The 288358-nt window shown below is 42.8% G+C and overlaps 1 protein-coding gene across 1 annotated transcript; it reads left to right on the forward strand.

Annotated features, from left to right (window-relative positions):
• Positions 1–51742: 51742 nt before the first annotated feature.
• On the forward strand, positions 51743–194924 carry LOC140209285 (leucine-rich repeat and fibronectin type-III domain-containing protein 2). Its single transcript, XM_072277635.1, has 3 exons — positions 51743–51912; positions 172484–173876; positions 193909–194924. The coding sequence occupies exons 2-3, from the start codon at positions 172504–172506 to the stop codon at positions 194819–194821; spliced, it is 2286 nt and encodes a 761-aa protein (XP_072133736.1). The 5' UTR covers positions 51743–51912; positions 172484–172503; the 3' UTR covers positions 194822–194924.
• Positions 194925–288358: the final 93434 nt, after the last annotated feature.

Here is a 288358-nt window from a genome sequence, read left to right on the forward strand (position 1 = left end):
TTTCCTTTGTATCACCTCAATGCACTGTAATAACGAAATCTTCTGTATGGGTGGCATGCAAAACAAAGTTTTTCACTATACCTCAGTATATGAAAGAATATTAAACCAATTTACCAATTTATCAAAATTCCAGGCAATTGGCACCGGAGGCTGGGATCAAACCCTGTTAACTGGAGCTGTGAGACAACAGCTCTGCCAGCAGCATCGTGTGTCACCCTCAGTGGAAAGTGCTAAACAATGTTTGCAGATTACCTCCTTTCCACCACCTGTGTGTACTATATACAGAATGTGTTACCCAAGCACACCCATCATTTGGCCTGGTTCAATTTACAAAATTAAGTTCTGTAAAATTATTTGCTTTGAAGCTGTCTCTTCCTTTGGTAATCAGATTGGCAAATTGCTGATTACAATCTGAAACATTATGTTGCCTATTGAGAGCAAATGCTTTTGTTGTACAAACAGAGCAAGAGCGCACAAAAGGTCAACTTCGTCATACCTCTCATCACTGGCAATGAAATAAAAGATGCTCATTCACAAGGAAATAGTTGACACACCAAATCAGTCAAACCAAAAGGATTGATTTCTTTGGTATAAGTAAAATGGATTTTGTTGATTCTTCTGGTAATGTTTGTAATGAAGGGACTGATTGGCAGAACAGTTTAGATGCTAGCCTTTCTCTGTTGGGACTTACAGTCAAATTGATCTATGAACAATGGATGGGAAAATGTTCTCTGGCTGTCTTTGAGAAACCTATATGAAGCTAATTCTAGTTGTCATGGCAACATGAGAATGTACAGAATTGGAAAAGACTAACTGTAATCCACTTGGCTGGTTCCGAGTTTCAGCCATTTCAAATAGCTCTAAGAAGCATCAGTCTGCAAACAATATTGACCTAAAATTGCACACTTTTTCATTCACTGTTTGGGATCTGCCCATCTTTCACTCAGCCAACATTTACTGTCTATGCTTAATTGCCCTTGAGAAGGTGATGATGAGCTGTCTTCTTGAACTGCTGTACTCCTTCAATGCTGATGGGAAAGAGTTCTAAGACCAAGAATATATTTCTAAGTCAAGAGGGTGTGTAACTTGGAGGGAACCCGCATATGGTAGTGAACCTGTTGCCCTTCAATTTCTTGGCTGGTAGGGATTGAGAAATTAGGAGATGCTATTATAATAATCTGGGCAAGTAATTGCAGTGCATTTTGTAAACAGGATACAAAGCAGCCAGAGAGTGAAAGTGGTAAAGGGAAAGAGTGTCTAGAGCTGCAGATGGATGTAAGTCTGAGGAACCATGTAAATATCTGTACTATATATGGTGATTGGCTAGCCTCCTAAAATAACCTAACTCCTCTTTTTGCTTTCAAAAGGATCAAAAGCTTCACATTTTTGGAGCGAACGTAAGACCATAAGATATAGGAGCAGAATTAGGCCGTTTGGCTCATTGAGTCTCCTCTGCTATTCCATCATGGCTGATTTATTACCTTCATCATGGCTGATTTATTATCCCCCTCAAACCCATTCTCCTGCTTTTTCCTTGTAGCCTTTGACACCCTTAATATCAAGAATTTATCAATGTCCACTTTAAATATACCCAATAACTTGTCATCCGTGGCTATTGGTGACAATGAATTCAACAGATTCACCACCCTCAGCTAATGAAATTCCTCCTGATCTCTATTCTAAAGGGACATCCTCTGTTCTGAGTCTGTGCCCTCTGGTGATAGACTCCCCAACTATAGGAAACATCCTCTCCATGTCCACTCTATCTTGGCCTTTCAATATTTGATAGGCTTCAATGAGATTCCACATCATTCTTCTAAACTCGAACAAGTACAGGCCATTTTACTGTCCGTATGAAGTTGTCATGTTCTCCCTGTGAACACGTTGGTTTTCTCCTTCACCCAAAGATATGCAAATTTTAAATGCTTCTCTTGCAAAAAACTCTTTGTGTGGACAAAGGAATCCATCCTTGTTTAACCATGTAGATGCTTTGCAAGAAAGCCCACCAGTGCCTCTACTTCCTCAAGAGGCTAAAGAAGCTTAGCCTTTGACCCTCGGGTTAACTTTATCAATGCAACATAGGGCACATCCCATTCCACATCTCATGGCTTCTTACGGGAACCGCTCTGCCTTAGACCGCAGGAAACTGCAGAAGGTGTGGACGCAGCTCAGAACATCACAGAAACCAGCCTCCCTCTCATGGACTTTGTCTACACTTCTCATTGCCTTGGTAACACAGCCATCATAATCAAAGTTGCCATCCACCCTGGATATTCTCTTTTTGTCCCATCCTATCAGGCAGAAGATACAGGAGCAGGAAAAATGAACCACCATGTTTAAGGACTGCTTCATTTCCACTGTTAAAAGATTATTGAATGGTTCCCTGGAGTTTTGCATTTAATATTTTGGTAACATTTGGGTAGTTTTGTAAATATATTGTTTGATCAAACATTCTTGTTCATTTCAATAGCTCATTATGGGTTATACGTGTAAATGTGTGAATTGCATACATCATTATGTGCGTGCCTTACTTAAAGTAAAGAATGAAGTTAGATTCACATTGCAGACTCCTGTGTCTTCCTTTGAATACAATTAATGTTTTGATGTGGCGACAAGGTACTTTTAAAACAAACCTGAGATGGCTAGCGACCTGTTGAAGTGCAGTGAGCAACAACAAGTAAACACACAGTGCAATACATGCAGAAACTGTCAAGTTAAAAGAGTGGTACAACACAGAAGAATTTGTGGGTTCATAAACATTGAGAACCAGGTCACAATAATCATTAAGAGAAGCAGAAATGGCTGTCTATATTGGAAAGATCGACACTTTTGATTACACAACAGATAACTGGTTCACGGATAATGAGCTAATTGAACAGACCTTTGAAGCAAATGAAATAGCCAATGAAAAATGAGTACACTTTTGCTAAGTGTGTTGGGTTTAAAGGCATACAGTTTGTTTTAGAGTTTAATTGCTCCAACCAAACCAGATCAAATGAGCTTTGCTCCTATTGTCAAAGTAATGCAGAATCATTTAGAACCAAAAGCATTGTTGATTGCAGAATGCTTTAGGTTTCATAAGTGCAATCAAAAGGAAGGGGAGTCTATTTCAGCATATGTGGCTGAATTGAAGAGATTATCTGAGTATTTTCAGTTCGGTAATGAGCTTAAAGATGCACTGAGTTTGTAGAATCTGACAAGAAAACATTCAAAGGTGGGTTCTACTGAAGCACAACTTACATTTAAAAGAGCAGTTGACACAAAATTGCGAAGTCTAAACAAAACCCAAACAGGCTGAACAAATTGTGTTACCATCGTGGCAGGGGCTCACATACACCACACCAATGCAGGTTTAAAGGCAAAAATTGCAGGAAATGCAACAAAATAGGACATGAACAAAGAGCATATTTGGCAGACCAAAATAAATGGACTGCACAGGGAATAGAAAATTTTAAAAAGTCAGTTTGCCATTTCAAAAAGAGCACTAATCTGCATCTGCATGCAGTTGATGAAAAATCTGATAACGATGAGAGTGATGCAGGACTGGGCACCCTTGAGGTTTACGGTGAGAAAACTAACAATAAACAAGCAATATTGCTTATACCAGAAGTGACTAACAAATTAATTAAAATGAAATTGGACACTAGTTCAGCTGTTCCAGTCATTCCACAAATTGAGTTTGAGCAGCATTATAGAGATACTAAATTGAAGGCTGCAGATATCCAACCAAAAACTTATACTGGAGAAAAAAGATATCAGCTGTGGGAATGACATTTCTAGCAGTGAAATACAGCAATGCACAAGACACATTGATCTTGTATGTGGTAAAAGCAGGAGGACCAGCATTGTGGGGCATGATTGGCTGAGTAAACCACAACTTCATTGGAGACTTGTTCGCCATTTGCATGCCACATCCCCTGCAATAGGGTCAACTGAAAGCAAAATAAGAAAGGCACTGGGTGATGCCATAACTGTTTTCATGGTATATCCTGAACCGTTGGTCAACAGAGGGTAAACGGGTGCTACTGCCAGCCTCTGTGTCTCTGGTTGGAAGCATGAAAGGACAACGCTGCTCAGAGGAATCATGAAAACAGTGACCCAGCTACAACAGTTTTCGTAGGCAATATATCTGAGCAAGCTTCTGATATGTCACCATGGACAGTTACTTGTGAAATGTGGCTTGGTTTTAAACTGGAAGAAAGTTCAAGGAGCTTCAAGAAAGTTGCAAGTAGTCATTCAGCTTTTGTGAGTATATAGAACCGGAATCTACTCTGCATGGATTCAGGTTAGTGCATGGAGTTCAAGAGGGAGACAAACAGCTGCTTGTAAAAGTCGATGCAAAGATTAAAGCCCAGCGGGATGAATGGAAGGCCAGAAAGAAAGGGGTCAATGGAGCTACGAAAACAGAGGATTCATCGGCTGATGCTGTGGATGAGGAAGACAAGTGGAGCAATCAGCTCGTAAAGGGGGCAATAGAAGGATTAATAAGAGAATACTCCAGTGAACTGAATGTACCTTCCCAAGATCAAGATGCACAAACCAGAAGAAGAAAAAGGAAGGAGAAAGAAAAAGGTGTCCAGAGCTGTCAGAACCATTTCCTGCGGTCTCAGAGTCAACTCCTACTGCCAAAGAGGAGGCTCCAGAATATGAGATAGTTTCACAGCCACAAATCTCACTTGCCAAGAAGAGTGATCCCCCTTGTCAAGAAAGACATTATCCCACAAGAGTAAGAAACCCTTCACAGCAATGGGACAATTTAAAATTTACTATGCTGTGGATGTCTATATATAGTAGTTGTACTATACATTATATTGTGTATGTAGCTGAGATGCATTCTCTATTGACTTGGAGTTTATAGCCAAGCAGGGAGGAGTGTTGTGTATTTAATTGTTCAGTAATATTTGAGTAATCTTGTAAATATATTGTTTGATTAAGCTTCCTTGTTTGTTTCAATAATTCACTATGCATCATATGTATACGTCATGACGCTACCACATGATATGTGCACGCCTCAGTTAAAATAAAGAATGAATTTAGACTCACATTTCAGACTCTCATGTCTTCCTTTGAATTATTTTAATGTTTTGGAGTTACAAAAGAAACAACAAAATAAACTCCTGTCCTCACAATCTATCTCATTGTGCATTTTGGCCTTGCACCTTCTTGTCTACCTGCACACTTACTCTGTAACAATAATGCTTTATTTTGTATTCAGTTGCTACTTTTCTGTTGTACTCGTTTTACTGATGCAATGAAATTATCTATGTGGATAGCATGCAAAACAAACCTTTTCACTGTACTGCATTGTATGTGACAGTAATTTACAATAAATAAAATAAATTCGAGAAATTCCTCAGGAAATTATAAACATAGGACATTCAATAAAGGCGAAGATAGCCTTCATTTGAAGCCATCATCAATAGTCAACAAAACTGTGCCAACCAGACAGCATAGATTACAGTAAAAATCAATCTGCTGGAGGAACACAGTGGTAGGGGTAATTGAGAGGGCAAGGCAGGGACTGGCAGGTGATGGGTGAAATCAGGTCTATTATATCGTTACAACACCTACAATCATTTGTTTTTCTGTTTTACAGCTCCACCATGAACTCTTCAAGGTATGCCTGTTTATTCTTCCAGCTTTCAATCAGAATGCTTTAAACCTTCTCATGTTACTCCATCCTCTGTAGTTTCTACAGCTCTTCTACTCTTCACCAATGTGTTCATTTCTGTCCTCACCCGGCTAGACCTATCGCCTATTAGGCGCTGCTTTACAACCACCCCACCCTCACCCCTTTAGAGCAATACAGTCATACTCCTCCCATCCTTCTACCTACCCAAATTTCTCTTAAATGTTGAAATCAACCCCACATCCATCACTTGGACTGGCAGCTTGTTCCACATTCTCACTGCCTGCAGATGAAGATGTTCCCCCTCATATTCCCCTTAAACATTTTGCTTAGCCCATGACCTCTAGATATAGTCTCACCCAACCTCAGTGGAAATAGCCCGCTTGCATTTATTCTATCTATATCACCTATAAATTTGTGTACCTCTATCAAATCTCCTCTCCATCTTTTACATTCCAGGGAATAAAGCTCTAATCTATTCAAATTTTCCCTATAACTCAGATCCTCATGTTCCGGCAAAATCCTTGTAACTTTTCTCTGCACTCTTTCAATCATATTTACATCTTTCCTGTAGGTAGGTGACCAAAACTACACACAATACTCCAACTTAGGTCTCACCTACATCTTATACATTTTTAACATAACATCCCAATACTTTGATCTATAAAGGCCAATGTGCCAAAAGCTTTCTTTAGGAACCTATCTACCTGTGATGCCACTTTCAAGGAACTATTGATCCATATGCCCAGATCCTTCTGTTCTACTGCACTCCTCAGTGCCCTACCGCTCACAGTGTAAGACCTACCCTGGTTGGTCTTCCCAATCTACAAACAGTTGTAGGCATTAAATCCCACCTGCCATTTTTCAGCCCATTTTTCTAACTGGTCCAATCCATCTGCAATTGTTGAAAGCTTTCCTCGCTATCCACTACATCCCCTATCTTGGCGTCATCCACAAATTTGCTGATCCTGTTTACCATATTATCATCCAGATCAATGATACAGATGACAAACAACAATGGACTCAGCATTGATCCCTGCGGCACACCACTAGTCACAGTCTTCCAATCAGAGAAGCAGCCATCTACTACCACTCTCTGGCTTCTCCCACGAAGCCAATGTCTAATGCAATTTACTATCTCATTCTGAATGCCGAGTGACTGAAACTTCTTGACCAACCTCCCATGTGGGGCCTTGTCAAAGGCCTTGCTAAATTCTATGGAGGCAACTTCCTCTGCTTTGCCTTCATCAATTTTTTTTCTGGTAACTTCCTTGAAAAGCTCTATAAGATTGGTTAGACATGACCTACCAAGCACAAAGTCATGCTGACTGTCCCTAATCATTCCCTCACCATCGAAATACTTACATATCCAACTCTAAGAATACCTTCCATTAACTTTCCCACTGTTGATGACAGGCTGACCAGCATATCATTTCTTGACTTATTCTTAGAGCCTTCTTTAAACAACAGAACAGCATTAGCTATCCTCCCATCTTCCAGCAGCTTACCTGTGGCGAAGGATATTTTAAATATCTCTGCTAGGACTCCTGCAATTTCTGCACTAAAATGAGAAAAATCCCATCTGCCATTTTTCTGCACTACTTTCTGCCAATTTCTGCACTAGCCTCCCACAGGTTCTGAGAGAACACCTTGTCGGTCCCTGGGGATCTATCCACCCTAATTTTCCTCAAGACAGCAAACACCTCCTCCTCTGTAATTTGCAAAGGGCCCATGAGCTCACTGCTGCATTGGCTCAAATCTATAAACTCTCTCTATCTCTTGAGTAAATACAGAAGCAAAAAAATCCATTTAAGATCTTCCCCATCTCTTTTGGCTCCATGCATAGATGATCACTCTGATCTTCCAGAGGATCAATTATATCCCTTGCTATCTTTTTGTTCTTTATATATCTGTAGAAGCCCTTAGGATTCTCCCTTACCTTGTCTGCTAGAGCAAACTTATACCTTCTTTTAGCTATCATGATGACCTTCTGAAGTGTCCTCTTGCATTTCTTATACTCCTCAAGTACCATATTTATTCCTACCTGCTATGCACTTCCTTCTTTTTCTGAACTAGTGCCTCAATATCTCTCAAAAACTAAGCCTCCCTGGAACCGGTTATCCTTGCTTTTTATTCTGACAGTAACATGCAAACTTTATCTAGGCTATTTCCCCTTTACACTTTTAGTCCTGATCCAAAGCATCGACTTTCCCTCTGCCTTCACAGATGCTGTCTGACCCACCCAATTTCCTTCAGCTGTTTGCTTTTTGCTCCCAGATCCAGTGTCTGCAGTATATAGTATTGGAATGGATTGCAGTAATGGGTGAAAGATTACTGAGGGCAGCTGGGCAATGCTTTACACCCAAATTAGTAGGGATTTGTAACACACTGCCGAAAAGGGAGTTAGACTCACAGAGTTTACTTACATTTAAAGAGCACTTGAATGAGCACATCTTGTGGGGGTAATTTACAGACTACAGACTGAAGACTGGCAAGTGAAATCACTCTTGAGAGATTCCCGTAGGGTGGGAAGGTCACAATGAATTGTCAATGAAGAAAAATTAGACAGACTAGGCTTGTATCTACTGGATTTCAGAAGACAGAGAGGTGACAACTGAAATATCCAAAGGGAAAATCTAGAACTCAGAATTACTGTTTAAAAAAGGAATCATCCGCTTATGAGAGCTTTTCTTTCTCTAAGGGTTGTGATTCATTGAAACTTTTCCTCAAAGGGTGGTATTATGAGAGCCTTAAGGTTTTTGTGAAGGAAACTTCTGACAGATTTTTAATAAGCATGATGGTAGACAGGAGACGAAGTCGTACACAAGTCAGCGATGATGTTAAAGTATAGTGCAGACTCAAAAGGTTGAACTATTCCTGTTCTTAATCTGCACGTCGGTTTATCTGTATGGGGCCTGCTTTTAGACTTCAAACTTGGAATATAGAATGGGACATTAAGTTGCAGTTGCATAAGCTGTTAGTGAGGCTGCATTTGAGGTAGTGTGTACAGTTTCGGTCACCGTATTATAGGAAAATGTGCTTAAACTGGTAAGAGTGCAGAAAATATTTACTTCGCCAGCTCTAGTGAACCCGAGATATCAGGGGAGGTTGGCACGGCTAGGTCTTTATTCCTTGGAATGTAGGGTGACCTTATAGAAACGTTTACAGTTCTGAGAGGCTCAGATAAGGTGGTTGTTAACAGTCTTTAGGAGTCCAAAACTAGGGGACATAGATTTAGGATGATGAGCATGTGGAATGAGTTGCCAGCGGAAGTGGTTGAGGAAGCTACATTTACAGTAGGAAACACAGGGATAGGTACATGGAGGGTTGGGGCTGATGGACTGAACACAGGAAATCGGGACTAGCTGGGTGACCATCGTGGTTGGCATGACATGGTTGGGATAAAGGGCCTGAATCTGTGCAATGTTGCTTTATGACCCTATGATTCTAATTTTTTCCTTTACAGCTTGGGTTAAGGTGAAGGAGAAAGGCTGACACTCTGGTGGGTATATTGACAGTGAAGTTTGGGGTCCATCCAGCAAAAAGCATCTACTCAAGTCCAGGACTGAGGGGACGTCAGGAACTTTAACGTGCATTGGCTCAGAACAGAAGTGGTGGTCCTGAATCAGAAGATTGTGGGTTTGAACACCACATCAGAGGCTCGAGTAGTGAAACTTCGACTGTTAAAAAGAACTGATGCCACGTACTCGTCTGTCATGTTAAAGCAGAGGGATATGCTTTGCATTGACATTAGTATGCAGAGGGGTATTACTGGGCCAAATAGTTTGCTTCTGTGCTGTATGTCTCTATGACAAAACTAAGTGCTAATTAGTGAGAATTTTTTGATGCAGTCAGATGCTGAATTTAAATTTCATTTTCGTGGAGCCATAGATACAGCCACGGAAACAGGTTCTTCGGCCCACAGTGTGCCTATCATCAATGATCCAGTTACACTAATCCTCCGTTAATCCTGTTTAACTCTTTCCACTTTCCCATCAACTCCCCAGATTCTACCCTTCACCCACACAAGAGGGGCAATTTTCAGTGGCTAATTTACCTATAAATTTGCACATCTTTGGTATGAAGGAGGAAACCCACGTGTTCACAGGGAGGACATACCATCTCCACAGAGACAGCACCTGATCTCTGGCATTATGAGGCAGTGGCTCTATCAGCTGCATGGCTTCACTACCTTCATCACAGGGCTGGCCTTGACGTGCTTCATGGTCATGCTGGGATGCCATGAAAGTATGAAAGGCAAGCGACAGGTGCAAAATCCATTCTTCCGCATCCAAAAGATGAGTGATATGTCAAAGAAGCTTCTTCTTGATGGAACCTTGATTTGTCCTTCAGCCCACAGTGAACTTTAATTCCTCAGTCTTATCATTTCAGAGGATCTGACCTGTGAAGAAGGCACATCAGCACATCTAATTCCTGAGAAGTTTTCAAAGATTCAGCATGTCATCCAAAACTGTGACGGACTTCTGTAGATGACAGTGGATAGTATACTGACTGGTTGCCCCATGGAAACACCTATGCCCTAGAATGGAACAGCCGACAAAAAGTGGTGTATACAACCCAGTTCATCACAGGTCAAACCCTCCCCACCACTAAGCACATCCAAGGAGAACTGTCGTTGCAAAGCAGCATCCATCAGCAAGGACCCTTGCTGCTACCATCAGGATGGAGGTACAGGAGCCTTAGGTGTCAAACCACCAGCTTCAGGAGCAGTTATTACCCCTCATCCATCAGGCTCCTGAAGCAGAAGGGATAACTTCACTCTCCTCAACACGGAACTGATTCCACAAAATATAGGCTCACCTTCAAGGACTCTATAACACATGTTCTCAATATTTATTTATCTATTATTATTTAATACTAATATTAGATTAGATTATGAGGACACACAGTCCTCTTTTATTGTCATTTAGTAATGCATGCATTAAGAAATGATGCAATGATTTTCCAGAATGATATCACAGAAACACATGACAAACCGACTTAGACTAACAAAAACCACATAATTATAACATATAGTTACAACAGTGCAAAGCAATACCATAATTTGATAAGAACAGACCATGGCACAGTAAAAGTCTTAACGTCTCTCGAAAGTCCCATCATCTCACGCAGACGGTGAACCGCCAGCACCGCAAACTTGCCAATGCAACATCCCGGAAGCATCCGACCACAGTCCGACTCCGAGTCCGTCCGAAAACTCTGAGCCTCCGACCAGCTCTCCGATACTGAGCACCGAGCACCATCTCTGCTGAGCGCTTCGACCCTGGCCCCGGCAACAGGCAATAGGCAAAGCCGAGGATTTGGGGCCTTCCCCTCCGGAGATTCTCGATCGCACAGTAGCAGCGGCAGCGAAGCGGGCATTTCTGAAGTTACTCCAGATGTTCCTCCATGCTTCTCACGGCTGTCTCTATCAAGTCCGGATTGTGCACGGCCCCCTAGTTAACACATATGATATTAATTCGGAACGGCCACGCGCGCTGCGTTGCGCTGCCATCTTCTCCTCCCTATTTAGATTTTCTTTTTGTATTTGCACAATATGCCATCTTTTGTACATTGGTTACTTGACCATCCTTGTGTGTAGTATCTCATGATTTTATTGTGTTTCTTTGTACTTACTGTGAATACTTGCAGGAAAGCCAATCTCAGTACGGTATATGGTGACAGATATGTACTTTGATAATAAATTTACTTTGAATTTAGTTTGGACATTGTCCATGCTTTGGTCAGGAACTTCCCTTGCAGCTGCTGGATTTACGGCACACCTTTAGACAAGAAATGGCACTAAATCTCAATAACAAGAGGGACAAGGTTAATTAAATCTGGGAATATCAGTCCTTTACATCCTACAACTAATACAGAGCAAGTCTCTCTGTTTTAGCATGGCAAATAGCAACACAGCATCAGCTTTCATTCTGGAGGACAGCTTTTCTTATTCCAAAAATAGATTTTATTCATGATAAAAAATATATACAAAAGGAAAAAAAGAGAATAAATACCTTTTACATTCTTTGTCATTACATTACATAGTATAAACTTTAAAAAGAGATGGGGAAAAAACACAAACATAGCACCACCACCTTTTAATATGCAGGGGGCTTCCCCTCCTGACTCAGCTCCTCCCTATGTGATAGTGGCAGGGGTCTGTACTGTGGTCCTTCCCTACTAGGGTTGAGCATTGGCCTGTTGCCAATCTTGGCTGCACTGCTCAAGTCTCCGATGCGGTGCTTGAGCACACAATCTTCTGACTCAGAGCCTCCAGTTCTGAGCCAATACACATTCAAGATCATGAAGTCCCCTCAGCCCTGAACTTGAGTTGCTGGATGGATCCACTGTACCAACCAGTGCATCTGCATTTCACTTATATCCTAACCCAAGCCACAGACTACACTCAGGCAAACTATTAGAGACATACATGGCAGGAAACGACCTCACAATCTACCTTATTACGATTTTGCACTTTATTATCTGCCTGCTCTGGCACTTTGTTTGTGGCAATTACACTTTACGCTGCATTGTTACTGTTTTACCTTGTTCCGCCACATGGCGCTGTGTAATGATTTGATCTGTATGAACAGTACATCAGTCAAGCGCTTCACAGTATTTTGGTACATGTGACATTGCTGCTGCCATCAGGAAGTTGGTACAAGAACTTCATAACTCCCACCACCAGGTTCAGGAACAGTTATTACCCCTCAACCAGCAGGGGTACTTCACTCAACTTCACCTGCCCCTGCATAAAAATGATGGACTCACTTTCAAGGACTCTTCATCTCACGTTCATGATATTTATTGCTTATTTATTTCTCATTATTTCTTTGTTTTTGTATTTGCATAGTTTGTTGTCTTTTGCACACTGGTTGAATACTCAACTTAGTGTGGTCTTTCATTGATTCTATTATGGTTATTATTCTGTTATGGATTTATTAAGTATGAATCTCAGGGTTGTAAATGGTGAAATATATGTACTTTGATAATAAATTTACTTTGAACTTTAATAAATCAATACTAATATTAATGCAGATAGCATACAAGCCCTTTCACGCATTTGAACATACAAATTACAAGAAGGCCATTCAGTCCTCAAGCCTGCTTCACCATTTAAAAAAAAAATCATGTCTGATCACATATCTCACCACCATTTCCCAGTCATTTTCCTACATCCCTTTGTGTTTATCCTGTATTGGTGTTCTTAAGATTTGGAAGGTTGTGCGGAGTATGAGGGAATGAGAGCAGCTCTTTCACAGTGGCAGAGCGTATGAAGGGCCTGCTGTGCTGTGTATTTCTTTGATTCCACCAGGAGCTGATATATAACCCATCTGTTGCACCAAGAGTTACACAGAATTATCCTTCATTATGCACGAGATTTAGCCACAACCCCTACTCTTTTGCAGAGCTTGTAACTCTTGCCGCATATTTTTTGATCAAAGCCAATCCATGGGGCCACATTGACCACAGCTGACTCCATGGGCAATTCTTACTAATAGCCTGCACATTGAACACATTTGACCATTAGATGTTACAGATTATGCAAGGTCCCAGCCACTCGTGGACCAATGGAACAGGACAATTACTGTCCATTAAATATTTCACAGAGTACTTTACATGCTCAGCTTATCCCAAAAACAGCTTAAAGCTGAGAGAGCATCTCTAGAGTATAGTCACTCCTATAATGCAGAAACACAGGGTCAGTTGGCATGCAGCAAGCTCCCCCAGATCTGCATTGTAGGCACTATTTATTTATCTGTAGGATTAGAGCTTGTTGTCATGTCCTGCTTTTATCATATCCTTTCTTATTCAAAACTGTCAGAGGAAATCCTGCTGCTGTGAGACTGGAATCATAGACAGCGTACAGACAGTAGGTTTCTTCCCACATGAGACTTTCGAAAACCAGGTAAGTTTTTTGCGATGGTAGATGAAAACCCCCCAAAACATGGCAGATGCTGGAAAACAGTCGATGCTGCTAACACTTAGAAGGGGAGGCAGCATAGTGCAGAGTGAAACGGTTAATACTTCACATCTGAGATTCTGAATGAGAACTGGAAAAGAGAAACAAAGTTACTTTAATTATTATTATCATCATCATTATTTAAGATGGAGACGCATTTGTCACAGCAGCTTCTACAGGCTCAACCAAAGGTGTTATTGTCCTTTTTAACTGTACTTTTATATGCTCACAAGACCCTGCTGGACATTAAGAACTTAAAGTACTGCTGGTCTACCCCATCAGCGAGCTGCTCATTGGCAGGGAAACTGAAGGAGCTGGACTTGGAGGGGATTGTGCGGCTGCCTGCATCAGGGGCATCGGAGAAGTCAGTGCGCGAAGGGGGTGTAACAGTGAGTGATCATCTTAGTTGCTTTTCTTGTGACCACAAGACCCTCTTGAGACATCGTTAATGTGGAATGCTGCAAGTCCAGTTTACTAATTCATTGGGGGATGGCGGGGGATCTGTGTGGCACTGGTCATAGAAAGGACTAAGTCTCAAGACACAGCCTGTTTACAGCCACACAGGAGAGAGGCATCAGAGTTGGTGTGCTCCATTGGAGATGACATGGTGCAGCATCCATGCTGGAATTAATACTGACCCCAGTGTTTGCTCAGCTGAAGTCAAGCCGTATTGTGTTCGACTGCGTACTGCTGCAGCATTCATGGACTCGAGGACTTTGGACTGTATAATTTTTGTGTGACTATCTGTCACTGATGTCATATATGCACTTGCTAACTTACAAGTGCTTTATATGCCTTGTGCTGTATGTAACTGCTGGTGTTGTGTTTTCCACCTTGGCCCTGGAGTAACGCTGTTTCACTTGGCTGTATTGATTGGTACTATGTATGGTTGAATGACAAATAAACTTAAACTTGAGAAGGTGGGAGAATGGGTTTGAGAAAAAAAAATCAGCTATAATTGAATGGTGGAGAAAATTTGATGGGCGGAAAGGCCTAATTCTGTTCCTATATTAGCTCCTAGCCCTAGCAGAGGTATTTAGTGACAGGTGAGGTACTGGGTGTTGGCACGTGGCCAAGTGGTTAAGGCATTCGTCTGGTGATTTGAAGGTCGCTAGCTCAAGCCTTGGCTGAGGCAGCATGTGTGTCCTTGAACAAAGTACTTAACCACACATTGCTCTGCGACGACATCGGTGCCAAGCTGTATGGGTCTTAATGCCCTTCCCTTGGACAACATTGGTGGCATGGAGAGGGGAGACTTGCAGCATGGGCAACTGCTGGTCTTCCATACAACCTTGCCCAGGCCTGCGCCATGGAAACCTTCCAAGGCTCAAATCCATGGTCTCATGAGACTAACGGATGCCTAAAAAGAGGTACTGGAAGATTGTAGGATAACTATTGTTGTTCTGCTGTTTAAGAAAGGCTCTGAGAATAAATCACGAAATTCTAGGCCAGAGAGCCTGATATCAGTAGTGGGAAAGTTATTGGAGGGTATTCTAAGGAACCAGATATATGAATATTTTGATAGACAGGGACTGATTAAGAATAGTCTGCATAGCTTTGTGCATGGTAGGTTATATCTAAACAATTTTACAGAGTTTTTTGAGAAAGTTACCAGAAAACGTGATGATGAAGGTAAGCTAGTGGATATTGTCTATATGGACTACAGCAAGGCATTTGACAAGGTCCCACACGGGAGCCTGGACGAGGAGGATCAATCACTAGGCATGCAAGATGAGGTAGTAAATTAGATTAAACACTAGCTCTGTTGGGGAAACCAGGCAGGGGTGGTAGAAGGTTGCCTCTCTGACCGGAGGCCTGTGACTAGTGGAGTGCTACAGGGATTGGTGCTGGGCCTATTGTTGTTTGTCCTCTATGTCAACGATTTGGATGATAATATTGTTTACTGCATCAGCAAATTTGCCGATGATACATGATTACGGGTATAGTGGACAGCAAGTAAGACTATCAATGTTTTCAGTGGGATCTGAAACAGCTAGAAAAATGGCCTGAAAAAGGCAGGTGGAATTTAATGAAGACAAATGTAAAGTGTTGCACTTTGGGCAGACCAACCAGGATAGGTCTTAAACAGTGTGCGGTCAGGCACTGAGGAGTGCAGCAGAACGAAGGGGTCTGAGAATACAGATCCATAATTCATTGAGAGTGGCTTCACAGGTAGATAGCATCATTAGCCTTTATTTCCTGTGGAGCATCAAGAAAGCTCACCTCTGTCCCAGGATACTGACGGACTTTTACCGCTGTATCGTTGAGAGCATACTCACCAACTGCATCTCAGTGTGACATGGCAATTGTCCCGTATCAGACCACAAAGCTCTCCAGCGTGTGGTGAAAACTGCCCAGCAGATTATCAGCACCCAATTGCCCACCATTGAAAACATCTACCATAAATGCTACCTGGGCAGGGCGAAAAGCATTATCAAGGATGCATCTCACCCTAACCATGGTCTTTTTACTCTCCTCCCATCCAATAGGCACTACAGGAGCCTCCACTCCCACACCAGCAGGCACAGGAAGAACTTCTTCCCTGAGGCTGTGACCCTGCTGAACCTCACATCACAGCGCTAAGCAGTATTGCGCCCATATTGTTCTGCCTCAGTACTTTTATATTTGCGTGCTGTAGTACTTACTTGTTGTTCACAGTTATTTTGTAAATAACACTATTCTTTGCATTTCTGGTTAGATGTTAACTGCATTTCATTGGCTTTGTATCTGTACTCGGCACAATGACAATAAAGTTGAATCTAATCTAATTAAGAAAGTTTCTGGCACATTGGTCTTCATAGATCAAAGTATTGATTACAGGAGTTGGGATGTTATGCTGAAGTTGTATGAGACATTGGTGAGGCCTAATTTGTAGTATTGTGTGCTGTTTTGGTCACCTATCTACAGGAAAGATATAATAAAAATTGAAAAAGTGCAGCAGAAATTTACAAGGATGTGCTGAGACTGGAGGACCTGACTTACAAAGTTCAAATTTCAAAGTTCAAAGTACATTGATTATCAAAGTATGTATACATTATGCAACCTTAAGATTCATCTCCTTACAGGCAGCCACAAAGCAAAGAAACCCAAAAGGACCCATTAAAAAATATATCGTTAAACACTCAATGTGCAGAGAGAGAAAACAAAGCATGCAAACAATAAATGTGTTCTGAACTGAAGAGAGTCACAAAGAGAGTCCTTCCACAGACCCTTAGTTCAGTGCAGAGTGAAGCAGTGAGCTGAACCAGCCCATCCCTTGCTTCAGGCCCTGACACCCGGAACTTTACAATCTTTCTTTTTCAATCTTTTTATTAGTTTCATAAAAATAAACATAACATGGTAATGGTACGAAGTTATTGGGAATACATTGTTATAATTAACATAAGTGATTATAAAGCCAGTTAACACTTAAATGATAAAACTCCCAATCATATAGGATACAAATGAATAATATAAAACAAAGAAAAATATCTAAAAAAATCGTGAAAAAGGAAACCCCCCCCCAAAAAAAAACTAATCTAAACAGAATTAATCAACGAAACTAAAAAAAGACCTGGGCTGTTTTGTAACATCGTAAAAAAAAAGAGAAAGAAAAAACCTTAGTGTCAACGACTCCGTTCCTCTCAACCAACATTACAAAGAAGTAAAATATGAAAATATATATGAAAATGTTGAATAAATGGCCTCCAAGTCTTTTCAAATTTAATAGAGGGATCATAAACAACACTTCTAACTTTTTCCAAATTTAAACACAGCATAGTTTGAGAAAACCAATGAAATGTGGTAGGAGGATTGATCTCTTTCCAATTCAGCAAAATGGATCTTCTAGCCATTAAAGTAAGAAATGCAATCATCCGACGAGCTGAAGAGGTTAAATGATTTGATTCTATCACTGGTAACCGAAAAATAGCAGATTTAAATCTTTTTCAGAAAGGTGTTGTAGCAATTATTTATAATATAATTATGAATTTATGTCCTGATGTATCTAATAAAACTAAAACTGATTGGGAAAGAGAACTTAAGATCACCGTACCGATTGAAAAATGGGAAAAAATTCTTCAATTAGGTAACTCATCCTCTATATGTGCTAAACATGCATTGATACAGTTTAAAGTAGTGTGCAGGGCTCATATATCCAAAGATAAATTATCTCATTATTACTCTTATATAAATCCTATATGTGATAGATGTCATTCTGAGATAGCTTCTTTAACTCACATGTTTTGGTCATGTCCTTTGTTGAAAAAATATTGGAAAGATATTTTTGGAACTTTACAATCTGATCTAGCACCTATATCCTCGTCCAAACACTGGGTTCAATTGCTTTGATACTCTCTGGGGCTCGGCACTCGCCGCCTCAATTTGGCTCGCACCTGACCTTTCCAATTTGTCCGGGTGCTTAAATTGTCATCCAAACATCAGGTTTAGTCACTTCAGTACATTCTGTGGCCTAGGCCCCACCACCTCAATTAGACCTGAACCCGATCTTTGCAATTTGGCCCGGCACTTAATTTGATTGAACTTCAGCGATGGGCCTGCTGCCACACTTTGCCTCAGTTCTGCAGCACTGTATTACCTCCAAGTCCAAAAGTAAGTTATAGGCTATTGTTAGAGATGATTGTTTACCAGCAAAAGAGTTATTAACAAAGCATTTAGCTGTTTTCTTTGTTTCATTGACCACCAGTCAGAAGTCGCTGCGAGATTGAATAGTTTAGGAATTTATTCCCTAGAATGTAGAAGATTTGATGGAGGTATACAAAATTGAGCAGTATGGATAGAGTAAACACAAGCAGGCTTTTTCAGTTGAGGTTGGGAGAGACTACAGCTAGAGGTCATGGATTAAGGATGAGAGGTGGAATGTTTAAGGAGAACATGAGGGGAAATCTCTTCACTCAGAGGGTGATGAGAGTGTGGCGTGAACTGCCAGCGCTTTCGATTTCAACACTTAAGAGAAGTTTAGATAGTTACATGGATGGGAGAGGTGCAGAGGGCTGTGAGACTATGCAGTTTAAATCATTCAGCATGGACCAAATTGGCCAAAGGGCCTGTTTCTGTGCTGTAGTTTTCTATGACTCTATGACTCTGTATCTTACTTCTTATGGTCTTATTATCTTTGAATTACCTTTTTTATTTTTTTTTGTAATTTATTTTTTATTGAATTTCATCATCAAACAAACATTTAATTACTTGAACTTGAATGCTCAGTAGTCATGTTCCATCAGGAAAACCAGCCTCCTCTTCATTGACTCTGCCTATGCATCTCACTGCCTCCAGAAAGCAACCAATATAATCAAGGATCTTTTCCTTCCCAGTTATTCTCCCTTCTCTCTCTGTCCTTTGGACAAGAGACACAAAATCTTGATAGGATGCACAACCAGGCTCAAGGACAGCTTCTAACCCACTTTCAAAAGATTCTTGAGAAGATCTCTGGTCCAAAAAAGAACCTCTGATATCTCCGTCCACACGTCATGACCCCTGCACTTCATTTAACCACCTGCACTGTACCTTCCCTGCAATTGTAACATTATACTTTACATTCTGTTATCGTTTTTCTTTTCCCTTTGTTCTACCTCAATGTACTTCTATATGGAACAATCTGTATAGGTGACATACAAAACAAAGCTTTTCACTGTAACGTGGTACATGTGACAATAATAAGCCAATTAACAATTGACCTTTGAACTAACTGTTTGAAATTGATATTATAGCCTTCTATGTATCGGTCTAATAATGGAAGTAAAGTACGTTTTTTCACTTTGACATGGGTCTGGACACAAGGGATGATGTCCTTGAAGCACCATTTGATGATTTTAGGTTCAGACAAAACCTTCTACCTGAAACAAGCAGACCTTCTATAACCTCTCTACAGGGTGTGTGTATTTCCAACTGATATTTTGCTGGCATTGTTGTAGGATGTAGTCAGTTCCCGCTGGCTGCAGAGTGAAGTGGCAGCCAAGTTTGTCAAATCTAATTTAGAAACAGCATCCTTCAGTGTTTTGGAACCATTGCAAAATGGAAGGAGGCTATTTGTAGAACAATCCATACTATTTCCAACTTATTTCACCACAGAGGAGGCCATTTAACCCATTGTGGGTATGCTAGCTCTTAGCAAACAATTTCCATCATCCAATTGTTCCCCTGTGACAGGGCTATCAGTCTTCCATTGGCTTCAATTTAGTTATGGGGTACATAAGGGTAACTTACAGTAGGCAGTTAACCTGAAGTGTGCCAGTGCTAATGGCTTCCAGTGTGTAGATAAACAGCAGACTCTGGGGAGAGTTGATAGAAATGTCAGGTGTCTGAGTCCATCTCCCAGAGTGGAACTGTCAGAGCATAGCTTTAAGGTGAGAAGGGAAAAGATATAGGAGATTTATTGGACAAGTTTTCGTAGAGAGAGAGAGAGCGAGAGAGAGAGAGAGAGAGTGCCTGGAACATGTTACCTGAGGTGGTAGTGCCAGCAATATTTAGGAGACAATTAGATAAGCACATGAATAGACAGGGAATGGAGGGGTGGTGCAGGCAAATGGATTGCATCAGGGTCAGCATAGACACTGTGGGCCAAAGGGCCTGTTTCTGGGCTTATTTGTTCTATGTTCTATATTGTCCAATAAAATAGAATTCCTGTAAGATTAGTGGAAATGAATGCTTGATGGTCAGCCCAGATTTAGTGAGTAAAGTGTTTGCTACTATGCTATATCTTCTTGTGACTCTATTAACTCAACAACACATTTTTATTTTGGGAGAGTGCAACATGTAAATTAACAACATAAGCACAAGCAATTCTGCAGATACTGGAAGTGCAGAGTAACACATGCAAAATGCTGGAGGAACTCAGCAGGTCAGGTAGCATCCAAGAGGTCTCAGCATGAAATGCGGAATCTTTATTCCTTTCCTTAGATGCTGCTTGGCCTGCTGAGTTCCTCCAGCATTTTGTGTGCAAACTAGCCGCTCTGTTTGAATTATTCTAGCATGGAAACAGGCCCTTCAGCCCATCGAGACCACACTAGGGGATTGTTAGAGTTATTAAATATGTTCAAAAGTGTTTCAAGTTCTTTTAAAATGGTTTGTAGCACTTTTATTTGTTTAAGTGAATTTTTTTGAAATACTTACTTGTTAATGTTTTGCAACTTTCAAAGACATTCAGTAGGTTTTAATGTTTTGACAGAGCAGATGCATTGGCAAGTAGCTGACTGGCTGTGAAAGTTGGTTTCACCATCTGATGGTTGGACATCTTTTACCCATGTCCTCGCAGTGCCCATAATACAACATGAATCCTCTGTCAATACAGAGGGTCTGATCTCCCAACATTTTTCACAACACTTTTGGCCAGAGATGCATAAGATGTCTGTGCTTACATCACAAATCTGTTTATACTACTCCTACACCAATCACATTCTACTCTCCTTACATTCCCATCAAATCATGGAGTCAGAGTGCCATAGAGTCCCTTTTGCTCAACAGGTCCGTGAGGACCAAAATTCCTCTCTAAACCTGCCCCACTTGCCCACATTTGGCCCATATTCCTCAAAACCTTTCCCCTGATTTTGGCACTGGTTTATTTTGGTCACAGGTACCAAGACTCAGTGAAAAGCTTGCATACTGTTCATACAGAAGAAATCATTGTGCAGTGAATTGTAGTAGAATAAAATAAAGCAATAACAAAAATTCAAGTTTAATTGTCATTCAGCCATTTGCTGGTAGTTGTCCATCGTGTCCAACGATGAGATTTTTTAACGTGGAAAAGCCATTGCACTGGAGCAGTCCCATCCTTTTGCTCGCAAAAATCCAGGTCCAGTGTTACGAAAAAGCATCACAAACTGGGATCATGCTTGGTTGCAGTGGACGATCGTGACGTACTCTATACCTTGTCATGCTCTTCGGTCTCCACGGAGCGTTGCAGTACCTCCTGCTTAGCCATTGGATCTCACTGTAGATCTGATCCACCCCGCCCGTTGGCGCTGACTTCAGACGTCAGGGCAGGCAAGTTCCTATCTCACCAGGGTATGAGGCCCCTCGCTACCCTAACCTGGTTTAGCTCGCCTGTCGAAACAGTGTACCAGGATGTGGCCGCTGTCGCATACAAATGGCCACTTGGGGCCACAGGTGAGAACTGTGTGTCCGGTGGGGACCAAAAATGAGTGAGCTGTCCCAGACTGGACATGACAAGCCTCTTCACCAGAGGCTTTACCTCTTCCTGGCCAACCCTTAGACTGAATACCCACGAATACAGTCATATAAAACGGTGTTACTCCAGGACCAAGATGCAAACCACAGTACCAACAGTCATACACAGCAGAAGGCACATACTGTATAGAACATATAAGATAGTAAGCAGATATAAGATATCAGTAAAACATACTTACGCAGAAAATATATAATCCAAGACCCTGAATCCATGGATGTTGCACATTGCCAAGCGAACACTGGGGGGCAGCACTGACTCCAGCTTAAATGCTGTGCCACATGGTCCCCAGCAGACCAGTGGAGTGCAGTGACTCCAATGCTACTTCCATGGGTGGCTATAAACAGGTAACAATGTGGCTTGAGGCCTAGCCTCACTGCAATGCAGAATGAAGTGTAAAAGCTACTGAAAAAAAAATGAATGCAGGTAAAAGAAAAAGTAAGAGATCATAACTAGTTAGGTTGTGAGGCCAAGAGTCCATTTTAACGTACAAGCGGTCTGTTCAAGAGTCTGACAACAACGGGCTAGAAGCTGAGCCAGGTACATTAGTAACATTTAAATATACCTCTTAAGTGTTGCTAATGTACCTCCCTCAACCACTTCCTCTGGTAGTTCACTCCATATACTGACCATCCTCTGGATGAAATAAGTTGCCCCTCAGGTTCTTATTAAATGTCTCCCCTTTCTCTTTAAACGTATGCCCTCTAGTTCTTGATCCTCAACCCTGGAACCTTTCAGATTTTACCATTCACCACTGCTCCAGCTGCAATTTTCTTCGAGGTGACTTTGCAAATCCTATCCACCTACAACGCAGAAGTAGAGAATGTGATGGTATGCTCTCCAAGTGCGTGCAGCCCCAGGGTGCTCAACACCATCCAAATAAAACAACGCATTTGACTGGAGTGCACTCCATCCACCACTCTAAGCCTTTGTTCTCTCCACTTCTTTAAGCACAGTGGTCTTGATCTACAAAGTACTTTGCACAGCCACGCCCTGGTTAGTCCGAAAACATCTCTCAACCCCACAACCACTACCATCAAGGGAAGGGCAGCAAAGAAATGAAAACAACATCACCAGCAGTCTCCTTCCAAGTCACGTGCTATCCCGACTTGGAATTATTTCACCATTCTTTTATCTTCTAAATTTGGAAGATCTCTCCCTGACAGCACTAAAAGCCATTCAAGAAGGAAGCTCATAACTCCCTTCACATTTGAGGAATCAGCATTAAATGTCAGCCTTGCTAGAATTGTGTGCATTCACTATGCTGACTGGCACTGTGATAGTTTCCTGATAACTGGTGCTGTGACAGTTTCCTACTGACTGGCCAGTGATTCAGAGAGCCTTGACTTTCCCTGGTTGGACACACACATAAAGGGAGTTCTAGAGTGATGCAACATGGAAACAGGCACTTAGGCTGACTTCATCTATTCAGACCAGGGTGCCCATATAAGCAAGTCTCATGTGCCTGTATTTGCCCCATATCCCCTTAAACCATCCTTGGCCATGTACCTGTCCAAATGTCTTTTAAATGTATATTGTACCTTCTTCAGCTACTTTCTCTAGTACCTCGTTCCGTATAAATATCTGTATGAAGATGCCCTTCGAGTCCCTTTTAAATCTTTCCCCTCTCACCTTTGAACTATGCCCTCTAGCTCTCGATACCTTTTCTCTGGGAGAAAGGCTATGAGACCATCCTATCTATTCCTGTCGTAATTGCATCCAACTCTACAAGATCATGTCTCAGTCTCCTACATTGCAAGGAATAAGTCCTTGCCTGCCAAACCACTCGTCTGATCCTCAGTAAGTATTGTGAAAGAGCAGATTATTACTTAAATGGTAAACATTTGCAGCATGCTGCTGTGCAGAAGGAGTTGGGAGTGCCTGCGCGTGAATCGCAAAAAGTTGGTTTGGAGGTGCAGCAGGCGATCAAGAAGCCAAATGGAATGTTGCCTGCATTGCTAGAGGGATTGAATTTAAGAGCAGGGAGGTCATGCTGCAACTATACAGGGTACTGGTGAGGCCTCACCTGGAGTACTGTGTGCAGTTCTGGTCTCCACACTTGAGGAAGGATATACTGGCTTTGGAGGCAGTGCAGGTTGATTTCAGAGATGACGGGGTTAGACTATGAGGAGAGATTGAGTCGCCTGGAACTGTATTTGCTGGAATTCAGGAGAATGAGAGGAGATCTTATAGAAACATATAAAATTATGAAAGGGATAGATAAGATAGAGGCAGGAAATTGAGACTAGAACTAGAGGACACAGCCTCAAGTTTCAGGGGAGTAGGCTTAGGATGGAGATGAGAGGGAACTGCTTTTCCCAGAGAATGGTGAATCTGGAATTCTCTTCCCAATGAAGCAGTGGAGGCTACCTCAGTAAATATATTTAAGACCAGGTTGGATAGATTTTTGCATAGTAGGTGTATTAAGAGTTATGGGGAAAAGGCAGGTAGGTGCAGATAAGTCCGTGGCCAGACCAGCCATGATCTTATTGATGGCCTACTCCTGCTACAACAGCCTACTCCTGCTACAATTTTTATGTTATGTTCTTAAGTCTCAAGTTCCACTGGTGATATAACACCCTCGCCGATGGCCCCACTCTGATACTCTAAGCTCAGTCATCCTTTAATCTGTGAACTCACCAAATCCTAACCTGATCTGAGTCACCCACAGCCACCAAATGTGCAGAAAACTAATCCACCTCCTGAAATAACCCAGGTTCTGACCTCAACCTATGAAGCTTGAAAGCAATGATTTTATTTGTGTGGGGCTGAGAAATGGAACAATGTAATGAGCTGGTTTCAAGAGTCACACACCTACAGGTGTTGCGTATGGAAGTTGTTACACAGGAGATGTTTATTCCAGTTGTTTGGATGGATGCTAAAGATGGAACTACTTTTTGAATTCTGGTGAATTTTTGTGCTTCAGTCAGTACCACTGAAATGGAAATAGATTTTCTCTTTATTTATCCTATTTTTGCGTGTGGTAGCTTGCTGAATAACAATTGATTATCCAGTTTCTATAACTAATAATTGCTAAAAATCTGAAGACTTCCATTGGCTGCAAAGTACCTTGGAACACTGTGAATGTTGCTAATTAAATACTCTGATCAATATGTTTGATGATCTCCTCAAAAAATTCAATCAAATTAGTTGATGGGATCTCCTATTAGCAAAAACATGCTGACTATTCCTGAACAATTACTGCCTCTCCAGGTTTAGATTAATCCTGTCCCTTGGAATATTTTCTAATTATTTCCCTACGACTGGCATTTGATTCATAATCTCCCCATAGAGGTGGAAGCAGAATCTGTCAGGTCCTTTCACAGGGAATTAAAGAAACGATTGAGAGGGAACAACTCACAGTGCCATAGAGAAATCGTTGAAGAATGGGCTCAATGGAGAGAGTTTACTAGGAATCAGCATAAACTCAACAGGCTGAATATCCTCCTGCAGTGCGATAACAAATCAATGATCCTGTGTCATCTGCCTGAAACACTAATTCCTTTCTCTCTCCTCCACATGTACTGTCTGAGTCACTGAGTGCTTCTAATATATTTTATTTATACAGTCTATGATTACAATCATGTAATGATAGTGGTATAATCATTACCCCAAGATCATTGTGTTTTGCTAATATCTACTTGGGTTTAAGTAGGTCGGAGCACACAATTATGTGAAGTGCTCAGACTGATTTGAACCAACATTGAGTCAGTCTGTTTTAAATCGAATGTTGTGTGAAGCATGGAGACTCTAGTCACTTTGTTTTCAATATGCTGTGCCGAGAGGGTGCTGTAAGCTCTCTGGAGAGAGTTACAATAAATTATGTGGTGCCTTCAGCATGATCATACCAGGTAAAAGAAGATCTAGAGATATGTTCACTCTGTGGCCACTTTATTAGATACCTCCTGTACCTAATAAAGTGGCCACTGAGTGTATGTTCATAGTTTCTGCAATTGTAGCCCGTCCACTTTATATTTTAACATCTTGTCCATTCAGAGGTGCCCTTCTGTATCTCTAATTCAATGTGGGATGCTTACTAATTTATTTACAAACTTACTAATTACCTTCTCATCTAACTAAGCACCTACAATCAGTGGCCACTATATTAAGTACCTCCTGTACCTCATAAAGTTGCCTCTGAGTGTATGTTTATGATCTTCTTCTGCTGTAGCCTGTTTACTTTAAGGTTTAATGTTTTGTGCATTCAGGAATGTTCTTCTGCACACCACTGTCATAACGTGTGGTTACTTAAGTTACTTTCACCTTCCTGTCATCTTGAACCAGTCTGGACATTTTCCTCTGATCTCTCTCACTAACAAGGCATTTTTGCCCACAGAACTCCCACTCAGTGAATATTTTTTTTTGTTTCTAGCACCATTCTCTGCAAACTCTAGAGACTGTTGTGCATGAAAATCACAGGATATCAGCAGTTGCTGAGATACTCAAAGCACCCTGTCTGGCATCAACAATCATTGGTCAAAGTCACTTAGATCACAGTTCTTGCCGCTTCTGATGTTTGCTCTGAACAATAACTAAACCTTTTAACCATGACTGCCTGTTTTTAATGCAGTGATTTGCTGCCACATGATTGGCTGATCAGATATTTGCATTAACAGGCAGGTGTACAGGTGTACCTGAAAGCATGGCCATTGAGTGTATGCTTATCTGGGTTCATGGGGAGGATTACTAGGGTAGCGGCCGGGATTATAAAGTGCAGGGAGATTCGAGAGGAAAGCGAGAGTCCTTGGATCTGTTCCTCTGTATGTGCAGTTTCTGGGAGGTGATCTGTGCCTCATTTCAAGTAACTTAGTTCGATGTTCCAGGATTCTACCATGACCGGGAGGGATTACAGGGAGAAAGGTGGGATTACTAGTCATGGAATATGTCACAGCAGTGCTTAGACAGGACAGATATGAGGGCTCGTTACTGAGGCTATATGTTGGAACTGAGGAATAAGAAAGGGACGACCACATTAATGGGATTGTATTATAGTCCACCCAACAGTATGTGGGATTTAGAGGCACAAATTTGTAGAGAGATCACAGACCGTTGCAAGAAGCATAAAGCTGTGATAGTAGGTTATTTTAACTTTCCACGTATTGACTGAGGCTCCTATACTGTAAAAAGGCTCAATGGGATATAGTTTTCCAAATGTGTTCAGGAAAGTTTCCTTAAACAATATATAGAGATCCCAACTGGAGAGAGTATGATACTCGATCAGCGTTGTGCCCAGGATCCGCTGATCACTGAACACCAGACCTCGAACTGGACTCACCGATGATGAGATCCCAAACACTAGGCTTTGATATTGAGTCTGGCAGACTCATGAATCATGGTGTCATCTGACCTCGTTCCTCTTGCTTGCATGGAACTCCAACTCCAGAACCCACCAACGGTGGGGGCGGGCACCAGCACTTTTCCCGGACTTTGGGAATGAAGAACTAGAGGACATAGAGTTAGGGTTATAGGGGAGGGATTTAACGTGAAAGTGTCAGCAGACCTATTGGCCCAGAGGGTGCTCCTTGCATGGCATGAGCAGTTAGAGGAAGTGGTTGAGGCAGGTACATCAACAACATTTAAAACAGATTTGGACAGAAGCATGGATAGAAATAGTTTAGAGGATTACGGATCAAAATGAGATAGTAGAACTAGCTTATTTGGGAAACTTGGACCAGCTACACCCAAGAGTCTCTTTCTGAACTGTATGGCACCATGATTTTAGAGGTTTAAGTTGTTCAGCTCTCTCCTTAGCATCACTATGAGAGCACCATCACTAGAAAATGCACATCCCAGTGTTCAATAAATAATGACACATTGTTGCTTACTTGTTGGGGCTAAAGACCCACCGACTGACTCCATAAAATTTTCCCACTGACCATCCAGCAGGCCTGTGAGAACCTTGATCTGTCTCAGCTGAACACACACACAAATGTGCCAAGCTCCACTGGAGAAAAAAAACACCCTAACTGGTGACCTCATACCTTCGGATGAATTATCCTTTAATCTGTGAACTCACCAAGCCCCAACCTGACCTAAGTCACCCACAGTCACCAACTGTACAGGAAGCTAATCTACATTGTGAAATAAGCCAGGTCCTGATGTAACTCAAGAAAGCCTCAAAGAAATTATTTTGTTTGTGTTTTTGGCTCAGAATTCCATCTGCCCATCAACCCACATCCAGTTGTGCTTAATAGGCATCCGTTAGTCTCATGAGACCATGGATTTGCGCCTTGGAAGGTTTCCAGGGCACAGGCCTGTGCAAGGTTGTATGGAAGACCAGCAGCTGCCCATGCTGCAAGTCTCCCCTCTCCACGCCACCGATGTTGTCCAAGGGAAGGGCATTAGAACTCATACAGCTTGGCACCAGTGTTGTCGCAGAGCAGTGTGTGGTTAAGTGTCTTGCTCAAGGACACACACGCTGCCTCAGCCAAGGCTTGAACTAATGACCTTCAAATCACTAGACGAACGCCTTATCCACTTGGCCACGTGCCAACACCTTATAACCTTCCTTACTTATTGAAATCTATCAGCCTTGTGTGTCTCTTCTTATCACCTTCTGGCCTTTTGTTTCTAACTTTATCATCACCTCTCCTCACCTGAATCCATCTGCTCATCACTCCCCCAAAGCTTGTTCAACCTTTTACTCTACAAGTCTCTATATACACTCCACCGCATATTTCTATACAGCCCTTATACAAAATTACAGTACAAAACATTGACCATCCCCCTGTCTCTACAGATGTTGCCTAACTTGCTGAGTTCCTCCAACAGTTTGTTTTGTGCTTATAAAAATAGTAGGTTTTGCTCCAACAAGACAGGATACTTAGTGGACTACACCTGGAGTACTGCATATGGTTTTGGTCCCCTGATTTAAGAAAGGTTGTACTCACATTGGAGAGAGTGATGAGAAAGTAGCCCAGGTGGTCTGGGTCCATTATCTTTGAACTTAAAAGAAAGAGTGTTAATATTACTACAAATTTCAGCTTTTAAGAGGGTTGACAAGGGAGTTGATGACTTAATATTTCCCCTTTTGGTGAATGCAGTACCATGGAGGCATTATTTATGGATAAAGGGACAACCTTTTAAGACTGAAATTGTTTCTCTCATAGATTGCCCCAGACAGCTGTTGAGGTCAGATCATTAAATATAGGCAACACACATCAAAGTTGCTGGTGAACGCAGCAGACCAGGCAGCATCTCTAGGAAGAGGTACAGATCAACGTTTCAGGCTGAGACCCTTCGTCAGGACTCCTGACAAAGGGTCTTGGCCTGAAACGTCGACTGTACCTCTTCCTAGAGATGCTGCCTGGCCTGCTGTGTTCACCAGCAACTTTGATGTGTGTTGCTTGAATTTCCAGCATCTGCAGAATTCCTGTTGTTTGTGTCATTAAATATAGCCAAGGATGAGGAAGGTGTGTGGTGTATGGAGGAGTCAAGGGTTAAGGGAGCAGACAGGAATGAAGAGCAGGCTTCAGCAGCTTCATAAGACTATACGATATAGGAACAGAATGAGGTTATTTGGCCCATCAAGTCTGCTCGGCCATTTCATCATGGCAGATCCAATTTTCCTCTCAGCACCGATCTCCTGCCTTCTCCCGGTATTCCTTCATGCCCTGATCAATCAAGAATCTGTCAACTTCTGCCTTAAAAGTTCTGCTGGAGTGATGAAATGCTGAATGGTAAAAAAGTAAAGATAGTGTACAGTTAGACTGCCAGGAAGGGCAGGCAGGTGATGGGACATAGTTGCAGCCAACAGGGTGAGTATCAGTGCATTAGGGGTGCAAAATCAAAAAGGTTAGCAAATACAATACTCAAGGTGTTGTATCTCAATGCACGGAGTATAAGGAATAAGGTGGATGATCTTACTGCGTTATTACAGATTGCCAGGTATGATGTTGTAGCCATCACTGAATCGTGGCTGAAGGATGGTTGTAGTTGGGAGCTGTATGTCCAAGGTTACACATTGTATTGAAGCGGTCGGAATATTGGCAGAGAGGTTGGCGTGGCTTTACTGGTAAAGAATGGCATCAAATCAATAGAAAGATGTGACATAGGATTGGAAGATGTTGAATCCCTATGCGTTGAGTTAAGAAACCGCAAGGGTAAAAAGACATTGATGGCAGATATATACAGGCTTCCAAACAGTGGCTGGGAGGTGAACCACAGATTACAACAGGAAATAGAAAAGGCGAGTCAAAAGGGCAATCGTATGACAGTCATGGGAGATTTTAATATGCAGATCGATTGGGAAAGTCAGGTTGGTAATGGATCTCAAGAGAGTGAGTTTGTTGAATGCCTAAGAGAGGGCTTTTTAGAGCAGTTTGTCTTTGAGCCTACTAGGGAATCAGCTAGACTGGATTGGGTGTTATGTAATGAACAGGAGGCAATTAGGGAGCTTAAGGTAAAAGAACCCTCAGGAACCAGTGATCACAATATGATTGAGCTCAACTTGAAATTTGATAGGGAGAAAGTAAAGTCTGATGCAGCAGTATTTCAGTGGAGTAAGGGAAATTACAGTGGTATGAGAGAAGAGTTGGCTGAAGTAAGTTGGAAGGAGCTGCTGGCAGGAATGCCAGCAGAGCAGCAATGGTGTGTGTTTCTGGGAAAAATGAGGAAGTAGCAGGCCATGTGTATTCCAAAAATGCAGAAATACTCGAATGGCAAAATAGTACAACCGCGGCTGACAAGGGAAGTCAAAGCTAATGTAAAAACAAAAGAGAGGGCATATAACAAAGTAAAAATTAGTGGGAAGATAGATGATTGGGAAGTTTTTAAAAACCTACAGAGAGCAACTAAAAGAATCATTAGAAGGGAAAAGATGAAATACAAAAGCAAGCTAGCAAATAATATCAAAGTGGATAGTAAAAGCTTTCTCAAGTATGTTTTAGATGTTGAAATAGATAGCTTTATTGCCAAGGTTGCAGATGATACGAAGATTAGTGGAGGGGCAGGTAGTGTTGAAGAAACAGGTAGGATGCAGAAGGACAGATTAGGAGAATGGAAAGAAAGTGGCAAATGAAATACAGTATAATGTTGGAAAATGCATGGTCATGCACTTTGCTAGTAGAAACAAATGTGCAGACTATTTTCTAAACAGGGAGAAAATCCAAAAATCTGAGATGCAAAGGGACTTGGGAGTCCTTGTGCCGAATACCCTGAAGGTTAACTTGCAGGTTGAGTCAGTGGTGAGGAAGGCAAATGTAATGTTAACATTCATTTCAAGAGGTCTAGAATACAAGAGCAGGGATGTGATGCTGAGGTTTTATAAGGCACAGGACAGACGTCACCTTGAGTATTGTGTACAGTTTTAGGCTCCTCATCTTAGAAGAGATGTGCTGGCATAGGAGAGAGTCCGAGGAGGCTCACAAGGATGATTCCAAGAATGAAGAGGTTATCAGACAAGGGATGTTTGATGGCTCCGGGTCTGTACTCGCTGGAATTTAGAAGGATGAGGAGGGATCTTTTGACATCTTTCGAATGTAGACAGTCCTAGACAGAGTAGACTTTCCCATGGTGGGAGAGTCTTGGACAAGAGGGCACAGCCTCAGGATAGAGGGGCATCAATTCAAAACAGGGATGCAGAGAAATTTCTTTTGCCAGAGGGTAGTGAATTGGTGGAATTTGTTGCCTCGTGCAGCTGTGGAGGCCAGGTCATTGGGTATATTTAAGACAGAGATTGACAGGTTCTCAATTGGACATGGCATCAAAGATTGCCGGGAGAAGGCCAGGAAATGGGGTTGAGAAGGAGAAAAAAGAAGGAGCAGCCAAGACTGAATGATGGAGCAGACTCGATAGGCCAAATGGTCTAATTCTGCTCCCATATCTTATTGTCTTATGGTCTTAGTTACATAAAGACTTGGTTTCCACAGCTGCCTGTGGCAAAGAATTCCACAGATCCACCACTCTCCAGCTAAAGAAATTCCTAATCACTATTCTAAATGGACACCCCTTGATTTTGAGGCTGTCTCCTCTGGTCATAGACCCTCCCAACATAGGAAACATCCTCTCCACATCCACTCTATCAAGGCCTTTCACCATTCGATAGGTTTCAATGAGGCCAACCCTTCATTCTTCATGGATGATACATTCTTGTTTCTTATGATGAGTTTACAACTATATTGTATTATGACTTTAATGGTTCTGAAACAACCTTGGATTGAGAGACATGGAGCATCTGATATAAATGCAACTCCTTCCTGCATTCATACCATGGTAGACTTTTCCTTGAAGACACGGAAATGTTGAGAGTGCATTTCATGCTGCCAGTAATGAACATGACAGCTTTGATCTCAAACATTCTGCAACTGGAAGCTGGGGCTGGTAAGATTCCCACATGCCTTCATGTTACAGCCGTCTAAAACTTTAGTTAGGGCCACACTTGCTGTATGGTATGCAATTCTGGTTGCCCCATTACAGAAAGGATGTGGAGGCTTTATAAATGGAGGTGTCCAAAACTGTACACGGTACTTCAGGCATGATTTTACCAATGTAATGTATTGTGTGAGTATTCGTAGCGTCAGAGTGCGTATGATGTCAGGACGTAGAGAGGTAAAAATGGAAGTCTGGTGAATAAATGTGGTTGTTCAATCTACAGCAGTGTCCGAGTCACATCAATATTACATGGTGTCAGAAGAAATCACGAAGAAAAAAAAAGGAAGAGAAGACACGTAAAAGATGTCACAGTTACAGCCGCCGTCAAGTTGAAGCCTACAAGGTCATCTTGCTGCGAGCTGGAAAATATGGATCCAGAAGTTTGAGCTGCTTTGCACCGCTAGCAGCCTAGCTGAAAAGACGGAGAAAGTGCAATGTGCTACGTTTCTGCATGTGGCGGGGGAAGAGGCAATAAAGGTTGCAGCACGTTTGTCTTCCAAGATGATGAGCAAGATAAAACTGAAGTGTTGAAGAAAAAGTTTCAAGATTATTGCGAACCGAGAAAAAACCTACCATTCATCCGACATATGTATTTCACGAGGGCTCAAGGACCGATAGAGACCATAGATGCCTATGTAACAGTTTGAAGAACAAGGCAAAAGACTGTGAGTTCGGACAACTGCATGACTCTTTAATACGTGACAGGATTTTATGCGGCATACGAGATGATCAAGTGAGAGGCAGGCTATTGAGAGAGGTGGATCTTACATTAGAAAAGGCAATTGATGTTTGCTATGCCAGCGAGATCACATCAAGTCAGGTTAAAGTGCTCAATGAAGAGACTGAAGTGCACAAAATAAAAACTGTGAAAACTGACAAGAGTAGGACAAAACCAGCTCCAGAGGATGATCAAAAGGAAGTTAACTGCAGCAGACGTGGTTATAAACGTGGATACAGAAAATATCCAGCCTTTGGTCAGACATGCAAGTTATGCCAGCAAAGAAATCACTTTGCAAAGATGTGCAAATGGAAGGAGCACGCAAGGAAAATGCATGCTGTGGAACAGAATGAGGGCAACAGTGACATGTTCATTGGCACAGTTGAAGTGGAACAGGAGGTACGCATCAAGAATATTGACAATGCAGGGATGGAGGATGAAGATAATTGGACTCAAGATCTGATAATAAAGAGGAGGAATGTTACATTTAAGCTTGACACTGGGGCAAAGTGCAATGTAATGTCAGCAGAAACATTCAAGTCACTGGACATCAGAGGAAGACTGAGAAAATCTACCTGCAAGCTTGCTGCATATTTTGGCCACAAGATGGCGCCATTGGGCAAAAAAAAGCACTCACCTGTGTGTACAAAGGACAAAAACACAAGATGGAGTTTGAAATAGTACAGCAACATGTTCCAGCAATACTGGCAAAGCAACATGCACAAAGCTAGGCCTGGTGAAGCGAATCTATGGTGTTGAAAAAGAAAATGACATTTTCAAAGACGTTGATGACTTGTTTTCTGGATTAGGATGTTTACCAGGGAAACACCATATCCAGATTGATCCAACTATTGCACCAGGCATGCATGCCCCGAGAAAGACTCCAGTAACTCTCAGGGATCAAGTAGTGGAGGAGCTACACAGAATGGAACAGATGGGAGTCATAACAAGACAAATAGAACTGACCGACTGAGTGAATAGTATGGTGACAGTGGTCACAGGAAAAAGACAAGGATTTGCATGGATCCACAAGATCTCAAACAAACCATCAAAGGAGAGCACTATCCATTGCTCACGGTTGAAGAGGTTGTCTCCTGCATGCCTAATGCGAAATACTTTTCAGTATTAGACGCAAATCGAGGTTTCTGGCAAATCAAGCTGGATGAGGAAAGTTCCAAATTATGCACTTCCAACATGCCCATAGGGAGATATCATTTCCTGTATCTACCCTTTGGGATTTCTTCTGCATCAGAGGTATTCCAGAGATCCGTGGCACAAATGATTGAAGGCCTGGACGGGGTGGTCAACATCAGTGATGATTTGCTGATATGGGGTGACACAATTGAGGAACATGATCAGAGACTGAGGAAGCTCCTGGAGAGAGCACATGACTACAATCTAAAACTGAACAAAAGTAAATGTAAGATCAGAACTATAGAAATCAAATACATAGGTCATGTACTCAGAGTTGATGGGCTAAAACCAGATGATGAAAAGGTCAGAGCTGTGGTACAGCTACCACCACCCGAAGACAAGCAAGAACTATTGAGGTTCATGGGCATGATACAGTATCTTGTCAAGTTCATTCCCAACTTATCAGAGGTCAGCGCTCCACTCCGAAAGCTACTAGAGAGCAATACTGAATGACATTCGGAAGACAGACAAAAGAAAAGTTTTGACACATTGAAGCAGTTGGTTACTAATGCACCAGCACTCAAGTTCTATGATGTCAATAAACTGGTGACAATGTCTGTGGGTGACAATGTCTGTGGATGCCAGTTCGGAGGGAACAGGGGCTGTTATACTGCAGGATGGGAGGCCTGTGGCGTATGGATCACGAGCACTTACGGACTGTCAATGCCGATATGCTCAAATCGAGAAGGAATTACTCGCCATAGTTTATGGGTGTGAGAAGTTCCACCAATATGTATATGGCAAAGAAATCCAGGTTGAGAGTGATCACAAACCACTTGAGAGCATCTTCGAAAAGCCACTCCACCAAGCTCCTATGAGGCTGCAAAGGATGCTTCTCAGGCTACAGAGGTACACTCTCACAGTCACCTACAAGCCAGGAAAAGAACTGTACATCGCTGATGCTTTGAGCCATGCTTACCTCAAAGAGCAAAAGGAAGAGATGCTAGGAAGAGAGCTGGAGGTCAACTGGGTTACGCCTCAGCTACCCATTTCTGAGGAGAAGTTGAACATGTTCAGGAAAGTGACTGCAGGTGATCCTGAAATGCAAATGCTAAGAGACATTACAATGAATGGATGGCCAACAGAAAGAAAAGATGTTCCAAAGGAAATGCAGAAATACTGGACATTTAAAGAGGAAATCAGCTATGCATCAGAACTAATATTTAAAACGGCAAAACTCATCATACCAAACCAAATGAGACAGGAAATGCTTAACAGAATTCATGAGTCACACCTGGGGATAGTGAAATGTAAAGAAAGAGCAAGGGACATTCTCTATTAGCTGGGCATGCCAACTCAGATAGAGGACATTGTGTCTCAGTGTGCTGTCTGTAATGAAAACAAAAACAGCAATCCAAGAGAGCCTCTGCTTCCCCACCCACTACCAGGCAGATCATGGGAGAAGATTGGCACAGATTCCTTTCACTACAATGGTGCAGAATATCTGCTTTGTGTGGACTACTATTCAAAATATCCAGAGATCACCAAGTTAAGTGACACATCCAGTCGAGGTGTCATTACCGCAATGAAGTCGACATTCACAAGACATGGTATTCCAGATATTGCCGTTAGTGACAATGGTCCACAATATGCCAGTGGTGAGTTCAGAGGGTTCTCAGAAAGCAGGGAATTTCAACATGTTACTTCCAGTCCAGGGCACGCTCAGTCTAATGGACAATCAGAAAGAACTGTACAAACTGTCAAGAACATGCTCAAGAAGGCACATAGCAGCAACGGTGACCCTTACATTGCTCTGCTTGAATACCGCAACACACTGATTGAGAGTGTGGGGTTTTCTCCCGCAGGGCTGTTGATGGGACATCGTCTGAAGTCCAAACTGCCAACATCCACAACTCTACTGACTCCTGAAGGTAATGCTCAAGTACATGACAAGCAAAAGTACAAGCAAATAAAGCAAAAGAGCTATTATAACAGACATACTAGACAGTTGTCAGATCTGTATACAGGTGAAAATGTCAGAATACAGAGAGGAGACACTTGGCAACCAGCTGTGGTTGTGAACAGACATCAGCAACCAAGATCCTTCATAGTTCGCACGCCGGATGGAAGAGTCTGCAGGAGGAACAGGAAGCATCTGCTGAAGACAGGCGGGAGGGAGTTTCCACGTACAGATGCACTGGTCATTTCCACATATACAGACATGGAAACAAATGACACCAAGAGTGATGCAGACCGCGAAGACACAGAGGTGACTCGAGACACTGACACGGATGAAGGACAAGCACAGTCACAGTTGTATCACACATGGTCTGGGAGACAAGTCAAACTTCCAGCTAGATACAGAGACTAGACATACAGTTTGAGGCAAAGTCACACATGTCATAAGTTCCAAGGTGTGAAATAAAAGGTTTATTAGTCTATGTTAATAAAAGAAAATGCACTGCTGTTAGTATTGTAAGATACAACGCAGAATACAGTACAAGAAGTTTGATTTTTTTTTAGTTTATGTCATGGTTGTTGCACTGTAAGAAGGGCACACCTAGAGGCATTGTTTTGGTAATTCACAGTCTTGTAAAAATCAATCTTGAGAAGGGGATTTAATGTATTGTGTGAGTGTTCGTAGCGTCAGAGTGCGTATGACGTCAGGACGTAGAGAGGTAAAAATGGAAGTCTGTTGAATAAACGTGGCTGTTCAATCTACAGCGGTGTCCGAGTCACATCAATATTACAACCAATGCCTTATATAAAGGCAACATAATATCCCAATTCTCAGATTGCCCTGACTGGTGAGGGGCATCACTTATCAAAGCTGCTGTGTGAGCGCAGCAGACAACCTGAAATGGGACATAACATTCCATACCACAGGTGCTAGGAGCCAAGGTCCCCGCAGAAGATGGAGCCAGAGAACACATTGGGACAATCAGCACAGCCAATGGGCAGCCACCTTGTGAGTTCAAGGCAATTATCGACCTGCCTCAATATATCCTGCAACATATTTGAAGTCACAAGTATTAGTATATTATTTGCCTCATTTCTATTCAGTTTTCTACAAAGCTACTATTTAATATCCTTATTTAAAATTCAGAGAATTATGACTCGTGATACTGTGCTTTGGTGCTTGAAACAATTTTTCAACTTTATTAGTTCCAGAGTCTCAGTAATGTCTGGTCCAAACAAAATCTCATTGATTTTAAAATCTTTCTTATTTTAAAATTCAACTTTAATTATTAAAATAATTCAAGTTAACCTCCCACCAACTCTGTGCTCATGACAGCATGACCACAAGAAAACAATCTTTAAGGGTAGAAGGCCTGCTGAGGTCCTCCAGCATTTTGTGTGTGTTGGTCAAGAGTTTCTAATTCAGCTATCAGAAAGTCTATTGACCCAAAGTCTGGGTCTAACTGTTATGCAGAGTGTACAGGTGGTTTCTAGGAAGTTGACTAAGTTCAGACAGATCACCAGCTGTAGGCCACCAGATGTGGGCTGGAGCTTAACCAGTGTCAATCTTTTCCCCACAGATTAGTATCTTTCAAGCTGCAGTTCCAGACAGCAGGAAGGTGTGTATATTCATCCTGGCTACTGATCAAATACTTTTCCATTACTGATCAGATATAGTTCACGGGTTATGCTGGGACCTCTCTGGGTATAACACGTGATTGGAGCTTGAAGTTCAGAATTGGAGAATTCCCTCTAACCATCGCATATGGAGCTGGTCCACATAAATTTCCTATAGCAGTGGCAAACCATGTCTCAGGACCTTCCCAGTCATCCCAAATCCTGACTCAAGGAAATTTCCAATAACAGTATTAACTTCATTATCCGGACATTCCATAATTGTCTGACTCCCTGACAGATGGAAATTCCCATTATCAGGGTTATACTCCAACCATTCCACATTCCTTCCTTGACATATGGAAATTCCCATTCACAGCATCAGCACCTTGGCTCCAATCAGTGAACCAGTCTCGGATGATTATTAAAGATGAGGAACAAACTTTGCATGTGTTACTGGGTCAGTAAAGGTTGCAGCAGTGAATATCTGTAGACAGGCTTAACTAATCACAAGAAATGTCGGAGCTGGAGAAAGGTGTCAAGTTTCATAATAGCTGTTTCTTTTCCAGGAAGTTTACCCTGCTGCTAAAAAGGCAGCAACCACATGGAAAGAAAGCGAATTGGCCACTAAGTCATTTTGTTTACTAAGTTTCACTGTTGTACTTAAGGGTCAGGCGCAGAGTTTTAATGAAGTTACTCATATGGGTATCTAAATATTTGGATTTCCATTATCTGCATCTTTGTTTTTGATTTCTACTTGATTCCCATTTGAATATGCTGCACTCCTCTGCTCTTTCTATCAGAGAAGGGATTATTCTCTTTTGAGCCAGCTTATTAATTTGCCTTTGAAGATATGTTCATGGGAATTCCCTGCCTTTATGTTTCTTATGCAATCCCTTCAGAAGCACATTTATAGTGATGGTGCAGCCCTTAAACAATCAATCTAATGATCTGCAGGCCTGGGACCATTGTCAGAGATATACATCAAGTCCCAATGTGATACCTTTGGAATATAAATTCAGCTTCTGTTCTGGAGTTTAAAAACACATATTCATTAATACGATGAATAATAGATACAGCGGTGCAACAAGCCGTTTGATTTGCCAGACTTCAAGCACTGATTTTTGGATCCCTGCAAAAATCCATCCACCAAAGTCTAACAAAGGAAGCCAGCTATACTTACCCAGGCTGGCATGTATGTGACTCCAAACCCAACAATTATATTGAATGGCCCAGAAGACCACTTGGTGTCCAAATGCAATTGGGAATGAATAATAATTGCTGGCTTTACCAGTGATGCACAGATCCCTAAAAATAAATATATATTTTTTTAAAAAGTAGGGACAGAGATCGATAGTGGATCAGAGAGAAATTGGAGCAACACACACAAAATGCTGGAGGAACTCATCAGGCCAGGCAGCATCTATGGAAAAGAAATCAGTCAACATTTTGGCCTGAAATGTCGACTGTTCTCTTTTCCATAGATGTTGCCCGGCCTGCTGAGTTCCTCCATTATCTTGCGTGTGTTGCTCCGATTTCCAGCATCTGCAGATTTTCTCTTGTTTGGGAGAGAAATTGGAGTCATCTTCCACCTAGAGAAGGACAGGATGCTAGAATCAGATTTACTATCACTGCTTTATGTGATGTAGACTTTGTTGTTTTGTGGTAGCAGTACAGTGCAAAGAGCATGGTCTGGGTAGTGAGGATCTTTGATGATGGATGCTGCCTTTCTACGACAAGGTTTCACGTAGATGTGCTCAATGTTTGTGAGGGTTTTACCCACGATGTACTGGGCCAGATCCATTACCTTTTGTAGTATTTTCCACTCAAAGGTGTTGGTGTACCTATAACAGGCCGTAATGCAGCCAGTCGGCACACTTTCCACCACACAGCTACCGAAGTTTGCCAAGGTTTTTGATGACATGCCGCACCTCCACAGACTCATGAGGAAGTAGAAATGCCGTCATGCTTTCTTCGCAATTATACTTATAAGATGGGTCTAAGACAGGTCCTCTGAGATAGTGACACCCAAGAATTTAAAGTTACTGACCATCTCCATCTCTGATCCTCTGATGATTACTGGCTCATAGACCTCTGGGTTTCCCTATCCCGAAGTCTACAATTAGTTCCTTGGTCTGATTGACATTGAGTGAGAGGTTGCGGTTACTACACCACTCAGCCAAGTGTTCAATATCCTGCCTGTATGCTGATTCATCACCCCCTTTGATACAGCCCATTACTGCGGTGTCATCAGCAAACTTGCATATAGTGTTGGAGTTGTACTTACTGTGACGACAAACCAAGTTATCAGAAGATTGATGCTAATGAGAAAGAGATAAGGGAGACAATGGAGGAATGTTCAAAATGTTAATGAGAGAGAAGAGAGAGATAACGGAAAAGAAACACAGTTCAGAATATTGACAGACCAGTTGCTGTGAACCTGAACTGTTTGAAGTTTGATGGACAGGCGATACCCCAGCAGGGGGATAAAAAAGAACAGGTTCGCTAAGGCACGACACACACCACTAGATCACAAGATAACGAGACCCTGGACGAGCAGTGTGCCCCCACAAGTTGGTGGGAGTTTGGAGGTCCGGTTCGAGGGAACCGACCATAGACTGACAGGGTGAAAAGGTACGATCGGTGGGAACCTGGTGTGTGTGTCCGCCCTTGCCTGGGTGTCGGGTTCACCGCGGAAGAACGGTCGTATCCAGAATGGAGGGGTCACAGTCGGTGACCACAGCAGGATAGAAGACATAAAAGGGTCTGCCTGAAAGCCAACTGCAAAGAACATCAAAGATCTGCTGGAATCAAAATTTGCATTCTCTCTCTCTCTCTCTCTCTCTCTCTCTCTCTCTCTTTCTCCAATGGCACAACAGCGATTACTGCGAATTGTACTAAGCTGAACTGAACTCTGTGTCACTTAAGACTGATCATTTTACCCCTAGATTGCGATAGAGCTTGATTGATTCCTATTACCCTAGTCCATTTCTGCTGGTTTGGCAACCCAGTTACGGGGTACGTAACATTACCAACACAGTCATAGGTGTTATTTGAGTAGAGCGGGGAGCTAAGTGCACATCACTGTACTGATGGAGGTTGTGGAGGAGATGTTTTTGCCAGTCTGAACTGACTGAAGTCTATAAGTGCGGAAATCCAGGATCCAATTTCACAAGGAGGTATTGAGGCCCAGTTTGGAGTTTACTAATTAGTTTTGAGGGGATGATGGTGTTAAATACTGAGCTGTAATCGATAAAGAGCATTCTGATGTATGCATATTTGCAGTTCAGATATTCAGCGTTGTATGAAGAGCTGAGATAGTATCTGCTGTAGACCTGTTGCTTCAGTAGGCAAATTGGCATGGATCCAAGTTGCATTCAGACAGGAGATGATCTACTTCAACATCAGCCTCTGAAAACACTTCATCACTGTGGGTGATTGTCATTTAGATAGATTACCACACTTTTTTGGGCACTGGTATGATTGAAGCAGATGGATACCACACACTGTCGGAGCGAGAGGTTGAAGATATCCGTAAACACACCAGCCAGTTGTTCAGCACAGGTCTTCAGTACTCAGCCAGATACTCTGTCCAGACTGGTTGCTTTCCTTGGATTCACTCTCTTGAGGGCAGCCCACATGTCATCTTCAGATACTGAGGCCAAAGAATCATCAGGAGACCTGAGGGTGCATGATGGTTCCTCCCTGTTCAGATGGTCGAAGCGAGTATAGAAGGCATTGAGCTCATCTGGAAGCAAACTCTACTATCCCCTATGTCACAAGATTCAACTTTGTAAGAGGTTATGGCATTCAAACCCTGCCACAGCTGTTGAGCTTCCCTCATTGACTCCAGTCCAGTCTGGAATCTCCACTTACTTTGGATTTGAACCTTTGTCACCCTTACTAATCAAGGAACTATTAACCTCTGTTTTAAATATGCCCAATGACTTGGCCTCCTCAGCCATCTCTGTCAATGAATTCGACAGATTCACCATCTTCTGGCTAAGGAAATTTCTCCTCATCTCTGTCCTAAATGCATGTCCTTCCAGACTGAGCTGGTGCCCTCTGGTCCTAGACTCCCCCACTATATGGAACATCCTCTCTACGTCCACTCTACCTTGGCCTTTCAATATTCAATAGGTTTCACTGAGATCCCCCCCACGTTCTTCTAAACTCCAGAGTGTACAGACACAGAGCTACCAAACACTCTCATACATTAATCCCTTCATTCGAGGAACGATTCTTGTGAATCTCCTCTGGACCCTCTCCAATGCCTGCATATCTTTTTATTAGATAAGGGATCAATGCCTTCTAAGGGCTCAGTATTATATCTTTTATATTCTAGTTCTCTTAAAAATGTATGCAAGCATTGCATTAAACTTCCTTACTACCAGAATTGATGGATTTATGGCCAAGTTGGCAGATGATACAAAGTAGAGGGACAAGTAGTGTTGAGGAAGCAGGGTGTCTGTAGAAGGAATCCCAGACAGATTGGAGAATGGGCAAAAAGTGACATATAGAATATAGTGTTAAGAAGTGTATACTCATGTACTTAGTAGAAGGAATAAAGGTGTAGACTATTTTCTGAATGGTGAGAAAATCAGAAAATCAGAGGTGCAAAGGGACTTTGAAGTCCTTGTGCTGGTTTCCCTAAGTGTTAACTTACACATTGGGTTGCTGCTGAGGTAGGTAAATGGATTGTTAACATCCATTTCCAGTGACTGGAATATAAAAGCATAGATGTATTGCTGAGGCTTCAGAAGGCATTGGTCAGGCCAAACAGAGTATTATGAGCGGTTTTGGGCAACAAGCCTGAAAAAGGATGTGTTGGCTCTGTAGAGGGCCCATAGGATGTTTATGAGAATGATACTGGAATGAAAGGGTTACTGTATTAGAAGGATTTGATGGCCTTAGGCCTGTAGGCACGGGAGTTTAGAAGAGTGAGGGGAGATCTCTGTGAAGCTTATCAAATATTGAAAAGCTCAGAGAGAGTGGACATGAAGAGGAAGTTTTCAATAGTTTGAGAGTCTAGGCACGCACTCAGGATAAAATTCCCTTTAGAACAGGAATGAGGAGGAATTCCATTAGCCAGAGCGTGGAGAATCTGTGGAATTTATTGCCACCGATAGTTGTGGAGGCCAAGTCATTGGGTGTATTTGAAACAGCGGTTGATAGGTTCTTGATTAGAGTAGGTGTCAAAGGTTATGGGGAGAAGGCAGGAAAATGGAGTTGAGAGGGAAAATAATCCACCATGATCAAATGGTGAAGCACACTCGATGGGCAGAAGGGTCTAATTCTGCTTCTATATCTTATAGTCTTATTCATCTCATCGCACTTTCTTGCAACAACTCCATTCCTTTGATTCCTTTGGAATCGGTTAGAGTTTTGGGTACTCTCACAAAAATGAATGTGACTGGAATCTAAAACCTTGTAGGTGAAACATTCAAATAGTTCACTGTGCTCACTGTAAAGAAATTTTCTTTCATGTTTACCCTGAATCTCGGACTTTTTTTGAAAGTGACTGACACGCAGCTATTGGCTCCACTGCCACATCGTCCCTGAAATCTGATGTGATCAAGTTTTGTGTCATGTGCAAACTTTGAAAGTTTTTTGAAAAGTAAACATTCAGAAAATTGTATACAAGAAATATAAGGTGATGTAAGTCTTTCTTTATCTTTGTAGTATTGTCTAGTTCAATGGTACCAGTATTTACACTTCTGATATAACATTCTGATAAAGATGTGCTGGCATTGGAGAGCGTTCAGAAGAGGTTCACAAGGATGATTCCAGGAATGAAAGGGTTATCATACAAGGAACATTTGACGGCTCTGGGTCTGTACTCACTGGAATTTGGAAGGATGAGGGGGGAATCTCATTGAAACCTTTCAAATTTTGAAAGGCCTGGACAGAGCAGATGTGGAAAAGATGTGGAGGAGTCAAGGACAAGAGTGCACAGCCTCAGGATAGAGGGGCATCAACTTCAAACAGAGATGCAGAGAAATTTTGTTAGCCAGAGGGTGATGAATTTGTGGAATTTGTTACCATAGGCAGCTGCGGAGGCCAGGTCACTGGGTGTATTTAAGGCAAAGCTTGATAGGTTCTTGATTGGACGTGGCATCAAAGCTTATGGAGAGAAGGCTGAGGAGCGGGGTTGAAAAGGATCAGCCACAATTGAATGACAGACCAGACTTAATGGGGCGAATGGCCTAAATGTGCTCCTATGTCTTATAGTCTTATGGTCTTAGGCCATTTGGAATGGAGATACAAACAATAGGAAATCTGAAGATGCTGGAAATCCAAGCAATAAACACAAAATGCTGGAGAAACTCAGCAGTCCAGGTAACATCTATGAAAAAGAATACAGCTGATGTTTCGGGTCTTGGCCGGAAATGTCGACTATACTCTTTTCTATAGTTGCTGCTTGGCCTGCTGAGTTCCTCCAGCATTTTGTGTGTGTTGGAATGGAGATAGTCCACTCTAAGCCCTACAATCAGCTCAGATTGTTGTAGTTTGAGAGTTGGAATCTATATTTGAGGATGCAGATTACACAAGGTGAGGACAGGGACCCATTCCCAAAAGGACAAAACATAGAACATTGGTCTTTACAGTGCAGGAACAGGCTCTTTGGCCCAAAATGCATGATGCCAAATTAAACTAAACCTAAACTCTGCCTGCAAATGATCCCCTAAATCCCTGCATGTTCAAGTGACTGTCTAAATGGTCTTTCAATGCCACTGTCATATCTGCTTCCCCTGGCAGCGTGTTCCAGGAACTCAACACATCATGCCTAAGAAAGTAATTCTCCTTTAATCTTTATCCCTCTCTGTTAAAGTTATGCCCTCAAGCACTTGACCTTCCTTCCCTGGTAAAAGTACCCTATCTGTGGTTCTCGTTATTTCATGGAGTCCTATCAGGTTTCCCCTCAGCTGCTGATGCTCCAGAGAAAACAATCCAAGTTTTTTCAATTTCTTCTTATAGTTAATACTCGCTAATCCATTGAGCATTCTTTTGCACCCTCTCAAAAACCTTCACGCATTTCCTGTGACAGGGTGACCGGATTGCACACAATACTCCAAATGGAGCCTAAACGAAGTCTTGTACATCTGCAATATGAATTCCTAACTCTTATACTTTATGCTCCTAGCGATGAAGGCAAGCATGACTAACACCTGTTTTATCACCATGCTTACTTCTGTGCCACATTTAGAGTGTTGTTTTAGACTTGGCCCTAAGATGCTTCCTTACCTCAATGAGGCCTTCAGGTCCTGGTACTTTCCCCTTACCTTTGACCTCAAAAAGTTTCAACACCTCGTATTTAGCCAAATTAAACTCCACCTGCCATTTCTCCATCCATAACAGCAACTTTTCTTCTGTATGTCCTGCTGTAAGCTTCGGCAACCTTCTTCAAAATCCACAACTCCTGCAATCATTTGATGTCTTCAAACTTCTTCCTGTACAAGGGCAATCAATGTGGCAATTTAATATAGCAAACATGGAATAAGTGCAACCAATAAGTATTCCCCTTTCTCCTGTTTCTGATTCATGTAAATGTGCCTATGTGTCATTGGCAACACCCACAAGAAGTTTGTTGTGATAAAGCAGTGTGCACATTCTTGTTTCCTGCCATTCCCAGGGAACAGGTGGTCACCATGGGAACACAGGGCCTCGAATAATTGAACCAGATGATGGAGAAGTGGCGAAAAATTAATTCAAGAAGATGTCTCAACAAAATATATTATTAACCTGAGAGATTAGCACACAAGGAGTCTGAAATACTGTAAATACAATTAGACAAAGAAATCCTGTATGTCATTTTTTCTTTTATGTACTTCAAATATACTATTTGACTTGTAGAGAGATCCTTGGCAATATCTGATATATTTACAACAACAACAATCTGTATTTATGTGGCACCTTTAATAGAATAATGTGTACTGAAGTACTGTACTTCAGAAGAGCATTATAAATAAAGGATTTAATGCAGAGGACATGGAAAGAAAAAAAATTAGAGCTGATCTTAGTCAAAGATCAGGTGTTATGATTCAACTTAAGGAATGAGAGGGAGTGATAGGGAGGTAGAGAGACTTCGGAAAGGAGATCCAAGATTTAAGATTGTTTGTTGTCATTCTTCAGTACTTGAGTGTAAAGGACAATGAAATGATTGTTACTCTGGATCTAATGCAGCACGAAAAAACACTATAAAAAAGCACAATAAATTTAAATGTAAAAGCAATCCTATAAAGCACAATGTACAAATAACTGTTAATATACATAGTCCGATTACATATAAATAAAGTGAAACTAGGTGATGCGTATGTAGCGGTGGTGGAAGATGGTGAGGTGGAATAATGTGCGGAGGTGTTGGTCAGCCTGATGGCTTGGGGGAGGTAACTGTTTTTGAGCCTAGTAGTCCTGACATGGATGCTGTGCAGCCTCTTCTCTAATAGGAGTGGGACAAATAGTCGATAAGCAGGATGGGTGTGTCTAGAGCTTAAGACGGTAACAGCTGAAGATACTACCACCACTAGAGGAGCCGCTAAGGTCATTGATGGTTAGAAGGACATTAGGAATGAGAGCAGGAATCAAGCACATAGTTCTGTTTTGTCAGTCACCAGGGTCATGGCCGATCTAATGATTGGCTTCAGCTTCACTTCTCTGCCTGTTATCTAATAACTGTTGACCTTACAGTAGTCCAGAACTTAATGTACCTCAACACTGAGTATATTTAATGATACATTCTCCATACCCTTGACCATTGAGAATTTTAGATTTTTAATCCTCTGAGAGAACAATTTTCTCCTTATCCCCACCCTAAGTGGATGACCCCCCACACACATCTATTCTGAAACTAGCCTCCCTGGCTCCAGATCCATCCACCTGTAACATCCTCTCAGCAGCCATCTTTCCAAATCTCTTGGAATCTTGTATACTTGAATAAAGTCACTGCTCATTCGAACTCCAACCAGCACATACTGGAACCATGTAATTGTTCCGATAAGACAACTTCTTTACCTGATGGATCACCCTCGCTGACCCTGAAGTGCCTTTGGTGCAAGTTTATGCATCCCAGTGTAACGAAAGGAGTTGGAGGAGCAAGTGGCAAGGGAAGAGAAGGCAGAAGTAAAAAGAGAATCAGCATTAGAGTGCCAGCCAAGAATAATAGTTTGTCCTTCTTATTTGGGCAAGTTGGCAGTGACAAGCATAACGAGATCCAAATTGATTGAGCAAGCACAATAGGAAGTCAAAGATGCAAATTAGATTCAATGTGATGAATCTGCAGGGCACAATAAGCATCTTATGGCATTATCAAACACAGCATGACACTCAGTTCAGATTTAACAACTCCCCCATCTGTAACCAGCCCCCAAATTTGGCCAGTTAGCTGTGGAAACAGAAGAGAAAATAATGAGCTGAATACAAAGAAGACCATGCAGCCCATTGAGAATATACTGACAATCAATGTGAAAATGGTCAAACTGTAAGCCTGCACTTGTGCATTCTTTGATACCTTTGGCCAACAGAAAACAGCCTTATCATTTTATGTATGCATTTTTTATTAATGAAGCTAAAATACAATCAATTTGAATGATGCATGGTGATTTGAATGAATGAAAGGTACTTCTCAACAGTGAATGAGGCAACAATTTCCCTGTGCCGTATTTGAGACAAAAAAAGGAGAAATGGGATTATATAATCTTTTTATTTAATTTGTGAGACTTGGATGTTTCTGGCATGGCCAGCATTTATTGCCCATCCCTAATTGCACCTGAAAAGATGGTGGTGAGTTGTCTCCATGAACTGCTTCAGTCCTTCTGCTGAAGGTGCTTCAATAGTGCTATTGGGGAGGGATTTTCAAGATTAAGACCCAGTGGTGATAAGGGAATGATGATGCATCAGTTAGATGGAGGCCCAAATGGGAACACAAAGGCATCTTTCAACGTGCCTGATGCCCTCATCCTTCCATGATAGATGTTCTGGTTTGGCTGTGGGAGGAGTCTTGGTGAGTTGCTCCAAAGCGCTTTCTAGTTGCTTATTGCAAAGCGACAAGTAACTAAGCAAGGAAAAGACTCTTACAGGTCTTCCCCATTTTATTAATGGCTGAGATACATAGGCCATGTTTGACAGGTAGGTGGGATGAACCTGCCACCTGCTGGAGAGCAGCCAACACCTTCTGTTGGCTGGGAACCTGGACTGCAGCTATACTTTCCACTTGCAAACTCTTCAGCTACAAGAACGGAACCCTGACATAACCTGGGGAGAACTTGCATTAATACCACAATGAACAGTGAGCATCAGCAAAACAAATATGCTCCAGTTTAGATTAAGGATTTCTTCTATAGACCCAGGGAATATTAGCGCAGGCTGAACCTTATTCACATTTCTGTTTCTTTAATGCCTGCCTTCCCTTTCCAAATTGTGGAAGCATTCTTAATTTGCGAACAAGGATAATGGTTCACAACTTATATTATGGGTCATTTTTCCAGTGCTGTAGAAGGTCCTCATTGTTGGAATTCTCTTTTTTCCCTGGACACAGAACATACAACACTGCGACATTGGAAATGGCACTTCATCCCATAGTGTCTCTGGTGATCATAATGTCATTTCCAACTATTTCCATCTACCTTTCTAGAGTCTGTATCCCTTTATCTCATATGAGTACCACTTAAACCTAAAATACTTCTTAACTAAGACCATAAGACATGGGAGCAGAATTAGGCCATTTGGCCCATCGAGTGTGCTCCACCATTCAATCATGGCTGGAACTTTTTTCCTCTCCTCAAACCCATTCCCCAGCCTTCTCCCCATAACCTTTGATGCCATGTCCAATCAAGAACCCTATCAATTTCTGCTTTAAATACACCCAGCGACCTGGCCTCCACAGTTACCTATGGCAAAAAATTCCAGAAATTCACCATCCTCTATTATATCTGCTTCCACCACACTCCCTGACAATGTGTCCAGCTGCAGACCACTCTGTGTAAAAATCTTGCCTTTCAACTTATGGTCTCTAGTATTTGACATTTAAACCCTGGGGTAAAGATTCTGGCTGCCTATCCTGTCTATGCCGCTGATAACATTATAACCTGCTATCAGCCTCTGATACTCTGTAGAAAACAATTCAATATCGCCCACCTTCTCCTTATCGCCAATGCCCTTTAACCCAGGCAATACCCTGATGATCTTCTTAGGCACCCTCTCTGAAATCTACACATCCTTCCTGTAATGTGCTGGCCAGAACTGCAGACTATAATCCAAATATGGTCTAACCAAAGTTTTATACAGTTGCAGCATGACTTCCAGACTTTTAGACTCAACACCCCAAATGATGAAGGCAAGTGTGCCATGTGCTTTCTTTACCACCCCATCTACTTGTATTGGATAATCTGCATAACCCACAGCTGAGATTCATCTCCTCTACACAGCATGTAAATGACTTAGATCAAGTCTTCTGTGGAGAAGCTAGTGGAGGCACTGACTTACAAGTCAAGCCACACCTGTGTGATCCTGATCAATGCTCAGGATTTTCTCCCTGTGGTTAGGTGCGTTGTCTCTGTGTGGTCTGGTGTGGGGTTCAGTGCTGGGACCACAGCTGTTTACAATATATATTAATGATTTAGATGAGGGAATTAAAAGTAACATTAGCAAATTTGCCGATGACACAAAGCTGGGTGGCAGTGTGAAATGTGAAGAGGATGTTATGAGAATACAGGGTGACCTGGATAGGCTGGGTGAGTGGGCAGATGCGTGGCAGATGCAGTTTAATGTCGATAAATGTGAGGTTACCCACTTTGGTGGTAAGAACAGGAAGGCAGATTATTATCTAAATGGAGTCAAGTTAGGAAAAGGGGAAGTACAATGAGATCTAGGTGTTCTTGTACATCAGTCACTGAAAGCAAGCATGCAAGTACAGCAGGCAGTGAAGAAACCTAATGGCATGCTGGCCTTCATAACAAGGGGAATTGAGTATAAGAGCAAAGAGGTCCTTCTGCAGCTGTACAGGGCCCTGGTGAGACCACACCTGGAGTACTGTGTGCAGTTTTGGTCTCCAAATTTGAGGAAGGACATTCTTGCTATTGAGGGAGTGCAGCGTAGGTTCACAAGGTTAATTCCCGGAATGGCGAGACTGTCATATGTCGAAAGATTGGAGCGACTGGGCTTGTATACTCTGGAGTTTAGAAGGCTGAGAGGGGATCTTATTGAAACATATAAGAGACGCAGGAAGCATGTTCCTGCTGATGGGTGAGTCCAGAACCAGAGGCCACAGTTTAAGTATAAGGGGTAGGCCATTTAGAACAGAGTTGAGGAAAAACTTTTTCACCCGGAGAGTGGTGGATATATGGAATGCTCTGTCCCAGAAGGCTGTGGAGGCTAAGTCTCTGGATGCTTTCAAGAAAGGGATGGATAGAGCTCTTAAAGATAGTGGAATCAAAGGTTATGGGGATAAGGCAGGAACTGAATACAGATTGTGGATGATCAGCCATGATCACAGTGAATGGTGGTGCTGGCTCGAAGGGCCGAATGGCCTACTCCTGCACCTATTGTCTATTGTCTATTGTGTGGGTTAATAGATTGACTGGGCCACTTAAAATTATCTTTAATGCTTGTGATGTGAGTTGAGGACAATGGTGGAGAAGACAAATTGAGAATGTATTTCCGATTAATGTAAGTGAATGTCCAGGGTATGATGGGCCGAACGGTCTGCTTCATGCTATATATCTCGATGACTCTTGCCCAGCATCACGTTTAAGGGTAAATACAAATACATTGCAAATACTAGTAATCTAAAATAAATGCAGAAAATGCTGAAAACACTCATCTGGTCGGGCAGCGTCGTTGGAGGAAGAAACAATTAACGTTTCAGGGTTTAGTTGCTTTCCCTTTTTTCCCCTCTTCTACACGAGTCGGTGTAGGAACCGACCTTCGATAGCTTCAGCTTAGCCCGGCTTAGAAAGCTACTGACTCGTTGCATAAAGACACACAAATCCTCTTAAGGAAGGAGACTCCGACTGCTTTCAATGTCGGCACTCACAGCCCCTCAAAGGAAGACCCCCTTCTGCTTGCGTAGGGCCTCTCCGGGGGAGCCAGAGTGGTAGGAAAGGGTTGGGCGCCGAAAGCCCCTGGGTGGGGAGCTAAGTTAATTCCGCCACCCACAGCCAAGGCGATGAGGCGGTTTTAGGACCGCATTGTGTCTTCACCCCTCTTCTCTTGGTGTGTGTGTGTGTGTGTGTGTGTGTGTGTGTGTGTGTGGTGTGTGTGTGTGTGTGTGTGTGTGTGTTTAAGAGAGAGGCAGGCAGAAAGGGATGTGCGGATGCTTCTTGGTTTCTTTCTCTGCGCTCCGCTCTGGAAAGCGAGGGAGAGTGCGTCGTTCTTCCTCTGGAACTGTGCCTCCGAGGGAAGAGTGAGGAAAGAGTGGGGGAGGGGAGTAAGGGAAATTGAGAGGGCGAGAGGGGAGTGAGCGAGAGGGAGTGGGTGTGAGGAGGGATAAAGGGGTGAAAGAGGACCAGAGGGGTAAGGGCTTGGAAAGGGGAAGGAGGGAGGGGGTTAGTGCGGAGGGAGTGGGGGCTGAGAGAGAGTGTGAGGAGAGAGAAAGGGAGGAATGGGAGATAAGTGGTGAACGAGTCTGTGTGTGTGTGTGAGAGAGAGAGAGAGAGAGAAAGCGTGAAAGAGAGGAAGTGAAACGGCGAGAAAGAAGGGAAAGGAGTTCGAAAGAGGAAAATAGGAGAGCGAAAAGAGGAAGAAAGTAAGAGAAGGGCGGGAGTCCGTGAGGCCAGCGAGTGGGTCAGCTTCTTTCTTCGTACGCTGTTTTTCTAGGAGCGAGATCGAGGGAAAGCGAAGGAGAGCGTGTCTCATAGCCTCTCCTCCGTGCACTGCTCAGGAGTCAGGACTTGAGGAGGAAGGTGTGTGTGTATCACGCTGGTTGCTTATTTTGTCAGTATGGAGAAGTGGATTCTTCAGAACCTTTCAGGTGCAGGCTTGAGTTACTCAAGACCTTTTTGATACACACGAGCACACAGACACACAGACAGACAGACACACACACACACACACACACACACACACACACACACACACACACGCTAACGAGTCAGAGTGTGGGGGGAGAAGGAAGACGGTCACAAGCAAACTACAAGAGGATATAAATGGAATCTCTGTGGTGAGGACGAGCAAGAGGAGACCGTGTAAGCGACAGCGTTGACTTCGCCGCACGGGAAGGATGAACGGCTCGGGCTTGCGGACTGCGCCTCCGTTGGACTACACGTGATGGGCAGTTTGAACACCAACTTGCACCCTGCCTTCGTATCCAGCTGCCAACTAAGGCTGCAGGTTCCCGTTTAAAGGTAAGGACTTCGTCTTCCTCGGCGGTGTACTGGCGATTTTAATCCCGGGTGCTGAAGGGTTCCGAAACTCAGACCGCCCCTAACCCCTGCAGTCTGGCACAAGGGCGGCAGCAGTGTCACCGAGAGGTGGGATGGGCAGGGCGCAAGGTATTTCAATGTGTGGAAGCGTGTTAACTGTGAGAGGCGAGTGGCTCAGTTATCAGCGGCATTACCTTCTTCCTACAAGAAACGTGAATGTGGCCCGTATACCAATTCAAGGGCTTCTGGTTGGCGCTTTGAAGTTTACATCAACCCTTCCATTCAACACTTTTAGGATTTGTAGCTGCGCCGGATGTTTTCTGTTTCCCTCGCACGCAAGGCTTCAGGACTTTTTCTCAGAAAAAGAATCCTAAACAACAGCTTGGGGATGATCTTAACTTAGAAGCACAATCGGATCAAATTAACTGCTCCGAGAGTGTCGGCGTGCGTGTGGTGATTGCCATGTGTATAACGCCTCTCACCTGTGAGGACACTATGCAGTAGTCACAGAGCAGATCTCGATCACTCCGACCAGCTGCTCTGTACCGTGTTTATGGTTGACACCAGTCTCCACCTACCTGCCTCCGTTTCACCCTATCACCACGTTCTTTTCCTTTTCCCTCTCTTTAGAGACACTCGTTCTTTAACTGCGCTTATGCCATTGCTACAACTGCTTGTACGCCCCTACTCATGTGAAGGACGCCCTGAAACTAATCCCCCCCTCCCCCACACTACCACCCTTCTCTTTACTGGAGTTTCAATATTCTTGGCCCGGGGTCTTGCTCTACCCACAAGGACCCACACTGTAGAAAGGAGGCGATTGCACTAGACAGCTTGAAGAGGAGGTTCGACAGGATGTTGCCAGGGACGGAGTGTTTGATTTATGAGGATAAATGGACAGGCTGTAGTTGCCATGGAGGGAGGAGGCTGAGGGGCGTCTGTTCCCCGCAGTTGTGAGGGGAACAGATAGGTTAAATATTTGGAAGTTTGTCTATAGAATGGTGGACCGAAGCAAGCCACGCCCACAAACTGCTGGAAGAAGTCAGCAAGTCAGGCAGCACTTATGGGGGAGAACAGTCGACGCATAGGGCCGAGACCCTTCATCAGCACTGGGAAGGAAGTTCAGTGGCCCGATCAGGTGGGGGAGTGGGAAGAGTACAAGTTGGCAGGTGATAGATGACAGCAGATGAGGGGAAAGCTGGGTGGATGGGGGAGGGGTGGAAAGAAGTAAGAAGCTGGGGAGTGGGGTGATAGATAGAAGAGGTAAGGGGTTGAAAAGGAGTCGAACATAAGAAGGCAGTGGATCGTGGATTGAAGGGTAGGAGGAGGGAAACCAGAGGGAGATGAAGGGCAGTTGAGCAGAAGAGACAGGGTGAGAGGGGAACCAGAATAGGGAACGAAATAAATAAAAGGGGAGGGGAGAGTAATTGCCGGAATTAAGATAAATCGATGTGCGTGCCAAGTTGGAGGCTACCCAGACGGAACACGAGGTGTTGCTCTTCCACTCTGAGTTGGTGGCCATGGACAGGAATGGGAAGCTGAATTGAAATGGATAACCACCTGGAAATCCCGCCTTGTTTTGCCTGCGTGTGACCCTTATCCCTCCAACGATTTCCTATTCATTAACCCGCCCAATTTTGAAGTGTTGTTATTGCATCGGCCATTGCCACTTCCCCAGGTCGTTCGTTCCATAAAACCACCACCCTCTGTGTAAAGAACTTAACACTCGGGTCCCATTTATTTTTATCTCCTCTCACCTAAAACTTATACCGTTTAGTGACTGTTTCCCTTTTCTCGGGGAAAAATAAGACTGTGTGTATTCACACTATCTATGTACCCTTCAAGATTTTATACAACTTTATGACATCATGCATGATTATAAGATATCTAACACTACCGCTTTTGGAGTAAGGCGTGAGAGGTTTAGATGGAATATGGAGGATTTTTATTTCACCCAGAGGGTGATTGTAATCTGGACCAGGACTATCATAACAGTTGAGGCATACTTAGGCAGGCAGTTAAGGCTCTGGGTCAAGTGTCAGAAATGGGATTAGTACAAAGGTCGGCATAGCGATGATAGGCTGAAGGGCCTGTTTCTGGGCGGTATGCTTCTCTAAGACTCTATAAGCACGCTATCAAACGTCTGACTAACATCAGTTTGCTCGGTTGGCAGTGTGAGCTGTCTAGCCCTGGGTGGGAATCTCCCTCTTCTGTCACCAGTCTCGACAAACCCATTATTCTTCGCTCTTGCAACAACAACAAAAAAGATTTAGGAGGATGGAATTATAATCGGCTCAGGCCCAGGAGAGGCCAATAACAGGAACTTCTCCCGGTAAAGCTAAACGCTCTTGTTTCCCCACCTACTGTTAACTCTTCAGGTGCTTGCTCCGAGGCAACCCGAGCTCTCGTCTCTATAGCCAGAGCAAGCAGGAAGGAGAGGTGAGGGTAAAGTCTCGGAGTGGCCTTCGAAAGAAAAATATAGACCTAGTCTCCCATCAAAACCATTTTTGATCCTTCGGTCCTTTCTGACTAGGCTAGTCCTTCAAGGGAGATCTGTGCTGTATTTTTGTCAGTTGAAGTTCATAGATTTCAGCTCTGCCCAAACCTGCCTGCTGTTTTATGCGCTGAGTGCGGATGGAAATCTGCTTTACAAATTACGAGGAAAAGTTGACTGCTGTACACCGGAAGACAAATTTCTACTCAGAGTTGCTCAAATTAAACGGAGCACAAATCAATCGGAGACCGGAGCATCCGGAGGTAACATGCAGACTCGGACAGGGCCCGAGATCAGGATTAAACCTGGGACTCTGAAGAGGTGAGGAAGCAACTCTGCTACCTGGAGTATACTGTGGGAGCCCGAGTTCTGGTGCTGCCTATGTGGAGTTCGCACGGTCTCTCATCGGGGTTGTCTTGATGCTCTGGTTTCTGGCGCGGGTTGGTACTTTAATCGACCACTCTAATGTGTAGAAAAAAACTGAAAAGAGAATAGATTACAAGGACAGAATTATGTGTCTGTGGAGGGGGAGGGGGTGAACCGGCATTGTCTGGATGGGCCGAATGATCTGTGTCGTATGGAAATGTGGATTTAAGTAGCTTTATAAATTACTTAAAAATTATGGTTCGGAACACCCGATCAAGTGGGTATTAATTCCAGAGAGGATCCCAGAAGCACAAAACAGCCAACGGAAGTTGTAACCCCAGATCTTCCTGAGAGCCAGCATGTGGGAATGACATCCAGGTCCACCCTCATCGGATGGGGCATCGTTGCCGGGAATTATCATCGGTTCACTCGCGATAAGGAAATGAATCCAGCCCAGTTATCCACTGTAGAGATGCAAGCTGAAGAAACGAAGTGGCTTTGCAGTATTAGGACGGCGTGCTGCAAGACAGCAAAGCGATTTCCAAAACAGAAAGGTCCTCCCAGCGGCTGCGTTTGGTCGATTAGGTATCAGGGTTGTCAAAGGCGAATTGAGCATTGAACCGTTCGAACGCAGGAACAGGCCCTTCAACTCAACGTGCTTCAGTGAACTACTCTGCCCAATGAAACTAATTCCTTCTACCCCCAACCCCACCCTCCGTCATTCCCTGTATATTCATGTACTTGTCTAAAAGCATCTTAAGCCCACTGTGGTATCCTTTTCCACCTCTCCCCCATTCCAGGAACTCGCTATACTATGTAAAACACCTCCCACTATTATTTGACTCTTCCCCCCCCCCCCCCCGGAGTGACCATTTGAGCGGGTGCGTGTAGAGAGGGCGAAATATCTGACCAGATGGCTCTACTGGCTGTCGGCTAGAATCGATGGGGCGAACGGCTTCCTTCCGTGCACTATCCATTCTGGCCCCTCTCCTAACATTGCTGCCCCGCACTCTTCCGTCCCTTCAAATCCACTTATTGATTGTGCTTCCCATCAAACTCCCGGGTAGAAACCCGGGAGATCGCTAATACTAGGATACAGAGCAAAACACAACCTGCATGAGGAATTCGGCGGGTCGAGCAGCATCTGTGGGTCGGGAAGATTTGTCGACAAGTTTGGATGAGGACTGATGCAGACAAGGAAACTGCAAAAAAAAACACCCACTCGCTGCATTTAAAACATAACCCTCCTCTTCTCTCCCGTGTGCCAGAATCAGGTTTGATATCACTGGCATATGTCGTGAAGTTTGTTGTTTTGCAACCGCAGTATAGCAATACATATTAATAAAAACTATAAATTACAATAAGTACAGTTAAAAAATAAATTAAATGAGTAGTGTACGAAGAAAGGAAGAATGCAGGTGGTGTGTTCGTGGGTACATTGTCCATTCAGAAATGTGATGACGTAAGGGATGAAGTTGTCCCTGAGACATTGGATGTTTGGCTTCAGGCTCCTTGATAGTGGCATGTCCTGGATGACTGGGGTCCTCAGTGATGGATGCTGCTTTTCTGAGGCATCGCCTTTGTAGGTGTCCTCGATGCTGGGGAGGCTAGCACCTATGATAGAGCTGGACGTGTTTACAACTTTCTGCTGTTTTCTCCGATCCGTGCAGTGGACCCTCCATACCAGACGGTGATGGAATCAGTTAGAATACTCTCCACTGTATGTCTGTAGAAATTTGTGAGTGTCTTTGGTGACATACCAATTCTCCTCAAACTGCTAATGAAATATAACCACTGTCGTGCCTTCTTTGTAATTGCATCAGTATGTTGGGCCCAGAACAGATCCTCAGAGATGTTGACACCCAGGAACTTTTCAAATGCTCAGCGACGGCAGAGCACGGATAAAACTCCAGTCACTTCCCTCTTGCAATTGGAAGCAGTTTTAACTTACTCTAAGGAAACTGCCAGTTTCTAATACTAACATCCGTGCTGCAGCCGCATCCCGACGTTTCAATACTCCTACTTAACGCGTATTGGTCGCGGTATGTAATGTTGTCACGGCATAGCCGGAGTGAGGGGGAAGGGGGGAGGTACTCCGCAGTCTGCCTGCCTTCCAAGGTATACACTCCACTTCCTCCACCCTCAGCTCTAGCTACACCCGCTACCCCTCCCGTTAGTCAGCCACACGGGAAGATTTCGTCTGGCGCTTGTGTTGGTTCAGGGGGCCGGGGAACCGAGGGACTCAGGCGTACCCCCACTGATCCCTGCAAAAATCCTTGTTGGGTCAGACTTCACCATCAGTGACCAGTGATCACTAGCCTGCCCCAATGTCTTCCTTACACTGGGAACTAGAGCTGAACGGGCTAAATGTTTCCATCTGGTCTACATTGATGTTCCTGATTTGGTCTCGGATTAGCACAGCATACGGCTACAGGAGAGGGAATAATCATGTTCAGAAAGGGAGGGGTATTAGGGTTTACCTGGGTGGGAAATTTGAGGAGATCCTGAACTGCCCGATAATTGAAAGCTAGATGGCAGTATGGATTGTAAGGAGGAATTGGAGCGTTTTCAAAGTTCAAAGTAATGTAAATCTATTATTAAAGTACATATATGTCACCATATACAACTCTGAGATCCATTTTCTTGCGGACATAATAAATCCAGTAACTATGACAGAATCAATAAAAGACCTTCCAGTGTGCAAAGGACAACAACTGTGCAAATACAAAATGAAATTAAAAATAATAAATAATTAATAAATAAATAAGCAATAAATATTGAGAACATGAGATGAAGAGTCCTTGAAAGTGAGTCCATAGATTATGGGAACAGTTCAGTGATGGGGCAAGTGAAGTTATCCTCTCTGGTTCAAGAGCTGAGGGGTAATAACTGTTCCCGAATCTGGCGGTGTGAGTCCTGAGGCTCCTGTACCTTCTTCCTGATGGCAGTAGCGAGAACAGAGTATGATCTGGATGGCAGAGAAATGGACAGGTAAAGCGAATGGGCACGGGCTGCTAGGTGGACTATAATGTCGAGGAATCTGAGATCATACTCTTTGACAAAAAATAAGAAAGGTGGTGTATTTTTAATGGCAGAAGACTGAATATGTCAGAAGACATGGGTTTCGATACTGCGATAACTGTGCTAACATGCAAGGTCTGACGAGCAATTAGGAAGACGAACAGTTTCATTACTGCAGAGGAGACCACACCAAGAACACCGGATGCTGTAAATAACGCAGGGGATATGAACGTAAAAGACTGCCACATGTGGAAATTTGGTTTAGGGCTTTATAGTGGAGGGAATGGGGTGTGGGGGTTTGGAGATAGGTGTAGGGACAGGTGTTACACGTCTTGTGGTTACAGGGCGAACTAGAGAGGGTGGGGAAGGATAGACGGGCTCCGGAGTCACACATAGGGAGTGATCACGGTTCAAAACGGAAAGGGGAGGGGGAGGGATGGTTGTCTATTTATACAGAACCCGGAAATAGATCTGGTTGCCCTGCCTAAGGAAGGGCATCATTGTGACAGGAGGAGTTCACAGGTCTATCAGATCTATTTATGGGATGGCGATTAAGGCAAGGCTTGGCAGATTACAACTGTACTCTTTGTTTGGCGATTGAGTCATATAGAATCGGCAGATGCGTCGAATATTTTTCCCTAGTCGGATTATTTGGAATCACGAAATGCGAAGATGTCCATTCATTCTGAGGTGAGGAGAAATTCCTTCATCCAGTGGTAGTGAAACTTTGGAATTCTTTACCAAGACGGCTGTGGAGGCTCGATGTATTTAAGCCAGTCATGACTGAATGTTTAAGTATTAAAGCCAATCGGCAAATTGAGGGTTAGTACAAGAGAGCGACGCTGACGTGAAATCTCTGAGAGTGATGGATAAGGTACCAAAGACTGAAGAACCTATACCTGCTTCCCTTTCTTAATATTCTTTCATGTCGCATTCTTACCTGGTAGTTCCGGACACAAGGACACAAACACACAAAAAAACCCCACTGTGCACCGAGGAAATGCTGGTGCCAAGATTGACTCCGCAAACCTAGTCCCCGAGTACCCACTCCGAGGATTGGAGAATTATGTCTGATATTTAACTTTTAATGGAGGCTTTCTTGGCGCCCGGGTCAACAATAACCTGCGTTCAAAGGCCTATAATTGGCCGTTGGATACTGGCAGTCGATATTATTCCAAAAGTATTTGACTGACTGTGAGGCACTTCAGCATAATCTGGGCTGGGAAAGGCGGATTGTAAAATACGGGTTTTTCTTTTGGCCAGACTTCCTGTCCGTTCTGTGGCAGAAAATTAAACCGTGATCTCTTCAGTTTATGATCATTAAATGCTTTTATTCAGTGAATAGAGAAATAGAGATTAGACATCGCCCTGAACCTTGCTATTTATTAAACGGAGAGGAAATTCAAAACTCAGAGACGCAAAGGGACTTGGGAGTCCTCGTGCAAGATTCCCTAAAGGTGAACATGTAGGTTCAGTTGGTGATAATGAAGGCAAGTGCAATGTTCGCATTCATCTCGAGAGGACTAGAATATAAAAACTAGGATGTAATGCTGTGGCTTCATAAAGCATTGGTCAGACCGCACTTGAAGCATTCTGTGCAGTTTAGATAAGGATCTAAAAAGGGGGTGACGGGGTGAAGATACATTCCTATCAAAGGGGGTGTAAGGCGCTCCTTCCCTCCGCTAGCCTATAGTCACCCTTGGGCAAGGTTAGTAGCTGCTTAGACCTCCCGCCCCCACCCGTAAAGCCATGGGAAGTCACGTGAAGCCATGGGAGCAGGTAGTGGATGGTCGCATGTATAGCTGGTGCATTTCAGAAGTCCTGGTTATGTACCACTGACGCCAGGCAGACAATCTCTGAAGAGTATTAGCAATGGCTGGTGTAACCTGTCTTGTAAAGCAATGTAAACCCAGGAGAAAGCAATGTCGAACCACTTCTGTAAAAATATTTGCCAAGAACAATGATGGCCAGGGAAAGTCCATGACAGTTTACGTCATACGACTCGCCACATAACGAACGAACGATCTAAGAAAGGATTTGATGGCGTTGGAGATGGGCTAGAGGAGGTTCACGAGAATGATCCTGGAAGTGAACGGGTTTATTTATGAGGAGCGTTTAATTGTTCTGGGCCTGAATTCACCGGAGTTCAGAAGAATGAGGGGGGAAACCTATCGAACATTGAACGACCTAGTTAGAGTGGATGTGGATGTGGAGAGGATGTTCCCTATAGTGGCTGAGTCTGAGACCAGAGGGAACAACCTCACAACAGAAAGTCCTCCCTTTAGAACAGACATGAGGAGACACTTCTTTAGCCAGAGGGTGGTGAATCTGCGGAATTCAATGCCACTGATGGCGTTGAGGCATATTGGGTATACTTAAAGTGGAGGTTGATAGGTTCTTCGTTAGTAAGGGCGTCAAAGGTTACGGGGAGAAGGCAGGAGAACGGGATTGAGAGGGATAAAAAAAAACCATGATGGAATGGCGGAGTAGATTCGATAGGCCGAATGGCATGCTTCTGCTAGTATGGATTACGTTTTAATCCTTGTCCCAGTTTTTATTAGAATATTTAGGTGTGGAATAACTGGACACTATTCTTCATACCGGGAGATCCGGGATATCGTATTCCACCAGGATTAGATATCAAGTAAAAATATCCAAATTAATCTTGAGATCCACAGTCAAATACAACAAAAAATTGAAATACTGTACTCCAGGTCAGGCGAGGTCTGTGGAGAGATCGCCAATATTTGGTATCGAACGCCCTTCTCGTTCCACACATGCCGTCTGACCTTTTGAGTGTGAATTTCCAGCATTTTCTGTTTTTATTTCAGGTTTCCACCACCTGCACGTTTGCTTCAATTTATTCCTGACAGATTTTGTGTTGACTGAGCCTTGCGAGGCGAGACAGTGGTTGGAGTTAAGGTGCAATCACGTGGTCTAATTGATAGCCCCCGCCTCGGCGGGCTAAATATCCTCCTCGTAAAGAGCTGCCTGCAATAAGCACACTAGCCTTATCTTGTTTTTCTCAACCTTACTTCCCCCACCCCTTCTATTTTGAGAATACTCAACAGGTTTTCATTCGGGAGTAGACGGGACACTTATTATACTTAACTGAATTTGTTTATTACTACATTCCCGGTAGGATTAATTTTCTACACTTAAGTATTCATAAAGCATGCCTTTAGGAATTTTGATAGAGTACGCGAGGAAGAAATACTGTCAAACAGTATAGGATTCGCATCACAGGCATTTATATAAACGTATTGGATTTCATGGGGCGAGGGATCTCGGCAAAGATCCCACACATAGCTTCAGGGAAAATAAAAATCAAAAACAAAACAGTTTAGTTTCCAACATTATTCTTTTAACGACGATATTGCACCTGTTTTCCTATTTCTTCTAGTTTCAGCTCTCTAATTCCCTCTCTCTCTCTCTCTCTCTCTCTCTCTCTCATTCTCTCATTTGCAAGGGTTTTGACCCGATACATTTTGGGGGTCCAGTTTGATGGGAAATATTAAGGCTTGGGCTACTTTAACATCCATCTTTCTATTCTAGGCTTTAGCTATCCTCCACTGTCCTGTAGGCTGCCAGGATCTGTCCGGCTAGGGGCCGCTGGAGAACTTTGCGTTTGCATGAGAGATTATCATGGGAAATATTTGGAGTTAACAATCTTTCAGACTTTCAACCCATTTTTTTTTTCTGACGACGCCAGCGACCTAAAGCTTCTTTGGAGTTGCCTGGTTTACAGGGCTTAACGTGCACAGGGTGAGGAAGAGAGATCTGTAAGGGCAGCGAATGTGGGTATCTGCAGTATCCAGGACACAGAGCCGGCCTCGGACAGGGGCCGAGCATGCTGCACAGCGATAAACGGGGCACAACGTCTGCGGCCGTTACCTTGTCCGAGGAAATTGGTACCGGGTCCGTTCTGCGCGGGGATCTGAGCCGACCAGTCGGGGCAATAGAGTACAGAGAACTATTCACCCATCACCGGCTCTCCCCACGGCTCTGCGTTACAATCCCTCCCCTCTCATCAGCTCTTATCCACATAACTTCCCAGCCCAGCTACTGGTGCGGACAGCCCAGCGCATCTGTAGATGTGAACTTCCCACTATTCAGGGCATTTACAAAGACAAGTGTGTAAAAAGGGCCCTAAGGATCATTGGGGACCCGAGTCACCCCAACCACAAACTGTTCCAGCTGCTACCATCCGGGAAACGAACGGTACCGCAGCATAAAAGCCAGGACCAACAGCCTCCGGGACAGCTTCTTCCACCAGGCCATCAGACTACTTCATTCATGCTAACGCAACTGTATTTCTATGTTATATTGACTATCCCATTGTAATAAAGTTAATTCAATTCAATTCCCCCAGCCTCACGTCCCTCACCAGCTCCTCATCACCTTTCCTCCCCAGATCCCTCTCCCCATCCTCTCCCTTCCCCATCACCTCACTCCTCCCCATCTCTCTTTCCTCGTCATTCCCCCTCCCCATCTCCTCTCCTAATCACTCCCCCTTCTCATCCCATCCTCCCCTTATTAAACCCTCCCCAACAGTCTCTTCCCATCACCCAGTCTTTCACTTTCCTTCTCATCATCAATACCACACCCCTCCCCTATGCTTCAATCTACAAATGACAACCCCACTCCCCAAAACTTCCCTGACTGCAAGAGCACCACCTCATAACACTTCCCCCAATTCGTAATCATCCCCCTTTCCCCGTGCCATCCATTCCCCTTCCCCCAGCACTTCCTCTTTCACTTACCTCTCTTCATCTTTCCTTCCTCATCCTCCTTTCCCAATCTCCTTACCTGTCAATCCCACTTCATAAACTCTCTCGTCCCAAGCAGACCCCCTCACTCATCCACATCAGCTCCCTCTCCTGTTCCCTCAGCTTACCTCTCATCCCCATTCCACATGCTTTAAAAGGGTGACAATCGTACCAGTTCCCGAGAACAGCAGGGTAAGTTGCTTGATAATTATCACCCTGGGGCACTCACATCTACTGTGATGAAGTGCTTTGAGAGGTTGGCTAGAATCAACTCCTGCCTAAGCAAGGACCTGGACCAGCTGCAAGTTGCTTATAGTCACAATAGGTCTACTGCAGATCCAATCTCACTGGCTTTCCATCCGGCCTTGGATTACCTGGATAATAGTAGTTACTTGCATCAGGCTGCAGATTATTGACCACAGCTCAGCATTCAATGCAATCATGCCCTCAGTTCTAACCAGCAAGCTCCAAAACATGGGCCTCTGTACCTCTCTCTGCAACTGGATCTTTGACATCCTCATCAGGAGACCACAGTCACTGTGGAATGGAAATAACATCTCCTCCTACACCTCAAGAATGCGTGCTTAGCCCACTGCTCTACTCTTTTTACACCCATGACTGTGTGGCTCAGCACAGCTCAAAAGCCAACTATAAATTTGCCAATGACACAACTATTGTTGGCAGAATTTCAGATGGTAAAGGGAAAACATACAGGAGAGAGATAGATCAGTTGATTGAGTGGTGTCACAACAACAACCTTGCACTCAACATCAGTAAGATCAAGGAATTGATTGTGGTCTTCAGGAAGGAGAAGTCAAGGGAACACACACTAGTTGTCATTGAGGGATCACCAGTGGAAAGGGTGAGCAGTTTCAAGTTCCTGGATATCACCATCTCTGAGGATCTAACCTGGGCCCAACATATTGATGCAATGACAAAGAAGGCATGACAGTGGCTATATTTCATTAGAAACTTGAGGAGAATAGGTGTGTCACCAAGCACACTCACAAATTTCTACAGATGTACCATGAAGAGCATTCTAACTGGTTGACTTACTGTTGGTATGGAGAGGCCACTGCACAGGATCAGAACAAGCAGCAGAAAGTTGTAAACTCTGCCGGCTCTAACATGGGCACTAGCCTTCCCAGCATCAAGGACACCTTCAAAAGGTGATGCCTCATAAAGGCAGCATACATCATTAAGGACCCCCATGCTACCATCAAAGAGGAAGTACAGGCTCTGAAGACACACACTCAATGTTTCAGGAACAGCTGCTTCTCCTCTGCCATCAGATTTCTGAATGGACAATGATCCCATGAATACTTCCTCAGTACTTTTCCCTCTCTTTTTGCAGTACTTATTTTTTTACATAGTTACTGTAATTTATTGTTTTTATTACTATGTATTGCAATATACTGCTGCCACAAAACAACAAATTTCATGGCATTCGGTATGCCGGTGATATTAATCCTGTTTCTAGTTCTGACATTCTATCCCTCATCATCACCTCCTACCATATTAGCAACCTAGTCCCCCACACCTCCTGCTCTGTCCCACTCCTTCCCTTCCATCATATCTCCTCTCCTGTTTCATAAACTTTTTTCTTTTCACTCTGCATTGCTGGGATTATAGGTCAATCTTTATTTTAAACTTCCTGTATCAGTAGATGATATAGTCTGTTCCTAGGTTTAAAATATGCCTTCAGTCCCCGTCAAGAAACCCAGAACTAATGGCAACCGTTTGAGAAAGAAAAACCCGAAACTTGAACTTATAAAGCACTCTAGGACATTCTCATAACATATCTCATGCTGATTCCTCTTCTATCTCTTTATGACAAGCTCTCAATAATGGGAAAAGAATCTAATCTTCTGAATGGCAGAGACCATGCTTGGAGAATAACCCTCTTCAGTAAACAGTGATGTGTGTCTGAAAGAACCTGCAAGTAAAGAAATATTTCAATGACAGTTCTACATGTCTTCATCAGATCTGCACCATCCCCTTTAACCATGGTGCCTTCCGGGATGAGTGCCTAATATTTTTTGAACGCTGATCATAAGTAATTTATAAACTTGAACAAAGCCATTCTGTCCATTGAGTGAATCAACAAAAAAGTGACCCAACTTTTTTTTTCCTTTTTTTGAGTTCAATTTTGGTCACCCTGCTAGAGGAATAATGCCATTAAGATGAAAAGAGAGAGTGAAGGAAATTTACAAGGACGTTAGTAGGACTCAAGGATTGACTTATGGAGAGAGGCTGAGCAGGTTGGGACTTTGTTCACTGGAGCATAAGAAAATGAGGGGACGACCTTATAAAAATGTGTAAATTTATGAGGGGGAGAGGGAGGATGAATACACATAGTCTCTTTCCCAGGAGCAACAGCAATCTGTTGGAAGAGCAGCAAGTTAATCAACATCTGCAGGAGCAAAGGAATTACCAATGTCTTGGGTCAAAACCCAAGAACTAGAGGACATAGGTTATATGTGAGAGGGGAGAGATTCAATAGTAACTTATGGGCGGCCTTTTGAGGCAGGTACATTCACAACACTTAAAGAATACTTGGCCAGGTGCACAGAGAGGAAAGATGTAGAGGGATACGGACCAAACACAAGCAAATGGGACTAACTTAGGTGGGAATCTTGGTCACCAGTTGGGCTGAATGGCCTGTTTCTGTGCTGTATGAACCTACGATTAGGACTGCAACACTGCACACCACAGCAGTACTAATCCAAGCGCTGATTAAATGTTGAGAGGGCTTCTGCCTCCACCATCCTTACAGGCACTGAGCTACTGACTTTTACCACTCTCTGAGTGAATACCTTTGTCCTTACCTCCTTTTTTTTCTGTTTTGTTTGTTTTTAACTCCATGTCTCCTAGTTTATGATCCCCCTGCTAAGGAGGATGGTCCTTAGAATTTAGTCTGTCCAAGCCCCTCATAACTTTAAATGCCCAACCTTCTCTGCTCAACAGAAAATAACTCACATCAATCCAATACTTCCTTGGAGCTAAAATATCTACATCCTAGAAACTTCATTGTAAATCTCTGCAGCACAGTAGTAATTTTCCTATAAAGTGGTGACCAACATGGTACATAGTTCTCAAGATTTGGCCTAACCAACATGGGAAAATGAGAGCTTCTCCACTGCGGTAGATAAAAGAGGAAACTGTCTTGTGTAAATGGTGACAGACTGGGTGATGTTAATGACCAATGAAACCTGAGTGCCATTGTACACAAGTCACTGTAAGCTGACTTGCATGTGCAGTAGGCAATTAGAAGGCAAACAATATGTTAGTCTTACTGCACAAGAATTTGAGAACAAATGTAAAGATGTCTTATTATAATTATAGCGTGGCTTGGTGAGATCAGACATGGAGTATTATGCACAGTTTTGGTCTTCTTCTCCAGAGAAAGGTGTGCCTTTATTTTCATTTTATTTTGTAGGTACAGTGTGGAATAGGCCCTTCTGCCCCTTCCAGCCGTGCCACCCAGCAACCCCCGGCAACCCTAAATTTAACCCTTACCTAATCACAGGACAATTTACAATGCCCATTTAACCTTCTAACTGGTGCTTCTTTGGACTGTGGGAGGAAACTGGAGCACCCGGAGTAAACCTATGCATCTCACAGGGAGAACATACAAACTCGTTACAGAAGGCACCAGAATTGAACTCCAGACTCTGACACCCCAGGCTGTAACAGTGTTGCGCTCTAAGGGAGGAGTGGCTCCAGTGACCATAACCTTTGTGTGGAGTTTGCACGCTCTCCCTGTGCTCTTGTGGGTTTTTTTTCTCCAGGTGCTTTGTTTTCCCACGCGGCAGAGATTTGCAGATTGGTCTGTTAGTTGACCACTGTAGGTTGCCCCCCCAGCCCCCCTCCCCCACTCCCCGCCATCCCATGTGCAGATGAGTGGTAGAAAATGAGGGAGGGGAATCGACGAGAAATGTTGTCACTCAGAAGCTGGTGAACTTCTGGGATTTTCTGCCCCAGTGAAGGCCCAATCCATTCAAAGCAGAGATTAATTGTTTTTTGTGGATATTTCAGGAACTGAGGGATATGGGGAATACTGTGGAAAAATGGTGTTGATATGGATGATAGACTACGATCATAGAAACATAGAAACATAGAAACCTACAGTACGTTACAGGCCCTTCATCCCACAATGTTGTGCTGACCATGTAACCTACTCTAAAAACCACATAGCCCTCTACTTTTCTAAGCTCTATGTACCTATCTAAGAGTTTCTTAAAGGACTCTATTGTATCCACCTCTACCACCTTTGCTGACAGTGCATTACACACACCCACCACTCTCTGTATGAATAGCTGTGTGATAGCGTAACTCTCTTGACAAATAGCTGAGCAGAATCAAAGGCTAAATGGATTACTCCTGCTTTAACACTGCGCTTGGATTTACATTCTATGCCTCAACTAATAACTATATTTTCTAACTGCTCTGCTACTTTTGAGGATTGACGTAAAGTGTACTTCATGGTATATGGTCTTGAACACTTCTCAATATCGTGCCAATTGATGACCATTCCTTTGCCTTGTTACTCCTCACACTTATCCAGATTAAATTCAATTTGTTTTTTTCTCTCTCTGCCCAGTTGACAAGAACACCTAAATCTTCCTGCATTTCAAACTTTCACCTTCCACTCTCTGCACAACTACCTGGTTCTTTCATTATCTGCAAAGTTCTCTTTTGTGTTTAAGTCCAAATCAATAAGAAGTACCACACAAAACAAGGGACTGAGTGTTGAGTTTTGAGGAACCTCTATGGTAACAGCCTTCCAGTCACAAAAATACTTGTCAAACAACTCCTGTTGTTTCCTGACACTAAGCTAAACCTGGATCACTTTTGTCCCACTTCCTGTGCTTTTTTTTTTAATCAAGCTGTCATGTTGTATTCGTGGCAGACCCTTTTAAGTTTATGCTCCTCAGAAATGTATGATTGTGTTCTTAACTATCTTATATACAGTGCTGTGCCTATCCTTGCTACCCAATACCTTTATTAGTGTTTGTTAAGTTCACTGTTCAATGAGGCAAACAAATGGGATAAAGTTTACCGAAATATCCTTTATTGATTGTTAGCATCACCCAACTACACATAATGGCTGACTCATTAATTCATCAGCAGTGATGCCGCACAATACATATTGATCACAAATGCATGTCCACATGTGCTGCATTGCACTGCAGGGGATGCAATCCCTGTCCTTTCCCCTCTTCCCTTCTCATCACCTAGTCATCACCCAAGCAGTCCTTCCAGGAGAAGCAGGAATCTAGTGCACTGTATACAGTGTTCACGAAGTTTCTCCTCTACAATGGAGAAGGCGAATGCAGATTAGCAGTCACCCTGATCTTCCAGTTGCCTACCATTTTAATTCATCACCAAGCCCCACACTGACCTCTTTGTGGCTGCCTGCATTATTACAAAAAGGCCTATTTCAAATATGCTGAACAGAATTTCATCTTTTGTCTGGGCTAGTTTCAGCTTTCTGGACTCAATATCAATGCCTCCAACTTACACATTTCTTCAGGCTACATCAGGACTGAGCAGTTCTGCCTGTCATCATACTGGAGTAGTTATTTTTATTCTGTTAGTATAGTCAGCCTCACCATTTAGACAATAGAACAGCAAAGTGTAGAAACAGGCCCTTCAGCCCACAAAGTCTGTGCTGACCATGGTGAAAATTTACAAGTCATTATGCAGATAAAGAAGCTAATTAACCCATTTGGTCTCACCCTATCAGAGATATTCTCTGTGTTTCGCTCATCCTTTCTCCACCTCCTCTCTGACTGAAAAATACTTTATATAGAATATAGAACATAGTACACAGAAAATCAAATGTGGAACAGCACAAGCACAGGCCCTTTGGCCCATGATATAGTGCAAACTAATTAAATTAGCATTTAAAAAAACTATTATAGTAGTCCTTTTACCTCTTTTCCCGGTTCTAAGAAAACTGTTAACTGTTCCTCCCTACACAGATGCTGCCTGACCTGCTGAGTATTTTCTGGTTGCTCTTTTCAGATGTCCAGTGTGCATTGAAAACAAAATCATTTGCTGTGCTGTTTCCCCTTTGAGAAAAAAGTAACAAACCCATAACAATAGTTGCCTTTAAATAATTGTTTAATTAGTTACCTGTATAAAATTTATAATTATATAAATAATTATTTGTAGACATATTTGTACATAATGAATGACTATAAAAGTAATTATACATAAATGCATATAATTATTTAAATGATCATCAAATGAAATATAAACAAGCCTTAACAATTCCACAAACAAGATGGTTAAAGAATTGTTTTATCATACATAATAATGAATACAACATTTCATAAAACTGTCTCAACACAAAAACAACTCTGACCAACAGCTCATTAACTATGACTAAAAACATTAAAATTCTGTTAAACTAGCATCTTTCTCCCTCTCCCTCTCTCTCCATTTCTCTCTCTTTCCCCCTTCTCCTACTTTCTCCTCTCACTCTCCTTTACCTCACATCTCTCTCTCTATCTCTCTTTCTATCTTTATTTCTCTTTTCCAGCATTCATCTTTCCCTCTCTCCCCTTCTCTCTCTCCATCTCCCTCTTTCTCCACACTCCCTCTCTCTTCTCTCATGGTCCTTTAATCCTCCACCCCCATTCTGTCTGTCTCCTCTCTCTTTCTATCTGCTCCCCATGGTCACTGAACATCTTTGTTTCTCCCTTAATCCTTTTGAGGAATCCACACCTCTGACCTTGACCCTCTGAAATCTGCCTCTGAGCCATCATATTTCCCCGGTGCCTACTTAGCATCTGCACTGAGTAAACATTAGCACATCTAAGTCAGAAGTATCATTGTGCAAGGTATCATTTAAATCATCTCCAGGAGCAATGGAATTCCCACTCATAGCGTCCAATTTAATCTGAGCCGAGTTCCGGTCAAAGGTTTCATGAACACTTTCATCTCTTGCTCACACTTAGCATCTCTCTTATTATCACCCTGTAGTAAGGTCCCAAACTTGTACCGGCTTGCATAAAATAGGATCAGTGTAGGATCAGTGTTAGTAAGTGCTTGTTAGTCAGTATGGAATGGCCCATTTCCATGCTGTGGGGCTCTATGACTTCTAAAAATAGGCTAATGAAGAAAAACATTATGGAATTTTCTGTTAGTGTTTGCTTGCCATGACTGATTATTTCAAGTACTGATGAGATGCATGACATGAAAATAAAGAGGTTGGTTGGTAAGGGGTAAATGGGATTAATGTCCTGATATTGTCATTCTGGCTGCCAGTGGGCTGGAGGTGGATTAACCTGCACTCGACCTCCAGTAGAGTGAATGGTAGAGCATGCAGGTTAATCATCAGTTTCTGAAGCTGCTGGAGTATCAGGCACAGTAATTTCCTGTAATGAGTTCCTCCAGCTCATAGTTTTAAAACAGATCGGAACAGCGTTGACAAAATTGGCTGAATGGGAAACAATTGACTTTTCACCATGTGTGTAAGGGAAGTCGGCATTTTGTAGGCAATGTTTGTCAATGTCTCAGTGTTGTAATTGAAACTTTGAAGCAGGCCGACCACAGAGCAGCCTGTCTTGCCTTTATCCCGGCAACAGCCAGCAGTCATGGTCCACAAGGAGAGGATCCCTATGTGATTTACATGAAATTAACAGTTCAGCAGAAGAGGACTCACTACACTCATCTCAATATAATATTTTGATGGTGCTTTTAAAATAATAAGTCATTGGAAGAAGATTTGAAGCAGGACCATTCGCGTCGTGGAGTTATACCACATGTAAACAGGCCCTTCCAAATCAATATTCCCATCTAAGCTAGTCCTATTAGCCTGTGTTCGGACCATATCCTTCTAAACCAGGGATTCCCAACCTGTTTTATGCCATGGACCTATACTATTAAGCAAGGGATCTATGAACCCCAGGTTAGGAACCCCTGCTCTAAACCCTTTCTATCATTTTATCTGTTCAAGTGCCTCTTAAACGTTATTAATGTACTAGTCTCAAACACTCTCTGTCAGCTCATTCACACACTTACCACTCTCTGGCTGTTAAACTCGCCCCTCAATTTCCTATTAAACCTCTCCTGTCTCACCTTAAACCCTATGCCCTCTAGTACTTGATTCCCCAACACTAGGAGAAAGACTGTATCTGTGTACTGTATCACTCTATCTATGCCCCTCATGACTTTTGCATCTCTATAAAATCACTTCTCATTCTTCTACGTTCTAAGGGATAAGGTCCTAACCTGCTTAATCGGTCTCTATAACTCAGTTTCCTCACTCCTGGCAACACCTTCGTAAATCTTTTCTGTATCCTTTCCAGCTCAGTGGTATCTTTCCTAAAGCAGGGTGACTCAAGCTAATACAATATCCCAAGTGTGGCCTCACCAATGCCTTATACAAATTATGTAATGTGATGTCGTCATAGCTAAGTCCAGGCCATTAAAACATTAGACAAATAACATATTTTATTTATTCTCCATGGGCTGCTGATGCCACTGGCAATAGCACCAGTTTTATCACTCTCTAAAAGCCCTTTACCTGAAGGGCAGTGAAAAGGCACATTGGTGAGTCTGGAGTTTTAGTCCAAAAGAAGATGATGATAGCAATTCAGGCAGTTTCTGTCAAGAAAGAAACAGGATTAATGTTCTTTGTCAATAGCCGTTGACATGGAAAATTCATCTCATTTCTCTCTTAACACAGGCTGCCTCCACATATGCTGAGTATTTCCAACATCCTCTGTTTTTATTCACATTTGCTGCATCTGCAGTATTTTACTTCTGCATTAAAAGCTTGGTCAAGGGCCATCTGAAGATAAGCATCAAATCTGCTTCCACTATTCATACAGTCCAGTGTGTTCCACGTCACAATAGGTGGTCTCTGATGTACACATGAAGAAGACTGCCAAAAACAAAAAGGGTTTAGGAAATGTCTTAAAGTGGTGTAATGTGGTTTTAGAATGGAATTCCAGCACTTAGAGTCTTGGCAGATAAAGGTGTGGCAACTCCACTGCCCAAGGCCATATAAGAAACTTCAGAGATGTGAATGCTGCCAAGTCCATCGTATAAACCAGAGGCTCCAACCTTTGTTATGCCAATGAGCCCTACCATTAATGAGAGGTCTATGGGCCCCAGGCTGGGAACCTCTGATGTAAACCAACCTCTACTCTATTGACTCTGCCAGCACTTTCCCTTGCCTCAGGAAAGCAGTCGACGTAAATAAGGACTACCCCCGTCCTGAGTCAATAGTAAACCAATACCAATATCAATACCAATACCAATGCCATAGCCACTTATGATGGAGAGATTTCCTTCCATCCAGGGTGAGGGTAGTTCTTGATCACATTTAACTGTCATTGAGAAGGGAATGTTCTTAAAATACTACCAACTTTGCAATTAAGTTCCTCCTACAGTGCTGTTCTGAATCCAGTACCCTAGTCATAAGACATAGAAGGGTATAGTAACTGAAACAGGCCATTCAGCCCACAATGTCGAGCCAATCCATTTAAGCTTATTTCCCCCTGACAGCACAAGGTCCATATCCTTCCATTTTCTGCATGTCCATGTTCCTATCTAAGAGCCTCTCAGATTCCGCTAGTGCACGTGCCTTCAGTAATACCACAGGCAGCGCATTCCAGAGGTCAATGCTGGCTGGCGTTTACTAGTTGCATTCTGATTTTGGTAGGTTATACCAGCTATTTCACAAAGACAATCGCAGATTTAAGGCACTAGAGGAGAAGTGGGACCCTGAAAGAAAAATCAGAGGAGTAACGTCGTGCGGATGTGGTGGGAGAATCAGCGAAGCCCTGCATCAGGAGGAGCCTAGTGTTGGACCGTGATCAAGAAACCACTGACAGGGTAGATTCTCACCTTCAGGTTGGAATCCTGGATCCTTAGAGACAAGGGATTGGCTAATGCATTCTTATAGAATCAGGGCCCTTCTACCTCTCACCTACGCACTTGGGGTAACTTAGCTAACTGGCCTACAAACCCTCGTGACTTTGAGATGTAGGGGGTGGGGGGGAACAGGATCACCTGTAGCAAACTTACATGATCAGAGAGAGAACTTGCAAACTCCACACCTGAGGTCAGGACTGAACCCCAGTCTCTGCCGGCTGTGCCACTGTCACCCTGTGCCTCCGCACCTCTCAGGATGCAGGAGTTATTTATTGACCCTTCTTGGTGGTAATACAATGGACATTGCCACTGGGACAATACCTTTAATCCCTCCACAGATGCTGTGCAGAAACTTCTCGCGAAGCAACTGCCAGAGTCTTGTAGACACAACCAATGCTACTCCTACTTGTGTGAGACGGCTGCAGAAAATTGGCTGTTGCATTTTTCAACATAACAATAATCATTACATTTAAAGCAATTCATTGTGAATTGAAGCACCTCTGAGAGATATTGTAAGACACTGGGTAAATACAGTAGACCACTATCTTCCAGTAGCTAAAAGACATTAATCAAATTCACTTTACTTCAGGCAAATGCTTTGCATGGATTTTATTTGTTATCTGGAGCTGAATATAAGATGAGTTAAAGTAATTGCTTATTAACTATCAAAAACGTTCTCCATTGACTGCTACAGGCTCTGGGATGTATCGGCGCCATACAAATAAGTCTTTCTTCTTTTCTTTGCTTCTTTCCTTGCTGGCTGTTATTTATTTCACAACAGCTGTAAGATACCTAGGTCTCGCTCATAAAATACTCTGACTGCAGGTGAAGTCTGCCAAGCTGCTGACACTGATAGGCCACAGGGGGTGGCTCGAGGGATTGCAAATTTGCCAATGTTTGACGCAAGGACTCCATTTTGCAAGGTTATATAATTTTGGAAGAGTTCACTAGAGCTTCCAGCAGGTATCAAAAAGCAGCTTTCATCTCTGTTTGCCCCCTCTCTTTCCAGCTAATAAAGGCAGGCACATTGACTTTAGACAACAGACTCATAACTCCCTGAAGAGCTGCATGTGAATAATTCAGCTGTTTAATAGCTCAAGCCAGATCTAGTTTATTGACAGACAAATCCCTCCATGGCTGGCACTATCATCAACAAAGTAAACACAATACCTGGAAGGTTTCACAGTGTAGCAGTTGTATGTTACTATATTACCTGTAGAGTCATAAAGTAATATAGCAAGGAAGCAAGCACTTCAGTCCAACTCGTCCATGCTAACCAAGGTGCCCATCTAAGCTAGACCTATTTGCTAGCCCGTGGCCAAAACCTTTCCTATCAATGTATTTATCCAAACATATTTTAAATGTTCTTATTGTATCTACCTCAACTACCTTCTCTGGTATTTCATTCCTTTAATGCAGTTCCACCTCAGTGAAACCCATAAGGCCACTTTAAAGTATTCTTCTCAACTTAAATTTATGCTCGTGAGATTTTAGTTACCTCTCCCCAGGAATGACGGGATGCATTGACTCTATTTATACCTGTTCATGATCTTACACACCTGTATAAGGTCATCTCTCAGCCTCCTACACTCCAAGGAATAAACTCCCAGCCTGGTCAAACTCTCCCTAAAACTCAGGCCCTCAAGTCCAGGCAACAATCTTGTAAATCCTTCTAGCTTTATGACGGCCTTTCTATAACTGGGTGACCAAAACTCTACACAACACTCTAGGTGTGGTCTCACTGAAATTCTTTAGACTTTTATTTATTTATTCAGTGTTTATTGCCCAGTCCTAATTGCCTTAAGAAGGTGATGCTAAATTATCTTCTTGAATCACTACAGTGATTCTGGTGAAAATTCTCCCTTGAATTTTTTGGGGAGGTGACTTATGGATTTAGACTGCAATTATGGCATTTCAAGAAACATAGTTACAAGCTGAACAGGAGATTATTCAAAATTGAGGTGCATTGGAACATCTTGCAGAGGGTACTAAATCTCTGGAATTTTCTACACCATTGTGTTGTGGAAACTGGATCACTGGGGTTATTTAAAGAGGAGGTAAATGCATTTTTTGAGATTGCAGAATTGAGGACAATTGGTACAGATCTGCTTTGATCATATTGAATATTAGGGAGATTCTGAGGGGCCAAGAGGCTTGAACTTCCTGGATGGCTCTTTAGATTCAACTACATCTTTGGGCCTGGAGTCACCTATTGACCCCTATTATACAGTAGCTGCACAAGGCATTGGTGTGGCTGCATTTAGAATATTGTATCCTGATTAGAGATGTTTAGAGGGATATGGGCCAAACACAGGCAAATGGAAGTAGCTTAAATGGGAATCTTGCCCAGCAAGGACCAGTTGGGCTGAAAGGCCTGTTTTCACACTGGTTAACTTTATGACTCTGTGACTTTATGACTATCTTGAGTGTAATCTTCAAGGAAGATTGAGCAAGGAAGAGCTGCATTGCTCTTGAATTGAGAATAAGGAGCAACTTGATTGAAGTATTAAACATACTGAGTGGAACTGATGAGATAAATGGGGAGGAGCCATTCCTGCTGGTTGAAGTATGAGGTTCAGTGAAAGTAAGAAAAATTTCAACATACAGCAATTATAGGAGATCAGGAGCATGCTGACAAATAATGTAACTCAGTTGTTACTTTGGAACCTGAAATAAGATTCCTGTTAACTAAAGAAGTGAAAAAAATACTGGGGAAAAAGAAGCTGGGAAAGTGGAATTACAACACAGATTACCACCTGAACAGTGGAATGGGTCTAAGGAGCTAACTACGTGTCTCAGCTTCTTCTTTCTGATCTTCCAACGCTTTGAGAAGTGTCTGTAGCAAAGTATGAAATACAAAACACTGCTCCCATGTCAATCCCTTCTGAAAAGGCTTTGTGTGTTGATTCTATATGAGGACTCTTGCTCCATACAGTGAATCCAAGACAGTGGCCATCTTGACGGTAGTTTGGAGACACAAGAGACTGCAGATGCTGGAACCTGGAGCCACATACATACAGGTGGAGGAACTCAGTAGATCAGGCAGCATTTCTGGGAGAAATGGACCGCTGATGATGAGTGAAATGTCTCAACCCAAAACACCGACTGTCCATCTCCTTCTAAGGAGGATGCCTGGCCTGCTGAGTGTTTTGTATGTGGCAATAGCAGTTTGGTTTGCTGTGATTTCTTGAGCCCCTCAGTGCTCAGAGGGTAGGGGACCTTTTTATTTTAAATCCTGGGAAATTCAATCCCATCCTGTTCAATTTCACCTTGATGTTTAACCTGTTTCTATGCAAATTTCACTGACCAGGTGCTGATAAGTTTTGGGAACAGCACAGAGTAGGCACATTGCAATGACAAGGCACCCGGTAAGACCACATCTGGAATAGAGTAGAATTCTCTGCTATAACCAGTCATTAAATACATTCAGAAAAGAGGTAGATATATTTCTTATGCCAAAGAGTTCAAGACATATGGGAAACAGACAGAAAGAAGATAATCAGCCACAATTATAACGGTGGTCCGGGCATGAAGTGGCTAATCCCATTCCTATTTTCTATCTTTCACTGAACCTCTATATTAATAGTATTTATCAATGTTCATATGTGATAAATTATGACAGGGATGTTCTCTTGAAATAAAGGACTGGATTACTGCTGTCCACCCTGACCTACATTCTCGACTGATGATGCACTGTCAGAACTGTGCTTATGGCCTTTTGTTGTACTAAGTGACTTCAGAGGGAATGACAAGTTAGCTGCTTGTTCTGGACTCCCATAAGAAGGGGAAACAAGGAAAAGGTTGAACAACTTGCTTCCTGGGAGGACAGTACTGAATGAGTTGAACTCTTATGGCAATCTGACTGCCTTAGTGGCCCTTACTTCAATGTCAAAAGAGAAAATAGTTTTCAACAATCTAGGACCAGTGTGGATTTAGAATAATCTCATATAATATAAAATACAATGTGGACATTTGGCTCATCAAGTCAATGCCAGCTCACTGAGTAATCCCATTCCTCCACTAATTTTTTTTTCCCTGGAACAACTCTCCTCTCATTCTGATTGACTCCACCCTATAGTTTAACATTTATCTGCAGCGGAGCAATTCACATTAGACAATTAACAGTCAAAAGCACATCTTCTGGATTTTGGAGGAGACCAAAGTACCTGGAACAAACCCATATGGCCACAAGACGACCTTGCAAACCCCACACAGAGTCACCTAAGGTCGGGATTGAACCCATTGTGCCAAAGCTGCGAGGCAGCCCACACCAGCCTGAACATTATGCCATTCAAAGGAGAAGTTATGATCTAGAAAGGGTTGTGTGAGGAGGTGGTGAGCAGATTTTCCTGTAAATACAGGCAAGTTTGTGGAATTAATTAGATATATCCCTCAAGGAGTCAATACAGATATATTAGACTGAGTGGTCACTTCATAAGCTGTAGAGTCATAGACATAAAGTCATAGTGGGATACAGAATGGCTGACTGAATAAATTGACAAATTGGCTGTATGGTTTATTATTGCTATGTATAGTGAGGTACAGTAAAAATACTTGTTCTACATGCAATCTATACACACCATTTAATCACTTCAGAAGTTGAGGTAGATCAAGAAAATGCAGAATATAACATTACAGTTACATAGATAGTGCAGTACAGGCAGACAATTAGGTGAAAAAACATAAAAAGGTAGATTGTGAGGTCAAGAGTCCATTCTTATACTAGGTGAGCAATCAGTAGCAAGATAAGAAGATGTCCTTGAGCATGGTGGTATGTTCTTTCAGGCTTTTGTATTTTCTACACAATTAAAATGTCTAAGGTGGGTGGTATCTTTGATATGTCTGCTTTACCTAGGCAATGAGACCTCTAGAAGAGGGAATGGTTTCCATGATGCACAACTCTCCAGTGCCTTGTTGACTCAGGCAGAGCAGTTTCCATACCAAGCCGTGATGCATCTGGATAGGAAGTTTACTGTGGTGCACCAATAAAAGTGATGCTGGCGGGTGGCGTAGTGGCATCCGCACCGGACCTCAAGGCGAGTGGTCCCAGGTTCAAATCTGGCTGGCGCCTTGCATGCTTTCTATTCGTTTTGGGTTGAGAGTCGAGTTAGCAATTCGACCTCATAAAAAGCAGATAAATGCTAAAGAAACTGCATGGTTGCTGGCTGATGTGTAACAAGGCAGAGAGAGGAACTCAAACGATGAAGCTTGGTGAAGGTTAAATGGGGCATGTCAAATTCCTTTAACACACAAATATAAAACATCCATCGTTACACTATCCCTTTCCTAACCAATTTTACTTTATTCTCTGGACAAACTTATTACTACTGGATAGTTAAACTATTACTACAGTTGGTGCACTGCCATTATATCTCACGCCCTCCAGTCCTCCTACAATAACTTCTATTAATCAAGAGTACAGAGCCAACTCCAACAAGCTTCATTGAGGTATTTGTCCAGGAATTTTGACAGCAAGTCATATGAGAAGGTATTGGTGTAAGAATTCTGTAAGGAACAATTTGAAGGAGGAGAGAAAGTCGGAGAGACAGAGAGATTCAAGGAGAGATTCCACAGGTTGGGAGCATGTTCAAAGTTCAAAGTAAATTCATTATTAAAATATATATATGTCATCGTATACAATGCAGAGATTCATTTTCTTGTGGGCATACTCAAAAAATCCAATATTCATATTAGAATCGATGAAAGACCACACCAATAAACTGTAAATACAAAAAGAAAGATAAAAAAATAAATAATTATAATGATAACAATAAATAAATAAATAAGCAATAAATATCACAAACTTGTGAAGAAGAGACCTTGAAAGTGAGTTCATAGATTGTGAACAACGCACACAAAATACTGGAGGAAGTCAACAGGCCAGGCAGCATCTATGGAAAAAAGTATAGTCCGTGTTTTGGGCCAAAGCCCTTTGGAATGACTTGACAGATTGTGGGAACGGTTATCCCCTCCGGTTCAAGGGCCTGATGGTTGAGAGTTAATAGCTGTTCCTAAACATGGTGGCGTGGATTCTGAGGATCCTGTACCTTCTTCCTGATGACAGCAGCGAGAAGAGAGCAAGAGCTGGATGGTAGGGTCCCTGATCTCAGTCATTAGGTATGGGTTTTACTCATACTCCTCAAATGCCCTTGGACAATAACGGTAGTAAGGAGTCAACCACAATGGACAATCTGGACTTACATATACTTCAGACCCGAAGGATATGGTGAACCAGATGAATCTTTTCTAACAATCTTTAATGATTGTCTTTATCGAGGCTACGAGGGTGGGATTTTAACCTTGGTTTCTAGATGAGTCATTCAAAGTTTAGTAGCATAGCCAATGTTATAAACAGTATCGATAACTCTGTACCTGCTGCTGAACAGGAGTGCAGTGGGACAGTCCAGATGTCTGGTGATTATGGAGATAAGTTGGGATAAATTCAGACAACATTATGGAGATAGAAATGATGACCTTGATGTCATCTATATGTGGCCTACATCCTGTTTTGAGGATGACTTAAGATTTGAGCATTTTCGGGCACAGATTTTTCCAGAGGCTACAAAGCTGAATCTTGGTATTTCAGTACTCTTGTCGCCATAAAAGATATTGTGGGAGATTGCCCTATTCATTGTACTGGGAGAGCACAGAAACAGGCACTTTGTCCTACCGTATCCATGAAGAACTTTTTGCCCATCTACACTGATTTCATTTGCTGCTGTTAGAACCGTATCCTCCCATGCTTTCTCTGTTGTTGTAAATGTGTCTTAAATGCAATTATTTTATCCGGCTCAATCACCTCACATTCCAGATATCAACCACTCTCCGCACAAAAATTTTCATTAAATGTCCCTCAAAATCCTTCATCTCAGTCTCAATCTATTTCCCTTGCCTTTGACACCCTTACTAAGATGGAGTTTGATCCTATAGCATCAGTGCACATCCTTCATTCACGCAGCCCTCCAGCTGTACTGTTTCCAAATAACAGCAGGGGGTTGGTAAAAACACCCACTGAAGTTCAGGTCGCACGTCTGAATAAGATGTCAGTTTGAGAATGAGACTAAAGTGATGACTGGAAACACCAAAAGCCCTAAGACAATGTCAGATGTATTGACAGTCAACAAAAACTGCAGATGTCAGAAATGTGAAATAAAACAGGAAATGCTTGAAACACTCAGAAGGCCACAGAGCAACCGTGGAATGAAAGAAGGTCTTCAGCTGAAATGTTAATTCTGTTTCTCCCTCCATAGATGCTGCCTGATCTGCTGAGTGTTTCCAGCATTTCTTGATTTATTTCAGATTCTTTTCTGACCATAGTGCAGGCTAACCATTTTACTCTGCTCGTATAGCTTCAGTCACACCATCTTCCCTTTGCTGATTTGAATTGTGGACTTCAGGAGTCTCCACAATGTGTGTCAATGGTGGGCTCCCTGCATCTGTTTCCCATTGGATCAAAGTTACAATATTTGAGAGGCATTTAGACAAACACTCAAGTAGGCAAGGCACAGCAGATATGGTCCTAATGTAGGCCAATCAGAATAATGTAGATTGGTCAAAGGGATAGTCTGGGCATGATGGGCCCAAGGGCCCATTTCTGTGCTGTGTGGCTCTGTGACTTCAATGACTATAGTTGTAAATGGTAAAAGTCTGGAAATACAAGAGACAGTAGGTGCTGAAGTCTGGAGGAAAAACTAAACTGCTAGATGAATTATAGTATATGTATATGGAATAGATTAAAAATTGTGCAAAAACAGAAACAATATATATTAAAAAAAGTGAGATAGCGTTCATGGGTTCAATGTCCATTTAGGGAGCAAATGGCAAAGTGGAAGAAGCTGTTCCTGAATCACTGAGTGTGTGCCTTCAGGCTTCTGTACCTCCTACCTGCTGGTAAAAGTGAGAAAAGGGCATGGTCTGGGTGCTGGGGTAATCCTTAATAATGGGCGCTGCCTTTCTGAGACACTGCTCTTTGAAGATGTCCTGGATACTTTGTAGGCTCGTACCCAAGGTGGAGCTGACTAAATTTACAAACCTGTGCAGCTTCTATCAGTTCTGTGCAATAGACCCCCCCCCACACACACACACTAGACAGTGATGCAACCTGTCAAAATGCTCCCGAAGGTACATCTATAGAAGTTTTTGAGTGTTTTTGTTGATATACCAAATCCCTTCAAACTCCTAATGAAGTATAGCTGCTGTCTTGCCTTCTTTATAGCTGCATCGATACGTTGGGACCAGGTTATCTGATATCTTGAGACCCAAGAACTTGAAACTGCTCACTCTCTCCACTTCTGATCCTTCTATGAGGATTGGTATGTGTTCTTTCGTCTTAGCCTTCCTGAAGTCCACATTCAGCTCCTTTGTCTTACTGACATTGAGTGCCAGGTTTTTGCTGAGACACCACTCCACTCATTGGTATATCTCGCTCCTGTATGTTCTCTCAATTCCATCTGAGATTCTACCAACAACAGTTGTATCATCAGCAAATTAATAGATGGTATTTGAGCTATGCCTAGCCACAGTCATTGGTATAGAGAGAGTACAGCAGTGGGCAAAGCACACACTCCTGAGGTGCACCAGTGTTGATCGTCATCGAGGAGAAGAATTGATCACCAGTTCACTCAGATTGTGGTCTTTTGGTTTGGAAGTCGAGGATCCAATTACAGAGAGAGGTACAAAGGTCCAGGTTCTATAAGTTATCTATCAGGATTGTCAGGAATGATGATGTTAAATGCTGAGCTATAGTCAATGAACAAGAAGCTTCTTCAGTCCTGATCCATGGTGGGCAGTTTACTGGCTTTTAAACTCTGTGAGTTGTTTGAAGGTATAGCAATCATATGAGGGTTGTTAAGAGTCATAGTGTTAATGAAAGGATCATTAGTCTTATCTTTGCATGAATGAAGGCGTGAACTGTTGTGGAGATGCTGAGGTAAAGATGTTTGGACTTAATTGTAAGTATCTTATAGGTGGTTACATGTCATGTGATTGTTATACCTTTAAACAACTCACAGAGTTTATAAACCAGAAAACTAACCACCATGGATTAGAATTGAAGCAACCCCCCAGATGAGTGGCAAAATGTCTTCTAGACAGCACAGCAAGTCCAGTTGCCTTGATATACTACTGCTTGATATACAATGACCTGGATGACTGAGAACCTTCATAGACTTATAAGGAGACACTGGGCAGGCTGAGTATTCTCAGCAGAACATAGGGGGCTGGGGATTGACCTTAGAGAAGTTTATAAAATATTGTAGATAAGACAGATAGTCAGAATCCTTTTTCCATGGCACAGACTTAATGTAAGAGGGGCGAAATGTATAAGGGTTCTGAGGGGCAAGTTTTTCCACACAGAGGGTGTTGGGTATATGTAATAACCTACCAGAGGAAGTGGTAGAGGCAGAATAGTTAACATACTTAAAAATAACTTGGATGGGTATCTGAACAGCAAAAATGTAGAGAGATTCAAGTTTAATGTGAGAGAGCAAATAAGATTATTTTTCATAGGAATCATGATAGGCATGGATGAGATGGGCTGTAATGGACCGTTTCTGAGCTGTATGTTTACAGTATATGGTTCTATGATTTAGTGATTACATAGTCTCTCTATCGTCTCTCACTTCTTGACCTTTCTGTATCCTCCATTCATGTAGATGCTCTCTCTGTTGTAGATTTTCTTTCTTTATTGCCCTCCCTATTGTAGATGATCTCTCTGTATCTTCCCTCTCTTGTATATGTTCTTTCACCTTCTGTCTTGTGGACTCTGTGTTCCTCTCATTTGTAGAAACACCCTCTGCATCCTCCTTTTTCCTGTAGGTGGTGTCACAATGGGGGTGCTGGTAGCAGACCCAAATGCAACACACAGACACTGAAGTACAAGGAACAGGACTTGACTAGAGTAGGGACATGACAGGATTCAGACAAGGAGCAGGGACAACAACACAGACTTGGGCTAGGATATGGACTAGACAGGGAACCCAGACAAGGAACTATGAACTAGGAGCCATGGCTTGGGCTCCAAGCCAGAGACTGGACAAGGACCCAGGACCTGGGTCTTGATCTTCGGGCTTAGGCCCCAGAACCAGGCAAGGACATGATGTGACTACAGGACAGGAGGCTGGGGTCTTGGGGCTTGAGCTTGGAGGCAGGCTGGGGTCTTGCAACTTGAGGCTGCAGCCTGGGGGTCTTGTGACTTGAGGCTGCAGCCTGGGGGTCTTGCGACTTGAGGCTGAAACTTGGAAACAAACTGGGAACTGTACATCAAAATAGAGCTGAGACTTATCCTTAGACAAGCCAGGGCTCAACTTTATCTCCACACCAAGATAGGACAGGTCCATCCATTGGGTAATGGCAGAACAGCTGGACTTACCCAACAGAGGCAAAGACAAGGCAAGACAGGTCCCCCCACAGGGCAATGGCAGAATGGCCTGACTTACCCCACAGAGGTGAGGACAAGACAAGACAGATACCAAAGAAGAACAGAAAGTTCCATCTCCTCATCGGGGTTGCTCTGAGTCACAGTTATAGCCAGCAACCTAGGCTGGTTACAGAAATAGCCAGATCCCTACCTAGCTCAGAGTGGCTAACAGCCACCCAGCTGGCCTGGGAAACAGCCGAATCCATACCACAAAGACAGCTCCGACTACTGACAGCAAGGCTCCATGAAGTGATGGTTCTCTAACACAGCCTAAAGATGACAAGTGGCCGCTCTAGCCTTCCGCCGGCAGGCTACTCCCAGGGAATCTTGACAAGACAAACCAGCAGCCCACAGACGACCCCAAGGCCACTTATATTCCAAACTCCAAGATGGGAATCAGGTGCTTATGATTAACCCAACCAAAACAAAGGACAGCTGGAAGACCCGGAGTCCTGAGTCCACGGACCAGACCATGAACCGGAATGCAGAATTTACGGACCGGACCATGACAGGTGGTGTCTCCATATTCCACTTTCTCTTGTATATGTTCTCTCCCCCTCAGTCTTGCAGATGTCCTCTCTCTATCCTCTTCTCTCTTGTAGGCATCCTCTCTGCATTCTTCCTGTCTCGTAAATGTTCTATCTTCATCACCCTCTCTTTTGTACGTGCTCTCTCAGGATTAATCACACCTCCATACATCTTTTTTAACTCTCTGCCAGTTTTGAGCCTCCTCCACTTTCTTTGTGCGTCAGCCATCTGTTATGTCTGCAGCTGAGAAGAAGGACTGCCACTTCCAAAGATTTCTACTAGGCTGATCTCCAACACGCCAACAATTTTCTCCTGACAGCTTTCTCTGACTAGAAGCTTCTGTCTATTGGTTCATTAAGTTCTCATGGCTGTGAAGTCAATCAGAGATCAGCTCAGGTACAAAATTAAAACCCAGCTTGGCCACAGCAAATCTAAACCCTTGCTTAGAATGTGCAATTTGCTTTTGTATCTGATCTGAACTTGATCACATACAACTAGCTCCCACTGGGCTCAAATCAGTGAGCTAAGTCCTATTAGAAATGATTAAAACTACTGGTAACTTTGAGGTGGTGCTGGAAATAGCAGCAGGCATTACCATTAAATACCAAAGAGAAATGTCTGGGGAATCTCCTACTCCAGGCAATTAAAAGCAAAACAGAGCAGATGGCAGAAAGCTGAATTCAAGTCAGAGAATTTTATAAACATTCAGTAGGTCAAAGGAAAGGGTAGAGAAGCCATATAGCATGCGTAACTTCATAAATCAAGGTACTTGATTTCAGAAGAATCAGAAAGATATTTTCTGGTTAGGCCCCTCCAGAGTACTGCTTTCAATTCTCATTGCTTTTCCTATTGGAAAGATGTGGAGATTATGGAGAGGGTACAGAAGAGGTTTACCAGGATGCTGCTTGGATTAGAGGGTATGATTTATAAGAAGAGGTTGTACCAGCTTACAGTAACACACACAAAATGCTGGAGGAACTCAGTAGCCCAGGGAGCATCTATGGAAAAGAGTAAACAGTGGACGTTTCAAGCCGAGACCCTTCATCAGGACTGGAAAGGGAAAGGAGAAGTAAGAGTAAGAAGGTGGGGAGAAGGGAAGAAGAAGTACATGGTGGTAGGTGATAGGTGAAACCAGGAGAGGGGGAGGGGTGAAGTACAGAGCCTGGAATTTGATTGGTGAAAGAGATAAAGGACTGGAGAAGGGAGAATCTGATAGGAGAGGACGGAAGACCATGGAAGAAAGAGAAGGAAGAGGGGCACCAGAGGAAAGTGATGGGAAGGTAAGGGGATAAGGTGAGAGGGAGAAATAGGAATGGGGAAGGGAGGAGAGCAAATACCAGAAGTTCGAGAAATCGATGTTCATGCCATTAGGTTGGAAGCTACTCAGACGGAATATAAGATGTCACTCCTCCAATCTCAGTGTGGCGTCATTGCAGCAGTAGAGGAGGCCTTGGACTGACATATTGGAATGTGAGTGGAAAGTAGAGTTGAAATGGATGGCTACCGGGAGATCCTGCTTTTTCTGGCGGATGGAGTGTAGGTGCTTGGCGAAGCAGTCTTCCAATCTACATCGGGACTCATTGATATACAGGAGACAAAACTGGGAGTAGCCATGTGTACTTGCATTGGTCCCAGTATTGGCTGCCCTTTGTCAGCTGCGTGGAATAGCCTGTGTTCCAAACTTACACCGGTATCACACCCCAACTCTTCCTACGCCATATCGATGACTGCATTAGTGCTGCTTCCTGCACCCACGCTGAACAAGTCAACTTGATCAACTTTACCCCTAACTTCCAACCTGCCCTCAAAATTACCTGGTCCGTTTCTGACACCCTGCTTTGGATTTCCAGCACCTGCAGATTTTCTTGTGTTTGTGGTTGTACCAGCTTAGATTGTTTCCTCAGCAGTGTCAGAGGCTAAGGGGAGACTTGATAGAAGTTTATAAAATTAAGAGACCCATAGACAGTGTAGGCAGCCGGGTATCTTTTTCTTGAGATCAAAATGTTTATTGGTGGAAGGCATGATTTAAGGTGACAGGGAAAAGTCCAAAAGAGGGGTGCAGGGTAAGTATTTTACACAGAGAGTGGTGGTTGCCTGGGTTGTGTTAGGAGATGTGGTGGTGGAGGCAGATTTGATAGAGGTGTTGAAGAAGTTCCTAGATAGGCACATGAATACATAGAGAGTGGACAATATGACCATGTGCAGTTAGAAGAGATTAGGTGTCATTAGCTTAATTAGTTTCAACTGAGATCTCCATCAGCACAAGAGCCTCACAGGGCTGTGTGCTTAGCTCCCTGTTCTACTTACTTTATACTTATGACTGTGTGGCTAAGCACAGCTCCAAAGCCATATTTGTTCGCTGATGACACCCCTTCATTGGCCAAATCAAAGGTGATGATGAATCAGCATATGAGGGGGGGTGGGAATTGAAAATCTGGCTGAGGGGTGCCACAACAACAATCTCGCACTCAATATCAGCAAAATCAAGGAGCTAATTATTAACTTCAGGAGGAGGAAACCAGAAGTCCATGAGCCAGTCCTCATCAGGAGATCAGAGATGGAGAGCGTCAGCAACTTTAAATTCCTCAGTGTTATCCTTTCAGAAGATCTATCCAAGACCCAGCACTTAATTATGAAGAAAGCATGGTAGTGCCTCTATTTCCTTAGAAGTTTGCTAAGATTCAGCATATCATCTAAAACTTTGACAAACTTCTATAGATGTGTAGTGGACAGTATATTGACTGGCTGCATCACAGCCTGACATGGACACCAATCCCTTTGAATGAAAAATTTTACAAGAAGTAGTGGATATAGTCTAGTCCATCATGGGTAAAATCCTCCACACCATTGAACACATCCATGTGGACCACTGTCACAGGAAAACAGTATCCATCATCAGAGATCCCTACTGCCCAGGCCAAGGTCCCTTCTCACTGCTACCATCTGGGAAGAAGGTACAGGAGTCTCAGGACTCACACCACCAGGTCCAGGAACAGTTATTACCCCTCAAACATCAGGTTCTTGAACCAGAGGGAATAACTTCACTGAACTTCACTTGCCCCATCACTGAACTGCTCCCATAACCTATGGACTCACTTTCAAGGACTCTTAATCTCAGGTTCTCGATATTTATTGCATATTTATTTATTTGTTTATTTACCTATTTATTTATTATTTTATATTTGCACAGTTTGTTGTCTTTTGCACATTAGTTGTTTGTCCATCCTGTTGTGTGTGGTCTCTCATTGAGTCTATTGTTTCTTGTATTTACTGTAAATGCAAAAAAATGAATTGCAGAGTAGGATATGGAGACATATATGTAATTTGATAATAAATTTACTTTGATCTTTGAACTTTAGTTTGGAACAACATTGTTCCTGTGCTCTATTATACTGTGTTCTATATTCTATGTTCAATACTTAATGAAAGTGGAATTGGTTTATTATCATCACAAATATGAATATAGAGAGAAATTTTCCTCTTGGCATCCAGGCAGGTCATGACATATATCCAGCTAGTTTAAAAGAAACAGAATGCTGAATGTAGGGTGTCAGCTACATTGGAAGTGTGGTGCAGGTAGATAAATAAAGTGAAAGGCTCACAACAAAGTAGATTGGGAGGTTAACAGTTCATCTTTAAGTATTGGGGATCTTTTCATGTGTCTGATAATATTTCAAGCTGCTGGCCTTTCTTCAGAATGGCTCTTTCATCACATCTTCATTTTTTTTCAAACTAGTGCCATAAGGCCAGGGTTTTAAGTCCATTCCAAAAGACAATGTTGTAGTTCAGCCTCTATTCTCCACTGAAAAAAAGCTTTTTCGAAGTTAGAGAGAATTATAAAGTTATGAAGGAAAGGACATCATTCATGTAGATAGTCAGAGTCTTTTTCCCAGGTTAGGGGAGGGCATAGGTTAAAGTGAAAGGCCTTTTCCTCACCTCTTTATATTCCCCATCTCCCCTTTTTCTCTCAGTCCAGATGAAGGGTTTTGGTCCAAGACATTAACTGTCCATTTCCCTCCATAAATGCTGCCTGACCCTAACATTCATTTCAAGAGGACTAGAATACAAAGCAAGGATGTAATGGTGAGGCTTTATAAGTCATTTGTTAGACTGCACTTGGAGTATTGTAAACAGTTTTGGACCCCTTATCTCAGAAAAGAGGTACTGACATTGGAGAGGGTTCAGAGAAGGTTCACGAGAATTATCTCGGGAATGAAAGGGTTAACATGTGAGGAGTGTTTGATGGCTCTGGGCCTGTTCTTGCCGGAGTTTAGAACAATGTGGGGGGATCTCATCGACATCTATTGAACATTGAAAGGCCTAGATAGACTAGATGTGGAGAGGGTGTTTCCTATAGTGGGTGAGTCTGAGACCAGAGGGAACACTCTCAGAAAAGAGGAGACATCCATTTAGAACAGAGATAAGGAAAAATTTGTTTAGCCAGAGGATGGTGAATCTGTGGGATTCATTGTCACAGGCAGCTGCGCATTCCAAGTCATTGGGTATACTTAAAGCAGAGGCTGATAGGTTCTTGATTAATCAAGATGTCAAATGTTACAAGGAGAAGGCAGGAGAATGGGGTTGAGAGGGATAATAAATCAGCCAGGATGGGATAGTAGAGTAAGTTGAATTGGAATAGAATGGCCTAAGTCGGCTCCTATGCCTTGTGGTATTATGGTCTCATTTACTTTTATTGTTAGCACAATCTGTTTTTTCTTTCTGTGGACTTTGGGGTGTTTGATGGTCTTTTTTTTTAATAGGCTCTATTGGGTTTCTTTTTTTGGCTGTGTGTAAGGAGACAAATCTCAAGGTTGTAAAAAGTATACATACTTTGCAAATAAATGCATGTTGAACTTGGTATGACTTCCTCCAGCAGCTTGTGTTCTGCTCCTGATTGCAGCACCTTGTGTCTCTATTAGCATAGATAAGCATTTTGGTTGGCATCCATGAGTTATGTGAAGGGCCTTATCTGTTCTTTAACTCTCGGAATCTATGAAGCAGCAGCCTGGAGTTTGTGTTTCAGTGTTGGACTTAAATGTATTCCTTCTGACTCAGAAGCAAATGCACTCCCCACTGAGCAACAGCTGACATTTAGTTTTGATGTTGAGGAAGCTACTCTCTTGGCATTCTCAACCAGGTCTGAATCAGAACTGTAAGAAGTGAGCTGACTGAAAACAGCCGTGTTTAAAAGGAATGCCAGTGTCCCCCCACCACCACCGCCCACCACCTCCACCAAAATAAACTTCCTACTACTTGCCTGAATGATTGTAGCTACAATGACTTAAAGATGCTTGCCACTACTGACACCTGGCAGTGTCTTTGAGTCACACCCCATCCATGACACTTCCCAATCATTCCACAAGAAGGTAAGAAAACAGAAGCAGTAGCAAGCCACAAGACTCATCAAGCCGGTCCCACCATTCAAACTTAGCATGGCTGGCCTCAAACCCTCTTTCTTGCTAGTTCCTCAGAACCTTCAAATCCTCTGTAGAGCATTGAACAGTACGGCACGGGAACAGGCCCAAAGGTACATCCTGAACACGGTGCTGAATTACGTCAAATTTTGTCTGTCTATACAACGTCCATAATCCTTCATTTTTCTCATATTCATGAGTAAAAGCCCCTTACACAAAATAATCATATCTGCTTCCATCAAGAAAGGTTGCCATACCAGCTTTCCTTTAAACTCTTGCTCCAGAATATAAAACATGGAACAGTACAGCATTGGCCCAGGCCCTTTGAAATTAAATGCCTAACTAAAGTAACCCCATATGTCTGCACAATGTCCAAATCTCCCCCATTGTCTGCACTTTCACGAGCCTATCGAAGAGCTCTTAAATGCCTCAACAATGTTTGCCTGCAGTACTGCTCCTGGAAGCCCATTCCAGGAACCCAATAGACTCTGCATAAAAAGCTTGCCCTGCTAATACTCAACTCAATTTAAATGTACACCCTCTAATAGTAGCTATTTTGGACCTGGGGAAAAATATTGGCTCTATCTATGCTTCTCTAAAGCTAATAAGTCACTATCAGGTCTCTCCTCAGTCTCTTCCACTCCGCATTTCCCCTTTCACCCCAAGTGCATGTCCTCTAGTACTTGACATTTCTACTCTAGTAAACAGATACTGACTGTCTATAAATCAATAGAAACATTGAAACATAGAAAACCTACAGCATAATACAGGCCTTTCAGCTCACAATGCTGTACCGAACATGTGCTTACTTTAGAAACTACGTAGGGTTACCCATAGCCCTCTATTTTTCGAAGCTCCGTGTACCTATCCAGGAGTCTCTTAAAGGACCCTATCAATCTGCCTCCACCATTGTTGCAGGCAGCCTATTCCACGCACTCACCATTCTCTGCGTAAAAAACCTGCCCTGACATCTCCTGTGTACCTACTTCAAAGCACCTTAAACCTGTGCCCTCTCATGATAGCCATTTCAGCCCTGAGATAAAGCCTCTGACTATCTATATGATCAATGGCTCTCATCATCTTGTACACCTCTATCAGGTCTCCTCTCATCCTCTGCCGCTCCAAGGAGAAAAGGCCAAGTTCACTCAACCTATTCTCATAAGGCATGCTCCCCAATCTCCTCTGAACCCTTTCTATAGTCTCCTCATCCTTCCTGTAGTGAGGTGACCAGAACTGAGCACAGTACTCCAAGTGGGATCTGTAACATTACCTCTCGGCTCTTAAACTCCATCCCACAGTTGATGAAGGCCAATGCACCATATGCCTTCTTAACCACAGAGTCAACCTGCAGCAGCTTAAAGTGTTGTATGGACTTGGACCCCAAGCTCCTTCTGATCTTCCACATTGCTAAAAGTCTTACCATTAATACTATATTCTGCCATCATATTTGACCTACCAAAATGAACTACCTTACACTTATCTGGGTTGAACTCCATCTGCCACTTCTCAGCCCAGTTCTGCATCCTATCGATGTCCCACTGTAACCTCTGACAGCCCTCCACACTATCCACAAAACCCGCAATCTTTGTGTCATCAGCAAATTTACTAACCCATCCCTTACTTCCTCATCCATGTCATTTATAAAAATTATGAAGAGAAGGGGTCCCAGAACAGATCCCTGAGGCACACCATTGGTCACCAACCTCCATGCAGAATATGACCCATCTACAACTACTCTTTGCCTTCTGTGGGCAGGCCAATTCTGGATCCAGAAAGCAAGGTCCCCATGGACCCCATGCCTTCTTACTTTTTGTCCATATGGCCATACATGGGCTCCTCTACTTCCATGATGAGGCTAAACTCAGGTTGGAGGAGTAACACCTCATATACCATCCAGGTAGTCTCCAGCCCCTTGGTATGAACATAGAATTCTCCAACTTCCGGTAATTCCCTCCCCCTCCCTTCCCCTATACCTATGTCACTCTGCCCCCTCCCCCAGCTGCCTACCACCTCCCTCTTGGTTCCGCCTCCTTCTACTATCCATTGTGTTTTCCCCTATTCTTTCTTCACCTTTCCCGCCTATCACCTCCCTGCTTCCCTTCCCCCACCCCTTTATCTTTCCCCTCACTGGTTTTTCACCTGGAGCCTACCAGCCTTCTCCTTCCCACCCTCCCCCCACCTTCTTTATAGGGCCTCTGCCCCTTCTGCCTACAGTCCTGACGAAGGGTTACAGCCCAAAACGTTGACCGATCTTTTCCACGGATGCTGCCCGACCTGCTGAGTTCCTCCAGCGTGTTGTGAGTGTTCCTTACTTTCTCAACAAACCTTGCATGGGGTACCTTGTCAAATGCCTTGCTGAAATCCATATACACACCATCTACTGCTCTACCTTCATCAATGTGTTTAGTCACATCCTCAAAAAATTCAATCAGGCTCGTAAGGCACGACCTGCCTTTCATAAAGCCATGTTGACTATTCCTAATCATATGCCTCTCCAAATGTTCATAACTCCTGCCTCTCAGGATCTTTTCCATCAACTTACCAACCACTGAAGTAAGAATCACTAGTCTATAATTTCCTGGGCTATCTCTACTCCCTTTCTTGAAAAAGGGAACAACATCTGCAACCCTCCAATCCTATGGAACCTCTCCCATCCTCATTGATGACGCAAAGATTATCGCCAGAGGCTCAGCAATCTCCTCCCTCGCTTCCCACAGTAGCCTGGGGTATATTTCGTCTGGTTCTGACAACTTTTCCAACTTGATGCTTTCCAAACGCTCCAGCTCATCCTCGTCCTCTTGGCTGGAAGAGCCAGTGCCTCTAATAATTTTATGACCATCTATTGGGTGTCCCGTCAGAATATTTACCTATCTCTAACTTGAACAACGTTCCCTCAGTTTTGATCTTTACAGCTGCACAGACCAACTATTGCTCTGAGCAGGAACTTTTTACATAGCCTGAGAACTGCACCACACTTTGAATGTTTAAATATTAAGAAAATTCCAGTTGCTCAGCAACAAAGGCTGTGTGCACATGTGCATTTCAGTTACTGTGTGACTGCACACCCATGCAGCTTAGAGGGAATAATGATCTGAAAGGTACTGTATTTAATGATCTGGCCTCCATTACCCTTGGGGATAGAGTATTACTGAGTTTTCTGAGAGAATACATTGAAATAACTGGCTTCTTTCAACTGTATCTCCTTGTTCATGATTCTCCCATAAGTGCACAGTGACTGCAGCTTTTACCGTCTAGAAAATGCTCTGCAGTTATTCACTCAGGCTAACTCATGACCTCTACTGTCAAAAGGAACAAGCAGCAGAAACATACGGACTCCCCTCCACGTTGCATGCCTATCCTGACCTGGGAATGTATCCCAATCCCTTTTTGTCTCTAGACCTAAAGTCTAGAAATCTCTCCCCAGCAATAATGTGGGAGTGCCATCATCAAGAGCAATTTCAACTCACCAACATCTTCTCAATTAAGGATGCAGTCTCCCTTCAAGAAGCCATCAGCTGAGTTGATTGGCAGGGAGACTCTCGATGCACGTCAGGCATCCAACCCAGTGTTGCTGTGACATCCAGGGAGGACCACAGCAATTATCACCCCGACACCTCCGCCCAGCAAACAAACAATGCTTATAAGATCACCAACTGTCAAAGCTGTAGGAAAGAAAATAAATTCTCACAACTATTACATTAAAAAAGCAATTCTTAATCTTGCTGAGAAATTATTGAAATTAAATACACACTGAGATGATAAACCACTAGAAATCTGAAAAAAATACAACAGCAAATGTTAGAAACACTCAGTATGTCAGACAGCAACTGTAGAGAATGAAGAGGAGTCAACATTTCAGTTTGAAGCCTCATTTCTCATCATCCCACATCACAGAAACTAATTTCCTTGGAACAGGCCTACCTAATTAATGTTCCTGGCCATGGTCTTTTCTTCCAGTTGAAATCAGTAGGACATCTGGATGCTGACAGGTTCTATGGTTAAGTTTCCATTTGCATGGCAGCATAGCTTTACAGTACCAGCGACCTGGGTTCAATTCCTGCCACTGTCCATAAGGAGTTTGTACATTCTACTTGTGATGATGCTGAGGATGTTCTACGAGTCTGTGGTGGCCAGTGCAATCATGTTTGCTGTTGTGTGCTGGGGCATCAGGCTGAGAGTAGCAGATAGCAACAGAATCAACAAACTCATTCGTAAGGCCAGTGATGTTGTGGGGATGGAACTGGACTCTCTCACGGTGGTGTCTGAAAAGAGGATGCTGTCCAAGTTGCATGCCATCTTGGACAATGTCTCTCATCCACTACATAATGTACTGGGTGGGCACAGGAGTACATTCAGCCAGAGACTCATTCCACCGAGATGCAACACAGAGCGCCATAGGAAGTCATTCCTGCCATTGGCCATCAAACTTTACAGCTCCTCCCTTGGAGGGTCAGATACCCTGAGCCAACAGGCTGGTCCTGGACTTATTTCCTGGCATAATTTACATATTATTATTTAATTATTTATGGTTTTATATTGCTATATCTATACTCTATTCTTGGTTGGTGCAACTGTGACGAAACCCAATTTCCCTTGAGATCAATAAAGTATGACTATGATGTACCAGTTGGCAAGTTAATTGGTCCTTGTAAATTGTCCCATGATTAGTCTAGGGTTAAATCAAGGGATTGCTGGGTGGTGAGCTCAAAGAGCTGGAAGGGCCAATTCCAAGCTATAGCTCGATAAATAATAAATAAATCCTAGCTGTGGGAACACAGAGGAGATACAAAGTATTGCAGTTGTTGGAATCTGGAGCAATACATACAAGGATGAATAATCTCAACCCAGCGTGTCGACAGTCCGTTTTCCTCAATAGATCCTGCCTAACCTACTGAGGTTTTCCAGTGTGTTGTGTATGTCTTAGCTGTAGGAACTTTCACACCAGATTCCAGAATGAAAGTTCAACCCTCCGCAGATAACCAATCCTGAGAGAAATGCACTTCAATGGGGTGCATTGAGGAGCACAACAATTGTTCTCCCAGAATTGGTAGTGGGAGAAGTTGAGATCTCCTCTCTTTATTTGTGAACCATCGAATTTCTGAACAAAATGGCCAGTTTTTAAGCAGTTGGTGCAAACCAATGTTCCCCAAGGGCTTCTATGCATAATGGTTGGGATTAGGCATCTTCCTCCATGTTTCCATTCTGTCTGTTATTTCATAATCAGAGGAACACCTGAAATGACACCCATCACAATCCTTCTTCCCATATGCTGTGTTACTTTACCCAATTACTGCCCTTAAAAACACTTTGTTCAGCAAAGTTCAGAAAATATTTGCCAGCCTTTCCTATTCTGTGTGTATGTGATGTCAAACTATGTAATGTAATCACCACCTCAGCTTTTGGGGAGATAGATATGAGAATTCTTCTGAGTTTAAACATGGAACTTGTGGAGAAAGTGTACATGTAAATATTTATACAAATTCTAAAAAAAACCTAAACTGTCGATGAAGCAAGTCTTGGGAATTAATTGCGTTCCTAAGGATGGTTTGAATCAAAAGTGTTCTGAGGATATGATTGGCAGATGACAGTTTCCTTTTCAATGATTGGAGGCAAGATTCACACTTTGCCTGGTTGGTTCATGATTCTGATGTATTGAACCGTTCTGATTGGCAGGGCATTCCCTGCTGTGATGTCTTTAATACTGAAATAAAGATGTACAATATTTGGTGATATCACCCTATGCTGGTTCATGAGATAGCTGCAAAAAAACATGCAGGCACAGCAGGAACTTAGAAAAGTAAATGGTATGTTGCCCTTTGTTTCAATGAAGCTTGAGAATTAGAGGATATGATGGGCTGAGTGGTCTCCTTTGGAGCTGTGACTGATCTGTTTCCTTAACATTGTATTGAGCTTTGACAAGATTATGAAAATTTTAAATAAACTGCTGAAATTTGGATAAAAGCAGAAAATGTGGGAAGCATTAAACTAATCAGTAAACTCCAAGAGCTTGGATTCAATACCTCCTTATGCAAATGGATCCTACATTTCCTCACTTGCAGACCTTAGTCAGTTCAGATTGACAACAATATCTCCTCTGTAATCTCCATCAGCATAGGTGCACCACAAGGCTGCGTGCTTTGTCCCCTGCTCTACTCGCTGTGCACAGTGTGGCCAAGCACAGCTCCAATGGCATATTCAAGTTTGCTGAAGACACCACTGTCATGGGTAGAAGCAAAGGTGGTGATGAATCAGGATATTGGAGGAAGATTGAAAATCTGTCTGAATGGTGTCACAACAACAACCTCTCACTCAGTATCAGCAAGACTAAGGAACTGATTTTAGACTTCAGGAGAAGCAAACCAGAGATTCATGAGTCAGTCATCATTGGAGGATCAGAGGTAGAAAGGGTTCGGAACTTCAAATTCCTAGATGTTACTATTTCATAGGACCTGCCCTGCACTCATCACATAAGTACAACTGTGTGGCGCGTGACCAAGTGGTTAAGGCGTTGGCCTAGTGATCTGAAGGTCACTAGTTTGAGCCTCAGCTGAGGCAGCGAGTTGTGTCCTTGAGCAAGGCACTTAACCACACATTGCTCTGCGATGACACCGGTGCCAAGCTATATGGGTCCTAGTGCCCTTCCCTTGGACAACATCGGTGGTGTGGAGAGGGGAGACTTGCAGCATGGGCAACTGCCAGTCTTCCATACAACATTGCCCAGGCCTCAGTCATCATCGGAAATCGATGGACAGTCGAAGAACAGTGAGAAGTACAATTATGAAGAAAGCATGCCAATGCCTCTACTTTTTAGGAGTTTGCAGAGATTTGGCTGGCATCTAAACTTTGGCAAACTTCTGTAGATGTGTAGTCGAGAGTATATTGAGTGGCTGCATCACAGCCGGGAATGGAAACACCAATGCCTTTGAATGGAAAATTCTACAAAAGGTAGTGGATTCGGCCCTCCATGGATAAAGCCCTCCCAACCACTGAGCACATCTACATGAAGTGCTGTCATATGAAAGCATCATCCATCATCAGGAATCCCCACCAGCCAGGTCATACTCCCTTTTCGCTGGAAGGTACAGGTGCCTCAGGTCTCACATTACCAGGTTCAAGAAGAGTTACTGCCCCTGAAGCATCACACTCTTGATCAAAAGGGGATAACTACACTCAAATTCACTTGCCCCATCATTGAAAAGTTCCCTCAACCAATGATCTCACTTTGAAGGAATCTTAATCTCATGTTCTAGTTATTTATTGCTACTTATTTATATTTGCATCTGCATCATTTGTTGTTTTCTGCACTCTGGTTGATCTTTCATTGATCCTGTTACAGTTACGATCTTACGGATTTGTTGAGCGTGTCCATAATAAAATGAATCTCAGGATTGTATATGGTGACACTTATGTAATTTGATATTAAATTTACTTTGAACTTTGAACTTTTTAGGTTAGGCAGCATTTGTGATAGGAGAAATGGAGTTATTTCAGATGGAAGAACCTTTGCCAGCATACCATGGTACAGAAAGGTATCATTTCAGTTACTCTCCCCACAGATGCCATTTGACTTGCTGAGCATTTCCTCATTCCATCATTTTCTGTTTTTTGTTTATGGCAAGATCACGTACCGAATGCTATGTTGGTCTGTATACCTAAGGATGGATGTGCTTTAGAGTTGACGTGCTGCATATTCACCAGCTAATCTCAGGGCCAAGGAGGTTGCCCTGTGACAAGAGTCTGTATACATTTGATGAGAAGATGAATGGTGATCTGATTGCACCAAGGTTCAGAGAGATCTGTCATGTAGCCGTTACATGGCTGCTTCCTAGAGATAATGGATTCTTTATGCTGAAGGTTATATGTTCTCTAGATCAGAGGGCTGTGGGTGTTTGGTGATTGAAGATGTTCAAGGCTGTGACTGAATGATCATTGGATAATCACAGGCGATGTGGAGAATATTGCTGAGAAATCATAGGTGGTCAGTGTACAGGAGCAAAATGGGACACCTGATTGAATAGTGTGACAACTACAAACTCATTCTCAATGTCAGTTAAAGTAAAGATACAGCCGTGGTCTTTAAGAAGGGGATAGAGGACAAACACGTGCCTGTCTACATTGGGGAGAGAATCAGCAGCTTTAAATCCTAGTGTGCTAAAACATCAGATCACCTGTCCTGGGCCCACCACATAGGTGCAATCACAAGGGAGAAGTGCCAGCATCTTTATTTTCGTAGTTAGAAGGTCAAGGAGTTTCAGCAGATCACTGAACACTCAAACAACCTTCTACAGATGTACTGTTGAAAGTACCCTGACTGGTTGCATTATGCTCTGGCATGATAATTCAAATGTACAGGAATGTAAGCTACAGAGATTAGTGGACTCAGACCAATACATCACTGATATACTCCCCCCACCATTGAGGTATCTACTTGAGGAACTGCCTCAAGAAGGTGATGTCTGTCAACAAAGACCCTCACCATCTGTTTTCTGCCATCATCTCACAGTTACCATGAGGCAGGAAATACAGAAGCCTGAAATCCTTCGGCACCGATTCCAGAATAGCTACTTCCCTTCAGCCATCTAGTTCTTGAAAAAATGTGGCACAACCCTAATCACTACCTCTGTATAGCAACACTATGACCACTTTGATCCCTTTCCACTATGCCAGACTTTGCTTTATTTTAAACACGAGGAACTCTGCAGATGCTGGGAACCCAAAGCAACACAAAGTGCTGGAGGAACTCAGCAGGTCAGGCAGCATCTATGGAAATGAATAAACAGTCAATACTTTGGGCCAAGATGCCTCTTCAGGACTGAGAAGAAGTGGAGGTGGGGTGGGGTGGGGTTGGAAGACACCAGAATAAAAAGCTGGGGGGAGGGGAAGGAGGCTAGCTGGGAGGTGATAGGTGAGGCCAGGTGGGTGGGAAAGGTTAAGGGCTGGGGAAGAAGGGGTCTGATAGGAGAGAAGAGTGGAGCATAGGAGACAGGGAAGAAGGAGGAAACCCAGGGGGAAGTGATAGAAAGGAAGTAAAAGGTCAGGGTGGAAAATAGGGGAAGGGGAGGATTTTTTTTAACCAGAAGGGGAAATCGATATTCTTGCCAACAGGTTGGAGGCTACCCAGGCGGAAAATATGGTGTTGCTTCTCCACCCTGAGGGTGGTCTCATCTGGTCACAAGAGGAGACCACAGACTGACCTGTCAGAATGGGAATAGGAATCGGAATTGAAATGTTTGGTCACTGCGAGGTTCCGCTTATGGCGGATGGAGCGAAGGTGCTCAATGAAGCAGTCACCCAATTTAAGGTGGGTCTCACCAATGTAGAGGAGGTTGCATCAGGAGCACAAGACACAGAAAGACGACCTTGCCTCACCCGGAAAGTCTGCTTGGGCTCCTGAATGAAGGTGAAGGAGGAGTGGCCAGGTGTAGCACTTTGAGCACTTGCAGGGATTAGTGCTGTGGAGGGATGAACGGACAAAAGGCAGAGGGAGCAATCTCCATGGAAAGCGGAGGGGGGAGGGTAAAGGTACGTTTAGTGATAGAATCTCTCTGGTTTATTTTGTTCTAATTGTATTCCTCTGGTATAATTTTTGCGTAAGTTACGTTTACCTTGCTCTTTACAGTACTTTTGTGAACGTGGTATAGCTGATGATTTGTGCCTGTGATGCTGCTGCAAGTAAGCTTCTCATTACACCTGTCATAAACTTGACTTTGACTTTGAGTGGAGAAGTGCACGTGAGTTTTTGGAAATTAAATTCTGGTAGAACCTGTCCAGTAAATGATCAGGATCTCATTCGAGTTGATGGAGAGATGTTGAGGTGCAAGGCCAGAGCTTGCTGGAAGTTGTGCCACAGGTGGATAAGTAGTTAAGAAAGAATAGCCAAGAAACTGAATATAGGAACTAGGAGACCATGTTGCCACTGCACAAATGTTGCTTAGTCTGCATTTGTAGTTTTGGTGTACACCTTTATAAACTAAGTAGAGCACAGCAAAAATTTAGTAGGATGTTACATAGACTCCAGAGTTACAAGGAAAGCATTTTATTCCCTGGCGTGTGGGATGTTTAACAATGACCTCATAGAGGTACATAAATCCATAGAGAGCGTAGACATGGTGAAAATATATATCCTGTTTTCCCCAGGGGAAGGGTGCTAAAAACCAAAGGGCATACGCTTAAATTTAAAGGCAATATCAGGGACAGCTTGTTCCCACAAAAGGTGATACGTATTTGGAATGAGCTGCCAGAAATGGAGGTTCAGAGAGGCACATAAACGACATTTAAATCCATCTAGGTGAGTACATGGAAAATCGAGATTTGGAGGACTATGGGCCAAATGTTGGCAGATGGGATTAATTCACTGAGCAACACAGTTGACATGGATGAGTTGAGCTAAAAGGCTTGTTTCTACAGTATGTGATTCTTTGACTCTATTAGAGGATGGACAATGTAGCAACAGAATGCAGAAGAGATTCACTGAGGTGCTTAAAGATTAGATTAGATTAGATTTAACTTTATTGTCATTGTGCCGAGTACAGATGCAAAGCCAATGAAATGCAGTTAGCATCTGACTAGAAAAACAAAGAATAGTGTTATTTACAAAATAACTGCGAATAAAAAGTAAGTGCTACAGCACACAAATATAGAAGTACTGAGACAGTACAATATGGGTGCAATACTGCTTAGCGCTGTGATGTGAGGTTCAGCAGTGTCAAAGCCTCAGGGAAGAAGCTCTTCCTGTGCCTGCTGGTGCGGGAGCGGAGGCTCCTGTAGCGCCTACCGGATGGGAGGAGAGTAAAAAGTCCATGGTTAGGGTGAGCTACATCCCTGATAATGCTTTTCACCCTGCCCAGACAGCATTTATGGTAGATGTTCTCAATGGTGGGCTATTGGGTGCCGATAATCTGCTGGGCAGTTTTCACCACACGCTGGAGTGCTTTGCGGTCCGATACAGGACAATTGCCATACCACACTCAGATGCAGTTGGTGAGTATGCTCTCAATGGTACAGCAGTAAAGATCCGTCAGCTTTATTTGTTACAGTGAAATGTGTTGTTCGTGTCAAATCAAATCAGCGAGCACTGTGTTGGGCAGGCTCCCAGTGTCACCACAATTCTGCTGTCAACTCTGCATGCCCACAACTTACGAACCCTAACTGTATGTCTACGGAAAGAGGAGGAAGCTGGAGCACCCAGAGGAAACCCATGCGGTCACAGGGAGAATGTGCACAGGAATTGAACTCCAACCAGTGATCACTGGCACTGCAATAGTGTTACGCTTACTGCTATGCACCCATGCTGCCCTGAATTTCAGGTGTTGCTTGAAATGGAGGAGTGTAATCTCTCCTTATGATTTAATAGGAAATGTTTATTCTCACTAGAACATTGAAGACCGAGGTGCGATATTATAAAGGTTAACAAATTTATGAGAGGCACGGATAAGTCAGATAGTCAGAATCTTTCCTCGGGGTAAGAAATCAAGAACTGGAAGTCATTGGTTTAAGGTGAGGGGGAGGAAAATTAAAGGAATTTTTCACACAAAGGCTGGTAAGTATATGGAATAGATACCAGATGGGGTGGTAGAGGCGGATATAATTACAATGTTTAAGAGACATGTAGACAGATGCTTATCCATGATGGGAAAGACATAGACCAGGGGTTCTGAACCTTTTTTTTATGCCATGGACCAATTCCATGAAGCAAAGGGTCTGTGGACCCCAGGGTGACATAGAAGGATATGGGCTTTTTACAGACAAATGGGATTAACATCGATACCTATCAATGATGGCATGGACGAGGTGGGGTGAAAGGGTCTGTTTCTGTGCTGTGAAGTTCTCTGGTTCAATGAGCCTACTCAGATTCTTACAGTGTCAGGGTTCCTAATCCTGCTTTTGTTGGCTGAGTTCTTCTTTCCTATGCTCCGTCAGTGGTGATATTCTCTCCACTGATGAATAAAACTCTTCTCAGGCTTCCAGCCAGGTACAGGTGTAGATTTTAACCAACGTTTCGATGACAAACTCTGCTATCTTCATATATATAACCATATAACAATTACAGCACGGAAACAGGCCATCTTGGCCCTTCTAGTCCATGCTGAACTGTTACGCTCACCTAGTCCCACTGACCTGCACTCAGTCCATAACTCTCAATTCCTTTCCTGTCCATATAGCTATCCAATTTAACTTTAAATGACAACATCGAACCTGCCTCAATCACTTCTGCTGAAAGCTCATTCCACACAGCTACCACTCTCTGAGTAAAGAAATTCCCCCTCATGTTACCTCTAAACTTTTGCCCTTTAACTCTCAACTCATGTCCTCTTGCTTGAATCTCCCCCACTGTGAATGGAAAAAGCCTATCCATGTCAACTCTATCTATCCCCCTCATAATTTTAAATACCTCTATCAAGTCCCCCCTCAACCTTCTACGCGCCAAAGAATGAAGACCCAACTTGTTCAACCTTTCTCTGTAACCTAGGAGATGGAACCCAGGTAACATTTAGTAAATCTTCTCTGTACTTTCTGAATTTTGTTGACATCTTTCCTGTAATTTGGTGACCAGAACTGGACACAATACTCCAAATTTGGCCTTACCAATGCCTTGTACAATTTTAACATTACGTCCCAACTCCTATACTCAATCCTCTGATTTATAAAGGCCAGCATACAAAAAGCTTTCTTCACCGCCCTATCCATATGAGATTCCACCTTCAGGGAACTATGCATCTCCCTCTTGAGAATCTTCTCTAGCCACTCTGAGGCATCCTGGACTTTAGCACCTGGGAGGCAACACACTATCCTGGCTTCTCTTTCGTGCTCACGGAATCTCCGGTCCATCCCTCTAACAATTGTGTCTCCTACCACTATCACTCTGCCTGACTTTACCCTTCCCTGCTGAGCCTCAGAGCCAGCCACAGTGCCACTGGCCTGGCTGCTGCTGCTGTGGCCTGATAGGTCATCCGTCCATGAAGAATACAAAGGGGTATACTTATCACTGAGGGGGATATTCCTGCATGGACTGCTTACTCCCCTTACTCCTCCTAGTGGTTACCATATACTTTCTGAAGCCTGCTCTCTGGTGTGACCACCTCAGCAAAATACTCATCTATGAATTTTTCAGACTCCTGGATGGTCCTGAGTTCATCCAGCTCCAGCTCCAGTTCTTTGACCTTGTTAGTCAGGAGCTGAAGTTGGGTGCCTTTCCTGCAGATGTAGTCATCAGGGAAATCATTTGGTACTCTTAAGTCCCACATGTCACAAGAGGAGAATTCCACTGCCTGAGCAAACATCCTGCCTTCACTTGTTATGCTCTAACTTCTCAAACTTAAGTTCTACCCTGAACCTGTTCTTGCCCAAGCCTGTTGAGCCAAAGCCTGACCACTCTAACATCGTCCACTCACACAATAGCTGCTTCACCAATATCTGCTCCGCTCAAATCCCACTTCTTTTTGCTCCTGGCTAATTAACACTAGTTACTATTAAACCAAGCAATCTCCGGCTCCACAGAATTGTCCTGACAGATCCCACTGGCTTTATAAAACTGATGCATAAGGCCCATAAGGAACTGTATCCAACTCACTCCATGATCTCCCGTCCTACAGAAATTCCCAACAAGCCCCACTTGTTGTTTAAAACTGGCGCATAAAGTTCGCAAGGAACTGTTTCCAACTCACTCCACAATCTTCCACTCCGCAAACACGTCCCAACAGACCCGGTTCGTTTTTTGAAACTGGCGCATAAAGTTCACAAAGAACTGTCTCCAACTTACCCTGTGACCTTCTGCTCCACAGATAAAAATCCATAGAAGTTTTTAACAAATGGAAAATCAGCACATTACTATACAGTTGCAATTCCAGTTAGCCTTAAGCTCCCCCAATCTTTTAGTCTGTTCATGAATTGCACTCTCCAGAGCAACCTATATCAGGAAACTCTGAAGCATTCCACCCAAATACTGGCAATGCCTTAGTGACCTTTGAATTCCTCTATCTGGATTGCCTCCAAGACTTCCTGCCCCAACATGACTTTTTTCAGTCTGACTTGCTGTGCTAGACTGGGATGACATTAGGCTGCCCATACCTGCTATGACAAGCCTCCAATACTCTTGAGTTTTTGACCTACATCAACATTGTTTTGCAGTCCTCTCAGAAAGCATTCAGCTCAATTTGGTGGGTCTGATTCTTGTAGTCACTGAACTCCTCCCTAGAAATGATGCCATTTCATTTTCTGTATTGATATCATATGGGTCTGATTCAATCGGTATCATTCACTCTGGCATCTCATCCAGTATGTACCTTTTATTTATCTTTCAACTTGTTCATAGACTCTTGTAATGACAAAGCTGTCATGGAATTGCAAAAGTGTACAGAGAAGTGAGTCATAGAGTCATACAGCACAGAAATGGGTTTCCTGGATAACATGGTTGATGTGCATCAAAATTCCATCTACCTTATTACCATTTGGCTCATATTTCTCTAAATCTTTCCAATCCACGCACCTGTCCATAGTTTATGTACTTGCGTCAGCTGTTTCCTCAGGCAGTTCATTCCATATGCAGACCACTCTCTGGGTGAAAACGTTGCCTCTTAGGTTCTTTAGGTTAAATCTCTCCCCTCCCAGTTTAAAATTATGCCCTCTTGCTCTTGATTTCCCAACGAAGTGCACTTTCATTCCATCTATGCCCCTCATAATTTTACACACCTCTATAAGGTCACAACTCATTCTCCTATGTACCAAGAAAAGAACATCCCAAACTTATTAACCTCTCTCCATAACTCAGTCCCTCAGGATCTGACAACAACCTTGTAAAAAGCCATTGCACTCTTTACATCTTAATGCCATCTTTCCTGTAGCAGAGTGACCAAAACTGAACACAATATTACAGAAGTAGCCTTGTAAATATCTTGTACAAATCCAATATAATACGCCAACTTCTACACTCCATGGGGCAGCACAGTCACTTTACCAATATCTTGTACAACTACAATATAACATCCCAACTTCTCACTCAATGGGGCGACAGAGCAGTGTAGTCGTTCGCACGTTGCCTTACCACGATCGTGGATCACAGTTCACACCATGACTGTGTTGGTTTCCTTCTGGTGCCATGGTTTCCTGCCACATTCCTAAGATGTATGGTATAGGGTTAGTGAGTTATGGGCATGCTGTGTTGGTGCTCGGAACGTGGTAAAATTTGTGGGCTGCACAGTACAATTCCTCGCTGACTTGATTTGACAGAAGTGATGCATTTCACTGTAGGTCTGGATGTACAAATAACACATAAAACTAATTATCAATGCTGAGTGATGAAGGGCAGTGTAACAAAAGTCTTCTTCATTACCCTATCTATGCATGACACTGCTTTCAAGGAACCATGTCTTCCTCGGTCTACAACAGTCTCCCATGTTTTTGCTGTGCTTCCTCTGTGACAAGTGTATCTTTGATTTGGTAAGGAGAAACAAAAGACCTAACAATACTATAGATAATGTCTTATATTCTCAAATTTTCTTGTAATGAAAGCCAACATAAAACTTGTCTTCTGGATTGCTGCACAAATTGTAAGTTTTCAGTGACTTGTATACACTGATACCCAAGTACCTTTGAACACTAACATTTGACAATCTGTCACCATTTATAAAGATGTTTTTTGTATATTTTATGAACCAAAACTGGATGACCTCATATAGTTCCACATTATATTCCAACTGCCAGGCTCTCACCCACACAATTAGTTTGTCTACATCCTTTTGAAGCCTCTTTTCATCCTCTTCAGAACTTAATCCTACCTAGTTTTCTTTATCAACAGCAAATTGGGAAGTCTGACATTTGATTCCATCAGTTAAATTGCTGAGATAATTTATCAATAGCTGGTGCTGAAGTGCCAGTTCCTGTAGCTGTCAACCTGAGAAAGATCAGTTTATTCCCACTCTCTGCTTTCCATCTGTTAACTAATTCTCAATCTGCGGCAGAACATTTCACCCATTTCCAACCTTAATAACCTCCTCTTTGGACCTTCCCAAAAACCCTTCTGATAATGCACTACATCCATTGATTTGCTTTTATCTCTTCTGCTGTTTGCATCCATTTGTCTAACAGAATTTATATTTTGCAAATCCATGCAGACTCTTTACAACTCCATTGTCTTTTCATGGTTGTTCTGTCATTACATCCTTCATGATTGGTTCAGCAATTTCTCCCACTACTGATATTAATCTAATGGGTCAGTAGTTTCTTCTCTTCCAAAACAATGGATCAGGGCACATTTTCTTCCCCCCAAGCTGGAGAAACCATTCCAAAAACTATAGAATTTTAAAACAAGATAATAGAACATCCACATTCTATTATGATCTCTTTCATAGCTCTGAGATGCTGAATATCAGGTCTTTTGGATTGAGCCTTAGCATTTTCTTTATAACTCTTCACTTGACTAATGTGATGTTTTTCTGTTCCTGATTCTTTTCCGATCCTTGCTTCTGTAATAACTGCTAGTAGTTTCTTCTTTCTTCATAAAAACTGATGCAAAGCACTTGTTTATTCACCAAATTCATTTCTGCAAGCCCCACTGAACTCATTTCTGCCCCATTGTCTCAGCTTGCTCCTGCCCTACCAAACTCATTTCTGCATACCTCGACATGATTTTATCCCTCTTTGTTCAATCCCTTCCTACTTATGTTCGTGACACTTCTCACGCTCTGAAACTTTTCGATGATTTTAAGTTCCCTGGCCCCCACCACTTTATTTTCACCCTGGATGTACGGTCCCTATATGCTTCCATCCCCCATCAGGAAGGTCTCAAAGCTCTCCGCTTCTTTTTGGATTCCGGACCTAACCAGTACCCCTCTACCACCACTCTGCTCCGTCTAGCGGAATTAGTCCTTACTCTTAATTATTTCTCCTTTGGCCCCTCCCACTTCCTCCAAACTAAAGGTGTAGCCATGGGCACCCGTATGGGTCCTAGCTATGCCTGCCTTTTTGTTGGCTTTGTGGAACAAACTATGTTCCAAACGTATTCTGGTATCTGTCCCCCACTTTCCCTTCGCTACATCGACGACTGCATTGGCGCCGCTTCTGTACGCATGCTGAGCTCGTTGATTTCCTTAACTTTGCCTCCAACTTTCACCCTGCCCTCAAGTTTACCTGGACCATTTCCGACACCTCCCTCCCCTTTCTAGATATTTCTGTCTCTATCTCTGGAGACAGCTTATCTACTGATGTCTACTATAAGCCTACTGACTCTCACAGCTATCTGAACTATTCCTCTTCTCATTCTGTCTTTTGCAAAAACGCCATCCCCTTCTCGCAATTCCTCCGTCTCCGCCGATTCTGCTCTCAGGATGAGGCTTTTCATTCCAGGACAAAGGAGATGTCCTCCTTTTTCAAAGAAAGGGCTTCCCTTCCTCCACTATCAACTCTGCTCTCAAACGCATCTCCCCCATTTTACGCACATCTGCTCTCACTCCATCCTCCTGCCACCCCACTAGGAATAGGGTTCCCCTTGTCCTTACCTACCACCCCACCAGCCTCCGGGTCCAGCATATAATTCTCCGTAACTTCCGCCAACTCCAACGGGATCCCACCAGCAAGCACATCTTTCCATCCACCCCCCTCTACTTTTCACAGGGATCGCTCCCTACGTGACTCCCTTGTTCATTCGCTCCCCCCATCCCTCCCCACCGACCTCCCTCCTGGCATTTATCCTTGTAAGCGGAACAAGTGCTACACATGCCCTTACACTTCCTCCCTCACCACCATTCAGGGCCCCAGTCAGTCCTTCCAGGTGAGACGATACTTCACCTGTGAGTTGGCTGGGGTGATATACTGCGTCTGGTTCTCCCGATGCGGCCTTCTATATATTGGCGAGACCCGACGCAGACTGGGAGATTGTTTCGCTGAACACCTATGCTCTGTCCACCAGAGAAAGCAGGATCTCCCAGTGGCCACACATTTTAATTCCACGTCCCATTCCCATTCTGACATATCTATCCACGGCCTCCTCTACTGTAAAGATGAAGCCACACTCAGCTTGGAGGAACAACACCTTATATTCCATCTGCGTAGACTCCAAATTGATGGGATGAATGTTGACTTCTCAAACTTCTGCTAATGCCCCACCTCCCCCTCGTACCCCATCCGTTATTTATTTATATACACACATTCTTTTTCTCTCTTTCCTTTTTCTCCCTCTGTCCCTCTCACTATACCCCTTGCCCATCCTCTGGGCTTCCCCCCTCCCCCTTTTCTTTCTCTCTAGGCCTCCTGTCCCATGATCCTCTCATATCCCTTTTGCGAGTCAATTGTCCAGCTCTTGGCTCCATCCCTTCCCCTCCTGTCTTCTTCTATCATTTCGGATCTCCCCCCTACCCCTCCCACTTTCAAATCCCTTACCAGCTCTTCTTTCAGTTAATCCTGATGAAGGGTCTCGGCCCGAACTGTCGACTGTACCTCTTACTAGAGATGCTGCCTGGCCTGCTGCGTTCACCAGCAACTTTTATGTGTGTTGTTTATTCATCTGCTGTTTCTTTATTTCCCATTTTAACTTCTCTCATCTCTGTTGGTACTGGACCCACATTTGCCCTCACTAATTGTTTCCTTTTAACATACATAGAGAAGATCTTGCAATCTGTTTCTTTTATGTTTCCTGCTAGTTTACTCTTGATATATCTCTGTTTCTTTTTCAATTGCTTGGTGTTCCTTTGCAGAGCTGTCAAATGCTCCCAGGTCTGTTAAATTTCTGACAGCATTAGAAGCCTTCTCCTTAAATCTAAATGCTAACTTTAAATATTCCTGTCATCTGCTCATGGATCTTACTTCCTGTTCTAATTCTGTGCCCTAGAAGTATGTCATCCTTTCCGCAAATCGTGCAGTATTTCCTTTAGTGCCAACTTCTGGCCTTCAAGCTCAATATAAAATTTCCTTTTTAATTCCTTCACAATGATTATGGATTAACCCCTTCTCATTGCTCTAAAATTGTAGTTTTTTTTTCAAATGATTTCCTCAGGTAGGAAATCAACTTGTAATTGAATATGCCCCTAATCTGGCATTCTAGTCAGTATAGACTGAAGCACCTGTCTGCATAAATGATTGTATTACATGTTTACAAGAGCTTTTAATTTGCTGATTTATACCATACATGACATTACAACTTGTAGCTAGTGGCCTTGTTGCCTTTTGTTACCTCTGTCCAAACTGATTCTAATTCTACTTCATGTCTCATTGAGCCGTAAGAATTTCTCACCACTGCACTGATCAGATTAATATTCTACACCTCTTTCTTTCCCTTTTTGCTTCAGTGTCGGGGATCCTTAAACACACAGCTCCCAGCTTTATTCAACCTACAAATAAATCCCTAGTTACATCATTAATGCATCCACCTTACAAACAATTAGACATGACACCTTTAGTTTGCCCACTTACAATATTTCTGCACCTTAACCATGTTTGCTATTGCATTTTTTCCCTCTGCCTATTTATTTTGCTCTCCACTTTTCCAACTTTAACTTCCTACACCTGTGCCCTTGTATTTTAATGCCAGTATAATGTAAAAACTGCTTTACTTGACCAGAGATGATAGCAAGCACGGAGGACAAACTAGTCAGAAATTGGCAGGAGCTATGTTTGCAGTGAGACCAATATCTGTAAGAGGTTTCGAAGATGCAATTAAGAAATAAATTTGACTCCCCCCCCCACACCCGTCCATGCCTGCATTTTATTGTTGTATACTCAAGCAATTAAGTTATCTGTTAATGTTGTTGAAGGCATATCTTTGTTGGTGTTATCCATTCGTATTGCAATCCCACTTCCAGAGATATTGCATGAGAACCTAAGAACAAGAGTAGGCCACCTGGATCCTTAAGCCTGACCTGCCATTCAACATGATCAATGCTGAAGACTGAAAAATGGTAGATGAGGGTAGGGCTGTTGTTGTCTATCTGGACTTTAGCAAAGCCTTTGATAAAGTCCCGGGTTTGGATAAGGAGACTGGATTGGAATGTTAGGTCCCATAGGATCCAGGGAGAGCTAGTTAGATAGATTTGAAATTGGCTCGGAGGTAGGAAGCATAGAGCAGTGAATGAATGTTGTTGATCCAAATGGAGACTAGTGACGAGTTGTGCGTTCCACAGAAGATGTTTTTGGGATCTTTGTTGTTCACTCTTTACCGTATATAAATGATTTGAATGCAAATACACAAAGATGGGTCAGTAAATTTGCAGATCACATGTAATTAGGAAATGTTATTGATCATGAAGAAGGTTATCATAGATTATAGGGGGATCTTGATCATTTAGGGAAGTAGCCCAGGAATGACAAATAGATTTCCATCCAGATAAGGGTGAGGTGATGCTTTTTGCAAAGCCAATCCAGTGTGCGACTTTTACTGTGAATGGTAGAACCCTAGGGAATGTAATGGAACAGAAAGGACTAGGAATACAAGTATATAGATTGCTGAAAGAGGCGTCATGTAGACAGGGTGGTGAAAACTTGTGTCCATGCTGTATTCCTCTAAGACTCCATGACAAAATTCTGGGGTTTGTTGGGATCCAGGTGTCCTAATGCATAATTCATAATTTGCCTGAAGTTTCAGCAAATAGGAAAGCTAGCAGAATACTATAGTTTATGCTAGGAGAAGTGAATATAAAAATAGGAAGATTATGGTTCAAATATATCGGAAAATGTTACAGCATGTAGTGTGGAGGGCTGTCAGAGGTTACAGCGGGACATTGATAGGATACAAAACTGGGCTGAGAAGTGGCAGATGGAGTTCAACCCAGATAAGTGTGAAGTGGTTCATTTTGCTAGGTCAAATATGATGGCAGCATATAGTATTAATAGTAAGACTCTTGGTAGTGTGGAGGGATCTTGGGGTTCGCGTCCATAGGTCGCTCAAAGCAGCTATGCAGTTGACTCTGTGGTTAAGAAGGCATACGATGTATTGGCCTTCATCAATTGTGGAATTCAATTTAGGAGCCGAGAGGTAATGTTGCAGCTATATAGGGCCCTGGTCAGACCCCACTTGGAGTACTGTGCACATTTCTGGTCGCCTCACTACAGGAAGGATATGGAAACCATAGAAAGGGTACAGAGGAGATTTACAAGGATGTTGCCTGGATTGGGGAACGTGCCTTATGAAAACAGGTTGAGTGAACTCGGCGTTTTCTCCTTGAAGCGACGGAGGATGAGAGGTGACTTAATAGAGGTGTATAAGATGATGAGAGGCATTGATCGTGTGGATAGTCAGAGGCTTTTTCCCAGGGCTGAAATGGTTGCCACAAGAGGACACAGGTTTAAGGTGCTTGGGAGTAGGTACAGAGGAGATGTCAGGGGTAAGATTTTTATGCAGAGAGTGGGAGTTCGTGGAATGGGCTGCCGGCAATGGTGGTGGGGGTGGATATGATAGGGTCTTTTAAGAGACTCCTAGACAAGTATATGGAGCTCAGAAAAATAAAGGACTATGGGTAACCTTAGGTAATTTCTCAGGTAGAGACATGTTCGACACAACTTTGTGGGCCAAAGGGCCTGTATTGTGCTGTACGTTTTCTATGTTTCTATGTTTCATACCTGGAGAACTGTGTACATTCTTGGTCATCTTATTTAAAGAAGGGTGTTATTGTGTTGAAAACAATTAAGAAACGGCGGTATGGACTGAGATATGGAATGGGAGAGTTGTCCTATGAAGAAAGGTTGGACAGGCTACGCTTGGAATTGCTGGTGCAATAAACAAAGAAACCGGCAAAAGATCAGACAGCATCTAGGCATATGGAGAAATTTCCAGCATCTTCAGTGTCTTGTGTTTCTATTGGAACTGCTGCCATCAAGAAGAGTGCAAGAGGTCTTGATTGGAATTTTAAAGGTCCTGAGGGGTCTTGACAGCATGAACGGGGAGAGGGCATTTCCTCTTGGGGAAGAATGTAGAAAGAAGGCTCACTGTTTCAAAATAAAGAATTGACCGTTTAAGGCAGAGTAGAACCAAGGCTTTTTTCTCTCATATGCATCTGAGGTTTTCTTCCTCAGAGAGCAGTGGAGGATAAATTTACTTTAAGTAAAAGGGTGAAAAGTTATTAGGGGTTGGAAAGCAGAATTAAGGTCATAATCAGATCTGTATCAATCTTATAAAGGTATAGAACAGATATAAATATATATTAAATTATAGAACAGATATACAAGCTAGGAACATATATATAACTTTCCTTCATTGTTCTAAGTATGCAACACCTGTATGCCTCAGTTAGACTGCTGTCTTACCTCTACCTGGTGCATTCTCACCTTTAAATGCATAGTTCTCCCCCCACAGACCAAACTTCACTATCCGCATTATCAATGGACCATGGAAATGCTCTCTTCTCTCCCCTCCCATAAGACAGAAGAGACAAAAGCTTGACAAGATGCATCACCAGGCCCAAGGACAACTTCTATTCACTGTTATAAGACTCTTGAATGGACATCTTGTATGATGAAGGTGAAATCTATCCGTACCATCTTACTTTATTCTGCATTTTGTTACTGCTTTCTTTTTGTAGTACCTCAATGTATACCTGATAATTCAACATACCAAGCGCTCTCTCTCTCTCTCCCCCTCTCTCTCCCTCCCTCCCTGATATGGAAAAAAGAGGTGTCCCTGTTTCACAGTGAGAGGGGAGACATAACAAACAATTTGCTGATTTACAATATTAAAAATTGTTGCGTCGCTTTTTCTGAGCTCTGCGCCCAGAGAGTCGGCCCCAGAAAGGCGCAGCTCTCCGACCACACAACCCGCTGCTCCCGATGTTCCGTGTTCTTCCACAATGCTTCAATTAGGGGCACCAGCCTCGAATCAGCCCAATTCCAGAGCCATGAGAATCCGGAAACCTGAAGGCGTTCTCGCTTTCCAGCCCTGTCCTTGGGATATCAAAAAGCAGCTGGTCGTGAGGCCCTGACAGCGGGTGCCATTCGCACTAAGAATCAAAGTCAGAGTATAGCTTCAGGTCAGAGTCCTCAAAAGAACCTTGAAAAGGGCAAAAAGAGATATCAAGAGATAGAATTAGAACCGTTTCCAAAGATGCAAGCAAAGGAGGTGCCGTTTAGTGCCATCATGACTTCGCTCCGCCTCTTCATCCATCTTAAACCAATTACCAATTACAATCATCAAATTCCATCAGTACTAATGCCTGTATAGCACTACTGATTCCGAATGTCAGGTCTTGACCCAAAATCCCAAATGTCCATTTCACCCCACAGATGGTATTTTACCTATTGAGTTCTAATGTCTTGTTTGTTGTTCCATTTTGAGCATCTGCAGTTTCTTGTGTTTGCTCCAGCAGACTGTTCATTGCTCCATAAAACTATTATCCAGTTATACCAGGATGATTCTTCCTCACCCCTGATCTTCTTGAGGGTTCCTGTCCTTCCATCGGTGACTTGAACCCTTATGAGCTATGAACCTCCTTATGACATTTAGAGTGTCAGCCATTCTGAGGCGAGGCACTTCCCTAACAAAGGCTGCTGACCTTTTGGTTTTCCCTGAAACACACTTGTTATGAAGCAGAAAGAGAGGACCACACTGCTATTACCATTTCTGCTGGCTCACTTTGGAACCATACTGTGAGAGAAAGTGCTGCACATTTATATGTACTGTTTCCATCCTAATCCATCTTATACCTTCCTTCAAAGGTTGATCTCCTTATTAAATAGTTCATAATGAATTCCCTTATCTGCCAATCTGCACACTGCAGTCCTCCAGACCTGAGTATTAAGAGTTTGGAAATTGTACATCTTTGTCAGGGCCTTCAACCTGTTTTATCATTATCAACATGTACCATGGTACAGTGAACAACTTGCCTTGCCTACAGTTCCTACAGATCAATTCATTGTGCATTGAGGTAAGACAAGGTAAGCAATAACAGAGTGCAGAATGAAGTGCTACAGTTACAGAGAGAGTGCAGTGCTGGTTGACAGTAAGGTGCAAGACTGTAAGGAAGTAGATTTGTGAGGATGAGTCCATATTATTGTACTTGAGATCTGTTTATTTGTCATAAGAGCGGGATAGAATCTGTCCTTGACCTTGATGGAAAAAAAGATCTACAATAACTCTGCATTAAAATGCACCTTCCACATTTTCACCTCATTCTTGTATCAGAGTTCATCTATAGTTTGTGCTGTTGGCCTGTTGGCCTATTATGTCCATGTTGGGCATCAATTAACCTGCTATACTAATCCCATTTTCCAGTGCTATCCATATAAGATTGATTCAGTCTTCTTTATCAGGGTAGAATCAGACAGCATTACTGAGAACATCATACTAAACTAGGGGTTCTCAACCTGGGGTCCTTGGACTCCTTGCCTCATGGTATTGGAGCATGGCATAAAAAGTTTAGGAAACTATGTATTAAACAGTGTGGGGGAAGGCATTCAGGTTTGTTTCATACAACTGGGAATAAGTTTGAATACACCCTGTCATCCGTTACTCTTGCCTTCATACTGATATTTAAAGGGTTAGGGTAAGTTATAATTGTGATGAACTTTTTGGGACAATCATACTTTGACCTGATCTACCAACAATAGGCACTCTGGACAGTATGGAAAGCTTTAGTGAGGTTGAGAAAGGTAGCAACCAAGCTGCACTATTGTCCTTACTACTTGCCGTGAAGATCATGTCTACTGTCCATTGCCCTTCACAGACACCACACGGAGTTTCTGGAAGTAAGCTTTCACAACAGGAGTCAATCTGTTTATTGGAACTTGAATGAGGATTCTATGGACAGTCGAGAATGAAGTGATCGCTTTGTGATGACAACGGACCTGATGGTTCCCCTTATGCTTATATACATGTATAAATGAGGCATCCTTGAAGTTGTTGAGTGCTCTTTGCTTGCTCCATAGCAGCCGAAGTAGCTCTGTCGGTTCCTTTGAAGACTGTTGCCAGTGTATCACCCACTCCAAGTGCAGTTCCACATGAGAATTGTGACACTGTCTTTTGAACTTCTGCCAGGTTTGGGGATTTAGTGATAGCAAGGCTTGTTGGATGTTGTGGTTTGTGATCTATTGCTTCATCACTACTTGTAGATGGTCTATTTAGGACAGAGTTGAAATGCTAAGTCGAACTCTGTTTCTTTTTCAGTAATGAATGTCTATATATGTGCACTTAGGAAAGGAAGAATGACCAGATGGCCAACAATCATTTACAGATTTCAGAGCAGCATAGAAATGTATCGGAGCCTTTTTGCTCAGCAAAGCTCTGTATTCATCTGCCTTATAACTGAGCTACATATGCAGAGCTTTTTGACAGACAATGCTGTGAGCGCTGGAAAAAGCATCCATTTTAGCAATAGATGTAAGATCATTCTGGTATGCTCTGTGAAGTTGCAGGCAGAGACTAGATTTCCTCACAATTTTATTAAAACCTGTTGAGTTATTTCCATGTCTTTACCCGAAGACCACCATATTGTACATTGAGTTTGACTCTTGACCCTCATAATTTACCTTGTCTTGGCCAATTGTCTAACTGCACTGAACTTTCCCTATAACTATAACACTTCAATGTGCATTCTGTAATTGATTTACCTTGTGCTATCTCAATACACTAATGTGAAGAATTGATCTATGAATGGCAAACAAAGCATTTTTCACTGTACCTCAGAACATGCAACAATAATAAACCCATTTACCAATTTAGGCAGATCTGTATTTGGTGTCTTGGAGTAGGGTCCAATCATCTGCTACATCAGCTGATGTTCTGGTTCAGATGAAGGGTTTCAACTTGAAATGCCTTCAGTTCACTTCCCTCCAGAGATGCTGACTGGTCTGCTGTTTAACTGCAGATTGTTTAATTGCAGATTTCAGCTTTTGCAGCCTCCTGTGTTTCCATCGTTTACATCATCTAGACTGAGGTTCTTATTAGCAGCTGGTGGCCAAGTTCTGCTACTCCTTGAGTATCGTCCTTGAGCTTTGAGTTTGGAGATAATAAACCTGATATCTGTCCGGTAATTCGTACACACATAACCTTTGTTACTCTCACTTCTTGTTCATCAGTTTCCAATAATATTATGACATAAATATTATTACAAATTCTCTGGTGCTCCTGTTGCAGCCCTCTCTACAATGGTGAGACACGTCATAAATTGGGGAACCGCTTCGTCAGCACCTCTGCTCCATTCGTCAAAAGCGGAAATTCCTGGTGGCCAAACATTTTAATTCCGTTCCCATTCTCATTCCAACTTGTTGGTCCATGGTCTCACCTTGTTCCATGATGAGGCCACCGTCAGGGTGGAGGAGCAACACCTTATATTCTGTCTGCGTAGCCTCCAACCTGATGGCATGAATATTGATTTCTCCTTCTGGTAAAGATATCCCTCCCCTCTCCTCTTTTCTACTCCCCACTTTGACCTCTTACCTCTTCTCACTTACCTCCCACCTCCCCCTGGGTCCCCTCCTCATTCCTTTTCTCCTGTGGTCCACTCTCGTCTCCTAGCAGATTTCTTCCTCTCTAACCCTTTATCTATTCAACCATCCGGCTTTACCTATCACCTTTTAGCTACCCTCCTTTTTACTCTGGCATCTTCTCCCTTCCTTTCAGTCCTGAAAAATGGCTTGGGCCCAGAAGTTAAACTGGTTATGAACGTCCATGGATGCTGCTGACTTGCTGAGTTCCTCCAGCATTTTGTATGCATTTCTTTGGATTTACAGCATCTGCAAACTTTCTTATGTTTATAGCAAGTACTGTCTTTCATCAACAAAACTTTCTTACATGAATCCATTATCCCAGGCAATATCCTGGACCATCTTCAGTGTAAGCACATCCTTCCTATAGTATAGCAGCAGGAAATGCACACAGTAATCCATTTGTGGCCTGACCAAAGCTTTTTAAGTACGTAGTATGGCCTTTCTGCTTTTATATCCCGTGCTCCAGCTAATGAAGACCAGCATTCCATGTGCCCTACTCCCATTGTATCTACCCATACTATATTTAGGGATCTATGGACTTGTAAAACAAGGTCCCTGTTCCACAATGTTCCCTATATCCCAATGATTGATAGCATACCTATGTCCTTCTGTTACTGAACTTCACAAAATTCATCACCACACACTTATTGGGATTAAATTCCATCTATGTTTGCTCCACCCAGTTTACCAGCTGATCAATATTATTCAATAATCTCAACACTTTGTTTCCAGCTGCATCCCAAAGACATGCTGGTCAGCAGCTTAACTGACCATCATAACATTCTCTTAGTGTGTCGGTGCAAGAATAGGTTACTGGGATAATTTATTCAGGACTGTGTTTGCTTTGTAGACTGGCATAGACTCAATGGGCCATGTTGTAATAAAAACAGTAAATGCCAATGACGGCTGCCAACTACTTCCCTAAATTTTCCACCTCTTTGCTCTCTCTTCTTTTAGTTGAAAAATAACAATAAATATTGAAAGTGCTGCAAAAGCATCTGCATATTCACCTAATAAGTTGGTTGGCATCAATCTCTTTCTCCGGTATTGCTCCTGGGTAACTCTCCACATCACAGATGCTACATAAATGCAAACTGCAGCATTATGCAGTTTCCGAATGATAATGCAATCTTGTACAATCACCTACAATGTGTATCAGCACTGGAAGGAGAGAGAGAGAGAGAGAGAGCAGAAAACATTGATGTAGAACCCACTACTGAAACACTACAACCTAATGGTTTGACATTACAGGAGTATTTGACCTAATTAAAGATTTCTCAACTGGTTGAATTAATGACATGTCTTCCCTTTGCATTCTCCAGTGCCAATTTGATAAATGATAGTGGAAACCTAGCTGAACAAAAAGATCACGTACTGAAGTAGCTGAATGAAGTCTTGCAGCGGATCCTTAACTCTTTCAGCTGCTGGATTTGAGATTGAAGGAAGGAACATTTACATAATTTTTTTTTGAAATTCTCTGCTTCTCAAGAGCAATTGCAGTGGGAAGATCAATAAACAGAATAGAAGTAGCCTCTAATCAGTTGTTCAAGACTGGTGTCAAACAATCTTTTGGTTACTTAGGCGTAAGGATGTTGTTCTTGGACCCATACCGTAGTGTAGCATTAAGTTATCAGTATTGGTTTATTATTGTCATGTGTGCATTGAAAAGCATTTGTTTTGCATGCTATCCATGATAGATCATGTCATTGTATAAATATAATAAGAAGCAGTATGCAGAATATAATGCTGGATTTACAGAGACATTGCAGTGTGGGCAGACAAGTAAGGTGCAGCAGTCGCAACAAGGTAGATTGGGAGATGAAGAGTTCACCTTCTAGCAGATAAGAAATTCATTCAAGATTCTGATAACAGCAGACTGGAAACTGTCCTTGAATCTGGAGGGTCATGCTCTCAGATTTCTGTATCTTTTTTACCGATTGAAGAGGAGGGAAGAGAGAATGGCTAGGTGGGAGAGGACCTTGATTATTTTGACTGTTTTCCCAAGATAGCAGGAAGTATGGGTGAGCTCAGTGGAGGGGAGGCTGGTTTGTGATGGACTGTGCTGTGTTCACAGCTCTCTGCAATTTCTTGCATTCTTGGGCAGAGGAGTTGCCAAACTCAGCTGTAAAGTATGCTGGACTGGTATCCAGCTTTCATTTAGAAACATATTCCAATCTCATCAAGACAGCTGGAGGATTTTAATTTCATTACAATGTGGAATTAAACAATATTGGCAAAACGTGACGTTGGAACAGTTGGATCATTGCAAAATTGCATTGGCTTCATTAATCAACTTGAGGAGAGGAAATCTACCTTCCTTCCTCGTCTGACTGGCATTTAACTCTAGACCCATGAATATAGTTTCCTCAGCTCACCGGTAATGGGGGGTGATGGCCACATCACTTCAATGAATGTAGAATATTAAGGAATGAGGAGGGGATCTGGGCATGGGATCACCTTTCACCTCGCTGAATGGCACAGGTGCTATAGCTACATGCATTATCTTGTGTTAGTGCTTGTGTTATTGCATTATTGTTATGACAGGGGTCAGGAGCACTTATAGTGGTGACCTCTGTAGGGTCACTACTGAACTTATGTACATCACCACAGATATTCACAGACTTGTAGAATTGCACAGCACAAGCTCCTCCACGCCAAATGTGATACCTATCGAGACTGATCTGATTTGGCTGTATTAGTCCCTCATACCTGTACACATTTCCTATCTAAATGCCTTTTAATTATAGTATCGGCCTCTACCACATCCACTGGCAACTTATTCCAGGTAACCACCACAGTCTGTGTGACAAAGTTACCTCTCAGATCTCATTTAAATTTCTCCCTTAATCACGCCTCAATCCTCTACTCCCATTCCTGGCTCACCAAAAAACTGAACATCTATCCTATCTACCCCTGCCCTCATAATCTTATAAACCTCTGTAGGGTCACCAACTGAACTTCTTATATACCAGTGAGAATAAACTCACCTTATCTATTCAGTCCTTATAACTATAGACCTCCATTGCAGCCAAGATACAGGTAAATACTGTCTATACTGTATATGTGCAGGTGCTTATGTGTGGGTACATAGCATCACAGCATCAGGTACACAACATTCACAAGAATGAGATTATTCATCATAAATTGTACACAATTTTACAACAAAGTCATATGTAGTGCAGATTTCACATGTCACATGGATGGGACAGGAGGTTAACATTGAACCCATATTCCTGAGCAGTGAGACAGTGGCTTTACCAGCTGCATTGCAGGGTCACTGTGGCTCTGTTGGTAAGCATTTGTCATTGAGCTAGAAAAGCAGGAGTTTGAAGTTGCACACTTGCCTTGAGCATTGAGGTTTAGGCATCTTCCTCTGCCATAGATGCCTTGAGTAGCAAATCCCATGAAAAATAAGGACTTTTCCAATTTCTAGTCTTAAAAACACATGAATATAAGAAAATAAGGTTAAGAACTGGTGATTTGGCCCCAATCCTCCTTCTCCCCCATTTGATATGATTAAGACTGATCTGGACCTGAGATCATCTCCTGTGGCAATTCCCTATATTTCTTGATTTCCTGTTTTTTCAAATATTTGTCTCCTTCCTCTTTAAATATGCCCATAGTATTGTCCAGCCTCAACAATGCTATGGTGTTGAAAATTCCAGAGATTCACCAACCTCCTCAAGAAGTTTTTATTCATCTCAGTTTTATATGACCACCACTAAATCTTGTACCTGTGTTATTATGTTTGAGAGTCTCCCACTACTGCAAAAGCCCCATCACCAACCTATCATAACCTCATTGTTCTGAACTCCAGGATTAAAGATCTCTTCCTTTCCACTCCTTTATCTTTCCCACCCACTTGGCTTCACCTATCACTTTCTTTCTCCTTCCCCCTCCCAATAATTTTATTCTGGTGTCTTCCCCCTTCCTGAAAAAGGGTCTTGGCCAGAAACATCAACTGTTTATTCCCCTCCATAGATGCTTCCTGACTTACTGAGTTCTTCCAGCATTTTGTGTGTGTTGCTTATAAATCTTATTTCTTTAGCCCTTTCATTTTCCCTATGACTCTCTTTTGAACTACCTCCGTCACTCAATACGACATGATAAGCTCAAGTTCAAATTTACTGTCATATGCATATACACACAAGGTATAAATGTCATGAAAAGGCTTTTCGCAGCAGTATCACAGTATATATCAAACACAACAAAAACAAGTTAACATAAACTTAAATTAACATAAATTATATATAACTTACATGACAAAAATGATTATAATGACCCCACTTCAAATTGAGAGAGAGGGAAAAAGAAATATATACAGTTGCCACTTTATTAGGTCTACTGTAAACCTGCTCATTAATGTAAATATCTAATCAGCCAATCATGTGGCAGCAACTCAATGCATAAAAACATGCAAACATGATCAAGATGTTGAGTTGTTGTTCAGACTAAACATCAGAATGGGGAAGAAATGTGATCTAAGTGACATGGACTGTGGCATGATTGTTGATGCCAGATGTAGTAGCTTGAGTATCTCAGAATCTGCTGATCTTCTGGGATTTTCACGCAGAACAGCCTCTAGAGTTTACATAGAATGGTAAAAAAAAACAAAATAAAAATCCAGTTAGAGGAAGTTCTGTGGGTGAAAATGCTTTGTTAATGGAAGATATCAGGGGAAAATGGCTACAGGAAGGAGAATTGCCCACTTTCTGAAACCAATGGACAAGCTCTTTCGTTTCACTGACATTGAAGGAAAGGTTGTTGTCATGACACTATGTCACTAGCCTCTCTACCTCCTTCTTGTACTCCAAGTCATTGTTACTTGAGATACAGTCTGTTACAGTTGTATTATTTGCATGCTTGTAGATGGAGTCAGAGAAGGATCTGACCATGCAGTCATGAGTGTAGAGAGTGTAGATTCGAGAGCTGAGGATACAGCCTTGTGGGCCACCAGCGCTGAGGATAATTGTGGCAGGGATGTCGATGCCTATCCTTACTGGTTGTAGATCGTTGGTTCAGAAAGTCAAGGATATGTTTGCAAAGGGAGGATTTGAGTCCTTGGTCTTGGAATTTGGAGATGCGTTTTCCTGGAATTACAATATTGAATGGGAGCTGTTGTCAATAAACAATAATCCAATATAAAGATTTTTTTACTGTCCAGATGCTGCAGAGATAGACATAGGGCGAGGGAAATAGATCAATGGATTGTTTTAATGAAGTGAACTGTAGAGATGACACATAAAACAAAGTTTTCACTGTACTTCACTATAAGAACATAAGAAATAGGAGCAGGAGAAGGCCATTCGGCCCATTGAGCCTGCTCCGCCATTCAATTAGATCATGGCTGATCTGACTATGGACTCATCTCCACCTACTTGCCTTTTCCCCATAACCCTTAATTACCCTACTGTGCAAAAATCTATTCAACCTTTCCTTAAATATATTTACTGAGCTACCACTGCTTCATTGGGCAGAGAATCCCACAGATTCAGCACTCTTTGGGAAAAGCTGTTCCTCCTTATCTCCATCCTAAATCTATTCCTCCAAATTTTGAAGCTATGTCCTCTAGTTCTTGTCTCACCTACCAGTGGAAACAACTTTCCTTCCTCTATCTTATCTATCCCTTTCATAATTTTATATGTTTCCATAAGATCTCATCTCATCCTTCTGAATTCCAGTGAGTACAGTCCCAGGCGACTCAATCTCTCCTCATAGTCTAACTCCCTCATCTCTGGAATCAACCTGGTGAACCTTCTCTGTACCACCTCCAAAACCAGTATATCCTTCCTCAAGTAAGGAGACCAGAACTGCACGCTGTACTCCAGATGCGGCCTCACCGGTACCCTACACGGTGCGGCATAACCTCCCTGCTCTTAAATTCAATCCCTCTAGCAACGAAGGCCAACATTCCATTTGCCTGCTGCACTTGTAAACCAGCCTTCTGCGATTCATGCACGAACACTCCCAAATCCCTCTGCACTGCAGCAAGCTGCCATTTTTTTACCATTTAAATAATAATCTGATCTTCCATTTTTCCTTCCACTACATATGAGAATAATAAACCAATTTGGCAATTTATAGTATTGTGACCAAGGAAGTGGCTGACAAGCCTCTGCCAGTGCCTGCACCAGAAACCTTCCAGGTAGTGTTGGCCACTTTAGCAACTAAACTAAAACTAAAGAAAGCCAAAACTATCAAAGAGAATGCCTGAGGTTTTTTCACATATATAAAGGATAAAAGATAAGTGGGAGTGGATGTAGGACCACTAGGAAATGACCCTGGAGATGTAGTAATGGGGGATAAAGAAATGGCGGATTAACTTATTAAGTATTTTCTATCGTTCTTCACTGTGAAAGACACCAGCAGTATGCCAGAAATTCAGAAGAGTCAGGGGGCAGAAGTGATTTTGTTGCTTTTACCAAGGTGAAGGTGAAATGTTTAATCCATTTGGTGGCTCTGGGCCTGTATTCACTAGAGTTTAGAAGAATGATGGAAGATCACATTGAAACATATCAAAAATTGAAATATCTTGGTAGAGTTAAAGTGAAGAGGATATCTCCTATTGTGGGTGAGTCTAAGATTAGAGGGCACAGCCTCAGAATAGAGGGACATACATTTAGAACGGAGATGAGAAGGAATTTCTTTAGCCAGGGGTCTTGAATCTGTGGAATTCATTGCCATGGACACCTGTGGCTGCCAAGTCACTGAGCATTTTTAAAGCAGAGGTTAATACGTTCTTGGGTAGCCAGGATATCAAAGGTTACGGGGAGAAGACAGGAGAATGGGGTTGAGAGAGATAATAATTCAACCATGATGGAATGGTGGAGCAGACTCAATGGGCTGAATGGCCTAACCCTGCTCTTGTACTTTATGGTCTAAAACACAGGCCAATTAATCAATGTAAAGGGCAATGCACAGAAACATTAGCCCCCAACACCGCACAATAGGAGTTAAAAGGTAAACTAATGTAGAACTGAAAACAGAGCAGAACCATGCCAACATTCCCAAGATTCCTTGCGTCAAGGGATGCAACAGCAGCCTCCCACCATCGGAGGTGACAATGCGAGACTATGTAACACATCATACACGTGGTGGCATGTGGCAGTAAACATTTGTCAGAAGTTATAACACTTGGCAGAAGACTTCATTTGTGAGCAAGCTGTTGAGACTTACAGGTTTTTTTTTAGCCATGATATCTTGGCTGCAGATCTTCTTTTAAACTGAGTATTATTGCAACAGAAGTGGAAACAATCAGATGATGACAGGGCTTTCTTTCCCTCTTATCAGCGCTGTGTAATGGCAGCAGCTAAACTCGCCAGCCCGAGGTTGACTGCCCTACCTTGGTCTCCGGCAGTACTGGGAGGAAGCAGCTCTGATCGAAAAACCACACCTCATTTTGTTCTGAGAATGAAAATAAAAGCCTGTCAGAGATTAGAAGTGAAGACAGAAAACGGGAGAAATTCTAATTTGTGAAGGACGGGCAAGGGTCGATGTTTCAGGTCAAAGATCTGCTCCGTGTATTTTCCTCATTCAAAGGGTATGAGATTGCTGACAAGGCCATCATTTCTCATACATTCCTGAAGACCTCTGAGTTGATAGCCATCATAGAACCATTACAGAACTGGAGCTGGCAACATTGCAAGCTGCTTTCTACATATCTACAGATTACTTCTATTATAATGTTCTACTCTTTTTAAACAATTTTCTATAGCTCAAAGAATAACCAGATTGTGCATTGTTACTGCTTTTCCCTTGTAATACCTCAGTGCACTGAGGTTTTGGAAGGATCTGTATGGATGGCATGCAAAATAAAGCTTTTCACTTTACCTCAGTAATGTGACAATAACAAATCAATTCCGCATTTTACTGATATAGTCATACAGCACAGAAACAAGCCCTTTGGCCCATCTATTGTACTATACACAATAATCCCACTTACCTGTATTAAATCTGTGTCTTCGAAGCGCCAGTTAAAAGCCAACCATATTGCTCAGGCTGTGGAATCCCTGGAAAGCCAGATTAGGTAATAATATCAGGACTCTTTCCCCAAAGGATCTCAGTGAACCAAAAGGGACTTGTTACTGATTCTATGTGCTAACTTTTTTTCCCCAGATTTATTTAAGTAACCATTCAAATTCCACAGCTGTTGTGGTAAGATTTGGTTTATATTTCCTGATTGATTATCCAGATGTCTAGAAGCTCCAGAGAAGTAACATCGAAACTGTGATATCCTTGGTCTAAATATATGACTGCAGCTGGATATTGGACTTCCAAATCAATCGACCACAGATAGTCAGGATTCACAATCGCTATTCATTCCCCACCATCCTTAACACAGGTGACCCAAAGGCTGTGCGCTGAGCCCATTGCTGTATGCGCTGCTCACACATGGCTGCATGGCTAAACATATTGTTAATCACATTGGCAAGTTTGCCAATGACACGACAGAGGTGGGGCTCATCACCAACAACAATGAGATGGCGTACAGAGACGAGGTGGAAGAGCCGAAGACTGGTGCCAGGCAATTAACCTCTTCCTCAATGTCAACAAAATAGAGGAGATGGTTATCAACTTCAGGAGAGCTCACACCACTCACATCCCCCTTCACATTGGCGGCACAGCTGTGGAAACCGCGAGCAGTTTCAATCTCCTGGGAGAGCACATCTCATACAACCTCTAATGGGCCCAGAACACATCCTACACAATCAGGAAAGCTCACCAACGCTTCTACTTTCTGAGGAGGCTGAAGACAGTCGGACCTTGCACGTCAATACACATGCATAGTAGAGAGCGTCCTAAGATGCTGCATCACTGCATGTTACAGAAACAGCACTGCGGCCGACAGGAAAGCTTGACAACGGAGAGTCAAAACTACCCAATGCATTACCGGCACCAACCTACACACCATCAAGGACATATATACAGAAAGGGGCCAGAAAGAGGCCAGCAATATCCTGAAGGACCCCACCCACTCTATCATTGACCCTCTCCCATCATGGAGGAGGTAACAAAGCATCCAACCAGGATCACAGACTCAAAAATGTCTACCTTCTCCAAGCAGTAATGCTGATAAACACCTCCACCCACTAACCTAGCCCACCAAACTCCCTACCACTATGACTTTATCATTTTCTGTCAGTGTCACCTTATGTACAGACATTCCTGTACTTAGCATCACTTTATTTAATACAATGAATCTATGTATATAAATTATCTTATATATTTATATATATTGTCTTTTTATTATTCTGTTCTTTATCTTATTATGATTTACTTTTACTGCATTGGATCAGGAGTAACAATTACTTTATTTTCCTTTACACTTGTTTAATAGAAATGAGAGTGGCGGGTTGAAGATATGTCTCAGGCAAAGGAGGTGGAAGGCGCTCCTTCCCTCCGCTAGCATACAGGTAACCCTTAGGCAAGGTGTAGCACCTGCTTAGCTCCCGATCAAGTCACTTGAAACCATAGGAGCAGACTGTGGATGGTCGTATGAGCAGCTACGGCATATCACAACTCCTGGTTATGCACACTGGCACCAGGCAGCCAATCTCTGAAGAGTATTGATAATACTCTTATAGAGTAAGAGTTCGGCATGGACTAGAAGGGCCGAGATGGCCTGTTTCCGTGCTGTAATTGTTATATAGTTATATGGTTATATAATGGCTGGGGGTCACCCATCTTGTAAAGTCACTGCCCGGAAGAAGGCAATGACAAACCACTTCTGGCGAAAAATTTGGCAAGAACAATCATGGCCATGAATAGACCATAATCTCCTATGTCATACAAAGCGGCACATAACAAATGAATGAATAGAAATGACATTAAACAACCTTGAATCTTGATTCTTGAATGATTAGGACCAGCATGTTATTTCTATGAAATTGAAGGTCCAAGCCAGACCACTATAGTGCTGTGATATAAGCCAAAGCAGTCAGGCACTAGACCTGAGAGAGAAATGAAAGGCTGAACTGGGGTCGTTGAAGCTGTAAGGCAGCTCTTCTACGAATCATGCTTCTGTTCTGCCTCTTACTTATTCAATGGATCAATAAAATACAAAAGCTCAGCTTTAAATTGACAGGTCTCATGACTTTGAAAGCTGGAAGCCACTGGAAAATGAAAAGGTAGAGAAAATTAGGTAATTAATTTGCGATGCTTAAATCAATAAAGGAAGTGTATGCATGACATCTTTGCGAAGCTCAGCACAACTCACGCACTTCAGTCAGCGAGGTATATTTATTTCACATTCACTTCTGGAATCAAGGGGAATCAGTATCCTGCTTGTGCAGAGGGAGATCCCACAATCAACAGAGAGTGAAGTTTGGTTTGCAGTGATGCTATCTGCAGAGCATCATCGGCAGGGATGGAGGGGGACCAAGTGCCTCAACGCAAATAGGGCACGGGCAGAATAACTCTACAGTTGCTGTCTGTTCCCAGCATGCTCTGCCTTGACTTGTGCTGTTCTGGTTACCTAGCAATAGGAAGGATGTCACTAAGCTGGAACTTATGGACAAAAAGTTCATGAAGATGTTACCAGGACTGGAGGACTGGAGTTAATAAGGAGAAGATGGATAAGTTGATACAGTTTTCCTGGGAGTGAAGGAAGCAGAGGGATGATCTCATATGGATGTTTATAAAATCATGAAAGACATAGATAAGGTGAATGGTCAGAGGGTCGAGGAGTCTGAAACTAGAGAGCTTTGAAGGATGTAGGGAAAAAGTTTAAAAGGAATCTGAAAGGGCAAATTTTTCACAGGAAAGATGGCATGTATGTGGGACAAGCTGCCACAGGAAGTGGAAGGGGCAGGTACAATTACAATGTTTAGGAGACATTAGGACGGTACATGGATGGGAAACGTTTAAAGGCCCATGAGACAAATGTGGGCAAATGGGAATGGATTAGATAGGCACCTTGGTCAGCAGGGACTGGAAGGGCAGAAGGGCCTGACTCTATTTAACATGAAACTATTACTGTTGAATTCTCTTTTTCATTTCCTTTCTTGAGCTGGGTTGCAACTTTTCAACAAGCTGGCCTTCTGATCCATTGACAGCCCAGGGGCTTTCTGACACTGAACTTCAAACTCCATCTCCTCTCATCCGTGCCATAAATATTATGATGCGAAGTCAGTTTTGCTCGAAGGAACATTTTGCCACTTGCACGGGTACCAATTAACAACTATTTTACATGACGTATTTGGCCAGATGCAGCGAAGAGCAAGCAATTTGCATGCCTTTGATTGCCGTGGTAATGGCTTGGTGCAAAGCAGCGACACTGACTCAGCTTGCTGAATATAGCTGAGCTCCAAACTTGTGTACTGCCGTTAGAACTAACACTTCAGTCAGAAGGCTCGTGCTGTCAGGTTGTGATATTACTGAACAGACTCTGAGAGCCAGAGCCTCCCTCTTTGATTCATCCTGTTACCTAAGGAGCTGGCTCAGGGGGGTCAACTTTTAAGCAACCCTCCGACGGCACATGACTACAGACACATCTGGTGCATTACCAGCCTCTGAGGTGCTGCCTCAGAGACACAGGAATTTTGGAGTTGGGCAGTACGGAGACAGGCCCTTCAGCACAATTTGTCCATGCTGACCGGTATGATTACTTGTGCCTATCCCATATGCCTGAACTTGGCCCACATCTCTCAAAAGCAGGGGCTCCCACGGACCCCTTTCTTAATGGTATTGGTCCATGGCATAAAAAAAGGTTGGAGACCCTGCATTGTCCAAATGCCTTTTAAATGCTGTATTTGTATAGATCTCTCCCACCGGCAGTTTGTTCCACGTATCTACTACACTCCGTATGGAAAACTTGTCCCTCAGGTACGCACTAAATCATTTCCCTCTCACCATGAACCTATGTCCTCTAGTTTCAGCCTCTCCCACCCCGGTAAAAAGGACCAGGAACATTCATTTTATCTATGGTCTTGTATGTCTCTAAGAGCACCCCTCAGCTTCTTTCACTCCAAAGGAAACAGCCCAGGCCTATCCAATCTCTCCTAACAACTCAAGGTCTCCAGTACCAGCAACATTCTTGTGCATCTGTTCTGCACACCTTCTAGCTGAATCACATCCTTGATCACACCTACAGCTCAATCATGTGGTATTCACAGTTGGCAGGTTGTGAAATCAATCCCCGCACAAGTACTAAGAACGTAAGAAACAGAAGCAGTCCATTCTGATAATTCAGCTTCCTCCACCACTCAGTGACATCCCAGCTGATCCAATCCAGGCCTCAACTCTACTTTGCTGCTTTCTCACCACACCCCTTGACCCTTTGTAGTTCAAATCTAAGCAAAATGTCAAGTGGTACCACAAGAAACTGTGTTGGTATAGGGTGTTGGTGAAACCCTGCCTGAAATTTCACTCTCCTTATCTAAGATAGAATAGAAGGGAGAGCAGCAAAGATCCACCCCAATAGTTCTAGGCCTGGTGGGATTCCTGGATGGTGAGAGATTACAGTGTCATGGAGCAATATGGCATGGAAAAAGAGGCTTTTCAGCCCAACCATGCTGACCAGAGTCCCAATGTCCTGCATTTGGCTCTTAGCTTTCCAAGCCCCACTCCTCCATACACCCATCCAGGTGTTCTTAAATGACACAGTTTTATTACCTTTACCACTTCTTCTGGAATACATTCCATATATGCACTCAACCACCTTCTGCATGTAAACGTTTCCTCTAAGATCCCTTTTAAATCTTTCCCTTCACACTCTGACCCTATACCCCTAGTTGTGGACTCCCCTAACCTGGGGAAAAGGCTGTTACCATTCGCCTTATCTATGAATCATCATTTTAAACATTTATATGCCATATTCTCCTATGTTCCAAGGAATAAAGACCAAAACTGACCAGCCTCTCTCAAGATCTAGCAACGCCCTCAAAATTATTTTTTATGTACTCTTTCCAGTTTAACATCATCCTTTTCATAACAGGGTGACCAAAATAGTACGCAATACTCCAAATGTGGCCTCACTAGCAGCTTATAAAACTGCAGCATAATGTCCCAACTCCTGTACTCATTGTTCAGACTGATGAAGACCAGTGTGCTAAATGCGTTTTTCATCACCATGACAACCTATGTTGCCATTTTCAATGAACTATGCACTTGTTCCATTATATTCCTGAGGAACCTACCATTCATTGTGTAAGTCCAACACTTCCTTGACTTTCAAAACTGTATTAGAACAGGGCTACATTTTCCAGAGTCTAGAAGAATGTCAGGAGATCTCATCTGAATTTACAATATTCACCCAGAGCTCAGTAGGTTGAGTGCAGAGGGGCTGTTTTCCTTGTCTAAAGAGTCTAGTATCATGGGGCCACAGTCTCAGATTGAAGTATGGATGTTTAAGTCTGAGTTGAGGAGAAATTTCTTCACTCAGAAGATGGTAAGTCTTTGAAATACTCTATCCCGGAGGTCTGTGGAAGTTCAGTTACTGATTTCATTCAAAACACTAATCAATATCTGAAAAGTATACAAAGTCATGGGAGGCAGACTGTAACTAGAGCCGACAAAAGAAAACCTACCCTGTAGTGAAGTGTTGAAAATTGGAAGGCATAGATTTGCGATAGAGCCTAAGAGATCCACTGAAAATCAGAGAAAGATTTTCTTTTCATTGTAAGTCTGTTTGGAATTTGGAACTCTTTGCCTGAAGGGCTGCTAAAGGCAGATACTCCCATAATATTTTAAAAAACTGTGTCTATACAAGCACTTGAATAGCCAGTCGTAGAAAGCACTTCTGCCTACTCCAAACCAATTATTGATACATTTAAGATCCTTAGGGGCTAGGAGATGGTTGTTGTGAATATGTTACCACCATTGCGGGAGTCTTGAATGAAAGGCATTCAGTAGCTGCAAGACAAGGGGACAGTCATTTAAAACTCAAGAGCTTATGGACTTGATGGTATTGAATCTCAGGAAGTCTCTAACCCAGGGAAATACTGAAGAAAGTAAATAGGAAGGTTGATGAAGGCAGGGTGGAGATGTTGCTAAATGGACTTTAGTAAGGTACTTGACAACATCCTATCAGGTTGGCAGTTCCAGAACTTTGGGGCAAATGGGATTCCAGGCAAGCTGGCAAATTGTAATGAAAATTGACCTGGTGATAAGAGGCAAATGTCTTAGGCGCATATATAGTTAGGGTGCCTAAGGCTTTTTGCACAGTACTGTATTTGTCAATGTGGAGTGGAGAGTGAGTTTGTAAATCTAGTGGGAGCAAAAGATGTTGGCAATGGTGAGGGTGAAGTGCAGCAGGAGGGGTGTGGGACAGGTGGCAGAGGAGTGCCAGTGGCGGGTGGTGGCACGGGTACAGACGTTCTCAGCCCTAAGACATCGGGCAAAGTCATTTGATTCCAAACAACTGGTTTATTGATCACTACAAAATGTCTCTCAGGGGCTTTCCACTCCTTCCCCTCTTCTTTCCCTTTTTCCCTTCTCCATGCCTCCTTCCCACTCTCAGTCCACAATAGAGACCCATATCAGAATCAGGTTTATCGTCACTCACATATATCATGATTTTTTTTTGCAGCAGTACAGTATTGTGCCAAAAGTCTTTTACCCTATATGCACACATATATGTACAGTGCTGTATTAATGACTGAGATGTATGTAAGGGTTATGATTAATAAGTTTGAGGATGATATGAAAGTTTGTTGTATTGTGGATAAAGAGTAAATTTGTGTAAGGTTGCAGTAGGATATAGATCACATGGAAAGCTAGGCAGAGGACCTGCACACAGAATTTAATCCTGATAAGTACAAGGTGATACATTCTGGGAAATTCAGATAGTGGTAGCAAATAGAAAATCAAATTGTGGGTTTCAAGACCATAGTTCCCTGAAAGTGGCAACATAGACAAGTAATGCATACAAAATGCTGGAGGAACTCAGCAGGTCAGAGAGCATCTATGGAAGGGAATGAATAGTTGAAGTTTCGGGCTGGTAAGGAAGGGGGAAGAAACCAAAATAAGGTGGGGGAAGGGGACGGAGTACAAATTAGAAGGTGATCACAGAGACCAGGAGGGAGGGGGAGAGGAGGATAAAGTGAGAAGCTGGGAGCTGATGGTCGTAAAGGTAAAGGGCTGAAGAAGATGGAATCTGATAGGAGAGGAGAGTTGTCCATGGAAGAAAGGGAAGGCAGCATAGAAGAAGAGGGAAGGGGGAAAGGAAAAAAAAAATACTAGAAGCTAGAGAAATGGATGTTCATGATATTAGGTTGGAGATTATCCAAATGCAATATGTGATGTTGCCATCCAACCTGAGAGTGACTTTTCATCATGGCAGAAGAGCAGGCCTTCGACCAACAAGCCAGAATAGGAATGGGGATTGGAATTGAAATGGTTGGCAACTGGGGATTCATGCTCACTTCCTATGGACTGAAGGTGCTCAACAAAGTGGTCCCCAAATCTACGTGGGGCCTCACCAATGTAGAGGAGCTAGCATCGAATACTGTAGACAACCCCAAAAGACTCACAGGTGAAATGCTGCCTCACCTGGAAGGACTGCTTGGGGCCCTGAATGGAGCCGAGGGAGGAGGTGAATGGATAGGTGTAGCTTTTCTTCTGTTTGCGGGATAAGTACCTGAAGAGAGAGTAGTGGGGGGGGGGGTGGTATGAGTGGACAAGAGAACCAGAGAGAGAGCAATCGTTTTGGAAAGTGGAGAGCGGTGAGATAGGTAAAGATGTGTTTGGTGGTAGGATCTCATTGAAGATGGCGGAAATTGCACAGAATGATGTCTGGATGTGAAAGCTCATGGAATGGTAGACAAGGACTAGAAGAACCCTATCTCTGTTAAGGCAGTGGGAAGATGGGGTGAGAGTGAGTAGCTGGGAAATAGAGAAGATGTGGATGAGGGCATCATCAGTGGTGAAGGAAGGGAAACATACATAGGTATAAAGAGCGGTGAAGAAGACAAATGGCATGCTTACTTCATAGGTTAGGGCATAGAATATAAAAGTTGGGACTTCATATTGCAAAATACTTTATGTAATGTGTGCATTTTGTAAGGAAAGATGTGATTGCAGTTGAGAGAATTCAGAGGAGATTCACCAGGATGTTGCTTGGATCAGAGGACTTTAGTAACAGAGAGTGACTGGATATACTGGGTTAGTTCTTTCTCAAGTGAAGGCAGCCAAGGTGTAACCTGTATAGTATTATGAGAGGCATAAATAGGGAAGATAGTCAGAATCATTTTTTCTTTTAGTTAAGGATGGCAAAAGCAAGAAGGCATAGTTTTAAGGTGAGAGAAAGAAGTTTTAAAGGGGAACTGAGGGGTAGCTTTCTTCTACACAGAGTATGACTAATGTCTGGAATGTGCTGTCAGAGGGGTTGGAATCAGATACAAGCAATAGGTGTTTCGACAGATAGTTAATCAGTCAAGACACAGAAAGATATGGAGCTAAATTGGTAAGTGAGATTAGTTGACATGGGCATGGACAAAGTCTTGTTTCTTCACGGCTCAACTCTACCACTTCATCTCCTCTGTATTTTTGCCTTAACATCTTAACTGGGGTTGTTGTGGTAGTTAATAGTGGTATTCATATGCCACTCAGTTAGCCAGTCCCAGATGGGAGGAGTTCACATATTGCACAAGCAACATTTTCAGTAAAGTACAGTTGAGTATCCTGCTGGTGTTTGCTCTGCACTCTCCCTCTACAGCAAACACAACAGGGATATTCTTCTTTTGCCTATTATGCTGCTGGCATTTATGGCAGCAATGAAGGTCCTCTATCTCTGATGGTGATCATAACTTCCTTTCAGTTTATGCAAGTCTCGGGCAGAGACTCAGGAGTACCACAGATGTAAAAGGATTCTTTATTGTTTTTTTTCTGTAATATAGTAGTTTTTTTTTCACCAGTCAGGGATGTTAGCTCTGAGCTGAACCCCTGAACCTGGAGGAACAACAGGGACCTTCCATAACACATTTTCATTTACTTTAAATTTAATCTTGAGCTGAGTCTCTGGCTTCACACAGCACTTTTTCAGGTCACATTGAGAGCCGGCCTGACCTGGTCTGAAGAAACGCCCTTGAACTTCAATTGTGCACAGCAACTTGAGAGATTCTCACAATTAAGTGGATGTGGATAAATGTAAAGATCACTTCAGAATGAAGAGAGCAATTTCAGAGAAAAGATTTATTTATATAGTGCCCTTCCTGGTTTCAGAATGTTTCAATGCTCTACTCAACTCTACTGTTGCAATTAGAGCACTGTGTATTTTAGAAAGCAGAATTAATTCGTTCGCAAGTTCTAATACGTTGATAATTTTGAGGAATAGATATTGTTCAGGATCTTTGAGTACTCTGTAGAATACCTTGGAAAGTTTTACTTCTTAAGAAAGTAGATATGTTCTCTTAGTTTGAATGCACGTCTAATAATGCAAAGCTCCCATAGTAATTGGGATTTAATGATTAATTGTTTTCACTGGGATATTGGCCCACAAATTTTTGAGCCAGAGGAAAGAGTTCTACACACTGGCGCATGAGATGTCATTGATGGTGAGGTGGTTCATTCCTAGGTTTTAATACAATCACCAACTCATTGACCAGACCAACAAGACTTCATTAATTCTATTGGATGAGAGCAGGGCAATGAACATTGAGTTGCTGTGGGCAAATGTCTAAGTTGATCAGAATGGTTTGGAGTAGTGAAGATTAACCTATATACATTAAATCCTTATTAAAACAGATAACTGCAGATCTGAGTCACAAGTCGGAGTTAATCCAAACTTGTCCTGTTCCTCACCAACAATCGGTGCGTGATGATCACATTACGTTAAGGAATGTGAGACTTTTGTCCTTTTGAACTCATCAGAAAATATAATTCAAGAATTCAGAAGCATTTCATAAAGCCTGTTCATCCCCAAATCGTCATTTAGCATCAATGGGTACTTAAAGAAACATAGATAGCTAATTACAGACAGAAAATGGAAGAATATTTGGATGTAGAGATCCTATATTGTAACTATTTAGTTACTATACAGTTACTACATAGTTAGAGAATGGCAAATTGGCAGTTACAAACAGAGTCCGTAGATAGAAAAACCGCCACTATAGACTCATTTTGTGAATTATGTTTTTCCCCACCATGGGGAGCAATCAAAATGTGATTGGTAACAATAAGGGTAAACAGACTATAAGGAAATAGTTGCTGTTAGATTGACACATTAACTTTATGTTGCCTTATTACTAGAAATGTCAAAATAAAGTCAGGCAGGCAGACTCTCATTTTAGTGAAAAGAAAACAGATAGTTGGATCAATATATTAACAATGAGATTGAAAAATCTCTGCTCTGTAGTATCTGAGCTTATGCCACCGTGGTGAGGGCAAAGTAATGAAAACAGACATTTTACCAATCTACTTTCGGGTGTGTGTCTTCCATGTTAAACCAGTTTCCTTACATTTGCATTTGTGTGTCTACCCGTATCTTCCTGCACGTGTGGGGTTTGGTATGTGTGCAAAGGTTAATGCAATTCAGACATATGTGCATATTTGAGCGTCTGACACTTGCTTGTCGGTATGCTTTCCATGCCTTTTGTTTGTGCATATGATGCGTGTATGCACAGTCACGTGTGAACAAACACACTTACTTAAACCAAAGAGGATTTGTTCTGATGACAGCCTAAACTACAGGAAGAAGCAGTGTTAGATCACTTGCTGTCTGTACACATATGAAACAAAGCTCATTGCTGTTTTGCCGCCAATCATTTCATTGCTGCTTCTGCATGGAGCAATTGGGTAGATTGAACCAGAAACAGAATCAGATTTATTATCTCTGATTTAAATGGCATGAAAGTTGTGTTTTTTGCAATAGCAGTGCAAAACATAAAATTACTATAAATTACAAAAAAATAGTTAAAAACAAAAGGTATAGTTGTCATGGGTTCATAAACCATTCATGAATCTAATGGTGGGGGGGAGGGAATGCTATTTCTTAATTATTGAGTGTGGGTCTTCAGGCTCCTGCACCTCTTCCCCGATGGTAGTAATGAGAAGAGGGAACGTCCCGTACGGTGAGGGTCCTTAGTGAGTGATTCTTTAGATGAATTTGATGTTTGAGAGGGTTGTGCCTGTGATGGACCTTGCTGAGTCTGTAACCCTCTGAAGCCTCTTGCGATCTGCACTGGAGGCTTCATACAGGGCTATGGTGAAACCAGTCAGAATGCTCTCCATTGTACATCTATAGAAATTTATAAGAGTCCTTCATTACATTCCAGATCTCCTCAAGCTCCTAATGAAGCAGAGCCACTGGCGTACCTTCTTCGTAATTGCATTGAGTTGACCCCAGGATAGGTCCTCCAGGATGTTGATGCACTGGAACTTGATGCTGCTCCCCTTTACACTATAGACACACCTAGTTCTTCTGACTTCCCTTTCCTAAAGGTCACCATCAGTTCATTGGGTTTGCTGTTGTTGAGTGTGTTGGCGTTGATGTTGTTGCTGAGTTTGTTTTCCTTGGAGCAGAGAAGGCTGATGGGAAACCTGCTGAAGTTGTGCAGGCTGGGCAACCATCTACGGAAAAAAGTAAACGTTTTATGATTCGGGCCAAGACCCTTCACCTGGTCTGGAAAAAAATGAGAAGTCAGAGCAAGTAGCTCAGGGGAGGGGAGGAAAAAGTACAAAGTAGTAGGTGATGGGTAAAACTGGGAGAGAGGGAGGGGTGAAGTAAAGAGCTGGGAAGTTGATTGATGACAGAATTAAAGGGTGGGAGAAGGAGGAATCAGACAGGAGAAGGTGGAAGACCATGGGAGAAACGAAAGGGGGAGGAGCGCCAGAGGGAGGTGATGGGTAAGGAGATAAGGTGAGAGAGGGAAACAGGAATGGGGAATGGTGAATGGTGAAGGAGAGGGAATCCAACATGTCAGTCCATGGCCTTCACTGTGGCCGTGATGAGGTCACACTCAGGATTGAGGAGAACCACCTTATATTCCATCTGGATGGCCTTAAACCTGATGGCATGAACAGCGATTTCTGGAACTTCTGGTAACTGCATCCCGCCTCTCTGTCATTATTTCCCATTCCTGTTTCCCTCCCTCATCTTATCTCCAAACCTGTTCATCACCTCCCTCTGGTTTCTCCTCCTCCTTTCCTTTCTTCCATGGTCTTCTGTCCTCTCCTATCAGATTCCCCCTCCCCTAGTCCTTTATCTCTTTCACCAAACAACTTTGCAGCTCTTTAATTCACCCCCTCTCCCTCTCTTGGTTTCACCTATCACCTACCAGCTTGTACTTCTTTGTCCCCACCCCCCACCTTCTTACTCTGACTTCTCATCTTTATTCCAGTCCCGATGAAGGGTCTCAGCCCAAAACATCGACTGTTTACATTTTAAGCTGCCTGGCCTGCTGAGTTCCTCCAGCATTTTGTGCGTGTTGCTTGGATTTCCAGCATCTGCAGATTTTCTCTTGTTTCTCAAAGTTGTACAGGAGAAGGGTAAATTAAATAAAAAACATAGAAGGAAGAGTTATTAAGTATGCCACTTCCCCCCAGCCCATTTTGTTATATCTTTTCGTCACTGATATCGCAAAGAATACCCATATCCTCACCACTTGCCTGTATTTGGGCTATTCATCTCTAAACCTTTCCTATCCACTTACCTGTCTTTCAACAATTGCAATTGTATCCACCTTTACCACTTCCTCTGGCAGCTTGTTTTATAAACCTGCCAGCCTCTGCGTGAAACTCTTGCTCCTCAGGGTCCCTCTAAATCTTTTCCCCTCTTCACCTTAAACCCATGCCCTCCAGATTTAGACTGCCTTACCCCTGGGGGAAAACAGTGACCATTCACCTCACACATCCATCAAATCCTTCCTCTTCCTCTAGCTGAGTCTTAGCATGAGAAGAGGGCATCCATTTAAGGTGAGAGGAGAGACTCAAGGGGCAACATTTTCACCAGACAATGTGTATATGCAGAATGAGATGCCAGTGGGAGTGGTAAAGACAGGTACATTAACAGCAATTAAAAAGACATTTGGATAGGTAGTTGAGTACAAAAGGTTTAGAAGGCTACGGACCAAACTCGGGTGCATGGGACTACTTTAGATGGGAATCTTAGTTGGCTTTGACCAGTTGGGCTGCAGATCCTATTTTCATGTGGTATGACTCTATGACTCCATCTCCAAGTGTCAAATTAGGACAGAAGGTAAACATTTCATTTTCTGTTCTTAAAGCTGGTCTTTATGTCTGGTACAATTTGCTATGGGTTTCCCACAGGGAGGAAATGATATTGAATATTAAGCTTTAAGGCCCTTTTTTGTCCTACATTAGCTGTAGTAGTGGGATAGTATCTCCAACAGTTCACACCCAGTCAGAGTTCTCTAAGACAGCCATGCTGAGCAATAAAAGACACAATCTCGCCACTTCTCTGATAATCAGTCAAAAGGGAGAAGACACTAAGACCCTAAGAGTCTATCAACACCAGCATACGAAAGCCCATTTCATCTCATTTTTTCTCGCTCTTTATCTTTCAACATCCTTTGTCTCTGCATACGATTCTCTCGCTCTTCCCTTTCTCTTTCTCTCCCTCTCCCCTTTTTTCTCTCCCTTCTTCCCTATCTCTGCCCTCTCTTGCTACTTTACTCTCTCCTTTCTCAGTCTACTCCACTCTCTCCTCTCTCTCCTTTCTCTCACAACTCTCTTTCCCTCTCTCTTGTCTTCTCTATTCTCTCCTGATTTAATACTGCTGTTACTTTGTTACTTAATCCTGAATTTATTCTCTCTCTCCTCCTCTCTCCCCCTCCCCCCTCTCTCCCTCTCTCTCTCCCACCTCTCCCTCCCTCTCTCCCCCCCTCTCTCCCCCCTCTCTCTCCCCTCTCTTTCTCTCTTTCTCGCTCAGTCTCTCTCACTCTCTCCTCTCTTTCATTTTAATTACCCCTGTTTCCTCCACTGTCTCTGTCTCTCTTAATGTATATCCCCCTGGGCACTCAAACCCATGGGATTATTCTGAAGAAGAGAAGAGTTTCTGGCCAATATGTAATACTCAGCTAACATCACAAAGACAGATGATCTGGATGATCAGTCTAAGACACGTGGGAGATAGTTTATGCAGATTGTCTCTATGCTGAATTCTTGATATTCAGGGGCATGGCCTTCCTGCAGATAACACAAAACATCAATAGTATTAAGGCTTTTTCCTATGTACTCAATAGACCCTCCCAAATAAACATTAATATATTGATTGTATTGATCCTCAAAAGCAGTAATGGTAAGTTAATTGGCCTCTGTAAATTACCCTGAGTATGTAGGTGAGTGAAGGAATCAAATAGGAGTTAATGAGAATGGAGGGAGAATGTAAAATGGTATTAAAATAAGATTAATATAAATGAGTGGTTGATGGTCAGCATGGACTCAATGGGCTGAAATGCCTGCCTGAAACCACTGCTCTATTAGTATTGCAAGTATATAACCATATAACAATTACAGCACAGAAACAGGCCATCTCCACCCTTCTAGCCCGTGCTGAACTCTTACTCCCACCTAGTCCCACTGACCTGCACTCAGCCCATAACCCTCCATTCCTTTCCTGTCCATATATCTGTCCAATTTAACTTTAAATGACAACATCGAACCTGCCTCAACCACTTCTGCTGAAAGCTCGTTCCGCACAGCTACCACTCTCTTGAGTAAAGAAGTTCCCCCTCATGTTACTTCTAAACTTTTGCCCTTTAAATCTCAACTCATGTCCTCTTGTTTGAATCTCCCCTACTCTCAATGGAAAAAGCCTATCCACATCAACTCCATCTATCCCCCTCATAAGTTTAAATACCTCTATCAAGTTCCCCCTCAACCTTCTACGTTCCAAAGAATAAAGACCCAACTTGTTCAACCTTTCTCTGTAACTTAGGAGATGAAACCCAGGTAACATTCTAGTAAATCTTCTCTGTACTCTCTCAATTTTGGTGACATCTTTCCTATAATTCGGTGACCAGAACTGTACACAATACTCCAAATTTGGCCTTACCAATGCCTTGTACAATTTTAACATTACATCCCAACTCTTTTACTCAATACTCTGATTTATAAAGGCCAGCATATCAAAAGCTTTCTTCACCACCCTATCCACATGAGATTCCACCTTCAGGGAACTATACACCATTAGTCCTAGATCCCTCTGTTCTACTGCATCCTTCAATGCCCTATCATTTACCATGTATGTCCTATTTTGATTAGTCCTACCAAAATGTAGCACCTCATATTTATCAGCATTAAACTCCATCTACCATCTTTCAGCCCACCCTTCTAACTGGTCTAAATCTCTCTGCAAGCTTTGAAAATCTACTTCATTATCCACAACTCCACCTATCTTAGTATCATCTGCATATTTGCTAATCCAATTTACCACCCCATCATCCAGATCATTAATATATATGACAAATAACATTGGACCCAGTACAGATCCCTGAGGCACACCATTAGTCACCAGCCTCCAATCTGACAAACAGTTATCCACCACTACGCTCTGGCGTCTCCCATCCAGCCACTGCTGAATCCATTTTACTACTTCAATATTAATACCTAACGATTGAACCTTCCATGTGGAACCTTGTCAAATGCCTTAATGAAGTCCATATAGACAACATCCACTGTTTTACTCTCATCAACTTTCCTAGTAACCTCTTCAAAAAATTCAATAGGATTTGTTAAACATGACTTTCCACGCACAAATCCATGTTGACTGTTCCTAATCAGACCCTATAGGCACCACCTGACATAAGTGATCTGAAAGCTCATCACAGTGACCCTTTATGAAGGTTTATTTGGTCATTTATTGAAACCCATCAAAAGAAGAGGTAGTTTTCTATCTGTTAGATATACTTAAGATCTTTGTTATGCAACTAAGAGGCTCCAAGAACAATTCAGGGGTTTGAAACACTCTACGTGATTAGTTGGGTTCATGGATCATGAATCAATAAATAGCAAGAATTGAATGTCCCTTCATTGGCTTGAAAGCACTTTGGGTCATCTTGAAAGAGGTGTGAATGGAAATTAAAATCATGCCGCAAAAACCACCATCATACTAAACGGACTGTTGATTCATGTTGTATTCTGCCCCTGTAATTCAGAAGCACATGCTGCCACAAATTTAAATGAAGGGCCTCATCCTGAAACGACAACTGTCCGTTTCCCTCCACACAGTCCGCCTGACCCACTGAGTTCCTCCAGCTTCTTACTTGTTGCTAAAACATGCAAACGGGTCACTTGGAAATGTCATAGCAAGCTCTGTCCTTGGAAACCCCTCTGGAAACTGATAGCTGGCAAAGTAGGTTCCCAATCTTGCAGTCTCAGAATGCTGACAGATCTTTCAACGTTATTGAATGCCTCTGACAATCAGGAATTAGGGTGCCGAGAGGGATATAGGTCAAATGTGGGCAAATGGGGCTGGCCTGGTGGGCACCATCATCAGCATGGGCAAATTGGGCAAAAGGCCTATCTCCAAGCAGTATTACTCTATGACTCTGTGACTATAATAGGCTGTGCCCACTGCTCCTCAGTATAAGAGATCAAAGATGGCTTTTAAGGCATAGTCTTCCTTCTCACTAAGATAGAGACACAGCACAGAAACAAACACTTCAGCCTTCTGCGCCAACCATCGACCACCCATTTGCACAGGGGTTCCCAACCTTTTTATGCCATGGACCCCTACCATTAACCGAGGGGTCTGTGAACCCAAGGTTGGGAACCTCTGGGTGCTAATCCTACATTAATCTTGTTTCTTATTGTCCCTGCACTCTCATTAATCACATCACCCTCACCCCACCCCAAGCCCCTCCATATTCTACCACCCACCTATACACTATGGGCAACTTGCAGAGGGCAGTTATTCTACCAACTACATGTCTTAGTGATATGGAAGGAAACCGAAATACCCAGAGGAATCCTGCAGTGCAGACCTAGTCCCACAAGACAGACAACAAGGTTCAGCATTGATCCTGGGTCTTCAGCTGGGTCTATTAATATGACTGTGTTATCTCTATTCCTTCTCTTAGTCCCCCACACGCCTCAGTGTCCTGCAAGCATTTAAGCTTTAAAATTTTGCCCAATTCTCTTTACGCTGCCCTGTAGAAACTGTCCCACCTCCCTTCTGTAACTGAGCATTGTAAATCACAACAACCGGCTGTGTTAAAAAATGTCTCCATTTATATTCCATAAGCTGCTTGGGATTGCCTCGTTAATCTTTGCGTCATATGCACTCGGATCTCAGGAGGTTGTACGTTACTGACTTGGAAATGTTCACAGCACTTACCAATGTGGCCTGATATTTGATTAACTTTGTACAATAGGTGTACAATTTGTACAATTTCTTCCCTCCATTCTCTCTGATGGCTAGGGAAGACAGGTTCTATGGGAGCTGTCCCAATACCCTGGCAGGATTTTGGCAAGAGAACCTCACAACTCCCACCCTCAGAAGATAAAGCACTGAGCTGGTTAAAAAGCTTTAGGTAGACCTTTAACAGAACCTGTAAACCATTCTCTTGTCACAGAGTCATACAGCACAGAAACAGGCCAATCAGCATACCACATCCCTGTCAGCCATAGCCACCTATATGCACAACTCCATCTTCAAGCACTTGGCTCATAACCCTCCATGCCTGGACAATTCAAGTGCTTATCTATAAAAATGCTGTCTGCAACTTTTCTCCTTCAGATACTCAAAATTCCCTGGGTGAGAAAGGTTTCCCTTGGGTTCCCTCTTTATCTCCCTCCCCCACCAGCCTAAATCTACGCCTTTATCCACCACTAACATAGAGAAATGTTTCCTCTGTCTATCCTATCTATACCTCTCATAATTTTATATATGTCAATCATGTTCCTTCCTAACATCCTTACTCCAGAAAGAACAGACCTAGCTTCTCCAGTCTCTCCTCCACCCTAGGCAATATCCTAAAGTCGTCTCTTCAGTACATATTTCTATGTTTCCTTAGCACACAGAAGTAAGCCACTTAGCTCATCCAGTCTCTGCCATTCACAGAGTAATCCCACTCTTATTTCTCCTGTAAACTATTCTCCATAATGAGAGAGATTTAATTCTTATCCATATTTTGTGATCTTTGAGTTTCCTAACCAACAGATCTCAGATAGTCAGGATTCACAACTGCTCCTCTGTCCCCATCACCCTCAAGATGGCTGCCCCCACCCTCCACAAACACCCACAGGGCTGCATGCTGAGCCCATCGCTGTACATTCTGCTCACACGTGACTGCACAGCCAAACACCTGAGTCATCACATCATCAAGTTTGCCAGTGACACGAAGATGGTGGAGCTCTTCACTAACAATGGTGAGACAGCCTACAGGGAGGAGGTGGGTGAGCTCGAGGCCTGGTAACAGACAAATAGCCTCTCCCTATCAATGTCAACAAGACAAAGGAGATGGTTGTTGACTTCAGGAGAACCTGCACCACTCACACCCCTCCTTATATCAGTGACACAGCAGTGGAAACTCCGAGCGGTTTCAAACTTCTGGGAGTGCACATCCTGCATAATCTCTCATGGTCCCAGAGCACCCCCTACACAAACAGCAAAGCTCACCAGCATCTCTAAATTCTGAAAAGGCTAAAGGAAGCTGGACTATGCACATCTATACTCGCGTCCTTCTAGAGATGAGCAGTAGAGACCATCCTAACAAGCTGCATCACTGCACGTTATGGAACCTGCATTGTGAGGCAGACAAGAAGGCTCTACAATGGGTAGACAAAATTGTCCAATGCATCACTGGCACCAGCCTACTGCCTTCAAAGATATATACACAGAAACTCCTAGGAAAGGGCCAGCAATATCATGAATGTTTCCACCCACCCTGCTGATGGACTGTTTGACCCACTCCCATCAGGGAGGTGGATACATAACATCCATGCCAGCATCACCAGACTCAAAGATAGTTACTTTCACCAATTAGTAAGGATGATTGAAACACCCACCCACTAACCCACCCCTCCACCACTACTTCATCCTTTCCTATCAGTCACCTTATGTACAGACACTCCTGTGCCTAGAATCAATTTAAGTACATACAGTACATCAGCTATCTTATGTATTTATATATTTATTGTGTTTTTTTATTGTTACATTCTTTATCTTATTGTGTTTTTTGTGCTGTATTGGATCTGGAGTAATAACTATTTTGTTATCCTTAACATTTGTGTACTGGAAATAACATTAAGCAATCTTGAATCTTGAGAGGAAGATGTATTGATATTGGTTTATTATTGTCACAGGTGCATATACAGAAAAAATCACATTTGCTTGTGTGCCATCCAGACAAATCATGCCATACATAATAAGTACATTGAGGTTGAAAAAGGAAAATAGATCACAGAATACAGTGTTGAAGATGCAGAGAATGTGCAGTGCAGGTAGAAGAAGAGCAATGACAATGTAGATTAGGAGAGTAACAGTTCAACTGTATCATGTAAGAGATCCATTTAAGAAACTGCTGTTTGTGGGATAGGAACTGTACTTCAATCTGTTGGTACCTGCTTTCATGCCTTAAATATGGAGAGAGAAGTGGGGCTCATCACCAACAGCGATGCCATGGCTCACAGAGAGGAGGTGGAAGAGCTCGAGGCCTAGACTCTTCTTCAATGTCAACAAGACAAAGGAGATGGTTATCAACTTCAAGAGAACTCGCACCACTCACACCCCCATTCACATCGGCTGCCCAGCAGTGGGAACTGCCAGCAGTTTCAAACTCTCGGGAGTGTACATCTTACACAGTTATCATGAATATATCCTACATAGTCAAGAAAGCTCACCAACATGATTACTTGCTGAAGACAGCTGGACTCTGCACATCTGTACTCACACTGTACTACGGATGCGCAGTGGAAAGCTGCATCAGCGCTTGTTACAGAAACTGTACTGCGGCAGACAAGATGGTTCTATGACCGGTAGTCAAAACTGCCCAACGCATCACTGGCACCAGCCTACCCACCATGAAGGACACATATACAGAAAGATGATGGAAAAAGGGCAGCAATACCATGTAGGATCCCACTTCCATCAGGGAGGACGATATATGGCATCCATGCCAGGATCACCAGACTCAACAACAGTTTCTTTCCACAAGCAGTAAAGTTGATCAACACCTCTACCCGTTAACGCACCCCAGCACAACCTAACCATCTAGATTTCTCACAGCTTCTCTTGTTTCCTCTCACACCTAAAGATCTGTGGATTGGTCAAGTGGCCACTGTAAATTGCTTCTGGCATGGGTGGCTGGCTAAAGAATATGGGGGTGGTTGATAATGGGCATGTGGAAGAGATAACCCCACCACCACTACTTTATCACTTGCACTCAGAGTCACCTTATGTATAGACATTCCTGTACTTACCTTCACTTTATGGACATATAATCAAACTGTTCCATGTTATAAGCTACAGCATCTTATGCATTTATATTTATTGTGTTTTTATTATTGTGTTCTTTATCTTATTGTGTTGTTTTCCATGCTGCATCAGATTGGGAGTAACCATTATCTTGTTCTCCTTTACACCTGTGTACTTGAAATGGCATGAAGCAATCTTGAACGTTGAATCTAGATTGTGTGGGTGGTTTGTGCGGATGTGTGTTCCTTATTTTTATGCAAAGCTTCTCTGTGTTCACAATGCATGGCCCTCTGGTCTTCAATATCAGGCACAATGCCCTTCCCCACTTTGAGTGATGTAAAGTTGCATGGCTTTTGGTGGGGGTGTTGCTTTTCTCCAAGGAAGTATTGAGCACATTCTTGAATCTATCTCCCTTTGCACCAAAGAATCCATTGTCATGCTAAAGGTCAGAATGGACGTCCCATTCAATGAGTGACACAGTAATAACCACTGCCTCACAGTTCCAAGTACCCAAGTCTGATCCTGACACCAGGTGCACACTTCACATGTTCTCCTGGTTACTGTCTGGGTTTTCCCAGATTCTCTTGTTTCCTCGCACATCTAAAGACCTTTTGATTGGTTCAGTGGCGATTGTAAATTTCTCCTGGCATAGGTGGCTCGCTGAAGAATTGGGAGTTGTGGTGGTCATTGGGCATGCGGAAGGGAATTGGTTGCAGAGAGCTAAGTAAAGTATTGGGAATATAAGAATGATGGGTGACTGCTGACATATTATACACCTCAAAGAGCCTGATGGCCTTTTCCTGTAGTATGAGGTTTTGAATTTTGGATACAACAGTGTATGTTTAGGGGCTCAGTACTGCAATGTTGGCCTGGGAGAAGACATTGATGTTGATTCCATTATCCTGCTAATGGATGAGGAAAATATTTGATGATGTAACATCCTTTAAGGTGCCTTCTGTGTATGAAAGTCATAGAATCACACAACACAGAAACAGGCCCTTCAGCCCATTATGATCCTCCTGACCATCACTGTCCATCAAACACCCATTTTACACTTGAATTTATTAGGAATTGTCAACGTGACTATGCAGACAGATCATGTCTTACAAGCTATTGATTCTGTTTTGAGGAAGTGAGAAAACATAATTGATGAGGCACGAGCTTTAGTAAAGTATTAGAGAAGGTCTCTCCTGGTAGGTTGATCCAGTTAGTAAACTGGATTCAAAGTTGGGTTGGACATAGAAGACAAAGTATGGTGATGGAGATACAGTCGACGTTTCAGGCCAAGACCCTTTGTCAGGACTAACTGAAGGAAGAGTTAGTAAGAGATTTGAAAGTGGGAGGGGAAGGGGGAGATCCAAAATGATAGGAGAAGACAGGAGGGGGAGGGATGGAGCCAAGAACTGGACAGGTGATTGGCAAAGGGGATATGAGAGGATCATGGGACAGGAGGTCCGAGGAGAAAGACAAGGGGGGAGGAGGAACCAGAGAATGAGCAAGGGGTATAGTCAGAGGGACAGAGAGAGAAAAAGGAGAGTGAGAGAAAGAATGTGTGTATATAAATAAATAACGGATGGGGTACGATGGGGAGGTGGGGCATTAGCGGAAGTTAGAGAAGTCGATGTTCATGCCATCAGGTTGGAGGCTACCCTGATGGAATATAAGGTGTTGTTCCTCCAACCTGAGTGTGGCTTCATCTTTACAGTAGAGGAGGCCGTGGATAGACATGTCAGAATGGGAATGGGATGCGGAATTAAAATGTGTGGCCACTGGGAGATCCTGCTTTCGCTGGCGGACAGAGCGTAGGTGTTCAGAAAAGCGGTCTCCCAGTCTGCGTCGGGTCTTGCCAATATATAGAAGGCCACATCGGGAGCACCGGACGCAGTATATCACCCCAGCCGACTCACAGGTGAAGTGTCGCCTCACCTGGAAGGACTGTCTGGGGCCCTGAATGGTGGCGAGGGAGGAAGTGTAAGGGAATGTGTAGCACTTGCTCTGCTTACAAGGATAAGTGCCAGGAGGGAGATCAGTGGGGAGGGATGGGGGGGACAAATGGACAAGGGAGTCGCGTAGGGAGTGATCCCTGCGGAAAGCAGAGACGGGGGGGAGGGAAAGATGTGCTTAGTGGTGGGATCCCGTTGGAGGTGGCGGAAGTTACGGAGAATAATATGTTGGACCCGGAGGCTGGTGGGGTGGTAGGTGAGGACCAGGGGAACCCTATTCCTAGTGGGGTGGCGGGAGGATGGAGTGAGAGTCTTTCTCCTCGGACCTCCTGTCCCATGATCCTCTTATATCCCCTTTGCCAATCACCTGTCCAGTTCTTGGCTCCATCCCTCCCCCTCCTGTCTTCTCCTATCATTTTGGATCTCCCCCTCCCCCTCCCACTTTCAAGTCTCTTACTAGCTCTTCCTTCAGTTAGTCCTGACGAAGGGTCTCGGCCTGAAACATCGACTGTACCTCTGCCTAGAGATGTTGCCTGGCCTGTTCACCAGCAACTTTGATGTGTGTTGCTTGAATTTCCAGCATCTGCAGAATTCCTGTTGTTTATGCTGATGGAGAGGTGGTTTTCTAGTTGGAGATCTGTAACCAGTGGAGATACACAAGGATCAGTGCTGGGATCTCTATTGTCTGTAATAAATATTAATACTATGTATGGAAATGTAGATGATATAGTTACTTATTTATTTAGTTTGCAAATTCATTGAAAGTGGTGGAGCTATGGGTAGCGAGAAAACAGATGGAAGCATGTAGATCAGGTGGAAATTTGGGCAGAGAAATGGCAGATGGAGTTTAATGTGGACAAGTGACTTTATTACTTACATCCTTCATATACATGAGGAGTAAAAACCTTTACATTATGTCTCAGTTCAAATGTGCAATTATAGTAATTGATAATAAATATTATGTATAACAAGATAGTCAACATAAGATAGAAATACAGTTGCGTCAGGATGAATTAATCAGTCTGATGGCCTGGTGGAAGACGCTGTCCCGAAGCCCGTTGGTCCTGGCTTCTATGCTGAGGTTCCATTTCCCAGATGGTAGCAGCTGGAACAGTTTGTGGTGGGGGTGACTCGGGTCCCCAATGATCCTTCGGGCCCTTTTTACACACCTGTCTTTGTAAATGGCCTGAATAGTGGGAAGTTCACAACTACAGATGCGTTGGGCTGTCTGCACCACTCTCTGCAAAGTCCTGGAACTGAGGGAAGTACAGTTCTCATACCAGGCAGTGATGCAGCCAGACAAGATGCTCTCAATCATGCCCCTATAGAAAGTTCTTAGAATTTGGTGGGGGAGACATACCAAACCTCTTCAACTGTTTGAGATGAAAGAAGCGCTGTTGTGCCTTTTTCACATTGAGGTCTATAGGGGCTAGCCTGTCTCCATTCCTCCTGTAGTCCACAACCGGCTCCTTTGTTTTTGCAACTTTGAAGGAGAGGTTGTTTTCTTGACATCAGTGTGTCGGGATGATGACTTCCTTTCTGTAGGCTGCCTCATTATTAATTGAGATTATGCCAATCAGTGTAGTATTGTTAGAAAATTTAATTAGCAGATTGGAGCTGTGGATGTCGACACAGTCGTGGGTATACAGAGAGTAAAAGAGGGGATACTGATGTACGGGGGGATCTTGGAATTCAAGTCCATAGCTCCCTAAAAGTGGTAACACATGTGGAATGGGTGGTAAAGAAGGCATAGAATATGCTTGCCTTCGTCAGTGGAGGCACTGAGTAAAAGATTGGGAAGATATGTAACAGTTTTATAAAATGTTGGTTACGTCACATTTGTGGAAGTATGTGCAGTTTTTTAGTTGCCTGGTAAGGATGCGAAGGTTTTAGAGAGAGTGCTGAAGAGGTTTGTCAGGATGTTGACTGGATAAGAGAGTATTAGCTGTTAGGAAAATTTGGGAAAAATTGAATTGTTTTCTCTGGAGTATTGGAGGCTGAGTGAAGACTTGACAAGAATTTATAAAATTATGGGGAATTAACACAGAAGAGGAGGTGTAGACAGGGTAATAGAGTCTTTATCCCAGGATGGAAATGCCATATACAAGATTTAAGGTGAGAGGGAAAATATTTAAAGGAGCTGTGCGAAGTGAATTTTTTTTACACGGAGTAGTAGGCGTCTGGAAAGCATTACCAGGATTGGTTTAGGAATCAGAAATCAGTGGTATTTAAGAGACACTTAGTCAGGCATATGAACATGTAGGGTTCGAGGGAGGAGATAATGTACAGCCAGACAGTTTCAGTTTAATTTGGTACCATGGTCAACAGAGACATGATGGGCTGAAGGGCCTGTTTCTGTGCTATGCCATTCAATGTTTCATGTTTTAATTTCTCTCAGGGAATTGAGAGCTATAGGGAACAGAAGAGGGGGTAAGTCCTGAAGAAGATCAGCCACATTGATATTGAATGGTAGGGCAGGTTTGAGCAGCTGATTAGCCTACACCTACTCATATTTTCTGGTGAGAAGAAGGGGCAATGACGGGAATAGAGGTGAACTTTCAATGTGGGCTTCTTCCTGCACAGCTACATTAATTTCTTCAATAAACTCCAACTGCACAGGATGGCTTGTTAACAGTTGTCAAGCCAAGCGTGAAAATAGTAGGTCAGCTGTGATGCTCCAGTGAGAAGTTATTATCAGCTCTATGCTTTCCTGTTTAACAAGACCAATGGGAGCTGTTTCCCAGAACACAGTTCTCTCTGATATAAGAACTGACAGCTCTAGGTACTCAAATGTGTGCATATGCCTACACATACATGTGTGTGTTTGTGTGCATATCTGTACAGTATGTACACATGAATGTGTATGCTGCAAAAATATTGCTGTTACTTATAAGTGGACAGAGGGAAAGAGAAAAGCACACAGGAGGTATTTGTTATCGAAGGCTTATATACAGTTCTGTCAGATCACCCCACAACTTCCTTTGTTCCAAGCAAAACTAGCCTAGCCTCTCCAATTTTTCCCCAGGACTAAATTTCTCCAATCCTAGTGAATCCCTCTGCATCCTCCCCATTGCAATGTTTTCCCAGTTCTGATGAAGTGTCTAGGACCTCAAATTGGAATTCATTTTTTCTCTTCACAGATGCTGACTGACCTGCCAAGTGTTTCTTGCATTTTCTGTTTTGATCTCAGATTTCTAGCTTCTGCAGGGTTTTTTTTTTTTTTGTTTTTCTTTTTCCCTCTCCTCAGATGTATACTCAAATTTGCAGGATGATATTTAGGGACTTTGTGCCAAAATTTGTTGGCTATATTTTGGGTCAAGGTCTTTTATTGAGGATTTGGTGAAATATTCTTGGCCATGAGATTATTGGGGGAGGGAGTTACAGGCAGTGCACATAATGACAGAAGCAGTGTTTGCCTATTGTTGGCGAAATGGACCAATAACAAGAGGGGGCCATTGACAAGTGGAGTGGACTGGATGAAGATAAGAATAAAGGACCAAGGGTATGACCCTTGGCCACTCAAGCCTGTCTACTTGTTCAGTTCAGTGGATCATCACAAGAACATAGAAGAGCCAAGGAACAGTGCAACATATCTGTAATGACCATGATACTAATTTAAATTAACCCTATCTGCTGGTCATGGTGTACCTCTCCCTACTTCCAGCCTGAATGCCTCTTAAACATTGCTATTGTATCTCCTTACACCACTTACTTTGCAGCACTTCCCATGCAACTACCACACTCTGTCTAAAATAAAAGCTTGCCTCATAATCTCCTTCAAACTTAACCCCTCTCACCTTAGATCTAGGCCTTCTAGAATCTGATACTTCCACAAAATGGAAAAATATTCTGAATTAGGCCATTCGGCTCATCAAGTCTGCTCGCCATTCTATCATTGATTTATCATCCTTCTCAACTCCATTTTCCTGCATTCTCTCCATAACCTTTGACGTTCTGACTAATCAAGAAACTATCAACCTATGGTTTAAATATAGCCAAAGACTTGAACTCTGCAGCCAACTGTGCCAATGAATTCCATAGATTCACTAACCCCTGACTAAAGAAAATCCTCTTCAACTCTGTTCTAAAAGGGGATGCCCCTCTGCTCTGGGGCTGTGGCCTCAGTCCTAGACTCACTGACTATAGGGAACTTCCTCACTACATCCACTGTATTCAGAACTTATAATAATCAATAACTTTCAATGAGATACCCCTCATTCTTCTAAACTCCAGCAAATACAGGCCCAGAAACATCAAACACTCTTCATACACTAACCCTTTCATTCCTAGAATTATTCTTATGAACTTCCTCTGAACTCTCTGATCTCAAAACTGCTCACAATACTTCAAGTGCAGTCTGACCAATGCCTTATAAAACCTTAGCATTACATCCCTGCTTTTATATTCTTGTCCTCTTGTAATGAATGCTAACATTACACTTGTCTTCCTTTCTACTGAATCAGCATGTAAGTTAACATTTCAGGAATCCTGCATAGGGACTCCAAAGTCCCTTTGATCTCTGATTTCTGAATCTTCTCCCCATTTGGAAACTAGTTCACCAAAAAGCATGATCGTTCAGTTCCCTACAGTATTTTCCATCAGCCACTTCTCCCAATCTGCCACTCCCTCTTTCCTCAACACTTCTTGACCCTCCACCTGTCTTTATATCATCCTCAAAACTGACCACAATGCTATCAATTCTACCTTGTCAAAAACTATCTGAAAGACCAAGTAAGCAACATCCACTGATTCTCCTTTGTCTATCATGCCTGTATTTTCCTAACAGAATTCTATCAAATTTGCCAGGCAAGATTTTCCCTGAAGGTAGCCATCCTGATTTTGGCCTATTTTATCATGTGCCCCCAAGTACCCTGAAACCTCATCCTTAATAATGGAGTCCAACCACTGATGTCAGTCGAACTGGCCTATGATTTATTTTCTTCTGCCTCCCTCCCTTCCTGAAGGGTGGAGTGACATTTGCAATTTTCCAGTTCTCCAGAACCATTCCAGAATCTAGTCATTCTTCAAAGTCCATTACTAATGCCTCCACAATCTCTTCAGTTACTTCTTTCAGAACCCTGGGATGTAGACCATCTGGTCCAGTTGACTTATCTTTCTTCAGACCTTTCCTCTTTCCAACCTTTTTCCTGAGTAATAGCAACAACACTTACTTCTTCCCCTCTCGAATTCCTGCCATGCTGCTAGTGAATTCCACAGTGAATATTGATGCAAAATACTCAATGAATTTTTCTGCCATTTCTTTGTCCCCATTACTATCTCTCAAGTGTCATTTTCCACCAGTCTGATATCCAATCTTGCCTCTCTTTTACTCTTTATATATTTGAAAGAAACTCTTGGTATCCTCTTTGATGTTATTGGCTAGCTTCCCTTCATATTTCATCTTTTCTCTCCTTATACCTTTTTAGTTACTGTCTGTAGGTCTTTAAAAGCTTTCAGATCCTCTAACTTCTCACTAATTTTTGCCCTATTATCTGCCCTCCCCTTTGTTTTTATGCTATCTTTGATTTCTCCTGTCAGCCATGGTTGCCTCATCCTCCATTTAGAATACTTCTTCATCTTTTTGATGTATCTATCCTGCACCCTCCAAATTATCCCCAGAAACTCTAGCCATTGTTTTCCTGCCATTATACCTGCCAGTCAACTTTGGCCACTTCCTTGCTCATGCCTCTGTAATTTCCTTTACCCCACTGTAAAACTGATACTTCTTACTTTATCTTCTCCCTCTCAAACTGCAGGGAGAATTCTATCATATTATGATCACTGTTTCCAAAGGGTTCCTTTACCTGAAGCTCCCTAATCAAACTTAGTTCATTGCACAACACTCAATCCAGAATTGCCTCTCCCCTAGTAGGCTCAACCACAAGATGCTCTGAAGAGCCGTCTTGTAGGCATTCTACAAATTCTCCTCTTGGGATCCATCACCAACTTAATTTTCTCTATCGACCTGCATATTGAAAGTCTTCATGACTATCAAAGCATTGTCTTTTCTATCTCCCATTGTAATTTGTACCTCACATCGGGAGGGTGGCCCTTGGGATCATCCCATCATTTTTCTGCACGTCATACCATCCCCAGAAGAGATCCCAGTGATCCAGAATTCAAGACCCTACCCTCTGCACCAGTTCCTCAGCTACTCTTCATCTGTCAAATCATCCTATTGTTACCCTCACTGGCATGTGTCACAGGTAGAAATCCACAGATAACGACCCCAGACTTCCCGCTTTACAGCCTTCTACCTATCTTCCTATATCCCCTCTACAGTTCCTACTCCCATTTCATATCTAAGTCATTGTTACCAGAATATAACATGGCATCTGGCCATTCACCCTCCCACTTTAGAATGCTGTGGACATGATCCAAGATATCCCTGACCTTGCACCTGGGAGGGAAAATACCATCCTAGTGTTTATCACATCCACAGAATCTTCTGCCTGCTCCCTTAACTCTGAAATCCCCAATCTCTACTTCACTCCTCTCTCCCCGCTTCCCTTCTGAGTCACAGAGCTAGATTCAGTGCCAGGGATTTGCTCACTGTGGCGTCTCCCCCTTCTGACAGTCACCCTGAGGGGTGATTTCCTTCCTGTAGCTCATACCTATCACATCTTCATTCTCCCATATAGGTCAAAGGTCATCGAGCTGCAGCTTCAGTTCCTTAACGCAGTCTCTAAGGAGCTGTTGCTTGGTACACTCCATGCAGATGTACGTAGTTATCAGGGAAAGTAAAAGTCTCCAAAGTTCCCACATCTCCCACAAGGAACATGCCACTAAATTGAGACCCATTCTCAGCATACTAGGAGAAAATAAACTTGATACAAATTTGCTTAGAACCTTCATCTATGCTTACCCAAGTCTGTGGAGCCAAAGCCAGACCACTCTAACAGTGCCCCACTCACACAATCACCGCTTCACTTACACCTCCTGTCTTTTTATTGGCTCAAACAAGACTCACTCCTAATGAGACGCCACTTTCAAAATGCTCCCATTCTGCAAGATTCACTCTCTCATTCCCTCCTATTCACATTCAGAAAGGTAGAGGGAGGGGTTGTGAGAGTTAAAAAGTAAGACAGAAAGTACATTTCACATATTTGAAACCTACAAAGCTAACTCCCTAGCTGAAGGGATGAGTCAATGACATTGTAATAATTCTCTTTCTTGAAAGATGTTTATTGGAAGTCATTAATTAAACCATTAAAGAGAACTTAAGTTATTAATCACTAAGCTTCCCTTTTTGTGGCAGGTTTCATGGGTAGCTAATGTGCAAATCGCAATAGTTTCTGGGGACCCCTGAAGGCATGATTGTCTGGCATGCAAGGTATCACCATTTCTCTTCATGTCAAAGTGTGGACAATGCATTGTACGCCAGGCATTCTGGATATTGTTTATTTTTTTGTTAGCAAGTTAAATTGTCAATTTGCTCCTCAAAATGCATTTGCAAGTGCTGATTCCCAATGAAACCAGGGAGACTGTAAAATGTAGCTAGCATTTTCATTGGGCAGGTTGGAAAGGTTGGGTACCAGCCAGATCAAGGTTCCCAGGTGCAGGAGTTTATCGAAGCAGCAGAGCCAATGTGTGAGTGTGAGGAACGACTGGCTGTTTGGTCAACTTAAGCGCCAAGTCACTTTGAAAAGGGCAGGGTGTTGGGGCCGGAGTTGGGGGGGGGCGGGGGAGAGCCTGTGTTCCACTCGCTGTTTGCGAGGTTTACTTGCCGCTGTGCTGAAATGAGGCTGTGGCCTGCAATTTCCAGGCCCCTGGATCGGCTGTGGCTGGCTTTGTGGCTGTGGACTCACTTCCGTGAACTTCAATCCTGAATGTTATTTGCTTACTTTTATTGTTTGCATTATTGATTTGTTTTTCTTTCTGCACACTGGGTATTTGACGGTATTTTTTTAACGAGCTCCACTGGGTCTCTTAGTTTTGCATTTGCCTGTAAGGAAATGAATGACAAGGTGGTGCGGTATATAGTAAACATACTTTGATAATAAATGTACTTTGAAGCTTGAACATCACAGAACCCCTCGCCGCCCAGATCTCCCACGTACTGAGGGAGCACAGAGCTGTGGGAAATGTTGACTTTTGGATGAGGAAACAGCCCAACAATATCTAAGAGATAGTAATGCTCCTTTTTTCCAAGCAGATGTGCAGCTCGGTCGATTGGATTAGTTCATTATTGTCACATCTACTGAGACACAGTGAAAAAGCACCTCGTCCAGATAGATCACACCAGTATAATTGCACCGAGATTGCATAGAGGAAGCAATGCAGGAGATAGTTACTGAGAAAGTGCTGTGCAGGTGGACAAATAAAATGCAGGGGTATAATGATTTTGATTGGGGAATCCAGAGTTCATTTTTATATAAGAGGTTCACTCAAGGGTCTGATAAGAGTTGGGTAGTATTTGCCCTTGAATCTGGTGATGACTGCTTTGATAACCTTAAGTGTGGGAAGAACAGATGAGGTTACTGGGTGGTACCTGACAGTTTGGGTGATTGGACAGTTTGTGCGGTTGTGTACACCTGCTGTTTATACAAGCCTATTGAACGGACCTGTTGTATGACAGGATGGACTGCTGGGGAAGCCCACGTGAGTTGGGGAGACCATGCAAAGTTTAAGTAAATTTTATTATCAAAGAACATAAATGTCACCCTATACAACCCTGAGATCCATTTTCCTCTGGGCATACTCAGCAAATCTATAGAATAGTAACTATAACAGGATCAACCTGAATGCAGAAGACAACAAACTGTGCAAATGCAAATATAAATACAGTAAATAGCAATAAATAATGAAAACATGAAATAATGAGATAAAAAGTTGTTAAGGTGAGATCATGGGTTGTGGGAACATCTCAATGGATGGCCGAGTATAGTTATCCCCTTTTGTCAAGAGCCTGATGATTAAGGGGTAATAACTTTTCTTGAACCTGGTGGTGTGAGTCCTGAGACTCTTGTATCTTCTACCTGATGGCAGCTGTGAGAAAAGAGCATGGCCTGGGTGGTGAAGGTCTCTGATGATGGATGCTGCTTTCCTACAAGAGCATTTCATGTCGATGTGCTCAGTGGTTGGGAGGAGTTCACCTGTGACAATGCTTGAGGTCAGGGTGGAACTCTTGTCTCTGGAGCTGTGTCTTGTCTCTTGCCCTAAGTAGTCAGGTGGGTCAGAGAATAGTAGACCAGGGAGATTATGCTACAACTTTATAAAACATTGGCTATGACACAGCTGGGTTACAGTATGTAGTATTGGTACAGTATGTAGGATAAAATACAGTAGGCAAGAGAGTGAAGAGGAGATTCACAGGGATGTTACAGGTATGAGGAGAGGATGTGTTTGTTTTCCAAGGAGTGAAGGAGACTGTAAGGGACCTGACAGAGGTGTACAAAATTATAAGGAGCATGGACAGGGTAAATAGTAGGAAATATTTCCACACAGCTGAAATGTGTAAAGCTGAAACATGTAGGTTCAGTGTAAGGCTAAGTGGTAAAGTGTTTAGAGGAGAAGTGAGGAAAAATTGTTTCACCCAGTTGGTGGTTGGAATCTGGAACACACTGCTCGGGGGAGTGTGGAAGGCGGGTATATTCTCACATTTAAAAAGTGTCTAAATGAACATTTGCATTGCCAAGAAATAGTAGGCTGTGATCCAAGTGCTGGTAAATGGGATTTGTATAGATGGAAACGATGGTGCGTATAGACTGGGTATGCTGAAGGACCTGTTTCCAGGCCACATCTCTCTATGACTCTATTCAAATTCGCTGCCAGGATTCGCCATCACAATTGAGGCTATGTTTAAAAAATGCAGGCAAGGTTTACAAGAACATTGCCCACACTTGATGGTCTGAGTTTGGAGGAGAGGCTGGGTTTTAACTCTTCGATCATGGAACACTGACAGATGCTATTTTCGAGATGTATAGAATCAGGTGAGGCAAAGACAGGATGAGTGTGAGAAATCTTTTTCCCAGGGAAGGGGAACCAAAGTCCGAAGGATATAGGTTTACAGTGAGAGGGGGAAAAAAATTAAATGGCATCTTCTTCCTGCAGGGGTGGTGGGTATATCGAATGAGCTGCCAGAGAAAGTGTTTGAGGTCGTTCTAATAACAACATTCAAAGGACATTTGGATAAGTACATGGTAGGAAAGGTTTAGAGAGATAAGGATAAAATACAGGCGAATGGGACTAGCTTGGCTGGCACCATAGTTGGCATCGACAAGATAGGCTGAAGGGCCCTTTCCATGAAGTTTACGTTATGGATCTTGGGTTGATATATTTGACTCCAGAATATCATAAAGTTGTTCCAAATTGCTCTATCAGGTCAGGAACAATTAGGGATGGGAAATAAATGCTGGCATTACTAATTGTGTTCTGTGAGCAAAGAAACGTGAAGTTTTTTATCCTAAAATTTTTAAGGTGCAGTGGAAGGTCATTTGCCACATCACATCTCTGTTGACTACCAGTGTATCAACAACCACAAATGCGCCGCTCACCAGGATCCAGCCACTGGTGACCAGACCCGTTCATACTTGCCATCCTAAGCCAATAGGAAGGAGAAAAAGTTCTATCAGCATCCAGCTGCTGACTTTTGACCTCTGACCAAATATCGATGGTTGAGTGAGCTTGGCCTTTTCTCCTTGGAGCGACGTAGGATGAGAGGTGACCTGATAGAGGTGTATAAGATGATGAGAGGCATTGATCACGTGGATAGTCAGAGGCTTTTTCCCAGGGCTGAAACGGCTGACACGAGGGGGCACAGTTTTAAGGTGCTTGGAAGAAGGTACAGAGGAGATGTCAGGGGTAAGTTTTTTACGCAGAGAGTGGTGAGTGCGTGGAATGGGCTGTCAGCAGCAGTGGTGGAGGCAGATACAATAGAGCCTTTTAAAAGACTCCTGGATCAGTACATGGAGCTTAGAAAAATAGAGGGCTGTGGGTAACCCTAGGTGATTTCTAAACTACCATGTTCAGTACAGCATTGTGGACTGAAGAGCCTGTATTGTGCTGTAGGTTTTCTATGTTCTATCTTTTCTACTTGATCTTCTGCATTTTTGTAACTTGGAATAAAATAACTCAAAGAAAAACATACAGCTGTCTTCTAATTTCCCAATGATTCCCTGCCAATCCCATCCCAATGTCTTCAGTTCCAGGCTACTCCTGAACCCCAGTTATTCCTCAAACAGTGGACAGAGTAAAAATGAGGAATCCTGAATTTTCAGAAAAACAACTTGGGATAGTGAGATGCAATCCAATGCTTCTCTCCCCAGATCTGCTGGGAGAATGTCTGGCAGTGTGCAATGATAACAGAGAAGGAGGAATAAGAGACTGCATATACTGGAGGAACTCAGCCAGTTGAGCAGCATCTATGGGGTTGATAGTTAGGATTGATATCTTGTAATGGGACTGGGTGTGGAGAGGGAAGACAGCCAGTATAAAGAGGAGAGGTATAGCAGTGAGGGAGGATCTTGGTATTGACAGCAGAGAAGACCCCGTCTTATGGAAGTGTAAGAGTAAGGAAGCCTTGCAGCAGCAATATTAAACTTTGGTTAGGCTGCACTTGGAGTTTTGTGTGCAATTCTGGTTGCCCTATCATAGGAGGGATAGAATGAGTGTAGAACATTGAATATTACAACACAGTGCAGGTCCTTTGGCCCACGATATTGTGCTGATCTTTTAACCGATTCTAAGATTAATCTAACACTTCCCTCCTACATAACCCTCCTTTTTTTTCTGTCATCCATGTGCCTGTCTAGGAGTTTCTTAAAAGTCCCTATGTATCTGCCTCCACCACTACCCCTGGCAGTATGTTCCACGTACCCACCACCCTTTGTGTAAGAGAACTTACCTCTGACGTTCCCCTACACTTTCCTTTAATCACCTTAAAATTATGGCACTTTGTTTTAGCCACATCCACCCTGGGAAAAAGTCTCTGTCAGTCCACTAGATCTATGCCTCTTATCATCTGGAGTCATCTCTCATTCTCTTTCACTTCAAAGAGAAAGGCCCTAGCTCACACATGTCTATACTCATCAGATATGCTCTCTAATCCAGCCAGCATCCAAAGAAGTGGAAGCTTTAGAAAGTGTACAGAAGAGGTATAGTAGAATGCTGTCTGGATTAGAAGGTATGAGCTGTAAGGAGGAGTTGGACAAACTTTAGTTGTTTTCCCAGAAGTTCAGGAGGCTGGGAGGAGATCTGATAAAGTTCATAAAATCATGAGAGGCATAGACAGGACAGACAGACAGACAGAATAATTTTCCCAAGGGTGAAGGTTTAAGGGAGATGTGCCAAGCTGCTTTTTTCACAGAGCAATAGGTAGCTAGAACATGCTGCCAGGAGTAGTGGTGAGAACAGATACGGTAGTGACATTTAAGAGGCTTTCAGATAGATACATGAATGGAATCATGTGGATCATACACAGGCAGAAGAGATTCAGTTTAGTTTGGTAAAATATGTTGTGCAGCTATTGTCAGTCTGTCCCCGTGCGGTACTGTTCTGCATTCTATCAGTATTTCTAAGCTAGATACATTGGATGGGAAGATTTATGCAGCTCCACACACTCCCCTCCCCATCGCCACAGGTATGTAACCATCTCTAAGTTGAAAAGCAAGGAATTAAAAAGTGTGGCAATAATTTTTGTTGAGATCAAACCTACCTGCTCTCCTCTCCATTTAACCTATAGTCTCCAGCTCTTACCTACCCAAAGGCATCTATGTTCATTTGTAATTGAATTAGCCGCCCGCAGTTGTCGGAAAGGAAATGGTTGCTGTACCAAAAGTAAATTCAAATGACTGAAATGACTTCAGTCAGTACTTCAAGAGGCTGTTTCTAGCAGGCATGTCATTTCACGTGAAGAACCGATGATAATCCTGACTTTTGTCTGGATTGTGGATGAATTCAGACTTCAATTCAGAGAAGGAGGAGACAAGGCAAAAGATGTCAGAGGTACACAATGTCCACAAATAAGGTGCTGGTGTTGAAGTTACAGGATTTTTAATTGGATCCATGCATCACTGCTCCAATTGATCCAGGTTCAAAGCCTACTAGGAGAATTTAAATCCAATTACTTGTCAATCTGCAATGAAAATGGTAGCCTTGTTCATGGCGTGCAGATTGCAACCGACTGTCGTCTTTCTTTTGGAAGTCAAGTTACTGTTTATAATTTAAACAACTTATATTTCAGTTTTCATCAAAACTGACTCTGTAAATCTTTGCATAATCTACCTGGCATGTAGGTTATCATTGCAACAAGGCCTTATCCTCAATACATATTTTAAATAAATACAAGCAAATCTGGAATATATACACAGAAGAAATACAAGCTACCAATGTGTAGAGTTTATCACGAGAGTCCCCGTCATTGCTACATTCTTAGGTTAATGGACACAAATGCAACATGGAACATTTCTTACATGTTTAACTTAAATAGAATGGTTTGAATGGGTGCTAATGCAGATTTCAGGAATACCCATTACTTTCACAGCAAATTTTCAGATCTCCATGATGGAATGTAGTGCACGTCTCTGTTACAGAGGCGTGTAATACCATGAGAGGTAAGTGAGCACAGTCTTTTTCGCAGGATTGGGGAATCAGGAACTAGAGGGCCGAAAGTTTAAGCTGAGAGAAGAGAGATTTAATAGAAACCTGAGGGGAAACATTTTCACCAAGAGAGTGGTCAGTATATGGATGAACTGCCAGAAGGAGTGGTTGAGGAAGGTACATTAAGAACATTAAAAAAAACTTGGACAGGTAAATGGATAGGAAAGGTTTAGAAGGATATAGGACAAATGTGGGTAAATGGGACTAGCTTAGGTGTGAATTTTGGTTGGCATGAACCAAGTGGGTTGAAGGGAGTGTTTCTATGTTGTATGACTCTATGAATCCAGATGAATCATTATAAATGGAAGACAGAACAGTTAATGGTTCAGTTCTGAGGCCCTTTGTCAGTACTGCAGTACCTTCTGCCGGTCAGTTGCCCGTGAGCATTGCCACAGTTGCGGGCTTGTAGAAAGGGAGTTTGCACATGCCCCCTCTAACTGCATGGATTTCCAATGCAGTGCACTGGTTTCTTCTCACATCCTGAAGACATATCGATTTGTAGGTTAATTAGCCGCTGTAAATTGCCCCTGGTATGGAGATGAGTGGCAGAATCTGGGGGGGGGGGATGTGGGGAGAATGGAAACATGAGATTAATAAAGGATTAGTATAAATGAGAGGTTGATGGTCAGTGTGGATTTAATGGACGAAAATTTTCTGCTTCAGTAATGTATCTCTCTATGATGCTCTGACATAGATATTGGACAATTTATTAATTATATTGAACATCCTAATCAGGAGCGAGAACTGGTATTGCCAACACAAAGTCGTTAATTCCAGCATTCTGACTGGGCCACTTGACATGACAAAATTAAATGGACCAATGCCCTTTACTTGGCTGATCTATATGTGACTCTAGTCCCACTCCAGTATAGTTGCCTTTTCACTGTCTTTTGAAGCACGGCGGCAAACCACCCAGTTGTATGAAACCTCCTGGGCATTAAGGTGGTGACAGCCTGCTTGGTAGTATTCTTAAGCTATTTTGAATTTCAGGCCTCATTTACAGCTCAAGGTCTGAAGTGATTGGTCACTCAGGTGGGCTTAAGTTATGTCAGTAGCCCAAGAATTGAAACACAGATGGGTCTGCTGTTGGGCTGTGCACTATAGCAGCAGTTAGAACATTCAGCCAGCATGGGGAAGCGATGAACAAGTTCAGCGAATGGCATATCAAAGCACTGGGGCAAATCTACTGCCCTGTGGCTACTGACTTGAATTTATTTATGTATTTAATTAACTATCTGTTTAGTTATTGATATACAGTGCAGATTCAGCTCCTTGAGACATGCCATCCAGCAATCCCCCAATTTAAGCCTAACTTAATCATGGGACAAGTTAAAATGACCTATTAAGCTACCAACTGGTATGCCTTTGGACCATGGGAGGAAACTGAAGCACCTGAAAGAAACTCACGTGGTCACAGGAAAAACATACAAACTTCTTACAGACACCGGCAGGAAAAGGAACTGTCTACGTATCCCAGGACAGTCAAGTTCTCTGCTTGTTTGCACTATAGAATGACCCTGTCATAGAGCGATGCCTTTCAGTCCACTAAATCTGCGCTGAGAATCATCCACTCAATTACACAGAACCAGATTTATCCTCCCCATATTCTAACCAATTTCCTCAAGAGTCCACTTCTCATCTACAGACTCACAGTAACTTACAGCGGACAATCAACCTACCGATGTCTACATTTCTAGGATATGGGAGGACACTGGAGCACTCAGAGATAACCTGTGAAGTCAATTTTTAATTGATAACTAGTTTATTATTAGCACATGTAGCAAGACCAGAGGGCACAGCCTCAGAATACAAGGATGTCCCTTTAGAATACAGATGAGGAGAACTTTTTTTAGCTAGAGGATGGTGCACCGCACACTGTCGGAGCAGTGCTGCCAGGATAATCAAGGATACGACCCACCCAGCCAACACACTTTTCTTCCCTCTTCCATCGGGGAGAAGGCTCAGGAGCTTGAAGACTAGTACAGACAGATTTGGGAACAGCTTCTTTCCAACTGTGATAAGACTGCTGAATGGATCCGGGCCGTACCCTCCAAATATCTGGGCCTGCCTCTTGGTTTTTTTTTTGCACTACCTTACTTTCCCTTTTCTATTTTCTATTTATGCTTTATAATTTAAATTTTTAATATTTACTATTGATTTGTAATCCAGGGAGCGCAAAGCGCAGAATCAAATATCGCTGTGATGATTGTACGTTTTAGTATCAGTTGTTTGGCGACAATATAGTAAAGTAAAGTAAAGTAAATCTGTGGAATTCATTGCCACAGACAGCTGTGGAGACCAAGTCATTGAGTTTATTTAAAGCGGAAGTTGATAGGTTCTTGATTAATAAGGGTGTCAGATGTTACGGGGAAAAGGCAGGAGAATGGGGTTGACTGGGATCCAGGTTCAGCCATGATGGAATGGTGGAGCAGACTTGATAGGCTGAATGGCCTAATTCTGCTCCAATGTCTTATGGTCTTATACAGTGAAAAGCTTTGATCTACATGCTATCCACATAGATCATCCCATATGTAAGTACACCAGGGTTGTACAAAAGGAAAATTTACACTTACAGATTAACTGCAGTGCAAGTAGGCAAACTAAATGCAAAGACCATGACAAGGTAGAATAGGAGATGAAGAGTTCATCGTTATTTTGTGAACTCTATTCAAAAGGCTTGTAACAGCAGGATAGAAGCTGCCTTTTGAGTCTGATGGTACATATATGTTTTCAAATTTTTGTATCTTCTGCCTGATGGGGGTGGGGTGGGAGAAAATGTACAGCAAGGGACGGGTCTTTGATTGTGTTGGCTGCTTTCCAGAGAGAGTGAAAATGCAGATGGAGGGGAAGCTGGTTTTCATGATTGACTGTCCACATCTCTGCAATTTCTTGTCTGCTTGGATGGAGCATTTGCCATACCAAGCTGAGATGCATCTGGACAGGGTGCTTTCTATGGTGCATCTGTTAAATTTGGTGTGGGTCATTGGGATCATGCCGAATTTCCTTAGCCTATGGAGGAACTAGAAGTGCTGGTATTCCTTCTTGGCCAATGCGTTTATGTGGCCGTAACAAGTTGCTGGCGATACCTACACCTAGGATCTTGAAACTCCCAACTATCTCCACCTTGGCACCACTGATACAAGCAGCTGCATGTACTTTGCCCCTCTTCCTGAAGTCAGTGACCAGCTCTGTTGTTCAGCTGACATTAACAGAAAGAATATAGAAATTTCACACGGATGTTGTTAGAGATTGGGATCAAACCTAGGTCCCCAGAGCTGTGAAGCAGCAAGTTTACCAGTCATATCACTGTGCCAGCTCTCAGACAACCAGCGAAGTCCAGCAGTGAAACATGCACACAAAATTAAAACCACTTCAACCTAGTTAATTAGGTCAATAAAATAAAATAGAAATCCATGCTTACATCTGAGTCGACCTCCCACTGATCATAGTTGGTTCACTGTCCTTAGGCTGGGTTAACTTGGCTCTGGTTCAGCAAGAATTTCACAGCCTGGGAGCCTTGTTAGACTCCCGAAGGAACCCACAAACACAAACCTAATCTCCCTGTTAAATGGAGGCTAATTTCCTGCCTCCACTTGGAATAACCCAGATAAGGGGTGATCTTAGCTTTAAGGAGAGATTGTTTTCTCTGAAATGTCAGAGGCATAAAATTATAAGAGGTATAGATGGTTCAAAGCATTTTTCCCAGGTTGAAAAAATTAAATGCTAGAGAGTAACGAGAGAGGGAAAGTTGAAAGGGGATATGCAGGGCAACTTTTTCACACAGAGAACAGTAGGTGTCTGGTAAGTTCTGTCAGGTGAAGTGGTGGAAATGGATTCAGTAGTAATGTTTAAGAGCCATTTAGAGAAGCACATCAATAGGTAGTGTATAGAAGGATATAGACCACGTCCAGGTAAATGGCATTTGCTTAGTTTGGCATCATGGTTGGCAAACGTGTCGCAGGCAAAAGAGTCTATTCCTGCCTGAGGTGGAATCCATTCGTCTTCTGGAGAAACACATCCTATTATTCTCAAGCCAGTCAGACTGTGAACACAGATGCCTCTGTGACTTGATGAAATGTCATTCTTAGCCACTGAACAATTGGGAATGATGCAAATACAAACAGAAGATACTGTAAACGTTCAGCAGAGTTGACACTCCAGGGTGAAGACTCTTCGGAAATGGGGAGGAGACTAAGGAAGCTGGTTAAGAAGAGTTATCTATAGATCTATTCAATGCTAATTGCTAATTTAATGGTGACTCTCTTGATTTACCCAATCTCGTATTCAAACCTACCCTCTGGTTAACTTGAGACACTCCATACCCCAACTTTGGCATCAAACACACTAACAAGAGTGGTATTGTTGTGCAGAGATCTGACCTCTGCCTCACAGAGGCCAGGAGTCTATTTGACAAAGCAGTCCCCCAATTTACCGCAGTTCTCACCAATGTAGAGGAGGCCACATGTAGAGCACCGGATGCAACCTACAACCCCAACAGATTCACAGGTGAAGTGTTGCCTCGCCTGGAAGTACTGCTTGGGGCCCTGAGTGGAGGTGAGGGAGGAGGTGTATGGACAGGTGCATTTTGGTAGCTTGCAGGAATAAGTGCCAGGAGGGAGATTAGTGGGGAGGAATGAATGCACGGTGGAATCACAGAGGGAGGGATCCTCGTGGAAAGCGAAGGTGGGGGGGGGATGTAGATGTGTTTGGTGGTAGGACCCCTTTGGAGATTGTGGATGTTGAAGAGAATGACACATTGGATTCAGAGGCTTATGGGGTGGTAGGTAAGTACAAGAGGAACTCTATCTGCCCTTTATTTTTCTCACCTACCTAGCTTCACGTATCACCATCTTTCTATCCTTCCTCCCCTCTCCTCCCCTTTTTTATTCTGGCATCTTCCCCCTTCCTTTCCAGTCCTGAAGAAAGGTCTCAGCCTGAAACTTCAGCAGTTTGTTCATTTCTATAGATGCTGCCTGACCTGCTGAGTTCCTCCAGCATTTCGTGTGCTGCTCTGGATTTCCAGCATCTGCAGAATTTCTCTTGTTTATGATCCTCTACAACCAGCGTTGCACAGCTAGCATCTAACTCCAGATGACATAAGCAAAGCTGCTTTAGGGCATGTTCTTCGCAATTTAACACACTTCTCGGTGTAAGCTGCAGAACTATGTCTAACCTACATAGCTTCTGTGTATTGCATGTGATGCTGCTACAAACAAGTTTTCATGATATTTGTAACTCTCTGTACTGGTGTTATGACGATTAACACTTACCTTGAAACAAGGCTATCTTTTCTGTGAATAAATCCCCACTTCAGTCATTATGTCATGGCTACCCCAATTTTACCCATTCAGCGACAACTCGCTCCACTTTCCCAACAGCTTCACAAGCTTCCTTTGCCCCCTTCCCAGTTGTGATGAAGGAACATTCACTCTGTTTCTCTTCTCACAGATATGGCCCAGCCTACTGTGTATATACTGTGTGTTCTGGTTTTTATTTTGGCCAATGAAATACCTCCATTGTAGGCCATTATATTCTAATGAAGGAAACAATAAATGCACAGCAAGCTCCCACTAAAGACAAAACAATAGCAATTGGTTAATATGCTGCTTTGGTGTAGAATAAGGGATCAATATTAGTTAGGAATAAATAATGCATGTTTCTTTGAAATAGTAACATGGTGTTTTCCACAATAATCAAGCATATCTGCAGACTCTGCAAATCTGAGATAAAATCTATTGTGGGCCGAAGGGCCTGTTCCTGTGCTGTACTGTTCTAAAAAAATCAGAAAGTACCAGAAACACTCAACAAGACAAATAGCATCACAGAGGGATAATTCTAAGTTGCAGGGAAGGAATGGAAAGAATAATGGGAATATTTGTGACAGGGTGAAACAAGTCAAATGGATTAATTGGACAGCTAGAGGGTGATTATGAGTCTTTGACCATGCTGCGTTGCTTATAGCAGGGCTGTGGAATGTGCCCAGCAGGTGAGATGCACTAATGGAGAGAGAAAAACTGGGCCATCAGCACACATGGATAACTTAGAGCAGAAATAGTCAATTGTTATCCCGGCAGAGTAAGTGGGTTACCTGAAGTCTGAGAATTCACTATTGAGCATGTATTGCATCCAGGGAGGAGATGAGGAGCTGTTTCTTAAGCTTGCATTGGGCCTCATTGCAACAGCGCAGAGTTCAGAGTGAGAATGAGATGGAGAATTAAAATGGCCTGGAATAAAACACTCGGAGTAACGCTGACATACATGGCCTATACGTGGATTTGAGTAAAGCATTCAAAAAATACTGAGTGGTAGGCTCATACAGAAAATTTAGATACATGCGAGCCCCGGTGACATGGCTGATTGGATCCAAATTTGGCTTGCTCATTGAAGACAGAGGCTAGTGCTGGTTAAGACTTATTCTGGATGGAGGTCTCTAACTTGTAGTGTTCTGCAGGGATTCTGCACTATCGCCTCTGCTGTTTATCATATATATATTATTTGGATTAGAATATGATAGAGTGGGTGAGCAAGTTTATGGATGACACAATGATTGATAGAAGATTGCCAAAAGATAAAGTCAGATATGGATCAGTTACAGAAATGAGCAGATACAGTTTAGTCTGGTCAAGTTTGAGGCACTGCACTCTGGGAGATCCAACATAAAGGGAGAGTACACAATTAATGACAGGATATTTAACAGTGTTGATGATCAGAGGGATCTTGGGATCCAGGTGCATGGCTCCTTAAAAGTGGCTGCACAGGCTAATAGGGTGGTAAGGAAGATGTATGGCATGCCAGGCTTCATTAGTTGAGTCCAAGAGCCTGGAAGTTATGTTTCAGCTTCATAAAACTCTGGCTAAGCCACAGTAAGACTACTGTGTTCAATTTGTATCACCTCATTACAGGAATGATATGAAGGTTTCGGAATGGTGCAGAGGAGATTTACCTGGTTTTGAGGATAGGTGCTATGAGGAGAGGTTGGGGCTGTTTTCTCTACAGCAGCAGAAGCTGAATAGGGAATTAACAGAAGTTTATACAATTATGCAAGGCAGCAGTAGGGCAGACAGCCAGTATGTTTCTCCCATGACTGAAATGTCCTGTACTAGAGATCGTGTATTTCAGGTGAGAGGAGGGAAGATACAAAGGAGGTGTGCCAGGCAGGTTATTTTTATACAGAGAGGAGTGGGTGACTGGAATGTGCTGTCAGGGGTGGTGGTGGAGGCAAATAGTATAGGAGCATTTAAGCAACTCTTAGATCAGCACATGACTATGGAGCGAAGTGAAGGTCAATATGCGGGAGAGAGAGATTAGATTAATTCAATTTCATTTGTTTAATTGGTTGGATGCAACATTATGGGCTGAAGAGTCTGTACTGTTCTGTGTTCTATGTTCTTAGTTTGAATCCCTGTGATCTACAAAACATTACCCAACTTGCGTTTGGGTCCTCCGTTGTAGAGGAGAATGCGTTGTGAACACTGAATGCAGAACACAAGTCTGGAAGCGCAAGTGGATCAATAGGTTGAATGTGTTGGGTTGGGAAGACATGGAAATCAGGTGATGCATCTGCAGTGGCAAGAGAAAGTGCTTTAATATGACAGAGAATCTTTATTGAAACATCAGGGGGTGATGCCTTTGAGATGCAGTAATTCAATAGTGAAGTATGTGCCTGGTGGTGGAATTTTGATGGAGGTGAGAAACAGGGAGCTTTATTCGATCTAAAAGAAACCTCCTCTGGCATTGCAGCACCACTTTGCAGTGCAGAACTAGCCTTTTTTAATGTTTAGGTCTTTGGAATGAATTTAAACCTTTGCTGAGAGAGAGACTGTCTCACATTAAGCATTCACTGTTGTTTAACAGAATCAGACAATTAGTTTTCCTTCATAGAATCGTTGAATGAATTAGCACAGAAGGGGGCTGTTACGTATGCGTGGAGCAAGAATGCCAACAGAACACTATGATTAAACGTTTTTACTGGGCCGTGTCAGTAATGGTAAATACTGGGCAAGGTACACTGTGGGAGTGATGAACTGGGCATACCGAGATGAAAGACGTGCACTTGAAATCCTGTTCCAAATGGTAGTGAGGCCATTTGGCCAGTTGAGCCTATGCTATCTTAATATTGCAAGGCCTGACCTTGTAGCTCATTACTGGGTAGACAATTAAGGCCCTTATTTTCTTGCCAATTTAATCCACTGTTGCTTCATAAATTCCATACCCAGAGAAACTGTGTGGCAAACCTCTCAGAAGAAAACATTCAGATATGGTAATCTCTCAAAATAAGACCAAGTGGGCCTTGGATTGCCATGGTAACGGGTAAACCTCATTGAAGTCTGCCAGATATGATGGAGAGCTGCTAGCTTTGCCTTGAAAAGCATTATCATAAGCTGCAGGATGCACTCTTTTATAAATATGGCCCTGGTACTTACTTTAATTCTGTCTTTTTATGTTATTCCAAGACATCATTCAATTGCACTTCATGTCCAACTAATCACAGGAAACAGATAGCAAGGTGGAGAGAAATTGGCACCTGGTTCATGGCAACACAGACTATACTCCCACGAGCTGATGTGGTGCCAGAGGCCACTTTATGGAAGGGAATAAGAAAAGACATGGACATAAAGAGATGGATAGAGACATACTGCATTGAAGCAGGTCCTTCACACCACTCTGCACACCAAACATCCTTTTACACAAATCCCATATTTTAGTCTCCTTGCATTTCTATTAACTTCCTGCCAGATTTTACCCCTTATTCTCTCTGGAGATAACTTACAATGGCATATCAATCTGCATGTTTTTGGACATAAGAGAAAACTGAAGCATCCACAGATGGTTAATGCTGGGGCTCTAGGTGCTGGTAGCCCCAGTGAATGTCAAGACCAGGTGACAAACTTTAGTAAAACAAAAATATAGACTTAGTTTTGAACAGCACCTCTTTCAACTCAAACGGTTGAAGAAGTTTGGTAAGATTCTAAGAACTTTCTACAGGGGCACAGTTGAGAGCATCCTGACTGGCTGCATCACTGCCTGGTATGGGAACTGTACTTCCCTCAATCGCAGGACTCTGCAGTGAGTGGTGCGGACAGCCCAGCGCATCTGTAGATTGAAACTTCCTACTATTCAGGATATTTACAAAGTCAGGTGTGTAAAAAGGGCCCGAAGGATCACTAAAGACCCGAGTCACCCCAACTACAAACTGATCCAGCTGCTACCATCTGGGAAACGGTACCGCAGCATAAAAGCCAGGACCAACAGGCTCCGGGACAGCTTCTTCCACCAGGCCATCGGACTGATTAATTCATGCTGACACAACTATATTTCTATGTTATATTGACTATCCTGTTGTACATTATATTTATTATAAATTACTATAATTGCACATTTGAACGGAGATGTAACGTAAATGTTTTTTACTCCTCATGTATTTGAAGGATGTAAGTAATAAAGTCAATTCAATTCAATTCAATAATTTAATTTCAATGGGAAATGGGAAGTGGTGGGGCGTGGGGAGGGGGGAGCCTGATGGGATGCTGGGAGAGGTAGGGCAGGCCACAAGGTATGTTTGAATCTGAGCATGAGGAAGACAACTTAGATCAATAATGAATAATAGCTGGTGCTGAAGAAGAAAACATCCAGGGCTGCAGAAAAGCATCAGTGGATTGGATGGACAAAAGTGGCTCATGAAATTTGGAAGAGTGTAATTGGAAACGACAAAGTAAGATAGAAAAGTTCACAATAGCTGGTAGGGTAGCAAGAAGTGCAGGAGAAATCAGCCATCTTGAATGCTTATCTACAATTCTCAGAGTCAGAATCATATTTAATATCACTGGCATCTGACGTAAAATTTGTTAACTTTACGGCAGCAGGACAATGAAATACACGATAAATAAATATAGAGAAAAAAACTGAGTTACATTAAATATATATATGTCTATTAAATAGTTGAAGTTAAAATAAGTAGTGCAAGATAACAGAAATTAAAAAAAAGTAGAGAGGTAGTTTTCATGGTTTCGATGTCTGTTTAGAAATTGGATGCGGAGGGGAAGAAGTTATTCCTGAATCGCTGAGTGTGTGCCTTTAGGCTTCTGTACCTCCTTCCCAATGGTAATAATGAGAAGAAAGCATGTCCTGGGTGGTGGGGGTCCTTAATGATGGACGCCACCTTCCTAAGGCACCGCTCCTTGAAGATGTGTTGGATTCTACAGAGGCCGATACCCATGATAAAGCTGACTAATTTTACAAGTTTCTGCTGCTTATTTCGATCTTGTGCAGTAACACCCCACCCCCCTATACCAGGTGGTGATGCTTTCCATGGTACATTTGTAGAAGTTGTCAACTATTTTAGATGACAAACCAAATCTCCTCAAACTCCTAACGAAATATAGCTGCTGTCTTGCCTTCTTTATAGCTGCATCAATATGCTGCCTCCAGGTTAGATGCTCAGAGATATTGACACCCAGAAACTTGAAATTGCTCACTCTCTCCACTTCTGCTCCTACTATGAGGATTGGTTTGTGTTCCCTCATCTTACCCTTCCTGAACTCCACAATCAGCTCTTTGGTCTTGCTGATGTTGAGTGCAAAGTTATTGCTGTGACACCACTTAACTAACTGGCATTTCTTGCTCCTGTTCACCCTTCGTCACCATCTGAAATTCTGCCAACAATAGTCGTATCATCAGCAAATTTATCGATGCTATTTGAGCTAAGCCTATCCACGCAGACATGGGTGTAGAGAGACTAGAGCAGTGGGCTAAGCACACACCCCCATGGAGCGTCAGCGTTGATCATCAGTGAGGTGGAGATGCTATTTCTTACCCGCACAGACTGTGGTATTACAGTTAGGAAGTGAGGGATCCGGTTGCCGAGGGAGGTATGGAGGCCTAGGTTGTGTAGCTTTTTGATCAGGATTGTAGGAATGATGGTGTTAAATGCTGAGCTATAATCAATAACCAATGTCCTGGCACAGGTATTTGCATTGTCCAGGTGATCCAAGGCTGCGTGGAGAGCCATTGAGATCGTGTCTATTGCAGACCTATTGTGGCAATAGGCAAATTCTAATGGGTCCAGGTCCTTCCTGAGACGGGTGTTGATTCCAGCTTTGACCAACCTCTCAAAGCATTTCATCACCATAGATGTGAGCACTACTGGATGATAGTCTTTAAGGCAGCTCATCCTGCTCCTCTTGTTCATTGGTATAATTATTTCCCTTGCGAAGCAGGAGGAACTTCCAACTGTAGCAGTGAGAGTGAAAATATCTTGGAATAGTCCCATGAGTTGGTTGGCACAGGTTTTCACATCCTTTCCAGGTACTCCATTGGGCCCTGCTGCCTTGCAAGGGTTCACCCTCTTGAAAGATAGCCTGACGTCAGCCTCTGAGAGAGAGATCACAGGGTCAAGAGATGCTTCAGGGATCCTCATAACTGTGGTTTTATTCTCCCTTTCAAAGCGAGCATAAAAGGTGTTCAGCTTCCCTCAGAAGGTGGATGAGGTTGTTAAAACAAACTTGGGATACCAACCTATACTGGTTAAAAGCAGAGACTTCATTCTGGAACTAAATAAAACATTGATCAAGCCTCAACTAGAGTCCAGAGTACAGTGCTAGTCACCATACTGCAGGAACAATATGCAGGCACCAGGGACGATGCAGAGAAAGTTTATCAGGTTGTGTCCAGGACCGGACGATGTAACATCAAGGATAAATTGAATAGGCTGGGGTTGTTTTCTTTGGCAAGGGAGAGTGACTTAATTTGAGGTAAATAAAATAAAGAGAGAATTTGGCATGTTGAGCAGAAAGGGTACATTTCCCTAAGCAGAGAGAACCCCAATTTTGAGTTATTGATTGAAGAACTGATGAAGTAAAAAATGCTTTTGCCTAGAAATAGGTGGGGTTCTGGAACTCTCTTTGAGTCACAGCGGGAGAGATAAAGCATTGAAACAGGCCCTTCAGCCCATCGAATCTGTGCTGATGATCATCATGCCCATGCTGATCATCAACCATTCATCTAATTTAACCCTATTTTAATCCCATTTTTAAAAATTCTCCTCACATTCGCATTAACTCTCCCCACTCACCAATGCACTGGGCCATGATTAATCTTAAACCCACATGTCTTTGGGATCTGGGAGGAAACCAAAGCACCGGGGAAAACTCAGATGATCATAAAGGGGGAGATCCATACTGATGCTAACCAGAGACCAGGATTGAACCGAAGTCCCAGGCACTGTGAGCCAGTCACTCTCCTCGCTGTGCCATAACACTGCCTTGTTCCTGAGAATGTGGGCAAGCAGAAACCCTTATCACATTTAAAACGAATCTGTTAACCTGCAGAACGCAAAACAAGGGCAGGTAAGTGGAATCATCTAATTACTTCAGCAAAAACCAATTGCTCTGCCTGGCTTTATAAAGTGGATTGATAAAAGTTTAAAAATAGTTGCAATGACAGAAGGAGGTTAAAAGTACAGATAAGGCATTGTTATTGGGCCAGACAATGGATGATGGGATTGCACAAGATGTTTGTGGGGCTACATTTGGAATATTATGTTCAGTTTTGGTCACCCTGTTGTGGTGGCGGGGGGGATTGTCGACTCAGGCCTACGAGGCCAACGTCAGGCATTTTCATGCCTTACAAGGAGCAGAACGAAAGGCTGTGTGGCGCACCACTCCTCACACAGTCACTAGAGCAATGTGTGATTAAGTGCCTTGCTCAAGGACACAACACGCTGCCTCAGCTAAGGCTCGAACTGGCGACCTTCAGATCACTAGACGAACGCCTTAACCACTTGGCCACGTGCCCTGCTGTAGGGAAAATGATATTACGCCAGAAAGAGTGCAAGGGAGAATCACAGAGACCCATTGCTGGGACTTGAGGGACTGGATTATGAAGAGAGGTTGAGCAAGCTAGGATTTTTTTTCCATTGGAGCATAGAAGGATAAGAAATGGAAGAAGGAGAAGAAGAAGAAATTATGAGAGGTGCAGAAAAGGTGACAACACAGTCTTTTTCCCAGGACTGTGGAATCAAGAGCAAGAGGGAGTTGGTCTAAGATGGGAGGGAGAGACTGAATAGGAACTCCAGGGGCAATTTTTCCACCCCAGAGGGTGAGCCGTATATGAAATATTTAAAAAAGCACACGGGCGGGTACATGGATAAGAAGAGTTTAGAACAAGGGTTCCCAACCTGGGGCCCACGGACCTCTCAGTTAATGGTAGGGGCCCATGACATAAGAAAGGTTGGAAGCCCCTGATTTAGAAAGATATGGATTAAATGTGATTGTCTAAGGTAGGCGTTTAATCAACATGGCCTGGTTGGGATGAAGGGCCTGGTTCCATACTGTATGACTCTTTGACTCAATCACTCCGTTCAGCAGAAGTTTCACGCTATCTGCCTCTCTTACAGGTACATCTACATGATCTACAATGGAAAGACTGCTCTGTAGCCTCCTGGTGATTGGAATGGCAACGTCAGTGTGCGCTTGTCCCAAGTACTGCGTATGTCAAAATCTCTCCGAGTCGCTGGGGACCCTCTGCCCCTCAAAAGGCCTTCTGTTTGTCCCTCCAGACATAGACCGGCGGACTGTTGAGCTGAGGCTGGGAGGCAATTTCATCATTGCTGTAAACCGGCAAGACTTTGCCAACATGAGTGGGCTTGTTGACCTGACTCTGTCCCGGAATACCATTGACTTCATCCAACCCTTCTCATTCATAGATCTAGAGAGCCTCCGCTCCTTACACCTTGACGCAAACAGGTTGACAGAAATTGGGGAGAATGTTTTTCGGGGCTTGCTAAACCTGCAGCATCTGATCTTGAACAACAACCAGCTCCGCAGGGTGGAAGATGGAGCTTTGGACGATTTCTTGATGACTCTGGAGGATTTGGACTTTTCTTACAACAACCTGGCCCGCCTGCCATGGGAGGCCCTCAGCAAGATGATCAACCTCCACACGCTGAGCTTGGACCACAATCTCATCGACTACATCCCAGAGGGAACCTTCACCGACCTGCAGAAACTGGCCAGGCTGGATCTGATCTCCAATAGGCTGCAGAAACTGGCCCCGGACCCCATATTTGCCAGGTCAGAGTCGCTGCCCATGTCCACCACACCGTTCTCCTCACGGCTCAGCTTGACCCTGGGTGGCAACCCCCTCCACTGCAACTGTGAGCTCCTCTGGTTCCGCCGGTTAAACAGGGAGGACGATATGGAGACTTGTGCCTCGCCACCGAACCTGAAAGGGAGGTACTTCTGGTACGTATCGGAGGAGGAGTTTGTGTGTGAGCAGCCACTGATCACCCAGCACAGCCTCAAGGTCCTAGTGCTGGAAGGGCAGATGGCGTCACTGCGGTGCAAGGCCATTGGGGACCCTCGGCCTGTCATTCACTGGGTTGCCCCTGACGACAGGGTCCTGGGCAACTCCTCCAGGACTGTCATCTATGACAATGGCACCCTGGATATCCTCATCACCACCTCCCAGGACTATGGCACCTTCACCTGCATTGCGGCTAACGCGGCTGGGGAGTCCACTGCCCCTGTCGAGCTTTCTATCGTTCAGCTGCCCCACCTCAGCAACGGCACAGGCCGGGCCCTGCAGCCAGACTCCCGGCTGTCTGACATCACCAGCTCCAGCAAGTCGCATCGGGGTGCAGCCAAAGTCAGGCCAGAGAAGAGAGTCACGGTGTCTCAGGTGACGGCCAGCACTGCCCTGGTCAGGTGGTCACTGGGACGGTCGGCGCCCAAGGTTAAAATGTACCAGCTGCAGTACAACAGCTCATCGGATGAAGTGCTGGTCTACAGGTGAGCTGGCAGCCAGAACAGAGAAAGTTCAGGGCTGGTGGAGAGGGAGAAAGGAATAACATATCAATGATTTCGATGAGAGCATACAAGGCATGGTTAGTAAGTCTGCAGATGACACAAAGTTAGGTGGTTCCTGAGAAAGGGAAGAAGGCTGTCACAAATCAACAATTGCATAATGAATGGAGAGGTAGGACTCAGAAGAATATGGGTTGAATGTAGAAAATTGAGACTATAATTTCATTTAAAGTTCTGCTGTTTATGACAAAATAAGATTACTGACTTTAAACTAAATTCAGAGTAAGTTCAAAAAGATAAGTACATTAGAGCAGAGGCATATTCCTGACCTACATTACATAGGGCTCCCTCTTTATGAAGCCATTCTGCCCCTACACTATCACTTGACTCACAACAGATTTTAATATTTGACTGCACAATGCAGGCAATTCTGAAAAGGACAATATTTATTTTACATTCTTAATTGTCCCTGACTGACAACTCCCACACACATCTCATTATTGGTTTTCTGCAGGCTGATGTACTCCAGCACCCAAATCTCTTTGCACCTCAGAGCTTTGTATCTCTCCCCATTTTGATAAGGTGTACTTCTTTTGTCTTCCCTGTGAAAACAGCTTTGCCCTTTTTCCACATTATATATTGTTTGCCAAAATCATTGCCCATTCACTTACTCAAACTATAATGCTTTTTAATCTTTAGTGTCCCAGTCATAACTTACTTTCTTACCTATCTTTATGTCAATAGCAAAATAAAAAGTGAGATCTTCAGTCCCTTCATCTAAGTCATTCACATAAGATAAAAATGTTTGTAAAAAGCATTATTTTGTTCAATTTAATTTTAAAAAACAGTGTAGCACAGAAACAGACCCTTCAGCCCACAGTGACTGTGCTGAACATAATGCCAAATTAAACTCTTCACTTCCACCAGCATACAATCCAGATCTCCCTATTCTTTTCATGTTCATGTGTCTACCTAAAAACCTCTTAAATGTCAGCATTGTATCTGGCTTTTATTGAAAAATTCCCCAGTTTCCTTCCCTTCTGATTAGTTTTAATGAATAATGATAATTAAAGCAATGTGCTACCTGCCCGTAATAATTAACGTAGCATCTAATACATAGCAAAATATGCCAGGGTGCTTTCCAGGAACAAAGGGTGTCTTATCAAGTGAAGTGTTGCCAGACCAGATAAGGTAATATTAAAGCAGGTAACAAAGAACTAGACTAAAGGGACAGGTTTTAAGACTTTTTTTTAAGAGGAAGGAATGTGGTGAGACCTGGAGGTTTGAAGAGGAAATTCCAGGCCTTGGGAACTTGACAGCTGAAGGCATGACTCCCATTGGCAGTGGGATGGAAATCAGACAGGAACAAAACGTCAGAATTGGAGGACCATAAAGGAAGCTGACAGAAGGAATTGGAGGGTCTGATAATAGGAATGAAATGTTAAGATCACAGTTGAAAACCAAGAATAAAGGCATGTACTGATGCTACCATCTCAAAGGCCATTGGAACAAGACAGAGAGAGGGATATCTAATTGAATAAAAAGATGATCAATTGATCTGCAGCTGGTAGGGAATGGAGAATTGAGGCTGGAATCTGATCAGCTCAAATCAGATCTTAATCCCACATAGTACCAAAGTTTGTGGTGTTGCAGGTAGCAATGGTAGGGACAAAAGATTGGTTGGCTAACAGTTGACAGGCAGACACACAAATGGGTAAGGTAATAAGAATGGCTACAACAAACGAATATCTAACGAGGATGTCATGAACAGAGCAAACACAAAAAGAGAAATAACGTATGAGATCATGAAAAGGCAAAGTAACTTCATTGGACATGTGATTAAGAAAGAGCAGTTAGAATGCATGGTAATTATGGAAAAGATTGAAGGGAAGAAAGCAAGAGGAAGACAAAGACAAATGATGATGGAGACAGCAGACAGAGAACTGGAAATGAATACCAATGAATTGATCCACTTGACCCAAAACAGGAGTGTGTGGGCCATGGCAGTCAAAGCTCAAACTGGGCATGGTACCTGATGATGATGATGATGATGATGATGACAGCAATTGATGCTGAGGACTCTACTTTTTAGAATTTCTTTAAATCATAATCAGATTTATTATCACTGATTCATATGGCAGGAAATGTGTTGTTTGGTGATAGCAGTACAGTACAGAGATCAAAGTGCTGTACATCGCAAAAATAAGTAAATAATACAAATAGTTAAGTGAAAGGACTTTATAAGTACAGAGATAACAGAACTCTGAGAAATAGAGAGAACTAATTCATAAAAAACATTATGTATATTGAGCACATAAATAATAGAGCTTCTGGATACAGAGGTAACTGAATGTTCAGGTGTATGATTTTCAGGTACAGTAAGTAATTAAGAAATCTAATAGAATGCTATCCATTATTGCTAAAGAAATTGAATATAATGTAGAGAGGTTATGTTTCACTTATACAGAGCATTCAGCTGAAGATACTAAGTACAGGTGTTGGGACATTATGTTACAGTCCCCAAGGTTTGGAGTACAGTGTACAATTCTGGTTGTCCTAAGAGGCTGGATAAGCTCGGTCTTTTTTCCCATGAAATGTGAGAGTCTGGGGAGTAAAATCATGACAGACGTAGGTCATGTGAATGATCACAGTCTTTTCCCAAGGGTAAGAGAATCCAAAATTAAAGGGTATAGGTTTAAAAACTGAGAGAGGAAAGATTAGAAGAGACCTGAGGGGAGCCTTTTCACACAGCGGTGGTGATTATATAGAATGAGCTGTCATAGGAAGTGGCAGAGGCAAGTATAGTTACAACATTTCAAAGGTTTATGGGATGGGCAGTTACACGGATAGGAAAGGATTAGAGCGGAGTTCCCAACCTTTTTTATGTCATGGATCCCTACCATAATGTGTTGACGTTAGAGAAGATTCAGAGTAGGTTCATGAAAATGATCCCAGGATTGAAAGGCTTATCATATGAGGAGCATTTGATGGCTCTGGGTCTCTATTCAATGGAATTCAGAAGAAAGAGGGGTGACCTCATTGAAACCTATCGAATGTTGAAAGGCCTTGGCAGAGTAGATGTGGAGAGGATGTTTCCTTTGTTGGGGTAGTCTAAGACCAGTGGACACTGCCTCAGAATAGAAGGGTATCCTTTTAGAAAGGAGATGAGGAGGAATTTCTTTAGCCAGAGAGTGGTGAACTTGTTGCCACAGTCATTTGTGGAGGCCAAGTTTTTATGTATATTTAAGGCAGAGTTTGATAGATTCTTCATTGGATAGGGCATGAAGGGATATGAGGAAAGGTGGGAGATTTGGGTTGAGAGAAAAAATGGATTAGCCATGATGAAATGGTAGAGCAGACTTGATGGGCCAAATGGCCTAATTCTGCTCCTATATTTTATAGTCTTACTAACCAAGAGGCCTGTGGACCCCAGTTTGGGAACCCCAGGTGTAGAGGTTTATGGGCCAAATAAAAGTAAATGGGAGTAGCTCAGTTAGGTGACTTGGATGAGTTGGGCTGAGTGACTTGTTTACATGCTGTAGAGCACTGAGATTCTGTGACTCTATAATAAGACCATATATGGACTATTGTGTCTCCATAAATGTAACCAAATGCCTTGGAAGCAGTTCAGTGAAGGTGTCCTGGACTAATAATCTGGAGGAGTACACAAAATGTGCTGGAGAAGCTCAACAGGTCAGGCAGCATCTATGGTTGGAAATAAACAGATGACGTTTCAGGCCAAGACCCTTTATCAGGACTGTTTATTCCCGTTTATAGATGCTGCCTGACCTGTTGAGCTCCTCAAGCACACTGTGTACATTGCTCTAGATTTCCAGCATCTGCCAGACCTCTTGCCTATAATGCCTGGAGAAAGCAGGTTATCTTATGAAGAAAGGACGGGCATGTTAGGCTTGTATTGACTGCTGTGTAAGAGAGTGAGAAGGGACTAAAACATATAAAATTGGAAGCTTCTTTGCAGGGTAGATGTGTAGGATATGTGAGAGATTCTAGAATCTGGGGTCAGATGATTAATGATTAGGTGATTATTTTTCTCTCTCAGAGTGTTATGCCTCTTTGAATCACTTCCTCAATGAACAATGAAGGCAAAGTCTTTGGATATTCATAAGGCAAAGGCAAATAGATTCTTACAAATGGCAAGTGAAACGTGACAATCATTGTTAATAGCAGAGCAGCTTCAAGGGCCCAAATGGTCCACTCTGTTCCTAATTCATAAGTTCATAGGTTGGAAATCTGAAGAGAAAACAGAAAATGCTGGAGCTAACTCAGCAGGTGATGTCTTTCTTTCTCTAGATCCCCTCCCCGTCTGATGCAAAACAGTGACTATTCCTTTTCCCCAGAAATACTCTTTGACCTGCTGAGTTCCTCCAGCAGATTAGCTCTAGATTCCAGCATCTGCAATCTCTTGCTATTACTGCAGTCCCAATGTAATTCCTGTGCTGGAGTCAAGAAATACCACAGAACCACTGACATTGGTTTGCTTATCCTGTCAGTGAATTTAGAGAACTTTTCAAGAACAATATTGCCGGTTTCACTGCAATGTCCTGAAGTACCAGCAATAAGCTCTCCATCTCTCAGAAATGTATGGAAGAGCAGGAATCACCGCAGTCCAGTAGATCATGAGCTTTCTGTAGGATTTGACTTTCAAACAACCTTTGCCCCAAATGGCCAAAGACATTGTTGGAAAAATGACAACAATTTTTACTTTCAGTATTGACATATGCAGCTGTGTCACTGGCTCCCAAGATATGATACCTTATCCATACATCCCAGCACCTCCTCATAGATCCTGTTTTTTTTTTGTTGTTGAGGACTAGCATTATGCAGCAGGGGCATTTTACTTGAGGACCTTTGCTTTGTGGTTGCTGAGTGTAACACCAACTCTTATAATGAAGTATTGTGTATGCTGTAACGTGAACAAAGTCACCAGAGGGACACTGAAGCTAATGAAAATGTTTTATTCAACAAAATTAGAGAAAGTGACATCTTGACCTAATATTGCATGGCATTTTGATATCCTAAAGATCAATTCCAGGACAGTACTGTAGTTACAATGTATCTACAGTGCTTCCAATGAACTACATATAGTTTCCAATGAACTACATATAGTTTCCATATAGTCTCCTTCTTCACACCCACACAACAGGCACATAAAATGAATGTTAGTCAGCATTTCTGGTTTGCAATGAACTCCAGTACACACCTCCAAGAAAATTATTGTTCACATTCATATCTGAAGATTGGTTGCAGGTTAAGTAAATAGCTGCTATATACCCTAACTCCAGGGTACACCCTATCGATATACATATGCAAATGATGTCTGCTTCCTGCATCTGAATGACTCAAGTTATAGTGGTGACCTTGGTTCTGGGTCAGAGCACTGTGGAGACAATAACAACAAGAATGAAGGGGAGTAGTTTTGAAGTTATGACCGGTAGGAACAAAGTCAAAAATTTTAAGGACAGCAAAAATCTTGACCCAAATAGATTGCACCAACAAATTTATAGAAATATATAAAAGTACAGTGGAATATGATAGATGCCCAGAAAATCACCCAGGGCTGAGAGTGCTGAACACAGGTTCTCCTCTCCAACTGAAATCATTTGGTAGACTCCAGTGAATGAAATTCAGTGATACTTGATGAAACTAGCCTTATCAAAAGCTTATGGATTTCTATGCATGAGTGCCAGAGGACAGGCATCATCCCCATGTTGAAATCAGGAAATAGAACTGTTCCAGTGAAGGACAGGTCCCACCACTGATAGATCAGAAAGCAAATATCACAATATATTTTCCTTATGACATAAAGAAGGTCCTCAGCCCACTGAATCTATGGTTTTGGTCACTTAACTGCAGGAAATATTTAAATAAGGTTAAAAGAGTACAGAGAAAATTTACAAAGATGTTACTGGGTCTGGAGGACCAGAGTTATAAGAAAAGATTGAATAGGTTATGACTTTATTCCTTGGAACATAGAAGATTGAGAGAAGGTTTGATAGAAGTATACAAAATCATGAGAGGTATAGATAGGATAAATGCTTTTTCCACTGTGGTTGAGTGGGACTACAACTAGAGCTCATGGGTTAAGGAAGAAAGGTGAAAAGTTTAAAGGGAACATGAGGGGGATCTTCTTCACATAGAGGGTTGTGAGACTATGAAACAAGCAAGTGGTGCATGCGAGCTTGATTTCAATTTTTAAGGGAAGTTGGATAGGTACTGTACATGGATGGGAAGGGTATGGAGGGCTCTGGTCCTGGTGCAGGTCAATGGGAGTAGGCAGTTTAAATGTTTCAGCATGGACTAGATGGGCCAAAGGGCCTGTTTCTGTTTGTACTTTTCAATGAGTCTTTGTTAGCTCACAGAGGAATTTCTCCACTAACTTCCATTTCCATATTTTCTCAATACTTCCATTGAATCACCTACACAGGAGGGGCACTTTTGCAACCATTTCACCTACCATTCCACACTTCTCAGGGATGAAGAAGGAGACTGGAGCACCCAGAGGAAATACTTGGTCACAGGAAGATCACGCAGACTCCACGTGTATAGTACCGAAATTCAGAATTGCAGCAGGGTTGCTGAAGCAAGTAGATAGCAGCTCTACTTGCTGCACTATAATGCAACACATTAAAAAAAACATTAGTAATCACTGAGGGGCAAGTTACATTTATGCCATTATTGAAGAAGCAACAGAAGGGGTAGGCAAGGACAGTTGGGCTTCAAGAAGACCCTTGACAAGTTTTAAAAAAGTCAATTTAAGTCAATTAAGTCTAAATGCAGAATGGATTGAAACAAAACTAGAAGAGCTTTAAATTTGTGGTTGATAACCAATCGGAGAATATGGTTAAAATTAGGGAGTAATGCTTCAAGACACTGACAGATAAAGAAGCTTAGAGGAGGTGCTGTAGATAAAATGGGAAATGGAATTTAACGTGGGAAAGAAATGGCATTTTTTTAGTAAAAGGAGTAAGAGGCCATGTGAAATATAGGTAAATGAGATAGAGATGCTAAGATACAGAGAAATTAATGCATATTTGGATCTGAACGTGGGACAACAAATACAGGAATATTTTCAATAACTCAAGTTCACTAAGTTATAAAGACCAAAAACACTGGTACATCTCTTGTGCAATGTTGTTAAATTTACACTGAACCCTGCTTGTAATAGAGAGATTTGTGCAGCTCAGCTCTGTAAAATATTAAAAAGGATTTTGAATATTTAAAATTACACGAGGTCCGGCATGCATTTTGAAAGATGTTAATCATAACTGTGAGGATACAATGAACTAAATAGACTATAGCACTGCTGGTTCTAGGGAACGCCTGCAATAGAATATAATTTAAGCACAGGCTTTCTTCTTCACTGCTCATGATGAACAATATTTCACATGACGTTAGTCATTTACATTTTTAATTTTTTCCTGAGTAAATAAATGAGAGCATAATCAAATTAAATGGTAATGCAATAGCATGCATTGTACATTTAGTGTGACAAGATTCATTTTCCTATGGAATGGAAAGGCTGCAGGCAACTGATGAATTCCAAAGTGTTTTATTTTACAGATGAGTGGCTATGACAATAAATTACATGCACTTTCTGTGTGTTTTGTCAGAAGGCAAAACTCAGGCTGGCAATTAAGAAGTGTGAATTGAAATCTACCTGCAAAGATGTAAGGGTGGTCAAGTGAAGGACTAGGAGTGTATCTTCCTTGGTTTGGATAATCACAGTCATTGTGAGTTCAAAATAACTTACGAACTTTTTTCACCTTAGGAGTTCATAAGAATATGCAACATATGAGAAGTGTAGGTAGAACCCTATTCAATATAATTCGCATCTTAGCTCCATATACTGACTGATCCCAATTTGTTGATTCCTTCTAGATCTAAAACATACAGTGAAACAACCAGCACAGCTGAGTGGGAAAGAGAATCCCAAATATTCACGACTGAGAGAGAAAAAAAGCTCTTCCTTATTTCAGTTTTCCAGGTAGTTCAGATCCAATTAGCTCCACTTTATTAAGAAAGGTCCTTTATCAATTAAAGCTCCAGTGTGTCAGTGGTTCACCTGAGTCAGAAGCTATACAAATGATCTAGTTCACACTATTCCTTTCAACCGTGATATACATTAACACCCAATCTCAAGGTTCCAAGAATTCTATCCACCTCTAAAGTTGGCAACCCCTTCCCATCCATTGCTGAATCCACCATTGTTGGCTGATCTTCAGCTGGTATGCCCTAAACTCTATAATTTCTTCCTAAATCACTACTTACTTTCTTTTCATTCTTAGTAACATCCAACTTCTCCTACCATGAAATTATAAAATCTTGTAGCAACTTGGAAAATTTTACAGCCTCATAATTTTTTACTGGTTCAAGACTGCATGGATTCAGCATACCCAATTATTATTCAAGAATTTTGACCTTGAGTCCTATCTCCTCGCTCTGTCTAAGGTTCTCATAATTTTATACAAAAAATAAACCTGTGGAAGAACTCAGTGGATCAGGCAGTATCTGTGGAGGGAAATAGACAATCCACATGTTATGTCAATACCATCTCAGTAGTCCTTTCTACACTTCTCATTGCAACCATCCGGGAGGGGGTACAGGAGCCTGAAGACACATACTCAATGTTTTAGGAACAGCTTCTTGCCTTCCACTATCAGATTTCTGAATGATCAAGGAAAACTTCATATTTCAAAGAAGAGAAAACCTGCAGAAATCCAAACAACATTCACAAAATGCCAGAGGAACTCAGCAGGCCAGGCAGCATCTATAGAAAAGAGTAAACAGTTGATGCTTCAGGCTGAGACCCTCCACTACATATTTATTTGTTTCTTTCTTTCTTTCTTTCTTTCTTCCTTTATCTATTTATTTTCTTGTTGTAGCCTATAGTGATATTTGTCATACCACTGCAGCAAAACAACAAATTTCACAACTATATCAGTGATAATATTCCTGATTCTCTAAGCTCAGTTCAAGACAAAATAGTAACCGTTTACTTCCATCCACAGATGCTGTTTGACCCACTGGGTTTCATTAGCTGTCTGTGCTCCAGATTCAAGCACCTGCAGGGCATGCGTCTCAAGAATTTTACATAACTTAATTAAATAACCTCCTCTAACATCTTCTTCCAAAACTGGATGCTGTCTTCTTTTACACTGCTGTTTGGGCAGCCATTTACTGCATTGAAACTGTAAAATAAATTAATTTTGACCCATAAAAAATGTAAAATCAAAGCAGCTATGTTGCAGAATTTTACTTTTGGATTAACCTTGGAAATTCAATCCCATAAGGAGAAAATATATATATTTTTGGAATCCATTCTTTGGATTATTGAGAAAAGTTAATTGTCAAGCCTAAATGACCCTGAGAAAGCTGTGTTGAGCCATTCTTTGAGGAAGTTTGGTGAGGGTGCTTTCACGCATTGCTGAGTAAGGAAATCTGCTTTTCAGATTCAGCAGCGATGAAGGAGCATTCCAAATTTGAGCAAGTTAATGCATGCAAATTGCCTCCTATTTTTGACTCTTCTGTAGAAGTTGGAGGCAAACAAAAAAGGAGTTTCAGAGCTTTGTGGTGCGATCTCAGTAATGGTGGGACAAATAGTGCTTTGCGAAGCTTTGATAAATTGTTTCTCCTGAGGTTGAGTGGAGAGGTTGATTGTTTTGTTGATGAGATACAATCCTACCTTGAGCCTTAAGACAAACACACATGAGTCCTCTTATCAACCCCAACCACCTCACTCTCTAGTCAAAAGAGAAGGGACATTCTGTGCTGACTTAGAAATAAATAGATGCATCTCAGTATAGAATGAAGACATTTATCCTGAGGTGATGTACAAACGTAGATATAAATTGCTACTTTAGATACCTCAATTTGAAATAAACTTATAGGCTTTCTTTTGCAATTAACCTCCCTAATTATTTAAGGACTAATGAAATTGCAGGTAGCTGGTGTGTTGAAGATCCCATGAAATAGAATAGAGAGTGTTAAATTTATGTGCCATGAAAGAGTTAATTAGCACTATTATCTAAATTAGGGCTATTTAACCCTTAGTTGTTGTTAAATTGGTAAATTGGTTCATTTTTGTCTCACCTATCACTGACCAGCCCGTGCCTCTCTCCCACCTTTCACCATTTTATTCTAGATTTTGCCCTATTTCTTTCCAGTCCTGTTGAAGGGTCTCCACCAGAAATGCTGACTGCTCATCTCCCTCCATAGATGCACCCTGACCTGCCCAGTTCCTCCCGCATTTTGTGTATGCTGCTACAGTGAAAATCTTGTATTGCGTCCCATCCACGCAGATCTATTCATTACAGCAGAGCGTTGAGGTAGTACAAGGACACAGAATAAAGTGTTACAGAGGAAGTGTAGTGTAAATAGACAATAAAGTGAACGTCATAATGAGGTAAATTGTGAGGCCAGGAGTCCATCCCACTGGACTAAGGGAGTATTCAATAGTTTTATAACAGTAGGATAGAAGCTGTCCTTCGGCCCAATGGTACTATTTTCAAGCTTTTGTGTCTCTGGTGGGCACGTGGCCAAGTGGTTAAGGCATTGGAGTAGCAACCTGAAGGTCGTGAGTTCGAGCCCCAGCCGAGGCAACGTGTTGTGTCCTTGAGCAAGGCACTTAATCACACATTGCTCTGCGATGACACTGGTGCCAAGCTGTATGGGTCCTAATGCTCTTCCCTTGGACAACATTGGTGTCATGGAGAGAGGAGACTTGCAGCATGGGCAACTGCCTCCATACAACCTTGCCCAGGCCTGCACCCTGGAGAGTGAAGACTTTCCAGGCACAGATCCATGGTCTCACAAGACTAATGGAGGCCTCTGATCCAGTGGTAGGAAACAGAAGACAGAATGTCTGGGATAAGTGGGATCTTTGATCATGTCAGCTGCTTTACCATGGCAGCAAGAAATGTAGATGCATCCATACTGGGGAGGCCAGTTTCCAAGACACGCTGAGTTATGTCCACAATTCTCTACTGTTTCTTGAGCTCAGAGCAGCTGCCATACCAAGCTGTGCTGCATTCTGATAGGATGCTTTAGGTGCATAGATAAAATTTAATGCAGATCAAAGGAGACATGTCAAATTTCTTTAGCTTCCTGCGGAAGTAGAAGAACTGGTGAGCTTTCTGTGCCTTGGTGTCTATGTAACACACACAAAATGCTGGAGAAACTCAGCAGGCCTGGCAACTTCGATGGAAAAGAGTAAACAGTCGATGTTTTGGACCGAGATCCTTCACCAGTCCTCCGGCATTTTGTGTATGTTAGTTGGTCTTCCGGCATCTGCAGATTTTATCGTCTTGGTGTCCACACGATTGGATCAGCACAGGCTATTGGTGATGTTCACTCCAAGGAGTTGAGTCTCTCGAGCCACTAAAGCTCTGCAGGGTGGATGTAAACAAGATCTTGTGCCTCATACAACTCCTTCCCAGAAGTCAATTAGCAGCTCTTATGTTTTGCCATCATTGAGAGAAAGGTCGTTATCATGACTCTAGACTCTTGATATCCTTCCTATACTTTGATTTATCATTATTTGATACCTGACCCACCACAGTGCTATCATCTGCAAATTTGTAGGTAAAATCACAGCAGAATCTGGCCCACATTTGTGAGTGCGTAGGGAATGGTGCGGCGGGGGGGGGGGGGTGCTGAGGATGCGGCTTTGTGGGGCATCAGGTAACATTGTTGAAATCTTGAAATCTGTGGCAGAATTGTGCCTGCAACTCCTTGCTGACTGTGGTCTCTTGGTCAAATGTGAAGGATCCAGTTGCAAGGGGAAGCATTGTATCCCCAGTCTTGGAGTTTGGAGATGCATTTGTGGGGAAATACACTATTGTAGGCAGAGTTGTAGTCAATGAACAATAGTTAAATATAGGTGCCCAGATGCAAAAGATGAGAGTAGGGCAGAGACCTTTCAACATATTAAGCCAAAAGAAAGACTTATAGACAATAGACAATAGGTGCAGGAGTAGGCCATTCGGCCCTTCGAGCCAGCACCGCCATTCACTGTGATCATGGCTGATCATCCACTATCAGTGTCCAGTTCCTGCCTTATCCCCATAACCTTTGATTCCACTATCTTTAAGAGCCCTATCCATCTCTTTTTTGAAAGCATCCAGAGACTTGGCCTCCACAGCCTTCTGGGGCAGAGCATTCCATATATCCATTACTCTCTGGGTGAAAAAGTTTTTCCTCAACTCCGTTCTAAATGACCTACCCCTAATTCTTAAACTGTGGCCTCTAGTTCTGGACTCACTCATCAGCGGGAACATGCTTCCTGCCTGCAGTGTTTCCAATCCCTTAATAATCTTATATGTTTCAATACGATCCCTTCTCAGCCTTCTAAATTCCAGAGTATGCAAGCCCAGTCGCTCCAATCTTTCGACATATGACAGTCCCGCCATCCCGGGAATTAACCTTGTGAACCTACGCTGCACTCCCTCAATAGCAAGAATGTCCTTCCTCAAATTTGGAGACCAAAACTGCACACAGTACTCCAGACAACAGGAATTCTGCAGATGCTGGAGTACTGTGCAACACACATCAAAGTTGCTGGTGAACGCAGCAGGCCAGGCAGCATCTCTAGGAAGAGATACAGTCGACATTTCAGGCTGAGACCCTTCGTCAGTCCTGACGAAGGGTCTCGACCTGAAACGTCGACTGTACCTCTTCCTAGAGATGCTGCCTGGTCTGCTGCGTTCACCAGCAACTTTGATGTGTGTTGCACAGTTCTCCAGGTGTGGTCTCACCAGGGCCCTGTACAGCTGCAGAAGGACCTCTTTGCTCTTATACTCAATTCCCCTTGTTATGAAGGTCAGCATACCATTAGCTTTTTACACTACCTGCTGTACTTGCATACTTGCTTTCAGTGACTGATGTACAAGAACACCTAGGTCTCATTGTGCTTCCCCTTTTCCTAACTTGACTCCATTTAGATAATAATCTGCCTTCCCGTTCTTACCACCAAAGTGGATAATCTCACATTTATCCACATTAAACTGCATCTGCCATGCATCTGCCCACTCACCCAACCTGTCCAAGTCACCCTGCATTCTCATAACATTTATATAACACCTAATTTACATATTTGGGATGTCCCAAAGAACTTTGCAACAGTTAAAATACTTCAATAAAATGTGGTTATTATTTCAATGAAGTTAAAGTGATTATAATCTCCAACAAGACCTAATCTAACAATCTATCATTAGACATTCAATTGAATTATTAGCATCCTTTCTCCACTAGTGACATTCTAGGATCACTATTGATCTGAAACATAACAAAACCAGCCACATAAATACTGTGGCCACAGAAGCAGGTCAGGATCTGGGTGTCTTGCAATGAGAGACTCACCTTCTGTTATTCCATGATCGTTCCACTAATTATAAGTGTAATGAAATATTCTTATGAGTAATTGTAATTTCAACTGTGGTCAAGAAGTTCAAGCTTTGTCATTGAGATTTTCCAATTTCTGAATTGGGAAAATATTCCTGGTGTTTTATTATGGATGGGTAAATTTCCAACAGCACAGTAGGACCACCTTTACTGAAGGACTGCAGTGTGCAGGGAAATGGCTTGCAACCAGTTTCTCAGGGGCACTTAGGCTTGGGAAATTGGAACTGAAGCTGGGTGAACTCCAGATTATTCAGGCAGCTGAGGGGTTGGTTGGTAGGCAATACAGGGTGGTAGGTTACACCTAAGGTTAGACAACCAGTGCAGAGTAACCCTGTGGCCGTTCCCCTCCGTGACAGGTATACCACTTCGGATACTGTTTGGGAGGATGGTCTAGCAGAGGAAAGCCGCAGCAGTCTGGGCTCTGGCACTGAGTCTGGCTTTGTGGCTTAAGAAAGGAAGGGGGGGTGGTGAAGAGGCAAGAAGTAGTGGTATGGGATTCATTGGTTAGGGGGACAGACAGGAGGTTTTGTGGATGACATATTTTTCAGATGGTATATTGTTTCCCAGGTACCAGGGTCAGGGACATCTTGGACTAAGTCCACGGCATTCTTAAGAGGGAGGGTGAGCAGCCAGAGGTTGTGGTCCATGTTGGGATCAATGACATGGGTAGGAAGAGTGATGAGGTCCTTCAAAGTGAGGCTGTTAGCTGCTAAGTTAAAAGGCAGAACCTTCAGCGTTGTGATCTCTGGAATCCTACCTGTATCACATACTAGCAAGGCCAGAAGATCATACGGTTTAACATGTGGCTAAGGAGATGGTGCAGGACAGAAGGCTTCAGATTTTTGTATTATTGGTCTCTCTTCCAGGGTCTTCCAGAGAAGTTGGGACCTGCACAGACAGAAAAGTTTGCACGTGAACTAGAAGGGGAATAATACATTTGCGGGCCGTTTGCTCGTGCTGCGCTCAGGGATGGGGCGGTAGCAGGATGGGGTGGTTTAAATTAAAGTCGCAGGGGGATAGGAACCAGAATGTCAGAGAAGAATTAGAGTGGTTGTTGGGAAAGGAAAACTGTTGTTAAGCCTACATCAGGAATCAAAAGGTTGAGATTTGGGTGGCTGATGTTCTGAGTTGTGTAAATTTCACTGCAAGAAGTATGGTAGGAAAGGCAGATGAGCTTTTGAAATTAGCACATGAAATTATGACATTGCAGCCATTACTGAGACTTAGCTACAGGAGGGGAAGGATTGGCAGTTCAGTGTTTCGTTGTTTTAGACATGACAGTGCAGGAGGAATTTAAAGGGGGAGGGTCGGCATTACTGGTCAGGGAAAATGTGATGGCAGTGCTGAGGCAGGTCAAGCTGGAGAGCTCATCTTGTGAGGCAACATGGGTGGAATTGAGGAATAGGAGGGGGATGATCAGCTAATGGGATTATATTATAAACCACCCAAAAGTCAACAAGATTTAGAGAAGCAAATTTGCCCAGAGATGTACATATATAGAACCAAAGATAAAAACGTTACTCTAGGTCATGGTGTACCCACAAGCATATACCACACACAGCACATAAACTAAAATATTACCATAAATAAGTTAATAAAACATCATTCAAGGTGCAAGTGGTGTGCAGTACAGGTCAACAGTAAACAGGTCTGTGTCCTGGTGAGCAGAACTCGTGGTGGAAGTCTGTTCATTAGTTTCTCTAGTCTTGACTGGGAGTGCCATACTGCACAAAGGCTGGATGGGATAGAGTCTGGCCAATGTGTTTAGGAATGTTTTCTAATCAATAGACAGAGGTCCCAACTAGAAGGAATGCGATACTAGATCTCCTAATAGGAATGAGACAGGGCAGGTGACAGAAGTTTGTGTAGGGAAACATTCTGCATTTAGTGATTGTAATGCCATTAGTTTCAAGATAATTATGGAGAAGGATAGATATGGTCCAATGGTTGAGATCCTAAATTGGAGAAAGGCCAATTTTGATAGCATCAGAAAGGATCTGGCAAGTGTGGATTGAGATAGGTTGTTTTCTGGCAAAGGTGTGTTTGGTAAGTGGGATGCCTTCAAAAGTGAAATTTTGAGAGCACAGAGTTTGCATGTTAAACCATAAGACATAGAAGCAGAATTAGACCATTTGGCCCATGGAGTCTGCTCCAACATTCAATCATGGCTGATTCTTTTTCCCCTCCTCAGCCCCACTCCCTGGCCTTCTCCTGGTAACCTTTGATGCCATGTCCAATCAAGGACCTATCAATCTCTGCCTTAAGTACACCCAACATCCTAGCCTCCACAGCTGCCTGTGGTAACAAATTCCACAAATTCACCACCTTCTTGCTAAAGAAATGTCTCTGCATCTCTGTTTTAAATGGATGCCCCTCTATCCTGAGACAGTGCCCTCTTGCCCTCGACTCCCCCACCATGTGAAACATCTTTTCCACATTTACTCTGTCTAAGCCTTGCAACATTCAAAAGGTTTCAATCCTTCTAAATTCGAGCGAGTACAGATCCAGAGCTATCAAGTGTTCCTCATATGACAGCCCTTTCATTCCCAGAATCATCTTTGTGAACCTCCTCTGAAAGCTCTCCAATGTTAGCACATCTTTTCTTAGATGGGAAGGCCCAAATCTGTTCACAATACCCAAGGTGAGGCCTCACCAGCGCCTTGTAAACCCTTAGCATCACATCCTTGCTCTTGTATTCAAGACCTCTAGAAATGAATACTGACATTGCATTTGCCTTCCTCACTATTGACTCAACCTACAAGTTAACCTTTAGGGTGTCTGCGCAAGAACTCCCAAGTCCCTTTGCATCTCAATTTGTATGTTCCTGTCAGAATAAAAGGCAAGTATAACAGGTTTAGGAAACCTTGCTTTTTGGAAGATATTGAGGACCTGGTTAAGAAGAAGGAAGTTCATAGAAGATATAGGCAGGAAGGAGCAAATGAGATACTTGAGGCATATAAGAAATGCAAGAAAACACTTAATAAGGAAATCAGGAGGGCTAAAAGAAGGCATACGGTTGCTCTAGCGGACAAGATGAAGGAGGATCCCAAAGAGTTTCTACAGATATACTGTATTAAGCACAAAAGGATAACAAGGGACAAAATTGGTCCTCTGGAAAATCAGAGTGTTTATCTATGCATGGAGCCAAATAAGAAGGGGAGATCTTAACTGGATTTCTTGCCTCTGTATTTGTTCAGGAGATGGACACAGAGTCTATAGAAGTGAGGCAAAGCAGCAGTGAGGTCATGGACTATGTACAGGATGCGAGGGAAGAGGTGTTTGCAGTCCTGAGGCAAATTAAGGTGGATGAATCCCCAGGGCCTATCAAGGTGTTCCCTTGGATCCTGTGGGAGTTGAACGCAGAAATTGCAAGGATATTTAAAACGTCTTCAGCCACAGTTGAGGTTCTGGAGAATTGGAGGATACTAATACTGTTTCATTGTTTAAGAAAAGCTCTAAGAATAAGCTGGTAAATTATAGGCCAGTGAGGCTGAAATTAGTAGTGGTTAAGTTATTGAAATCTTTTCTAAGAGACCGGATATATAAGTATTTGGTTAGACAGAGACTAATCGGGGATATTCAAACGTGGCTTTGTGCATGGTAGGTCATGTCTAACCAATCCTACAGAGTTTTTTGAGGAAGTTACCATCATGTTGATGCTGCTTTGCCTCACCTCTATAGAATCTATGTCTATCTCTTGAGTAAATACAGATCCAATAAATCAATTTAAGATCTCCCCATTTCATTAGGTTCCATGCATAGGTAACCACCCTGATCTTCCAGAGGACCAATTTTGTCCCTTGCTATCCTATTGCACTTAGTATATCTGCAGAAACCCTTGGGATCCTCCTTCACCTCGTCTGCTACAGACATCTCATGTTATCTATGTAGACTTTAGCAAGGTCATTGACAAGGTCCCATATAAGACCATAAACCATAAGATATAGGAGCAGAAGTAGGCCATTCAGCCCATCGAGTCTGCTCCGCCATTCAATCATGGGCTAATCCAATTCTTCCAGTCATTTTTGTATCATTGGCAAATTTAGCCACAAATCCATTAATACTATAGTCCAAATCATTGACATAAATTGTAAAAAGCAGTGGTTTTATGGGATGTTAGTCTAAAGGTTCAGTCACTTAGCATTCAATATGAGGTAGGAAAATGGATTAGACATTAGCTTCACAGAAGAAGGCAAAGAGTAGTAGTAGATAGTTGCATCTCTGACTGGAGGTCTGTGATCAGTGGTGTGCAACAGGGGTCTAATCTGTGTCCATTCCATTATTGCCATCCATATTAATAATCTGGACGATAATGTAGTAAGTCATAAAAAAAGCTTTTGGCACATAGGCCTTCATAGATCAAAGTATTGACTACAGGACTTGGGATGTTATCTTGAAGTTGTATAAGACCTTGGTAAAGTTTAATTTGTAGTATTGTGTGCAGTTTTGGTTACCTAACTACAAGAGAGATATCATAGAGTCATAGAGTCATGTCAATATGACTGAAAGAATGCAGAGAAAATTTACAAAGCTATTGCTATAATGTGAGGACCAGAGTTATGGGAATGGTTGAATATATTAGTACTTTATTCCCTAAAGCATGGAAAATTGAGGGAGATTTGATAGGGGTGTACAAAACTGAGAGGGGTATAGATATGGTAAACGCAATTGGGCTTTTTCCGCTGGGGTTGGGTGTGACTAGAACTAGAGATCATGGGACAAGGGTGAAAGGTGAAATGTTTAAGGGGAAAATGAGGGGGAGCTTCTTCACTCAGAGGGTGGTAAGAGTGTGGAATGAGCAGTACAAGTGGTGGAAACGGGGTCGGTTTCAACAGTTAAGAGAAATTTAGATAGGTACATGGATGGAAGAGGTATAGAGGGCTATGGTCCTGGTGTAGGTCGATGTGACTAGGAGATTAATAGTTCGGCATGGTGTAGGTAGGCCAAAGGGCCTGTTTCTGAACTGTAGATTTCTATGACTCTGTGACTCTATAACTAACTGTAGTAGAACAGACTATAGCCCTTGTGCACAAGTTGTAGAGCGAATGAATAATTGGTGAGGTGAATTAGCATTAGTCAATCAGACTGCTTTATCCTGAATGACATCTGGGATTTTTGACATTTGTTGAACTGTACTTATTCAGCCAAGTGGAGAGTATTCCATTGGTCTTTTCACTTATGCCTTGTAGGTGGTAGAAAGTTTGTGACAAACAAACCCTGTTTCTCTACTCTAAATTCTTAGCTGTAATTCCTCATTCCTGAAACCTTTCCGGTAAATTTCATACATAAAATAAAAGCAAATACTCAGCAGTTCAAGCAGCATCTAGTGAGAGAGAAAATTAGTTGAGAAAAGTTAGAAACTGAATGTTCTAAGTGTCAGAGATGTAGAGTAATGCAATGCAGAAATAGGCCCTTCAGCCCATCTCATCCATGCCATGGTGTCCATCAAACTAGTCAATTTGGTCCGTATTCCTCTATAACCCTCCCATCAATGAACTTCTTTGAATGTCTTTTGAATGTTATTACTGTACCTGTCGCAACCACTTACTATGACAGCTTGTCTCATATACACACCACCTTCTGCATGAACTTACTTGTCAAGTCCCTGTTAAATCTTTCACCACTCACCTTAAACCTACATCTCTAGTTTCCAGCTCCCCTTTCCTGCAAAAGGGCCATGTGCTTTCATACTATTTCTGTCCCTCATGATTTTATACACCTCTATAAGGTCATTTGTCATTCTCCATCATTCCTGACAATAAAGTCCTAGACTGCCTTCAAATCCTTGTACATTTTCTCTGCACTGCCCCCAATTCAATGATGTCTTTCCTAAAATAGGGTGACCAAAACTGTGCAGTATCACCAAGGTCTGGAACAGCTGTGAGATTATGTCCCAGCTGGAATAGACAACACCCTGACTGATGAAAACCTTTTCCCAAATTCCTCTTTCACCACTCTGTTTCATGTGGTACTGATTTTAGACAACTGTGTAATCTATACTCTTAGGTCTACAGTTTCCAGGGTTTAATCATTCACTCTGTAAGTCCAATCATAGTCTTATCTTCCCAAAGTGCAAAATTTCACATTTATCTGAATTGAAGACCACTTGTTACTCCTCTGCCCACTTACTCAGCTGATCAAGAACACCCTGCAATTTCTGATAACCATCTTCACTGTATATGATACCACTTGTTTTAGTATCATCCACAGATTTACTAACCATGCCTTGTACATGTGCACCATAATCCTTCATATAAATAAAGAACAAGGGTCCCAGCACTGACCCCTGTGGCACACCGGCAGTCACAGACATTCAGATCAAGAAATAAACTGTGGCTTTCATGCTCTTCTTCCTACTGTTGAACAAATTATATAATCAATGAGCCATTTTCCCTGTAATTTAACCTTCTAGACTAGACTACCATGCTGATCTTTGTTAAAGACCATGCTAATGTCCATACAGGCAAGATCCACCTCTTGGAAAACTCTAAGAGATTTATTAGACAGGAGTTTCAGGTGTGGTTTTATGTCAGAGTCCCATTCATTGGTGTCTGGATTTTGCTTCTGACCCATGACCTTGCAAACCACTCTCTTTCAGGATGATCCCGGCTACAAACAAAGGCTTCGTGGTGAAGAACCTCGTGGCAGGATCTGGCTACGACCTGTGCGTGCTGGCCATCTGGGATGACACGGCCACCACACTCACTGCCACCAACGTGGTGGGCTGCGTCCGCTTCATGACGCCGGTGGACTACGGCCGCTGCGCCTCCTTCCACGGCCAGTTCCTGGGCGGCACCATGATCCTGGTGGTGGGTGGCATCATTGTGGCCTCCCTGCTCATCTTCATCGTGGTGCTAATGCTGAGGTACAAGCTCTGTCACGGCCAGCAGAAGATGTCTGATGTGAGTGATGTGTATTCCCAGACTCCTACTGCCTCCACCCAACCTGTCCACAATGGCGTCCTGCCCCAGTTAACACAAAAGCCGGGCCCTGCCCGAGATGCCACGGCAAATTTTGATTGCTCCTCTATACGGAGCAGCCTCTCCTCCTCAACCGCCTCCAGTCAAGACTGTTACAGCCTCCACAGCAACTCCAGCACCCTCTCCAAAAAGTGGAGGTCCACGTCCAGATCCCGACACAACATCGACCGGCTGATGGGAGCCTTCGCCTCCCTCGACCTGCGTTGCCAGAGGAAGGACGACAGTTATGAGTCCAGGGCTTCCACCCTGGCCCGCTACTCGGACAAGGAGCCGCTGCTGGGCCGGAGCGAGTCGCGGCTCAACAAGCTGCTGACGCTGCCCATGGAGGGGAAGGCTCGACGCAGCCAGTCCTTCGACATGGGCGACTTCTCCTCCAGCCACTGCTACAGCTACCCCCGGCGCATCACCAACATCTGGACTAAGAGGAGCCTGTCGGTCAACGGCGTCCTGGTGCAGTATGACGAGGACGGCTTGGAGATCACCCGGGGAACGTGCTGCAGCTCGGACTGGGTGATGGAGAGCACAGTATAGAGGGAGCAGCCGAGTGCGGAGAGTGAGGGCGTTGGGGCGGGGCTGGCAGGTAGAGGGGTGTCACCAAAGGTGGTGACAGCTGGCCGAAATCCGGCATGGAATTCAAGAGAGGCGGAAGGATCTCAGAGGGAAGCCTGCACTGTTTTGGATCTTTGCCTAATGCCGTAAAGCTGGAGTAAAAGTGGAGAAATGTTGCAAAGACTCCACAGGCCTGGCATTATCTGTGGATCACGAGAACAGAACATAGAACAAAGAACAATACAAGCCCTTCAGTCCATGATGCTGTGCCAGCCCCTTAACCTACTCCATGATCAATCTAACCCTTCCTGACAACATAGCCCTCCGTTTTCCTGTCATCCATGTGCCTATCTAAGAGTTTCTTAAATGTCCCTAATGCATCTGCCTTTACCACCACCCATGACAATGCATTCCATGCACCTACCACTCTAGGTATAAAAAACCTAACTCTAACTTCCCCCACATGCTTTCCTCCCTACACGATAAAGTTATGTTCCTTGTATTAGCTATTTCTACTCTGGGAAAAAGTATCTGGCTGTGCACTTGATCGATGCCTCTTATCATCTTGTACACCTCCATCAGGTCACCTGTCATCCTCCTTCTCTCCAAAGAGAAAAGCCCTATCGCCATAAAACATGCTTTCTGATCCAGGCATCGCCCTGGCCATTCTCCTCTATACCCTCTCTAAAGCCTCCATATCTTTCCGATAATGAAGTGGCCAGAACTGAACAGAATACTCCAAATGTAGTCTAACTAGAGTTTTATCGACCTACAACATTACCTCATGGCTTTTGAACTCAGTTTTCCCGACTAATGAAGGCCAACACACTATATGCCTTCTTAACCATCCTATCAACTTGTGCTGCAGAGAAGAGAGAAAAGGGATGATAGTGGGTTGGGTAGTAGAGGGGAGAATAGTTTTCCCTACACCAAGCCCCTCTCCCCATCCCTTCTCTCTTATTTCTCTCCTCATGAGCCACCTGACTCAGATCAAATGTTTCAACTCAACGGCAAGTCCAGAGCACAGGTCTTTTTGTGTCATTTAATCACGAGGTGCACCCTTCACCCTTCTCCCTCTTTATTTTTATTATTTTCCAGCCCACCACTGTCCTGGTGAGAAGTTGAACCTGTTTCTCTCTGAACATAAGCTGCCAGACCCTCTCTGGAAGCACAAGGCAGGCAGCCCAGACAACACACCAAAACTGGATCTCAGGTGCAGGCCCTGAACTGGGCCCTACTTTGACGCCACGGTAACATGCAATAGACCCATTGAAAATGCACCACAGCTCCCAACCATGACTGCTACATCTCAGTCAGCTAGGGTGACTTCTGAGGGCATGGAGGCACCACCAAATGGCACTGCCATGGGGAAAGAGATGCTCTCCTATCTCAAACTCTCTTTAATTTCTCTGAAAAGCATTGATGGGAGAGGGCTGTATGGCTCTTTCCATAGGACATGGGAGGATGAGAGCTGTATAAAGTACTAGTGAGCCACAAGCCTGGTTAATACTCAAGGTACACACACTGCAGATGCAACACATAAAAATCTGGAGGAACTCTGGAGGGTCAGGTAGTATCTACAGAGGGAAAGGCACTGTCAAGACCCTTCATCTGGACTGATTTCCTGGTTGCCAGACATTTTCATTCTCTTTCCTCACTCCTACGCTAACATATCTGTCCTTGGTCTCTTGCACTGCCAAGTGGAGGCTAAATATAACCATATAACTATATAACAATTACAGCATGGAAACAGTCCATCTCGGCCCTTCTAGCCTGTGCCGAACTCTTACTCTCACCTAGTCCCACTGACCTGCACTCAGCCAATAACCCTCCATTCCTTTCCTGTCCATATATCTATCCAATTTAACTTTAAACGACAACATCGAACCTGCCTCAACCACTTCTGCTGGAAGCTCGTTCCACACAGCTACCACTCTCTGAGTAAAGAAGTTCCCCCTCATGTTGCCCCTAAACTTTTGCCCTTTAACTCTCAACTCACGTCCTGTTGTTTGAATCTCCCCACTCTCAATGGAAAAAGCCTATCCACGTCAATTCTATCTATCCCCCTCATAATTTTAAATACCTCTATCAAGTCCCCCTCAACCTTCTACGCTCCAAAGAATAAAGACCTAACTTGTTTGACCTTTCTCTGTAACTTAGGAGATGAAACCCAGGCAACATTTTAGTAAATCTCCTCTGTACTCTCTCAGTTTGAACTAGGGGAACAGCATCTCATGTTCCCCCCAGCCCCCAGATAGTCTACAACTTAATAGCTTGAATATTGGATTATCCATCTTCCAGTAACTAGCTCCTCTCTGCCCCTTTCTTCATTTCTGTTTCTTCCTGATCTATCTATCCCCTATTACCATATTTCTTTCCCCTCCTCCATCCACTCCATCTGCCCATCTCTCTCTCTCTCTCTCTCACACACACATACACATACACACACACACACACACACACACACACACACACCTCCGCCCTCTGCCCTCTGCCATCTCCACCTTGGTCTCCTGTCAGATTCCATCATCTTCAGCACTTTGACATTTCCAGCTATCACCTGCCAGCTTCTGGCTCCATTCCCACTCAAAACCTCCCCCATCAACATATCATCCCTCCTCATCATTTGGATCCACCTATCACCTGTCACCGCTTTCTCTACTCCTTCCTGTTCTTTATTCTGTCTATCTCCTCTCTGTCTTATCGTCTAGATAAAGAGTTTCAACCCAAAACATTGACTGTCCATTTTACTCCATGGACATAACCTGACTCACTGAATCATCCAACTTTTTGGGTGTTGTTTAATACTCTGGGGGTATGAGTTCAAATATCATTGTGGTTGAATATATTAAGTAAGTAATTAAGAATTTACAAAAAGTATGGTGGTGGTGTTGGAAAAAGACATCTAGTTCATTAATACATTTCAAGAAAAATCTTCCTTTCTTCCAAGTTCTAGCCTCAGGTTCCTCAATAGTATGGTTGGATCTTGAGCAATCCCCATCCCTCAATGCCCACCCTTCTAAAATGTCTCAGCAAACCACCAAAGGCACCATTCACTGTGGGAGGTCCTTCATCAACAGCGGTTCAGGAAAGAGGCCTATCAATGACTTGGGAAGGCCAATACAGGTTGTCCTTACTCATTGTTACTTCTATTCTGGAGTAAATGGATATTTAAAACATACCCTCAATTGGGAAGCTATTCATTGTGTTATCCTCATCTGGTCAAGGGGCTACATAACCAGTGGAGGTGCACTGCATCCCGGCTCTGGGAATTAAACGAGAATGTGGAGGCTAGCATGGAATTTCAGAAATAAGAAAGTTATACAAGGTGCTGCTTGGACTACAGCCAAACATACCACAGTGATGACAGCAACACTGCAAAGAGGTTACCTCAAAGGTTCCCTTGATTACTAGCAGAAAGTAGAAGCTATAGTAACCAGGAAGATCACAGCCATATTCACCAGGCACTCTCACTTTATTGAAAAGGTGTATGCTTCTGAGGGGAGTAAGCTAAATTGTGTTTGCAGAGCTGAATCAGGCCAGAAGTCATAGAATCATAGACTAATCCTGCACGGAAATAGGCCCTACGGTCTAACTTCCCGTTTTACCAAGAAGCCCATCTAAGGTAGTTTGGCCCATATCCCTCTGAAACTTCCCTATCCATGTATCTGTCAAAATGTCCTTAAATATTGTTACGGTGCCTGCCTCAACTAGTTCGTCTGACAAGTCGTTCCATATACCTGCTAACCTCTGAATGAAAGAGTTGCACCTCAGGTCCATTTTAAATCTATACTCTCTCACCTTAACCTTCTGGATATTGATTCCCTTCTCTTGGGTAAAAGGCTGTGTGCATACAGTTCTGGTTGCTACCCTGAAGGAAGGATGTGACTACATTGAGCTGTACAAAGTGTAGACACAAATGTAGATTTCTAATGCTGATGGACAAATGGCTGCAAGAGAATGTAGGAGGAACAAGGGAAGGCATTACTAAAACTTTTTTGGGGAGGGTCATTGGATGATGGACAAGCAAGTCCCAACTGAGACAGATTCTTGACCATTACCTCAAAGAGGACTACCCTCAGTGGCCACTTTATTAGGTACTTATGTTTAAGTTCAAGTTTATTGTCATCTGTCTGTACATATATGTAATTAAATAAAACAACATCCCTCCAGACCATGGTGCACCCACGAAGCATCTAACACACACAGCACATAAACCAAAATATTACCACAAATCAGTTAATAAAATGCAATTCAAAATGTATGTAGAACAAGTAAACAGTAAAGAGTACAGTAAACAACTCTCGGTCCTAGTGACAAGACCTTGGTGGTGGCAGGGTATCATTACTCTCACATCTTGGAGGAAGAAGCTGTTACGTAGTCTGGCAATCCTCGTCCTGATGCTTCGGTACCTCCTTCCTGATGGTAGTGGGTCGAAGATTGTAAGATGGGTGGTTTAGGATCAACATTGCTTTAGGCTCGTGGTCTTCTTCTGCTGTAGCCCATCCACTTCAATGTTGAAAGTGTTGTGCATTCAGAGATGCTCTTCTGCACATTACCGTTGTGATGTGTGAATATTTCAGTTACTGTCCCCTTCCTGTCAGCTTGCACTGTTCTGATCATTGTCCTCTGACCTCTCTCATTAACAAAGCATTCTCATCTACAGAACTGCTGCTGACTGGATTTTTTCTTTGCTTTTCACATCATTTCTCTGTAAACTATAGAGACTGTTGTGCATGAAAATCCAAGAATATCAGTAGTTCCTGAGATACTCAAGCCACCCAGTCTGGCACCAACAATCATTCCACTTAGATCACATTCCTTCACTGTTCTGATGCTTGGACTGACCAACAACTGAACCTCTTGACTATGTCTGCATGCTTTTATGCATTGAGTTGCTGCCACATGATTGGCTGATTAGATATTTGCATTAATGAGCAGAATTAAGTGTACTGAATGTATATAAAGGTCCACTCAACGGTCTTGTTCCAGAGCTTTGTGGAAGACTGTCCTGACTGATATTGCTCTCTCTTCTCCAATTCATTGTTAAATCTAGGTCTCTTTATGATAGATGGATAGATAGATAGACATATAGGTTTACTTTATTGATCCGGAGGGAAATTGGGTTTCGTTACAGCTGCACCAACCAAGAATAGAGCGTAAATATAGCAATACAAAAACCACAAACAATCAAACAACAAAATGCAAACTTTGCCAGATAGAAAAAAGTCCAGGACCAGTGTATTGGCTCAGGGTGTCTGACCCTCCACGGGAGGAGCTGCAAGTTTGATGGCCACAGGCAGGAGCAACCTCCCGTGCCGCCCAGTGTTGAATCTCGGTGGAATGTGGCTGAAGTCCAACAGTAAAAAGTTCAATATCCGGTCTACAAACACGTTCCTCGATCGTAATATGACCCGGATTGCACCATCCGTTGTTAACCAGAACAGTAAGCACCCAACTCCTTTACGCTAACCGCTCTCAGTGCACTTCCAGTCAGCCCGAACGGTCTGGAAGCCGTCCATGGAGAAGTTTTGATCGGGTATGTCCTCGTGCAGCACCGTTCCAGTAAAACACATAACACTGCACTCCCGAAATGTTCTCTGACGCCTGGCTAGCACCGTGAACACGTCCATTTTATTAGCCACCGAACTCCTCTTCTCCATAAGTCTCTGTTGTCTCGATCCGGTCCTCTTTCCTCGACTTTGTGATCCCCCTCTGCATCCTCTACAGACCCAGGTTGCCCTACCAATAAAACCATTTATTGTTTCCAGAATGCTGTTTATACCCACCCCTTAGAAGTTAATGACCAAGTGTTGCCTGACAGAGAGAGGCTGCAGATTCTGGAATCTCGAGAAACATTTTCCTCCTCACATCTGCAGGGCTAAGGTAAAAAAGGCTCCTTCACATGGAAGTGTGGAAAAAAACAGAACTCTCTTCCAATGTGCAGGTTGTGAGATGGTGTGAGCAATATCAGTTCAATGTGGCAATCGAATGATTTTGCTTAATAAGGCAAGCAGAAAGTTATTACAGAGAAAAAATCCTTGACAAAAAAGAAATGAATTTAAGTGAAAGGGATTTCCCAGCTCCTGGTGATCGTCAAGGCATAATTTAAATATGCTGAGGATATTTACTTACTTCACACTTTCAGACAGTGGGATCTAATCCCCACCACTCCTAAAGTGAGCTACTTCTTTTCTCTCATTTCTCCTCCAATCCTTTCATCTAATAACTCAGATCTGTGTTTCTGGGTTACTTCTAGGTGTTAATATGGAGTGAGATTCAACAATTGATAGGGGAAACACAAGGAGGCTTTTTCCACTGACATTGGGTCGGACTGCAACTAGAGGTCATGGGTTAAGGGTGAAAGGTGAAAATTTAAGGGGAACATGAGGGAAAACTTTTTTACTCAGAAGTTGTGAGAATGTGGAACAAGCTGCCAGCAGAAATCGTGTATACGAGCTTGATTTCAACATTTAAGCAAAGGTTGGATAGGTACATGGATGGTAGAAGAATGGAGGTTGATGGAATAAGCTGTTTTAATGCTTTTGGCAGGGACTAGATGGGCTGAAGGGCCTGTTTTTGTGCTGTATTTTTCTATGACTCCATGACTCTAATTGAACAGTACAGTTGTTTAGCTAGTAGAGCAGGTGCCTCACAGTCTCTGTGAACCCAGTTCAAACCTGCCATCAGATGCTGTCTATGTGGAGATTTCAAGTTGTGGGTTTCCTCTGCGTGCTCTGACATTTCAGCCCAAGACCTTTCTTCAGAAATGAGAAGGAAGGGGGAATACACCAGAATAAGAGAGGTTGGGGAGGGGAAGGAAGCTAGCTAAAAGGTGATAGGTGAAGCCAGGTGGGTACGAAAGGTCAAGGACTGGAGGAGAACGAATCTGATAGGAGAGGAGAGTGGACCATAGGAGAAGGGGAATGAGGAGGGGATCTGGGGTTAGTAATAGGCAGGTGAGAAGGGGTAAAAGGTCAGAGCAGGGAATAGAGGAAGAAGGGAGGGGATAGGAACTTTTTTTTACCAGAAGCCGAAACCGATGTTCATGCCATCAGGTTGGAGGCTAACCAGATAGAATGTAAGGTGTTACTCCTCCACCCAGAGGGCGGCCTCATCTTGGCACAAAAGGAGGCCATGGACCGATATGTCGGAACAGGAATTGGAATGAGAATTAAAATGTTTGGCCACCAGGAAGTTTTGCTTGTGGCACATGGAGCAGTGGTGCCCGATGAAGCAGTGACCCATTTCAGTATGGTCTTCTTGGTCTGAAGGGCTTGTTTTCAAGCTGTTTCACGCCCCAACATGCACGCACACTGTGCATCCCCCACCACACACACCACCTATACAGTACACACATGTGCAGACGTGGACAAATAGGACTAGCTTACGAGGGAATCTTGGTTGGTGCGGACCAGCTGGGCCAAAGGGCTCAGTTTGACTTTATAACATACACACACACACACACACACACACACACACACGCACACACACACACCCACGCACGCACACACATAAATATACACCCACTTGTAGGCTCTGAAACAAGAAACAAGAACAGGAGCTTCCCCACTGCTTCTGTCCTAGCTTTTCTCAGGATCTGGTGACCAGGTGAATCATAGCACTTGCATGTTCCAAGCCGTATCATCTTATTGAAAATCTATTGGCTTCAATGAGGTCACCACTGTCGAATTGGTAGCACACTCTTCAAACAGGTAGAGTTGGCCAGTGGTCCAGGTGCTCATTTTGAAACTATATGTTGCATCCTTAGCATAAAATTAGCAAATATAAATTCAGAATGATTGACACTTTCTTTTAGTCAGACTGAGCTTTTTGGGTAAACAGAATTTACAAATGAGTTTTCATGTACTGCAGGTATTGGTGAGGAAGTACTTGTGTTTTTTTTAAATTAATTAAAACTTCAAAAAAACAAGCAAATCCCATGCATCGATTGTTGTTCAGCCTGGAGTATTCAATCAAACCTGATGCTGATTATTCTGCAAAGAATATACAATCATTGTAATCCTGATAAATCAGTTTCTTTTGCCCTTTTTTGACACTGCCAAAGATTCTAATGGATTTTAAGCACGGGCATTCAACTTGTTTTGTCGACAAACTAGTGTCTCAAAAGGTTGCTTGAAAGCTTTTATTTTAAGTGTTTTGGTTTCAAATCTGCAATATGTCACATCAACGAGACACTTTTATGAGATTCAGGAAGAGGGGATGTTAGCAGGCCCTTTCCTAACTGGGAGGATTGATTTGGCTCCAAGACACACTGACACACAAGGGAGTCTAAAGTAAAAACAATCAGAAGAATTGATCCAAGGGGAAGCATGAGTTTGTTCCAACATTTATAAGTTCATGGCCAATGAGTTGCCTCATCCACTTTTTTGAGACACAAAAGACGGCACATGCTGTGAATCTGGAGCAACAACAATCTGCTAGTGTGGCTCAGTGGGTTCAACAGAATCTGAGGGAGGAAAGGAGATGTTGAAGCTTCTGGTCATAACCTTCATGGTTTCAACCCGAAACATTGACCACTTTTTTGTTCCCACAGATGCTGCTTGCATCTGAGCTGCTGAGTTCCTTCAGTAGATTGCTAGTAAGTCCATAATGCCAAAATTGTCCTTTTCCTTCTTCAACAAAGTTCATGGAATAAATTCAGAGGTAGGAAGAAGGTGTGGGTCAATTGTATAAATACCACTAAAAATGGTGTTGCTTCATAATTACACTTCCTATCTTATCATTTCAAGCGCTCAAAGGGCAGTACTGTATACAGCTGACAGAACTGTTACCTCATAGCTCTAATGGGCCATGTTAGACATAGAATAGTACAGCACAGTACAGGCTCTTTGGCCCACAATGTTGTGCCGACCCTCAAATCCTGCCTCCCATATTACCCCCCCCCCCTTAAATTTCTCCATCTACCTGTCTGGTAGTCTCTTAAATTTCACGAGTGTATCTGCCTCCACCACTGACTCAGGCAGTGCATTCCACGCACCAACCACTCTGAGTAAAAAACCTTCCTCTAATATCCCCCTTGAACTTCCCACCCCTTACCTTAAAGCCATGTCCTCTTGTATTCAGCAGTGGTGCCCTGGGGAAGAGGCACTGGCTACCCACTCTATCTATTCCTCTTAATATCTTGTATACCTCTATCATGTCTCCTCTCATCTTCCTTCTCTCCAAAGAGTAAAGCCCTAGCTCCCTTAATCTCTGATCATAATGCATACTCCCTGAACCAGGCAGCATCCTGGTAAATCTCCTCTGTACCCTTTCCAATGCTTCCACATCCTTCCTATGGTGAGGCGACCAGAACTGGACACAGTACTCCAAGTGTGGCCTAACCAGGGTTTTATAGAGCTGCATCATTACTTTGCGACTCTTAAACCCTATCCCTTGACTTATGAAAGCTAACAGCCCATAAGCTTTCTTAACTACCCTATCTACCTGTGAGGCAACTTTCAGGGGTCTGTGGACATGTACTCCCAGATCCCTCCGCTCCCCCACACTACCAAGTATCCTGCCGTTTACTTTGTACTCTACCTTGGAGTTGTCCTTCCAAAGTGTACCATCTCACACTTCTCCGGGTTGAACTCCATCTGCCACTTCTCAGCCCACTTCTGAATCCTATCAATATCTCTCTGCAACCTTTGACAATCCTCTACACTATCTACAACACCACCAACCTTTGTGTCGTCTGCAAACTTGCCAACCCACCCTTCTACCCCCACATCCAGGTCGTTAATAACAATCACGAAAAGTAGAGGTCCCAGAACAGATCCTTGTGGGACACTACTAGACACAACCCTCCAATCCGAATATTCGACTCTAATATTCAGTGCTGACTGTGTAGAGTTTGCACATTCTCTGGGTTACCAAATGAGCTTCCTCCGAATGCTCTGGTTTCCTCCCACATCTCAGTGACATGGGGATTAGCCAAGTGAATTGGACAAGGTAAAGAAAAGATGTCACTAAGCTGGAGAAAGAGCAGAAAAGATTCACAAGTTTGTTATTGGTACACAAGGGCTTCAGTTATATGGCTTGGGACACAGCGACTGTTTTGCCAGCAGTGTTGGAAGCTGGTTGGGGTAACCTGTAGATGTATAAAATCATGAAGGGGAGTGAGGTGCATAGATAAGATAAATTGTTGCTTCCCTGCTGTCAGGCCATCTAAAACTAGATAGCCTGACAGATGTTTTAACATGAGAGGGGAGGATTTGAAAGGGACATGAAGGGCTACTTTTTCACATATTTGTGGGTATATAGAAGTCACTACTGGAGAAATTGTAAAATTACGGTTGAACAATTACAGCATTCATAGTACATTTGGACAGGTACGTGGATAGAAAAGGCTAATAGGCTTAATGCAGATAACTTGGTTAGGCACCTTGGTTGGGATGGATGAGCTAGGCTAAGAATGGGTGGATTCTTATTGAAAACTACCAAATGTTGAAAAGCCTAGCTAGACTGGATATAGACAGGATGCTTCCAATAGTGTGAGAGCTAGGATCAGACAGCACAATAGAAGGACATCCCTTTAGTATAGAGATGAGAAGAAATTTAATTTGCCAGAGAGTACCAAATCTGTGCATTTCATTGCCACAGACTGTTGTGGAGGCTGAGTCATTGGATATATTTAAAGCAGAGGTTGATAGGTTGTCAATTAATAAGGGCATCAATGGTTACATGGAGAAGATAGAAGAATGGGATTGAGAGGGAATATAATTTAACTGTGATCACAAAGTAGAGCAGATTCTATGAGCCAAATGGCCTATTTCTACTCCAATGTCATATGACCTTATGGTCTAAAATCTGGCAAGGGTTTCTGGCTCTATCATCCTTACTGGTAGTGAGTTCTAGATCTCTGCCACTCTCTGGGTGAAGAACTACGTCCCCATTTCAGCTCTAATGTACCTAAAATTATTTTATATCCCTGCCTACGCTGCTAAGGGAAATAGATCCTTATCTATTCCCTCTTGGACAGGTACATGGATAGAAAGTGTTTAAATGGATATGGGCCAAATGCAGGCAAATGGCACAAGCTCAGGTAGGAATCCTGGTCAGCATGGACCAGCTTGGGCCAACAATCCTGGTTCTGTGGGTATGACTCTATGGCTTTATCTGAGTTTCTCATCAGACACTTCAAACAAGTTACTGCACACCTGATCTGTTCCGGAAAAAAGGACTATTGAATCATTCTTTTGCTACAATTGGAATAAGGACATGATAGTGATGCAGCCAGTAGAGATGATGCCTCAGTGCTCCAGGGACTCAGGCTCAGTCCTTATCTCAGGTGCCATCTGTGTGGAGCTTGCAGTTTCTCCCTGAGACTGTGTGGTGTTTCCTCCAGATGCTCTAGTTTCTCCCACATCCGAAGACGGGAAGGTTGATTGGTTAACTGGCCACTCCAAATTGGTTTAAACGGATGGCGGGATCTTGAGTTAGTTAATGGGAATATGGTGAGCGTAGGTCACATGGAAAATTAGTGAGGCTTGCACTGTAAACCAAATGGTATCCATTTCAGGAAACACCCTTGACACCTTCCCTCCAGTGCAGTCCCATCAAATCCCCTCCTTCTTAGATAAAGAAGCAACAGCATCAAAGATGTCTGGTCACCTCTGATACGCCTTGTCAATTCAGGGGGATGGAAGCCCACTGTGTCTGGTACATCTGCTGATGGCCTTTCCACAACTTTCCCTCCCTCAAAAGAAGTGGGGGAAACGCCATCAATATTGTCTGGCTGTGATATCAGTTGTATACATATTGTGTTATATAACTGCAAAAAAAGTTGTTTAATAATCATTACACACGTGGTGTACATAATATAAATACATATATATATATATATATATATATATACATAATATATTATTTTTATCCTCAAGACTCACAGCCCTATGCCTTTGCTCCAACAACAAAGTAATAGGTGAGATTACTACACTCTGTAAGCTCCATTCATGGTCCCTTGGCACTGCTGCTCTAATGCTCCACAGTTGTCTCTCTGCAGCTGCTGTCTCCGGCTGGCCAAGGCTCTCCCAGCTCCTGGGGAGCTCAGTCCACTCCCTCCCTGTGTTTGGTGGTGGCGTCAGTGGAGAAATGTGTGTTTTGTCTCCATTTGTTTTATACCAGGAGACAAGAGGAAACGTATCACAGAACTTTGTCGTAATGTAGTTTGTCCCCTTTTTTTCTAAAAAAAACATAAGGAAATAAAAGAGTATTAAATCCACTGTGAGTGACAAGAGCCTGTGCCGTGTTTTGCTTTTTGTCTAGTTGTGTTTTATTCCACTGTTGGTCCTTGCTGCTCTATCAGCATCTGAGTCATTTCATTCTTCGGACCGGTAGTCGGCGTTCATCCTTTAAGCTGTTCTTTGTGGGATCACTCGTCTGCTGTCACTGAGGATCTTCAAAATAACTTCACGCTGCTGAAATTTCTGGAGCTCCCGCCTATGTTCATTCAGGGTCCCAGCTGGAGATCTGTGGGGAAGCTGTGTGGCATGCTGGTACAGCTGGTGGAGTTGCTGCCTTGCAGTTCCACTGAGCCAAGTTCAACCCTGAGCTCAGGTGCTGCCTGTGTGAAGTATAAGCATTTTCCTTGAGTTCCCGCCAACATCCCAGAGAATTGTGGGTTAGTGGTCCATTGAAAAATTGTCTCAGGTCCAGGTGTTTTGGTGAATGGTAGAATCTGGGGGGGGGAGTTGATGGGGAATGTGGAGTGGATGTTGGCTTAAAACCAATGGGTAATGGGTGTGTGAGTTGTGGGTTGAAGGGTCTGCTTTAGTGCTGTACTGTATGTCTCTATGTGAACATGGCAGCAAAACCATCTGTACCACTGACATCATGAAGAAGGACAGGTAAAAGACAGCCACAACTTCAGATCTTCAAGATGTAACTTAGAGATTCAAGCACTTACTGTATAAAAAAATGGATGTCCTGTTTAAGTGGGTTGACCTGGGAGTTTCCCTACCTACAGAGATGGGATATTAGACCATAAAACCATAAGATATAGGCACAGAATTATGCCATTTGGTCCATTGACTCTGCTCTTCTATTTCATCCATGGGTGATCCATTTCCCCCTCAACCTCAATTTCCTGCCTTCACCCTGTATCTCATCATGCTCTGACTATTCAAGAATCTATCAACCTCAGCCTTATTTATACCCGATGACTTGACTTCCACGGCTGCCTAGGGCAACAAGTTCCACAGATACATCATTCTCTGGCTATAGAAATTACTACTCATCTCTGTTCTAAATGGATGTCCCCCTGTTCTGAGGCTGTGTCCTCTAGTTTTAGAGTCCCCCACCATAGCAAACATCCTCTCCACATCCACTCTATCAAGGCCTTTCAAGAATCGATAGGTTTCAATGAGGGCACCCCTCATTCTTCTGAAATCCAGCGAGTAGAGGCCCACAGCCATCAAACGCTCTTCAAATGATAACCCTTTCAATCCCAGGATCACTTTCATGAACCTCCTTTGAACCCTCTCCAATGTCAGTGCATCCTTTCTTAGATAAAGGGCCAAAAATTGCTCACAATACTCCAAGTGAGGCCTCACCAGTGCCTTACTTTATGCTTGATTACGCAGTGAATGCTCATATTTTCACATTGTTTCCTGTTTTGGAAATTGGGTTCCAATAAAGGAATGAAGTTTCAGAAACAGTCTGTAGTCCACAAAGTTAATATTTGAATTTTGCCCTCAACACAACCTGCCACCCGCTTGAGGAAGAATACTTCCCTTCTGCTTGTTGATAGAAAAAGGAACAAAGCAGATTGCTGGGGGAGTTGAGCAGACAAGCAGCATCTGTGGAGGCAAAGGTATGCTCAGTGTTTCAGGTCAGGACCGGTTCTGACATAAGACATTCAACCTAAAACCTTGACCATCCGTCTGCCTCCGCAGATGCTGCTTGACTTCCAGCAGCCTCTTGTTCTTTCATTCCTGGTTTCTGCATCTTGCACCTCAAGGATGAGAAAAAGATCTGCTGTATTGTTCCATTCCTCTGGAGTGTGGCCCATTGACTCCACCCTGACTGTCTTGTTGCATCATTTTTACTTTATGTTTCTCTCCACATTCCCCTCAACTCTCCCCAGCCTCTACCACTCGTACCCTCATTCGAGGCAAGTCACAGTCATCAGTTTACCTCCCACATATCTCAGGGACACGAGCGGAACCTGGAACACCCAGAGGAAACCCATGTGGCCGTGGCAGAAACACACTAATTCCAGACGGCACCAGAAAGCAGAATCGATCCTCATCATGCTATTAATTTTATATTAAAATGCAGAACTCAGCATAATGCAGAATCCTTTGTGAGTTCGAGCGGGTAGGAGAGCTTGCATTATTACAGATGTTAAGTGGAGCTAATTATTTAACTCCACAAGGCAGAAGTTTTGGGATTCTCCAACTAATCTTTATAATGAATTGCAGCTGAGAAAAAAATTTTTCACAAGCCATAAACATATTTAAAGCTTACATCTATTCCTTGCCTGTTGCTTGATTTATAAGGATAGAACATAGAACGTAGTACAGCACAGGATGGGCCCTTCAACCCACACTGTCTGAACCAAACACAATACCAAATTAAACCATGTTCTTTTACTTCACATGATCCATGTCTCTCCATTCCCTGCACAGACTTTTGTCTGTCTAACAGCCTCTTAAGAGTGACTGTTCTTACTGCTTCCACCAGCCCCTCAGCAGGCAGTTCTAGTCACTTACCACTCTCTATGTAAAATAAAATTTGTCCTGCACATCTCATTTACACTTTCTGCTTCTCACCTCATATGGATATGCTTTAATACCTGATATTGTTACCCTGAGATAACATTTCTTAATGTCTACCCAACATATTCCTCTCTTAATGTTATAGACTTCTGTAAGATCTCCCCTCAGCTTCCAGGGCTCCAGAGAAAACAACCCAAGTTTGCCCAAACTCTAATCGTGCCAGAACAGCAGTACATTCCTTCTGCACCCTATCCAAAGCCTCCACATGCTTTCTGTGATGGGGAGATCAGAGTTGCACACAGCACTCCAAATGGGGCCTGAACAGTTTTATAAATCTGAAACATGACTTCTTGACTGTTACAATGGATGTCTCAGCCAATGAAAGCAAATGTGCCACAAGCCTTCTTCACCAGCCTATCCACTTACATGGCTACTTTCGGTGAGGTATGAACTTGGACTTCAATACCCCGTCGTACATCATTGCCTCTGAGACTGGCTCAGTGATTTGTTCTCACTGAGGTTGGTCAGTCTCTGGGATTCTCAGCTGCAGGGGTTTGTGGAAACTTGCGTACTTGTGCAGGAGGTAGATCAGTATTGGAAGACATCGGAAGTACTGAGGGCAAGTGGCTTCTCCCACGCTTACTCTCACTTTTGAGTTTAAACAGCTTTACCCCAAGGAAACTCTGGCAACAGAAGGGCAAGAGAAGCCCATTTTTGTAGGGAGTCCTTGACACATCTTAATTGGCAATGTAAGATATCCCACTCTGCTACTCCAATATTTATTCCATTGGAACAGAATATCTGATCGTCATTGCATTGCTATCGCTATTTGCTGGAGTTTCTTGGGTGCAAGTTGGCTGCTGCATTTCCTCCATTATAAATACAAGCCTTTCTTTCAAACTTCTGAACTATTTACATGTTCTGCACAGTGAGCACTGTGATATTGGCAGCACGTAATAGAACAGAATTCATGTCTGAAGGCAAACCATGGTCTGTGTTAGACGTAGTCAGTGCTGGCAGAGATGCATGGTTAGTCAAAGCTCGAACTCAGCACTAAGATAACAGGCTGAATCATGGCCTCATCAACTTAAAGACTTTCCCACTGCACTTTTATCTTCTTAGATTGTCTTTATTGCCATATGTGCAGTATCATCAAAAATTGCAGAAGGAAACCAAACTGAAGATTAATAAATTGCTACATTAGTTTATTATTGTCACAGGTACCATTCATATAGATCATTTGATCACAACTGTACACAGAATTTGGACTAAAGTGTTACAGAGAAAGTGCAGTGTAGACAGACAATAAGGTACAAGCAGATGTCAAGGTAGATTGTGAGGTTGAATTCATTTTAGCTACCTTTCAGTCAGGTCCATGTACAAAAATTAAAAGCAGAGTTTCATGCCAGTCTTTTCTGAGTTGGATAACCCATGTCAGGGCTGCGTAAAACTAGCTACATTTTAATCAGTAGGGCGATTGAGATTTCAAAGACAAAGTTTCGCGGCAGTTTACCTGAGCTCAGGAATGACCAGTTAGCAAGAGGGATTCATGTGAAAGGGTCAATAAGAATAATTCACGAACAAGCGGAGAGGCCATTCTGGTGAGTGTGCCAGTGTTTAGAGTGGCTTTGGTTCATCAAACTTGAGTGAGATTTATTGTCTTGTAAGTTACTCTCTGTCCTTACTTGGTCATTCCTCATCTGTTAGGGCATAGTAGATTACTGAGAATGGCTCCAGGGGCAGTGCTTTGTACTCTGTGTGGGATGTGGGAAGTCTCGGAGACCTCCAGTCTCCTAGATAAACACAAGTGCACCAGGTGCACTGAGATGCAGCTCCTGAGAGAATGTATTAAGGTACTGGAGCTGCAGCTCGATGACCCTCGACGAAGAGAGAAGAATGAGGAGATGATAGACAGGAGCTACAGGGAGGTAGTCACCTCTAGGCTGCAGGAAACAGGTAACTGCGTGACTGCCAGCAGAAGGAGGGGAAATGCACAGCCAGTGCAGAGTAAACCTGTGGCTCCTCCCCTCAATAGTAAGTTTGGATACTATAGAGGGGGACAAACTACCAGAGGGGAGCCACTGTGACCAGGTCTCTGGCATTGAGTCTGGTGCTGTGGTTCAGAAGAGCAGAGAGGTGAAGAGGACTGCTGGGTCGATAGGAGATACCTTAGTCAGAGGAACAGAGACGAGGTTCTGTGGAAACATCCAGATGGGATGTGGCCTCACTGGTGCCAGGATCAGGTCCATGACATTGTCAAGGATGAGAGTGCCTTGGTACATATTAGCACCAATTACATAAATAGACAAGGTGAGGAGGTCCAGAACAGAGATTTTAGGGAACTAGGTAGGAAGTTAAGAAACAGGACCTCTAGGGTAGCAATCTCTGGAGGGCAGGAAAAGGAAGATTCTTGAACTAGCAAAGGGAAGCCATGTGTGGTTGAGGAACCTGTGCAGGGGGAAAGGGTTCAGATTTATGGATCATTGGGATCTCTTCTGGGGAAGCTATGATCTGTACAAAAGGAGCACATTACAACTGAACCCGGGGGGGGGGGGGCGGGTGCAATATCCTTTCAGGCAGGTTATCTAGAATTGTTCGAGTGTGTTAAAACTAATTTATCAGGGAGTTGGTAACCGAAGTGAATAGTACTAAAGATGAGGTAGCTGGTTTACAAACAGAGACAATGTGTAGTGAGACTCCTAGCAGGGAGAGACTGATAATAGAACAAAGTTGCAGTCAACACAATGAGTTGCAATGTAAAAGGTGGACAAAATTGAAAAAGGTGAATACACGATTGAAGTTATTATATTTGAATGCATGCAGTACATGGAATAAGGTAGATGAACTTATAGCACAGTTACAGATTGGCAGGCATGATGTTGTAGACATCACCGAATCATGGCTGAAAGCGGATTATAGCAGGGAACTTAATGTCCAAGGATACACAGTGAATTGAAAGGACAGGCAGGAAGGCAGAAGGGTTGGCATTGCTCTGTTGGTAAAACATTAAATCAAATCATTAGAATGAGGTGACACAGGGTCAGAAGGTGTTGAAACATTGTGGCTAGAGCTAAGGAACTGCAAGAGTAAAAGGACCCTGAAGGAAGTTGTACACAGATCCTCAAAGATTAGTAAGGATGTGGTCTGCAATTTACAAAGGGAGATAGAAAATGAATGCCAAAGGTTACAATAGTCATGGGGGATTCCAATATACAGGTACGATTGGGAAAATCATGTTGGTGCTCGAATCCATGAGGGGTAATTTCTAGAATGCTGACAGGATGGCTTTTTAGAGCAGCTTGCAGTTGAACCCATTAGGGGATCAGCTATTCTAGATTGGGTGTTGTGCAATGAACCAGAATTGGTTTGACAGCTTAAGGTAAAAGAACCCTTAGGGAAAAGTGATTATAATATGATCAATTTCACCCTTAATTTTGAGAAGGAGAAGATGTATCAGTATTGCAATAGAGTAAAGGGAATTACAGAGGAAGGAGTTGACCAGAATTAAATGGATAAGAACACTGGCAGGGATGATGGCAGAGCAGCAATGGCTGGATTTTCTGGAAGCAATTTGGCAGGTTAAAGATGAAGAAGAATTCTAAAGGAAAGATAGCGCAACTGATGCTAACAAGAAAAGTCAGACCCAACATAAAAGCCAAAGACAGGGCACATAATACAGAAAAAAATAGTGGGAAATTAGAGGATTGGGAAGCTTTTAAAAACCAACAGAAGACAACTAAAAAAGTCATTAAGAAGGTAAAGATGGAACATGAAAGTAAGCTAGCCAGTAATATTAAAGAGAATACCAAAAGTTTCTTCAGATATATAAAGTATAAAAGAGTGGCAAGAATGGATATTGAACCACTGGAAAATGATGCTGAAGACGTAGTAATACGGGACAAGGAAATGGCAGACAAACTGAATAACTATTTGCATTCATCTTCGCTGCAAAAGACACCAGCAATATGGTGGAAGTTCCAGGCGTCAAGGGTCATTAAGTATGTGAAGTCACCATTACTAGGGAGAAGGTTCTTGGGAAACTGAAAGGTCTGAAGGTAGATAAGTCACCTGGACCAGATGGTGTACACCCCAGGGTTCTGAAAGAGGTGGCTGAAGAGATTGTGGAGACAGTAATAATAATCTTTCAAGAATCACTAGATTCTGGAATGTTTCCTGAAGACTAGTAAATTGCAAAATCTTCAAGAAGGAAGAGTGGCAGAAGAACAGAAATTATAGACTAGTTAGTCTGGCCTCAGTGGTTGTGAAAATGTTGGAGTCAATTATAAAGGATGTGGATTCAGGGTACTTGGAGGCACCTGATAAAATAGAAGGTAGTCAGCATGGTTTCCTCAAGTGAAAATCTTGCCTGTCAAATCTGTTGGAATTCTTTGAAGAAATAACAAGCAGGATATCCAAAGGAAAATTAGTTGGTGTTATGTATTTGGGTTTTCTGAAGGCCTTTGGTAAGGTGCCATACATGAGGCTACTTAACAAGCTAAAAGCCCATGGTATTACAGGGAAGATTCTAACATGGATAAAGCAGTAGACGACTAGCAGGAGGCAAAGAGTGGGAATAAAGGGAGCCTTTTCTGGTTGGCTGCCAGTGACTGGTGGTGTTCCACGGGGGTATGTGCTGGGACCGATCCTTTATATATTATATGTTAAAGATTTGGATGGTGTAAAGTTCGCACACAATACGGAAATAAGTGGAGGGGTAGGTAGATTTGAGGAAGTAGAGAGGCTACAGAAGGACTCAGACAGATTAGGATAGTAGGCAAAAAAGTGGCAGACAGGATACAGTGTCAGGTAATGTATGATCATTCACTTTAGTAGAAGAAATGAAAGGGTTGACTATTTTCTGAATGGACAGAAAATAATAAAAACTGCGATGAAAAGGAACTTCGGACACCTTGTGCAGGATTCCCTAAAGGTTAATTTGTAGGTTGAGTCTGTGGTGAGGAAGGCAAATGCAATGTTAGCATTTATTTCAAGAGGACTAGAATATAAAAGCAAGGATGTAGTGTCGAGACTTTATAGTGCACTGGTGAGGCCTCACTTGGAGTATTGTGAGCAGTTTTGGGCCCCTTATCTTAAAAAGGATGTGCTGAAACTGGAGAGGGTTCAAAGGGGGTTCCCGAAAATGATTATTCCAGGATTAAACGGCTTGTCATATTAACAGCATTTGATGGCTCTGGGCCTGTATTCACTAGAATTCAGGAGAATGAGGGGTGACGTCATTGAAACCTATCGAATGATATAAAGCCTTGATAGAGTATGATGCGGAGAGGATGTTTCCTATGGTGGGAGGGCCTAAGACAAGAGAACACAATCTCAGAATAGAGGAGCAGCCTTTTATAATGGAGGTAAGGAGGAATTTCTTTAGCCAGAGAGTGGTGAATACGTGGAATTCTTCGCCACAGGCAGCTGTAGAGGCCAAGTCTTTATGTATATTTAAGGCAGAGGTTGATAGATTCTTGATTGGTCAAGGCGTGAAGGGATACAGGAAAAAGGCAGAAGATTGGGACAGAGAGGAAAATTGGATCGGCCATGATGAAATGGTGGAGCAGACTCGATGGGCCAAATGGCCTAATTCTGCTCTTCTGTCTTATGGTCTTATGGTATAAGGAACCACTCAATCATCTTATAACATTGGGATAGAAGTTATGCTTGAGTCTTGTGGCTACAATCTTTCAGGCTTTTTTTAATCTTCTGCTTGATGGGAGGAATGAGAAGGGAGACTATCTGGGATGGATAGAATCTTTGATTATGTCTAGTTCACTGAGGCAATGAAAGATTTAGACAAGAGTCCATGGATGGGAGGTTGGTTTCCATGATGTGATGAGCTATCTCTGTAGTTTCTTGTAGTCTTGTGTAGAGTAGATATTATATCAGACTGTGATGCATCTGGATAGGATGCATTTTATGGTGCTTCTATCTAAAAATTTTTTTCACCTCCTGAGGAAGTAGAGTCAGTGGTGTGCTTTTATGGCCATGGCGTTTACATGGTTAGTAAAAACGGGGTATTGGTGATTTTCGCTCTTAGGAACTTGAGGAATTATAAATTTTAAAGATGGTGTGAAACGAGGTCTGCGGATGCAGGATGTGCAGATGCAACACAAACCTGACGAGGCTCAAGTCTGGAGCAAAAAAGCAAGCTGCTGGAGGAATTCAGTAGTTCAGGCAGCACCTGTGAGGGGAAATAGGCAGTCGACGTTCCAGGGCCAGACTCTCTATCTGAACTGACAGCATAGAAGTGAGATAGGCTATATAAGGATGTGACGGGGAGAGTTGGGGCAAGAGCTGGTGAGTGATAGATGGATACAGATGAGGAGAGGTTGATTGGCAGATGATATCAGGTGGAGGAGGAAAGGGTAGAGTTCGTGACAGAAGCTGGGAGGTGACAGGAAGAGGCAACAAAGGGCTACAAATGATGGATTCAGTTAGGAAAGGAAGGTAGACTATCTAAACAAATAAAGGAGGTAGCGTGTGTAGATAGGAATTTACTGGAGGAGAAAGTACACAGTGGGAGGAGTGTGTGGGTGATGGACAGACGGAGCAGAGGCAGGGGATGGGGAACAAACTGAGTAGGGGGCTGGGAATGGGATTGGAAAGAAGATTTGTATGTGAGAGGATCCAGGGAGATCAGAATAAGAAAGAAAGGGACAAAGGAAAAGAGGGAGACAGGAAAATGGAGAATTCAATGCTCATGCTCTTACAGTAGGTTTTCGACTACCCAGGCAGAATATGACACTTCTATCAACACAAGTGTGAATTCCTTTTAAAAAGACATTTTCTATTTTTCAATATAGTCCATAGTGCTTCCTTAATCTGCCTTCCTTTCCCTTTCTTTTGTTGGTCTTTCTGGCATGATTATTAATTGATCAGCTAATGGAGAGGCTGAGCTAAAATCGAACACTGCACGTGATCCAGAGCATGCTTTCCATCTGAGTTACCAGCTCGTACAGGACTCACTTCATGCTCCATTTCATTTGGAGGCACACTGCTTTGGAGCAGTGGACCACCAAGCACTCCCTCAGAAAAGATACAACCTCATCACATGCTTTACGTTGTGCTGGTGGTACATCGTCTGTCATCGTCATTATGAGCCACGTCTGCAGACATGGTCTGTATACTTCCTAAACATTGAATGATTCAAATAATTAGCGCAGTCAGTGAACAGTAGTTCCTAATTAGCAATGCTTCTATTGTTAAAAAGGTCTAAACAGCTCAGAGCAAGCTTTAGAACTTGGGTGATAATTATACTGGATCCATTTATTGCAATGCATCAGGCTCGATTCAATAGTGACCTCTTGTGTAATTTCCATTCCCTTAAATTAAGGAATGTGACTACCTATTTTTATAATTGAGAGGCAGTGCTAGAGAGAGGGAGTCATCAATAGATATAGATTGAAAGCAGGCCCTTTGTCGAAATCAAGCAAACTTTTACTCTCGGTGCTCCCAAACTATTTCATGCCATGAACCAATACCATTAAGCAAAGGGTCCAAGGGTCCAAGGACCCCAGGGTGGGATTCTCTGGTTTACACTAATCCCACAGTAAACTAATTTTATTCTCGTCACTCCCCCTAAATTCTACCTCTCACTTACACATCATATACCGAATGGGTAGTCTCCAGCCCCTGGGCATGAACACTGAATTCTCCAATTTCTGGTAAGTCCCTCTCCCTCCCTTCCCCCATCCCAGTTTCACTCTGCCCCCTCCCCCAGCTGCCTATCACCTTCCTCATAGTTCCACCTCCTTCTACTACCCATTGTGCTTTCCCCTATTCCTTCTTCACCTTCCCTACCCCTTTATCTTTCCTCTTACTGGTTTTTCAGCTGGCACCTACCTGCCTTCTCCTTCCCACCTTCCCCCCACCTTCTTTATAGGGCCTCTGCCCCTCCCTCTTCAGTCCTGACGAAGGGTCTCGGCCCAAAACGTAGACTGTTCGATTCCACGGATGCTGCTCGACCTGCTGAGTTCCTCCAGCGTGTTGTGCGTGTTGCTTTGACCCCAGCATCTGCAGAGCATCTTGTGTTTACAAATACTAATTAACCTACAGACCTGCATGTCTTTGTAATGTGGGAGTAAACTGAGGCACTCAGAGGAATTCCACATAGTTACAGGGGGAATGTGCAAATTCCAGACAGATCTTGCTGGGAGTTAGGATCAAACTCGGGTTGCTGGGACTGTAAAGGCAACAGCCCTCTCAGCTGTGCCGCTGTGCCATCTGTGGGTTCAATTCCAGAATCCTAGAACTGGAGTTTAAAGGAACTAACCTGAATGAGCTCACTTTCAGGTTGAGAAATTCTGCAACACCAATAGTACAAACTGGACAACGTAGACCAAGCAGAATGGCCCTCATTACCCTTTACTCTGATCACATAGATCAAACGATGACTGAATTTCTGGTGATATTTAAATCAGAGACTAGACCTCTTACATGGGAGGTACACATTGACTGCAGCCAACCAGAAGTCAGGAAAGGTGGCAGAAAACCTATTTGCTTTTGAAGCTTCATATGTACCTGATGTGCAGGAGGTCTCAATGGAGGAAGTTACTAGTTTTGGGTGGAGGTGTTCTCATCTCATCAACATTTGGGGTAATATGTTAGAGCCAAGGTTATTGCCCCAGATCATTGACTCTAGTGCAAGGCTGCTGAGGTAAAACTTCAGATACCTGTCATGCACCTGGTCAAGGTCCCACCTTTCACCCCTCCACTGACACCAGCGCTTTGCTTCATTCAGTGGTGCATACTTCTCCTTCTGCTGGCAATAATGTCTTTGAACCCAGAACTCTCATCACAACTAATGTTTTTTCCCGCTTCACACTTATGCAGTAGTACCCAGGTCCAACATTGACATGAAGCCCCAGAAGAATCTCAAAGGAATGAAGGGACGGTTAATATAGAGAGATTTCCTTTTCCTCCTTGGAAAAGGAAAAGGACATTCACCAGACATGCTTTAAATGTTGAAGTGTTTGAGAGAATACACAAGGAACAATGACCTACATTGGTAGGAAATCAAATAATCAAAGGACAGTTAGCAACAGAGTATTAATCATACAGCATGGAAACAGGCCTTTTGGTTCAACTGGGCCACTTCGAACAAAATTCACATCTAAGCTAGTCCTATTTGTCCACATTCAACAAATATTTCTCTAGACTATTCCTACTTATGGACCTTTCCATGTTTCTTTCCAAGTACCTTAGAAACATTGTTCAATCACTTCTTCTGGTAGCTCATTCCATAAAATGATCACTCTCTAGGTGAAAAAGTTGTCCCCCAGGTCCTACTAAATCTCTCCCCTCCCATCTTAAAGTTTTTCTGGTTCTTAAGTCCCCAACCTTGGGAAAAAGATTATGTACATTCATACTATCTATGGCCTTCATAATTTTATACACCTCTATATGATCACCTCTGTGGGCACGTGGCCAAGTGGTTAAGGCGTTCGACTAGCGATCTGAGGATCACGAGTTTCAGCCCCAGCCGATGCAGCATGTTGTGTCCTTGAGCAAGGCACTTAACCACACAGTGCTCTGTGACGACACTGGTGCCAAGCTGTATCAGCCCTTGCCCTTCCCTTGGACAACATTGGTGTCGTGGAGAGAGGAGACTTGCAGCATGGGCAACTGCCGGTCTTCCATACAACCTTGCCCAGGCCTGCACCCTGGAGAGCGAAGACTTTCCAGGCACAGATCCATGGTCTCGCAAGACTAACGGATGCCTTTATTTATTATATGATCTGCACTAATTATATGATCAAATTCAGCATGTCATCTCAAACTTTGACAAACTTCTATAGATTAATAGTGGAGAGTATTCTGACTGGTTGCTTCATTGCCGATGGCTGAACAGAAAAATATACAAAAAGTAGTCGATACGGCCCAGTCCGTCACAGGTAAAACCCTCCTGCCATTGAGCACACTTACAAGGAGTGCTGTCACAGGAAAGCAGCATCCATCATCAAGGATCCCCACCATCCAGGCCATGCTCTCTTCTTGCTGTTGCAATCAGAAAGGAGGTACAGGAGCCCCAGGACCAACAGCACCAAGTTTAGGAAAAGTTATTGCCCCTGAACCATTCGGCTCTTGATCCAGAGGGGAATCACTTCACTCATCCCCACACTGAACTGATTCTACAACCTTTTAAGGGCTATAACTCATGTTCTCAATATTTATTGTTTATTTATTTATTATTATTATTATACATTTGTTGTTTATCCAACTCTGCTGTGTGTGGTTTCTCATTAATTCTATTGTGTTTCTTCGCTTTTACTATGAATGCCTGTAAGAAAATGAATTGCAAGGTAGTACACGGTGACATATATGCACATTGATAATAAATTTACTTTGAACGTTGAAATTTGAAATTTGATGGTATCAGAAAGGATCTGGCAAGTGTGGACTGGAATAAGTGGGAGACCTTCAAGAGTGAAATTTTGATAGTAGAGCGTTAGTATATGCTTTTTAGAATAAAATGCTAGGCTAACAGTTTCACCAGTGAAAAGGACCTTGGCAATTGTGGGGATGACTTACAGTGGACTGAAATGCTTAAGTGTACAGACATTAAGAAAGAGAATGTGCTGGAGCTTTTGAAAGGTATTAAATTAGATAAGTCACTGGGACCGTACAAGATATACTGTGGGAAGCAAGGGAGGAAATTGTGGAGCCTCTGACAATAATCTTTGCAGCATCAATAGGGACAGGAGAAGTACTAGAGGATTGGAAGGTTGCAAATGTTGTTCCTCCATTCAAGAAAGGGAGTAGAAATAACCCAGGAAGCTATAGACCAGTGAGTCTTACTTCAGTGGTGGGCAAGTTGTTGGAAAAGATCTTGAGAGGCAGGATTTCTGAGCATTTGGAGAGACATAATCTGATTAGGGATAGTCAGCGTGACTTTGTCATGGGCAGGTCGTGACTCATAAGCCTGATTGAATTATTTGAGGATGTAACAGAACACATTGATGAAGGTAGAGCAGCAGATATAGTGTATATGGATTTCAGTAAGGCATTTGATAAGGTTTCCCATGCAAGGCACATTCAGAAAATAATGAGGCATAGATCCAAGGAGATCTTGCTTTGTGGATCAAGAATTTGCTTGCCCACAGAAGGCAAAGGGTGGCTGCGGATGTTTCATATTCTGCATGGAGGCTGGTGAACAGTGGTGTTCCACAGGGATCTGTTCTGGGACCCGTCCTCTTTGTGATTTCTATAAATGACCTGGATGAGGAAGCAGAAGGATGGGTTAATAAGTTTGCTGATGTTGCAAAAGTTTGGGGTGTTGTGGATCATCTGGAGAGTTGTCAGAGGTTACAGTGGGACATTGATAAGATGCAGAACAGAGCTGAGAAGTGGCAGATGGAGTTCAAACCAGATAAGTATAAAGCGATTCATTTTGGTAGGTCAAATTTGAAGACAGAATATAATATTAAAGGTAAGACACTTGGCAGTGTGGAGGATCAATGAGATCTTGGGGTCCATGTCCATAGGACATTCAAAGCTGCTACGCAAGTTAACAGTGTTGCTAAGAAGGCGTATGGTATGTTGGCCTTCATCAACTGTGGGACTGAGTTCAAGAGCCATGAGCTAATATTACAGTTATATAAGGCTTTAGTTAGACCCCACTTAGAGTACTGTATTCAGTTCTGGTCACCACACTACAGCAAGGATGTGGGTCCTACATAGAGAATGCAGAGGATACTTACAAGGATGTTGCCTAGATTGGACAGCATGTCTTCTGAGAATAGGTTGAGTGAACTTCTCTCATTGGAGCAATGGAGGATGAGAGTTGACCTGATAGAGGTGTATGATGAGAGGCATTGATCGTGTGGATAGCCAGAGGCTTTTTCTCAGGGCTGAAATGGCTAACATGAGGGGATATAGTTTTAAGGTGCTTGGAATTAGGTACAAGAGGAATGTCAGAGGTATGTTTTCACACAGAGAGTGGTGGGTGTGTGGAATGCAGTGCCAGCGATCTTGGGAATGGAGAGGATGGAACACTTTGGGAGAGATGTGAGCCAGGTGGCAGAGGAGTGGCAGAGGAGTGCCAGAGGTGGTGGTGAGGGGGGGCATAGAATGGCACAGGTACAGACACTTCCATTCCTGATGCACCAGTGGTACGGTCATTTGATTCCTAACAATTGGTTTATTGATCATTACAGAATGCCTTTCTGGTGCTTCCTACTCCCTCCTATCCCCTTTTCCATTTTCCCAACCATGACTCCTCACTCCTTGCCCTTTTCCTATTCCCAGTACACAATATAGACCCATATCAGATTAAGATTTATCATCGCTCACAAATGTCATGAAATTTGTTTTTGTTTTGCAGGAGCAGTACGATGCAATACATAAAATTACTACATACTGTGCAAAAGTCTTAGTCACCTGAGTTGTAAAGACTCTTGTACATATTGTACATGCCACACTTTTTGTGAAAAAGTTGCCCCGCCAGATTCTACTAAATCTCTGGTCTCACACCCTAAAATAATGCTTTCTGGGTCTTGAGTTCCCCAAGCTTGGGAAATAGACTGTGCATATTCACCCTATCTATTCCCTTCAAGTTAAATCACTCACAGTACCTTGCCTATCTGAACGAAATAAGGATCAGGTATAGGCTATGCAGCCCATTTATCGCTCAGAAGTGTTAACATTTCTATTGACAGAGTGTCCAAAGCTTCTGGGGCAGAATTTTTGACCTTTGCACTTTGGCTAATTTTCAGAGGGAACTTGATCTTGAATTCTTTTTCGAGCTGCTTCTCATTCGGAACATTTCACCTGAGAACATTCAAAGAACTAAGGTCATGTTTATGTGTAATATTCTCATGATTTATCTGCATAGTACAGCAAGGAACAGGTAAGTCAGTGCATTAATTCTGCGCTCACCATGATGACAAATTAAACTAAATCTATCTCACTACATAAGTGGCGTAATGGCATCCGCACTAGACTTCGAGACGAGTAGTCCGTGGTTTGAATCTGGCCAGCTCCTTGCACGCTCTCCATCCGTGCTGGGTTGAGTACCGAGCTAGCAACTCAGTCTCGTAAAAACATTCAAATGCTAAAAAGAAATGGCAGGTTGCTGCCCGATGTGCTACACAGCGCAGAGAGGAACAATAACAATCTCACTGCGGATCATCTCATATCTGTCCATCCACTGCATATTTACATGCTAGTCTAGATGCTTTTTAAATGCCACTATCATGTTTGCTTCTGACAGTAGAGTTCAAAGTTCAAGGTACACTTATTATCAAAGTATGCATGCAGTATACAACTCGGAGATTTGTCACCAAACACATGAAACCCCAAACCTCCTCATGCACAAAACAAACAAACAAATCACACAAATGACAACAGGAAAGGACAGGAAAAAAAAATAAAACCATAAAACTGAAAGAGTCCAAGTCGACTACAGCCTAATCTATAAATCATAGATCCAGAATTTCAGTACCATCCTCCAGCAGCATTGAGTGAGAGAGAGCGACTATTTGAACACAGGGGCCTTCTCTCAAGAGCAGTGAACAAGAGACCGTCACGTGCACTCGTCTCGATGTCTCAATCTTCCTCGATGCTCTAATTGGAGAGATTGGTGAGAAATAGAGTCGATCATGGGCTCATGCCCTGTCTCTAAGCATCTAGGCCTCAAGGCCACTTGCCTCCTACAATCTTCTCAGACAGCAAAATGTCAGATTGCTCAATTGATCTTGAAAATGTAGAGCACAGGCTCTAACAGACCCAGAAGCACATTTAAAATAAAAAGAAATGTAAAGAAGTGAAAGAAATAGTCTTGTGGACTATCTGGAAGATGTCCCCCTAGGTAGTTTTGTTTGTTGGCGCCAGCTTGACCAGAAAAAGTTTACCTGGCATTGTGTTCAGGCCATCTACCGCCATCTGACCATAAAAAAACTTACTACTTCACATCTTCTTTAAACTTGCTCCCTCTTCCCTTAAAGCTTTTCCTCTATCAATAGGCAGATCTTCAACGCAAACAAAATAAACAATGGACATCTGCCCTATCTATGCTACTCATAATTTTATGAACCTCATAAACACAAGAAAGTCTGCAGATGCTGGAAATCCAAAGCAACATATTGAATGCTGGAGGAGCTCAGCAAGTCAGGCAGGACCCTGAAGAAAGATCTCAACCTGAAGCTTCAACTGTTTATTATTTTTCATAGATGCTGAGTTGCTGAGTTCCTCCAGCATTTTATTTCATCAGCCTCTATCAGGGTGTCTTCCTCAGCCCCTGACTCCCCAGAAAATACAATCCAAATCTGTTCGAGCTCCCCCTATAGTAACAGTTCTCTAATCCAGGCAGCGTCCTAGTGAACCTGTTCCTCACCCTCTACATCCTTGCTTGCGATGGGGTGAATATATCTGCATCATCTGTATTTGATGCGTCTTGACCCATCATCTTGCAAAGAAGGTAGCGAACAAGGACTAGGTTAAGGTATCAGTACAGAAAAGTGCCTATTGCTCAGTGAAGATGAGTTGGGCCCATGATCTGTTTCCATGTTTTATAATCTGAAGATTCTGTCCCCAAACAGGCCTCAGAATGAATTTTGTTAATACTCCTTTCCCACTTTTGGTGATGAAAGGATCTGTACGGATTGTATGCAAAACGAAGATTATCACTATGACAATTGTAAATCAATTGATCAGTTTACCAACTTAGTGGCTTACAGCTTCTCAGATTCCTATCCACGGATATTTCGGGGATTCTGCCTTAACCATCCCTTAAGGAAATCAGTTCTAGCTGTCCTCTGCTCAATGAATGAATTAAATTCTGCTCAACATTTTAATCCTTCCTCCAATTAACTTCAATTTATGACTACCTTGTTTAAAGAATGAAATCCTTGCTTTCCACTGTAACTAATTCTCTGCCCCTGACACCATCTCTCTAACACACTCTGTAGTGTGGTGATCAGACTTGTAGACCATATTTATATGGAACTCTGGGTGCTCAAAAGGAAGCTGATGTTTTCAAAACCTTTTAGCAAATGCTGATCTATGATATTTGATCTCTTCCTTGACATCCACAGTGGCTTGAACTCCGGGATCTATTATAGAGAGAGAATAATGAGAGTGCACTCAGTAGTTCCACATTGACAGGGGTTTATGAGTGGTAGGCCATGCTGATAAAAATTTATTGGAATTCTTCAAGGCTGCAGCAGAATTGGTGATGAGAGCCTGGTCGATGAATCACCAAGTGACATTTAATACGGAGACATTTAAGATGATATGTAATGGCACTAAAAGCAGCAACTGTGATTGCAGAATGGAGAACAGGCTGTTAAACAGTTAGTCAGGAGAGGATCTTGATGAAGCAGTCGAGAAAACATTCAGAGCTCTGTCACGCTGCCCAAAATCCCAGGGTACCACAGCTTGTGATCACTCTGTTACTGGGCAGCACAGTGCCCAATGATGCCCTCCATCTTAATGGTCCTTCACTTGACCATGTCAACAGCCTCAGTGTAAATCCTGGAACTACCTTCTTGACACCGTTATGGGAACACCCTCGTTGTGAGGATTGCAGCAGTCCTAGATAATAATTCATCAACACTTTCTCATTTAGAAATGAACAATGAAAAGGCTGACTTGTCAGATATGCCCAAACTTGTATATGAATTTTTAAACAATCAGGTTTCTCCAGCAGTCCAGGAGAACAGGTGATAACCATCCATTGCTACAAGTTACCTGCTCAATTCAGATTCCCATATCTTTCAAACATTTTTCCCAGAAATCAAAATGTCCAATACTAGAGGACATGCATTTATGTTCAGATGGGGTAAGTTCAAAGGAGAGGTATTGTCACAGGGTGCGGACGTCGCCCAAGTGCGGACTGAGAGACACTGAGGGGAGTCAATATTTCACAGACTTTAATGAGAACAACGCTAAAGGGAAAAGAAAACAATGAACTCTAGGCCAAACAGGACCATAAGTTAAAACTCTCAAATAGTGAACAAAGACTACACTGCAGCTGAAAAGAACAGCTAAGAATAAAACGAATGCCGCTAGTCTTCAGAGTCAGTTGACCTGACCGTCCCATTTCTCAGGCAAGGCAGAATGCAGGCAGTAAAGTGTTGCTGTGTCTGTGTCCAAGTCTCGACAAACACTATGATGGTATGAATGGAGTTAGATACTATCACAATGAAGTAATAATTAGCTGATACCTGCATATTCATGAGCACAATTGCCGTATCTGCTGCACTGCTGAATTCATGGTTGTGACATGTACAGGGAAAGCTTTCTGCACAGAGAGTGGTAGATGCAGAGACTATGCTGCTGGTGTTAGAGGTGAAAGTGAATGCTATAGAGCCACTTAAGACGTGAGAGTATCTGCAGGTGTTAGAAATCCAGAGCAACACACACAAAACGCTGGAGGAATTCAGCAGATCAGGCAGCATCTATGGAAATGAATAAAAAGTGAACATTCTGGTTCGAGACTCTTCATCAGGATTGGAAAGGAAGGGGGAAGATGCCAGAATAAGAAGTGCGGATGGGGAAAGAGGACAAGCTGGAAGGTGAAAGGTGAAGCCAGGTGTGTGGGGAAGGGGGGGATGAAATCAGAAGCTCTTATGAAGCTTTTCAATAGTACATGGATGTGCAGAAAATAAAAGGATATATATTGGCATTGTGTAGGCAGAAGGGATTAGTTTATATAGGCATTTAATTGCTAGTTTAATTAGTTTGTACAATATCATTGGAAAAAGGATACATTTCTGTTTTATGTTCTATTACATAACTTTCTACTCATCTGGGTGACTTGTCAAACACAATGAACAAATGGTAATGAAGTTTTGGTCACCATGCCATAGGAAAAGTTTTATTAAGCTAGAGACGGTGCAGAAAAAATTCACAAGGATATTACCAGGACTGGAGGGCTTGAGTTATAGGGTGATAGCGGATAGGCTGGTCCTTTTCATTTAAGAAAGGAGACTGAAGGGTGATCTTATAGCGACTTATAAATCATTAAGGACATAATGGTTGGTTGCAGTCTTCTTCCCAGGGACATAAGGTAAGAGGGAGAATATTTAAAGGGGAGTGAGAGGCAGGTTTTCCACACAGAAAGTTGTGGGTGTACAGAACAAGCTACCAGATGAAGTGGTCTAGAGACAGATATAATTACAAAGTAGAAAATACATTTGGACAGGTACATAGATAAAAAAAAATTTGGAGGGATATGGGCCAAATGCAGGCAAAAGGGACTAGCTCAAGGCAGTTTTGTCAGCATGGATGAGTTGGGCTGAAGGGCCTGCTTTCCATGCTATATAACTCTATAACTCTAATATCCATGAAGGGAGCTGCCTCACCAGCTGAGGGTGACTAGTCACAAGCACTTCTGTAAATGCCCGCTTACCCTGCGGAAACTGGAACTCATCGAGCTAACTGGGGTGAGGAAGCTTTCCTTTTGGCTTAGGGATCTCCTGAATACCTGGAAAAGTTCACCATCTTTCACCATTAAGAGGTCCTAATGTCATGTTGTGGAGGGTTCACACTTCAAGTAACGGCAGGAGTGAGGTTTCAGAGAGGTGGATAGGGCTAATAAAGACCATAAGACCATAAGACAAAGGAGCAGAAGTAGGCCATTCGGCCCATCGAGTCTGCTCCACCATTTTATCATCTGATCCATTTTATCCTGTTTAGTCCCACTGCCCCGCCTTCTCACCATAACCTTTGATGCCCTGGCTGCTCAGATACCTATCAATCTCTGCCTTAAATACACCCAATGTCCTGGCTTCCACTGCTGCCCGTGGCAACAAATTCCATAGATTCACCACCCTCTGACTAAAAAAATTTCTTCGCATTTCTGTTCTGAAAGGGCGCCCTTCAATCTTGAAGTCATGCCCTCTCGTACTAGACTCCCCCATCATGGGAAACAACTTTGCCACATCCACTCTGTCCATGCCTTTTAACATTCGAAATGTTTCTATGAGGTCTCCCCTCATTCTTCTAAACTCCAAGGAATACAGTCTAAGAGCGGACAAACGTTCCTCATATGTTAACCCTCTCATTCCCGGAATTATTCTAGTGAATCTTCTCTGTACCCTCTCCAACGTCAGCACATCCTTTCTTAAATAAGGAGACCAAAACTGCCCACAGTACTCCAAGTGAGGTCTCACCAGCGCCTTATAGAGCCTCAACATCACATCCCTGCTCCTATGCTCTATTCCTCTAGAAATGAATGCCAAAATTGCATTCGCCTGCTTCACTACCGACTCAACCTGGAGGTTAACTTTAGGGGAATCCTGTATGAGGACTCTCAAGTCCCGTTGCATCTCAGAACTTTGAATTCTTTCCCCATTTAAATAATAGTCTGCTCGTTTATTTTTTCTGCCAAAGTGCATAATCATACACTTTCCAACATTGTACTTCATTTGCCACTTCTCTGCCCATTCTTCCAATCTATCCAAGTCTCTCTGCAGACTCTCCGTTTCCTCAACACTACCGGCCCCTCCACCTATCTTCGTATCGTCAGCAAACTTAGCCACAAAGCCATCTATTCCATAATCCAAATCGTTGATGTACAATGTAAAAAGAAGCGGCCCCAACACTGATCCCTGTGGAACACCACTGGTAACCGGCAGCCAACCAGAATAGGATCCCTTTATTCCCATTCTCTGTTTCCTGCCAATCAGCCAACGCTCTATCCGCGTATGTAACTTTCCTGTAATTCCATGGGCTCTTATCTTGTTAAGCAGCCTCATGTGTGGCACCTTGTCAAAGGCCTTCTGAAAACCCAAATATACAACACCCACTGCATCTCCCTTGTCTAGCCTACTGGTAATTTCCTCAAAAAATTATAATAGGTTTGTCAGGCAGGATTTTCCTTTAAGGAATCCATGCTGAGTTCTGCCTATCTTGTCATATGCCTCCAGGTACTCTGTAACCTCATCCCTGACAATCGACTCCGACAACTTCCCAACCACCGACGTCAAGCTAACAGGTCTATAATTTCCTTTTTGCTTCCTTGCCCCGTTCTTAAATAGCGGAGTGACATTTGCAATCTTCCAGTCTTCCAGAACCATGCCAGAATCTATCGACTTTCGAAAGATCATCGCTAATGCCTCTGCAATCTTCACAACTACTTCCTTCAGAACACGAGGGTGCATTCCATCTGGTCCAGGAGATTTATCGACCTTTAGCCTATTCAGCTTCCTGAGTACTTCCTCTGTCGTAATTGTGACTGCGCACACTTCTCTTCCCAGCCACCCTTGAGTGTCCGGTATCCTGCTGTCTTCCTCAGTGAAGATTGATGCAAAATACTTGTTAAGTTCCTCTGCCATCTCCTCATCTCCCATTTCAATTTCTCCAGTATCATTTTCTATCGGTCCTATATCTACTCTCACCTGTCTTTTACTCTTTATATACTTGAAAAAGTTTTTAGTATCCTCTTTGATATTATTTGCTAGTTTCCTTTCATGGTTAATCTTTTCTCTCTTAGTGACCTTCTCGGTTTCCTTTTGTAAGGTTTTAAAAACTTCCCAATCCTCTGTCTTCCCACTAATTTTTGCTTCCTTGTATGCCCTCTCCTTTGCTTTAACTTTGGCTTTGACTTCTCTTGTCAACTACGGTTGCATCCTTTTTTCACTCGAAAATTTCTTCTTTTTTGGAATATACCTGTCTTGCACATTCCTCATTTCTCGCATAAGCTCCAGCCACTGCTGCTCTGCCGTCTTTCCCGCCAGTGTCTCTTTCCAGTCAACTTTGGCCAGTTCCTCTCTCACGCCACTGTAATTTCCTTTACTCCACTGAAACACCGATACATCAGATTTCGGCTTCTCTTTATCTAATTTCACAGTGATCTCAATCATGTTATGATCACTGCCTCCTAAGGGTTCCTTCACCTCAATCTCTCCAATCACCTCCGGTTCATTACACAATACCCAATCCAGTACAGCCGACCCCCTAGTGGGCTCAACAACAAGCTGTTCTAAAAAGCCATCTCGCAGACATTCTACAAATTCTCTCTCTTGAGATCCAGTGCTGACCTGATTTTCCCAATCGACTCGCATGTTAAAATCCCCCACAATTATCATAACACTGCCCTTCTGACAAGCCTTTTCTATTTCCTGTTGTAATTTGTAGTCCACATCACTGCAGCCGTTTGGAGGCCTATAAATAACTGCCATCAGGGTCCTTTTACCCCTGCGATTTCTTAGCTCAACCCATAAAGATTCTGCACCTTCCGATCCTATATCACCTCTTTCTAATGATTTAATATCATTTCTTACCAATAAAGCCACGCCTCCCCCTCTGCCTAAGGTGTGCGGATTCCTCCTGAAGGTAACAGGTTTCCTCAGTATTGCTGGAGCTGCACTCATCCGGGCAAGTGGAGAGCTCTGACACTTACGACTTATGCCTGGTAGATATCATAGAAACATAGAAACATAGAAAATAGGTGGAGTAGGCCATTCGGCCCTTTGAGCCTGCACCGCCATTTATTATGATCATGGCTGATCATCCAACTCAGAACACCGCCCCAGCCTTCCCTCCATACCCCCTGACCCCCGTAGCCACAAGGGCCATATCTAACTCCCTCTTAAATATAGCCAATGAACTGGCCTCAACTGTTTCCTGTGGCAGAGAATTCCACAGATTCACCACTCTCTGTGTGAAGAAGTTTTTCCTAATCTCAGTCCTAAAAGGCTTCCCCTCTATCCTCAAACTGTGACCCCTCGTTCTGGACTTCCCCAACATCGGGAACAATCTTCCTGCATCTAGCCTGTCCAATCCCTTTAGGATCTTATACGTTTCAATCAGATCCCCCCTCCATCTTCTAAATTCCAACGAGTACAAGCCCAGTTCATCCATTCTTTCTTCATATGAAAGTCCTGCCATCCCAGGAATCAATCTGGTGAACCTTCTCTGTACTCCCTCTATGGCAAGGATGTCTTTCCTCAGATTAGGGGACCAAAACTGCACACAATACTCCAGGTGCGGTCTCACCAAGGCCTTGTACAACTGCAGTAGTACCTCCCTGCTCCTGTACTCAAATCCTCTTGCTATAAATGCCAGCATACCATTCGCCTTTTTCACCGCCTGCTGTACCTGCATGCCCACTTTCAATGACTGGTGTATAATGACACCCAGGTCACGTTGCACCTCCCCTTTTCCTAATTGGCCACCATTCAGATAATAATCTGTTTTCCTATTTTTGCCACCAAAGTGGATAACTTCACATTTATCCACATTAAATTGCATCTGCCATGAATTTGCCCACTCACCCAACCTATCCAAGTCACCCTGCATCCTCTTAGCATCCTCCTCACAGCTAACACTGCCACCCAGCTTCGTGTCATCCACAAACTTGGAGATGCTGCATTTAATTCCCTCATCCAAGTCATTAATATATATCGTAAACAATTGGGGTCCCAGCACTGAGCCTTGCGGTACCCCACTAGTCACCGCCTGCCATTCTGAAAAGGTCCCGTTTATTCCCACTCTTTGCTTCCTGTCTGCTAACCAACTCTCCACCCACACCAATACCTTACCCCCAATACCGTGTGCTTTAAGTTTGCACACTAATCTCCTGTGTGGGACCTTGTCAAAAGCCTTCTGAAAATCCAAATATACCACATCCACTGGTTCTCCCCTATCCACCCTACTAGTTACATCCTCAAAAAATTCTATGAGATTCGTCAGACATGATTTTCCTTTCACAAATCCATGCTGACTTTGTCCGATCATTTCACCACTTTCCAAATGTGCTGTTATCACATCCTTGATAACTGACTCCAGCAGTTTCCCCACCACCGACGTTAGGCTAACCGGTCTATAATTCCCTGGTTTCTCTCTCCCTCCTTTTTTAAAAAGTGGAGTTACATTAGCCACCCTCCAATCCTCAGGAACTAGTCCAGAATCTAATGAGTTTTGAAAAATTATCACTAATGCATCCACTATTTCTTGGGCTACTTCCTTAAGCACCCTGGGATGCAAACCATCTGGCCCTGGGGATTTATCTGCCTTCAATCCCTTCAATTTACCTAACACCACTTCTCTACTAACATGTATTTCGCTCAGTTCCTCCATCTCACTGGACCCTCTGTCCCCTACTATTTCTGGAAGATTATTCATGTCCTCCTTAGTGAAGACAGAACCAAAGTAATTATTCAATTGGTCTGCCATGTCCTTGCTCCCCATAATCAACTCACCTGTTTCTGCCTGCAGGGGACCTACATTTGTCTTTACCAGTCTTTTCCTTTTTACATATCTATAAAAGCTTTTACAGTCCGTTTTTATGTTGCCTGCCAGTTTTCTCTCATAATCTTTTTTCCCCTTCCTAATTAAGCCCTTTGTCCTCCTCTGCTGAACTCTGAATTTCTCCCAGTCCTCAGGTGAGCCACTTTCTCTGGCTAATTTGTATGCTGCTTCTTTGGAATTGATACTATCCCTAATTTCTCTTGTCAGCCACGGGTGCACTACCTTCCTTGATTTATTCTTTTGCCAAACAGGGATGAACATTTGTTGCAGTTCATCCATGCAATCTTTAAATGCTTGCCATTGCATATCCACCGTCAATCCTTTAAGTGTCATTTGCCAGTCTATCTTAGCTAATTCACGTCTCATACCTTCAAAGTTACCCCTCTTTAAGTTCAGAACCTTTGTTTCTGAATTAACTATGTCACTCTCCATCTTAATGAAGAATTCCACCATATTATGGTCACTCTTACCCAAGGGGCCTCTCACGACAAGATTGCTAATTAACCCTTCCTCATTTCTCAAAACCCAGTCCAGAATAGCCTGCTCTCTAGTTGGTTCCTCGACATGTTGGTTCAAAAAACCATCCCGCATACATTCCAAGAAATCCTCTTCCTCAGCACCTTTACCAATTTGGTTCACTCAATCTACATGTAGATTGAAGTCACCCATTATAACTGCTGTTCCTTTATTGCACACATTTCTAATATCGCGCGTGTGTGTGTGTGTGTGTGTGTGTGTGTGTGTGTGTGTGTGTGTGTGTGTGTGTTTGTGTAAAAACACATGTTTGTGCGTAAGTGCATATACAGTGTGTGTTTCTGTGGGAAAATGTACGTTCGGCCCAAAACATCAACTGTAGTTTTTTCCAACAGGAGATATCAAGGATAAGTTTTTACGCAGAGAGTGGTGAGTGCGTGGAATGGGCTGCCGGCGGCAGCGGTGGAGGAGGAAACGATAGGGTCTTTTAAGAAACTCCTGGATGGCTACATGGAGCTTAGAAAAATAGAGGGATATGGGTAAAGCCTAGGTAGTTCTAAGGTAAGGACATGTTCAGCACAGCTCTGTGGGCCAAAGGGCCTGTATTGTGCTGTAGATTTTCAATGTTTCTATGTTTCTAGGTGCTGCCTGGCCTGCTGAGTTCCTCCAGTATTTTGTGTGTGTTGCTTGGGCTTTGGCAAGTTGTTTCTAAAACCCTGATGCTAGTAGGAAAATAAACGTTCCTGAACCTTGTGGTGTGGGACTTCAGGCTCATGTACCTCCTACCTGACTGTGCGTGTGTGTGGTTGTTTGTTTCTGAATATGCGGGTGAATGAAGCACATATGCATGGATGTCTGGGTGTTGGTGTGAGAAGTTGCATGCGTCTATGTTTACGTTCAGGTGTAACCTGCTGTGTGTCTGCATGATGTGCACATGTGTCTGGGGAAGGCAGCGTTAGAAGAGGTGAATAATTTAATTCCTATGCCTGCATTTACTGAAGCTATGGATGCTTCTACTATAAAATGAAAACAGCCTGAATATCACTAACCATTAATTTCCAGTAACACACAATGGTCTCAGTAAATATTCAAGGGGTGCCTAGACTGAGTGGTTGCACAGAATGCTAGTGCTTGGGGATGTGACCAGAAGCCTTGTCTAACAGGTGATCTTACAGGCAAGTTAAAGATTTAGAGAACATCTCCCAGTGTCAGCTGAGTCCATGCAGTCAATGATATGGCAATGTAAACGAGAGACTAAAACAGAAGGACCCTAATTCCGCAGGGTTACGGGAGCGAGGAGGAGGAGGAGACAATGATGGTAGGAACTGCTGTTGCTATGCAGGTACTTCAGCAACAGAATGTGACCTTTAAGACTATGAAGTTAAGCATGCAAACTTTCAGACAAGACGCATCAGCAACAAGGACCCAGTGACCAGTGATCCCTGAGCTACAGTAATATAACAACAGGAATTGAAGCCAGTTACACTCTAATTTCAGTATAGCACTTCACTGCAATTCTCCTTCTATCTGGCATTCTATGGGTTTGGCAATAGCATATCAGCTTTCCATCGATAATAACGCTGCATTGATTGGATATATTGAGCCTTGAATCAACGATATTTTTGTCAATTTTTCACATAAGTATTATACGTCACTTTCTGTAGATTAGGCTGTTATAAATCAGTAAGCCTGCTGGAAGAGTTGGAATCAACTGCAACTGTTCCTGATTTCCATGCCTAACACAGCATGTGAGTTCTCTGCCTGTTTCCCAGTGTATTCATAGCCCCTGCACCAGGCAATTGGAACACAACATCTAAGTTTTAAGGAGCAGTACAAATTAGAATAGATAACGAGGGTAGAGGGAATGAAACACTGCCCACCACCCAGAAGAAGACTATGGCAAACCAGTTCTGAGGAAAAAATTGCCAAGAACAATCATGGTCAAGACTTTGATCGCTCACATCATAGACATGGTACATAACGATGATGAAGAATGGGGGCCGGAAGAGGGGAGGAAGGCTAAAGGGCTAAAGCTTATTTATAGTATTTTCAGCTTCTTCCTTAACTTTATGTTCCAATTTTTATTTCAAGCAGTACATAATTCTTAAAATATAGGTTAATTGTGTGCCGAACTGGAAATTTATAGCCTTACTCACTTTTGGCATTGTAAATGAGCATTCTGGTTATGGCTGACTGGGGGATCAGTGGCAGAAAGAGTGAACAGCTTCAAGTTCCTGGGCATTAACATCTCAAGGGATCTATCGCCAGCCTAACACTTTGATGCAATCACAAAGAAGGCTTGCAAGAAGCTCTACTTCACTGAGACCCTGAAGAGATTTGGTATGATTATAAACACCCTTACAAACTTCTATAGATGTATACTGGAGAGCGTTCTGACTGGTTGTATCACAGCCTGGTATGGAGATTCCAAATCAGAAGAGTACCTGACTGGCAGATCACTGTATGTGTGCTTGCAACACTGTGTGTCCGACAGAGTGATAAGCAGCTCTGGGGCTCCACAAGGCACTGTCTTGTCTCCCTTTCTCTTCACCATTTACACCTCAGACTTCAACTACTGCACAGAGTCTTATCACCTTCAGAAGTTTTCTAATGACTCTGTCATACTTGGATGCATCAGCAAGGGAGATGAGGCTGAGTACAGGGCTACGGTAGGAAACTTTATCACACGGTGTGAGCAGAATTATCTGCAGCTTAATGTGAAAAAGACTAAGGAGCTGATGGTAGACCTGAGGAGAGCTAAGGTACTGATGACCCCTGTTTCCATCCGGGGGTCAGTGTGGACATGGTGGAGGATTACAAATACCTGGGGATACGAATTGACAATAAACTGGACTGGTCAAAGAACACTGAGGCTGTCTACAAGAAGGGTCAGAGCCATCTCTATTTCCTGAGGAGACTGAGGTCCTTTAGCATCCGCCGGACGATGCTGAGGATATTCTACGAGTCTGTGGTGGCCAGTGCTATCATGTTTGCTGTTGTGTGCTGGGGCAGCAGGCTGAGGGTAGCAGACACCAACAGAATCAACAAACTCATTCGTAAGGCCAGTGATGTTGTGGGGATGGAACTGGACTCTCTGACGGTGGTGTCTGAAAAGAGGATGCTGTCTAAGTTGCATGCCATGTTGGTCAATGTCTCCCATACCCTACACTAGGCTGGTCCTGGGCTTATTTCATAATTTACTGGCATAATTTACATATTACTATTCAACTATTTATGTTTCTATTACTATTTATCATTTATGGAGCAACTGTAATGAAAACCAATTTCCCCCAGGATTAATAAAGTATGACTATGACTATGGCTATACAAAAGGCTGTAGAAGGTTGTTGTGTCAGTTAGTTCCAACGTTGGAACAACTATCCCAGCATTGAGACCATCTTTAAAAGGCAGTGCTTGAAGAAGGCAGCATTCATTGCTAAAGACCATAAAACCATAGAATTAGACCACTCAGCTCATGGAGTCTGTTCTGTCATTCTATCGTGGTTGATCTATTACCCCTTTCAACCCTATTCCATAAGAACATAAGCTAAGGATTCTCACCATCCAGGACATCGTTAAGAGACAGTGCCTCAGGAATGCTCATCAGTCAGTAAAGACCTGCACTATAGTGTCCTCATTATTATCAATAGAACATAGAAATTTACAGCATATTACAGGCCCTTCGGCCCACAATGTTGTGCCGATCTTGGGAGGGGAGGTAGGTGAGCTTGGAGACCCATACTCAATGATTCAAGAATGGCTTCTACCCCTCTGCCATCAGATTTCTGAATAGTCTATGAATGCATGAATACTAATTCATTATTGCTTTTCCTTGTGCTATTTACTTATTTTATAATTCATAGCAAGTTTTATGACTTTGCGTTGTATTGCCGCTGCAAAATAACAGATTTCACGTCACACAGTTCAGTGATAATAAACTTGATTCCTATTCAGATTCAGTAGTACAAGCGTTTACAGCATGGTTTAGAATGCAGAAAATGCCTCAGGAAGAATGACTATAAAATGTTTAGATTATCATAATAAACAACCTGGTTCACTAGCAACTCAGAAAATTTTTCTGCCCTCTATACTTGGTTAGACCTCTGTGTGCTCCAACATGGTCTGACAAGCTGAGCAAATGTACCCTTAATCATGTGTTTCAAGATGTCAGCTCACTAATAATTCTCTTCTCGATGAGGTCAGCGTCCTGGAAAATGAACAGAAAAACATGGTATCTTACCTTTGAAGGAACTGTACACCAATAACACAGTTGCTTAAGGTTGCCTTGAAATGGGCACTCATAGAACAAGTTGAACTAATTTTCAGGAAGCAGAATCCTAATTTGTTTAAGAGGAAAATGGAAATCGGAAGCTAATGCGCTTAGAGGGAATGAGGGGAAGAAGGCTCTAGTAGTGAGGGTGAGTGATTTAAAGTGGATCACAGGCAACAAGACATCAGTGAATTTAAAGGGAGTCTGGCAAACAGAACAAAGAAAAGACAGAAACCAGGAAGTGAGCAACACACACAAAATGCTGGAGGAACTCAGCAGGCTAGGCACTACTACATTGACTCAGGCCTAGGGGACTGGCGTCAGGCACAATGATGGACTAGGCTAGGCCACATCAATGGAAAAGAGTACAGTCGACGTTTCGGGCCGAGACCCTTCATCAGAACTGCTTGGATTTCCAACACCTGCAGATTTTCTTTTGGTTAGAAACAGGAAGTGAGATGTGTTTAGGGGGAAAGTGGCCCAGACAGATTCAAGGGCGCCCAGGAAATCAGGCCCTGTTGTGTTTAAGAAGAGCACAGGGAACAAGGACTCTGTAAGTTTGAAGGAGCATAGAAAACAGGGCTAGTTGCTGAACCATCAGGATTTCCAATCCATGGGATAGCAGATTATTGGAATTTTGCTGGACTGTTGTAATCTGAACAGATTGGTATAAATCAGTCCAGATGTATTGGTGCACCACAGGTTGTATAAAGGAGCCCAGATCTCCAGAGACAAAAAACTGTGAACCTTTGGACCTATGCTGAGGAGGTATCTCATGTCCCCCATGAATATTCTTATCAGACGTAATTTTCCCATTAGTACTAACAGGACTTCGGATGCAGAGGAAACTCACTGAGTGCTCCATCACAGGCTGAAAGAGCTGAGTGGCCTCCTGTGCTTGGCGATTCTATACTTGGGCATGACCGGCCTCCATTCTGACGTCTGCTTCCTAAAGCTTCAAGGCTCTCAAGCAGCTTAAGGTGGATTCACCTCCTTTCATCCTCTCCACTGCTGGCTTTCGTCCTGGATTCTGGCTTTGGCCTGAACATTTTATCCAATCCTATAATTCGTAGGGTGATAGAATCACAGAGTTATACGTCATTGAACAAAGCCCCTCAGAACAACCCAACCATGCCGATAAGTCACTGTCCAAGCTAGTCCTGTTTTCCCACATTTGGCCCATAACAACCTCTAATCATTACCCATCCATGTAATTGTCCAAAAACCCTGAAAATTTTGATATTGTATCTGGCTCAATGAGTTGTTCTGGTAATTCATTCCATGTACTCACCACGCCCTGTGTGGAAAAAGTTGCTCCTCACTTTAAAACCATGCCTTCTAGTTTTGGACCCCGTTACCCGTGGAGAAAATATTCTGGCTGTTCATCTTATCTATGATCATAATAATTTTATTAAATCTCTATAATACCCCTCCACTGCCCCCTTATAAATCGAGCCGTCCAGTCCAAGTAATATCTATTTTGTAACCTCTCTAGTTTGTTGATATAGCCATAGTCATAGTCATAGTCATACTTTATTGATCCCGAGGGAAATTGGTTTTTGTTACAGTTGCACCAAAAATAATTAAATAGTAATATGTAAATTATGCCAGGAAATAAGTCCAGGACCAGCCTATCGGCTCAGGGTGTCTAACCCTCCAAAGGAGGAGTTGTAAAGTTTGATGGCCACAGGCAGGAATGACTTCCTATGATGCTCTGTGTTGCACCTCCGTGGAATGAATCTCTGGCTGAATGTACTCCTGTGCCCACCCAGTACATTATGTAGTGGATGGGTGACATTGTCCAAGATGGCATGCAACTTAGACAGCATCCTCTTTTCAGACACCACCGTCAGAGAGTCCAATTCCATCCCCACAACATCACTGGCCTTACAAATGAGTTTGTTGATTCTGTTGGTGTCTGCTACCCTCAGCCTGCTGCTCCAGCACACAACAGCAAACATGATAGCACTGGCCACCATAGACTCGTAGAACATCCTCAGCATCATCCGGCGGATGTTAAAGGACCTCAGTCTCCTCAGGAAATAGAGACGGATCTGACCCTTCTTGTAGACAGCCTCAGTGTTCTTTGACCAGTCCAGTTTATTGTCAATTCGTATCCCCAGGTATTTGTAATCCTCCACCATATCTTTCCTATAGTGGGGAGGCCACAACTGTACAGGCTACTCCAAATATGAACTAACCAATAGCTTGTACTGCTGTAACATGACATCCTAACTCTGATACTCAGTAAACTGACTGATGAAGGCCAGTTTGCCACAGGCCTTCTTTAATAAAACCATAAGATATAGGAGCAGAAGTAGGCCATTCGTCCCATTGAGTCTGCTCCACCATTCAATCATAGTCTGATCCAATTCTTCCAGTTATCCCTACTCCCCTGTTTTCACCCCATACCCTTTGATGCCCTGGCTGATCAAGAACCTATCTATCTCTGCCTTAAATACACCCAATGACTTGGCCTCCAGAGCCGCTCATGGCGACAGATTCCACAGATTTACCACCCACTGACTAAAGTAATTTCTCCACATCTCAGTTCTGAAAAGATGTCCTTCAATCCTGAAGTCGTGCTCTCTTGTCCCAGATTCCCTTACCATGTGAAATTAATTTGTCATATCTAATCTATTCAGGCCTTTCAATATTTGGAATGTTTCTATGAGATCCTCCCTCATTCTTCTGAATTCTGGGGAATACAGCCCAAGAGCTATCAGACGTTCCTCATACAGTAACCCTTTCATTCCTGGAATCATTCTTGTGAATCTTCTCTGTCTCCAATGTCAGTATATCCTTTCTAAAATAAGGAGCCCAAAACTGCACACAATACTCCAAGTGTGATCTCACGAGTGCCTTATAGAGCCTCAACATCACATCCCTGCTCTTATATTCTATACTTCTGGAAATGAATGCCAACTTTGCATTCGCCTTCTTCACAACTGACTCAACCTGAAGGTTAACCTTGAGGGTATCCTGCAGAATTCTTTCCCCATCTAAATAATAGTCTGCCCATTTATTTCTTCCACCAAAGAGCATGACCATACACTTTCCAACATACTATTTCATTTGCCACTTCTTTGCTCATTCCCCTAATCTATCTAAGTCTCTCTGCAGGCTCTCTGTTTCCACAACACTACCTGCTCCTCCACCTATCTTTGTATCATCGGCAAATCCATTAATACCATAGTCCAAATCATTGACATACACTTTAAAAAGCAGCAGTCCCAACATCGACCAATGTGGAACTCCACTGGTATCTGGCAGCCAGCCAGAATAGGATCCCTTTATTCCAACTCTCAGTTTTCTGCTGACCAGCCGGTATTCCACCCATGCTAGTAACTGCCCTGTAATTCCATGGGTTCTTATCTTGCTAAGCAGCCTCATGTGCGGCACCTTGTCAAAGGCCTTCTGAAAATCCAAGTACACCACGTCTACTCCATCTCCTTTGTCTACCCTGCTTGTAATTTCCTCAAAGAATTGCAGTAGGTTCGTCAGGCAGGATTTTCCTTTCAGGAAACCATGCTGGCTTTGATCTATCTTGTCATGTGCCTCCAGGTACTCTGTAATCTCATCCCTAACAATTGATTCCAACAACTTCCCAACCACTAATGTCAGGCTAACAGGTCTATAGTTTCCTTTCTGCTTCCTCCCACCCTTCTTAAATAGCAGAGTAATATTTGCAATTTTCCAGTCATCTGGTACAATGCCAGAATCTATTGATTCTTGAAAGATCATTGTTAATGCCTCTGCAAACTCTCCAGCTACATCCTTCAGAACCAGAGGGTGCACTAAATCAGGTCCAGGAGATTTATCCACCCTCGGACCATTAAGCTTCCTGAGCACCTTCTTAGTCATAATTTTCACTGCACAAACCTCATTTCCCTGACACTCTTGAATGTCCAGTATACTGCAGACATCTTCCCACTGTGAAGACTGATGCAAGATATGCATTCAGTTCCTCTGCCATCTCTGCATCTCTCATTACAGTATCTCCAGCATCATTTTGTATTGGTCCTATATCTACCCTCAACTCTCTTTTACCCTTTATGCACTTAAAATTTTCTAGTTTCTTCCTTGATATTAGTCACCAGCTTCCTTTCATAATTCATCTTTTCCTTCTGAATGACCTTCTTAGTTTCCTTCTGCAAACTTTTAAAAGCTTCCCAATCCTCTATCTTCCCATTAGCTTTGGCTTCCTTGTGCTCTCTCTTTTGCTTTTACTTTGGCTCTGACTTCACTTGTCAGCCACGGTAGTCTCTGTCAACCCTTTGAAAATTTCTTCTTATTTGGAATGTCTTGCAATTCCCTCATTTTTCACAGAAACTCCAGCCACTGTTGCTCTGCTGCCCTTTCTGCAAATGTCCCTTTCCAGTCAACTTCAGTTAGTTCCCCTCTCATGCCATTGTAATTTCTTTTATTCCACTGAAATACTGACATATTGGATTTTATTTTTACCCTCTCAATTTCAATGTGAACTCGATCATATTGTAATCACTGTTCCCTAGGTGTTTCTTAACCTTAAGCTCTCTTATCACCTCCGGATCATTGCACAACACCCAGTCCAGCTCAGCCGATCCCCTAGTGGGCTCAAAACAAGCTGTTCTAAAAAGCCATCCCTTAGACATTCTACAAGCTCTCTCTGCTGAGGTCCAGTACTGACCTGGATTTCACAATGCACTTTCATGTTAAAACCCCCAACAATTATCATGACATTGCTTTTCTGACACGCCTTTCCTATCTCCTGCTGTAATTTGTAATCCTCATCCTGGCTGCTGTTTGGAGGCCTGTATACAACTGCCATTAGGATCCTTTTACCCTTGCCGTTTCTTAACTCAACCCATAGAGACTTTACACCTTCCAATCCTATGTCATCTCTTTCTAATGATTTAATACTATTTCTTATACACAGTCACACCACCCCCTCTGCCTACTAATCTCTCTTTCCAATATACAGTAGATCTAGATGTTCTATCTACGTGTTGCTACTTTAAGGAAATGATATATCTTCACCCTAGGATTCACAGTTTTACAACATTCCCTAGGGTCCTACCATTTACCTTGGATCTCCTGTCCTGGCTTGTCTTACCAAAGTGTAACAATCTGCATTTATCTGATCTAGAGAATTCATCAGCCATTTGTTGGTCCACTGGCCAAGTTGATCAAGGTTCAATTGTAATCTTAGATAACCTTCCTCACTGGCCACTATCCTACTAAATTTAGTGTCAAATGCAAACTTACTACAAAGCCACCTACATTGAGAATCAGAATCAGAAATCTCAACTAAATTCTTAATAAAGATGATGAGTAACAGTGGATGCAGCAGCAATCCCTGTAGCACATCATTGCTCATAAGCCTCCTGTCTGAAAAATAACCTTCCACATCATCAAAAACGACCATAAGACCAAAGATATAGAAGCAGAATTAGGCCATTTGGCCCATTGAGTCCGCTCTGTCTTATAATCATTGCTGACCCAATTTTCCACTCAGCTCCAATCTCCTGCCTTCTTCTCATATTCCTTCATGTCCTGGCCAATCAAGAATCTATCAACCTCTGCTTTAAATATACATAAAGACTTGACCTTCACAACTGCCTGTGGCAAATAATTCCACAGATTCACCACTTTAAGCTCAAGAAATTCCTTTGAATCTCTGTGCTAAAAGAATGTCCCCCTATTCCTCTAGTCTTAGACTCTCCCACCATGGAAACATCCACTCCACATCCACTCTATCAAGGCCTTTCACCATTTGTTAGGTTTCAATTAGGTCACCCTTCATTCTTCTGAATTCTAGTGAATACAGGCTCAGAGCTATCAATCACTCTTCCTATGACAAACCATTCAATCCTGGAATCATTTTTGTGAATCTCCGTTGAACCCTCCCCAGTTTCTGCACATCCTTTTTAAGATAAGTGGCCCAAATCTGCTCACTGTACTCTAACTGAGGCCTCACCAGTGCTCTATAAAGTCTCAACACTACATCCTTGCTTTTATATACTAGTCCTCTTGAAAAGAATGTTAACATTGCATTTGCCTTCTTCACCACAGACTATCCTGCAAATTAACCCACACAAGGACTCCCAATTCCCCTTTGCCTCAGTTTTTTGAATTTTCTCTGCATTTAGAAAATGGCTCTTTTATTTCTTCTACCAAAGTGCATGACCATACAATCTCTGACACTGTATTCCATCTGCCGTTTCTTTGCCCAGTCACCTAACCTATCTAAGTCCTTCTATAGCCTCTCTACTTCCTCAGAACTACCTGACCCACCACTAACTTCATATCGTCTGCAAACTTTGCGACAAAGCTATGAATTCCATCATCCAAATGAGGGAGGGAGGAGAAGATGGTGCCACACAGTGCGCGCGGCCTCTCCGGTAAAATGATATCATATTTGTTTAAATAGGGGCTGTGCACAATCCTGATTTGATGGAGACGGACGTGAGAAGCACGGAGGGACATCTGGAGAAACTTCTGAAATGCCCAGTTCACTGCTGCTGCTACTGTGTGATTGAGAATCTCCGGAGGGGAAGGCCCCAAATCCTCAGCTTTGCCTGTTGCTGGCGGCCGGAGCTGGGGTTTAAGCGTTCGGCAGAGATGGTGCTCGGTGCTCGGTGTCGGAGGGCTGGTCGGAGGCTCGAAGTTTTCGGATGGACTGAGAGTCAGCCTGTGGTTGGGTACATCCAGGGTGCTGCATCAGCAAGTTTGTGGCGCTGGAAGCTCATGGCAGGGAGAGTTTTCTTCCTTCTACCATCTGCGTGAGATGTTGGGACTTTCGAGAGACTTTGAGACATTTTTTACCATGCCCATGGTCTGTTCTTCTATCAAATTACAGTATTGCTTACACTGTTGTAACTATATGTTATAATTATGTGTTTTTTGTCAGTTTTTCAGCCTTGGTCTGTCTTGTGTTTCTGTGATATCACGCTGGAGGAACATTGTATCATTTCTTAATGCATGCATTACTAAATGACAATAAAAGAGGATTGCGGGTCCCCATAATCTAAAAAAAAATCGTTGATACATAATGTAAAAAGAATTGGCCCCAACAGAGCCCCCTGTGGAACACCACTAGTCACCAGCAGCCAACTAGAATAGGCTCCCTTTATTCCCACTCTTTGCCACCTGCCATTCAGCCACTGCTTTATCCATGTTAGAAACTTTTCAGTAATACCATGGGCTGGTAGATTGTTAAGCAGCCTCATGTGTGGCACCTTGTCAAGAGCTTTTTGTGAGATGTACACTTACTCAGTTCGTTTGCCATTTCCTTGTTCCCCCATTACTGCCCCTCCAGCATTGTTTTCCAGGTGGTCTGATATCCACTCTCACCTCTCTTTTATACTTCATGTGTCTGAAGACATTTTTGATATCTCTTTAATACTATTGGCTAGCTTACTTTCACATTCCATATTTACTTTCTTAAAGACTTTTTAGTTGCCTTCTGATGGTTTTTAAAAGCTTCCAAATCCTCTAACTTCCCACTAATTTTTTTCTATTATTTGACCTCTCTTTGGCTTTTATGTTGGACTTGACTTCTCTTGTTAACCATGGTTGTGTTACCTTGCCTTTAGAGTACTTCTTCCTCTTTGGGATATATATATTCTGTGCTTCAAATTGCTTCCTGAAATTCCAGCTATTGCTGCTTGGCTGTCATCCTTGCCAGTGTTCTTATCCAATCAATTCTCACCAACTCCCCTTTCATGCCTCTGTAATCCCCTTTACTCCACTATAACATGGATACATCTGACTTTAGCTTCTCCTCAAATTTCAGGGTGAATTTGATCACTTGCCCCAATGATTATTTTATCTTAGGTTCTCTCACCATTTCTGGTTCATTGCACAGCTCCCAATCCAGAATAACTGATCCCCTAGTGGGCTCAAACATGAACTGCTCTGAACAGCCATCTTGTAGGCATTGTAGAAATCCCCCACCAGAATCCAGCACCAACCTGATTCTCCCAATCTACCTGCATATTGAAAACCCCATGACTATTTGGCATGCATTTTCTATCTCCCAATGCAATTTGTAGGCCACATTCTTTCTACTGTTGGCAGGCTGTATACAGCTTCCACTAGGGTCTTTTTACCTTTGCAGTTCCTTAGCTCTATCCCCAATAACTCAATACCTTCCAACCTTATGTCACCTCTTCCCTACGACTTGATTTAATTTTTTACCAAAAGAGCAATGCTGCCTCCTCTGCAACTATGCCTGTCTTTCAATACAATGTGTATCCTTAGAAATTAAGCTCCGAGCTCTCATCTTCTTTCAGCCCTGATTCACTGATGCCTACAACATCATACATGCCAACCTGTAACTGTGCTGCAAGTTCATCTACCTTATTCCGTTTACTACGTGCATTCAAGTGTAACACCTTCCATCCCGTATTCACCCTTCTCGATGTTGTCCACCTTTTATGTTGCAACTCAACTTGTTGACTGCAATTTTTCCCTATCAACAGCTTCTCCTCACTATACATTGCTTCCATTTGTAAACCTGCTATCCCATCTTCAACATTATCACCTGCCTTTCTTACGATGCTTCTTGCATTGAAATATATCGGCTCGGGACACTAGTCGCACCATGCTCAACCTTTGAATTCCTAACTTTGTCTGAAGTCTTACCAACGCCTGCCCCCACAACCTCTCCACTAGCTGTACGGTCATTTTGGTTCCCATCCCCCTCTAGTTTAAACCCCACTGTGCAGCAGTAACAAACCACCCGGCTGGGATACTAGTCCCCATCAAGTTGAAGTGCAAGTTGTCCCTTTTGTACAGGTCTCACCTTCCCAGGAAGAGAGCATGGTGATCCAAAAATCTTATGCCTTCTCTCCTACACCAACTGCTTAGCCACGTATTAGACTGTATAATCTTCTTAGTTCTGGCCTCACTAGCACGTGGCACAGGTAGCAATCCTGAGATCACAATGCTGGAGATCTTGCCCTTTAACTTAGCACCTAAGACTCTGAACTTCCTATGCAGAACCTCATCACTTGTCTTACCCATGTAATTGATACCTACATTGTCTACAAGTTTTGGCTGTTCACCTTGTCATTTAAGAATGCTGAGGATTCGATCGGAGATATCCCAGGCCCTGGCAACCAGGAGACAAGACACCATCCAGGAATCTCATTCTTGCCCACAGAATCTCCTGTCCCTTCCCCTAACTAATGAATCCCCTATCATCACAGCATACTTCTTCTCCCCACTTCTCTTCTGAGTCACAAAGGCAGACTCAACCACTGTGACTTTCCTCTGTAACTCACCACCCCCTCCCCCACAGCAGTATCCAAAGTGATATACCTGTTGTTGAGGGGGTAGCTACATTTACAGGGATACTCCACACTGGCTCCTTAACTCCTTTCTTCTTCCTGACTGTCACCCAGTTTCCTGCATCCTGCACCCTGGTGTAAATACCTTCCTATACGTGGTAATTATCACCCCTTCAGCCTCCAGAATGATCTGGCATTCATCCAGTTCCAGCTCCAGCTCCTTAAAACTGATTGTTAGAAGCTGCAGCTGGATGCATTTATCGCAGTTGTAGTCATCAGGGACACTGGAGGTCTCCCTGCTTTCCCACATCCTGCAGGAGGGGCTATTAAATAACCTGCTTGGCACCTTTACTGTTCTAGCTGGGTGGACTGGACTGGAACAGCCTTGAATCGTGGCCAGGTGAACCAAAGGAGAAAGAAGGTGTACAAGAGAGGAGAGATGGTGGTGTTTAGGGAAATGTCTCCTTCACCATCAGTGAATCAGGATCAGAATCACCATTCAGGTTTGATATCACTGGCATATGTCATGAAATTTGTTGTTTTGCAGCAGCAGTATATTTCAATACATAATAATAAAATCTATAAATTACAATAGGAAGAATATATTAAAAATATTAAATTAAGTAAATCGTGCAAAAAGAGAAGAAATAAAGACCAAGGTCGTGTTCATGGGTCCATTCAAAAATCTGATGGCAGAAGGGAAGAAACTGTTTCTGAAACAATGTGCACATGATGTCTCCAGGCTCCTATACCTGATCCTTGATTGTAGCAATGGGAAGAGAGCATGTCCTGGGTAATGGGGGTCCTTAATAATGGATGCTGTCTTTTTGTGCCATCCACTTGTTTAGGTGTCCTGTGTGCTGGGGAGGCTGGTGCCCTAGATGGAGCTAGCAGAGTTTACAACTTTCTGCAGGTTTTTCCAAACCTGAGCAATGACCCCTTGTGTAATGCAACCAGTTAGAATTCTCTCCATGATACATTTGTAGAAATTTGTGAGAGCCTTTGGCAACATATTAATTTTCCTCAAACTCCTAATGAAATATAGCTGCTGCTGTGCCTTCTTCATAATTGCATCAATGTGTTTGGCCCAGGACAGATCCTCAGAGATATTAACACCCAGAAACTTGAAACTGCTCGCTCTTTCCACTGCTGATCCCTCAATGAGGACTGCTGCGTGTTCCCACAACTTCCCCTTCCTAAACGCCACAATCAATTCTTTGGTCTTACTGACGTTGAAAGCAAGATTGTTGCTATGACACCATTCATCCAGCTGATCTATCTCACTCCTTTCTGCCTCCTCATCACCATCTGAAATTCTGCCAACAATAGTTGGCAATATATGATGAAGATCATATATTGACTTAGGCTGAAATATATCATCCCTGCTCACTGTGGCTACTCTCTCTCTTTCTCTCTCACTCTATCTCTCTCTCTCTATCTCTATCTATCTCGCTCTATCTCTCTCTCTCTCTCTCTCTCTCTCTCTCTCTATACATATTTTAGGATTTTAATATATTCCTGCCAATTCCAGCTAATAATTGTAAACTGAAACTTTACACTGGGTGTAGGTCTTATATTTGATATTTAAGTTGTTGTTGCCCTCTGTAGGCAGCCTTCCTCACAACTTACCCATTAGATACCTACAATGTTCATGCTTGCATTTTCTTAATTCACTTTTTTTCCTGATCTTTACACAATACTATAATAAATATTCCAATGAATGTGATGCATTTAAAAGTAGCACAGGAAATAGGGTCCTGGTGAGTTATAAAGGAGGCAGAGAAACAGGGGAGTGGAGAGTGCAGGAAGTGGTTCCCAACGGGTAATACCAGTGTTTGAAGCAGTACTGGGACTGGCTGTGAGGAGAGTCAATGGGCCAGCATGATAAAGAGAGTATGTTACATAGAAAACCTACAGCACAATACAGGCCCTTCAGCCCACAAAGTTCTGCCGAACATGGCCCTACCTTAGAAATTACTAGGCTTACCTATAGCCCTCTATTTTTCTAAGCTCCATGTACCTATCCAAAAGCCTCTTAAAAGACCCTATTGTATCCACCTCCACCACCATTGCCGGCAGCCCATTCCACACACTCACCACTCTCTGATTAAAAAACTTACCCCTGACATCTCCTATGTACCTACTCCCCAGCACCTTAAACCTGTGTCCTCTTGTGGCAACCATTTCAGCCCTGGGAAAAAGCCTCTGACTATCCACATGATCAATCATTCTCATCATCTTATACACCTCTATTAAGTCACCTCTCATCCTCTGTTGCTCCAAGGAGAAAAGGCCGAGTTCACTCAACCTGTTCTCATATGGCATGCTCCCCAATCCAGTCAACATCCTTGTAAGTCTCCTCTGTATTCTTTCTATGGTTTCCTGCAGTGAGGTGACCAGAACTGAGCACAGTACTCCAAGTGTGGTCTGACCAGGGTCTTATATAGCTGCAACATTACCTCTCGGCTCCTAATATTGGTTTATTTTAAAATGTATCACTCCTGGTTCCTATGCCATGAAAGATTTAAGAAAAAATAACTTTAAAGTTTATTTTGATAAGTTGGCCAATCCCAGCTGGTAATTACAATCTGGGTGCCAGATTTTCATTTGGGCATTTATGTCATTATCCATCTGGTGCAGGCAGCTTTGCATAAAGAGAAAATGGATACCTGCATTGGGTTGAAGGGAGAATCGTTACGGCACAAAAAGGAACCATCTGGCCTATCAAGTCTGTTCATGCTCCTGGTAGAGAAACAATCCTCTGGAGGAACTCAATGTCAAGCAGCATCTGTGGGGGGTGGGGAGAGGTGGGGAGAGAAATTGGAGACAGTTTGGGTTCAAACCCTGCATCAGGACTGGTAGCAGATTGGGTGGTTGAGGGCAATACATTAACAATATTTAAACTGTACTTGGACAGCTACATGGGAGGGAAAATATTACAGGGGTACGTCAGCCCAGATAAAGAGTCCAAAGCCGGAACTTTGCCTGTCCATTTTCCTCCATAGATGCTGCCTCATGTTCTGAGTTCCTCCAGCATTTTGTGTGTTACTCTTTTTAAAATCCATTGTGTAATCTGTGAGTGTTTTCATTTCGGGCTGCGAATTGTAGATCAACAGACAATTTACAACAAAAAAAGTGGAAAGTCAGCCAACCTTGCTACCCAGAACATGTGCTAGTGAGGCCAGAACTAGAAAGCTTATGGTTTACAAGAGGAGAAGCTGTACTTGATCTGGTATTGGGAAATGAACCTGGTCAGGTGGCAGGTCTCTCAGTGGAGAGCATTTTGGAGATAGTGATCACAATTCTGTCTCCTTTACCATAATATTGGAGAGGGATAGGAACAGACAATTTAAGAAAACATTTAATTGGAGTAAGGGGAAATATGAAGCTATCAGGCAGGAACATGGAAGCATAAACTGGGAACAGATGTTCTCAGGGAAATGTATGGCAGAAATGTGGCAAATGTTCAGGGAATATTTGCGTGGTGTTCTGCATAGGTACATTCCAATGAGACAGGGAAAGGATGGTAGGGTACAGCAACCACAGTGTACAAAGGCTGTTGAAAATCTAGTCAATAAGAAAAAAAAAGCTTATGAAAGGTTCAAAAAAATAGGTAATAATAGAGATATAAAAAATTATAAGACTAGCAGGAAGGAGCTTAAAAATGAAATTAGGAGTACCAGAAGGGGCCATGAGAAGGTCTTGGAGGACAGGATTAAGGAAAACTCGAAGGCATTCTACAAATATGTGAAGAAAAAAAGGATAAGACATGAGAGAATAGGACCAATCAAGTGTGACAGTGGAGAAGTGTGTATGGAACCGGAGGAAAAACGAAGGTACTTAATGAGCACTTTGCTTCAGTGTTCACTACGGAAAAGGATCTTGGCGATTGTAGGGATGACTTACAGCAGACTGAAAAGCTTGGGCATATAGACATTAAGAAAAAGGATGTGCTGGAGCTTTTGGAAAGCATTATTGATTATGGGGAGCAAGGACATGGCAGACCAATTGAATAACTACTTTGGTTCTGTCTTCACTAAGGAGGACATAAATAATTTTCCGGAAATAATAGGGGACAGAGGGTCCAGTGAGATGGAGGAACTGAGCGAAATACATGTTAGTAGGGAAGTGGTGTTAGGTAAATTGAAGGGATTAAAGGCAGATAAATCCCCAGGGCCAGATGGTCTGCATCCTAGAGTGCTTAAGGAAGTAGCCCAAGAAATAGTGGATTCATTAGTGATAATTTTTCAAAGTCTTTAGATTCTGGACTAGTTCCTGAGGATTGGAGGGTGGCTAATGTAACCCCACTTTTTAAAAAAGGAGGGAGAGAGAAACCGGGGAATTATAGACCGGTTAGCCTAACGTCGGTGGTGGGGAAACTGCTAGAGTCAGTTATCAAAGTTGTGATAACAGCACATTTGGAAAGTGGTGAAATCATCGGATGAAGTCAGCATGGATTTGTGAAAGGGAAATCATGTCTGACGAATCTCATAGAATTTTTTGAGGATGTAACTAGTAGAGTGGATAGGGGAGAACCAGTGGATGTGGTATATTTGGATTTTCAAAAGGCTTTTGACAAGGTCCCACACAGGAGATTAGTGTGCAAACTTAAAGCACACGGTATTGGGGGTAAGGTATTGGTGTGGATAGAGAATTGGTTGGCAGACAGGAAGCAAAGAGTGGGAATAAACGGGACCTTTTCAGAATGACAGGCAGCGACTAGTGGGGTACCGCAAGCTCAGTGCTGGGACCCCAGTTGTTTACAATATATATTAATGACTTAGATGAAGGAATTAAATGCAGCATCTCCAAGTTTGCGGATGACACGAAGCCAGGTGGCAGTGTTAGCTGTGAGGAGGATGCTAAGAGGATGCAGGGTGACTTGGATAGGTTAGGTGAGTGGGCAAATTCATGGCAGATGCAATTTAATGTGGATAAATGTGAGGTTATCCACTTTGGTGGCAAAAACAGGAAAACAGATTATTACCTGAATGGTGGCTGATTAGGAAAAGGGGAGGTGCAACGAGACCTGGGTGTCATTATACACCAATCATTGAAAGTGGGCATGCAGGTACAGCAGGCAGTGAAAAAGGCGAATGGTATGCTGGCATTCATAGCAAGAGGATTTGAGTACAGGAGCAGGGAGGTACTACTGCAGTTGTACAAGGCCTTGGTGAGACCACACCTGGCGTATTGTGTGCAGTTTTGGTCCCCTAATCTGAGGAAAGACATCCTTGCCATAGCGGGAGTACAAATAAGGTTCACCAAATTGATTCCTGGGATGGCAGGACTTTCATATGATGAAAGACTGGATCGACTAGGCTTATACTCATTGGAATTTAGAAGATTGAGGGGGGATCTTATTGAAACATATAAAATCCTAAAGGGATTGGATAGGATAGATGCAGGAAGATTGTTCCCGATGTTGGGGAGGTCCAGAATGAGGGGTCACAGTTTGAGGATAAAGGGGAAGGCTTTTAGGACCGACATTAAAAAAAACTTCTTCGCACAGAGAGTGGTGAATCTGTGGAATTCTCTGCCACAAGAAACAGTTGAGGACAGTTCATTGGCTATATTTAAGAGGGTGTTAGATATGGCCCTTGTGTCTAAAGGGATCGGGGATATGGGGGGAAGGCTGGTACAGGGTTCTGAGTTGGATGATCAGCCATGATCATACTGAATGGCGATGCAGGCTCGAAGGGCTGAATGGCCTACTCCTGCACCTATTTTCTACGTTTCTATCTATGTTTCTATCAAGTTGGATAAGTCATCAGGACCGGACGAGATGCACCCCAGGCTACTGCGGGAGGTGAGGGAGGCCCTGGCAATGATCTTTGCATCATCAATGGGGATGGGAGAGGTTCCAGAGGATCGGAGGGTTGCAGGTGTTTTTTTCTCCTTACTTAAGAGCGGGAGTAGAGCTAGCCCAAGAAATTATAGACCAGTGAGTCTTATGTCTGTGGTTGGTAAGTTGATGGAGAAGATCCTTAGAGACAGAATTTATGAGCATTTGGAAAGGCATAATACGATTAAGAATAGTCAGCATGGCTTTGTTAAAGGCAGGTCTTGCCTTACAAGTCTCACTGAATTTTTTGAGGATGTGACTAAACACATTGATGAAGGTAGAGCAGTAGATGTAGTGGATATGGATTTCAGCAAGGCATTTGATAAGGTACCCCTATGCAAGGTTTATCGATAAAGCAAGAAGGCATGGGATCCAAGAGGACCTTGCTTTGCGGATACCGATATGGCTTGCTCACAGAAGGCAAAGAGTGGTTGCAGATGAGTCATATTCTGCATGGAGGTCAGTGACCAGTGGTGTGCCTCAGGGATCTGTTCTGGCACCCCTTCTGTTTGTGATTTTTATAAATGACCTGGATGAAGAGGTAGAGGGATGGGTGTTAGTAAGTTTGCTGATGACACAAAGGTTGAGGGTGTTGTGGGTAGTGTGGATAGAGGTTACAGAATGACATTGACAGAATGCAAAACCTGTCTAAGAAGTGGCAGATGGAGTTCAAGCCAGGTAAGTGTGAGGTGGTTCATTTTGGTAGGTCAAATACGATGGCAGAATATAGTATTAATAGTATGACTCCTGGCATTGCGGAGGATGAGAGAGATTTGGGGGTCTGAGTCCATCGGACACTCAAAGCTGCTGCGCAGGTTGACTCTGTTGTTAAGAAAGCATACAGTGCATTAGCCTTCATCAATCATGGGATTGAGTTTAGGAGCTGAGAGGTAGTGTTGCAGCTATATAGGACCCTGGTTAGACCCCACTTGGAATACTGTGCTCAGTTCTGGTCGCTTCACTACAGAAGGGATGTGGAAACTATAGGAAATGTGCTAAGGAGATTTACAATTGTAACCCTCAGGTTCGGCCAGCAGCTTAATCCAGCCAGGCCAAACTTGAGAAATCTCGTTTGGGTGGATGCCGTGTGATGTGTTCCCCTGTTACAGATCAGTACCACAAAATAACAAACAATACACAATATGGTATTAAGCGACTGAGCTTTATAATTCTTAATTTGACTCTAGGGTTAGTAAAGGAAAAAAAGGGACCATTCTCATGAAACAGTCTACTTCACAACGTTGGAGATCACGGTTTTCCTGTCGGTTCGTTCTCCTTCGATTTGCTCCCCCGGCTTCAACTCCCGACCCCATTCCAAGTCCAGTCCATTCTGCAGTCTATGACTTCCCTGCTCTGGCGTCTTCCCTCTCCATCTTCCACCGCACAAAAGACTGTGAAACCTTCTCTCAGACCCACAAGAAAGTAACAACATGCCTTTCATTGGATGGCACACATTTCAAAGCCCCCGTTATCTCTAGTCATAACCCAAACATTGCTGCTACAGAGAAACCATTACATTAGCAGTGAAGCATTGCAGAGAGGCCATTACATTAGCAGCGAAACCTTACAGTACATTACAAAAGGATGTTGCCCGGATTGGGGAGCATGCCTTATGAAAACAGGTTACGTGTACTTGGCCTTTTTTCCTTGGAGTGACAGAGGATGAGAGGTGACCTGATAGAGGCGTATAAAGTGATGAGACGCATTGATCATGTGAATAGTCAGAGGTTTTTTCCCAAGGCTGGAATGGCTTACGTGAGAGGGCATAATTTTAAGGCGCTTGGAAGTAGGTACAGAGGAGAGGTCAGAGGTAAGTTTTTTCACACAGAGAGTGGTGAGTGCATGGAATGGGCCGCTGATGACAGTGACGGAGGTGGATACAATAGGGTCTTTTAAGAGACTCTTGGATAGGTAGATGGAGCTTTGGAAAATAGAGGACTATGGGTAGCCCAAGGTAATTTCTAAAGTAAGTTTATGTTTGGCACAGCTTTGTGAGCCGAAGGGCTTGTATTGTATTGTAGGATGAGATAGTTGGCTTACAAACAGAGGCAATCGGAATGAAGAGAGTCTGTTGATAGGACAAAATAACAGTCAACAGGATGAGCTGCAATGTAAAATGCAGGCAAAATCAAAAAGAGTGAATACAGGACTGAAGGTGTTATATTTGAATGAACGCAGTATACAAAATAAGGTAGATGAACTTGTAGCTCAGTTGTAGATTGGCATGTATGATGTTGTGGGCATCACTGAATCATGGTTGAAAGATTATAGATGGGAGATTAATGTCCAGGGGGTAGTGTTGCTCTTCTGTTAAAAAATGAAATCAAAATTTTAGAAATAGGTGCATAGGGTCAGAAGGTGTTGAATCTTTATTGATAGAGCTAAGGAACTGCAAGGGCAAAAAGACCCTGATGAGAGTTGTATGCAGACACCAAAAGAGTAGTAAGGATGTGTTCTACAGATTACAATGGGGGATAGAAACTGCATTTCAAAAGAACAATGTTACAATATGCAGGTAGATTGGGAAGATCAGGTTGGCGCTGGACTCCAGGACAGGGTATTTCTCGAGATGGCATTTCAGAGCAGCTCATGGTGAGCCCACTAGGGGATCAGCTGTTCCAGATTGGGTGTTGTGAAAGGAACCAGAATAGATTAGAGAGCTTAAGATAATAGAACCCTTAGGAGCAGTGGTCATAGTGTGATCAAGTTCACCCTGAAATTTGCAAAGTAGAAACTAAAGTCAGATGTATCAGTGTTACAATGGAATAAAGGGAATTACAGAAGCATGAGAGAGGTGTTGGCCAGAATTGATTGGGAAAGAATACTGGCAGAGATGATAGCAGCAATGGCTGGAATTCATGGGAAGAAATTGGAAGAACAGGATATATACATCCCAAAGATGATGGAGTATTCTAAAGGCAAGATGAAACAGTCGTGGTTAACAAGAGAAGTCAAAGCCAACATAAATGCTAAAGAGAGGGCATATACTAGAGCAAAAATTAGTGGGAAGTTATAGGAATGGGAAGCTTTTAAAAACCAACAGACAACAACTAAAAATGTCACTAAGAAGGTAAAGATAGAATACGGAAGTAAGCTAGCCAGTATTATTAAAGAAGATAGCAAAAATTTCTTCAGATACTTAACGTGCCTGAGTGGATATTGGAGTGCTGGAAAATGATGCTGGAGAGGCAGTTAGAGGGGACAAGGAAATAGCGGACAAACTGAATAAGTACTTCACTTTCCATTGTACTTCACTTTGGAAGACACTAACAGTATGGTGGAAGTTCCATGTGTCAGGGGTCATGAAGTGTGTGAAGTTACCTTTACTAGAGAGAAGGTTCTTCGGAAACTGAAAGGCCTGAATGTAGATAAGTCACTTGGACCAGATGGTGTACACCCCACAGTTCTGAAGGAGGTGGCTGAAGAAATTAATAAGGCATTAATAATGAACTTTGAAGAATCACTAAATCCTGGAATGGTTCTGGAAGACTGGAAAAATGCAAGTGTCATTCCACTCTTCAAGAAAAGAGAGAGGTTAAAGAAAATAAACTATAGGCCGGTTAGTCCAACCTCAGTAGTTGGGAAGATGTTAGAGTTGATTATTAAAGATGAGGTTTCACGATACTTGAAGGCAGATGATAAAATAGGCCAAATATGGTTTCCTCAAGGGAAAATCGTCCCTGAAAAATCTGTTGGAATTCGTTGAAGAAATAATAAGCAGGATAGGCAAAGGAGAAGTGATTGATGTTGTGTGCTTGGATTTCCAGAAGGCCTTGACAAGGTGCCACACATGAGACTGCTTAACAAGTTACAAGCCCATGGTATTACAGGAAAGATTCTAGCATGGATAAAGCAGTGGTTGATTGGCAGGTGGCAAAGAGAGGGAATGAAAAAAACCCTTTCAGGTTGGCTGCTTGTGACTCGTGGTGTTCCACAGAGTCTGTGTTCAGATACACAGACGATATGAAGATAGGTGAAGGGCAGGTAGTTTGGAGGAAGTAGAGAGGATACAGAAGGACTTAGACAGACCAGGAGAATAGGCAATTAAGTGGCAGATGGAATACAGTGTCAGGAAGTGTATGGTTATGCACTTTGGTAGAAGAAATGAAAGTGTAGATTATTCTCTAAATGGAGAGAAAATACAAAAAGCTGAACTGAAAAGGGACTTGGGAGTCCTTGTATGGATTCCCTAAAGGTTAATTTGTAGGTTCTGTCTGTGGTGAGGAAAGCAAATGCGATGTTAACATTCACTTCAAGAGGACTAGAATATAAAAGCACATGTAATTTTGAAACTTCATAAAGCGCTGGTGAGGCTCAATTGGAGTATTGTGAGTGGTTGTGAGGCATTTATCTTAGAAAAGGTTTGCTGAAACTGAAGAGGGGTCAAAGAAGTTTCACAGAAATAATTCCAGGATTGAATGACTTGCCATATGAAGAGTGTTTGTTTGCTCTGGAATTCAGAAGAATGAGGGTTTATCTTATTGCAATCTATCGAATGGTGAAAGGTGTCTTGATAGAGTGGATGTGGAGAGGATGTTTCCTATGGTGGGAGAGTCTAAGACTAGAGGATGAAACTTCAGAATAGAGGGCATCCTTTTAGAACACCGATGAGGAAGAATTTTGTTAGCCACACTGTGGTGAACCTGTGGAATTGTTTGTCACTGGCAGCTGTGGGGGCCTAATCTTCATGTATACTTAAGGTAGAGTTTGATAGATTCTTGATTGGTCAGGGCATGAAGCGATATGGAGAGAAGGCAGGAGATGGGGGCTGAGCGGAAAGTTGGATCAGCCATGATGAAATGATTTGGAGCAGACTCGATTGACCAAATGGCTTAATTCTACTCCTATATCTTATCATCTTACAGTCTTTATGTGCAAGCCAAAGGGATTAGTTAAATTGGAGTCAAGATCAGTATACTCCTGGTGGGCTGCAGGTTCCATTCCTGTGATGTACTGTTGTATTTTCTATGTCCATATCCTATGCTTATGTTCTATGTCAGGCAGCATCATGAAAGGAAAAGGCAGTTAACGTTTCAGATGGGAGAGATTATTTTTTCAGGAAAGTAATTTCATTAAAACATTGAAACTTATTGTGAGGCCTGACAATTTGGATTTCGAATGTAGAAGCAGGGGAACAGGGCTCAGAACAAGGAACTAAAATTTCTTCAGGAGGTGGAGAATCTTTGGAATTTTCAATGCTGGATGATTGTGGGGGCTCAGTCATTGAATTCAATAGCACAAAGAATGATAGATTTCTGGATATTAAAGAGATAAATTGATATTGGGGAAAGGAGGGAGTTAGCATTGAGGTGGAAGATAAGTCAAGTTTTTGATAAACAGCAGGGCAGGCTCGAGGGTCCGAATAGCTTATTCCTGCTCCTCTTCCTGATGTTCTTATGCTAAGATCGAATCTGCCGCGACCTTGTTGAATGGTGTAGCAGCCTTAAGGGCTCAATTGAACTGCCAATGCTCAGTGCTGAAAGTAATTAGGTGCCACTACAGTCACTCCTCCAGCATTGTGTGTGCTTGTTGCATATACTAACATTGCTCATTTAAGTCAGCTGTATTGCTGGTGTCAGCTACCTTATAATTGGTACAACTCATCGGCCTGAACTAGCTTAGCCTCACCTCTGATCTTGCTCACACTTCCAACGGTTTTCGGTTCTTACCTGACCACTATGACTTTGGTCAACCTCCCAGTAAAATCCAAAGTGGTAAACCTGTTGTTGACGGGACTTAGGCACAGTGGTGTTCTGTACTTAACCCCTTTCCCCTTCCTGATTGTCACCCACTCCTCTGTGTCCTGCACCTTGGGAGCAACTACCTCTCTATATGTCCTATCTATCATCCTTCCAGCCTCCCAAATAATCCAGAGTTCATCCAATCCAGCTCCAATTGCTTAATGCGGATTGTTAGAAACTGGAGCTGGATGCACTTCTCGCAATTGTAGTCATCAGGGACACCTGAAGTCTCCCTGCCTTTCCACATCCCGCTATCATGCCTGGCATCTCTACTATTCTAACTGAGCAGATTATAAGAAAAAAAAATTCAGCTTGAGCTTTTCTTTTTTTGCCTTCCCTAAATGAAGCCTCACTTCACTGAAGCCTTGACAGGCCTCAAGATCACCATTCTGACTCTGTCCAGTCAAAGACGGTCGCTGTGACAATGGCTGCTGTGTCTGCCCCTGCCTTCCTTTAGTTTGCTCTTGCTAATCAATCTCAAGCTCGGATTGGGTGCTGGTCAATGCTCTATTCTGCTCATGTACATGATTCATAACCTGCCACTTCCTATACATTAGTGTGTCTATCCAAAAGCCTATTAAACACCACTGTCTTACCTGCTTCCACCACTACTCCTAGAAGTCAATTCCAGACACCATCCACTTTCTGTGTAAATATACTTACCCTACTTCTTCATTAAACTGAACAAACTGGCTGTGTGGTGAAAAATGTACAACAGTGCCTCTTTCACCTCAGGTGGCTGAAGAAGTTCAGCATAAGGCCCCAAATCCTCAGGAGTTTCTATAAGGGTACCATTGAGAGCACCCTGACTGTGTCATCATTTGGTATGGGAACTGTACTACCCTCAATCGCAGGACACTGCAGAGAATGGTGCAGACAGCCCAGCACATCTGAGGATGTGAACTTTTTTCTGTTCAGGACATCTATGGCGGCAGGTATGTAAAAAGGTCCTAGAGGATCATCAAGGACTTCAGCCACCCCAAACACAAACTGTTTCAGCTGCTACCATCTGGCAAATAGTACCGCAACATTAAGGCTAGGACCAACAGGCTCAGGGACAGATTCTTTCACCAGGCCATCAGATTTAACAATATACAATGAATTGACTGTACATTGATCTGATTGTGTATCTGACTGTACGTACATTTATACAAAACAATTACGTATACAATCTTAGTGTTTGGGCAATATCCTCCCACATTTCCCTTCCTTATTGTTTGTACATTGCGATGGAGACACAACATAAAAAATTTTTACTCCCTTGGATGTAAGAAATAAAATAAATACAAATACAACTACTTTGCCCTCCCACATTATACAGTACACTTGTCCTCTAACTCCAGGACACACTATAGCAGAGTTTTATTACATTAGGATTACATTTGCGGCTTGGCTTTCTGTGGGAACAGTTCTAGAATCATGGCTCTTCATACGGCTCTAGACCACCTAGACAACACAAACACCGACATCAGGATGCTGTTCATCGACTATAGCTCAGCATTTAATACCAACATTTCCACAATCCTGATTGAGAAATTGCAGAACCTGGGCCTCCGTACCTCCTTCTGTAATTGGATCCTCGACTTCCTAACCAGAAAATCACAGACTATGCGGATTGGTGATAACATATCCTCTTCACTGACAATCAATTCTGGCGCACCTCAGGTGTGTGTGCTTAGCCCACTGCTCTACTCTCTGTATACACATGACTGGGGTGGCTGGGCATAGCTCAAATACCATCTACAAATTTGCTGATGATACAACCATTGTTGGTAGAATCTCAGGTGGTGACGAGAGGGCATACAGGAGTGAGATATACCAACTAGTGGAATGGTGCCACAACAACAACCTGGTACTCAATGTCAGTAAGACGAAAGAGCTGATTGTGGACTTCAGGAAGGGTAAGACGAAGGAACATATACTAATCTTCATAAAGGGATTAGAAGTGGAGAGAGTGAGCAGCTTCAAGTTCCTGGGTGTCAAGACCTCTAAGGATCTAACCTGGTCCCAACACATTGATGCAGTCATAAAGAAGGCAAGACAGCGGCTATATTTTATTACGAGTTTGAAGCGATTTGGCATGTCAACAAATACACTCAAAAACTTCTATAGTTGTACCGTGGAGAGCATTCTGACAGGCTGCATCACTGTCGGATATGGAGGGGCTACTGCACAGGACCGAAAGAAGCTGCAGAAGGTTGTAAATCTAGTCAGCTCCATCTTGGGCACTAGCCTACAAAGTACCCAGGATCTTCTTCAAGGAGCGGTGTCTCAGGAAGACAGCGTCCATTATTAAAGACCTCCAGCACGCAGGGCATGCCCTTTTCTCACTGTTACCATCAGGTAGGAGATACAGAAGCCTGAAGGAACACGCTCAGTGATTCAGGAACAGCTTCTTCCCCTCTGCCATTCAATTCCTAAATGGACTTTGAAGCTTTGGACACTACCTCACTTTTTTTAATATACAATATTTCTGTTTTTGCACATTTTTAATAATCTATTCAATATACGTAATTGATTTTCTTGTTTATTTATAATTATATTTTATTTTATTTATTATTTTTTCTCTCTCTCTGCTAGATTATGTATTGCATTCAACTGCTGCTGCTAAGTTAACGAATTTCACGTCACATGCCGGTGATAATAAACCTGATTCTGATTCTGAAAATCTTTTCAGTTGTGGAATTTGATAGCTCAACAATTAGTATCCATGTCATCTTCTTAGCTTTCTCCTTCAAAGTAGGAGGATGCATGTCACCAGGATCTGCGGATTTATCGACTTTGTGTCTCATTAATTTATTTTTCTTAACCTCAACTGACGCTGCCTAATTCTCTGAGTTACTTTCCCTTAACCCCTTGATTTGTACATGCCTCTAGATATTTACCAGTTCTGGGTGACTCTTTGTGTCTTCCTCTCTAACTTTGCAATTTCCTAATTTTCTGATATAATTTTAGTCTATAAGGAACATACATTACTGTTGTGTTGCTCCTCTCCTCACCTGTGGTACATCTGGTTGCAACCTTTTTGCCGATTTCTTAGCATTTGTCTGTTTTTTGCGAAGCCGATTTGCTACCTCAATGCTCAACCCATTATGGATGTAAAGCATGCAAAGGAGCTGGCCAGATTCAAACCCAAGATGACCTCCCTTGAACACCGGTGTGAATGCCACTACACCACCAGCCAGCTGAAGATATATTATCTTTAGCTAATATTTTGCTTTCTGCAACTCTATAGGAACTCAAAGTCATTCACTTTTCTTACTTCCACATTCCCTTTCCTTATCACTGTCTTGAAGTGGTCCAGGCATCAGTTTTAACTTTTCAAATTCTCTAGATTCAGATAAGTTTCCTAATGTTGGAAAATTGTGAGAGCAACTTCAAAATAAAATGAGAGCAGATGGAAAGCAAGAAAAATAAACCAGTAAGCTTTATGGCTGAGATTGGGGAAATGCTATAAGCTACTATTAAAGATATCAGGTTGCTTAAATGTAATCTGGCAAAGTCAACAAGGTCTTGTGAACAAAATTATGCTTATCTAATCCATTTTAAATCTTTGAAGAAGTTGTTGAGGATGAGAGAGTAATATTCAAAGGGTACATACTGTAGTTAGTCTAAGAACCATTGATAAAATCAAGAACCATCCTGGGGGTACTTATGTGTACATTAGATGCAATATTAATTACCAGCAGTGAGTATTGTCGAAATCATAAGGTACAACTATGTGAAACAAAACTTGTTCTCTACTAGAACAGTTCCCAGAGGGGATTCACTTGAGAGAAGTAGTCTGAAAGCTGACTGCTCAAGTCACACATCGTCAAATAAAATTTAAATTTAATGGCATCTGTTAGTCTTACGAGACCATGGATCTGCACCTGGAAAGTCTTCACTCTCCAGGGCACAGGCCTGGGCAAGGTTGTATGGAAGACCAGCAGTTGCCCATGCTGCAATCTCCCCTCTCCACGACACCAATGTTGTCCAAGGGAAGAGCATTAGGACCCATACAGCTTGGCACCAGTGTCGTCGTAGAGCAATGTGTGATTAAGTGCCTTGCTCAAGGACACATCACGTTGCCTCGGCTGGGGCTCGAACTCACGACCTTCAGGTCGCTATTCCAATGCCTTGGCCACTTGGCCACATGCCCACATTGTAAAATAGTATTTATTTTATACATATACGATGATAGTTCCCTCAAATTGTACTTGTCAGCCAGACTCCATAGGTCACCAAAAATTATCTTGGTCAATCACGTCATGTATTATCATTGTATATATAATTGACAAAATTAAAAACATTTGATTCTAAAGCTGATTCTCCATCCACCCTCCTGTGTGAATGCCTACACCACTTTCAACTTGCTCACTTTTCCCACTTTTTCTGCTTAGTAGGTTTTTTTTGTTATCACAAATATTTTTTCAATCTTCAAGGTAATGTCTTTTTTGAGAAATTGTAAGTGTTGTTACTTCAATGTACTCGCATTATTTCTTTTGTATAATATAACAATAAAAAGATTTGAAAAGAAAGAATGTCTACACCAAGATTGATTGAATAAAGATTTGTTACATTTACAGTGCAGCAAAACTCCCAATGGTTTTCATTAACATATATTGCAGATAAAGGAGAAAAAATAGCTATGCTATTTAGATTCCCATAAAGCATTTGAAGGGAGTAGCTGTTCTTGAACATGCTGGTGTAGGGATTCGGGCTTCTGTGCCTCCTGTCCAATAGTAGCCGCAAGAATTGTTAAGGTCAGGTGTAATGGCACAATCTGTGTCTCCTTCCTTCAGAAAAGAAGATGTCCTTAAAATTAAGAAGAGTTTCAATATCAGTGACGTGGAAAATATATTTACACTTAGGTGAGATCATGCAAGTGTTGATCTGCTGAGTTCCACCAGTGCTTTCTTTGTGTGCTCCTCCAGAATTCAAACATCTGCAGTCTCATGTGCCCACATCCTGCAACGATTGCAATGGAAAAGAGACTGCAAGTCAAAGCTCTCTACTGATGTTTTGCTAAGAGGTCATTGATGTGGGAGTATGTCACTACTGAAGTGAAAAGAAATTTCTTCCCCCAAGAAAAATGTTTCTTTAGAATTCTCCATTCAACAGGCCTATGGAGGCTCAGTCAGTGAGGTAGTTTAAGATGGATGCTGACAGAAATTTGAATATAAAGAAAAGGTAAAATATCCAGCTTGATCCTACTGAATGGCAAAAGGGGATGAATGGTCTCGTGGCTTTGATTTATTTTGTATGCGACATTACCTTTGTCTACGGGTGCTGCATGACCAGTCAGTTCTACACTTATAATGACATTAAAACAAGGGAAGAAGGTTGAGTTTGAGTTACTTCCTCCTGTTTATATTTTGCTCTCTCTCTCTGTTTTTTATGTTTTTCTCTTCTCCCTCTCGCTCATACATAGAACATAGAACATAGAATAGTACAGCACAGTACAGGCCCTTCGGCCCACAATGTTATGCCAACCTTCAAACCCTACCTCCCATATAAGCTCCCACCTTAGATTCCTCCATATACCTGTCTAGTAGTCTCTTAAACTTCATTAGTGTATCTGCCTCCGCCACTGACTCAGGCAGTGCATTCCACACACAAACCACTCTCTGAGTAAAAAACCTTCCTCTAATATCCCCCTTTGAACTTCCCACCCCTTACCTTAAAGCCATGTCCTCTTGTATTGAGCAGTGGTGCCCTGGGGAAGAGGTGCTGGCTATCCACTCTATCTATTCCTCTTATTATCTTATACACCTCTATCATGTCTCCTCTCATCCTCCTTCTCTAGTTCCCTTAATCTCTGATCATAATGCATACTTTCTAAACCAGGCAGCATCCTGGTAAATCTCCTCTGTACCCTTTCCACTGCTTCCACATCCTTCCTATAGTGAGGTGACCAGAACTGGACACAGTACTCCAAGTGTGGCCTAACCAGAGTTTTATAGAGCTGCATCATTACATCGCGACTCTTAAACTCTATCCCTCGACTTATGAAAGCTAACACCCCATAAGCTTTCTTAACTACCCTATCCACCTGTGAGGCAACTTTCAGGGATCTGTGGACATGTACCCCGAGATCCCTCTGCTCCTCCACCTGCCATTTACTTTGTAATCTGCCTTGGAGTTTGTCTTTCCAAAGTGTACTTCTCCGGGTTGAACTCCATCTGCCACTTCTCAGCCCACTTCTGCATCCTATCAATGTCTCTCTGCAATCTTTGACAATCCTCTACACTACCTACAACACCACCAACCTTTTTGTCATCTGCAAACTTGCCAACCCACCCTTCTACCCCAACATCCAGGTCGTTAATAAATATCACAAAAAGTAGAGGTCCAAGAACAGATCCTTGTGGGACACCACTAGTCACAATCCTCCAATCTGAATGTACTCCCTCCACCACCACCCTCTGCCTTCTGCAGGCAAGCCAATTCTGAATCCACCTGGCCAAACTTCCCTGGATCCCATGCCTTCTAACTTTCTGAATAAGCTTACCATGTGGAACCTTGTCAAATGCCTTATTAAAATCCATATAGATCACATCCACTGCACTACTCTCATCTATATGCCTGGTCACCTCCTCAAAGAACTCTATCAGGCTTGTTAGACACGATCTACCCTTCACAAAGCCATGCTGACTGTCCCTGATCAGACCATGATCCTCTAAATGCCTATAGATTCTATCTCTAAGAATATTTTCCAACAGCTTTCCCACCACAGACGTAAGGCTCATTGGTCTATAATTACCCGGACTATCCCTACTACCTTTTTTGAACAAGGGAACAACATTCGCCTCCCTCCAATCCTCCGGTACCATTCCCGTGGACAACGAGGACATAAAGATCCTAGCCAGAGCCTCAGCAATCTTTTCTCTTGCCTCGTGGAGCAGCCTGGGGAATATTCCGTCAGGCCCCGCGGACTTACCTGTCCTAATGTATTTTAACAACTCCAACACCTCCTCTCCCTTAATATCAACATGCTCCAGAACATCAACCTCACTCATATTGTCCTCACCATCATCAAGTTCCCTCTCATTGGTGAATACCGAAGAGAAGTATTCATTGAGGACCTCGCTCACTTCCACAGCCTCCAGGCACATCTTCCCACCTTTATATCTAATCGGTCCTACCTTCACTCCTGTCATCCTTTTTTTCTTCACATAATTGAAGAATGCCTTGGGGTTTTCCTTTACCCTACTTGCCAAGGCCTTCTCATGCCCCCTTCTTGCTCTTCTCAGCCCCTTCTTAAGCTCCTTTCTTGCTTCCCTATCTTCCTCAATAGACCCATCTGATGCTTGCTTCCTAAACCTCATGTATTCTGCCTTCTTCCACCTGACTAGATTTTCCACCTCACTTGTCACCCATGGTTCCTTCACCCTACCATTCTTTATCTTCCTCACCGGGACAAATTTATCCCTTACATCCCACAAGAGATCTCTAAACATCGACCACATGTCCATAGTACATTTTCCTGCAAAAACATCATCCCAATTCACACCTGCAAGTTCTAACCTTATAGCCTCATAATTTGCCTTTCCCCAATTAAAAATTTTCCTGTCCTCTTTGATTCTATCCTTTTCCATGATAATTATAAAGGCCAGGGAGCGGTTGTCACTGTCCCCCAGATGCTCACCCACTGAGAGATCTGTGACCTGACCTGGTTCATTACCTAGTACTAGATCTAGTATGGCATTCCCCCTGGTCGGCCTGTCCACATACTGTGACAGGAATCCATCCTGGACACACTTAACAAATTCTGCCCCATCTAAACCCTTGGAACTAATCAGGTGCCAATCAATATTAGGGAAGTTAAAGTCACCCATGATAACAACCCTGTTATTTTTGCACCTTTCCAAAACTGCCTCCCAATCTGCTCCTCTGTATCTCTGCTGCTACCAGGGGACCTCTAGAATACCCCCAATAGAGTAACTGCTCCCTTCCTGTTCCTGACTTCCACCCATATTGACTCAAAAGGGGATCCTGCTACATTACCCACCCTTTCTGTAGCTGTAATAGTATCTCTGACCAGTAATGCCACCCCTCCTCCCCTTTTTCCGCCCTCTCTATCCCTTTTAAAGCACCAAAATCCAGGAATATTGAGAATCCATACATTGCTAAATATTCTATCTCTCTCTCTCTCTCTCTCTGATTCCTTCATTCACTGCCAGTAGCATATCTGTTAATGTATACTTGTGGGCACATGGCCAAGTGGTTAAGGCATTGGACTAGTGATCTGAAGGCTCGTGAGTTCGAACCCCAGCCGAGGCAACGTGTTGTGTCTTTGAGCAAGGCACTTAATCACATATTGCTCTGCGGCAACACTGATGCCAAGCTGCATGGGTCCTAATGCCCTTCCCTTGGACAACATCAGTGGTGTGGAGAGGGGAAACTTGCAACATGGGCAACTGCCTGTCTTCTATACCACCCTGCCCAGGCCTGCACCCTGGAGTGTGAAGACGTGGATCCATGGTCTTGCAAGACTAACGGATGCCTTTATTATACCTGTCCATCCCTCCAGTTACCCTTCTTTCACTCTCATTGCTTATCTCACTCATCCATCTTTATCTTTCTATCCTGCTGTTTCTCTATTTCCTCCCCTCACCTTCCTCAAATTTCTGCCTCAGCTTATCAGTTTATTTGCCTCTTTCTCTTCTTCCAGTTACCTCTGTCTCCCTGTTAATCTAAAGTCTTTCCCTTACCTCATTTGTTCATCTTCCTCTCTCCTTCTTCATTCTCTACCATATTATTTGCTCTATTAATGCATTTTATCCTTCTCTCTTTCTCTCTCTCTCTCTCTCTCTCGCTTTCTTTCTTTCTTTCTCTTCTTTCTCTTTCTCTGTTTTGGCCTTAAATTTTATTTGTTCTCCATACAACTAATTCTGCCATTAAATTGTTAAAACCCTTACAAAGGAAGGTTAATACTTGTGGTGCATGCTCTGTGTACATACACTAAGAGAGAAGGAAAACAGTAGCTTTTGTTTTCCAATTAAATGGAAACAAAGCTGAGGACACAATACAACCCCTGACATTATGATTTTTTAAAACACACTATTAACAGTCACTATTTTCATGAAACATTTTATAGCATCAGATTGAAAGTTGCTTCTATCGTCTCCCCTGTTACAGATGATTGGTGACATACCTACTTGATGTGATTAAGCTACATCTGCATAGCTGTTGAATACAAGCGACCGCGAAGTTGCTGCATCCCATTCGAGTGCCATGGACTTTGATAATAAGTTTTTGACTGATTAAATAGCCGTTATTGTTCATTACAGGGACAATGGCCAGTAAGACAATCAGCTCAGAATAGGCTCCAGGACTCCTTAACGTAAGGAAAACTGAAAAGATAGCATATGCTGGAAATCAAAATTAATAAAAACAAAGGTTGGAAACACTTATTAAGTGCATTAGCTATCAGCAGATCCTGGCCAAACTTCGACTGATTTCTCTGGAGGGTCAGAGGCTTAGGGGAAAATGTTAGATACTAGTGGGCACAGCTTTAAGGTGGGATGATGGAGAGGTTGGGGGAGGAGTTTAATGGAGACTTATGAGGCAAGCTTTTATTTAGTGGAGAATGTAGGTGCCTGGAATGCATTGCCCGGGTAGGTGGTAAAAGCAGGCATGAGACAATGATCAAGAGGCACCTTGACATGCACATACACGGGTAAGGCACGTTCTAAAAATTGGCACCATTTGGACTTTGATTGTGTCAGACTAGTGACTAGCAGATTTTCCAGACTATTGAATATTACATCTAGAAATACCCAAATGCATTTGATGAAATGCCACCTCCAACGGGATCCCACCACCAAGCACATCTTTCCCTCCCCCTCTCTTTCTGCTTTCCTACGCGACTCCCTTGTCCATTCGTCCTCCCATCCCTTCCCACCGATCTCCCTCCCGGCACTTATCCTTGTAAGCGGAACAAGTGCTACACATGCCCTTACACTTCCTCCCTCACCACCATTCAGGGCCCCAGACAGTCCTTCCAGGTGAGGCGACACTTCACCTGTGAGTCAGCTGGGGTGATATACTGCGTCCAGTGCTCCCGATGTGGCCCTCTATATATTGGCGAGACCCGACGCAGGCTGGGAGACCATTTCGCCGAACACCTACGCTCTGTCCGCCAGAGAAAGCAAGATCTCCCAGTGGCCACACATTTTAATTCCACGTCCCTTTCCCATTTTGATATGTCCATCCACGGCCTCCTCTACTGTCAAGATGAAGCCACACTACGGTTGGAGGAACAACATCTTATATTCCATCAGGTAGCCTCCAACCTGATGGCATGAACATTGACTTCTCTAACTTCCGTTAATGCCCCTCCTTCCCTTCACACCCCATCCCTTATTTATTTATTTTATGTATTTTTTATTTTTCCCCCCTTTTTTTTCTCTCTCTCTTTTTTCTCCCTCGGTCCGTCTCACTATAACTCCTTGCCTGCTCTCTACCCTCCAGGCTCCCCTCCCCACTTTTTTCTCCCCAGGCTTCCCGTCCCATGATCCTTTCCCTTCTCCAGCTCTTAGATCCACCCCTCCTATCTTCTCCTATCATTTTGAATCTCCCTCTCCCCCTCCCACTTTCAAATCTCTTACTATCGCTACTTTCAGTTAGTCCTGATGTAGGGTCCCGGCCCGAAACGTCGACTGTACCTCTTCCTATAGATGCTGCCTGGCCTGCTGCGTTCACCAGCATTTTTTGTGTGTGTTGCTCGATGAAATGATTTATACTTTTAAAAGTCCTTCAATAATGTACCATGAATGAGATTATTAAACAAAACTAGAATGGACTGCATTTGGAGGCCAAAATTTCCTGAGGCTGGTCTGTCAAGAACTGAAAATCACAGTTTCAAAAATAAAAGCTGAGTGGACCCTCGGAATCCTACACCCAGGAAAACTGAGATGGCTGGGTAGCTGAATATATTTAATATTGGGATTGCTGAAGTTTTGAGAGAGTCAAGGAAGATGAGGTTAGAACAGGAAAGCAGAGCTGAGGCAAAAAGAAACTGAGGTAAACTATAATGCCACTGAATGACACAAAGGGATGGACAGACCATTTCTGCTTTTATTATTACATTTTATGTAATTTAGAAGGGAATTGTTTGAGGTGTTCAAAGTGGCAGGAAGCTGAGTGAGGCTTCAAGTAAAATTGTAGGATTATTATAGCACAGAACAAATTAAATTGAGATTAGATAAGGCGAAGATGTGAAGACAGTTCCCAGGAGTGGAAGATTTGGGTACTGAGAGCACAGACTTGAAACAAAGTACAAAGTAAATTTTATTATCAAAGTACATATATGTCACCATATACAACTCTGAGATGCATTTTCCTGTGGGCATACTCAGCAAGTCTATAAAATAGTAACTATAACAGAGTCAATGAAAGATCAAATGGAGTGCAGAAGACAACAAACTGTGCAAATGCAAGTATAAATAAATAGCAATAAATAATGAGAACATGAGATAACGAGATAAAGAATCCTTAAAGTGAAATCATTGCTTGTGGGAGTATTTCAATGATGGAGCAAGTGAGAGTAATTATCCCTTTCTATTCAAGAGCCTAGTAGTTGAGGATAAAAGGAGAAAAAGGCAGCGGGGAACGTCAGGATAAACTAGTGTATACACAAAACAGGGAGCACACCTTGTCTGATGTCACAAACAGTAGTTGGGTAACTCAGGGCTTTCTTAAGGTAACTAATAAGGCATTTAAGAAAGAATAATATACAGAAAGAGAGAGAGAGAATTGGATAGAGTAGATTGCAGTACATATACTCAATGGTTCAACTGTGAAGGTTCTGTGCTATAATAGAAACATAGAAAATCTACAGAACAATATAGGCCCTTCAGCCCACAAAGTTGTGCCGAACATGTCCCTACCTTAGAAATTACTAGGGTTACCCATAGCCCTCTTTTCCTAAGCTCCATGTACCTATCCAAAAGTCTCTTAAAAGACCCTATCGTATCCGCCTCCAACACTGTTGCCGGCAGCCCATTCCACTCACTCACCACTCTGTGTAAAAAACTTACCTCTGACATCTCCTCTGTACCTACCCCCCAGCACCTTAAACCGGTACCCTCTTGTGGCAGCCATTTCAGCCCTGAGAAAAAGCCTCTGGCTATCAACATGATCAATGCCTCTCATCACCTTATACACCTCTATCAGGTCACCTCTCATCTTCTGTCGCTCGAAGGAGAAAAGGCTGAGTTCACTCAACCTGTTTTCATAAGGCATGTTCCCCAATCCGGACAACATCCTTGTAAATCTCCTCTGCACCCTTTCTATGGTTTCCACATCCTTCTTGTAGTGAGGCGACCAGAACTGAGCACAGTACTCCAAGTGGGCTCTGACCAGGATCCTGTATAGCTGCAACATTACCTCTCAGCTCCTACGTTCAATTCCATGATTGATGAAGGCCAATACACCGTATGCCTTCTTAACCACAGAGTCAAGCTGCGCAGCTGCTTTGAGCGTCCTGTGGACTCGGACCCCAAGATTCCTCTGATCCTCCACACTGCCAAGAGTCTTACCATTAATACTATATTCTACCATCAGAATATGATGACCTCATGATTTTACTGAAAGCCTCATACACCTTCCTGCCACTTCCAGGCTTGATCATATGAATGCTTTCTTGACGAATTTTTGGACCATTCTGTTGTTTTAGGTGTGCTGCTGTATTTATAGTTGTAGTGATTATTGCCATGGAAACTGTTTAGTCTGTGAGCATTACAGAAGGAAGAAGTTGGTGTATATGATGAGAGTTGATCTGATCTGATCTGATCTACAAATATTAGCCATCCAAATCTGCATCAGATTCTATTCTTTCACCACACAACTTGATGACTTGCATCAACCGCCATGATATCAACAAACAGTTGGGAGAACTGGGTACAGCAAAGGCTATGGAATCAAATATGATCCCATCTATAGTATTGAAGACCTGCTCTCCAAAACTAGCTGCAACTTTATCCAAGCTTTTAAAAGAGCAGTTGAGCAGGTTCAGATTCAGATTTACTTCTCATGTGTGCATAGAAACACAGTTTGCATTAACAACCATTTCACCTAAGAATGAGCTATGAAGCAGCCTCGTAAGTCCATGGATTTGAAAGTTTTAAAAGGTTATAGGTTAATGCACTTTCCACTGGCCATCCAATACAGTCTATTGACAAAGTTTAACTTATTCAGGATGCCACTGCTAGACTTTTAACTAAAACCAGGATGAGGGAGCATATCACTCCCATCCTAGCTACTCTCCACTGGCTTCTGCATCTTTTAGAATGAAATTAAAGTTCTCTTACTTGTTTTTAAAGCTCTCAATGGTCTGGAATACCTCACAGAACCCCTTTTGTTTTATAATCTTATTTGAGCTTCCAGGTCTTCTTCTGCTGGTCTCTTAAAATTAAAATATCTTCCTCAAAAGATAATTGGCAGGTCAACTTTTCTGAACTTCAATAGCTGAAATTAAAAATCTGAAACTCAATAGCTAAAATTATAAAGATGCAGACTCATTTGACTCCTTTAAACACCAGCTCAAAACTTAATTATCTAACCATATTTTTAACCTGCTTATTCAATTTAAATTTATACACACACACACACACGCACATATATCTTACTGTAATTTATAGATTTTTTTCATTCTGTATTACATTGTACTTCTACTACAAAGCAACAAATTTCCTGACATATGTCAATGATATTAAGTTATACCTGATTCTGATATCTTCGTCTTCTATTTTCATATTTGCACTTTATTCCATTGTAAAGCACTTTGACCTATGCCGTTTGTACTGCTCTATATATTATTGATATTATTATTATTAAAATGTGGAAAGATGGGACTAGCTTGGATGGGGAATCTTGGATGGCATGGACAAGTTATGCAAAAGGCTCATTTCCATGATGTGTAACTCTATGACTGCTGTGTAACTGTTGCTGTACAGCGCTGGCATCTACTTAGCAGTGTGCAAAGTTGTCCAGTTATTTCCTGTTCATAAAAAGCAAAATAAATCAATCTGGCTGATTACTGCCAATCAGCCTACTCTCAATCATCAGCAAAGTGATGGAAGGTGTGATTGACTGTGCTAACAAGCAGCACTTACTCACCAATGATCTTCTCACCGATGCTCAGTTTGGATTTTGCCAGGACTGCTTGATTCCAGACCTTATGATAGCTTTGGTCTAAACGTGGACCTAGAGCTGAGGTGTGAGTCACTGCCTCTGACACCAAGGCAGCATTTGATCAAGTGTGGCTTTCAAGAAACCCTGGTGAACCCAGGCATCAAAGTTAAAACACTCGGGTGGCTGAAGTCACAATCAGAATCAGATTTAATATCACCGGCAGATGTCGTTAAGTTTGTTAACTTAGTGGCATCAGAACAATGGAATACATGACAAGTACAGAGAAAAATAAATAAATAAATGGATTATAGCAAGTATATATATGTATATTAAATAGTTAAATTAAAAATAGTGAACAAACAAAATAATAAAAACTGAGTTAGTGTTCACGGGTTTAATGTCTAATTAGAATGTCATATGTTCCTTAAAGAAAGATGATTGTGTTATGAAAGATTAGAGGGTCATACAGCACAGAAACAAACTGTGAATGTGGACCTACCTGAGATAGTCCCATTTGCCCATATTTGGCCTATGTTCCTCTAAACCTCTCCTACTTGTGTACCTGTCAAAATGTCAGTTAATGTTGGAATGTTCCAACAGCAATTCATTCCATTCCCTCTGTGTGAAAACTTCCTAAATCCCTGCTTCAATTTCTCCCCTCTCACTGCAAACCCCAGCCCTTTAGTTATAGACTCCTCTACCCTGGGTAAAAGACTGTGATTATTCACCTCGTCTATGCCCCTCACAATGCAGTAGGCAGGCCTTCACAGTATAGGTTGGTGAGCTGGTGCATTGCTCCAATCCTTACACTGAACTTTGTGGGCTCCCAGTGCACAGTTTTAGAAACAGCTAATGGAGTGTAATCTAGGCAAGTGTGAAGTGTTGCACTTTGAGAGATTAAATGTAAAGGGAGAGTACACAGATAATGGTAAAACTCTTTAAAAACAATGATAGAGGTATTAAAGAGAATCCTAGGCACATGAAAAAAACCAGAGAATTGAGGGGAATGGATCAGGTGCAAACATTGTTTTAATTGGGCGACATTAGCTCATTAATTTGGGACAACATCATAGGCTCAAGTTTTACTTGAGGATCTCGGTGTTACATCGAAATTTTCCCTTCTGCGATGGTGGTCATGGGCCAACTATTCTACACAGATATTTTCATCAAGAAGGCCTAAAGAATGTCCTTCACACAACAACTACTAAATACTCCGAGAGTAAGTACCTCTCTCCACAAAATTCTCCAAGGGTGAAATAACAGTGAAGCCCTCTTCCAGGCCAATGTGGCCAGCAATGCAGCCCCGGTACACTCATTGTTCCACTTGGCAAGCCACATTATTTTCATAGCAGACACTGGACTTGACACCTTTTATTCTGAGCTCCATCATGTCCAGAATTTACCGGGGGGACAGAGGAAAGGTTCATAGCAGTGTCCTTGGTTGGAGTAGCAGAGATTAAGAGGCCAACAGTGTAAACAGAAAAGAAACTGAGTGGACAGAAGATTGAGCAGGTTGACAGTCTTTGGATAAGTGAGGGATGTAACCATAGCAACACTGATAAAAAGGAGTGGCAAGGAAATGAGACAAACTTCCTTTAATCTCATGAAAATGAATAGAATGTAATTAAACATATATTGGACAATTCCAAGACACCAAGTAAGACAAGAACGTCAAGTAGCGTTTGTTGGTCTTATGTCATTTATAATTACTGATGCAGCACAGCAACACTAAAAAATGTGAGTTTTAATCTTAGAATCATTGTGATCCTGCCTGAAAGATGTGCTGTTGGCCATTGACAAACATCACAAAGAAAATTAATCCAAAAATTACCAAGCCATGTGATCCAATTCCTCTCCAATTTCTAAGGAAACACCAGGCAGCTGTCCAACACGGAACGGAAATGAAGCTGCTCCTGGCCTGTAGCGGAGAGGTTTGTCCCCACTCTACTGGTCTGCGCTGACTCCACACATTGCCTCCCACAGTTGCTACTTGACATATTGAGTTCCTCCAGCAAGTGGTTGTTCCAGTGTCCAAAGCAGGTAGCACTGGAGAGCAAAGTGCTGGAGACCAGAGACATAAGTTGTCGTTGTTCAGTCGATAAGCCGAGTCCAACTCAATGTGACCTCATGGACCACGGAGTCCATAGGGTTTTCAAGTAGATTGCCAGGCCTTTCTTCCGCACAGATACTGCTGCTGCCCAGGTTGGGACCCGGCTGGGTTTGAACTCAGGATCACCTGCCTTGAAGTCCAGTGCTGATACCACTACACCACCAGCTGGCCCAGAGATATATAGAGGGATTGAAATAAAAGGAAAGAGATGGGAGCAAAGACAAAACAGGGGTGCATAAAGAGAGCCACATATCTTTGTCCAGTCGAGTGTTCTGGTGCTGTACTGAGGGGAACTGCATTGTCAGATGTGTCATCTTTCCAGTGCATTAAAACAAGTCCTTGCTCTTCTCCTAGGTGCATGTAAACTGTCCCGTCTCACTGACCTGAAGAAGACAGCCAGTCTGCAGTCTCTTGAGTCTCCACTAAGCCCTCTGCTCTCTCTGCTGTCAGTCCCAGAACCAGTGATCTTCTGATCTGATATTAGATCCTCAGTGATATTAAAACTTAGCACGCTGTTGGGTACAGGAGTTTGCAATCTAAAAATTTGTTGCTGCCTCTCTCGCATACACAAACTTAAAATGTCACAAAGTCAAAGCTGAGGGACGCCTAAATATTAGACTTCATTTACTATACAAGTTAACTCTTTTTACAGCAACAAAAGTTTCTATTGGTCCTATGCTAAAAGAGTGCCATAAAACCTGCCTGTTCTAGTAACTTATTATTGACTTTCTTTGTTAATAGTTTTAAATTACATTGGTAAATTAGTTTATTGTCATATGCCTACACAGATCATTTAATTACATCAGTGCATTGAGGTGGTACAAGGTGAAGCAATACCAGAATGCAGACTAAAATGTTACAGGTGCAGGTGGACAATATTGAGGTCAAGTGTCCATCTTATCGTACTAGTGGGACAATTCTATAGTCTTATAACAGTCTGAGACAAGCTATCCTTCAGGCTGCTGGTTCGTGCTTTCAGGATTCTGTGCCTTCTGCTCAATGCAAGGTGGGAAATAAGAGAGAATGTCAAGGGGTTGTACTCAAAAGTCTGCCTACCAGAAGTTGGTCGACCCTAAGGTAACTCAAGCCATTCTTTTTCTTTACATTAGTTACATTGAAAAGGCCACAAGAGCTGGGAGCAGAATTAGGCCATTCAGCCCATCAAGTCTGCTCCACCATTCCAACATGGCTGATTTATTATCCCTCTCAACCCCATTCTCCTGCCATCAATCTGTAACTTTTGAAGCCCTAGTTAATCAAGAGCGTATCAACCTCCACCTTAAATATACCCAATGATTTGGCCTGCATAGCCTTCTGTAGCAAAGAATTTCACAGATTCACCACCCTCTGGGAAAGGAAGTTCTTCCTCAACTCTGTTCTAAATGAGCATCCCTCAATTCTGAGGCTATGTCCTCTGGTCTTAGACTCCTCCATCATCAAAGACTTCCTCTCTAAATCTACTCAATCTAAGCCTTTCAATACTTGATAGCTTTCAATCAGATCCTCCCCCCATTCTTCTGGTCTCCAGCATATACAAGATGAGAGCCATTAAACGCTCCTCATATGTTAACCCTTTCATTCCTGGGAACATTCTCGTTTACTTCTTCTGAACTTTCTCCAATGCTCGCACATCCTTTCTTAGATAAGAGGCCCAAATCTGCTCACAATACTCACTGTACTTTCTGACCAATACCTTATAGAACTTCAGCATTATATTCTTGCTTTTACATGCTAGTCCTTTTCAAATGAATGCTAATATTGCATTTGACTTCCATATTGCATCATCTCAACTTGCAAGTTAATCTTCAGGGAATCCTGCATGAAGACTTCCAAGTCCCTTCGCACTTTTGATTTTTAAATTTTCTCTCCATTAACAAAATAGTCCAAGTCTTTATTCCTTCAGCCAAAGTCCGTGACCATGCACTTCCCAGCATTATACTCTATCTGCCATACTTCCGCTCATTCCCCCAATCTGTCCAAGACATTCTGCAGACATCCTACTTCCTCAACACTACCTGCCTTCCACCTATCTTAATATCATCTATAATGTGGTCACAAAACCATGAATTCCTTCATCAAAATTATTGACATACAATGTGAAAAGAAGTTGTTACAACACTGACTCCAGCGACATACCAATAGTCACCGGCAGCCAACTAGAAAAAGCTACCTTTATTTCTTTATTTGTCTCCTGCGATTCAGCCAATCTTCTATCCATTTTAGTACATTTCCAATAATACCATTGGCCCTTTTCTTGATAAGCAGCTTCATGTGTGGCACCTTATTAAAGGACTTCTGAAAATCCAAATTAACAACATCCACTGACTCCCCTTTGTCTATCCTGCCTGCTATTTCTTCGAAGAATTCCGATAGATTTGTCAAGCAACATTTCCCTTTTAGAAAATCATGGTGACTTTGGCCTATTTTATCTTGTGCCTCCAAGTACTCCAAAACCTCATCCTTACTTATAGACTCCAACATTTTTCCAACTACTGAATAGGCTAAATGGCCTATAATTTCCTTTTTATCTTTGTAGTTTCTTAATCCTATCCTCCAAGACTCTACATTTTCCAATCCTATGTCACGTCTTTCTCAGGATATGATTTCATTTTTTACCAATAAAGTAACCCACCCTCTCTGCCTACCTGCCTGTCCCTTCGATACAATGTATATTCTTGGATATTATACTCACAGCTATGATCTTTCAGCCACAACTCAGGGATGCCCACAATATCCTACCTGCCAATCTCTAACTGTGCACAAGATCATCTACCCTATTTTATATAGTGCATGCATTCAACTATAACACCCTCAGTCTTGTATTTATCACTCTTTTTGACTTTGTCCCCCTGTTGCACTTCAATTCCTCCCCCTGACTGCAATTTTTCCCTATCATCTGCTATTCCTTCATTGGAGTCTCACTATGCAATGCATTGACTTATATAGCCACTGTTCCGTTTTAGCCCTATCACTCCCATTCCCATCTCCCTGCCAGATCAGCTTAAACCTCCCCAACAACTATAGCAAACAGCTTGATTTATCCCCCTTGAATTCAGGTGTAATGCATCCCTTTTGTACGAGTTATATCTTCCCCAGAAGTGATCCCAATGATCCAGAAAAATGAAACAGTGCACCCTGCACCAACTCTTCAGCCATGCATTCATCTGCCAAATCATCCTATTCTTACCCTCACTTACATCTAGTACATGCAGAATCTAGAGATTACCACCCTGGAGGTCCTGCTTTTCAGCTTTCTTCCTAACACCCTATATCTTCTCCTCAGGACCTCGTCCCTTTTTTTTAACCAAAGTCATTGGTACCAATATGTACCAAGACTTCCGGCTGCTCGTTGTCCCCCTTGAGAGTGCTGTGGACCAGATCCGAGACATCCTTGACCCTGGCAGCCTGGGGGCAACACACCATCCGCGTGTCTCTTTCACAGCCACAGAATTTGCTTTCTGCTCCTCTAATTGTGGAATCCCTATAACTACTGCATTCCTCTTCTCCCCTCTTCCTTTCTGAACCACAAAGCTAGACTCAGTGTCAGAGGTTGAGTTGCTGCGGCTTCCCCCTTGTAGGTCATCTCTCCTCCCCTTTAAAGAGTATCCAAGGTGGTATACTTATTATTGAGGGTAACGGCTACAGGGGTCTTTTGTACTGGCTGCCTCTCCTGACAGTCACCCAGGTACCTGCCTCCTGCAACTTAGGGGTGACTACTTTCCAATTACTCCTATCTATCATCTCTTCATTCTCCCATACGAGCTGAAGGTCATTGAGCTACAGCTCCAGTTCTTTAACATGGTCTAAGGGGGATGTCAGAGGTAAGTTTTTCATAGAGAGAGTGGTGGGTGCGTGGAATACGTTGCCAGAAAAGGTGGTAGAGGTGGATACAATAGGGTCTTTTAAGAGATTTTTAGATAGGTACATGGAGCTGAGGGCTATGCGGTAGGGAAATTCTAGACAGTTCCTAGAGTAGGTTATATGGTCAGCACAACTTTGTGGGCTGAAGGGCCTGTAATGTGCTGTAGATTTCTATGTTTCTATGTTACTTACTTACTTAGAACTTCAACCTGTGCTTGCCCAAGCCTGTTGAGCCAACACCAGACCACTCTAACAATGCCCCATTCACTCAATGGCCACTCCGCTTACACCTCCTTTCTTCTTATTGGCCCTGTGCTGGTTATTGCTCGCTAGGAGAAAAGCTGAGAAGTACTTCAGCTCATTATTAAACCATGTGCTGCGTCACCAACCAATGACCTTATGCTGACTGCCGTGCACCGAGAAAAGAATGCTGTAACAAGCATCTTGCATTTTCATGCTTTCTATGGAAGAGTTTGCCAATGAACCTTGTTTACTTTCAACCTAGTGTCGAGCAGGTCCAGTGAAACAGATTCACTTCAAATATAGTACATCTGGCACATGGAGGGAAAAATCAAACCATGCTCCATTGGTTAAAACTTCAGACAGCAGGTATCTCCGTGCATTTCTTCAGGGAAATTTGAATTTCATCAAACCACAATTCCTGAAAATCAATCTCTTTGATTCATAGCATTATGCATCCCTGCTTCACAATCAATCTAAATAAAATATAGAAATTGTACTAAATTTTAAAAGCTTCCCAAAATAACAGAACGGAAATACTTTTCAAAATACGTTAGCTTTGTTCTTGTAAAATCTGTAGTAGAGTAATTTAAACCTTTTGACTGCAGTTTTGTAAAGATCAGCTCAGCTGCTCTTGTAGCTGCTGAACTAGAATGTCTGAGCCTTCACTAAGCTGGAGACTGGCAGAACGTGAGTCTCTGAGAGAGTGCAAACATAATAATCTCAACTCTGTTTTAAATAGGTGATCTCATATTTATAAATGTAACCCTTCTTTTTTGATTCTCCCACAACAGGAAACAACTCACACATATCCAGCATATCAAGATGCCTTAGAATCTTTGCCCTAAAGTGGACTTTGTATTTTTGTGTTCTTTCTTGCAAAAAATGTGTATAATTTATGTTTTTTCTTGAAAATACTACTAATATGATGGACATGACTATGATGCTGTTGCAAATAAGTTTTCATTTCATCTGTGCATAGGTGTGCATGTGCATATGACAATAAACTCAACTTTGACTTATTCCAGTCAAATCTTTCCCCACACCAGCAATATAACCCAAATTTGCCCAAACTTTCTTCAAAAGGCATCTTCCAATTACAGGTACAAATCTAACATCCTTTTCTGAACTTTTTGCAATACATTAACATCCTTCGTTAATCAAGGAGAACAATACTGTACACAGTACTCCAGTAATCTCCTCCTGTCACCGTGTACAGATATGACCCAAGTGCGGAGAGAGACACTGAAGTGGGTCGAAAATTCACAGACTTTAAAGCAAAAAGGATCTCCTGCGGCTGGAAGGAATATTAAAATATAAAATGAATACCGTTGGTCTCCAGTGCCAGTTGACTCGATATTCCACTTTCTCAGGCAAGGTTGAAGACAAGCAGGCAGCGTAAAGTTGCCGTGCTTTGCTCAAGTCTCAACAAGTGCGGCAACAAAAAGAAGGAAGTTAAATACCACCATAATGAAATAGTAATTAGCTGACACTGCATATTCACAAGCGCAACTGTAGAATCTGCTGTGTAGCCCACCTGCTGGGATACATAGACCCTGCAGCGGAGTCCGTAGTTGTGACTCCTCCACAGATGCTGCCTGATCTGATGAGTATCTTGAGTGAGTGTACTTTTGAACTTAGATCATCAGCATCTACAAAATTCTGCTTTTCATTCATTTTTTAAAATTATTTTTTGGTTCTCTACTTACTGTTGAACTAACTCTACCTCAGAGAGGCAGAGCAAAGTTAAGATGGCGCCAAACGGCAACTCCTTTGCTTACTTCTTCGGAAATAGCTCTATTTCCATTTTTAATATTTTTATTTTCTCGTTCAAGGTTCTTTTGAAGACCCTGACCTGGAGTTACCCACTGACTATGATTTTTTGTGGGAATGGGTCCCATTCTTGGGGTTTTAGAACTGTCCATTGTTTGGCACGCAAAGGGTTCGGCCTGAGAGTCTGGCTCGAATTCGGAAGCCTAAGATCTCGGGTCTCTAGAGATGGGCAGATCGAGGGTCGGTGTCATGAGACCCATGTGTTGTTGGGGGAGTTGGAAAATCTTCAGCTGTGTGCCCAAAGACCTGGGATCTTTGAGATCTTTGGGAACAGAGCTCGGAAAAAGTGACGTAACGGGCTTTAAACATCATAAACCAGCAAGGTGCTTGTTATGTCTCCCTGCTTGCTGGGGGAAAAACGGAGCCACCTCCTTCTCCCTTATTAGGGAGAGAGAGAACCTGCGGTATGTCGAGTGCCAGATGAAATGCAAAGTTTTGGGGGTAACTGCAAATCTGTGTCTTTGCTATTGCTTTGCTCATGCCTGAGTGCTTGGTGGTGGTGCCAATGCTTTTTTTTTGCTAGTGGGGAGAGGGAGGGATCATTGCTTGCTGCGGCTTATGCACAGGAGGGAGAGGAGCTGGGTGGGGGGACTTTGGGGTCCGTACATTTAACTGTTGTTCATTCTTTGGGGCACTCCTGTTTTCGTGGATGTTTTGCGAAGAAAAATCAATTGTATATTGTATAAACTTCTCTGACGTTAAATTGGACCTTTGACCCTTTGAAATGGGACACTCTGGATCAATTCTTGCACCATAAATTGTGGTCAGATTGTGGTCTTTTATTTTGCACTAATAAACACAAGGGATTCTGCAAATGCTGGAAGTCCAGAGTAACACATAGAAATGCTGGAGGAGCTCAACCCATTAGGCAGCATCTGATGAAGAGACTTGGCCCAAAACACCAACTGTTTATTCCTTTCCATAGATGCTGCCTGACCTGTTGGTTTCTTCCCGCATTTTGTTCATGTTATTTTGCATTAATTTTTGTTTTGCACAGACTTTTTATTCACTATCTTACATAACATGTATAATTTATGTTCTGTGTGTTTGAATCTATGTGCCTGCAATGCTACTGCAAGCAAACTTTTCATTATACCTGTACCGCATTGTACTTCTACAGATAGCAATAAACGTGACTTGACTACATTGCTTGATACACAATTAACCAAAGGTAGCTAACAGTACCCTAAATGAAATATGACCTCCTGACTTTTGTATTCAATAACCCTCCCAATAATGAGAACATTCTGTTAGTTTTTATTTCTAATTATTACTGTCCCAGTTTTACTAGCTTTGAAAATCATGGACGTCCATAGTGTCATAGATCATACAACATTGAAATAGGCCCTTTAGACCAACCCGTTCATACTGACCAAGGTGCCCACCAAAGCCAGTCCCATCATCCTGCATTTGGTCCATATTCCTCTGAACCTTTCCTATGCAAATCATAAAATCTCTCATCATTTAGGTAATATTTTTCTTCTTTTTTTGTCAAATGGAGGGTTACACATTTTTGTACTCTATTCGTCCTCCCACTCGACCTACCTTTCTATATCATGGTTATCCAATGGTTGTGTACCTTGACCATTGATCAAAAAGTCTTGATTGCTTATACATACAAAATGCTGGAGGAACTCAGCAGGTCATGCAGCATCTATGAAAATGAATAAGTGGTTGATGTTTTGGGCCAAGACCCTGCTGAAGGGTCTCAGCACATCAGGCAGCATCGAAGACAGGGGTTCCCAAATTTTTTTATACCAAGGGCCCCTTTCTTTAACCGAGTCCATGAACCCCAGGTTGGGAACCCACGACCTATGAAAATGAGTAAACGGTCGCTGTTTCGGGCGAAGACCCTGATGAAGGGTCACAACTCGAACTTTTGACTGTTTATTCATTTCCACAGATGCTGCCTGACCTGCTGCATTGGTCCAGCATTTTGCCCATGCAGAATCTCTTGTGTTCTCCATTGTTAATAGATGTTCAAAATGCATAATGACAGCATGAAACTTGTAAGCTTCTATAAAAGTAGTCCTGAAGCTGTCATACTGCCCTAGATCACAAATGGATGATTAATGTCTCCTGGCATGCCAGGCCCATGACTGTCAATCAGTCTGACACCTAATTGACTCCTGCCCAATACTAACCAGCCCCTGCAATGACCCCAGCAAAACACTTGTTATGTTGATGGCAGTTTTCTTAAAGGAGCAGAAACAAATATCAGACAGATGACAGCTTAGTTTGAAAGTGAGAAAAAGGAGTTTTAAAAGGCATTTGCGTTTTTTGCTCTGTGAGTAGTTAATATCTGCAACACACTGTCTGATGAGATGGTGGAAACAGATACAATGACTACATTTAAGAGGCTTTTAGACAATTCGCAATGGCTATAGGATTGACTTCAAAAGCACAAAACTTCTGTGCTGCACTAATGGTTTTTGGGACCACCTGGTAAAGAAAGCCATTGAAATAAAACAAGAGGAAAAGAATTTTAACAAAGATGAAGGTCTTGCTCTAAATAAGAAATGGAATTCAATTGTAAAGAAGGTGGGAGAGTGGAAACCTGTTTGGATGAGGATTAACCAATCAGGAGGGATGGACAACAGGGGAATAAATACACCGGACTAGGCATGGCAGGCATCATTCCTGATGAAAGTGGCAGAGTTTGTCATCGAAACGTTGTTTATAATCAATACCTGTGCCCAGATGGAAGCCCAAGAAGAGTTTATTCATCATATAAGCCGGGAAAGCACTAGACACTTTTTCATTTGAACAATTACTTAAATAAGCAAGGCATAGAAGGATATGGTACAAATGCAGGTAAATCAGGTCCACCAGTTAAGGTGGTTGGTTGTTGGGTTCACCAGCTGGGTGGACGATAATGACTACCTCTCCATTGCAGCTTTCTTTCATTTACACACCCATGGGGCAGTGGGGTTTCTCAACCTGCCCCACTGCTGAGGATTTCGACTGGAACTTTTCCCTCGGCCCTACGACCGAGGTAGGTCTTACCAGGAAAGCAAGCTCCACCTGTTCTTGGATTCATTGAAACATGATAGCCTTTCAACGACAGCAAGGTGGCAACTCCAGCAGAAGTATTCATTACATTCGTGAGTGATGATAAACCTGATTCACATAGGGGTCTCTATTGTGGATTGAGAGTAGGATGAGGGCAGAGAGAGGGGAATCATGGTTGGGAAAAGGGGAGAGGAGAGGGGAGGGAGTGGGAAGCAGCAGAGAGACATTCTGTAATGATCAATAATCCAATGACCCTGCCTGGTGTCTCAGGGTTGTGTGTGTCTGCACCCCACGCCAACCCTCTGCCTTTGACACTCCTTCTCTGACACCTGTCCCACAACCCTCCCAGGGTGCTCTACCCTTGCCATTCCCAACATCCTTTGCTCCCGCCAGATTTACAAACTCGCTCTCTGCTCCAATTGACAAACACATTGATTCGCTGTTGGCATGAAGAAGTGCCCAATTCACTGTTGGCATGAGGAAGCACCCAATTCACTTTTGGCATGAGGAAGCACCTGATTCGCTGTTGTCATCAGGAAGCACCTGATTCGCTGTTGTCATCAGGAAGCACCTGATTCGCTGTGGTCATAAGGAAGTGCCTGATTCGCTGTTGTCATATGGAAGCGCCTGATTCGCTGTTGTCATGAGGAAGCGCCTGATTCGCTGTTGTCGTGAGGAAGAAGTACTACCTGTTGCACCTCTGTGCTCCTTACCAGTCTAAACAGCAACCATTTGCTGGAAAGACAGCAAGTTAACTGAAAGCTGACTACAAGCTAACACCTTGCCAGCCTGCACTTCTTCCTCATCCCACCCACCCCCCACCACTCTTAGCTTCTTCTCCCTTCCCTTCAGTCCTGATGAAGGGTCTTGGTCTAAAACATCAAATGTTTATTTCTTTCCATAGATGCTACCTGACCTGCTGAGTTCCTCCAGTATTTTGTAATTGTTGCTATGGATTTCAGCCTCGCTTGTGTTCAAGCTGACTGAAGATTGAGGCTTTTCGAGCCACAAACTGATAGGCAATTCACAAGCGGATATTAACATTTTATTTTAGAGGTCACTGCATTCTTTTCCACACCCAGAGAGAGAAAAACTTTCTTTGGACACTCAATCAACATAGTTATATGTATTGGCTGCATGACTGAAAAGAAGGAAGTGTCTGAAAGAGATAACACTAATGTATTGTCAGTCTCTATTAGACACTTCTGCACACAGGCAACACCGCAGATTTCCATTGCCATCGTTGTAAATCTGTGGATGTATACTGACTTGTCAGAGTTGATATAACTGATAGCAGCCTGTCAGTGCCATTTTGCAGTTGAGGCTCACTCTGTTTGGTTTGCACTTTGGTGTCTGGTTGGGTGGAGTGGGTTAACTCTTTCTCATTCACCGTCACCTCATACCAAAACAGAAAGAAAGCAAAGCAGCGAAAATGAGTTGGTGAGAGGTTATTTGATTATTGGATTGAAGAAGTAGAGGGGCATCATGTCCCACAACATTACAGGCAGGTATATAGAACATCGAATATAGAACAGTAGAGCCCAGGAACAGGATCTTTGGTTTATCATGTAATGTTGAACTAACTGAATGAATGACGCCTTATCTTTTTTGCCTGCATATCATCCCTATCCCTCCATTCTCTGCGCATTTATCTTGCCCATCTAAGAGTCTTTTGAACACCTCTAATATATAGGGGTGCCAAAAAGTTTGTGAACCCTTTAGAATGTTCTCTATTTCTGCATAAAAATTACCTAAAATGTGATCAGATCTTCACATAAGTCCTAAAACTGGATACAGAACCCAAATAAATAAATAACACAAAAACATAATACACTTGCATTTATTTATAGAGGAAAATGATCCAATATTACGTGTATTTGTTCGAAGAAGAATGTAAACCTTTGCTTTTAGTAACTGGTGTGACCCCTTTGTACAGCAGTAACTTCAACCAGACATTTCCAGTAACTGTTGATCAGTCCTGCACATCAGCTTGGAGGAATTTTAGACCGTCCCTCCTTACAAAACTACTTCAACTCTGGGATGTTGGTGGGTTTCCTTGCATGAACTGCTTGCTTCAGGTCCTTCCACAACATGTCTGTAAGATTAAGGTAGGACTTTAACTTGGCCATTCCAAAAGTGGGATTTCTTCTGCCTTAACCATTCTTTGGTAGACTGACTTGTGTGTCTAGGGTTGTTGTCTTGCTGCATGTCCCACTTTTTCCTGAGCTTCAGTTCACAGATAGACACCCAGACATTTTCCTGTAGAATTTGTTGGTACAATTCAGAATGCATAGTTCCATCATTAATGGCAAGCTGCCCTGGTCCCAAGGCAGCAAAGTAGGCCCAGACCATGACAACTGCAACCAGCATGTTTCACAGATGGGGCAGGGTTTTTATGCTGGAATGCAGTGTTTGCTTTTTGCCAAACATAAGGCTTCTCATTTAAGACAAAAAGTTCTATTTTGGACTCATCCATCCACAGGACATTCTTTCAATAGCCTTCTGGTGGTCTTTAGCAAATTTTAAATGGGCAGCAATGTTCTTCAGGGAGGGTAATGGCTTTCTCCCTGAAATCCTGCCATTGTTATTCAGTGCTTGTGTGATGGTAAACTCGTGAACACTGACATTAGCCAGTGCAAGAGAGGCCTGTAGCTCCTTAGATGTTACACTAGGATTCTTTGTGATCTTGAGGGGTTACCTCATTAAAACCTATTGAACAGTGGAAATTCTTGATGGAGTGGATGTGGAGTGGATGTTTCCTATGCTGGAGAATTTAAGACCAGAGGACAGCCTCAGAATAGAGGGGTGTCCTTTTAAAATGAAGATAAGGAGTAATTTCTTTAACCAGAGGGTGGTGAATCAGTGGAATTCTTTGCCACAGGGAGCTGTGGAGGCCAAGGCTTTATGCATATTTAAGGCAGAGGTTGATAAATTCTTGCCTGGTCAGGGCATGAAGGGATGCAGGGAGAACGCAGGAGATTGGGGCCATGTTGTAGTTCCATGCTTGTAGTTCCATGTACCAAGAAATCGTTTCAGTATGCTCTCCGATACCAGGTCTCAAGGGGCACTCAGGGGCATTCGAGTTTTGATTGACTTGATTGCCAAATGTAACTAAGCAGATTCATACACAATCCATGAATCAGATCACACCAGTGATCAGATGGCTGTCACTAGCAGTGCAGGTAAAAATATAATATGTCCTTCAGTGCTCAAGGGGCACTCAAGGGGCATTCGAGTTTTGATTGACTTGATTGCCAAATGTAACTAAGCAGATTCATACACAATCCATGAATCAGATCACACCAGTGATCAGATGGCTGTCACTAGCAGTGCAGGTAAAAATATAATATGTCCTTCAGTGCTGGGCCAGAGCCCTGCAGAGCAGAAGTCTGGAACATGTTGTTAGGATGAAGTTCTGCTTCTGAACTCACCATTCTGCCCAGGAGCATCCAGAAACATGGAGCTGGCTATTGCTTGTATCTGGCTCTTCAGTATTACAGCAGTGATATATAATGTATATAATCAGAAGGTTAGCTTTGTATGTATATTTATATTTTAATTTTCATGGAGTAATCGAATTTTACAACCTAGTAAAAAGCCCTTCAGCCCAAATCTTCTGTGCCAACCAAGCTGTTGATCTGAACTAGCCCTGCATTAAGCCCGTATACTTTCTACCGATGTACCTGTATAATTGTCTTTTAAACATTGTAATTGTATCTGGCTCTACCACTTCCATGTACCCACCAACAAAAGTGAAAAAATTGCTCCTCCAAAAAAAAATTATTTCACCTAAAACTATGCCCTCTAGTTTTAGATCTCCGTATCCTGAGAAAAAGACTGTGACTGTCGACCTTATCTGTGTACACACCTTATGATTTTATATATCTCCATAAGGTCAACACTCAGCTCTTGCACCCCAGGGGAAAAAAGGTCCAAGCATATTCCACTGTCCACTATAATAGCAATATTGATGTCATCTGCAAACTTACAAACCATGTCACCTACATTGTCATCCAAGCCATTAATATGGATGACAAACAATAGTGGACCCAGCTCTGATCCCTGCAGCACACTACTGGTTCAGGGCCTCCAACATGAATAACTTCCCTCCATTACTACTATCTATTCCTTCTACCAAGCCAATTTTGTATCCAATTAATTAGCTTATTCTGGATACTGTCTGATACAATCTTCCAGAATAGTAATACTATAAGTAACTTACACTCTTTTTAAATACAAAATAATCTGCAGATTCTGGGGTCAAAGCAACACTCACAACACACTGGAGGAACTCAGCAGGTTGGGCAGCATCCATGGAAACGATCAGTCGATGTTTCGGGCCGGAACCCTTCGTCAGGACTGTAGAGGGAAAGAGCAGAGGCCCTATAAAGAAGGTGGGGGGAGGGTGGGAAGGAGAAGGCTGGTAGGTTCCAGGTGAAAAACCAGTAAGGGGAAAGATAAAGGGGTGGGGGAAGGGAGGCAGGGAGGTGATAGGCAGGAAAGGTGAAGAAGGAATAGGGGAAAACACAATGGGTAGTTGAAGAAGGCGGAACCAAGAGGGAGGTGGTAGGCAGCTGGGGGAGGGGGCAGAGTGACATAGGGATAGAGGAAGGGAGGGGGAGGGAATTACCAGAAGTTGGAGAATTCTATGTTCATACTAAGGGGCTGGAGACTACCTAGACCCCTTCCCTCTACAGTCCTGATGAAGGGTTCCGGCCTGAAATGTCGACTGATCGTTTCCGTGGATGTTGCCTGACCTGCTGAGTTCCTCCAGCATGTTGTGATTCTTTTTAAATAGTTATTTTAAAAAAAAATGATTTCAGTGTTTTAATGATTTAAGTCAATCACATTGGTCTCTAAATGTTCATTGAAAAGGAGCTGTCAAATACTGAAAACTGGAAGAAAACTGGAGGAAAGGTATTCAATTTTAGGGAGACTGTGAAGGATTGAAGCTGGTGTTGGGATTGAAACAGAAACCAGGAGCTAAATGGTGTAGATCTAACAGTCACTCCAGTACATCACCTTAGCCATGAAATAAAGCAATCTATTTCAGCATTTTCCTTTCAGGCTTACAGATTAAATCCAAATATAATCTTAAACACTGCATAAAAGTCAAAAAAGAGCAGATAAGGTAGCAAAATTGAGTGGGAAGTTGGATGATTGGGAAGATTTTAAAATCTAACAAAGTGCAACCACAAATCTATAAGAAGGGCAAAGATGAAATCTGAGAGCAAACAAGCTGATAATATAAAGGAAAATGTGAAGATTTTTTCCAGCTATATAAAGAATAAAGGAGGTGAGAGTTGATATTGGAAAATGATGCTGGTGTAGTAGCAATGAGGGACAAAGAAATGACAGATGAACTTAACACGTACTTTGCTTCAGTCTTTACCGTGGAAGACACTACCTGTCTGTGAGTGTCAGGGAGTAGGAGTGAGTGCCATTGCTATTACAAAGGAAAAAGTGCTAGGCAAGCTCAAAGACCTTAAGGTGGATAAATCTCCTGGACCAGATGAACTACATGCCAGAAACCTGAAAGAAGTTACTGAAGAGATAATGGATGCATTGGTTATGATCTTTCAAGAATCACTTGATTCGAGCTTGGTCCTGGAGAACTGGAAAATTGCAAATGTCACTCCACTCTTTAAGAAGGGAGGAACACAAAAGAGAGGAAATTATAGGCCAATTAGCCTAACCTCAGTGGTTGAGAAAGTGTTGGAATCCATTATTAAGCATGAGGTTTCAGGGTACTTGAAGACTAATGATAAAATCATTCAAAGTCCGCATGGTTTCTGTGAAGGGAGATCTTGC

This window comes from Mobula birostris, chromosome 2, assembly GCF_030028105.1.
Source record: "Mobula birostris isolate sMobBir1 chromosome 2, sMobBir1.hap1, whole genome shotgun sequence".
Classification (NCBI taxonomy): Eukaryota; Metazoa; Chordata; class Chondrichthyes; order Myliobatiformes; family Myliobatidae; genus Mobula; species Mobula birostris.

Coding starts and splice junctions, on each gene's coding strand:
- LOC140209285 (XM_072277635.1), top strand. CDS start 172,504: ATGGAAAGACTGCTCTGTAGCCTCCTGGTGATTGGAATGGCAACGTCA. Junction 173,877..193,908: donor GATGAAGTGCTGGTCTACAG/GTGAGCTGGCAG, acceptor ACTCTCTTTCAG/GATGATCCCGGCTACAAACA.